Below are 288358 nucleotides of genomic sequence, written 5' to 3'. Positions count from 1 at the left end.
AAGATATACGATAAGATAAAAGCAAGGACTAGCCTCATCCAAAACCTTGACGGCACGCCATGGGGTGTCGATACACACATACTTCAAACAGCTACTCTAGCACTGGTATACTCGACTGGTGAATATTGTGCACCAGCCTGGTCAGGTAGCTCACATGCTAACTGAGGATGTGCAATTTAATGTCACAATGAGAATCACAACTAGAACATTAAAATCAACACTGGGGCAATGGTTGCCTACTCTGGTACCTATATCCCCACCCAAAATTTGGACACAGGGTGCAAGCTTGTGTGGCCATGACCAGATTGAATTTGCCAATTCATGAGGCCCTCCATAATCTTTCAAAGACATGTCTGAAATATCACAAGTATCTTTGTTATTGGGATAAACTCTAAAAAACAACCTCATTCAATCCTGAGGCACATTGGAAAGAATTCTGGGGTAATGCTAATGTCCCAAACAAGCATTCAATGGCTGATCCCTCAAAAGAACTTCCAGGCTTCTCCGGAAACAATGATCTACATTGAACTGTTTCAGAACATTGCATGGCAGATGCTGTCATCTTTTTCTACCTCTGGAAGATGAGAGACAATGCACAATGTGACTGTGTACACTAGTCACAAACTATGGACCACATTGTAAATCAGTGTCTGCTTCAATTATTTGCCAGTGGCAACTCAGATTTAAGACAAGTCATGTCCAAAGCTATCCAGTGGCTCGCTAATTTGCACTTGGGTTATTTGAATGTCGCTAATCACCTGTCTTACCACAGGAAAGGAGAAGCTAGAGCCTTGATTTTAAAACAAAATTGCACCCAAAAAGGAGGCTGGATTAAGGTCATTCTAACAAAATCAGCCTCCAAGTATATATTACATACAAAAATAATATTAGCATTATTATAATGCTAGGTTATAGAAACTCAAATCAGGAAACAACATTGATGTTAAAAATCAGGTACACAAAAGAGAGGCAGTGTGGTCTAGGGCAGTGTTGCTCAACTTTTTGATACCAGGGACCAACTTGCTGCCTTTCTAAACTGTGTCAGGGAAATCTCGGGGACTGGGACCGGTCCATGGACTGGTCATTGAGAGAAACTGGTCTAGTGGATGGGACACTGGACTGGTACTTTTAGGAGAACTGACTTCTGTTCCTGGTGTGGGACTCATCTGCTGGGTTATTTGGACAATTCACTCTATACCTCTGTTTTCTCTCCCCTTCTTCCTCCCTTTTGTCAATTTATATTGTAAACTCCTCTGCACAGGGACTGTCTCTTGCTACGTGATTGTAATATAATAATAATACCTTTCATCAATAGAGCGCAAAGCACTTCACAAAGGATGTCAATATCATTATCCCCATTTTACAGATGAAGAAACAGGCACAAAACAGTGAAGTGACTTGCCCAAGGTCACCCAGCCTACCAGTGGCAAAGCAGAGAATAGAATATTGGTTTCCTGAGTTCCATTCCAATGTTCTGTTCACTAGACCATGCTGCCTCATTTGTAAGTACCTAGTATAGTGGGCCTGATCTTGGTTTGTCCACTAGATTCCACTGAAATGCAACAATAAATGAAAAATAGCAAAGTTCAGTCTTGCTTTGGACAATTGCACATCTAATGACCGTACATGCAGCCTCCACATCTTTCCTGTATATTTCACATGGGCTGAACATACTCAAGGATCACATCTTGCTAGATGTTTGTAAAGTGCCTAGCACATTGGTAACCCACTCCTAATTTGGGCCTTTGCCATTGTCAAAATACAAATAATAGACACACTGTTACAAATGTCCTGTAAATCACATTCACTGTATTTTTATTTAGAGTAGTATTTGGAGAGAGAGGACAGCAAGTTCTCAAACCATTAAGTACATCCTTCATTCAAACAAACACCCCACATAAAATATTGTGCTGTGTCTTGACATCTAATACTGACTCCTAAATCATCTTCCACCCTGATTAACAGTGCATGGGGAAAGCACTTGTCACAGAAATGCTGGAAGAAGCTTAAGCCAGCTGTAGGTGAGGTGCTGGAACTAGCTCAAAAAGAAGCAAAGCTAGATAAGGGCTCTATCATGTTGCTGAAGAGAGCAGGATTTTCTCTATCCCTTACAGAACCTCTTAAAAGCATCAGGACTCTAGGAGCCAGATTTTCCCCCTGCACAGGTACCAAGTAACACAGAAATGGAAGGGAGGCAGTTTGCATCTCCTCAATGAGCACTGGTGGGAGGAGGGAGTAGTTTAAAATTCCCTTTGGGCAATGGTTAAAATAAATGGAAGCAGGCTGGGGAGTTCTCACTGAACTAGCCAAGGGAGATGTGGGGGAGCTGTGTAGGAGCACTGCTTACCCAAGGCAGGGAGAGAAGGGGAAGCTCCCATCTGCTTTTAGCAGAGACGGGAGAATTCTCCTCCCTTCACCACTGTCATGTTTGGGGTGCAATCCAGACCAGACCAGTAAGGGGTTGTGTCTCAAGATGCTTTGCTGGTGTGGTTCTCTTATATGAATGCTTCCAGCCAGCAGACAAGCATGCAGTGTCCGGAGTGTCTGTGTGCTATGCAGGCATGGTTCAGCGCTCTGACCCCAGCAGCCTGCCTACAACACAACAGCTCCACTCTAGTCTCTATCATCCAGTTACCTTAAGCAGAGGTGATCCCAACATACTCCCAGTCCTGAATTTTCCCAAAACCATGTGTTCCACAATATCCAGCCCTCTCCTGGACCATTCAGAGAGATATTAAGGTTTGTTTGTTTCTTTGAACATACAATACCCAACAGCTTGCTACATTAACTGGATTTAACATTCACTTTAAATCAAACACAGCACTGGGCTGGTTTAGATTAAAAGTAAAACAAGTTTATTTAGGAATTGCTACAAGCAAATAAAAGTGAAAAATGCTTTCTATAAGGTAAGACTTAACAAAACAAGCTACAGACTTTGTTCAAGGTAGTTTCCTTACCAATTCACCTTCCAGCAAGATGGCTGACCATCCATTTTATTAGGAACTTCCATAAAGTCCAAAGTGCTCAGTTCACTTGTCTTCTTAGGTGAAATATAACTTGGGGTTCTTTGCCTCTCACTTTGTCCAGTGAACCTCTGAAATGAATTCTTCTGAAGATTAGCCCTTAAAGTAAAGTTCATTCAAGGTTTGAGGAAGTTGACATAGAGTCTCTTGGTAAGGAAGTTTCCTGCTGGCTTCTTCCCCTGATGATGTTTACTAAAATGCAGATTGATCTGTTTCCTGCAATCTCCTCCCGCAACCATCTTGATAGTCCTGTTTACCTTCTATGTAATTCGCATTGTCTCTTTGTGTACCAGGGAAATGCCTTCCAGATGGCAGAACCTTTGTCTATGGTGGAGTAGCTTCAGCCTTGCCTGGCAGATACACTTTAAGAACACAATTCCCAATATGGCTGTAATTTTGAATTTGTCCTTCATACATACACCATGCAATAATATTAATGATCAGTATGTTATTTGTTTTCTATTGATATCTTACATGGTGCCTTTTAGATACATTAACCAGTGGGGATACACTGAACTGGGTCAGGCCAGCTGAAATTTACTACCAGATATCACTGAGCCCCCATAGCCTCTTGCATGGGGATGTTGTTAGGGTCACAACTGCCCTTTGTTTTAATCCTTACCTGAGGGCAGTCCCTGTGATAATGGCCCCACAGAGCTTGGTAATGGTATAGAGCAGTGGTTCTCAAACTTGGGCCACCGCTTGTTCAGGGAAAGTCCCTGGCGGGCCAGGCTGGTTTGTTTACCTGCCGCATCTGCAGGTTCGGCCGATCGTGGCTCCCACTGGCCACAGTTCTCCACTCCAGGTCAGTGGGGGCTGCAGGAAGCGGTGCGGGCCAAGGGACGTGTTGGCCACCCCATTGGCCTGGAGTGGTGAACCGTGGCCAGTGGGAGCCATGATTGGCTGAACCTGCGGACACGGCAGGTAAGCAAACCAGCCCGGCCCACCAGAGGCTTTCCCTGAACAAGCGGTGGCCCTAGTGTGAGAACCCCTGGTGTAGAGTAATCAGGGTGAGGGACTGCACTGGCCATTGGTCAAGACTTATTGGTTTCCCTGCCTCTGCCTACCCCAGAAATCCCTCTTCACTTGTGACTGCACAGAGCTGGTGAATTTGGCTCTGCACCTGGTATACAGTCAGCATTGCAATGGAAGAATTCTCAGGGGGAGGGCTTACACGTACAGAATTCTAGGTCAGTGGTTATGGGATCCTGTTTCATGATCATAGAATCAGAGACCCCAGGTTCCCTGGAAGTCTGTTATTGACCAGACATCAGGAGAACTGAAAAAGGAGTTAGTTAGGCTGGAAGCAATGCAGCCACATGGAGAGACCAGTTCACAGAGTTTAATAAATTTCCACTTGTTTAACTTAACCTGCATTCAACTTCACTCTCTGCAACTGAAACAGATTCCTGCAGTGTGTTAAAAAAAAATTATTGACAATAAATTAAGAAAACAACCTGCACACCACATTTAGCGCGAGTGAGATACAGGTCATCAGTGCTCCCAGACTATGTCCCACAGCTCTAATGCACCTAGCCCCCCATAGTTTGCTAGGGTGGACACTCACACATTCCCAGAATACCTGACATTCCAGTACTTCCGGGAATGGTGTGGACCTTCCCCTACTGGTGTGACCTTCTTCACACCATGTGCATGAAGTCACGCCACATGGAGGATGCCATTTTGAAGAGTGTGACACTCCACTCCTGCTGGCATGAACTCACATGCACAGTGCATGCAAGATCATGCCAGGGTGGGGCTGAGAAGCGCACTCTTCAAAATTGCATCCCTCCTCTGAGTACTGGATGGCGGATAAACCACCCAAAAAGAAGCCTGTCTGGTTTAAAACCAGGTGAATGGCCTGCCTACCCCATAATACCTGTAGGAGAAGACCATGCTGGGTCAGACAACAACATTGATTTTTAGGGTTAACTCCCAGCAAAATGTCCTAGCTCAAATGTGTCCCTGAATTGCAGCAATTAGGCACAGCTGAGCCTAGTTAGGCTCAGAACCTTAAAAGAAGGTGCTGGGTTGCTCTCAGAAGGAGGAGAGATGTCTGTTTGGTATTTATGAGCTATGACAGGAAGTCTAGAGGTAGGAGAGCTGCCTTGTTTATATAGCTTTATGGTTGAGGATTAAAGCTGTATTCAGGGAACATGATGAGAGACATTGGAATATTTTTGTGTCCTTTTGATTATAGAAGAATGCTCAATATAAACCGGAAGACCTGGAAATGGGGAGTGGTTTTTTTTTTATTTGTTTGTTTGTTTCTGTTTTGTCTTGACTCGGGAAAATTGTGTAATGTTTCCCTCCAGCTGCACGAATCCTGTTCCTGCCACAAGGTCGAGTCAGGCAGGTGTTTAATGTTCTCAACACCCAGGACTGTGCCCCAAAGTATAGTGAGCAAGATGGGAAAAGTGTTGATGGGGTAATTCGTGCAGCAGATTGCCAAATGGAAGCCTTTAGTCACTTGAATAAATTATGTATAAAATCAGCTCGGAACATACCGCTCAAGCTAGAAAGGGAAATTAAAACCATTGTGCCTACTGCAGCACATAAACAGTGATCCCATTGTATCCTGGATGTTTCTCTATGCTGCAAAAACTGCACAATCCGGGCCACCTACTGCCAGTAAGTGTCTCTCCTCCAAAGTTATTTATTTTTGTCTCTATTACCGAAACTGTATAATAAGGACAATTTAATCACAGTGAGAAGCTCCAGGGACAGTATATCCAATAATTATGTATTGAAGTAGATGAAGTAATAGTATCCTCTGATGTAACTTCCCACAGAGGGATCTGCAAAAAAACCCACTAGAGCCTGAAAAAGGCCACAAAACCTGATACAAGATAATTACAGAAGAATAGCAAAGATCATATTGCCCAAATGTTCTTTCCTTCACACACTTAAGAGAATCAATCTGTTTGAAGAAAACTAACAAAGATCAGCCAAAAAGGGGGGGGGGGGAAAGATTCCCAAAGTGAGAACTCCTACAAAGAATCAAGCTTATTGTTCATTATACGTGATTGAATACATATTTTCTTTTTTCTTTCTTGACTTATTTCTTTGTACAAGGAACTATGTACCAGAGAAACTATTAGAAATACACAAAAGCTGCAAATAAAATATTGCATATCTGAACAAAATAAACATAAGGCTGATGCCAAGAGAAAATATTAAATTGTCAGTAAATGTGTAATTGTAACTAGCCACAAACTTGGCAAAGGGAGAGAAAAATCATTCACACACAAGAAATCTATTCCTGAAAATAAAACAACTAAACTGTATACAAAAAATTATAGCCCATCAGTAGGGTTGCCAACTTTCTACTCGCACAAAACCAAACACCCTTGCCCTGCCCCTTCTCCAAGGCCCCTCCTCCACTCTATCCCCCTCCCTGAGGGGGGATGAGGGCTCCAGCTGGGGGTGTGGGCTCTGGGGTGGGGCTGCAGCTGGGAATGAGGGGATTGGGGTGCAGGAGTGGGCTCAGGGCTGGGGCTGAGGGGTTTGGAGTGTGGGAGCGGGCTCTGGGCTGGGGCATGGGAGGAGGTCGGGGTGCAGGCTCCGGGCAGCACTTACCTCAGGCAGCTCCCGGAAGCAGCAGCATGTCCCCCATCGAGCTTCTATGCGGACGCACAGCCAGGCGGCTCTGAGTGCCGCCCCGTCCTCAGATGCCACCCCTGCAGCTACCATTGGCCATGTTTCCCAACCAATGGGAGCTGTAGAGCCAGGGCTTGGGGAGGATTCAGCATGCAGAGTCCCCTGGCAGCCCCTATGCGTAGGAGCTGGATAGGGGACATGCTGCTGTTTTCAAGACCCACGCGAAGCCACAGCAGGCAGGGAGCCTGCCTTAGCCCCACTGTACCGCCAACCAGACTTTTAATGGCCCGGAGCCACCAGGGTCCCTTTTTAACTGGGTATTCCAGTCAAAAAGCAGATACCTGGCAACCCTACCCTATCAACAGATTGGCCAGCTGCAGTACCATCTTGAGCTACCAGTCTAGCAGAAACTCAGGACCAACTCACAGAGTTTGTTTTGTTTTTGATAATGGCATATTCCTCCCCTGACTTAAATTACAAATAAACCATACCCAAAAAATAAAGTGGTTGCAGTCTCTTAAAATGAGTGACACATTCTGGATTTATAAAATGTGCATAACTGAGGAAGGAATCTGCAGTTCTCTCAAAAAAACTGCCAGATTCCCCTCTTCTTTATCCTGGCTTAAAACACAGAGCACATCATGAGAAAATGTTATTGCAAGTTTATGGTGGAATAATTCGGGTATAACAGCCTCCACAGATATGAAGACACCAAGGAGAAGGCCAGACAAGTATATTTTTGCACACCCCTTGGCTTATCTTAATGATGTCAGGTCTCAAACCCATGGAAAGGGAAAACCCTGCCCTTAAAATCTCATGAATTTCACCCAATGGGAATGGTACCACCTGTTGCCCTCTTTTCAAAATGGAGAGATTTGTAGCCTGGGAGGCTAGGGTGTATAGTCTGCCAACAGTGCAAAGCCCAAGGATTTGCAGGGGAATCACAGTATAGCTCCATGAATTCCAGACCTTTCCCAGGGATGGCTTTCTTCCTTTCCCTGCTCTTTCAGGCCTTCTTCCTCACTCTTGGCAGCACAGATCTCTCAAGAACCATGCAGTCATTGACTACTTCCCTTGTGACCATTTAATTTATCTCCATTCACCCCCTTCTAAGCAGGATGGAACTCACAGATGGGGTTAGTGCTTTTGTTGCAACATTGACTTCCATACTCATTTGCATTCAGAAATCCAGCTGGTTAGGAGAGAAATATGCCAGCAAGAGTGACTGTTCCCATACTCAACCCACGAAGCCCTAACCATACAGATGGGCCTCTGTTGTTTTCTGAGGAGAAGAGTGTGTGATGTGGAACTTACCCTCTTTGCACCATTTCCGAGCCTCAGTATAAGTATTAGAGCTCAAGAGAATTATGATGACTTGAGGCATTCCTGGGATAACTTGTACTTTAATTTAAAATGCTTTAGCAGCTTGGAACAGAGATAACCTACCATATATTGCTTGCTATCAAAAGGGAATTTCTACTTTTTTCTCAGATCACCACATTGAAATGACAAATGAGGACTAACTTCTGTACAAATTGTACGGTATTGGAACATTAATTTGTGAATAGGTTAACTGCAACCCAGACTCAGGTAGAGGATTATTAATTGAACATTGATCAGCAGTGAAGAACTGGAGATCACCTCTACTGTCAAATGTGCAAAGGAAGATCCATGTTGCAGAAGACGGTTTCATTTCCACTGCCTGGCTTCTGCCTACCTGTAAAGTTCCATGCACACCTATTGCAGATATCCATAATAATAATGAACAGCCAACTGCATTTCTATCATATAAATCACTTTGAATTGATCAAATCATTTAAATTTAGATAAAACTGAAATATTTCATTCTAATTTTGACATTTTTATATATGTGTATACACATGCGCACACACACACAGTGAATTTTGTTTTGATTAGTTGTTTAGAAATGAAATGAAAAATGGAAACATTCCATAGTGAAAAATGTCTGAAAACTGTTTTGAGATTATTGAAATGCTTTCTTTAATTTCTTTTTCTTTTATACCGAATTTTGTGAAAATCAACACCTTTCTCAAAATGTTTAGATTTTGACAAAATGAAATTTTTTGTCAAAAAACATTTTGATTTTTAAATTTCAATGACCTATGCCTCTTTTTCCATACGGATGAATCCAGCCCTTCCTTTTTTTCAAAAAATTCTGTTAAGATTTTTTATCGTGTGTGTGAGAGAGAGACTCACTCACCCACTCATGATATTTCAGCTGATGCCTTGCTCCTCGACTATTCATTTTGACTATTCCTGCTGGGTTGAAAATTCCATACACTTGACAAAAACCCAAAGAGATTCTGAGATGACTGTGCTAACCCTTCCAGAACTGGCATTTGTGTAAACACATTTTTGTATGAGTAGTTGTGAGAATTTAACTTTCCACAAACTTTCTTGAAAACAAACCAACCAAATCACTTGTATAGACATTGGTGGGACATGAATAAAAAGGGCTGCAAATGTCATCAAGGTCAATGTGCAAGTTATCTTCCAAACAAACCTTTGTGAATACCTTTGCTGCTTTCACCCTTCTCTTCAACACCTTTGTACAGAAGGGGATTCCTTCTAGAAAACAGCTGCTTGTCTGTGGGCTCATTTATCAAGAGGATAATGATGCAAACCTTTCTTCTCACCTGTGTAGAGGCAATTTAAGCAGAAAAGAGTAGTCCAGGGCACTAATTGGCATGACATCCTCAGAGCCCTGACCTTAACCCAATACAGCAAATAAGAACCTTAATTAAGTCAGAGCAAGCTAAACACGAACAGTAGCTAAGCATAGTCAACAGTCTGGTTTACAGTAAAACATGGAGCAATATTTTTTTAAACCCTGCAGGAAAATTCTTTGCTATAAAGTGATTATTGCACCACAGGGTTTTGGTGAAGAGAAAATGTGAATCTACAATTCCTGAAAAATTGATTTATTTGGATAATTAAATGTATTATAATTGTATTCTCCACCTTGCAATGGGATCTGCAAGCTACACTGGCTCTGATTGCAGGATTAGTACCAGTAGTGGTGCTTTGAGTGTGTTATTTTTTAATCAAAGCTTTTTTCCCCAATACATTTACTCACTAGTGTAACTCAGCTGCAAAATATGCTGAAGAACATGTGACACTAGCTGTGAATTTCCTTTTGTTATATATGATGGAGCTATGAAATGTGTCAAAAATTATTTACACTCGTTATTAATTTATCCTGCAGGAAAATCAGCTATGAATTATCCTCTGGCATGGAGTAATGTCCACCATGTTCCCAGTGTCTCCTCTGTATGCCCCTCAGCAGTGGTCAGAATATATGCAGCACATGCAAGTTTACATGTCCTATTAACTGCCTTCCCAGCAGCAGCCTGTGGACTCACACTACCGGATCATGATTTTCCCAGCTGTGGCCAACATGTGCCCTGAGCAGAAATTACTTGCTGAGATATCAAACCAAAAATTTGTGAATACAGCAAACACAGCAGCATTGCCATTTCCAGGCTGTATTGTGACTGAGGATTCCTGGTGACAATGTAACCTGTAAAGGAAACCAATGTTTGAGTTGTTTGCACACATACCAGCTGCTTGGCGAAGTGGGTATTCACCCACGAAAGCTCATGCTCCAAAACATCTGTTAGTCTATAAGGTGCCACAGGACTCTTTGCTGCTTTTACATTTCCTAGCCATCCTTTACCTTGCCACTCCCCATCCCACCCCGCCCAATCTGGCCTTACTAACTTTGTGAGCTGTGCTGGGTGGCTCTAGCCCACCTCTTCCTCAGCAGAGTGGTGTTTATGGTGCAGCACCATTGCTCCTGGTGGACTTTCTGCCAGTGAGACCCTAGAGTGGCATCAGCTGGCATAACTCAATCAGTGAATCTGGCCCAATATCTGTTTCCAGATAATTCATGAAAAAATAAAAGGGCTAAAATCATCAGATAAATTATTTGCTATGAATAGTTTGCCCAGCTACTAATAGTTTGTCTAGCAGTGGTGATATACAGTACAACCTTCTGATCCAAATCTCTATGGATCCCATCTGCACTAGTCCAAAACACTCATGTTTTACCTTTTCATCCACTTGTTGTTGAACCTAAGTCCTCTTCATAGGAAACATGTCCAGCCTTGATTCATTGGTCCACAGAATCTTGCACTGGTCTTCTCATGTTCATTTAGAATCATTTGTAGGACACTAATCTTGTTTGTTGCTCCCAGGAATGATTCTCCAGCAGCTACCCTCTAAGCCCTTCTCCTAATGTTGCCCTTTCATTCTGCAGCCTTACCAGCTTGTACTGTGATCCTTTCAACTGTTGCAAGCTAACAGGGTTACAGATGGTCAAAAGTTAGATGAGAATTCTCCAAAAAGCAACTGGGTGCAGAAGAAAGTATTGTTGATAACTCAGTGACACTTCCTAAAGCTGATAGAACCAACGCCCCACATGGCAATAAGAGAAGTGGGACACTGAAGGTACTGTCTTTCAAATGTAATAGGAAACTGAGATTTTGTCCAAAAGTGCTTAATCGGGGTCCCTCAGTACTTTTCATATGAATTGTGATATTAAGCCTGATGTCTGGGCCAGATTCCAGTGTGAGTGAAGTAATTATAATCTGCCTACCTAAATTCTTCCTGCAGTTTCAGTTGAAGATGGTATTATTAATTTCATACCGATCTAATCTAGTTTTCATGCATGTTAGTCTAGTCACTCTGCTATCTAAAATTTTTCAGTAGTTTAGGACAGGAATACTATATAATTCTACTTTGTGTTTTAAACAGCTGTTCTAGTCCATTCCAGAGGTGGCTGCATGAAGCAATCCTTTTACCTGCCCCACCAAGGCTTTGTGAGGCTCAATTATTGTTTGAAAAACTCTTTGAGATCTTCAGTTGAAAAGATACTATACATACAAAGTATCAGAATTTTTATTTATTATTCTCATACAAAAACTTACATTTATGGTTCCTCAGGTGCATTTTCTATCAACACATTCACAAAGAGTAAAGGAAGTCACCACTCAATCCCCCTTTAACACCCAAACCCACCTCAACTCACAGATCTTAATACAGAAACATTATAATATCCAAACAACTCCCAAGATGCCAAATCCACAACAAACTCCCTTTAAACTACAAAATAAAACCAGCCACGAAGCACACATCCAGATCCTCATAATGTCATTCAGGGGCACAACCTGAACTCTGACCCCCTCTTCATTAAAATATATCCTTTATAGACATGTGTACTGGTAACCTCTATAATATTTTATTTGTATGTGAAAGGTATAAGCTAGCAAGTACAATGGACCACCCTGGGAAACCCCCCACCAGAATGATGCACCTTCACACATACACACTGAAATCTCACTCTGGGGCTCTGACTACAGAGTCAAAATCTAACCCTTTATTTTTAAGTACCTCACTATTGACCATTTTGAATTTTCTCTCGTAACCTTTACTCAGATCCTAACCTTTGATCTCAAGGTACCTATATAGGGGTATATTTTACACCCCAGGGAACACTCTAAGGACCAGATCCTGATCTGTTCCAGAGGTTCACACTGTGCAGACAGGAGGATAACAGTGATTTCAAGTGACTGGCATTCTTTCAATCTCCTAGGGACTGTTACACTTTCTGAGGATTGCTGGAATGGCCCCTGCACAATCAAGTCCCTGGCACATCCCCTGTGCTGAAAGGAGAGGGTGGTATAGAGCTGGCTATATGACAATCAGCGATGCCACCCTCATTTGGGGATCCTGAGAAGATCCCCCTTTCCAGCCCCCTTTTCAGAAGAGCTAAACCTAAGAACAACCGTACTGAGTTAGAATAATAGTTCATCTAGCCCAGTACAACAGCTTCAGGGAGAGCATGCAGAACATGTGTTCACTTTTGCTTTGTCTCTCCAGCATTGTGGACGGCTGTCAAAAATCTGTTTGTTCTGATAAGTTTGCAATACTCTAGCTCATTCTCTGTATTGCTAAATCAGGGCCGGATTAAGGTTATGAGGGGCCTAAGACTAATGGGAGGGAAGGGCCTAAGCATGAATTACATATTGCAAAAAAAATTACGAAGTCATCAAATATTTATCTGCATAAATATTTACATATTATTTATTTATGTAAAATGAACAAGTTTATTCTACTCTCACTACACTCAATTCTTCAAACAGATACTTCTGAGTAAGAGGTAGCATGATGCTACACCATTCTTCTCTTAGGCCTCCTTCCTCCTAGGTAGTGGAGTGCTCCTCTGTATGAGGATGAACACTGCAACATTCTCCTTCCTGCTCACCTTTTTCACCTTGTGCTTCTACCCTCAGCTATCCACATGGCACAGTGCAAAGCTAAGCCCTGCAGTGTTTTCCCCAAGCCATGGACTCTATACCACATACCCTATTTCACTCTGACTGCAGTTTGGGAGGCAACCAGCTTTTATTATGTAATAGAAAACCATTCAGGTGTAAGTAACGGAAGTAGAAATGGGAAAATTACATTGGGTGGCATTGTATTTTAGAATCATAGAAGATTAGGGTTGGAAGAGACCTCGGGAGGTCACCTACTCCAACCCACTGCTCAAAGCAGTACCAACCCCAACTAAATCATCCCAGTCAGGGCTTTGTCAAGCCAGGCCTTAAAAACCTCTAAGGATGGAGATTCCACCACCTCCCTAGCTAACCCATTCCAGTGCTAGTGAAATAGTTTTTCTTAATATCCAACCTAGACCTCCTCCACTGTAACTTGAGACCATTGCTTCTTGTTCTGTCATCTGCCACCATTGAGAACAAACTAGCTCCATCCTCTTTGGAACCCCTTTTCAGGTAGTTGAAGGCTGCTATCAACTCTTCTCTTCTGCAGACTAAACAATCCCGATTCCCTCAGTCTCTCCTCGTAAGTCATGTGCCCCAGCCCCCTAATAATTTTTGTTGCCCTCCGCTGGACACAATACTCCAGATGTGGCCTCACCAGTACCAAATAGAGGGGAATAATCACTTCCCCGATCTGCTGGCAATGCTCCTACTAATGCAGCCCAATATGCCGTTTACCTTCTTGGCAACAAGGGCACACTGTTGACTCATATCCAGCTTCTCGTCCACTGTAATCCCCGGGTCCTTTTCTGCAGAACTGCTGCTTAGACAGTGGGTCCCCACCTGTAGCAGTTCATGGGATTCTTTCGTCCTGAGTGCAGGACTCTGCACTTGTCCTTGTTGAACCTCATCCGATTTCTTTTGGCCCAATCCTCCAATTTGTCTAGGTCACTCTGGACCCTATCCGTACCCACCAGCATATCTACCTCTCCCCCCAGCTTAGTGTGATCCACAAACTTTCTGAGGATGCAATCCATCCTATCATCCAGATCATTAATGAAGATGTCGAACAACACTGGCCCCAGGACCAACTCCTGGGGCACTCCGCTTGATACCGACTGCCAGCTAGACATTGAGCCATTGAGCCTCACAATCTAGCCAGCTTTCTGTCCACTTTATAGTCCATTCATCCAATCCATACTTCTTTAACTTGCTGTCAGGAATACTATGGAAGACCATATCAAAAGCTTTGCTAAAGTAAAGGTATATCATGTTCACAGCTTTCCCCATATCCACAGAGCCAGTTATCTCATCATGGAAGGCAATCAGGTTGGTCAGGCATGACTTGCCCTTGGTGAATCCATGCTGACTGTTCCTGATCACCTTCCTCTCCTCCAAGTGCTTCAAAATGGATTCCTTGAGGACCTGCTCCATGATTTTCCCAGGGACTGAGGTGAGGCTGACCGGTCTGTATTTCCCTGGATTCTTCTTCTTCCCCTTTTTAAAGATGGGCACTATATTTGCCTTTTTCCAATTGTCCGGGACCTACCCCGCTCACCACAAATTTTCAAAGATAATGGCCAATGGCTCTGCAATCACATCAGTCAACTCCTTCAGCACCCTCGGATGCATTGCATCAGGCCCCATGGACTTGTGCATGTCCAGCTTTTCTAAATAGTCCTTAGCCTGTTCTTTCACCACTGAGGGCTGCTCACCTACTCCCCATACTGTGCTGCCCAGTGCAGCAGTCTGGGAGCTGACCTTGTCCATGAAGACCAAAGCAAAAAAAGCATTGCGTACTTCAGTTTTTTCCACATCATCTGTCACTAGGTTGCCTCCCCCATTCAGTAAGGGTCCCACACTTTCCCTGACCTTCTTCTTGTTGCTAACATACCTGTAGAAACCCTTCTTGTTACCCTTCCCGTCCTTTGCTAGCTGCAACTCCAATTGTGCTTTGGCCTTCCTGATTACATCACTGCATGCTCGACCAATATTTTTATACTCCTCCCTAGTCATCTGTCCAAGTTTCCACTTCTTGTAAGATTCCTTTTTGTGTTTAAGCTCACTGAAGATTTCTCTGTTAAGCCAAGCTGGTCACCTGCCATATTTACTATTCTTGCTGCACATTGGGATGGTTTGTTCCTGCACTCTCAATAAGGCATCTTTAAAATACAGCCAGGTCTCCTGGACTCCTTTCCCCGTCATATTAACCTCCCAGGGGATCCTGTCCATCAGTTCCCTGAGGGAGTCAAAGTCTGTTCAGGATCCTGAACTCGACCATCTCATGGTCACTGCTGCCCAGGTTGCCACCCCGTGCTGTCTTGCTCTGAAAGCTGCCTCCCAGTGTTGAACTGGCTGAGGGCAATGAATTACTGTTTTCACATTGAACCCGAATATTAGTTGGGATGATACCCAGTTTGTGTAGTTAATCTCCAGTGATTCACCACATCAGGCCAATCTGTCACCAAGCTCTTACACAATTAGAATCATAGAATAGACTCTTAGGATTGGAAGGGACCTCAAGAGGTCATCTGGTCCAGTCCCCTGCACTCATGACAGGACTAAGTATTATCTGTCCTAGAATGTGTGATCAGTAGCTCTGGTGTGAGGTGTTTTTAAGTACAAGCCCCCTACGGTTTGCATTTGTTTGTTTGCATTTGTTTGTACTAAGCTTTCTGTAAGAAAAAGGTAACAGTTAGAAGGGACACAGATCTTTAGATGGTTGCCCAGTCATAACATTTAGCACTTTTGTACTATGTTAGCTCTTCAAAATCACTGTACAAACATTAAACAAACTTAATCTAAAACCTTTCCAATTTTGAATGACTAGGAGTTGACAAAACAGAGCTATTCCCTGTTGTGTTCTCTGCCCCCCTGAACAAAAAGACTTCACTGAAAATCTATATCTTAAAAGAACCATTAAAGATCTTTCAAAAGAACAGTCCAACCAAGGCTGCTGTAGTGACACCCTTGTTACATCAGGTCTGGTGTTTGTTTAAGGCTGGTGTAGAATGAAAGGAGAGCTTCCTGTTTCATTTGCATGTGTAAATCAAGCAGACTTTGCTTATTTTTTTTCCTTAAAAGTGCTCAGCATTTAGGGGAGGAAACTGAATGAGATTCTGCTTATACTGGGTGTGAAAAAGCAGAAGGGACTAGGGTGACCAGATGTCCTGATTTTATACGGACAGTCCCGATTTTTGGGTCTTTTTCTTATATAGGATCCTATTACCCCCGCCCCCCACCCCCTGTCCCGATTTTTCACACTTGCTGTCTGGTCACCCTAGAAGGGACTAAAATCTATTCTTGTGCAAAAAACTGTTCTCCCTGAAGTCAATAAGGCTACACAGGTGTAACTGTCAGTGGGAATTGGCCTGTGTTCTCATTCCCTTCTTGAATCACATTCCAGGCTTACCCAACATTTTCCACTTGCCAAAGAAGTTAGTTTGAGTTGGGGCAGAAAAATGAGGACTTATATCAGGTTTATTTAGCTTTATGTTTTGGAATGAAACTCAAAAGAAATCAAATGTGAGGTATTTTTATGATGGATTGAACCACTACAGAACCAGCAAATGGACAGAACCTGCCTTCAGCCTGTTCAGTCAGTCTTTCTGTCATAGCCTGCTAAGAAGTGGATTTAAAATCCTTGAGGGAGAGGGGAGGGAGAAAGCTACAACATTGCGTGCTGAGCTTCCTCCAGTGCTTTTGCAACCCCTTAAAAGCACAAAGATGCATTGGCCTGTGGAACTAGGCTGAGCATAAGGAAAGAACTTGATTGCCTGTGCATCCCAGCACAGAAAAATATATCAAAGAAAAAAATTGGATTTCTTTTATTTTTAGTATAGTTCAATACAGTATTGAACACAGTGCATCATACATCTGAAGCCTCTCGATGGAAGGTACTATAAAAGTTAAAGTATTGGTATCCAGAATGAGATGTTTTGTTTTTCCTACAAATGTGTGGGAATTCGTTCCTTATGAGTGGGAGGGGCAATAGGTCTGGCTGGAGCTGAATAGAGCATGTGCAGGTTCTGTGCAAGCTTCCCACCCTACTGCACTGGTACTGCCTCTTCCCCCTGTCGCCCCCTTGCCCTGCCCCCGCACAAGCACTCACCAGTTGTCCAGAAACAGGACTCAGCACACATAGTAGATGATGATGACAGGCACTAGGACCCAGGAGGCAGTGTCCTGGAGCTGCCTGCCAGCCTCAGTGGAGGAGAGGGACAGAGGGAGCCTCATCCCTCCCTGACAGCTAAGCAGAGCTCTGGAGAAATCGGGAAGTGGGGAGCGCTGAGTGGAGGGACAATGCCCGCTCAAACTATACCTGTGGTAACCGGATTTTTAGTGCCCGGTCACCAGTGTTAACCGGATACCTGGTAGCATGTTCCTGCAGCGCTGGGAGACGCAGATGGGAGGGAGCAGAAGCAGCTGGCTGCCAGCTGACTGAGCTCCTTCCAAGCCACAGGGGGCTGCTTTGCCTTTCCTGCTGGCAGGAGCGCTCCAGCAGGGCTGCCTGAGTAAGCTCGCTCCCCCCACACACACCTAGCCCCAGTGATGCCCCCTGCCTGACCAGTAGGGCCTAAAAAACACTTGATAGCAGACATGCCATGTGTCCCTATTTAATGGGAACAGTTCCTTTATTAAGTAAAAGTCAGATATTTGCTGCATTTCTCCAAAGAGTTGAGGTTCAGTGATTTTCTTTTCAGGATAAATATTTTTCCTAAGTAGAACAAATTCTTACTTTTCTCAAAATTACTATAAATTGATGCTAGCCTGGGATCCTTCTCTTTCAAAACCAGTTCTTGTGTTCAGCATGTAGGACTATATACAGTATCAAAACCTCACAAAATCATAAACAGTAGGGCTAGAACAAAAACTAACTCCCTGCATTTTGCATTATCTTACATCATTAGATGTGCTATCTAATCTCTTCTCAAACATGCCTGATGGTGATGGTCCCTTAAGTTTCTCCCTAGGTAATTTCTTACACTGCCCAACTGCTAGAGACTTTTTCTTAATGTCTAGCTTAAGCTTTTCCTTCCTTAACTTCAGGCCATTGCTTCTTGCCATACCCTCTTCTGAGACTGAGTAATTCCCTTCATTCATTTTTATTGTTACCTTGATGGTATTTATATATCCCCCTGGAGTCATCTCTTTTCTACACTATAAAATGTAGTTCTTACTCTTATCCTCAGATCCTTGGACTGGATCATTCTTGTTGATTTTCATTGTGTTTTCTATCATTTTCTCTATATCTTTCCCACACTCTGGGACCAGAGCTGAATGCAGTTTTCTAAATGCTATGCAGAGTGACACTTTTAACTCCCTTAGTTTCTAATGTGATGACCTTTATTATAGAAAGATACTTTGACTTTTTATTTTTTTAAACCAGTTGTATCAGACTATGAGCTCATACCTAGTTTATTAATATCAGTTTGTATTCTTACTTGTTTTTCTTTTATCTGTCCCTCAGACTGTGTATGTGTTTTTTATTTCCTCTCCCTAGGGGTAACATTTTGTATTTACTTTTTTTTTTTTACAATGAATCTCATCCTACTGTATATGTCTCATTGTTTTACTATATCAACTTTGCAACTTGCATTTGCTTTCCAAGTGGTTTCCTATCAATCCATTTTTGGTGCTGAGAATGTGTGTGTGCGGCATTTTCTCTGGGTGCCCAGGATTATGGATCACCTTGTTATCCCCTGGTTTAGCGATAGATAGACTTGCTGGTGCTAAACTGGGAGTCAGCTCCCTGTCACTCCAGTTCTGTTAGCCATCTCCCCAGATGCTCTGCCAGCCTTTATTTTGCCCCTGAAGAGCGTTCCCCTGTAGTATCCAGTTTCCTATCACTGGAAACTCACAGAAATTACCAAGTTTGCTGTCTCCAAAGAGAGTGTACACACCAACCCATTTGGTTCAGCTGAGGATTCACACTTAGTATTACAGCTAACAGCACTGAGATAAATTTATAATGAAACCAAGAATAAGTTTATTAATAAAGAACAGAGATTCAAGTGATACTGAATAAGGATAGTGAAAACAAAAAAACATTTACAAATAAAACAAAGATAACAGGCTTCTACAAGACTAGAACCTAATGCTAGCAATTTAATCTTTTCTGAAGCAGTTTCTCACCTAACATCTTTCACACTGAGCTTGCTAGTTTTTAGTCATAACCAGCATTTAGATTTTTCATGAACCACCCACCTCTACCAAGGGTGTTCCTCAGTGAAAAGGATAACAAAATGTCTTTTTGATTCTCTTTATATTTCCCCAAAACTGCATTGTTTTAAACCTGAGAGACAAGACAACTCCCTGTGGTTTTAGTCTCCAGTGCCTTCCCAGGCTCATTTTGCATCCTACTATCAACATAGCTTTTACATGCAAATACAGCTCCCATTTTGTTTGGGATTTTACAAAGTTTCATTTACCTCAGAGATGTAGGCAGAGAGGTAAATCACCATCCCTTTGTCTAAGATGGACCTGCTTACATGGTTTAAACATATTTTTAGTACATACATACTTCTTAATTATCACCCGTTCATACCTCACACAATGCTCATGATGGCCATGTAAAGTAAGCTTTAATTTGATACCTCACATGGCCTTCTTTACAGACAAATACTATGGCAGCATTTTGTTAGGTTTACTGAGTTTGTCAGGCTTGATAGGAGTTGTTGTTACAGGACAGTGAATCCTTTGCCAGTTGGTACTCAGGGGCTCTTAGGATCACTGCACCATCTCCTTAAGAATGAGAAAGGGGATTCTGGGGGAAACAGAGCAGAAATTAAGAGTAGAGCTGTGCAGTAACCAGAATTTCCATTCCATGAAAATTTCACGTTTCTGGAAAAAAAAATTGAATGGGAACAAAAAGGCAATGATGCAAAAGTTTCTAAGAGATGAACGTTTTTTTAAAAATGCCATTTTGGAAGAACTGAAACAGAATTTTTGAAAATATTCTGAGCTTTTTTGGGCTGCTTGTTTTCCTTCGAAAGTTTAAACGGAATTGACACATTCCTGAGGAACTGTTCAACATTTCAATTTTGTCAAATCTTTTCCTACGGAAAACAGTTTGGCTGGAAAATTTTCAAGCTGCTCTAGTTAAGAATACTTACCAGGTGGTAGAAAGGAAGATACAGCAAGCAGCAGCCAGATGCAAAATAACCACCCTAGAGAGGTGCTTGCTTGGCCCTGCCAAATGTCATAGATTTTTTAGGGTCTGAAAACCATCTGGACCTTCAGTGTTGCTATAAAAAGGCAACCCAGCACTGGGGAAAGTTAATAAGGACACAAAAGAAAAGTTTTCCTGGGGAAGGAGCTGTATCTGAGTATTGCGTTACCCTGCCGATATCACAGATGTCACTTTCAAATATGAATACAGTTTAATTAGCTATAGTGTTGGAGCTCTGTACTCAGGGATTAGGAGTATATTTCTTCCATGCAATTTATCCTATACACTAGCTGAAATAAACAATTTACCGCAGCTCCCTCAGCTAAGTAGTCAAGAGGGAACTGGTTAAATATGAGAGTTTAGCTAACTCAGAAACATGAGGATATTGTATGAATTTGCAACACTAATTGGAAAACTTTAGGTCCATAAACTAGGTAACAAATTACATTAATCTCAGTGGTGCAAGTAGGGCAGTATGGTACAGTACGGTACACTGTACCATATGATATTTATTTCTGGAAAGACACAGGAGCAGAACATGGGACCACCAGCAGTTCCTTCCATGCAGCTGCGTCTCCTGTCTGGGTCTGTACAGCCTTGCCAGAGGACAGAGCTGGGGCAGGGCTGGAGATGGTACCAGTACAGACATGCTGGAGGAGCTGCCAGCACAGGGCATTGGCTCCTGGGAGCACTGGCCCCACGTTCTGCTCCATTCGCCGCTGCGGTTCCTGAGAGCCCTGCAGTTCAAAGTCTGTATCCAGTGCATCAGGAGGACAGAGTCCCCCCCACCCCAACCCCCAAGTAACGTGGGATGGGGAGGGGATGGGGAGAGCATGGGGACCTTGAGAAGGGAGTGGGGAGGAGTCACATGGGGGGGTCATGTGGGCAGGTCGCATGCCCCCACTTTTGCTGGTGTCCTCTCCTTTGTGTCCCTCCCATGAATTGACTATACGCAGTGTACCAGTAGGAAATAAATTCTACTTGCACCACTGGTTAATCTATATGTTTAAATATGTGTATCTATATATAATACAAGTATAATAAAATACTAATAAGTTGTCTGGGAGAACAGAACTGAAATTACCCATATATTTTCATGCCATATCTATCGTTTCAACAATGTATGTACTACATGCCACAAAATTTTGCACTAGGATATGAATAAAGACAGAGGAAACCAGACTTCCAAATGCCATCCACTAATTAACTCACCAGGGAAATTGTAAGCCAGTCTCCATTTGCAACCTGCACAACCTGCAGCTGGGAAATCTGACAACCATCTGAAGAATCAAGATAAGGGGTCAAATTCTGTTCTCTGTTACACAAAGGTAAACCCAGAATGACTTCAGAATTATAGAATAAAAATATCCACACAAAACAAGAGCCACTTCCTACCATTCTACAAAATGGAAATTACTCAGTCTATGAATTATCCTTATTCAATAGATACATACTTTACAAATTTTCCAGGAAATATAGTTAAAACCTTGACCATTTTAATAACTTCAGGGTCTGATCCAAAGCCCATTGAATTTGATGAGAAAATGCCCACTGGAAGCCAAATTAGACTTGCTGCCTTTTATTATGTATTTTTAAAGTTACTTGTTAATTCTTTTCAAATGTTTCTCTCATTATTTCACTGACTGCTATCTGGCTATACACACTGTGCCTCTGGAATTATTATGAAAGCTGAAGCAGGAACAAATGTGCTGTAGATTTGCTACATGGGAGGGTGGGGGCAGCTGCATGCTAGGCACTAGATCTGTTCCAGCAATGTTGCTGTTAGCTCTGCTCTCAGGTGAAGTTCTTTTATATGTTCATTCTTTTTTTGGCTTCACTTCAAACAAAGAAATTGATTTGCAACTCATCTCTCTGATATAATAAATCTCATTCTCTGTGTGTGTGTGTGTATCTTTTTTTCTCTTATTATTTTTCAGCCCAAGACAATACTTTTAAACAAATTGATTAAAAACAACCAGCCCAATAAACAAAACCCACCACCGTTCATGTGTACCTGGATCTATTTCACTAGGCGGGTGATCTACACTATTACTTGCAATTCTTTACAAAGTGCAAATATCTGTCTCTGAAAGAGCTTGTTGTGAGTTACAAGCATCAAGTTCCTGCATTTGAAACACAGAGTATTAAGAAAGGGAGGAGAGTATAGGAATCAGTGATTCATTTTTCTTTTTAAAGTTTACCCTCTGTCAATCAAGTTAAATCAACCAGCACAACTTTTAGTTCCAAAAATTACTAATAAATATTAACTATAGCCAAACGTATTTTGTATAAGGGAATACTCAATGGGGTTAATTATGAGGAAAGACTTTGACAGCTGTTGGATAAACATGACACTTCACTCAACCTTTTTATGTACCCACCATACACAGAGGCACATAAGAGATTCTGCTACATTGACCTGCATACCCTACTGCAGCTGAAAAGTCATCAGTTTGAGTCTTAATGCCATAATCACAGCAATTAGTGAACAGCTTCTGGATCTCAACACATTAGACGAGGGTATGAGTCTCTGTAGACACAGTGAGAGGGAAAAATATTGCAGAAATCTAAAGCAATCCTGCAGTGCTGATCCTATACACGTAGACAGATCAGCATCTGCAAATGACTCGGTTTCATAATCTGTAGCACAATCAATTAACTCTTGATGCCAAATCCAAGACACTGCAAACTAAAAGAAGACCATGGAGCAGGAAAGACTTAAACTAAATAGAGTTGTAATTTTTTTATAATCAGATAAAAAAAAACACTTTTGGGACTACAGCCTCTGGGAAATTTAATAAAAGACTTTCTCTTGTTATTTACTTGAATGACAAGACATATAGCAAGCATCAATAAGGCTATTCAGTGCTTTTCTTTAGATTTATGTTGCAATGAAGGGGTTAAGTCAATCATGAATTATTTTTGTCCCTTAAACGGCACTAGTTCAATTTACTTTTAGTTTATGTAAAAGCCCAGCTGCACAATGGAATGCAACATTTAAAATAGGGACAGAAGGACTCGCTTATTACCAGTGTAAGGTACCTACAGCTTATACTGTCCTGTACTGTATCGCTGCCACAGTGCTATTCCAGTGTGTTATATCAGGCAAATGATCCCTTATAGGAGCAAATATATGTATTATAAATAAGATTTTTTTTTCACAGTTATTTTTAGTAAAAGTCACAAACAGGTCACGGTCAATAAAAAAAAATTCACAGAGCTTTGCTACAAACAATCGGAGGCAGGCCTAGGTAGGGGTGAGGAATGGAGTCCCATGGGTGGGGGGACTGACAGGCCAAGCCCCAACTCCAGTGGCCACAGGGAGGGGCGCAGCCACCGGGGGCACACAGCCCCTGCTCCTGAGCTTGCTCAGCTGCAGGACAGGGATGCAGGGCCCCCACTGCAATCCCCACTAAGCCCAGCCACAGCGGGGGTGGGGAGGCATCTGGCCCTGGAAAGCCGCAAAGGGGGGCGCATGGCCCCAGATGCAGCCACTGGCTGAAGCTGCGGGGCTGGGGTGCATGGCTCTGGCCGCAGCCCCACCAAGCCCGGGATGTCACTGGGCTGGGGCGCACAGCCCCTGCCAAGCCCCCCCGCCAAGCCTGGGATGCAGCCGGTCTGGGGTGAACGACCTGGCTGCAGCCCCACCAAACACGGGACATCACAGGGCTGGGATGCACGGTCCCCACCAAGCCCAGGATGTTGTGGGACTGGAGCGCACAGCCCCCGTCAAGCCCCTGCCAAACCCGGGATGTCATGGGGTTGGGGCGCACAACCTGGCTGCAGCCCCACCAAGGCCAGGATGTCATGGGGCAGGGGCGCACAGCCCCCACCAAGTCCCCGCCAAGGCCAGGATGTCACGGGGCTGGGGCGCACAGCCCCCGCCAAGGCCAGGATATCACGGGGCTGGAGTGCGCGGTTCTCACCAAGCCCCCGCCAAGCCCAGGATGCTGCAGCCCCCAGAAGAAGCCATGGGTCTGGGGTGCATGGCCCCAGCTGTAGCCCCTGCCAAACCCCGGAGGACATGGGGCTGGGGTGCACGGTCCTGGCTGCAGCCCCTGGCCTGGCTGCTGGCCCCAGAGGAAGCAGCGGGGCTGGGGCTACAGGGCCCTGGTTCCAGCCAGCCCTAGTTGCAGGGCGGGGGCACCACTTCCTCCTCCTGCAGCCTTAGAAGTCACGGCAGTCCGGTAAAGTCACGAAATCCATGACTGCCGTGACCTCTGTGACTAAATCGTAGCCTTAATTATAAATGCATGTAATAATAAACATAGATCCTATTCCAGTTCATGAGCTTCTGGTAGCAATCCTGGATATAAGAGGCTAGATTCCCTTCTCCAAACCAGCCTTTCTGCACTACTCTGTTAACACCAAGAAGATGGAGAACCACATAGCCATCTCCTAGGGTACGTCTTCACTACCCGCCGTATCAGCAGGTAGCAATCGCTTTCTCGGGGATCGATATATCGCGTCTCATCTAGACGCGATATATCGATCCCCGAACGTGCTCATGTCGACTCCGTAACTCCACCAACGCGAACGGCGGTAGCGGAGTCGACATGGGGAGCCACGGACGTCGATCCCGCGCCGTGAGGATGGTAAGTAATTCGATATCAGATACTTCGACTTCAGCTACGTTATTCACGTAGCTGAAGTTGCGTATCTTATATCGATTTTCCCCCATAGTGTAGACCTGCCCCTAGAGACTATCCCTTCTTGCAGCACTCCCTCCCCAGCATATGGGGAGTGGCTGGACATCTACTGTGCTCTGGCTATTGCTCACTGGTGAACAGTCCCCTGAAGGCCATTACCATCTGTCATAGGTTATTTCAATCCTAAAGCTGTTTTGATCTATGCCAGGACTGGCACAGAACCAGCCCCAGAATCAGGGAATGACAACTGGCTCCTCTGAGCCCCATGTTCTCTTTCCAGCTCTGTCTCTCCTATGCCTAAAGTGCAGCAGAGAATCTGGGTCAAGAAATGTGAAGTGTCATGTAAATACTCAGAATTTTCCTCAGCTGTCATCTAACCGTTTCAGAGCATAGCTGCTGTTTGAGCATCTGGACAACACAAAAAGGTCTGGGTAATCTTTGATATCATTGATTTTTTTTTCTTCTGTGATTTCAAAGTGAGAATCGTGGAATGGTCTTTATGGATGAAATCCAGGCTCCACTGAAGTGAGTGGGGCTACATTTCACAACCTAACTTTAGGAAGTGCTAGCATACTGCCTGCTGCGTCTTAGTATGGAAATTCTGGGACAGATCCTCGCTCCATTGTGCAGCAATGCCAGTTTACAGCAGCTGAGGATCTAGTGCTCTAATTCAAGTGAAGAGCAGAGTGTTGTTTGCATTGGCCATGACAAATATATTCATATAATGATGCAAATATGAATATCTTATGATGTTGATTGTTCATACGAATCACTTTGGAGTAATTTTTGAGGATCAGCTCACCGGTAAAAATACCATCCTTCCCTCTGGTATAACCCAATATCACTTTAAGTTTGACTTACACTATGTGCCAGTTGGCAGAGTTTAGAGCTGCCTAATAAAGACAGGCTGCCTTTGTCCAACTGCAGTATTTTCTTTAATTCAATGTTATTCAATCAATAGTTTGGGGTTCACTCATATTCATTACATGTCCATTTTCATTTGTTGTCTCCCATTTTCCAGAAGCATATCAAGTTGTGCATGGAATTCATGTTGATTACTTCCATTCCCATGTAATTTATATTGGAGCAGCACATGGTTTGGATTTTTCTATTCAGCTTTAACAAAACCCAAGCATAAAAGGGTGTAAACGCACATAGGAACAATATAGACTTTCTGCCTCCAAAAGTGTAACTACATGACTGGATTGTGGATCCATTTGTAAGTGCTTTTTAAGCAATGGCTGAATATTTTGCCTTCAGAAATTTAAGCCAAAGCTAATTTCAAGAGCAATATTTTCCTCTAGTCCAATGAAATATGTGTAGAAGTCAGGAGCAGCTCCAGGCCCCAGCACGCCAAGCGCATGCTTGGAGCGGCATGCCGCAGGGGGCGCTCTCCGGTCGCCGGGAAGGCGGCAGGCAGGGTGCCTTCGCCGGCATGCCTGCGGAGGGTCCTCTGGTCCCGCGGCTCCAGTGGACCTCCTGCAGGCGTGCCTGTGGAGGGTCCACTGGTCTTGCGGCTCCCGTGCTTGGGGAAGCGAAATGACTAGAGCCGCCCCTGGTAGAAGTGCAGCTTATAATACTCATCCACTGATAATCATTTTAAAGAAAAATAACTTGTCCTGTGATTAATTCTCTTCGATACACACAGCTAAATCCTAACTGTTCGGAAGATCTACAGCTGTCTTTCCCAAGCATCAGTTCATCTTCCTATGTGAACAATATCTGATGTTTATTCAAGATGATTTGTTCTTGCTGCCAAATAAAGAACAAGCTTCTTACATATTCTGTAACCTAGATTTATACAGAATAGCCTCTTAACTGGGACTAACTTTATCAGAAATATATTTACATTTGTTCCAGAAGATAAAAGACGAAATAAGCCAAACATTTTTTTCCATGATCTCAGACAAGGTTTTCCAAAACTGTCACACAAAGATCATGATGTAACTCCTATGCTGGTCCCTCTGTCAGATCATTTTTACTGTCACTAAGAGATTTGTTGTCAAACAAAGGCAAAAGGATACAACACTTTTTGGAGGTGAGAGCCATGTTGCAAGCTGCTCCTTAGCTACAAAATATCATGTAACATCTTAAAAGCAGATGTGTGAAATATCTGTCAGTTCTCTGGCATGGATGCTGCACTGAACAAATACTGTAAAAACTCTGACATAGTCCATGAATAATTGTTTTTTTTAATTTTATTCTCTCGTTGCCCACTGGTCAGTATGTGTTATGTCTCTGTCTGTGTCCAATCTAAAGAGCATGTGATTCTTTTGCTCTCTTAATTAAAGAGACTGGATCTTTAGCTCAAGCTCACACTTTTAGCTCTGGACATCCCAAATTCAATCTCTGTTGTGTCAGCCAAGATGGTGGCTCTTCCAGGAAATCAAACTGCTGTGTGCTTCAGATGCTTGGGACAAGTGTCCTCTGTCCAGAGGAAATGTGTAATTCACTGGTCAGTGTGGGTATTGTATCATGATCAGTGGAACTGGAGTCAGAGGGCCAATGTTCCATGGAGAGACCGTTATTGACAGGACACCAGGGGAACAAGGAAGGGGCCACATGGATGGAGTTTTGCACAGGGTTTAATAAAGTTCCACTTGTTCAACTTAACCTGCATTCAACTTCATTCTTTGCTAATGACACAAGTATATCTATACTGAAGCTGGGGGTGTAATGTCCAGCTCAGATAGACATACCCACCATAGCTCCATGTAAGCATGGAGGTGTGAATGGGAGGGTGGGCTAGCAACCCCAAGTACTAGAAGTTCAAACTGTACACAGACCTGGCCATGCCAGAGGATCATGACAATTGGAAAGTAACACTGTTGTTTTACCTTACTGAGGAACAAGGCAGACAGATCTTCACAATTCTGAGGCTCACCACTACCTCAAGCCTCTTGGCAGTGCTGAGAGCTCTGGGGATCTGTTGCTCCTCAAATCAGAATAAAACTGTGGAGCATTGCAGGTTTTCATCTGAGACCAATCCAAAGGGAGGGGATAGACCCCTATATTACTGCTTTTTGCATATTGGTTGACACACTCAATTTTGTAGACTTGTCAGACTCCGTGATTTGGGTATGTATAGTCTATGGTGCTTGGCTCACCACCTGCAGAAACAGCTGCTCTGGGAGGGTGATCTCACATTAGATAGATGCTTAGACATGGGGCATGCAGCAGAAGCCTCAAGAGAAAGGATGAAAGCCCTAAGAGGAATGAGACAACAGCAATGGAGAGGTAGTGTCCAGGGTTCCATATCCATAGTAAAATGCATTTTCTGTAGGAGATTGCATGAGCGGGTAAAGGAGAAGTGCCCCACACTAGGATGGCATTGCAAGGAATGTGGCAGGTTGAACCATTTTAGCAGTGTGGGCAAAAACAGAGGAAGGTCCCAGAAAAATTCATTCAGACTTGTACAAAAGGGGAATGGCATATCAGACAGTGGTGAGGACATCATGAGCTCCTCCTTCAGTCTATTAGCATATCAGTTTCAGGCTGATGGGAGAGGAAAGCAACAAGGGATAATACTGTGGTACTCTGTGCCCCAAATCAATACCCCTGGAATCCTCATATTCATCACTGTCATATAATTATGATATATTGTACAAAGTATGCCATGTGAGATATCATTTTAAAAGTCTTGATCTGTGGAACATTCGTATCCTGTTGGGTTGTATGTGCTATCATTGTATGTAAAGTTATGAAGTTTTGCTATGCGTGTGTTTCTAAAATGTGTTGTGAAGTTGGAACTTTCAGCATTTCAGGTACAACAATGAAGTAGCCAGATGAATTGATGGCCCATTAAAGGAAGCCACACTCACAAGGATTACCCCAGGAACTGTATACAATGGAGACCACTCAGAGAGAGCACATAGACAATGGAGACTGCTTGACTCACGTCACAGTAAAGGATCTTTCCATCAAGCTTGAAGAAACTATAAAAGAGGGGAAGTGACATCATCACTTGGCCTCACTCCACCCACAACTCAACACCTAGAAAAACATCTGGAGGACAAAAACTTCAAATGGAGGAGGTGGTCCCAGGCTGGAAAGGAGAATTCCAGCTTGTATATGAATGATGAGACACTGCTTGATTTATAATTTATAGAACTCAGATTGCGATTTTACTTTTATTTCTAAGGTAACCAACTTTGATCTGTATGTTTAATACTTATAATCACTTAAAATCTCTTTCTATAGTTAATAAATCTGTTTTATATTTTACCTCAAACAATGTGTTTTGGTTGAAGTGCTTGGGAAATCAGCTCAGGTTACAACAGCTGGTGCATGTCCAGTTTCTTTTGTAGAAGTGGTAGACCGAGTAATAAACTTACACTAGCCTGGCTTCTGACCAGGGCAAGACAATACAGTTCTGGGATCCTAGGCTGGGTAGCTGGGGGGAATTGGCTGGAGCCTCTCTATTTGATTCATGAATGGCTGGTAAAAACATTCATATAACTCAGTTGGGTGTATCCCTGCCTCTGGATGTCTGCATAAGTCGTGCAGCACCTGGTGGAGGTTTGTAGCCTGCCCCAGCATCACAGTGTGAGAGGGAGTTCAGACTGGAGGGCTCAGCAGTACCCCAGTTCCAGGTTGCAACCCGGGGAACCTGTCACAAATACTAACCTCTGTGCAGGCAACAATGTTAAGAGGAAAATGCCTGTACAATTTCAACTGGGTAGCAAGATCTTCTGCAATGTGATTCTTTTCAGTGAATTGGACTCAAACACACCCATTACAAACAGCAGGCACACTCTAATCATGTATAATAAGAGCATAATGCAGCCTGCAGGAAAATATGACCTCATAATAACTAATCTGAAAAATAACAGATGGTACCAACTACATTTTGTAGTGGTGGATGATAAGTACCCCAGTCCCCTCTCGGGGAATTCAGCCAGACTAGCCATGGATCTGATCAAGGTGCAGCATCTCAATTTTATAAGTGTCGTGCAAGAAGCTAAAGGGGGTGTTAGGATATAGATATGCAGGCCTGCCTGTAAAGGCCTATATTTTAAGAACTTAGGTGTATTTTTATCACTTAACTAGTTATAGAATCAAAATCACAAGTCCGCCTGTGTATGGGCTTTCTCTCACTAGAATAGTCTGAGGTCTTGTTCTTTGGCTAAGCAGTAGGGGCAGCCATAAGCCAGGAAGCACAGGGTCACATCCTCACATCCCAAACCAGTCACATTGAAATAAGGTATATTGGGCTGTTAGGAAGATGATCCTGTCCTGATAGTGCTCATCACCACCAGATAAAGAAACAGATCTTAAGATGGTAACTTAGTTTGATAGCATCCTGTATGGCAAGAAATTACTTATCAATGGTTGTAGTTGTGAAACCATCATTTCTGTATTATTCTATCTTCATGGCCCCCACTTTTCTATTGTTAATCTCTCTGGTTCTCTAATTGATTCTGTCTTCTGTATAATTAATTTTGCTAGGTGTAAGTTAATTAAGGTAATGGGATATAATTGGTTAGAGAATTATGTTACAATATGTTTGGATTGGTTAGATACATTTCAGTATAATGATTGGTTAAGGTATAGTTGAGAATATTACTATATAAACTGGGGTCAAAAGAAAGTGGGTCAGAAAATTGGAATCATGCTTGCTGGAAATTAACCCCAGTAAACATTGCATTGTATGCACTTCGGACTTCTGGTCTTTTGCTGCTTGCTCTCTGCGTGACAAGAACCAGGGAAGTGGGAGGGTGGAGGGAGGCCCTCTAAAAGGGGGAATCCCATGAGCAATGGAGACCATTTTAAAAGCATATGGGAATATTTTTAATGGGTGCCTTGAAGGAAAGTAGCAACTGGAAGTAGACCCCTGTGTGAATCTTTCATACTTACCATGAAGGAAAATTCCAGTGTCATTATGTGATCCAGTATGCAAGAGCTCAAATGCTTTCAGAGCAGAGGTTTCATAGCACCTGTAGTGGCCACTACAGCCTGGGTAAGCAGCATAGTATACAAACCATCAGGCAAATTATGAATATGCATAGAAGGAAAGCCACAGAACTGGCCATTAATAAGATATAACTATCCGCTACCCACTACTGATGATGTTTTGCCAGAACTTTCCAAACCCATAATCTTTATGGTCTGTGATGTGAAGAATGGATTTTGGCACATAATACTGGATAAAGATTCCAGCATGTTGACCACCTTTGCAACACCATTTGGTTACTACAGATGGCTGTACACGCTGATGGGCATAAGCCCAGTACCAGAGGTGTTCCAGAGAACACTCACCCAAGTGCTGGAAGGGCTGCTTGGGATGAAAGTAATTGCAGATGATATCTTTGTTGTTAGTGAAGGGAGCAATGATAAACAAGCTGAATGAGACCATGAAAGAAAACTTAAAGAAAACTACATGCAGGAACAAGAAAATAAAAGTGAAACCAGAAAAAATGTGACTCAGACAGTGTAAGGTGATGTATGTTGGTTGTCTGCTTGTAGCAGAGTGACTGAAAGCAGATAATATATGGAGATATACCTATATGATAGGAAGGAACTTTGAAATGTCATTGAGTCTAATCCCCTGCCTTTACTAAGAAGCCCAAGTACTGATTTTGCCCCAGAGCCCTAAAATGCCCCCTCTTAAGAATTGAACTCACAGTCTTGGGTTTAACAGGCCCATGAGCAAACCACTAAGCTATCCCTCCCCCTTGATAAGAGCCCAAATCCCAAAGTGATCAAGGCAGTCAGAGACATGTCAGCTCCAATGGATGTGAAAGAGGTACAGTGCTTCATGGGAATGATAAATTTTCAGTCCAAGTTCTGCCCACACCTGGCTGCAGTGGCAGAACCTATATGTCAGGTACCCCACAGCATGCTGAAACAAATGATAATGGATGGCCTGTCCTGAAGTACTATCACCAGGAAAGCCACTGACACTGCCGTGTGATGCATTGGAAAAAGAATTGGGGTAGCTCTTTTGCAGGAGCAGCCAGTCACTTATGTCAGCAAAGCCCTGCCAGAGACTGAACAGGGACATTCCCGAACAGAAAAATAGCTTCTGGCTATGGTATTTGGAATGGAGAAATTCCATCAATATACCTATGGCCACTCACTATAGTACAGTCAGTACAATCAGACCATAAACCCCTAGAGACAATTATGACAAAGCCCCTTCTTAGTGCTTCTGTGATGGGGTATACAAACCCCAAGCTAAAGAACAAAGAGTTAAGGAGCTGCTCTGGGCCAGGTGGCCCCACCTCACTGCACCTGCAAAGCCTCCATAAGCAGGAAGAGAAGCTTAAAAAGGGAAGCAGAGTAGCTCAGTGGCAGGCAAATGGGGAAGTGAGCTGACTTGCACTCTGGATTCCTGGGAACGAGCACCACAGTTGTTCTTGTGCCTGAGGCCCAGTGATACTGACCTGACCAAGCCTGCAAAGGAGGGACTGGTGACTTTTTGAAGAAGGTCAGCAATTTTTTTATTCAGTTATTTACTTTACCCTGGGAGAAGAGAGGACTCACCAATAATCCAGGAGACACAACACCCAGAGACAGCCTGCACAGAATGGAGAGACAGAGAACTATCCAGAGGGCAACCTCACAGGGAGGGAGGAGAGTTCACAGAGAGATAGTTTGCTAGAGGGCTTGGCTACACTTACAAATTTGCAGCGCTGCAGCAGGGTGTGAAAACACACCCTCTCCAGCGCTGCAAATTGCGGCGCTGCAAAGCGCCAGTGTGGTCAAAGCCCCAGCGCTGGGAGCGTGGCTCCCAGCGCTGTACGTTATTCCCCACAGGGAGGTGGAGTACGGACAGCGCTGGGAGAGCTTTCTCCCAGCGCTGGCGCTTTGACTACACTTAGCGCTTCAAAGCGCTGCCGCGGCAGCGCTTTGAAGTGTAAGTGTAGCCAAAGCCTAGTGACAAGGCGATAGAGACAGGTCACACCCAGTATGGTTGCCTGTTGAGGTGACCAAACTGTCTCAATGACTACGTAACTGGCTGAGTTTGTGTTAAGGACAGGACTCCAGCTTAGCTATGTGCTAGCAAGTGCTGGCCGAAGGGACATGGGGTTAGGAGCTAGGTGTCAATTATTCATTTTTAATGTTTATATTAATTTTTTGTAAAATAGGGAAGATGTATCATGATCAGTAGTAATGAAGTCAGGAGGCCAATGTTCCCGGTTTCCTTGGTGTCCTCCAGGGAATAAATGGAGTTAGCCTGGAAGCAACTCAGCCACATGGGCAGAACAGCCCACAGGGTTTAATAAAATTCCACTTCTTCAACTTAACCTGCATTTAGCTTCACTCTTTGTTAATGAAACAGGTATGTCTACACCAGAGCTGGAGATGTCATTTCTGTCACAGGTAGACATACCCCCAATAGCTCTGATTGAGCTAACATAGAAGTGTAACAATGGCAGTGCAAGCACTGGGACAGGCTAGTTGCCACAACTACAATCCTGTCTGAAACCCTATCTACATACGCAGGTGGCTAGTCAGTCCTGCTTGGCTTAATCTCTAGCATCAGCCAAAATGGCAACCATCGCATTATTGCATATATATCAAAATCCTGCCCCACTTCTATGATCATAGTAGTCCATAAACATAGCAGAAACTCTATTGTTCTTCTGCATCAGTGGCGCAAGCATAGAAATAGTCATGCAGAGGGAATCTACAGCTCCTCCATATCGGGAAGCGCTCTTCTGTGCCAGTTTTCTTCATGGCAGAGTGGAAGAGACTGGGGGCAGGCACATAATCCATGGGGCCAAGACTACACAGATTCACTGGTTTGGACCCCCAGGAGGAGCAATAGATGTGACTAATACAACCCTTGGATTCACAGTGGTAAAGCTACAGAGCTGGTGATCCACTGTCTAAGGGTAAGAGAAGATTTGGTTCCCTCTAGAATCCATGGACATTCTCTGTGTAAAGCTCACATAGTGTGAGTACATGCAAGGGGACAGGATTTGGCTCATGATGTACAAAACCAGAAAGGGCTAGACCATAGCATTTAAGCCATAGCCTTGCATGGATATGGGGAGGGGGTGCGGCTGATCCACATCACCCCAGGTGTAGCCTGTGAAGACTGTCTCACCTTGAAGTTCTTCAAATGTATACTAGTGTGGGAACTGTTCTATCCATTAAGATCGATGGAGACGATTCCTTGCCCCAGTGCACTGGCCTAGTCCACAGGCTGGCATGGGCGGGGCGGGGGGGAGGAATATGACCCCACGGCACGTCTTCCCCAATCTCTTTCTCATTGCATGGGAGCCTGAGCAATGCCTCCTTGTGCTGCCCAGGATACATAAAGAGTAGAGACTGCACTTGTTGGAGGCAATTGCACAACTATGCAAGGGGAGGGGATACATTTTGCATCCCCTTGGTTCTGTTCATCCACTCACGAGCCACTAAAATACTTATTGTACTTACCCCAGAAGGCTTAAGTCTCTCCAATGTTTCTGAGTTCAGTTCTGCTTAGAGGTTCTTCTCATATTCTGAAATTGCATCTATTCTGAGCTATATAAGTGCAGTTTCCATTTAGTTTGTCTGAGGCTGGTGGGAGCAGGATTCTATTATATAATGCAAAACTGATGTATATCAGATTTCATACATTTTTTCCTTTCAAGGAAAAATTGCACACAGTAAATTTTGCTCTGTATGTTAGAGCTTAGTTCACTGGAAGCCAACTAGCTTGTGCAAAGCCAGCTAGCACTGCAGGAAGAGACTGCACCTCTCTTCTAGAATCAAAGAGCCTCTTGTTCACTAAATGGCCTTTCTGCATCCATACCACAGTGATAAGAAGAGTGCAAATTCCTGTACTGATAGATATTGTTCTAAGTATATTTTTGTATTCTGATAGCAATATATCAGTTTGGCAAAACTAAAAGTACATGCTTTGTAGTGTCTATCCCAAGCAGCTAAATAATTTTTTAACAAAACTGAAATCCTGCAGGGATTGTCTCAAATTCATATAATGGGCCAAATCCTCAGATGTTTTAAAATGGATACAACTCCACTGAAGTGGGCAGAGTTGCATCGGTTTGCACCAGCTGAAGTCTTAATGTTCTTAATGCTCTTTACTGGGATTTACATACCTATATATTAATAAATATGTATTTATTTGTGTCGATCCACTTGCCTAGTGGATCCAAACCTAAGGATCCAAATCAGTGGGACAGAATAGCTTGTATGCCTGCTATGGCCTTCATTTAAGCCTGCATTAAGACAAGAGGATACAACTCTGTGATGTATTGGGCTACAACTCACATACTTTGACCAAACCATTTCCTCTGTTTGCACCAGCGGAAAGTTGCCCCTACTGAGATCATATAAAATACAATTTGAAGTGTAGAAGCATCCAGCACAGCAGTATTTATGTTCTGCAGCTAAAATAATCCATCATGTCTGATGCTTATCTGATGCCCTGCAGATCTGCTGAAATGATCTAACTCTTAGTCCTGAGCATCTAAAGATGTGAGGCTATTCTGACTCAATTCTGTCAAATTATGTACATTTATAACATGAAGTATGCTCCAATCCTTTATGACCAACTGAGAAAACTATTAATTTTATTACAACCTAAACAAATGACAAACTATGGCCCTTAGGGAAACTGCAAAGCACCTTCATTTTGTGCTTTAACATTATAACAGATGAATGTGTCCCAGAAATAGTTTTTCCGTTGGATTTCCAGTAACATCTGTAAACTTTGGTGGTTGTTAAGATTATTCTTTATTAAAATGATAAGGCCCATAAAGGAAACAATTGTATATATATTCTACAGAATCTAGTGTACTTAACATTTTAATTAAAAACCTTCAAGTTAAAGATACTTTCCATACCATACAGACATAAATGTAAATATTTAAATTAAATGCTGTACTGCACAGTGGCTTAGATTGTAATATTACAATCAAGAGTAAGTTCCCTGAACCCTTTTCATGGAACATCTTACTCTAGATATCTTATAGAGGTACTTATATGGCCCTTATCACTTTAGTATATGAGTACCTCATAGTCTTTGAGTATTTATCCTTTCAGCACCCCTATGAGGTAGGAAATTGCTATTAGCCCCATTTTACAGATGACTTGCCGAAGTGTGACCCACAAAACCATCTATGAAAACAAGCAAAGAGGTTACAAGAATATACTTATTCTGCTATATACACATCCTGGTTCACCAAAGACTATCATGTAAGGCATCAACGAAAAGCTGGTGTCACACTGGTTAAGAATATCATCATAAAATGTATGCACTTCTACTATGTTAGAAGTTATATATATACTTTGGGAAATATGTTCTTAAAGTTTGTATAAAGGTGTTAATCCCCAACAGAGGTGAAAAACTGGTTTTCTACGAGACCAGAGATTTTTTTAATCTTTTGAAATGTAAATTGAATCTTGTCTCATTCACAATCACCAGTCTGAGCTAAAAGCAGATGAGAATGGCTCAATTTAACAGGAAATAAAGAATAGCCTTATTTGGGGGTACATGTCAAAGGTTTACTGGACTATAACTGAGGAACAAGGAAACATCCTGTTATCATGCACTTAGGAAGTAATGGGGCACTATAGTCACATTCATGAAAATGGGATCTCTACCAAGCTTGGTTGAAATCCTGCTGAAGACATTTGGGTGTGATAAACTTACTTAGACAGAAGGTTACCTGTTAAGTTTAGTCTCCAGGAATTGTGTTATGATTTTGTTTTATATGTAATGCTACTGTTTCCATTATCCTTACTCACTTGCTTTTAAATCAGGATCTTCGATAATAAAGTTATTCTTATTTTCACTACAACTATATCTAAATACTGTGGTGTTAAGCAAAGTGGTCCTGAGCTGAATCAGACAAGCTAGTGTATATTCTGTTCCACTGGAGACAGCTGACCTGGTATTTCTGAGAGTGTTCAATGGAGAAAGAGCTGAACACTACAGGGGAATGCCTCAAAGAGACTTGGGGACTAGGTGTGATGGTGTTTATCCCCCATCACTTGTCAGGCAAGGGAAAGGACTCAAGCTCTTCACCTCTGGAAGAGTAACTAATTGCTTCCTGGATAGAGGAGGTAGAGCTAAGCTGTACAAGTAGACTGAGGGAGATCAGTTGCAGGGAGACTACAGAGAGGTAGGTCTCTCTGATGGAGAGAAGCCCTGGACTATGGCTTAACAGGTAGGATACAATAAGGGAAATACAGTGAGGCCTGTGGGAGCTGAATGGCTATTAATTTGAAGACTTGTTTGCATCTTTATTTGAACTTGTTTCTGCTACCCCAGAAGGGGTTTAGACCTTAATGTGACTTGACTGGAGGACCAAGCCATGGAACACCCCAAAGGAGTCAGAAAAAGAGGCAGACTGAAAAAGACCATTACACGCCAAGGATCTGGCCACCGGAAGAGGGGGAAATGCAAGAGGCAAAGTGACCTGCAACACTGTGTCCTGGTGCAAGCGTGCAACCTAGATGTGAGGATGCACACTTACATGTGGTCTCAGAGTGGAATTTGGAGATCCCCCTCCAAAGAAGGAGAAGAGATACCAACTACTTTAAAGGTGAGAGACAGACTAAGATTTATTTTTTTGGGTGGAGAGGGGAAGATGGATGCCATGGTCTATATGCTGGCCAACCAAGGGGAGCAGACGTGTATTCTTTTGTTGTGCCTACTACAAGGGCAGTAATAACAGCAAGAGGCTCAACAGGCTCAGCAAGAACATTTCCTGCAATGCATAGAAAAGTGGATCCACAGGGACCCAGCTAGTTTTGGAAGAGAATTTGGCCAGACCAGAACAAGGTATGGCTAAATTGGGCCCAGGTGACACCCGGGAGGCATTTTTACATACTTCTAAGTGGGTAACCAAATCCTCTTGGCCAGCTCAAGTGGCCCCATTTCTCCCAAGCTTTCTCCAAAGCCCCAAGCTTTGTCCAATAAGCAGGAGCAATCCTACAAAATTATACAAGAGACCCCAGAAGCATACCACCATTTGTTTAGAACACAGCCTTTTCTCCAGGGGATAAGCCTGGGGGTTTATGAGTTATGGCAACATGATGGTTTCAGCCTGACACAAACTCATTAGACAAAGTGGTAGACCTTATATATCTGGAACAATTCCTAAAGGCCTTGCCTGCCTGAGCCCAAAGTTGGGTCTGGAGGTTTTGGCCAATTTGTACTGATGAGGCCTGTATGGAAAATGATAATGCCAAACCATCCAAACAAAGGATTAATTTAGAGCAGCAGTTCTCACACTTTAGCAATCCGATTACCCCCATTTTTATTTTAAAATATTTGCAGACCTCCAAGCCCACGTCTCAGCCCCAGGCCCCACCCCCCACTACACTCCTTCCCCAAAGGCCTCACCCCAACTCTTCCTACCCCCGCTCTTCCCCTACCCCTCCTCTTCCCTGCCCCTTTCCTCCCCACACCAAGCGCACCCCATTCCTGCTCCTCTCTCTCCCTCCCAGTGCCTCCTACATGCTGGGGAACAGCTGTTCTGTGTACCAGTAAGTCATTTATGTTACTTTCACCCCTGAGTACCAGGTGACCTAGTTACATGTCGCTGTAGTGCCACAGCAGCCATTGCTCAAAAGCCATTTGTAGCATCCTCAGGAAGACCTCCTCCCCCACCCCCCGCCCCGATGGAAAATAAACTTCTTCTAAGGCCTATTGTTTTCTCCTAATGGCCCTTTAACCTGAATGGGCCCTTCCCAGACAGCCATCTAGACGGACAGTCTTTGCCTAGTGGGCATTCCCTAGGTGTAAACACATTTGTAATACAGATCTATAGTCAATATTCCTAACTTCAGATACAAAAATAATACATCCATACAAATAGTTAATCATAACCTTTCCAATGATATGTCATATGACCTATCTTGCATAAAATACATCAGAATTATGGCATAATCATATGATAATATCACTGTGAAGAATACAGGGTGCAGTGTCACAGGTACATAATAGGGCTTAACCGCCATCTCCTGCAACACAAGGGAAAGGACCCAGGTAGTCATGATCTGGCCTCGGTGGGAGGAGTAATTAATTGACTCCTGGATAAAGGAGACAGAGTTCAGCCATATAAGTAGCCTGGAGGAATTCAGTAGGAGGGAGACTTCAGGAAAGGCAGATCTTTCTAATGGAGAGAAGCCCTGGACTAGGGTATAACGGGAAAGATACATCAAGGGAACTATAGTGAAGCCTGGTTGGGGGTCAAAGGGCTATTAATTTGAAGACTTCTTTGAATCTTTGTTTGACTTGTTCCTATTACTCTGGAAGGGGTTTAGACCTTTATGTAACTTGACCAAAGGGCCAAGCCACAGAATGCCACAGGGGTGAGTCAGGAGAAGATGCAGACTGAGAAAGGCCATTGCAAGCCAAGGAACTGGCCACTGTGGGGATGCAAAAGGTGAAGTCCCCTGCAATGCTGTATCCAGGCACGAGAGGGCGTCCTAGAGGCGAGGAGGCACACTTACACTAAGCTATACCTATTAGTAACCTGTAAGGCAAAGTAAGGCCTGGCATAGCCCAGAGGAGATTGTTGGGGTGATTAACAGACTGGTGGTATCAGGGAGCTGATACCTAGTTAAGCACAAGCAAATCTCTCTTGCTGGATGGAGAGGGGTAAAAAGGTGGCTGTCAAACCAAGGTCACACACAAAGTCTATGGTAGACTGGAAAACTATACCTACCTCTACAAGTCCCATGCTAGCACCCTTCCCACTGTGCCATCTTTCCTCACTGTTTCAGGACACCTAGTCTTACCAATAAGAGGAGAGCCCGGGGCTCATCTCACTTCCTGCCACTGTTCTCCCCCAGCCCACTTACTTGCAGGGGCGGGGAGAATGTTAGAGTCTCAGGTTAGTAATACTGTGCAATTTGAACAGGGGGGTAAGGAAATAGTCTATACTCCCCTACATAGCCAAGTAAGGGCTGTGAGAACCTAGTCCAAAGAGGGAATTGTTGTTATTTACACTTTGGGGATCATAAATAAGGAGGCTATAAATCTATAAAAATGTTGTTTTTTAATTTCATTTAGAAGTGTGCCTATACAAATTTGCAGATATGTAAACAGCTGCATCTTTACCTGGGGTGAAGCCAATAAACATTTAATGTATTCTAAGTGACATAACCTTTACAAGCCAATGCCACAGCTGAGTCTAATGCTTGCTGACAGAATCTATTTTGGCAATTATTTTTTAAAGGTCTGTTTCTCTTCATTTTATTAGTGCATGATAACTCCAAGCCCCAAGGCATCCAATTTCTGAACTAAATGTTGAAATACAGTAGTTACTGAAGAGGACTAAATGAAAGAAATAGAAATGACAGTTAAGTTGTTTGAAAAAAATGTATCTGCATTCACTTTTTTTGGAAATGTAGAAAAGGTTTATGCATAATGTAACCAGTGGAAGGGTGATGGCATTTTATTGACAGCCCATGCTCTTTCATTTAATTCACATGCCTTCTAGTCATTTTGAATGCTAGATGTTGTTACTGAATGTGAGAGAAAAAAATTAACCCATATGACTTTGTGCCATTTAGAGGCAGTTGGCAGTTAACTGCATTTGTAGAAGATATTGACAAGAGGAGCTGGAAGGGCAACTAGCTGGCAAGCCACACTCAATTGTTCCAAGGATGAGTTGATGTAGGCTATAGATTAAGAATCTCTTCATTTTGGATTTAAAATTACAAAAGCAGAAAGTGAACAGAAGGGCTCTCCATTGTTAGAAAACACAATTTTCATTTTTTTCTTTCACATTTATGCTCTCTGAATAATGTAAAACCATGGAATGACTGCTCTAAAATGAATGGAAGTTCACTAATTATTCTGGCATACTGTGTTATAAGGACATTTCTGAAACAAGAGGAACAGAAAGGTATATTTTCTAAAGAGGAAAGCTTTCATCTTTATCTGTTCTGATTATTTACATTTTATAGAGAAGCCTGAGGACCAAATACTGCTCTGAGTTACATCATTGCGACTGGGGGTTGCTGCAGTATAACTGAGAACAGAATTGACCCTTGCCCTTTTTTGGCTACCAGGAGAATATTGCAGTCTGAATAGAAAGCTTTTAATTAGTAAACATAAAAAGCCTTGTTCCATAACCTTTTGAGCTGTATACACTATGGGAAAGGGGATCTTCTGATTAAAATAATAATATGACTTATATAAGCTGCAGGCTTTTAGCTGAAATTTTAATAACAGCAGTGAGATGCCATTATTAGAAGATTTTCAGCCTAATAAATATAGCAGTTAGGCAGGGAAAGAAATCAGTTGACCACCTTATCCTATATGAGTAGTATTGTTAGTTATTGGTGTATATTCTCAATAATGAGAGACAACCAGATGCTATAGCACCAAAGCCCAGAAGTGATACAGCTTGTCAGTGAAATGGTAGTAAGAATTTTACATGAGTATAACAATGTATTTTTCCCTAACCTCATTTGGAGAAACAGCTGAACCATTTTTGCTGAAATTTTCCAAAGAAATTCAGCCTGAAGCAGACATCTGGGATGGAAAATTTCAGCTCAAATGGTTAAAATCTGGCAACTGGATACAAGGTCTTAGAAAATGTTAGGTATCTATATTATATAATTAGAAATACATATATTATAGGCAATGCAAGTAGGAACACCTATAGTTAAGATGCCTAACATTTCTATTATAAGACCCTGTTTACAGGGCTTATAACTTTGCCAGACTTGAACCAAATTTGGCTGAAATTTTCCATCCCAGGTGTCTGCCTCAGGCTAAATTTCTCTGGAAAATTTCAGCAAAAATGGTTCTGGTGTTTCTCCAAATGAGGTTAGGGGAAAATATATTGTTATGTTAAATTCCTACTGTCATTTCACTGAGAAGCTGTATTACTTTTGGGCTTTGGAACAAGGACTTGAAATTTTACAGAAGTCATTGCTGTGGTATCAAGGATGTGGCTTTTTCTGTTCCTGTGAAAAAAGCACAAATTTGACTAAGTTTTGGCCTTTGAAAATTCTTACTTCAGTAGAAACTTGTTAGACTTTGACAGCTAAATTCTCTGAATAGCCATCTGCACTGAGAATGCTTTCCCAAAAGTTGCTCCTCCCAGCAGCCAAGGCTACTATGGAGCCAAGTACAGAAGCATAGAACTGGGAGACTACATCTCCTGTGTTCTCTGTGCTTCCTCTGCTGGCACTCAGGCAGTGAGGAGGAGAAAGAGGAAGCCACCTGAATTGAATACAAAGGGTTTAGGAGTTGGACCTATGGGGGTGATTATGAGGGACACTGAGGAACCAGGACAAGGGGGTCACTGGTCTGAGAAACCAAGGGAGTATCTGGGATGAGGAACAGGGATGAAAGATGGGGGCAAGAATCTGGGAGGATACTGGGGCTGCTACGTGGAGCTGAGTGGGTGTGAGGTGAGCAGATGGGGACTAGGAGGAGGAACTGATGGTGGGGGACACTGAGAATGGGATGAGGAGCTGAAGGGTGGGGGAGACTGGAACAGGCAGCAATGCAGGGGACTGTGCCTGGAATGAAGAGACAGCAGGGATGGAGGGGAGAGACTGAGACTGGGGTGAGGGCATACTGCTGGGGCCAGGGACAGAAGGAGTCATGATTGGCCAGGACAGAGACAGAGGGTCTGTAACCACTAGAGTACAGTCCCTTCAGAACCTGGAATGGAACACAAGATTTCTGGGTTCTAATATTCCTCTGCTGTCAGAAAATATCTGTGAAGCCCACTGTCAAAATATATGCCTCATCTCCTTCTGTGCGCTAGCCCATACAGAAGATGGCACCCTATTATGCTATCAGTTATTCTGTTAGCTCCAGTAGTAGAGATCTATGCTATGCATATAAATGTTCCAACCCTACTGATGAACCATGTGGGAGTCAATGACATTCCACATGGGAAAAAAAGTGGGTTTTTTTCAGTTTCCTTTTTGAAAAGTTAGAAAATTACATACAAAAACTCTGTTAAAAATGTTTGGACTGCAAAATCAAGCACTCAAAAGTTTGGAAATGACAAAACTAAGGTTGCCTGTGTAACCTTAATTTGGCCCCTGGTGTGTATGCATTATTATACAGTCTTTATTTACATGATAACATACTATTTTTTGTCAGGATCCCTGCATCATTCAGTGCACAGGATAGCTGTTCAGAATTTTGTTTTATCGTCACACGTATATTACTTATTTTGCTCTTTATCAGCTGACATGATGGTGGATGTAGACTCTGTTCTCCATACCATAGGGCTTAGTGGCTGAGCCAGTATGCCCAACAGTTCAGAATGCCCTTGATATGCGTAGCTTATATGTCATTTTTGCAAATTGCCTGGAAGCATAGCTTTCTTGTGCCATCTTTCTTTCTCTGTCTATGTCACTATGGCATCTACATGCTGATACTGGGCTGACATACTACCTCCTACATGCTACCAGCAGCAATGGGCTGATTATCTAAAGTAATAAATTTAATTATGGCTATTAAGGGTGTTTGACAGGGTGGGGGACACCATTCAATACAGAGCGAATGTGTCCCATCCCCCTTAGGTTGTAGGGCAGGGATATAAGTAGCCTGTGTTTGTGCCTCTGTAGCCAAGGTCAATATAGTCACCCCTATTAGCAGGGCAATAAAGCCTAATGGCCAAAGTGAATGTATTTGCCCCTGCTAGCAGGGCAGCAAGTCAATAGATTGGCCTACTGGCCAAAGTCAATAGATTTGCCCCCAGTCAGCAGAGCAGTAAGGCCTAATGGCCAACTGTCTCCAGTCAGGAAAGGGGGAGTGGTGTTAGCCCAGGTAGGGGGGCATGGGTCCTCCTTTTCCACCAGGCCCAGCCCAGGGCCCTGGTAGTGGCAAGGGTGCATGGCACTGAATCAGCGGGGGTCTGACCGAAACACGTTGACTCAAAGTTCCGGTTCACTAGCTTGGCCACTATCTAATTCCCCTGGACTGCTTCCTACTGTGGTTCCTGCTGCTGCAGTCTGGGTGTATCCGCAGTCTCTGGGTTCCCTGGCCTGCACTGTCCCTGGCGACTCCGGACTCTGTGGGGGCTCCATGGGTATCCTGGCATCTGCCTGAGTTGCAGCATCTCTGGCTCCCATGACCTCAGGATTCAGCTGCTCCTCAGCTGGAGCCTGCAATATGCATCCTTCCTTTCCAGTGACCAGCCCCAAATAAGTTGAGCTGCTCCCTTTTATATTAGTGCATTTGAAGCATGCCCAATAGAGTTGAGGGGGCATGGCTTCCTCAGCCCACAATGTAGGGTTAACCCTTTTCCGTCCAGTGCAGGGAAGTGTGCCCCATCACAGGGTGGGATTTTCAAGAGCAATCACCACTGAACCAACTCAGTCAGTGGGGATTTATTGATGATGTTAGTGGGAGCTGAGCTAGCCCAATGCCAAGTGTTTTTGAAAATCCCACTCTAAAATATAGAGCTCCTGCTGTGAATAATTTGACAAACTGGATAATTTGCCCTGTAATTGAAAACAATAATTATGAGACAGAAAAGTAGAGATCTTAAAATGAGATTACAAGGATGGACCATCTCTATGCATTCCATGACAAACCCTGGACCCCAGCACACTCCTGAGTCACTGAACTGTTCATTGGAATCCATGATGTTGGCCACAGAGCACCAGGGATGCAGTAGTCCCAGCAACCAGTGCATTCCCACTTCACATGGTAGAAAGGCCAGTGAATCCAGGTAATTATAGATCTATGGGACTTACTCCCATTCTTCCTCATCCCCTCAAATCCATTACATGTCAGCGTGCAGGCAGTGCCCAACAGAGCAGGGCTTCACAGCTCACAAAGCAAGTGGATCTCCTGTACTAGGTCCTCAAAACCTGTCATCCCAGTTCTAAAGTGGAACAAACCCAGTTCCACTGTACCAGGGTGGCCATAGAGGGAGGTAGGATTTACTTTGAGTGACTAAGTGTGAAGACAAAAGCAGCTGACTGTCTGTAGACTCAAGTCCCTTAAAACCAGAGCAATAATTAAAGAAGCCCTCATGGATAAGTGGTATTCCAGCAAACGGAGAGATGGGGCCTATTCTATTATTTGGTAGACTGATTTCAGACTTTATGGCAAGAATTTAGGCTCCTTATTACTACTTTCACTTTATTGATCCAGGTATCATAAAAAACAAAATAAGACTACCCAAAATCTGGAACCAACCAATTCCCATAAAAATATGAAATGCATGGACCCCACATTCCACATTTCCCTCCAGATGCAACTAGGGTGACCAGACAACAAGGATGAAATATCAGGATGGGGACAAAGGGTAATAGGTGCTTATATATAAGACAAAGCCCCAAATATTGGGACTGTCCCTATAAAATCAGGACTTCTGGTTACCCTAGATGCAACACCCCCACCCTACCTCTGTCACTTAGGGTAAATGGCAGTTAAATTTAAAACAAATAAAAGAAAATACTTCCTTATATCACATGTAGTCAGCCTGTGGAATTCAGCACCACAGCACAGCTTAGAGTCAAATGCTGTACCTGGATTTTTTAAAGAGTTGGCTAATTTTATGATGCATAATAATGAATTATGAAAGCTAAGATAAGGGTGATCAAATCTCATGCTTCAGTGAATCAGCTGTTCAGTGCAGGGAGAAGGAAAGAATGTTCCATCATCTAGAATAGTACATAATTAGCTAGGTTCATTACTGGGGTAGAGGATGGAGTTTTTCAACTTTCTTAAAAAGCTAATATCTTGGCCATTCTCTGAAGCAGTTTATTGAACAGGGTGGACCAATGGCTTAATCAGGCATAGGAACTTCATATTATATGGGCCAGATCCTTGACCCCTGGTATTGCCCCTCTGTGCTACTCCTGTGACATCACAGGACCAGAAAGCTCCCATATTGGAGAAATCTCCAGCTAGCATAAAACTGGCTTAGCCAGCTTTACACAACCCCTTTCTATTTATCTCCCAGCCCAATCCTTAGCAAACAAGTGTGTCAGAAGTGTGGTACAGATGAGAGAAGTCATGACTTCAGCAGCTTGAGCCCTGTCAATCGGCTTGAGTGCTGAAGCAATGCCTCATATGGGCCATTGAAGCTGCTGTAAACTAGGGAAGCCCCACAGCTACTCTTATTTGTAACAGGGGCTGAACTGGCTCCTGGCTTTCCCCAGGATAGGGAGTATACAATGCTGGCTTTGAGCACAACTTGCTGGATCCAAGGTTCTGGCCTTATAAGAAGGAGTTTAGCCTCATAATACCGCTCCCATTTCAGTGTTGCTCCCATCTCAGTGTCTAAGTATTATTTAATACAACTATAAAGTATGTTTTAAAATGGTCAGTTGTCACTCTGTATGTCTTGAAGTGGATCGATACATCTTTGAGTCCCAGGCAATGATTTCTCCTTCAGGCATTCTAGGATACTAAAATAAAACAACATTCAGACTAGCCAGAAGGGTTTGTAATAACCCACATCTGCTCTTTAATAAAATCCAGACTTTCCTTTGAGGAGAATCACAATTCTATAGCAAGCGATGTGTAAATTAAAATTTTAAAACCTGAGGTAAAATTCTAAGGGGACAATTGTCTCCTTTCTTACATGAGAACCCATTGGAATACAGAAGTCAAATTGGCAACTTCTTTTTTTAAGAGAGAGACTTGAAGTGTAAAAATATAATTGAAGTGTAAAAATATAATTAGGAAGGCCAAAAAAAGAATTTGAAGAACAGCTAGCCGAAGACTCAAAAAGTAATAGCAAAAAAAAATTTAAGTACATCAGAAGCAGGAAGCCTGCTAAACAACCAGTGGGACCACTGGATGATCAAGATGCTAAAGGAGCACCCAAGGGCAATAAGGCCATTGCGGAGAAACTAAATGAATTCTTTGCATCAGTCTTCACGGCTGAGGATGTGAGGGAGATTCCCAAACCTGAGCCATTCTTTTTAGGTGACAAATCTGAGGAACTGTCCCAAATTGAGGTGTCATTAGAGGAGGTTTTGGAACAAATTGATAAACTAAACAGTAATAAGTCTCCAGGACAAGATGGTATTCACCCAAGAGTTCTGAAGGATTTTTAAAAAGGGCTCCAGAGACGATACCGGCAATTACAGGCCAATAAGGCTGACTTCAGTACCTGGTTGAAACTACAGTAAAGAACAAAATTGTCAGATACATAGATGAACATGATTTGTTGGGGAAGAGTCAACATGGTTTTTGTAAAGGGGAAATCATGCCTTACCAATCTACTATAATTATTTGAGGTGGTCAACAAGTATGTGGACAAAAGGGATCCAGTGGATATAATGTGTACTTAGATTTTCAGAAAGACTTTGACAAAGTTCCTCACCCTTAAGCAAAGTAAGCTGTAATGGGATAGGAGGGAAAGGTCCTCTCATGGATTGGTAACTGGTTAAAAGATAGGGAAAAAGGGGTTGGAATAAATAGTCAGTTTTCAGAATGGAGAGAGGTAAATAGTGGTGTCCCCCAGGGGTCTGTACTGGGACCAGTCCTATTCAACATATTTATAAATGATCTGGAAAAGGGGGTAAACTGAGCTGGCAAAATTTGCAGATGATACAAAACTATTTAAGATAGTTAAGGTCCAAAACTGGGTGACTGGGCAACAAAATGGCAGATGAAATTCAATGTTGATAAATACAAAGTAATGCACATTGGAAAACATAATCACAACTATACATATAAAATGATAGAGTCTAAATTTGATGTTATTGCTCATGAAAGAGATCTTGGAGTCATTGTGGACAGTTCTCTGAAAACATCCACTCAATGTGCAGCTGCAGTCAAAAAAGCTAACAGAATGTTGGGAATCATTAAGAAAGGGATAGATAATAAGACAGAAAATATCATATTGCCTCTATATAAATCCATGGTATGCCCACATCTTGAATACTGCGTGCAGATGTGGTCGCCCCATTTCAAAAAAGATATATTGGAATTGGAAAAAGTTTAGAAAAGGGCAACAAAAATGACTAGGGGTATGTCATGGCTTCCACAGGAGGATAGATTAATAACACTGGGACTTTTCAGTAAAGTTAAGCACATACATAAGTCTTTGGATTGTGGCCTACTTTTGTTTCCTCCAGCTGTACAGTTTATATAGCAATTATTGCAGAACATTTCAAATAATAGAGTAAAATAAATAATTACATGTATTAAGTCATTGAAGCTAATATTATGCAGATCTGATAGTTCATGATTTTTTTACTGTGTATAGTATTCACAGTGTTGTCACTTGCCCAAGTTTATTGAGAGTCTTCTGATGTTTTGTGCTTTTCTTAAAGCCCTGTCTCCAGGATTCATATGATTTTGTCAAATCATTTTTAAAAAAGTATGTTTCTGTCCTTCACAGTTGTAGAGCAAACCTTAAAAATGTGAACCATAAAAAAGTAGAACATCAGAAGACAAATAAAAGAACCCCACAGTTGTTTTTTAAAATTGCCTGATTTTTTTAAGTCAGTGATGTGATTTGGGGAGCTGGCTTAGGATTTCTGAACACTTGGTGTTGGCAGTGTTGAATTTATTACTACTTATTGCATGTGTTTGAGTTTGCTTGCTTCTGTACCTGCTGTTTAGTAAAAGTTCAATCATGGAAAACGTTCCTGTGGGGTTTCAATGGAATCAGACAGAAGGACAAAAAGAGGGTCTTCAGAAAGATATTTGTGTTATGCTTGAAGCAGTCTGCAGCATGCTTTGAGGACTGAAAGCACCTCTGGGGTATATGTATATCACCATAAGATCTGTTTGATGATGACCTGCAAAAGTGATATTTTAATAAACTAAAGGTGGAATTCTGTGCTGAAAGTTTCAAACAGGAAAGCCCCAAAAGGTTCTCCCAAAATCCAGGAATGGCAGCTTTCCCTTGACTCTGATGCCTCAGCGGGCCCACATTCTGTGACACTACATCCAGTGTGGGTTTTAACCACCACAAAGTTCCAGAGTTGAAAGGCAGTAGAAACCCCAAAGCAATTCACAGACAATTGTGCAATTTAGGCAGACAAGTGTTCCATGTGGGAAGTCTAATGTTAAAGTTGGCAGGGGGGAAGGGAGAAGGTTGTATATCAGCTGCAACAAAATGACCCAGGTTTTTTGGTCTGCTAAGGTCACTTTGAGCTATGTAAGTGGCTAGAGAAGACCAGTGGGGAATTACTCCATGCGGAGGTACTCTTTGTTGGTGTAAAATTGTGGAAGGTAGCAGAGCAATCTTGTATGCCAGCTATCCCGGTTACTCACTGTAAAGGTATTTTTGTAGAAGATTATAATTTAGAGACGCTTCCTCAAAAGGGACAGTAGTATGAACATAGGAATTTGGAGATGTGCTCTGAAGGCATGGGTTGGAAACACCACATGGCTGTGTACAGCAGTTCACCACAGTAGCTCTCTAGTTTGTGTATTAAAATGTTATTCCTTTTTCATTCACTGGTTTGTTATTTAATGAACCCCAAGATCGTGACACACAGTCTCAGTATAAAGGAAAGAAGAGGTCGTGAGCTCCTCTACACCTCTTCTGCCATTGGCGTAGGCAGAGCCATCCCTAGAGTACAGCGAATCAGGGCAATGACTCAGGACTCCGCACTTTGCGGGGGCCCATGGGCCGGTGCGATTAGCCAGCGCACATGGGCAGTGCATGAACCACTAGCTGGGAGGGGCTAGCCCCCTAGCCCCGCCCCTTCCACCCGAAGGAGAGCATGCTGGGAGGAAGAGCGCAGAGCAGCGCTGCTGCAGCCTCCCCAGCCACAGGAAGGCGGGCGATGTAGGCGGGGTGGAGTGTGTGGGGGGCCACGCTTGGTTGTTTGGGATGGCACTGCCTCCCCTACCCGCTGCCCGGCACGGTCGGTCCCGGACCCCGCACCCTTCCAGGGGCAGCCCTGGGTGTAAGGGCCTACTTATGCTAGTGGTATAAATTAGGGCTGCCCCTATGCAACCCCAACTTGCACCAGATCCAGGCAACCAGGGAGCCAGCCTGAAGCTGCCCTCTCCGCTATGACCAAGCACAGCTACTATTTTCAAGTACCACTTTTGTGAGACATCTGGAGTGAGCAGCTCATGATCCTGAGGTGAATAATATTATATGCAATGAATATTTGAAGCTGTTTCCCCATAGGAGAAGTTGGAACAAAGAATGCTATGCCTCTTATGAACTTTGCATCAACCATGAACATTGGTGTCCCTCTAATTTCACTGCGTCTGTTATCAGATAACAGAATGTATGCAGTCTTAAAGTGCAGGAAATTGTGGAAGACCTTCACACAGTGCACAGTCAACCTGTGTAACTCCTTGCCTGAGGAGGTTGTGAAGGCTAGGACTATAACAGGGTTTAAAAGAGAACTAGATAAATTCATGGAGGTTAAGTCCATTAATGGCTATTAGCCAGGATGGGTAAGGAATGGTGTCCCTAGCCTCTCTGTTTGTCAGAGGGTGGAAATGGATGGCAGGAAAGAGATCACTTGTTAGGTTCACTCCCTCTGGGGCACCTGGCATTGGCCACTGTCAGTAGACAGGATACTGGGCTGGATGGACCTTTGGTCTGACCCAGTATGACCATTCTTATGTTCTTACCTTGTGAATAAACCACTTCCAATTGCAGCAAATGCCTCAGACCAGAAGGAAGTCAAATTGTCCCAGGGCCGCCCTTAGCCATAGGCAGCTGTGTAGGGCACCAGTTTGCCTGGGGCACCACTCTGCTGGGAGCTGGGAGGGATACGAAGCAGTGGAGCATGTAAAAGCAGGGTTGGGTCCTAGAGAGAGCCAAATGTGCTGCCTGCAGCACAGTCTGAGGGAGGGGATTGGCTGCTGGGGTCTCTGGGAAGGGGTGGGGGAAGGAATTCACCTGTGAGTGTGACTCTCTTCTCCGGCATGAGGTGAGGCAGGCTGGGCGGCTCTGGCAGTATCCTTTGTTGCCCCCCATAACATACATTCTCCCCCCCATGGAGCACCCCCGTTTCCCCCCTCCCCACCCACCACACGGAGCACCCTGCATTTCCCTCCTCCCCTCCAGCAGGGGTGGGATGAGGTGAGGTGCTGCTTGGGGTGGCAGCCTGCATGCTGAGGAAATGAAAGTGAAAGTGACTCTCTTCCTTGGCAGCCAGCCCAAGCAACAGGGGCTGGATTCGAAAGCTCACACACAGCTGGGTGGGCTGGGGATAGGGTAACCAGATAGCATGTGTGAAAAATCTTCAGGACAGGGGGTTGGGGTAGGGTGATCAGATGCCCTACTTTTATAGGGACAGTCCCAATTTTGGGGTCTTTTTCTTATATAGGCTCCTTTTACCCTCCACCCCCATCCTGATTTTTCACATTTGCTGTCTGGTCACCCTGGGGGGAGGAGGGGAGTAATTGGTGCCTATATAAGACAAAGCCCCAAATATCGGGACTGGCCCTATAAAATCAGGACATCTGGTCACCCTAGCTGGGGAGCACATCTCTGCCCCAGGCTGGCAGCGATCCATCTCATCCCGGGGGAGCTGCACAGGGCAGGATGAGCTGCTGTGGCTCCATGCGTGTCCTGTCCCTGAGATCAGATGCTGTGCTAACTTCACCATCGTCCATGGTGCTGGAAGTGGTGCCCAGTGGTGTGTGATCGGACTTGAGGGTTTGCTGCTGCTGCTGCCACTCTGCACCCCAAGAGGTGGATTTTGGGGTCCTGCAGCTTTCCACCTATCTTCTCCTCTACTGCAGCTGTTGGACCAGCAGCCTGGGGGTGAGCCAAGCATGAAAGCAGTAGTGTGTTGCCATTTAGATTGTCATTTAACAACTTTGTTTTCCAAAAATGCTTGCTAACAATCCTGAATCCAATTTCAATACTTTTTTTAAAAAAATCAATATCTTAGCCAAAAACAGAAAATTAAGTTTTTGACAGTTATCTGTGACAAGTTTGGTTTGGGGCAGGGAGTGGGCCAGTTTTCATCAGAGAAACAAAAAATGTTGACTGGCTTTCCTATAGCCTTGTTACTGCTAAATAGAGCCCCCCAACAACTGTAATATGCTCATTTCCTTACTAGTGTATAGAGTGACCATATGTTGTACTAAGATTCGCTTGCTTTTTTTTCCAGTGAGTCAGTGTAGCTTTTGCCAGCCCAGAGGTTGGGTAGCCAATGTCTTACATTTTCACAATGTTTTGTCCAACTTTCATAAAGCAAATACATGGTTAATATGAGTTTAAAAGGCCAGGGACACTTCCTTGTGAAGAATCTATGTAGCAGATCATGCTAGAGCTGTGAAAATGTCAGTTTTTGATGGAACTTTAGAGGCAGTGATTTATCATGTATTTCTGGCAGTGCTCAAAATATGCTGCTATTGCTAACATCTTTCCAAACAAAAATAAGGCACAATAGGACTTCTGTAACATTTCTGTGCTACCTTAATCTAGATGAGATGATTCTGTGCTGACTGCATTTTGGTCACTTTGTGCTTTACCTAGGAATAAAACTAGGGTTATATTTTCCCACTGCTTGGAAACTCATCTTATTAAGCTGAATAATGCCATTGATCTATTTACAGTATAAGGTTGATATAGAGTTGTAACTAACATTAGGACTGAGGTCCACTATACATTTAAAACTAAAAAGTGGCTTTGTAAAAATGACATGGGTTTCCAACTCTACTGTGTCTCAGTCAGGGCAGAGTGCCTTGTGAGGTGTCTTCACACTAGCTCAAGGTCACAGACTCATGGCTATCCTATATTAGTTAATTTAAATAATATTTCTGATAATCTGACAACAATTTAAACAGTTATTTCTTTAAAAAACACCCTTATAAGTTATGTCGTATTGAAAACAACTTTCCGGTCACCAAAAAGAAAATGGAAAGATGAAATAGGATTAGCATTAGAAGCACAGAAGGGTTCTTTACTTGTTTGTACATCATGAGAACAATGAAGTTGATCAAGATCATCAAGTAACTGCCAAAGAAAATTTTTATGCAGACGAAGCTCAAGAAACGCAACAACACACGGAACAATAATTTGAAACAGATGCAGACACGAAACAAGAAATTACAACAGTTGAAACTGTACTAGCAAGGATATAGATGATATTGGGGCATGACCATAATCTTTAAACAACAAATTACTTGCCATTATACTTAAGACAGGCCCTGTGAGAATAAAAGGTCTTGAATATCCTAAAGACATTAGAGGTAGGAAATTCACAGAAAACAATTACAAAAGACTTTCTAATGGTGAAATTGTGAACAGACGGTGGCTTGTGTACTCTAAATGTAATGATGCTGTATTTTGTTTCCCATGCAAGATTTTCAATAGTTGCAATTTTAAGATAGCAACCATGGGTATTAATGATTGGAAAAATCTTAGTCACACATTACCGCAACATGAAAAGGCACAACACCACATTGAAAGTATGCACAAATGGTGTGAGCTGAGTGTAAGGTTAAAAAATCAGACAACTCTTGATGCCCAAAATCAAAGGTTGCTGGAGTCAGAGAAGCAGAATTGGCGTCGTGTTCTTGAATGTCTATTATCTAGTGTTGAATTTCTATCAACAAACAAACAATCTTGCTTTTAGAGGAAGCATTGAGAAATTATTCCAGGCCAAAAATGGCAATTTTTTGGGCCTTATACAACTGCTGGGAAAATTAGACACAGTGATGAGTGAACATCTCAAAAGAGTAACTCAAAATGAAATACATGACCACTATTTGGGACCAAGAATTCAAAATGAACTTATCATGCTGATCAGTGAAGTGATAAAGTGAAAGACAAAATTGTTTCATTGGTTACTTTGGCAAAATATTTTGCTATAATTCTAGATTGCACTCTGGACATAAGTCATCAAGAACAGATGTCGTTAGTAGTGAGATTAGTGATTCAGCACAGATTACAGTTAAGGAATCGATCACATTTTTAGAAGTAGAGGACACTACAGGTTTTGGACTTCTTCAAGCTCTCCTTGATGAACTAAACAAATGGGATTGTCCATAATGAACATTAGAGGACAAGGCTATGATAATGGTGCCAATATGAAAGGATGCATTTCTGGCGTGCAAGATAGATTGCTGGCAGAAAATCCATGAGCCTTTTTTATTCCGTGTGCATGCCACAGCCTTAATTTGATTTTGTGTGATATGACCAAGTCTTCTGTAGAAGCTATTTCTTTTTTTTGGTTTGCTGCAACGCATTTACATGCTCTTTTCAGCTTCCACTCAATGATGGCAAATATTCAAAGCACATGTCAATGGTATTACCGTTAAGCCTCTATCTGAGGCACGGTGGGAAAGCAGAGCAGAAAGTGCAAAAACATTGAGATATCAATCTGAGGAGGTTTACAAAGCAGTGGTTGCTATTTCAGAAGAAGCCAGTGATCCAAAAGCTAAAAGTGAAGTAGTCATTGGCCTCTGAAATATCCAGCTTCAAGTTTCTAACATCTGTCGTAATCTGATCTGACATTCTTGTTAAAATCTCAAGTGTAAGCAAAATAATGAAGAGTCCAATGATGCAGCTTGATTCAACACTTACCTTACTAAACAACACATGAGACTTTTTAGTGAAATACAGAGAAAATGGATTCAAAGAAGCACAGGTTACAGCAAGAGAATTTGCACAGGCACTCGGTGTAGAACCAACATTTCCGTGTCCAAACGTGACACGAGTTCAAGGAAAAAAACGGCAAGCAAAGTACGAAGGAGCAGATGAGCCCATAGATGATCCAGAAAAGAAATTTGAGGTTGAATTTTTTAATGTTGTGATGGATAAAGCAATATCTGACGTTGATGGAAGATTTAATACCTTACGAGTACACCATGAATAGTTTGGATTTTTGTATGACATAACTAAATTCAATGAAATAGGAAAACAAGAGCAGCAAATGACAAAGTGCAAGAACCCAAAGGGCCTCCTGAAGCATGGTGATAGTTTTGATTTAGATGGACTTGAACTGTACGAAGAATTGAGTACATTGTCATCAATGTTGCCACATGCAAAATCGGTGATGGACATTGTACAGTTTATTCATACCAGCAAACTTGTTGACATATATTCTAATGTGTGCATTGCCACTCATATTCTACTGCCAATTCCTGTAGCAATAGCATCAGGAGAATGGAGTTTCTCAAAACTAAAGCTCATTAAAAACTATCTCCGTTCTACAATAAGTCAGGAACGCTTGACTGGTCTTGCTATTCTGGCAATCAAACAAGACATCACTTTGTCTTTGTCATATGATGACATTATTACTGATTTTGCAACCAAAAAAGCCAGAAAGATTGCTTTTAATTAAAAACAAATCCTTGTTTCAATACCTCTTCACAGAAATTTCCAATAAAAAGTTGACAGATCTAAAAAATTATATTATTTGCATCATTCTGTCAATAAATCAGAATTTTTTTCTTAGCGCTACTTCTTCAGTGCAAGTATAGTCCATCAGCATTACAGTGTGTTTAATTAAGTTAAACTGTTTTTAATAAAGTGCAAATGGCAAGTTTTCCAATACTGTAAGCTTATGTTTTTGTTGCTAAAAGCAAGTCGGACATAGGGGCGCCAGTTTAATAATACCGCGTAGGGCACCATAAATCCTAAGGATGGCCCTGAATTGTCCTGTCACTTTGCACTATTTTTCATCTCAAGGACATAATGTCAAGCTTTTGGAATTTACAAACTTGCTGGATGAAACAGCTGAATTGATTTCCAACATTCTGAAAAGTGTTTTGAGGAAGAATGGATTGAACTTGTCAAACTTGGTAGCTCTGTCTCCGCTGACAATGAAAATGTCAGGTATGGTGGCACAAGTCAAACTGGCTCAAATAACATTTGCACAAATGTAACAAGAGCAAAAGGATCTTTTTATTACACTAGGCTCCATAACTTCTGGAACAGAGCCAAGCATGCTGGTGAATGCCAGCCTATGAGACAGAAGCAATTGCATCCAAGATTGCAAATCACATTTTTCTGGTCCTACTTGTGCCATAAATCCTTCAAGGACCTTTGTGACTTTGTGAATATCAATTATACCTCTCTGCCCACACATTCAACAACTCACTGGTTTATATTGCCAATAATTGAATGAGTCCTGCTGCTTTGGCCAGCTTTGAAATACCATTTGTTGTTCTCTGAAGGAATGCCATATATATTGCAACAGTTCCATTAAGCAGTGAAATTGATTTTGTCTTTCTTTAAAGCCCATTATCCTTATTCAAAAAAGCCAATCCAGTTTTTGAAAAAGGCTGAACTATCTCACCAGACTTCATGTGAGAGATTAAAACAATATGCACTAAGTTTGAAGAATGGATTCCCCCTCAGAATTTCTAAGTAGAATCATGCAAAACTGCATGATTTGATGAAGTCAACCAAGATGGAGCAAATGCAACAGGGGGAATATGGAATTCTACACTTTAGCCATTAACTACTTTTTAAAAAGGTTCATCTACTATTGAACATTTTGATATTGTCACAGTTTCAGGCTAACTGCACCTGTATTCCCCTCCCCCCATTCCCCTTTAATGCCCAGTTACTTCTCAGGTCTCCAGCCATCACCTGTCTCTGAGTAGGGACTCTTGTCCCATTTCCTTTTGACCAGGAAGTTTTAAGGCTGCACAGCTCCCTGCCTTATACTGTGATATCCCCTGCAAGCCAGTCTGCCTATTGGCCAGAATCAAGGGCTAGGAACAGTGTATGTCAGCAGTTACAAGTTACCATAGTGCTCTTTATAAGCAAGCACATTTATTCTTCAGGTTTATAGAGAAAATGTAATAAAAATAATAAACAGATTTAAACACACACTAAACATACCAGGAGCCACCCACCAGTTTTATGGGACCCTAGTAGACCAAAGTCTTTCCAACCTTCTGTACAGGGTGGGATCCCTCAGTGGTGTCCTGTCCCTTTACATGTTCAGGGGACTGTACTCTCCTCCCTCCCCAATGAAAAGCCTCACTTTTGTGTTACTTTCAGATTTGCAGCTTGAACAACTGTGTTTCTATCAGTTCCCTTTGTGTCGGTCTCTTTCTCTGCTGACTCCAGAAAGATAACATTTGGTGACAAGGAATTTATATCCCACAAGCATCCAGTGCTCATGTTGCCTGAACAAGGAGAAGAAAAAGTAAGCAAATAGTACTATGAAAAAGGGGACAAAGTTCACCTAGAGACACAGGAGGTGGCAGGCAGACTCCTGCTGCATTTTTCTGCTTGGACAGCATGTATTACCTAGCTAGAGTGGGGGAAATAGGAAAATAAGGAGAGAACACAGGATAAGAGTACTGCAATTAGTGGTGGCACTGTTCAAACAGAAGCTGTGAAGAGAAAACTAGCAACCAGATTGACTGACCAAGTGCAAGCAAGGTGGGTGAGGTAATACCTTTTATTGGACCAACTTCTGTCGGTGAGAGCGACAAGCTTTCAAGCTGTACAGAGCTCTTCTTCAGGTCACATGTGCAAGCAGGCAGACGAACAGCTTTAGCCTGAACTGAGGGCCTGTATCCAGCAGAGGGAGCCCACATACAGCCAAAGGCGTGTACAAGCACACAGGGAGCAGAGGGCAATCAGATGCCCATAGTGCACAGTAAAGGAGTGGGGGAGAATTTCCTGTGCAAAAGGCGCCCAGGAAGTGTGAAGTCCAACAGGAGATCAATGATATGGCAATTTTTATAGGCAATGTTGGTGAGTTTGATGAAAACCGTGAATCAAGGGTAGTGTATCACAAATATTTTGAGCAATTTGTAACCTGTGACACCATTCCCAATGGACAAAACGTTTCAACCTTGCAGACAGTGTTAGGTCCAAATGAAGACTGCTGTGTAACCTGTTGTCTCCAACTGTGCCTGGAACTGCCATTTACACTTCAATTCAGGAATAATGCAGCAATTCAGGAATATTTTTTCTCCTACCCCTATTAATGGCAGTACAACAATTTCAGTTCCATCTGCAACATCAAGGAAATGGAGAGTCAGTAGCAGAGTTTGTTGCTGCTTTAAGGAGCTTGTCAAAGCATTGTCAGTTTGGACAAACATTAAATGAAGACATGTATGACCAGCTAGTTCAATTAGGAGGGAGGGATAGCTCAGTGGTTTGAGCATTGGCCTGATAAATCCAGGGTTGTGAGTTCAATCCTTGAGGGGGCCTCTTAGGGATCTGGGGCAAAATCAGTACTTAGTCCTGCTAGTGAAGGCAGGGGGCTGGATTCAATGACCTTTTGGGGTCCCTTCCAGCTCTATGAGATAGGTTTATCTCCATATGTATATTAGTCTCCAGATTACACAATGACCAGGTTCAGAAGAAATTATTGACTATATCAGTTCTTACATCAAGAAGACTGTTCAAGTGGCTATTGTAATGAAGACCACAGAGAAGGATACTCTGGAATTCAGTGCAAACTGAAGTTCACCACCTATATCAGTGATACAGAAGACCACGGAAACATTAGAAATTCCTGTTTGGCCATTGTGGGCAAACTATGTACTGTAAGAAGGACTGCTGGGCTTATTTGCAAAAAGTGTCAGAAGAAAGGACGCATCACAATGACCTGTTGTACTGTTCAATGACTAGCAACACAGAGTAACCATACATCCAAGAAGACATCTATGAAGATTAAACTTATGAAAGGATCAATATCAGGAATTCATAATGTGGAAAACAACAAGAGCTGTAGTCATACTGACCAAGACCTAGCAGTACACATGTTATTGGAAGCTGGAGTCAGACATGGCATCTGGGTACTTGATTGAAGGAATTCCTACAAAAATGGAGCTTGATATTGGATCTGCTATTTAATTGATTTCTGCATCTACCTATCACCAAACATTGTCACAAGTTCTGCTGAAAAAAACCTCCATGGCTTTGAAGACTTATACCAGAAACAAGCTAGTTCCAAAAAGGGATACTCCAAGTGAAAGTTCAAGTAGATGGATAATCCATTTGTGATTGAAGAAAAGTATCCACCATTAATCGGCATATCTTGCTTGAGAAGCTCAAGGTGAATTGGACCAAGATTAAGGTGATCATGAATGCACCTTGAAATCTTCAAGAAACACTGGACAGACACTCCAAAGTTTTTGAAAAAGAACTTAGACAGATGAGCAACATGTCAGTGAAGCTCACTGTTAAAGTCTGAGAGCCAACCAACATGATGCAAGCCCAGAGTTGTGCCTTATGCGCTAAAGCCTCTTGTGGAGGCTGATTTGGATCATTTAGTGAACAATGGAGTCTTGTTACTGGTTTCACACTGTGAGTAGACTACACCCATCATACCAATGATCAAGAAGGATGGCTCAGTCCTAATTTGTGGAGATTTCAAAGTGACACAAAAATCTAGTTTTATAAACAGACCAATATCTTTTACCTTTTATTGAAGATTTGTTTGCTACTCTTATTGGAAGTCAGTGTTTCAGTCAGTTGGATTTGCTCAATGCATACCTACAAATGGAGTTTGATCGGGCATCTCACAAATATCTCACAATCAACATGCAAAATGGTTCATTTTGTTACAACAAGTTACCTTTTGGTATCACCTCATCACCTGACCTGTTCCAGAAAGCCATGGATGAGATCTGAAGGGACTGAACAGAGTTCAATGCTATTTGGACAACGTCTTTGTTTCAGAAAATGATCAAGAGGATCATCTTCAAAATTTTGAAGCTGTTCTGCAACATTTGGAAAACCATGGACTGAGACTTGAGACAAATGTGAGTTTTTCACATCTTGGGTTGAATGTCTTGGACATTCACGGGCTTAAGGAAATTGCCAGAGAAAGAAAAGGCAGTTCTTCAAGTGCCACTGTCATAGACTGTGTCACAATTACTTTCATTCTTAGGAGTCCTTAAGTATTATGGTTAATGTTTGCCTAATCTGGTAACAATATTGACTTTACATTGGTTGTTACAAGCAAAGAAAAAATGGAAATGGGCTAAAGAGGGTGCGCATGCATTTAAAGAAGCAAAGAAACTGTTAACATCAGCCAAGGTTCTTACACATTTTTATGTTTCACTGCCATTGCAGTTGGCTTGTAATGCTTCACAATATGAAGTGGGTGCAATTTTCCCCACATTTTTACTGATAGCATGGAGAAACCAGTTGCCTTCACTTCACACTCATTACACCTGAGAAGAAATGTCTGTAAATAGAGCAGGAAGCTCTCAGCATTGTCTTTGAATTTCAGAAGTTCTATATATATCTGTATAATAGACATTTTACCTTGCTGATGGATCACCACCCGTTACTTTCAATTTTTGGACTGAAACATGGAATTCCGTTACTAACGGCTGCTCATATGCAACAATGACATGGCTACTTTCAGTTCATTCCTACACTATTCAATTCCATAAAGGAACTTAGCTTGGCAATGCTGATGGGCTGTCATGCCTGTAATGCCTAAGCTCCCATCAGCCCAAGAAAACTTCAGACAAAATGTTTTAACTTAATTTGATGTATAGGTTACCCATCACTAGCATAGACATTAACAATGAAACTTCTAAAGGTGTTGTGCTTTCTCTTGTGAAGGTAGTGTTGGGTCAAAAATGTCCCCAGTTTACACAATTCACGTTGGGTCAATATGAATTATCTGTGACTAATGGTTGCATCTAATGGGAATAGCAAGAGATCATTCTGAAATAACTTCAATGTCAGGTTTTGGAAGCATTTCACAGCGATCATTTTGGCATTGTAAGGATGAAGGCCATAGCCTAGAGTCATGTCTGCTGGCCAGGGATTGACAAAGACATTGAGAGGAAGGCAAAATGCTGTACTAATTGTCAGGAAATTCAGCATGATCTTGGCCCAGCTTGTCTACACCCTTGATCATTGCTTCAGATTCCTTGGACACATAGTCATGTGGATTTTGCTGGACCTTTAGATAGAAGGTTTTGGTCATTGTCAACTCCAATTCAAAATGGCCAGAAGTTTTCAGAAGGACTTCTACTACAGCTACCAAGACCATTGGACATCGTTGTACCTTCCTTATCCAGTTTGGTTTACTGTTACAGTTGGTGAATGACAATCAACCTCAATTCTGTTCTGAAGAATTTCAGAGATTCCTAGCTTCAAATGGAATTCAGCACATACACTTAGCTCCTTACCATCCTGTTACAAATGGACTAGCAGAACAATTTGTACAAACACTTAAGCATGCCTTCAAAGCTAACAAGTCTATTTTGAATCATCAGCAGAAACTGGACAATTTCTTGCTTGTCTACATGAACACACCACATGATACTATCAGAAGTCACCTGCAACTCTTTTCTTGAAATGATCTTTGTCTAAGTGTTGGGGCCTGCTACATCCTGATATTGCTTCACATGTAGCCAAATCCCAAGCTATTCAGATTCCCCAAATATATGAGACTCATCATCATTCTTTTCAAGTTGGAGACTTAGTGTGGATTCACAACTACGGCTGTGGAATGAAATGGGCACTGGAGAACTTGTAAAATACATGGGACCTGTTCAGTTTGTAGTAATACTTTCTGATGGTATTTTATAGAATTGACATATGGACCAGTTTCAGTCTTGACTAGTATTGGAGTCCAGGGATGATCCAGTAGGACTCTCTGTTCATCCAACTGAACCTTCATTACTACTCCTAAGTTTGATGACTTGATGGAAGAAACTTTGGTACAAGAGCCATCTGATTCTATACCACTAGCTGTTCCTGTTGTTCAGGACACTGCTGCACTACCAACACTATGTTATCCCAAGAGAGTGAGAAAATTAGTTATTTAGTTAGAGTTGTTATTCCAGGACAGAATCCCTTGCGATTTAAGAGTCTGCAGTAGTCATCCTAGAACATTTAATTAGGTTATATAGTGTTTCATGTTAGCCATATAAACAGTAATGTACATGTGTTTGGAAAGTTTTTTAAAGTTTTTTAAAGAAGAATGTAATATCCTGTTCCTTTAAATGTTCAGGGGGCTCTGTTCTCTCTGCACACACACCCCCAAGCCTCACTTTCATGCTAGTTTCAGTTTTGCAGCTTGAACAATAAAGCTACCACTGCAGACAGCAGCGTTTCCATGAATTCCCTCTGCGTCTGTTTATCTGCTTCTCTGCTGGCTCCACAAATATAACAGAAAGTCCTGTTTGTTTGCTGGATCAGAAGGAAGTCCCTGTGTAAGTTCAAATGTAGCCTTTTTATTCCAAAAGCCCTTTCTTGGTTTGAGTGTCTGGAAATCCAAACCTGAACTAGTAAGTATATGCAAATACCCTAGGGATGGTACTTCTCTGAAGTTGTTTACAATCTCCAGGAGTAATCACACACACCCCAGTTTTTAGTTCCTGGGGGAGCTCTGGTGATCCTCCCCAGTGGAGTAGAACACAATCATACAGAAATCATTCATAAATTTAATACAATGGTCCCCCAAGATACTATATGTTGCAATATGTGTCACAGAGAGCATGTAATAATATTATACACAAAGATTAGGACAGGAAGTGATGAAAAAATACTATATCCAAATGAAACTGTGGATCATGCCTATAGTGCTGTATACATAAAAAATGAAAAAGGGAGTTTAGGTAGGCAAACTTCTCTTGTCCTGAAATCCAACTCTAACAAAAGATAGGACAATATTTCAGAAGAGTAAAACTCAGTTTCTTTATACTGCTACCAAAATAACCCCTTCTTTTATTTAAGTGCTGTGAACTAAGGGCTTTGTCTCCCTCACTCCTTTAAAAGGAAGCCCCATCAATAGCATACTGCCTGCTGCTAAAATTGTGGAGGATGAACAAATGGACAAATACTGGCTCAAAGGGAAGTGTGTGGTTAATATATCATGTGCTGGGTAATAACATGAGAGAACCCATGCTTATAAAACTAGACTACCTCTTTATTAAGAAAACTATTTACAGAAGTGCTACAACTGCAGCCGGCATTCCAGCCATGTGTAAACAGATTAACTTCCTGGTGCTTCCTCCAAGCTCTTCTCTCCTGCAACATGTGTGCCTACCTCCAAGTTACATGAAGGTTGGAGCAGTGTGTGCCATCTACTGGCTCGTCCATATCATCTCCTACAGTACCAGCCTTATTTGTGTTAATTAAGAGAGAGACACTGGGTTTTCCTGAAACACACCTTTGTTGTATGGCAAGTTCTCTGTTGGTAGTTATGGGAATTCTGATAGCTACCAAAGCCAGCCTGCTGTTCTCTGACCTATTTATTTCTTGAGATTTAAAGCTAACTCACATTATTTCTAATTTACATTATACTGTAAACTAGACATAAATGCAACAATCATTAAGATTTCCCTTGGAGATCTCCCAAGACTGGTTGCTGCTGTCTGATGTTGACTTGATGGACTATGAAAAGATAGGGAAATTGTCAAATTCGTCAAACCTGATCTGGTACCTAAAGACAGATTGTTTGACAAGTAAGTCATGTGAAAGCTATTTTCAAGGAAACATTTGGCAAACTGTTAGAACTTTCTTAGGACAAGCAGTGGGTAATATTACTCACTCAATATTATTCAATATTATGAATAAGGATGAAATGGTGGCTGTGTTGAAGAAACTCATGTCAATTTTGTTCTCTATTCATGCATCAAAAAATGCTCTTGAAAGATTTTTTTCTCCTTTGAAAATCCAGTAGACCCATGATACAAATAATCCTTGCTGACAGATTGATTTTGTAGTGTCAGTGCACTATAATTTGACCTGTTAAAAGATGCACACTAAGGGCCTGATCATCAGCAGATATAAATCAGCCCAGATCAACTGACTTCAGTGGAACTAGGATTAATTACACCAGATGATACTGTGGCACTAAATTCTAAGAGATCATAATATGTTCTAGGAGAGTCTTTCTGATGAAAAGTACAATTTACTGAATACACTATCTTAAGACTGACATCACGCCAGTGTTCCATTAGTCAGTTCCCAAGGTATAGATGATCTAGCAATTGATGTCTTTTATATCCCTTGCTAGGTGTAACTCATTTTGTGCCTTAGTCTTTCTTACTACATGCTTGTGTTATTCTTTTGTACTCCTCCTTAGCAAATGGTCTTTGTCTCCATGAAATTTCAGATTTAAATAGCCAAAATCGTGAAATTTATGATTTTTTAAATCCTATGACCGTGAAATTGACCAAAATGGACCATGAATTTGGTAGGGCCTTAATTATCAGGTCATTAAAGAGCTCCTGATGGAGCCATGTTGGCCTCTTACTCTTTTTTCTATATTTTCTTTGCATTGGAATAGTTGTGTGTTTAATATTGTCTCCTTGAGAAACTGCCAGCTTTCCTGAACTCCTTTATCCCATAGATGTTTTTCCCATGGTATCATGTACTTCTTGTACATGATAGGTCATAGGGATGCTACTTGTAGATCTGGCTTCTGTATCATATTTGCACTGGCTACAGAGCTTCCATCATGGAGACAGATGCAAGAGATGCATTCCTTTTAGGGCTGTAAAAAAATTAATAACAATTAATTGCACAATTAAAAAATTAATCATGATTAATTGCAGGATTAATCGCACTGTTAAACAATTATAGAATACCATTTATTTAAATATTTTCCCATGTTTTCTGCATTTTCAAATATATTGATTTCAATTATAATACATAATACAAAATGTACAGTGCTCACTTTATATTTAATTTTATTACAAGTATTTGCACTGTAAAAAACAAAAGAAATAGTATTTTCAATTCACTTAATACAAGTACTGTAGTGCAATCTCTTTATCATGAAAGTTGAACTTACAAATGTAGAATTATGTACAAAAAAATAACTGCATTCAAAAATAAAACAAGATACAACTTTAGAGCCTACAAATCCACTCAGTCCTATTTCTTGTTTAGCCAATCGCTCAAACAAACAAGTTTGTTTACATTTGCAGGAGATAATGCTGCCCGCTTCTTGTTCACAATGTCACCTGAAAGTGAGAACAGGTGTTCTCAGGGCATTGTTGTAGCCAGCATTGCAAGATATTTACGTGCCAGATGTGCTCAAGATTCAAATGTCCCTTCATCTTCAACCATCATTCCAGAGGACATGTGTCCATGCTGATGATGGGTTCTGCTTAATAATGACCCAAAGCAGTGCAGCCTGACACATGTTCATCTTCATCATATGAGTCAGATGCCACCAGCAGAAGGTTGATTTTCTTTTTTGGTGGTTTGGGTTCTATAGTTTCCGCATTGGAGTGTTGTTCTTTTAAGACATCTGAAAGCATGCTCCACACCTCATCCCTCTCAGAGTTTGGAAGGCATTTCAGATTCTTAAACCTTGAGTTGAGTGCTGTAGCTATTTTTAGAAATCTCACATTGGTGCCTTCTTTGCTTTTTGTCAAATCTGCAGCTAAAGTGCTCTTAAAATGAACAACATGTGCTGAGTCATCATCCGAGACTGCTATAACATGAAATATATGGCAGAATGTGAGTAAAATAGAGCCGCACACATACAATAGTTCCCCAAGGAATTCAGTCACAAATGTAATTAACACATTTTTTTAACAAGCATTATCAGCATGGAAGCATGTCCTCTGGAATGGTGGCCAAAACATGAAGGGGCATATGAACGTTTAGCATATCTGGTACGTAAATACCTTGCAATGCCGATACAAAAGTCCCATGCAAATGCCTATTCTCACTTTCTGGTGACATTGTACATAAGAAGTGGGCAGTATTATCTCCCATACATGTAAACAAACTTAGCAATTGGCTGAACGAGAAGTAGGACTGAGTGGACTTGTAGGGTCTAAAGTTTTGTATTGTTTTGGTTTTGAGTGCAGTTATGTAACAAAAAACCCTACATTTGTAAGTTCAATTTCCATGATAAAGAGATTGCACTACAGTACATGTATGAGATGAATTGAAAAATACTATTTCTTTTTATCATTTTTACAGTAAAAATATTTGTAATAAAAATAATTATATAAAGTGAGCCGCATACACTTTGTATTCTGTGTTGTAATTGAAATCAATATATTTGAAAAAGTAGAAAAATACCCACAAATATTTAATAAATTTCAATTGGTATTCTATTGTTTAACAATCCAGTTAAAATTATGAATAATCGTTAATAATGTTTTTAATCTTGATTAATTTTTTAGTTAATCATGTGAGTTAAGTGTGATTAATTGACAGCCCTAGTTCTTTTTAATATACTTAATGCACTGCCAGGTCTGGCTGTTACCAGCTCAGGTAAGGTATATAGCACATGGCATCACCTCGTGGCTAAAAGTTAAACTACAGTTTTAGCATTCCGTTATCCATGGGACCTTCCCTGACAGTTCTTTGATTTTGTTAAAGTCTGCTTTTTTGAAGTCCATTGTCCTTGTTCTGCAGCTCTCAATATGGGTGTGCAAGAGACAATGGTCTTGTCCAAGAAGTGCTAAGGAGAGAGGAACAGCAACAGGATGGCAGTGTTTTAGGGAAAGGAGGGAGAAGCATTTTCACTGTTTTTTGACTCTGTCCTTAGGCTGGTGTAGTTGCAGGAGAGGGAGAGGTCTTCATTTTATCCATTTCAGTTTTTGATGTTCCACTGACATAATCCTGTCTTGTACACCCAAACAAGACACAACCCCCAAATTAGGACTCTTCAGGGACTAGCAATAATGCCTCCCCACTGGAGCCCCTCACCGCAACACTCCTCAGGGTCCAGGACTGCAGGTGTTAAAGATCATACCCCACTACAGTAGTACCAACACCTCTCCCACCTACCAAATCCCTGCTCCCACCTACTAGCAGTCCATCACCACTATAGATATCTTAGCTATCTGGATTTCACCAATGTCTATTGATTCTTTACAGCGTTGTCTTTTTACTGCCTGAGATTGATTTCCTTTGCCTTCCTCTGCTACTTTCTGATTCTTGTCATTACTCTATCCTCTCCCTCCTCTTCCCTGTCCCAGTCCCTCCACTCATCATCTCTCTATCCTTCCCCTCTATGCCTCCACAGCCTCCCATTTTCACATCCCCTGTGACCTTCCTCATCCCCATCACCTCAGCTCTGCCCACCTCTCTGAACATGTGCACAACCCTTAGACCAAATGTTCAGTCACTGGGAGCAGTATTGGCATCTCACCACCTCTGATAATCAGGTCACTGTTTTGTAAATGAGCTTGGAGCCACTTTTCTGCCTCCCCGTCTGCTTTCCTGGGAGCATATCAGGCGCATTCAACACAACTCAGAACTCCATCAGGGCTTGAAACAGCTCCTTTGGGTCATTAAGAAAAGTGAGGATCCCTGAAGAGCAGTGTGTAACACTGACAGACACTGGTCATGGGGGAATCGAACCCCAGGGCCTCTGGAGAGTAGCCGATAAGCCTCTCCCACATGAGCGAAAAGCCAACTGGCTCTTAGGTAAAGCTGTAGAGTAGGCTCGTTAATCTCTCTCTCTAAGTGGTCTCAGTGCCGCTAGATGGGGCAGAACACCACAACCTGGAGGTGTGTGGGTTACATATGCACACTTGACACTCTTAGACTCTCAGAAAAGAGATGAGTAAGGGGTGATATGATAGAGGTCTATAAAATCATGAAAGGTGTGGAGAAAGTGAATAAGGAAATGTTATTTACCCCTTCACATAACCCAGGAACCAGAGGTCACCCCATGAAATTAATAGGCAGCAGGTTTTAACAAACATAAGGGGATGTTGTGAAATTTGAACCAGAGGTCACCCCATGAAATTAATAGGCAGCAGGTTTTAACAAACATAAGGGGATGTTGTGAAATTGAAAAGTATAACTGGGTTAAAAAGGGAATTAGATAAGTTCATGGAGGAATGGTCCATCAATAGTTATCAGTCAAGATGGTCAGGGACGCAACCCCATGCTATAAATCTCTGACCGCCAGAAGCTGGCACTCGGGACAACACCAGGAGGAACTGAGGTGACTGGGGCTAGATGATCTTTCTGTAACCACAGCTCTGGAAGCTCAATGCTGAGAGGATGCTTGTGGTCCCATTGGGCAGTGTCTTCTGGAAGGTTTCCAAAGTTCAGTAGTATTGTGATGGGAACACATCCTACACATGGATCAATCAATAATTGCCCTGTTCTGTTCATTCCCGTTGGAGTATCTGGCACTGACCATTGTCAGAAGATAGGATAGTTGGCTAGGTGGATTATTGATCTGATCCTGTATGGCTGTTCTTAACAAAAAAACTTTGTTGCCCATATGAACTTTGTGATTTAAAATTGTGGATGAAATCTTGGATAGTTTTCAACTGTAGTTAAAAGGAAAATAATTACATTTGCATTGATATAAAGGAAAAGCAGTATCTTAGACTCATAGCCCAGCATGATGAGCTCTGATGTCTCACAAGGCCCAGCAATTGTTAACATCCTTTAGATTTTATGTGAGTCTTATAAAATATTAAAGTCTACTTTGGGGATACTTCTGCTTAAGTAATCAATATTCCTTATTCCCTATTGTTAGTCTCCCCTTTCTTGAAGTTTTTAATCATCCTAGCTTGTACTCTAGGAGGCCTGGTATGGATTTTATCACTCTCAGTACTTTATAATTGTCTTGACACAGAATTAAAACAAACAAGCATATCTTTTATTATGTTTTTTCTAGTCGCCTTTCTCTTGTCTTATTACTGTCTATTTCATTTTCCTTCTTATTCCTTCACATCAACTTTCTCCTACTTTCCAATTAGATATGCCTAAATGAGAAGATGATTAACTACTGTGATAGTTTAAAAAATCACTACAGTAAGAACTGTTCATGACATTCCACAAATATTCATTAATTTTTGGACTGTCAGTTTACATAGAATATATATTAAACTCTCATATGGATCCATATAACACCCATCGACTTCAGTGGAAGTTGTGCACTTGTATCAGAGGCCTGCATTTGACTTAGTACTTATAAAATATGCATCTCCAAAAAAGTCTAATTTCTAACATCTCTTGGGTGGGGTAAGTGGGTGTCTAATGTTTTTGACAGCATGTAATATTTTTATTTTGCCTGGACATGATTTAGACCAGCAGTTCTCAAACTGTGGTAATTTTAATGGGATCGCCAGGGCTGGCTTAGACTTGCTGGGGTCAGGGGATGAAGCCCAAGCCCCACCTCCCGCGGCCAAAGCTGAAGCCTGAGGATTTCAGCCGTAGGCAGCAGGGCTCAGGTTACATAGAAGAAAATGCAAAAGCCAGTGGGTGCTAAGAAGCAGCCTTGCTTTATTCCAGTATCAATACTAAACTAGGATGATATTTCATTTTCATACTGGATGGTTGCCTGCATTCCCCTGTGGAACTCCTTGAATAGGCCAATTTTCAACAGGATCTTATAGATGCCATTCCTGCTAACCGTGGTTAAGGCCTTTTGTAGGTCAATGAATGCTACATAGAGAGGTGCCTGTGGTTCATGGCTTTCTTGAATTAGGTCACAGAAACAAGCGGCAAGGGCTTGTATCCATGGTCATGTATTTAGGCATCCAATTGCATTTTTTTCAACATAATTAGATGCCTACTTAAGCAACTAAATTTAGTCAATTTATTTGATGATGTGTATAATTATGATTTATTGGAAAGCACTATGTGCAGTGCTTGCTTTCCATTTGCTACTAATAAAATTACTAAAAGGACATATTCAATTTAGAAATCATTTAAAATATTTTCGTGGTAAGATTTTTTTTTTTGTTAAAAAGGAATTAAACACATATACAACCATCAGTGTCAATATACAAAAGAGAACAAAGAACTAAAGTAGTATAAACATGAAAAATCATGCAAGATTATATAAAGTAAAATCATGCCTAATAAACACATTAACCATATCCAATCAAATGTGCATATTCAAATAGATAACAAAAAACAAATGCAAAATCTATTTCACAGTCCAAGTAAATATGAAAAGTGTCCTGTCATTAGGTGCCAACTGGTTTTGACCTGTGTTAAAATGGCTCAGAACAACTTTAAATTGTGAGAGTAAAATAGTTTGTTAAGAAGTGAATATAAAGTAAACAGAGGTTAATAGCTTGAAATCTTATGGCAACGAAAAGTCAAGAACTTCAGCATATGAGTATCTTCAGGATTCTTTCTTCAGGCTGTATTGCTTCCCATAGGTTGCTGTATTAGGGAGCCATCGTAGCTGTTATATCCTTGAGGGCAACAGCTTTAGGAAGAAATCACTGGAGACACAGAGAGCTGTAAACCTTGGAGCAGCCATTTATTGCTACACACAGAACTAATCAACAGCCAGCCAAACAGGCTGGACTATCCCCTAATAATCTGACTCAGTTGCCATAGCAACACAAGATTCTATTACTACAACAACCAAATACACAACATATTCCTCCCCCCTTAATAAGAATGTCCCCACAATAAAACAAACACTAACTAGAGAAGGAGGGTAGACTGCCTCCATTCCCAGCTAAACCCTGTGGATTATTTTGCCCCGTAACCGTGGGTTCGCCCTAGCTAAAGATCCAGCCAACGAGGAGGCCTTCTGTCTCTAGGTGGATTAAGGGGAACTTCTGGTGTTGTTGCACCCAAAAGTGTCTTGGGTGCGGCCCTGACAATGGGCTCAGGGTTCATAGGGCGAAGGGGTGAAGATGGGGTATCAGCTCGTGCCGGGCAGAGGGGTATCTCTGCCACTGGCAGTAATGGAGGGGAAAAGTCAGGAACAGGTGACTCTTGATTCGGTGTCTCGCTGGAGGTGGTGAAGTCAGGCAACTCTACTGAAGATGTGTCCTGAGGACTGATATGACCTGGCAGCAGCTGATCTACATGTCGCCACCAGGTGAGATCCTCTGCAGTCCGGACAGTGTAGGAAACAGGTCTCGTTTGAGCGATGACAGTGGCAGGGACCCATTTAGCTCCAGAAGTATAATTCCGAGCCAAAACCGGCTGTCCTGGGCTAAAGGTTCGGTCTTTTGCTCTGGGTGCACGCCTGATGACTTGATCTTGCTGCTGACGTTGCACAATTTGTCAGGGTTCAGAAGGTATCAGCAGATCAAAGCAAGTGTGCAGCTGTCATCCCATCATTAGAAAGGCCGGGGATGCCTTGGTCGTAGCATGAGGTGTGTTTCTGTAGGATAGTAAGAAGGTGTCCAGACGCTTTTGAATGGATAATTGTCCCCTTGCCGATTTCAAAGCTTGTTTCATTGTCTGCACAAATCTTTCAGCTAATCCATTGGTGGATGGATGATATGGTGCTGAAGTGATGTGGTGTATCCCATTTGCCTTCATAAACTTTTGAAACTCCTGAGAGACGAACTGCGATCTGTTGTCACTCACAAGTTGTTTTGGCAGACAGAAGAGTCCTCAGAGTTTTTGGATAGTACTCTCTGCAGTAGTGGACTGCATTATAGAGACTTCTGGCCATTTTGAATGGGGATCTACCACCACCAAGAACATGCTTCCTTCAAGGGGGCCAGTGAAGTCAACGTGAATATGTTGCCACGGTTTTTCAGGCCAGTCCGATGGATGTAGGGGTGCCCACTGGGGTGCATTCCTCACACCCTGACATGACATACAAGCTCTTGCCTTCTCTTCAATAGCATTGTCCAACCCAGGCCACCAAAAATAGCTTTGTGCAATTTCCTTCATGCGCACTATTCCACAGTGACCAGAATGGAGCTGTTCTAACATCTGTGATCTCAGTGGTGGTGGCTTAATGACACGTCTCCCCCACAACAAACAACCAGATTGGATTGATAACTCCATCCTCCTGGACATGTAGGTAACAAGGTCAGGTGAGACCAGAGAGGTTCGCCGAGATGTTCCATGCATCACCAGGTCCATAACCTGGGACAATATTGGGTCAACTTAAGTTGCCTTCTTTACTTGAACAGCGGTGATAGGTATATTCTCTACTTGTTCAAAGTAAAAGATTTCCTTCTGGGCAATATCTCGATGGCTGACTGGCAATGGCAGCCTTGAGAGACTATCCGCATTGCCGTGCAGAGTGGATTTCCTATATTTGATTTCATATGTGTGCGCGGAAAGCAACAATGCCCACCGTTGCATACGACTAGCGGCTGATGGAGGAATGCCTGTGTGGGGTCCAAAAATTGAAGTCAGGGGTCGATGGTCAGTGAGAAGAGTAAACTTCCGTCCGAACAGGTACTGATGGAACTTCCGAATTCCGAAAACGATTCCCAATGCCTCACGTTCGATTTGGGCATAGTTAGTTTCCGCTTTGCTTAGAGTGCGTGAAGCAAAAGCAATAGGTCTCTCTTCTCTTGAAGGCATAATGTGTGACACGACTGCTCCCACTCCATAAGGGGACGCATCGCAGGCCAACTGTAGGGGTAAGGATGGATCAAAGTGCGTCAGAACTTCAGAATTTAGCAATGCATCCTTAGCTTTGTTAAATGCAACATCACAGGCTTCAGTCCACTTCCAGGCCTTGTTCTGCCCAAGGAGTTTGTGAAGTGGTTTTAGCAGTGTGGCTAACTGTGAGATAAACTTTCCATAATAGTTCAATAGTCCTAGAAATGAGCGAAGCTGGCTAACATTTCAAGGAGGGGGAGCCTCCACAATAGCCTTAACTTTGACAGGGGCCTTACGAAGACCTGTAGCATCAATGATGTGTCCCAAATATTCAACAGAGGGCTGGAAGAATTCACACTTGTCTTTGCGGACTCGCAGTCCATACTCTTCCAGTCTTTGTAGGGTAGCCTCTAAATTCTTTAAGTGATCCTCCTCATTCCTTCCAGTGACCAGGATGTTATCCAGATAGCACTGGACTCCTGGCAAACCACACAAGATCTGGTCCATAGCCCTCTGGAACAGGGTTGGAGCAGATGTTATTCCAAAAGGTAGTTGACAGTATCGATAAAGCCCCTTATGCGTCACAATAGTCAACAGCTCTTGGGACTTTTCATCAACGTGCATCTGTAAATATGCTTGACTCAGATCAATCTTACTGAACTTTTGTCCCCCAGCCAGGCCTGCGAAGAGGTCATCAATGCGGGGAAGCGGGTATTGCTCTGCACATAACACTAGGTTGACAGTGATTTTAAAATCACCGCAAATCCGGAGGGAGCCATCTTTCTTCACTATTGGAACAATAGGAGTTGCCCATGGGCTATGGGTAACTGGTATTAGGACTCCATTGGTGACCAGGTGCTCTAGATCCGCTTCAACTTTTGGCCTGATGGCATATGGCACAGTTCTGGCTTTCAGATATTTTGGTTGACTGCCAGGTTTAATGTTCAATGTCACAGTGATTCCCTTCATACTTCCCAGATCCTCTCCAAAAACAGCAGCATGTTTCCTTAGTATAGTGGTCAGACCGGTTTCTTCTTTAGTCACTCGGTGCACTTCTGCCCAATTCAGCTGGATCTTCCTAAGCCAAGACCTACCCATTAAGGGTGGGTACTTACCTCTCACCACAAACAGTGGCAATTTAGCAGCCTGTCCATTGAGCTCCACCTTAACATCAGTAGTGGATAACATGGGCACAGCTTCTCCCGTATATGTCTTCAGCACTGTTTTTGTTGCTTTAAGTGGAAGATGCTGTAGCTTTTCTTTATACACAGTCTCTGAGACCAGTGAAACGGCTGCACCGATGTCCAGTTCCATGCATATAGGTTTTCCGTCCAACAACAGGGTTACCCAGTATTCATGTGAGCCCACTGCCAAAGACAAAACGTGGAGTGGCTGTTCTTGTGAGGAGGTATCTCCTTGGTCATCCTGGGTCTGCTCAAGGGTATGCAGATTTCCCTTTTTGGTCGGCCATACCACAGGCCTCTTTTTCTTTTGTTTACAAGCACACTCAGTGTGTTCCTTTTTGCCACAGTGTCGACACGCCAGGTCCTTACACCAGCATTCTGATGCAGGGTGACCCGGCTTACCACAGTGGTAACATTCTTGACTCCCCACAGTTTTGTGGGTAGGTTCTTGTGACACCTTATGCACCCTAGGCGATGCACCGATGGCTTGTGCCTCCTTTGTAGCCAGTTCCATGGAGACAGCAATTTCAATGGCCTTCTATAAGGTAAGCTGAGCCTCTGTCAATAGGCGCTTCCGTATAGCTTCACTGTGCAGGCCACACACTAACCTGTCACGTAGGGCCTCATTTAACAGCTCCTTAAATTCACAGTGTTCTGCAAGCTTTCTCAAAGTTGCTACAAATTGTACAACTGTTTCATCTTCTTTCTGGTCTCTTTTGTGGAACCTATATCTTTCAGCAATTACCAGTGGTTTTGGAGAAAAATTAGACCTCAAGATTTCCACAATGTCACTGTAAGGTTTGGTCTCTGGCTTAACAGGGTGTAGTAAGCTGTGTAGCAGGGAGTAGGTCTTAGCCCCTACAACACTTAAGAATATTGGCACCTTCTTCTCTTCTGTAATGTCATTTGCAATAACAAAAAGCTCAAAACGCTCAGTATACACATGCCATTGCAATATAATCTCCTCAAAAGGTTCCAGTGGCCCTGTAAGTGTAGCCATGATTTTAGTTTCAGTTTCACAGTCAGAGCAAACAAGCCAGTTCTCACCCCCTTCCAGCAGCAAATAAGGTTTGTTTGTTTGTTTTTGTACCTTAACTTCTACTTCCTTCTGTTCCTGGGGCAGCACAGAGATCCCACCCTCATCGCCACGTTGTTATATCCTTGGGGGCAACAGCTTTAGGAAGAAATCACTGGAGACACAGAGAGCTGTAAACCTTGGAGCAGCCATTTATTGCTACACACAGAACTAACCAACAGCCAGCCAAACAGGCTGCACTATCCCCTAATAATCTGACTCAGTTGCCATAGAAACACGAGATTCTATTACCACAACAACCAAATACACAACAGTAGCAACATAAGTGATGGTTGTCCTCTTGGTTGATACACCAGTGATTGGACTGGGAACCTCCAGAACTGAAAACCATGAGCTGCTACAATTTGAGCTAAAGCACCCTAACTGAGAGCACTAACAATGCATATCCTCTGGGGTGAGTCACACATTCACCAGTGAGTTACACAAGCACTCTTTTCCTTATGGCCCAGTCCTGGAGGTGTTGAGTATATCTGAGAGGTTCTGAGCACCCTCAACGCCCACTGACTTTAACAGAAGTTGAGGACACTTGGTATCTCTCAGAAGATCTCAGTACCAATCAAACTGGATCTCAGCCTCAACTGACCTGCCGAGTCCTTGATCCAGGAAAATCCTGAGCTTATCTCCCGCTGTGCAAATGGAGGATGCTCAGTAGCATGCAGGAGCACTATTCAGGATCAAGACCTAGATGCAGCCAGTAAAGGATGAAATAGTCACAATTATTTATGAACAAGTCCAACAATGATACTCTATCCAATCGAGGGCAGTGTCTGGGTGAAAAGATTAACGTAGCTTATCATAGCATTTGCTATGTCAGATGCTGGAGAAGCAGTTTCCATTCTAACTCCCCTTTTTCAGTTGCTCAAACAAATTCCTTTTGAGTTGAAATTATGGTTTCAACCCAAAAGAATTTTTTTTTATTTTACCAACTTATCATCTGTTTCTAGATATGAAAAATATACACATTTTCCATGTTCTGATTAATATTTGGGCTTGCACTTCTCAATAATGGCTAAAAATAGAAACTTCAAAGTTCACTAGATTTAAAATCTGTTTTAAGGAATGAAAAACAATGGAAGATTAAAGGCAAATAGCACCATATCTCTAAAGTTCTGAAAGTTTAAGAATGGAATGGTCTCTCGTGCATTATAGAACAATTTCTGTTCGGTTTTTCACAGAGCCCTGAAGCTAAAGTGGTTAAGGACTCCGGTGCTCACTGAACCGCTTTACCTTCGAGGCACCTTTAACTGGTTAAGACCTCTTGAATTAAGACTGTCTGAATTAAAGATGTCTTAGGAAATGCCTAGGATGCCTCATATAAGGGCACACTGTTAAAGTGATTTAGCAGCTGTCAGTTGGCTCTAACGATATTGAACAGCCCTGAGGTGATTCTAAAGAATCCATGCTGAGGTACAAACAGAATTTTTTCCCCTTTTTTCCTCCTTTATTGTCTTACTTTCTAATATTTATATTTTCCTTCTCCTTCACTCTTTTTTTTCTTATTAAAACAAATAGCAATATAAAATGCAAAAATTAACATTAATGCAAAATTAAAGATAAGAAATCAACTACACATAAGTAAGAGAATAAAAATTAGGGGGCTGATTCCGTTCTCACACTGGTGTCAATTTGGAGTAACCCCACTGAAGTCAGTGAAGTTACACCAGTGTAGATGTGGTGTAAATCAAAGGAGAATCAGGTTTAGTGTTTCTAAAGCAACATTAATTCAACCACATTGTATACAGGTAATATTCTTCATTCTTGTTTCCTTTGTAAAATCTATGCCTTTGTATTTTACAGTTTATGGCCATAACACTGCAAACAAAACATGCTTTACTTTAATTCAGTGCTTAAGGATAAGAATGTGTGTAACTGCTGCAGTAGCAGGGCCCTACGTATTAAATATGCAATATAGAATATACAGGCTGTGCAATGTGGTGGAATAATGTTGATTGCACCCAGTTTTTTTTAAATTTGGCCATAACTTCTTATCCTTAAAAATACATAATTATTTTTCATTTCATTGCTACATATATATGTTAATGTAAAATTATGATAGCACATTTAAATGGAATCCATTTCGGAAATTAAACTACTCTCAGCAATGGTGCTTCACCACATTGCACATACTGTTTATGTTTAAATTTACATTTAGGCCAATATTAAGCAAAGCAATTAAGCCTATGCTTAACTTTAAGCTATAGTTAAATTCATTCCTATTCAGCAAAGCACCCACTTAAGAACTTCGGTAAACCAGGACCTTATGTATACCATTTTTGGAGGGGGCGTGGGGGAGAATTATGTGCTTTGGGAGAACTTTTCCATGACTGACCTGATCAGAGGGTTATTTTGTTTTGTTTCAAGTTAGAGCAAAATGTATATAGTCATTTATGAAATATTGAATGCTGAATTAATTATACTTGTCCAGCATTTTAAGGTCCAGCATCGTATCATATGTAGAGCTGGCTGGAGAATGACAATTCCATTATGTAAAGGATTGTGAAATTTCTGAATTTGACTTCATTTTGACTCATAATAAACCCCCAACATTTCAAAATCCTCCACAAAGGAAATTAAAAAAACAATGTTTTTTGGATCAATTACAACTTTTTTTATTTTTAAAATTTGATCTTATATATATATAATATAATCCAAAATTTTAAAAATTGAAACAAAAAGTAATTTCAAAACAAAAAATGTCAAAATGGGACATTTCTACGTTGCTGGGACTTTTTTCATGTTTTTTCTCCTAAACAAAATTTTGGCAAAATTTACATGATTTTGCAAAGCATTTTGATTTCGATGGCACGGTATTTACTGACAGAAAATGGCTCTATCAACATTTTTTGAAACAGCACTAACATGGGATAAATCAACAATAAATTTTGCCCCAAATCTCTTATTTCTATGTGTGCATTTCATTTCTAATGAGGGCAAAAAATCTTAGTCTAGGCTATTTGTGCATAAAGGCAGAATAATTGGGCTCTAAGAACCAAATTTTCAAAGGTATTTAGTCACCTAAAGATAGGCACTTAATGGGAGTTTCAAAAGTGCCAGGCACCTAACTGCTATTGAAATCAATGAGATTTAGGTGCCTAACCTGTTTAGTCACCTAGTGGCATTTCAGAAGTGGTATCTGAATCTTCAGGTATACCTAAACAGCTTTGAAAAGCTGTGCTAAACACATACCTAATTTTACCTGTGTGAGGAGTCTCATTGAAGTCATTGGACTGCTTGTGTGCTTAAATTAGGCATGTCTAAGTACTTTTGCTGAATTAGGGCTTAAGGACCCAATCCTGCAAGGTGCTGAATACGTCACCTCCTACTGACTTCAGGTGGAGATAAGGGTGTTTAGCATCCAGCAGGATCAAGCTCCAAAAGCTTAAGGGTGATCCAGAAAAGGAAATAAACAGGGTTAGTGCCATGTTTTGTTTCTTTAGGATGTATATGGAAGGTCTGAAAAGTTTGGGGGGGTTCTTAAAATACGTTTCAGCTTGATTTTTATATTGTAAATTCAGGACCGGTCTAGGCTGGAAGATTCAATAAGGACTAGAGAACAGTGAATAGGTGACATCGCAAGTGCCAAGGGAGTGACAGTTGAACAGGGAAGGGATTTTTGGTAAGATTGTTAAATTTCTTTTTTGTTTTCATTAATACTTATGTAACCTGTGTGGCAATTAACATTTTGAATATATATCAGTTTAAGTGGTAGAGTTTGACTAATCATCCTTGACACCTCCCAGAGGGCCTTCAGCTAAACCAGGAAGACCAGATTTGGTGCCCCATATATTTCTAAAGGAAATAACCCAATAGTAAAATAATATGTAAAAGGAGGACCACAGAAAATGTTCCCAGACATTAAAATATACCATAAAGAAGCAAATCAGGGCACAATTTAAAAAGATAAAAAGTACAGGGCACCATTATTTAGCTCTTATTAAAATAGTTCTGTTAATTCGTGCACACAAATTGCACTTGGCTAAGATCTTTCAATGCTTTCTTTGAAAATATAGCCCTTAAGGTGCACGCCTGAGATTTGTATCTATTGTCTTCTGCCACCTGAATGCACTTGCTAAATTTCACATTCCATGAGCATGTGTCATACTCATGAATGCTCCACTGTTATATATAAGCATTTTAAAGATTAAATTCCCCCAGTAATACCATTTTGATTTTAATTAGTTTGTATGTACTCATGCTGTATTTATTCCTGAGTTTGCAGTGAAAGCAAGGATTCATGCTTCTAAACTGTTTTTTTGTATTCCATTATCCTAATCCCAGGATGTCTGTCAATTGTAAGACATTAACTCAAAGGGAAATGATCCAAAAGAGAGTGATTTTTTGCAGTAGCTTCACTAACAAATATACGCACACAAACTTCTTTATTGGTGAAGACAACACAAACTACTGTCACTAGTCAGACAGTTTAGGTTTAAGTACAAAGAGCAATAAAGTACCATCCTCAGAGCTATGGATAGGGTGACCAGATGTCCCGATTTTATAGGGACAATCCCAATATTTGGGGCTGTCTTATATAGGCGCCTATTACCCCCCACCCTCTGTCCCGATTTTTCACACTTCCTGTCTTGTCACCCTAGCTAGGAAACAGAGCTGAATGTAGAACAGGTATTATGACAAAGACAGATGCAAACAAATATCTAGTTATTGTTCACTTCTACAGAGGGCTATTGGGAGGCAAGATAAGATTAATTGAATCATTTGCAAATTTGACAAGAGGATGCTACTGCTAAGCTAATTAGCCAACTATGGTACTGGAACGAGAGGATAATTAGTGACTGTATTAATATAGAAAAAGACTTCTCATTTTAAATAAAAGAGTAGATACTGCCGTGTACTTCTGGCAAACAATTTTCAGTCTTTAATTCAATCTTCCTTACCCTCTGCTCCTGAAACTTCTCTTTAAGGGGAGCATGATCCAAAGTCCATTGAAGTTAATGGAAAGATCCTTATTGACCAGGTTCCAAAAGTTTACGTTGACTTCTGTGATGGTTGATGCTAACAGAACATAGATCTTATTTAGCAGGGCCAGTCATAGGTATATTGGTTTATTCAAAGAGCATAAAAACTAATCCTATGTGAAATTCCACACTGACTGACCACCTACCTTTCCTGAAAAACTAAGAATTTTTGCCCACTTTTAAATCCGTTTTAGAATGCAGCCCTAACTATGTAATTGCTACCAGGTTCCTCCATAATTACATGACAAGCCATGGACTGGCACAGTGCCTCTTCCACAAAGTCCACAGAGCAAGTTCCCCAACTTAATCTCTCAGCCCTGGTCTACACTACGAGTTTAGGTCGAATTTAGCAGTGTTAGATCGATTTAACCCTGCACCCGTCCACATGACCAAGCCATTTTTGTCGACTTAAAGGGCTCTGAAAATCGATTTCTGTACTCCTCCCCGACGAGAGGATTAGTGCTGAAATCGACCCTACCGGGTTGAATTTGGGGTAGAGTGGGCGTAATTCAAAGGTATTGATCTCCAGGAGCTATCCCAAAGTGCTCCATTGTGACCACTCTGGACAGCACTCTCAACTCAGATGCACTGGCCAGGTAGACAGGAAAAGCCCCATGAACTTTTTAATTTCATTTCCTGTTTGGCCAGCATAGTGAGCTGATCAGCACAGGTGACCATGCAGAGCTCATCAGCACAGGTGACCATGGAGTCCCAGAATTGCAAAAGACCTCCAGCATGGACCGAACGGGAGGTACTGCATCTGATTGCTGTATGAGGAGACGAATCCATGCTATCTGAACTCTGTTCCAAAAGACGAAATGCTGGAATATTTGAAAAAATCTCCAAGGGCATGAAGGACGGAGATTATAACAGGGACCCGCAGCAGTGCCGCGTGAAGCCTACCAAAAACCAGAGAGGCAAATGGCCTCTCTGGGTCAGAGTCCCAGACATTCTGCTTCTATGATGAGCTGCATGCCATTCTAGGGGGTGCCCCTACAACTACCCCACCCCTGTGCTTCCCTCCTCCCCCACCTCTCCTGGGCTATGTTGGCAGTTATCCCCCCATTTGTGTGATGAATTAATAAAGAATGCATGAATTTGAAACAACAATGACTTTATTTTCTCTGCAAGTGGAGATCAAAGGGGGGAGGGGAGGGTGGTTGGCTTACAGGCAAGTAGAGTGAACCAAGGGGGTGGGTTTTCATCAAGGAGAAACAAACAGAACTTTCACACCATAGCCTGGCCAGTCATGAAACTGGTTTTCAAAACCTCTCGGATGCACAGCATGCCCTGCTGTGCTCTTCTAACTGCCCTGGTGTCTGGCTGCGCGTAATCGGTGGCCAGGTGATTTGCCTCAACCTCCCACCCCGTTACTCTCACAGATATTGTGGAGCACACAGCAAGCAGTAATAATGATGGGAATATTGGTTTTGCTGAGGTCTGACCGAGTCAGTAAACTGCGCCAGAGAGCTTTGAAAGTCCAAAGGCACATTCTACCACCATTATGCACTTGCTCAGCCTATAGTTGAACTGCTCCTTACTACTGTTCAGGCTTCATGAGCCATGGGAGCAAGGGGTAGGCTGGGGTAGGTGTGACTGCATGGTGCTGCCGACTGGGAGAGCAGCCTGAGGCAGAAGCCTCCAGCTGGCATGATATTCCAGGCAGGACTGAATCTCTATTAGATGAAACTTAAAGAAGAGAATGACCTGGAGTCATTCCCATTTTTGTCCAGGTGCCCCCTACTGACCTCACCGAGGCCAGCCAGAAGCACCCATGTCTGCCCAGGTGCCCCCGACCAACCTAACTGAGGTTGGCCATGAGCACCCACAGGATGACCACGACGGCTAGCAATCGTATTGTACCATCTGCCGTCTGCAAGGCAAGGGGATGCTGCTGTGACATACTGTGACAGTGAGCTGAGCGAGCTCCATGCTTGCCGTGGTATGTCGTCTGCACGGGTAACCCAGGAAAAAAGGTGAGAAACGACTTTTTGCTGTTGCTTTCAAGGAGGGAGGAAGGGAGGGAGGCCTGATGACATGTACCCAGAACCTCCCACGACAATGTTTTTGCCCCATCAGGCATTGGGAGCTCAACCCAGAATTCCAGTTGGTGGAGGAAACTGTGGAAACTATGGGATAGCTACCACAGTGCAACAGTCCGAAAGTAGACGCTAGCCTCGGTACTGTGGATGCACACCACTGACTTAATGCGTTTAGTGGGGACACACGCAATCAACTGTATCAAATTGATTTCTAAAAAATCGACTTCTATTAAATTGACCTAATTTCATAGTGTAGCCATACCCTCAGTCTTCCCTAGGTCCCCTACTGTTTCTCTTTCTTTTTCTCTTGGTAAGGCAGGAAATTTTTCTTCTGGTCAGCCTGACTCTTTCTGCATCCTATACTTTAATGATAAGCCATTGGAACCTGGGCACTGGATAAGCCATTGGAACCTGGCAGTTATATTTATGAGTCTACTCCAAGAGTAAGGATGTCACCTTGAAATATTGACAGTGGATTGGAAAACATTCTATAGCCATAGTATTATAACCAACAAACACTCTATAAACATGCTAGTAGCAAGCATATCAGTTGTCATTAATTGCAGTTAGCAAGGTTCAAGGACTATTGTAGACAAGGAATTAAATTATTATACTTTTATAAGTTTAGGTGAAATAGAATGACTTATCTTCATCTTGGAGTTCTTTTTGTCTGGCACAACAAACCGTAATAATAAATGAGACACTGGTTGAGATGTTGATCTCAATTACACCACGATCCATTTTGATAGGCGCATTTGTGAATAGTGTTCTGCAGGACAGATATCAGGAAACCGCAGAATTGAAAAAACAGATTGCCAGCTAATTATTAACAATACTTAACTATTCATTTCTGAGAGCTTCATTGTTTTCAGTACTGGACACAGAATTAAAAGTCTTATTTTAATAGGCCCTGTTATTTAACAACTAACCAGTTTTCATCACCTACTTTTTCTTTTCTTCCCAAATGCCTTTGCACTTTCTTCCATGCTGTTTCTTGTGCTTGCAACACCTTTCCCATACTAACATGTAAAGCTATGACTCCATCCTACATCAGATTCCTCCTTATCTCCACCCCCTCGCCCCCGTCCCTGAGACTCATAATGAATACTGCTAGCTGATACTGAATAAGCATGTGTATAGCTGGGACCAATGCTACTGATACACTGAATTATCTCAAAATAAACTCTTTGCTACATCCAAATTTTGCACACAGCTAGTCTAAGCCAAAACATATTTTTATTACTATCATCCCATCCCTCATTTACTTATTACAGCAATTATTGCATCTTGTATTACATTTAGATTATAAATTCTTCAGAGCAGGCATTGTCTTTTACTATATATTTATACAGTGCCCAGCACAATTGAATCTCAGCATGGGCAAGACATCTAGGCACTACTGTAATACAAATACACATTAATAACTAATTATTTTAGGCAGAAGAATTTTATTTGAAATGTAATTGGTATTGGGCTTTGCATTCTGGATTTTCCAGCAATGAGGTAACAAAAGCCCATGTGTCTTACTGTCAATTACAGCAGGAGGATTATTAAACACTAAACCTGAGGGTGACAAGCACGAAGTAACTATGTGATTTCTTATTTATTAATTAGTGATGAAGTCTGTTTACAGAGATGCAATTAATAGGACTTCATTCTTGGAAAACATCTAGAAATGATTAAACATACTGTAATCATTTTAATCGTTCTTATACATTTGTATTTTTTGCTGCTATGAAGTGTAGGTCAAATGAAGAACAGATTATTTCAGTGAAATCGATCTCTGCCTTCCCATAATTGAGTGAATTTGGCCTTTGTAAATAAATTTCTAGAAAACCTTATCTAAATGCTGCCATCAATAATACAAGTTAGCCAGCCAATAAGGGCTGGCTCTAGCTGTGTGAGATACTTGCAGATCCAGATGATTTTTGTTCCTTTTACTCTGTTCCAACAGCTCTCAATTGAAATGACTAATGCTTTCTGGGGACTGTATTTTTTACAAATTTTAATGTGTGGCATTTTAATTTAGGAGCATTTAAATGGACTATTAAAGAATAACTAATGTTTCATGGAAATAAAGAATTCTATATGGTACAGGAAGGAACAATTCCAGTCATAGAGTGTAGTCTGGTTTTTATATATTTATTTTTATTTATTTGTTCTTATTTATTACCAAAGTATTTGCATGAAAACAGAGACCAAAAAGTAGAATTTTCAAAAGTGCTTGAGGGAATTAGACCCACCCAAATGCCCAATTCTGGGAACAGAATTTGACTTCCAGGCAGCCATGATAAGCCAGAAGGTATGTGGGTTGGCTCCTTCTGCCTTCATAACATGGGAATGGTGATTTTCAAACTGCAGCACCCTCCTTTCCCATAGCAAGCAATGCCAGTTGCATTGGACATTTAAAAGGAGGGGCTGTGGTTTTCAGGTGGATGTGCAGCACACCCCTCCCCCGACCCCACTACATGGTGATTCTCTGGAATGATCCCTTCACCCCTCCCTCCACCGCATGGCTATTCTCAGGGATGATCCCTTTTAGCCAAACGCAAACAGCCCAGCATGAACGGGGTCCTTTTACTGTTCCCTTACAAAAATTCCCCTATTTCAACCAGGTGACCATGAATGATATCACTCTCCTGAGGCTGCCCCGTGCCAGCTACCTGGAGGAGTTGCCGAGACTACCCCACACCAGCTACCTGGAGGAGTTGCTGAGCCTGCCCTGTGCCAACTACGAGAAGGAGTTGCTGAGTCTACCCCTCGCCAGCTATCCTGAGGAACCCATGGTGCTGGACCCCCCCTGAGGACAGCACCCTGACCCAGGTACCTCAAGAGGGGGAGTCTGGAAGTAGCCTGAGGGCAGCTGACCCTAGTCTTGCTGCAGCACTGCCAGAACCTGTGTTAGTGTGTTGCAGCCAGGATCCCCACTGACGCAGCAGCGGGTCTTCTGCTGCTGATAGGGCCCTGGGCTGGGACACAGTGGAGTGGGAGGGCCTGCATCCCCCCTGCCACCCAACTCATGGGTGGCAGTCTCCCCCTCTCCAAGGCCCTTTTGAACCTAGGGCCTGGGCTTGCCATTATATACTGTTGTTGCTCAGACCCTGCCTGAGGGCCTGAGCGTCTGACTCACCATTGCCCCGCCCTGACCTAGGGCTTGCTAGTATATACTGTTATTGCTCAGCCCCTGCCTGAGGGCTTGAGCACCTGACTCACCAATGTCCTGCCCTGACCAAGGGCCTGGGCTTACTGTGTTATTTCTTCCTTCACAAAGGCCGCAGAGGATGACTCCTGCGGCTGGACTAACTCCTCGCAAGACCTATTCCCCAATTTAGTGTGGTGGTGTGGGTCCCCGCCACCCCAGAGGGAGATGAGCCCCGGTTAACCTCTCCACAGGTAGAATAATTAGAAACCCATGAAATTCAGAATTAAGATTAATTTTAAGAGACCCAAACATTTGAAAGTGTGAAAATGCCTGTCTACACAGCCAGCTGGAATCTAGCTGCATTTGTTAAGCTCTTCTGATGCACTGGTGCTGTAGTCATTCCCACTTCCCTATTCACTTGTATACATGATAGCTCATTGTCAGCTCTTCTTACTATTCCTGAAAACCTAGAGTGCTCTGAGTTTTACAATCTAATTTTTAAAAAATGCTAAAAGCATCATAAACAGTATTTTGGGGAGGAAAAATGAGGGTACCTGTGAGAAAATTGTGTGGTAATTTAGATTGTGTGGTGAGCACAGCTGATGGTTCCAAATTGTTTGACATTTTTTAAATGTATTTTATAGATAAATAAATAAATGCAGATGTCCATGACAGCATCTACTCAGCATCAACTGGCAGATTTCTTAAAGAAATCTCAGAAGAAGTGGGTCTTAAGGAAGGCTTTGGGGGAGAGAATAATAGCTTTATGATTTAGTTCAGGGATCAATTACCCTTTGAATGGGGGCTTGTATGGGGTTTGCCCAGTTTAAGCCTTTTTTTACAGTTTCCAGAGACTTTTTTAACTCACTGGACTAATACCCGTCCAAGAATCCCCTTACCACCTTCATAGTTGCTTCCTTTCTTTATCAGGTGATTCTTTCTAAATTCAACTGTGATCAAACTTGGTGTCATTTTCAAAATTAGTGATAGAGATAGCAACAAAGCTGGTTGAAAATGTTCCTACAGAACAGTTTTCCATTAAAAAATGCTGATGAGATGCAACCAAAACATTCTGTGAGAATGTGTTGATTCCATCAAAACTTTCAGTGGAAACCAAGCAGGGATGTGTGCCTGGCTTCCTGGGATACCAGTTCCCCCACAGCTTGCCTGCTGGACTGCTGGGGAGCTGTGATTTCCAGGGTTCCCAGGCAGCCACAGATCCTGGGGAGCATATTTTGTTTTGGAAACATCAAAACATTGCCAAAAATAGAATTTGGGATTTTCTTCCTGATTTGGGATGAAAAAAATTCTGAAAACTCAAAATTTTTCACAGGATGGAAATTCCACTTCCCAGCCAGCTTTAGCTAGCAAACACATGGGAGGAAGAAGTAAACCAAAAAGTGACTTGCAGAGATGAGAACAGTGAGAAATGCAGGCAATCAGGGAAGATTCGGTACTAGTAAATGTAACATTCTTTATCCACACAGATCCAAAATGGGTTATTTTTTGGCATGTTGGTATAACACTGTTCTAATATTACTTTTGCACTCTAATCAAGCACTCTAGTTGCCACAGGGAAATGTGGGATTAAGAGCTGGAACTTGAGAGTTGTGGTAATCCACAAGAATAAATCTGTTCTTATATTAGGTTGGCAATAATGAAAACGACTGAGAGAAATAAATCCTAGAGAATCTCCCTGAAGAATTCCTCTACTTAATACATACTTTACAATTCAACTTTATTTTGTATTGTGTCTTACACAAGTGTAACTGTAAGCAGAGTCTGAATGAGCTCACCCCTGACATCTAGTGATGAGCTGTGGAAGAGGACTTCAGGCTGATCTCGTTTGCATGGGCAGACCCACCCTGCCTAGATGCTCAGCATGATGGGATTGCTTGCCCAAATGATCACTTTTGGCTGGTGTCGGACCCGCAGTCTACTTGTTATTGGGGCAGGAGTAATAAAGGGTTATCCTTTATTATCCTTGTTGTGCTAATCAAGGGAAGCAGAACTGTACTGGGCATATCCTGATTGAGGGACTTGCCCTCAACTAAACAGCACTCTTTAGGCAGGGGACATAGGTTCCAAAGCAAAATTGTCAAATCCACTTACAAGAAGTGGATTTTGGCTGTTTTTTTTTTAATTCCTCATAATGTATAGTGGGTTACAGGTTTTGGGGGGAGGTGGGGAGGATCTTCCACTTTTTGTTTTTGTCCTCATGCAGGCTATGGCTACACTTGCAGATGTAGAGTTCTGGGAGTTAAACTAGCCCTTGGAAACAGCAGCAGGGAAAGCACTGCCACGTGTTCACACTGTCAGCTGCAAGCACAGTGGCATGGCCACACTAACAGCTCTTGCAATGCCACAGAGAGCAGTGCATTGTGGTAGCTATCCCAGTGTGCAAGTGGCTGCAGCGTTCTTTTCTAATGGGGGGTGGAGTGTGACAGGAAGTGTGTTGTGTGAATATAGGAGGAGAGATGGTGTGTTTTGGGGGGCAGAGAGTGTGTCAGCATGCTGTCTTGTAAGTTCAGACAGCGGCAGGGAGAAACCCTAACATCAGCCCCCACCTCCCGCCTCTCTCTCACACACACACACACAAAAATGCACAAATGCCTGCCTCTGCAGCATGAGCATTCCACAGTAATGGTTTGCTTTGTCCCTGAGCAGATAAGCATGCCGGCTGTCAGAAATGGAGCTTTGAAAGGGGATATCTGCATGCCTGCAGCCCAGTTCAAAACAATGACCAGAGTGGCCACTTGACTTCAAGGGATTATGAGACATTTCTGCAGGCCAATCACAGTGCAGTAATGCAACACTGACACCCCAGCATTTCAGCCAGGGTGCAGCAAGCTCTATGCTTCTCGTGGAGGTGGATTACCAGAAGCGCTCCAGCTGCAGAGTCCAAATGCTCTAAGTGCCTTGTCAGTGTGGACACCTCCAGAGTTAGGGCGCCCGGGGCTGATTTAATGCGCTCTAACTTGCAAGTGTAGCCAAGGCCCCAGTCTCTGCAGTGTCTATGCACACAGTTCTAGGGGGAGCTTCAAAGGCCTTTAAAAAAACTTCCTTGGTTGGTCCCTGAGGCAGGGAGTCAGAATTCTATTTATAAACAGAGTGATTAATGGGTGATTAAGATAAGAAAGGGCTGTTAGGATGTTTCCTAAAGTTAAATGATCTGTTCCAACTCAAGCTTGATGAACTGCAAAAAGTGAGTTGCCTAAATGACAGAAAGTAATTGAAGATTTTTCTACAATTGTTTCAATTGTTGGATTCAAGAGGTGGTAACAACATTACTAATATCTTTCTTTGAGAAGATTTTTTAGACAAAGGAAATGCAGTAGATCTAATTTACCTGGATGTTAGTAAGGCATTTGATACAGTTCCAATGAGAAATTATTAGTTAAATTGGAGAAGATTGGGATTAATATGAGAACTGAAATGTGGATAAGGAACTGGTTGAAGGGGAGACTACAATGGGTCATACTGAAAAGCAAACTGTTAGGCAAGGGGGAGCTTACTAGTGAAGTCTGGAGTTCCTCAGGGATCAGTCTTGGGACCAATCTTATTTAACATTTTTATTGCTGACCTTGGCACAAAAAAGTAGGAAATTTGTGAATGACACAAAGTTGGGAGGTATTCCCAATATGGAAGAATATCATACAAGAAAATCTGGATGACCATGTAAACTGGAGTAATAGAAATGGGATGATATTTAATAGTGCAAAATGGGAGATCATGCAGGGACTAACGAAGAATTTTTGCTATAAACTGGGGATTTATCAGTTGGAAGTGACAGAGATGAAGAGTAAGACCTGGTTGGGTGTGTTTGTTGATCACAGGAGGATGACTATGAGCCCTCAATGTGATGTGGCTATGAAAAAGGCTAACTCGGTCCTGGGGTGCAGCTGCAGCATGAGGCAAGGTATTTCCAGTAGAGATAGGGAAGTGTTAGGATACAAGGCACTGGTGGTGAGACCTCATCTGGACTACTGTTTGTGTGCAATTCTGGTCTCCCATGCACAGGTGCTGACTCCATGTGTAGGTGCTCTGGGGCTCAGGTACCCACAGAAAAAAAATAGTGGGTGCTCAACACCCAGAATCCAGAGCTTGAGTGTGGAATATGATGAGTTCTGTTTCTGTGCTGCTAACAACTTCTGCCCTTGTGTTAGGGAGTGATCTGGAAAAAAAGGGGTAAACAGTGAGATGGCAAAGTTTGCAGATGATACAAAATTACTTAAGATAATTAATTGCAAAACAGACTGCAAAGAATTACTAAAGCCCAGTAAGTAGAGATGGTGGGGACAGGTACTTGTACCTCCTGGTGTGAGCCCTGCCTAAGGGCCCCAGATACCATTTCACCCTTACTCTTTCCACTGTGTAATAACAGAGCTAATTTAGATTCAACTGAGAGCCCACAGAGGTGCTTGGCCATGCCTCTACCTAGCAGCTGAACAAGGGGGATGTTGCCACTTCCGAGGAGCCCCCCAGTAAGCACCACCCAGAGCCTGCCTCACCTCATCCCATGCCACAACCCCCTGGCCCCTCCCACACCAAAAGTCTGCTGCTGCTGGGGGGGCTAGGGGGAGGAGGTGTGGACTAAGGTAAGGAGCCAAGTAGCTGAGCTGCCCTCCCCCAGCAACCACAGGGCCCCCGGGAAGCCCTCCCCCAAGTTTTATTCACTGGTATTTTTAGTAAGAGTCATGGACAGGTCACAGGCTGTGAATTTTTGTTTACTGCCCATGACTTGTTCATGACTTTTACTAAAAATATGTGTGACTAAAACGTAGCCTTACTTATGGTTTATGTTTATTAACCCCATTGTGGTGTTTTCCCAAATTAATGCCTGGTTACTTCCCTCCTTTTATTAAGTTTCTTTTCTATACTCAGACTCTGTGCTTGTGAGAGGGGAAATATTGCCTCTTAGAGGCATGCAGAAGGTGGTATGTGATTGTCCCAGGTTACTGCGTGGGGGCTCGACCTGGTTTTGTGTTGTATTGTTCAAGAGAAACACCTAGATATTGAACCCAGCCCTTGTTGCTGCCAATTTTATCAGGCAGAAGGGTTACATAACCAAAACACTTTAGAGAGAGAAATATTACAGTTCCAAAACAGAATAATAGAACAGGGAGAGAGAAATAAAGAGGTATTGGGAAGGAGAAATAATGTGATTTCTTGCTGTGATGCTGTATGATTAAATATGACCATTTATAACATGACAAGCAAGCAAAAGTAAGCTGTACCATACGGCAGGAACTGTAGACATGAGAATGTGTGGAGAGATGTAGAGTAGGTTAGCATTAAATAAGTACTAGAGGTGCTGGAGTAATAAGACTAATTTTGCTTGATGGGAGATGCTTGGCTGTCATGATGTTGTGCCATGTACATTATAACATTGCAATGGCACACAGAGTAAATAGATTTTTGGCACATATCATCATGCTTCATCCAAACATCATCATGTCTGGGGAATGTGTCACTGAAACACCAGAGTGTCCCTATTTTCACAGCTTCTCCCGGTACCTCCTGTCATTTTAACAAAAAATAATTTTATCCTAGGTTTTTGTATCCCCTGCAGACTACAGGTACCCGAAGGTCCATGAACTGGACAGTGGACTGGCTGACTGTGTGCTTCACAGTCCACCCCTCACCAAGGCTGTTTGCACTACCAACTTGCACCCACCCTTCCCACTATGAGGCCTAAGATAACCCTTCTCTGTGTGTAGCCCACTCAACATAGAGTCAGAGCTAAAGTGTGAAGAGATGTTTGAATTCTAAATTCATTTTTGTACTAGCCCTTGCACCTGCAGAGGGATAGAGGGGAGGAGGCCAGTGTGAGGTAAATCCTCAGCCAGAGCCTGTGATGACTCATCCCTCAGCCAATCCATAGCAAGGAAAGGGGCAGATGACCCCCAGGGACAAGTATTTAATCCCACAGGAAGAGCAGAAACACAGTCTGTGCAACATCACCACTTGGCTAGGAACTGTTCCTCTCCCTACTTCAGAGTCTCCAGAGCTAAGTTGCCCAGTTGCAGGTAGAAAATGCCTCCCTCCGAGGGCAGGTCCAGATCATTCCAGAGACTCCGGGATTGGCTGTGGCAGCAACCACAGAGGACAATCCAAACGTCCTGTTGCCAAAGTGGTTTGTTAGTGGCCCTCATACATTCTGAGGGTTCATTATCCAGTGCCACCTGCTGTTTTGATTTGTACAGCCATCTACCCAAACGACAAGGCAAAGGTGGGGCTGATCATCAGCCTTCTAACAGAAGCCTTGCACTTGGTATCACTCCTTCTGGAATGGGCAGACCCAGTTCTTGGCTGTTTTGAAGAATTCATCCAATCTTCTTGCTCATATTTGATGACCACAAGTAGGCCCACACCGCTGAAGCCTCCTTGCAGTTCCTCACACAGGGTTCACAGGCTCAGCTTATTCAGCCTACTTCTGGTGCCTGGCTGCCTACACTACCTGGAATGAGGCAGTGCAGATCTACCACTTTTGTTGAGGGCCAAATGATGCCATAAAAGATGAGATTGCTCAGTTTGCCCTACCTCTCCTTCCCCGAGTTGTCAACCTCTATCAAGTTTGTATCCAAACTGACAACTGGCTGTTTGAACAATGCCTGGAAAGGAGGAGGACTTACAACAGACCCCAGCCTAGTACCGTACTCCCCTGACCATGCACTCTTCCCAATCCCAGACCAGAGCCCATGCAAATTGATGCCACTTACAGATGCTTCACAGACCGAGAGACTGAGCACTGGTACCAGAATGGGCTCTGTTCGTATTGTAGGGAGTGTGGCCACTTTGCTTCTGGGTGCCCCACAGGTTCAGCCTGGCCCTTGTGCCAGTAAATGATCTTGTGCTACCCAATAGAGGGATCACGGCTGGAAGTAATAGGGGGATCAGGTTCCCCAAATGGGCCCCCTCTACTACTTGCATGTGTCCCTGCATTACAGTACTCCCATCAATCCCACTTGTTTGCATTTATTGACTCCAGGGCATCTAGCAACTTCATGGACTTGACTTTTGCCAGAGTTAACTGCCTGCCTATACAGAAGAAGTTTGCCCTGGATTGGGTAGAGACAATTGACAGCAATATGTTGTCCTCTGGGCCCATTTCCTATGAGACAGAATCTCTTCAGGTCCTCCAAGAGACCCTACAATTTAACCTGATCCTCTCATCCCACTTCCCAGTCATACTGAGCCTCCCCTGGCTTTCCCTCTATAACCAGAGCATTTCCTGGGCAACACAGGAGGTACGACTTAACTCCAGATTCTGCCAGCTGTTGTGTCGAACCAGACCTAGCATAGGAGAGCCCCAAGGAAGGCTGTGCACATCAGCATCAAGAAATACCAGTCCCCTAATTCCAGCAAAGTATAGCGACCTTGCCAATCTATTTGGTTTCTGGTATAGGTGGTGGTGATGTGACCATCGCTTATTAGCACAGTAGTGTCAAGGAAATGGACTGCTTGTGTGGATTGGTCTAGGCTGAGGTTGATGGTGGGATGGAAATTGTTGAAATCCTGGTGGAATTCCTCAAGGGCTTTTTTTCCATGGGTCCAGATGATGAAGATGTCATCAATTAGTGCAAGTAGAGTAGGGGCATTAGGGGACGAGAGCTAAGGAAGCATTGTTCTAAATCAGCCATAAAAATGTTGGCATATTGTGGGGCCATGCGGGTACCCATAGCAGTGCCGCTGACTTGAAGGTATATATTGTCCCCAAATGTGAAATAGTTATGGGTGAGGACAAAGTCGCACAATTCAGCCACCAGGTTTGGCATGTAACTAGTTCACAAAACTGGGGGGCGGGGGAGGGTGTTGGGGAAATTCAGGGGGCGTGTAGGGAAATCACTAACTGGGGGGAAGAGGGGAAGATCCCTCAGCCCGCAACCCTTCATTGTCCACCAAATGCGCTTCAGTCTCTTATCCCCCGTCTCATTTTGCGTGGGGGAGATTGCCTCCGTCTTGCAGCCTCCCCCAAAGCCTGGGTGTGAGAGTATGGCTGGCCAGGCTCACAAGAGGGCAGGGCGTAGGCTGGCACGGGGGCTCGTTTGGGTGTAGGCTGAAGACAGGTTTCGATGTCTGCGTCCCTGCGGAAGACACGGTCTCGCTACGCGCTTTAGGTCACCCACAGCATCACTTTGGGCCCGAGCTCCTGCCCCTCCCCCTCGCCTGTGGACTCCGCTGCGCGATCGCCCCCAAGCTCCACCCGACCCACAGTCCCCTCGGCCCTGCCGTTCCCTTGGCTGCCGCTTTCCGGCAATTCTCGATCGCGGGGCGCGCGCTCTGGCCCCGGCCCTCGAACCCTTTAATACCGCGAGGAAACCCCCTTTGTAATATGGACACGGCACGAGGCAGGACTTAACGGACACAGACCGCGCTCCAGCCCACAAGCAAAATGGCGAACGTTTGGCTTCGCCCTGGAAACCTTGCCCCTGCCCGGCGGGACGGGAGAACCCCGTGTAGGGGGAGGGAGGGGAGAGCGGAGGACGCCATTTTCCCCGAGAGAAGCAGTGACGTAGGGGGAGCGTAGGCGGCTGAGAGGAGGGAGACGGGAGCAGCAGCGGGGTTTGTACACAGGTCCCACGGCAAAGGCGCTTCCCAGCGGGTCCCTGCAGGGTTCTGAGTGCCGAGCCGGACTGCGGGGCCCCTCTGCTCACGCCTCGTTCCCAGAGTCAGCTGAGGGTGCGTCCTGCCCAGGCTAGGGCCAGCCGCAGTGGGGCCGTTGCATTGTTGTGGTTGGGCTAGGAAAGGGGCTCAGCTAAGGGGGAGCTGCTACCTGGCCTGTGCTCATTACAGGTGAGTCTCCTGCTGTGATGATCATTCCAGCGACGGGGACGGGAGGGGGGCTAGTAAGAGTTAAAACGTCAGGGAGGAAAAACGGGTGGGTGCGCTGCACCCAGCGCCAGCTCCCCGCCCCAGCTCGCCTCCGCTACACGGCTGCCGTCTCCTGCTCCCCGGCGTGGGCCGCCGAGCCACGCGTCTGCCCCCTCCCCGCGCTTGAGCCGGGAAACACCTGCTTCGCGCGGCAAGGCGGTGGGTGGGCGGGGGAAGAGGCGGGGCCTGGGCGGGGATTTGAGGAGGGGTCCAATAGGGGCAGGGAGGAGGCGGGGCGGGGCCGGGGCGAGCACCAACCAGCGCCAAGGAAAGTTGGGGCCTGTGGAGGCATCATCCCTTTACATTTGGGAGGGGTGGGGTGTGAGCTCCTCTCCCCTCCCAACCGTGCAGGAGTCTATGTAAATTGCCTTGAATGGCGTTTCATGTTGTACGGGGTTGGTTTGAAAATGAAAGGGAGTCATTACATATTGTGGCTATGCCGGGTTACTGTAACTGGAGGTGCTGAGGGAATTTTTGGGGGGGGGGGGGCAGTTATGCGGGATTTATGCATTATGATTAAAACCAAACAAACCCAAGAGAGGCTATTATGTGACATAGAACATAAATTTCTGTAGACCCAATGTTTAAGAGCAGGCATGTGTAATAGTATGATTGCGTATTGGGTTGTATGCATGAAGCTTAGAAAATAGTCTTCCTTATCCTGGATATTTTTGTTTTGTGATAGTAAAATGACTCTTCATAGGCCTAATCTCTCTCTCTCTCTCTCCCCCTCCCTTTTAACATCTCTTCTGTGGTGTAACCTGGACAAATGGGAAAACAGCTCTAAAGAGTTTCTGTGTCAATTTCAAAGGGAAAGATTCTCCCCACCCCCTTTGTAGAGACAATAAGGAGCCTAAGGTATATTTAAAATACTCATCTTTGCTGCCTTATTTTAGTTTTTATATCTAGCATTCATGTTTGTTTGTGTGGCACATCTAAATCTTTTTTTTTATTGAAAGGCATTAGTGGAGTAGACCCTACTGCTGCAGACACAGGGGAGGAGAAATAAATGGTCCACTGTGTAGTACTAAATAGGGGAGAAAAAATATAATGTCCAATTAGAAAGGTCCTGTGTTCCCCTATATTCAGTCATTTAGGAATGTGCGGTAGTTAAAAGCCCTGAAGTCCCTACATTTGATTAAAGTCAGAATTTAAGAATAGTTAGTTAGCCTTAGGGCTTGGCTACACTTGCAAGTTAGAGTGCACTAAAGCTGCCCATTGTGCTTTCACTCCCACACTGGCAAGGCACGTAGAACACTCTGACTCCGTGGCTAGAGTGCTCCTGGTACTCCGCCTAGTGGAGAGGAATAAGGTCTGATGCGTCTTGGCTGAGACGCCGCAACGTCAGTGTGAACGAGGTGTTGCATTACTGCGCTCTGATTATGGGACGTTTCCGGATGTCAGTCCCCTTAAGTCAAGTGGCCACTCCTGTAATTTTTTTTGAACTTGGCTGTAGGAATGCGGACATGCCCTTTCAAAGCTCAGTTTCTGACAGCCATCATGCTTATCTGCTCCGCGACAAAGCAAACATTACTTAGGAATGTTGCTTGCTGTCAGTGGGCGTGAGAGAGGTGGGGGAAAGAGGGATCTGAACTTACAAGACAGCATGCTGACACACTCTCAGCACCCCAAAAACCCACTCTCTCTCCCCCCCACATACACACAACACACTCCCTGTCACACTCCACCCCACCCCCTGCATTTGAAAAGCACCTTGCAGCCAATTGAACGCTGTGATAGCTGCATATAATACACCGCTCCCAATGCCACTGCAAGTGCCGCAAATGTGGCCATGCCAGTGTGTTGCAGCTGTCAGTGTGGACAGACTGCAGCACCTTCCCTACTGCGCTCTCCGAAGGCTGGTTTAACTCAAAGCGCTCTACATCTGCAAGTGTAGCCAAGCCCTTAGTTTATTTACATCATCCTAAAGGAATTAGTAACGAATTTTGCTTTTTGAGACCTACCTCAGTGAACTGAAAGAGATGGTTATGACCATAGGTAGGATACCTAAATGCTTGACCATAAACGTACTTTTAAAGTTACTTATGGTAAATGTTGAATAAAAATTGTAATTTCCCTCTTTTGTCCTTTAGAGATTCTAAAGATGGCAGCTCCAGGCTGATGTTGTGGTAATCTAATCAGCTCGGGTCCTCCACACCCCATGCAGTGCGTTTGTCTGCAGCACATTACTGGCTTGTTACGTTTAAATGAAAAGGCTGTTTTCTTCAAATCATATTAGTTCAGACAAGAAATGGATGTGTGCATGGTTCCTCAGTTGAGGAGCAGGATGAAGCAGGGTGCAACAGAGTTGTAAGAGGGAGGAATTGATTTAGTAACAGACTTTTCTTTTCAGAAAAATGACTTGTAATATTAGTCACTGTATATCTTATTATTTCCCTCCTTTAGAGTGTGTGTATGTTTGTTCCTTCACCACTGCTAACTTGTCCTGTAAAGCTCAGTTGTCGAGCTCATGCACAATAATTATTTAATGATAGTAGGTGTTGAGATTCAAAAAGTTAGCTTTATAACCACTAAAACACACTTTCAACATCACAAGTCAAAATATAAAAACTAAATATCCTTGTTTGAACTCTTAAGTTCCCCAGCAGCATTTTTCTTACTTTACCTATCTGTAAATGTTGATTATTGTCAATGGAAATATTTTTTCATTGGTTTGTGTGTGTAACCCTTCTGCCGGGCCGAAACGATAGCAGCAAGGGCCGGGTTCAATACATAGGGGTCCCTTCCCCACAACATAATGCAAAACCAGCTCAAGCCCCCACCCAGTGACCTGGGAAAATCTTACACTCACCCCTGGGCACCTCGAAGAGGCAATACTTCCCCTCTCGCAAGCACAGAGTCTTGGTGTGGCAGAAAAGGTTTAATTACATGACAAACAACAAGCATTAAACTGGGAAAATACCTCAGCTAGAGTTCATAGGTCAAACCGTGAGCAAAGACCCACTCGAGCAAATTGGGCCATGTCCTTCTCTCAGGGCCCTTGAGTCCAGCAACCCCCAAATCACCCACAGTCCCAAAAGTCCCACAATCCAAAAGTCTCTGTCCCGGGTCAGTGCAGCCCCAGAGCTCAAGAGTCTCTCTGCAGAGGTCCCCCTCCCCAGCCTGGGTAGAAAAGGGGCACCTTACGTGGTTTCGGGGCCAACTGCCCTGCCTCTTCGTGGGGTTCTGCTTCCGCTAGTCATCTCCGCAAACAGCTCAGCTCCGCTTGCTCTGTGGGCTGCTCCGCTCTGCCAGCTGCTCTGGTCCACCAGCTGTCCTGTGAGCCACTCCAGCCGTCCTCGCGAGCTGCTTGGCTCCACTCTGCTCTGCCAGCTGCTCTGCTCCACGGTATGGCTTCAGGCTCCCCCACTCATTAGCACAGTACTCAGTGCTCTCAGCTCAGCAAGTCCAGCTCTTCAGTGATTTCAGCTCTTAGTAGGGGAGCCCCAGTACCAGTGAATTCAGCTCAGTAAGCTGCATTTAGACTCTTAAGGGATTCAAAAATTAACTCTGACATTCCACAGTGGAGAGAGGCACAGGTGGAACTGGTGCTTCTGGCTCACACAAAGAGCCTGCACCACCAAGTACAGATCTCTGTCCCCAGCCTCTTTCTTTCCAATGGGTTTTGGAACCCATGTGCCCCATCTAGCAAGCGCTATCCAGCTGACAATGAAACCCCCCATCACAAGACAATTTTGTAGTTCCCCATTTACCCAATCAGGGTGACAACATTTCATTCCTCCTGCCCCAATAACAACGAAATTGGGGCTCCCACAGCTGTGAAAATAACCATCCCATGCTGCTTTGCGGTATGCTAAGTGGGGTGGGAGTGCCCATGCAAATAACCGAAATACCAATGCAACACTTTCCACACTCCCCATAATTTACCACCAGATGTCAGGGTGGGGCTCATCCTGACTCTGCTTACATGTGCACAGAGAAATCAGCGTTTACTGACAAAAATCTAATCCTTCCAAGGCTAGTTATAATGTACAGGTCCTGAAGTAATGAGGAAGTTTGCATGCATCTGTTTCTTGTCTGCACTAAAATGCATAGGAGGATAACTTTTAATTATACCGTGTCTGTAATTTGCACAGGTTCTTATGTTGACATAGCTTGTGTCTCTAAAAAGATGTTGCTAAACGATAGCCCCATTGGCAGCATAACTTCAGATAAACTTAAGAACTCCTCAGTCAAGAGCCTTTTCCCCTTGTTTAGATTATCTTCCAAGCAGGAAATATTAAATGCAAGTTCCAGTAGTAGGAGCTACTAGTGTGCAAAAGGGCATAGATTCTGCTAGTACTGTAACAGACAATGTTTAATGATAACTCTTTGACAACTCTCATTATTTACAATACATTGACACATCATGATATTTAAGAAATGAAGTACATGAGTGATGATTAAAATAAAATTCCAAAGTTGTTAGAGTTATTGCATCTTTGTGAAATAGGAAGATAGAATCCATTAGGAAAAAAACAGTGCTCACTGGCAATCTTTCTTATCAGATAAAATGTAGCTTACTTATCTCTGGCTATTTTGTTGTCTGAATTGTAACCTCTACTTTCTTCGCAGGTATTTAATGAGATCCCTTTAAACATAAACCTGTAAGTGGGGGTATGGTCGTGTTTGGAAATCTGTTCGGTTTGTTCTGATGTATTTCCACTCATTTTCCCCCTCCTCCCTTCCGTCTCCTGATTTGGTCTGATTTGATATGATTATCTACTTTCCTGCTTAGGCTTCAAGCTTTAATATTTGCTACCACATTTTTGCTACTCCTAGTAGCATTTAGCTACTCCTAGGGTAAGGCTACACTTGAGAGTTGCAGCGCTGGGAGTTACAGCGCTGGTCGTGCAGCTGTGTAGGGAAAGCGCTGGTGTGTGGCCACACTCACAGCTACCAGCGCTGCAGTGTGGCCACATTTGCAGCGCTGTTGGGAGTGATGCATTATGGGCAGCTATCCCAGCGTTCAAGTGGCAGCAACATGCTTTTCAAAAGAGGGGGGTGGGGTGGAGTGTGACAGGGACCGGGGGGGAGAGAGAGAGAGAGAGTGGATTTTTGGAGCCGACACTGTGTATCAGCTCCCTGCCTTGCAAAATCAGAAAATTTTCCCGACCCCTCATTTACTCTTAACTGCAAACAGCCTGCAGACCAGATAAGCAGCTGTTCCAGCGGACTCCCTTTCTCCCCCCTGCCCCCACTGTTTCTATCCTCAAGCAAACACTCATCCCCCTGCCTGCCTCATTCACAGCAAGGTAGTGGGTTCTCATTTGATTGTTCACAGTCAGTTACAGATTGATCACAGCAAACAGGAGCTGTGTTTGTTTTTTAGATAAGCAGCTCCCGGAGCCCCGAGTTCACAGCAAAACAAAGAGAGGCAGCATAACAAAACAAAGAGAGTAATATAGTTAAAAGCATTCTGGGATATCTCCTAATACCCTGGAGGCCAATAACAGCGCTGGTGTATGGCCACACTTTACGAGCAGCGCTGTAGCACCAGCGCTGCAATCGTTATACCCCAAGCAGACCCAGGTGTACAGCCAGCGCTGCAGCCAGGGAGTTGCAGCACTGGATGTGCCCTGCAGGTGTGGACAGTTACTAATTGCAGGGCTGGAAAGCCTCCACCAGCGCTGCAACTCTCAAGTGTAGCCATACCCCTAGTTATTTATAACAGTTAACACAGCAGTTACTCTGAATTTTTTTAATGCTGCCTTGTAGAGGTGTGACCTCTGAGGTTTTTGATAGTTAAATGTCACATCTATTGGTTTCTAAATACACATCTCTTCAAAAAAGAACACTTTTTATTGTGTAAAAACCTTAAGTGCTAAACTTATTTGTTTAACTGGACTCTCAGCATTAGTCAGATTTAGCAATAAAGATGCATAATTACCTTGTAATTTTTCTTTTCACAAAAGGATGTTTTCTTAATTCTTAGTACAGTACAACTAGTGGATAATGTAGATGTAGTGTAATGGGGAGGGGAGGGATTTTATGGTGTGGGATTCTTGCCATGAGGAAGAGTTAGATTGTCGTCTTTTGGTTTTTACTTTATGAAAAGTATATTGCCTGTGTAACCTAATTTGAACCCTTTGTGGTATGCATCAGCATCATCTCCTTTTTTTAAGCAAACGTCGAGTAGGGCTGACTTTTGTAGGTTTCTTGCCTTATGTTGTAGGTACCTAGACTGCCAGCCACTCCAAGGCTAGGCCAATTTTACAGATGGAAAACAAAGGCACAGAGAAGCTAAATGACTTGTTGAAGGTCACAAAGGAAGACTGAAGTGGAGCAGGGATGTGAAGCCAGGTCTCCCATGTCCTAGGCTAGTGACCTAATCACTAGATTATCCTTCCTCTCATATATGCCTTATGATAGTCTTTACTTATATGTTTTCATACTATTTTTTTCTGCTACAGGATCCTTGCATTGTTCTATGCACTGAATGGGTGCTTTTTATCTTCATTCAATGTCTGTGGCCCCATATTTCATTTACTGCATACCATCCAAACCCTATAAAAACAGAATTATTAATTTCCTCATGGACTTTTCTGTGGTTCTTCATAATATCTGAGTGCTTCACAAACATTAATCTTCACAAATCCCCCTGTGAGGTGGTAGAATCCCCATTTTATAAATGTGGAACTGAGGCACAGATACTTTAATGTAAAAGATATCCACTAATTCTGGGAACCCAATCTGAGATGCTTTGGACCTGATTTTTCAGAGCATTTACTACTTTTTAGCACTGTGTATGTTCAAAGCACAGCTCTCATTGCCTTCAGTTGCAGCTGTGAATATTCAGTTCTTCTGCAAATCAGATACCAGGGTCTCAACTCGTGTACTCAGAAAATGAGGAACACACATGAAATGTTTGTGAGTGTTTTGCTCAACATCACATAGGAACTCTGTGCCAGAGGCAGGTATAGAATCTAATTCTCCAGGACAGCATTCAACTGCCTTGACCATGAGACTCTCCTTATCTTCCTGCAGTCCTCAGCTTCATTCACTACACACCTTCCACCTTCTGCAACAAATGAAGCAGGGAGTCCTACAGACAACAGTCTCATTAACAACTGAACCCAGATTATTCCCAGAGCACAGTCCATTCTGTGCATGAAATAAGGCAAGGGTCCTGTGGGGAAAAGAGAGTATGCAATCATATAATTAAAGGCTGTATAATAAAGCACAAGGGGCCAAATTAAGGTTGCCTGAGTAACCTTAATTTTGGCATTTCCAAACTTTGCTTGATGTTGCAAACATAATATTCTTTTTATGTAGTTTTTTTACTGTAACATCCTAATTTAAAACAATCCTGTAAAATACAGAAATTTCATCATGTGGGTGCCATAATAAACTCCACGTGAGTCATCCGGCAGGGTTTGGACCTTCAAATCCACAGCACAGACCTCTACTACTCGAGCTAATGGACTAAATGCTAGCCAATAGTATGCTGTTGTCCTCTGTGTGGGCCAGAAGCTACCAAAAGGGGATGAGATACATACTTTGCCAATAGGTTTCACAGCTATTTGCTAGTCAAAAAAGGAATATTGAGACTCTCTGGAATCCTGGTTTCAATTCCAGATTCTATAGGAGAGTGTCTTTTACTGGTTATAAACACTTCTGTTGCTATCCACACTCTCATCTGTCTCAGGCTTCTGCAACTGGCAGCCAAAAGGCAGAACTGCAGGCCCATGCTTTCTGCCTTCCTAACCAGGGAGAGGAGGTTGGCCAATGGAGACTCCTGTGACTGTGGGGCTTGTTTCCGGTCCTTAGTCTGTTCACGTATCCGGGCGGAGTTCCTCTGGGCGGCGTCCACTGGCTCCCTTGATGCCTTCGAGGAGCAGTGGGCGCTGTCCGGGGTTCTCTGCTCGGTGTCCCCGTCAGGCTCCCTTCTTATGACCCTTTGACCGCACTCCTGTCCCTGTTCTTTTATTAGTTGTCCCCTGAAATTAGTGGGTTTCTGAGGTCCCGTAGATCCTCCCCTTAGGCTGGGGGGGGGGGATCCTTTAGCATTGGGCGGGCTTCCGCCCGCCCAGTTTCCCAGAAACCCAATAGATACAGCTCAGCAAAATGTGAGAATGCAGCTGAGATATCAGAATGCATGACAGGCCTGTCAAATGTGTGACTGTCACATGAGATGCCTGATGCCCCTTTTTATGCAGGATTACCAAGCATCAGGACTTTTTTGGTGATTTCCAGGAGTGACTATTTAGGCAGAAGCCCACATCTTCTGCCTTCAGCACTAGAATGAGGAGGGTTTGAGATTCTCTTCCTATCTGTTTCCTCCTTCTCATTTGGTAGGGGAAGCCTCTACTACATACTCCATTCCACTCACCTCCGTCTCCTCACCCACTGTTTTTTTTAGGTCCTCCTAACATAGGATATTTCAACTGTAAAATCCTTGTAGTGTTTTAGAATATCACTGTTTTCAAAGTTGCTTTCTTTATCTACCCAAGCTAAACAAAATAAGTCTATGTAATTGTTGTCAGCCGAGGAGTGTCTGCTTGTTTATTTGATCCATAAATGTGGGTCTAACCTTCTTTGTAGTTCAAAGTGTATGATATTCTGAGTATTATGTGCAGGATTCTATACATTATTGACACTGACTTCTGTATATTGTCTTTTATACATTGTCAAGCCTCTTTATTGGGAAGAAAGTAGTGAAAAAGGCAGTTGCACTGTTGGCCTAGGAAGTATTTTCATCATTTTATTCTGTATGTTAGTGGGATACTGTGTAAACTGGTGAGATTCGGTATCAAGAGCTTCCTGAAGTTGTGCTACTTATTCCAGCTCATTTTGCTACTTGGTTATAGAAGGTATTTTTTCAAAATTTGCATTACAGCGTTAAAAAACAAAACAAAAACATTCCCCCAAAGTAAGGAGTAAGTATTCTGAAGTGAGGGCTAATTTGACAGACTAGAATATACTGTGCTTTCTCATACATACCTCATTGCCTGGATACAGTAGGTAAAGAACCCAAAAATTGATTTTACTGGTATTGCTTTTTAACTCATTATTGTCTGAAGGAAAGACTTGATATCGATACAGTAGAACCTCAGAGTTACGAACACCAGGGTTATAAACTGGCTGGTTAACCACACACCTCATTTGGAACGGGAAGTATGCAATCAGGCAGCAGCAGAGATCAAAAAAAGCGCAAATATAGTACAGTACTTTGTTAAATGTAAACTACTAAAAAAATTAAGGGAAAGTTTAAACATTTTTTTGACAAGGTAAGTTAATTTCTGTGCTTGTTTCATTTAAATTAAGATGGTTAAAAGCAGCATTTTTCTTCTGCACAGAAAAGTTTCAAAGCTATATTACGTCAATGTTCAGTTGTAAACTTTTGAAAGAACAGCCATAATGTTTTATGTAGAGTTATAAACAGCCTTCTTTCCTGAGGTGTTTGTAACTCTGAGGTTCTACTGTAGTTAGAAGTTAACTGAATCTTTTAGGGCCAAAGTTCTAAAACTGGACTAAAAACTCAGAGAACATATTTTACTGCCAATTGTAGATGGTCTGCACTACAGGTATAAGAAATGAAGTGGTCCCAGGTACAGTAACCAGGTTGAGGAATAACTGTCAAGCTTTCCCCCACTGCAGTTGCCTTGGCTTATTGGTCTGACAAGAGCTCAGTACAAGGGCATGGTTGCACAAACTTGCCTGACCCTCCCGAGCATATACTCACATTGCTAGACTGTGCTGCCACATTCTCACTGCTCTTTTTAGCGAGGTAGTTAGATTAAAGCTAGCATGGGCACTTCCACATGAGCTGCAGATTACACCCTGGGTTGCAGTGTAGATGTAGCTTAGATGGGGGAACAGGAGTGGATGACCAGTGAGGGAGGTGTGAATAGTGGATGGACTCAACTGCTGGGAAGGAAGGAAAGAACTAACTTGGGAAGGAGTAGGGGGAGTTGTTACTTGCTGGGGGTCTTGAATTGCTAGAAAACTGTGAGATGACAAGACATCTGGCTCCATATGCACTGGCGTGATTTTTAGTCTTCAGTATGATTAATTCATTATTGTTTCTCATTTTTACTTTAGAAAATGCAAAAGCTTATGATCAATACTGAAAATGGATCATAAGTGTTATGTGATGATTCAACAAGCCTAGAGTTGAAAGAAATGGTAGGAAACAAGCAATTTGAATGGACTGAAATAGTGAAAACAGTTAATTCTCTTAAAGTAAAATGAAATACTGTTCTAAGAGTTCTTAAGTAGTGAGATGAAAAAGGGCCACATCTGGGTGCGGAAATTGCATGCAGGGCCATGAATGTAGGGCTGGGGCAGGGGGTTGGGGTGCAGGAGGGAATGTGGGGTATGGGAGGTGGTGCGGTGTGCAGGAAGGGGCTCAGGGCAACGGGTTGAGGCAGAGGGGAGTATGAGGGGGATCAGGGAAGGGGGTTGGGGTGCAGGAGGGGGTGTGGAGTGCAGGAGGGGACTCAGGGCAGGGGTGCAGGAAGGAGTGTGGCAGGGGCTCAGGGCATGGGGTCGGGGTGCAGAAGGGGGCTCAGGCAGGGAGTTGGGGTGCAGGAGGAGTTCATGGTGTGGGCTCTGGCCTGGCGCCGCTTACCTGGAGCAGTTCGGGAGCGACAGCAGTGCGCATTGGGGCCAGGGCAGGCTCCCTGCCTGCCTGCCCTGGCCCCGCGCCGCTCCTGGAAGCGGCTGGCACCACATCCCTGTGGCCCCTGGGGAAAGGGGGGCAGAGGGTTCTGTGTGCTGGCCTTGCCTGTGGGTACCTCCCACAAAGCTCCCATTGGCTGTGGTTCCCCGTGGAGCCCTCTCCCCCCCCCCCCAGGGGCCACGGGGACGTGGTCCCGGCCACTTCCAGGAGCGGCGCAGGGCCCGTGGTGCCGCAGGAGTGGCAATCCCCCGGGCCAGATCTGGCTTGCGGGCCGTAGTTTGCCCACCCCTGCTATATATCATTCAATGAAACTCTATTTATTGAAGAGTATAACATTGAGTATGATCTTGTAAATGAAAGATTTTGTTACATTGTGGTTTCTGAGTTAGAAAATATCAAGTATTTTGGTTAGTTTGCCTGAAACCAGTGGAAGGACAAGACTAATAGGACTGCAAGTTCTATCATAGTGGACATCTTCCAAAAAGACTAAGTATGAAGAAGTAAGTTTTAGTTAATTTTGTTTTATTTTATCATCTGATATCTTGAAAAATCAGTTGAGTCTAGTTTTTATTAAATCACTATATGTATTACCTAGGGAGGTGGTGGAACCTCCTTCCTTAGAGGTTTTTAAGGTCAGCCTTGACAAAGCCCTGGCTGTGATGATTTAGTTAGGGATTGGTCCTGCTTTGAGCAGGGGGTTGGAGTAGATGACCTCCTGACGCCCCTACCAACCCTGATATTCTATGATTATTCTTATGTCTAAGTTGTATGAGAACTTGTGCACAAAGTTCTGTAATCTCATTAAAGTTGTGTTTATGCCAAATTCATGCTACACTTCATATGACTTTTTTTTACCAACAGAAATTGTTGTAGCTTTTTTGTATGGCAATAAACTGCTGGTAAGGACATAAAAATATCTATTCTGGCTTCCCAGGTCAGAGTCTGATACTTAGTATTTTATGTGGATTTTATGGGAAGATGATACTCATTATTCTGTTTTAAGTATTATGTGTGAGCATTATTTTGTTAGAAAAACGTAATATAAAATGAATTCTTAAAACAAATACTGGAAAGCTTGTGAACTAAAGAGGCTTAACTTGATACCTAGCATCAGGCAAGCTCTCCTTTGATATGCTTCGCATCCTGCTAACATCGGTAAGGTATTTGAGCTCATCTGCCATAGAAGATTATAAATATGCCAAATGAAGCAGCTGAACTCCAGCTTAATTGAAGAGGCTTCATATTCAAACCGAAGTTGCAACAAGATTTAATTGTGTCTTTACTGTACAAGTTAGTAATATGTGACTAATTGGTGTTTTTATTTTTAATCTCACTTAGATAAAGCAGTTATGCCTGTTCAGGTCATTGATGGCACACCCGAAAATCTACTACCAAGCCACCTGCAGAAAGTGGATTTAAAATACCTGCAAATGGGTTGTGATCAGGCCAACAAATACTTTCAGGTAACTTACTAGCAAGAGCATGTTGTTCATCTTAAAAAAAATATGCTAAATGTACAAGGCATGCATAAGCCTTGCTTACATGGCCCTGGCATCGGTATATCCTCACTGGATCTAAGTAGTTGTTTACACACTTTGAGTGAAATCTTGGCCCCACTGAAGTTGGCAGTTTTACGCTGTGTAGATTTAAATGTTGAAGGATTTTCTTATTTAACTATAGATAATGTATATAAAACACATTACCATTTTCTTTATAGGATTTGTATTCCAAAAAATTGCAGTTTTGAGAGTGGTTTTGGGGCTTTGATTAAATAAACTAATCAAACAAAGGGAAAAAAACAACAAAAATCACCTAACCAAAAATGACAGTACTATGGATAAAAATCACTTTTCTGGTCTGGTGATTTTTAAAGGCGTTTCACATTTCTTGTACAAAGCAATGCAATCTCCCAGTTTTATGAAGACAATTATTCTAATAGCAGCTGCCACATCAAAATGTAATTGTTTTTTCTCTTTATTCCCTTGCCATAAAATGTGCTACATTGATAATAGCAGTGTTTGGTTGCCAAGTAGTTAGTTGTTCCAGACTGGGAAATGTAGGGGGTATGGAGCAGTTCACATTTAGGAGTGTGTTCTCAGCTTCAGGCACAGAATGTTAGTGAAATAGACACCTTAGATCTATTTCTTAAAATGTGAGGCCATATTGCATTCTTCTTTTATCAAAATGTTTACTTTAATAAGATTTCTGTGAATGTAATTTTAAATCCGTTTTATCATCCCAAACACTTGGGGGATGGGAATCAATATCTTAAACTTTCATTAGGTCTGCTGTGAAAAACAATCTGTGTTTAGAAGAAAAAGCCAAACAAGCCATGCAGTTCAAACTTTCTATCATTGTTTTGCATACTGTGCACATTCAGGGAAAGGCCTGTGAGGCGGATGTAATATAGAGATCCATTTCCCTTAAGGTGTGGGGATGCTAGTGAGATCTTAGCACAAGCCAACTGGCCTGATTGTTGTTTCTGCGGGGGGCTGAACCTGCAGACCAGATCAATGAGTACAGGGGTGGCCAACCTGAGCCTGAGAAGGAGCCAGAATTTACCAATGTACATTGCCAAAGAGCCACAATGATATGTCAGCAGCCTTGCATGGCCCCCCGCCCCACTCCCAGCGCCTCTTGCTCACTGGCTGCCTCGCTGATCAGTGCCTCCTCCTCCATCCCTGCACCTCCTGATCAGCTTTTTTGTGCAGTGCAGGAGGCTCTGGGGGTAGAGCGGGGGAGGACTGAGGGCATGCCAGGCTCAGGGGAGGGGCTGGAAGGGGTGGAGTGGGGGCAGAGCCTGTGGCAGAGCCAGGGTTTGAGCAGTGAGCACCACCCGGCACATTGGAAAGTTGGCGCCTGTAGCTCCAGCCCTGGAGTCGGTGCCTATGCAAGGAGCCACATATTAATTTCTGAAGAGCCCCATGTGGCTCCGGAGCCACAGGTTGGCCACCCCTGACTGAGAGTAATAGGGGGAAAGGGGAAAACACAAGAGCTTAAAAGAAAGAGAATTCAGTTCTCCTAAGTGCTATCATGTTGTGTGGGTGGCCAAGAGAGGTCTTGGCCTCCTTTCTCTAAATTTTTTTCGTTGTCTTCAATCCTCCATGTCCTTGTTGGTTTTGTCTGCGGGAAGGGCTTCTTGTTGCAGTTTCTTGAGGTGGAGTGAATATTCCCAAGAGGATGAGAGGAAATATTTTGAAAATTGAAGAGAAAAGGGACATGACATCCCACACCCCCTAAAGTCTTTTGGGTGGCAAAAAAAGAGTCCACATTCTCCTAAGTTCTGGGTTTCTCCTCCCCTCCCACATATGGATATTTTTGTGCTCTTTGCAGTATATAAACTCTGGCTTTTCAGCCTGCCAAGCAACAGCCACTTCTGCAAGCAAACCTGACAGACTGTACAGAATTACTGGACATGGAGTAAAATGTTGAGGCAGACAAAAGCAGATTCAAACTTAGGAAATATTTCTGCCAAAATCTACATCTGCCGTAGGAAAGCAGAATATTTAGTGTGTCTGGTGATAGTGCAGTATTTTAGCTGATTGTACAGGAGAAGCTAGATACAATCACCTAGGGCGCTTGTCTCACATTGAGAGAGCTTGATTCTGCTGCAGCCTCTTCTGGGAATAAGCAGGTGACCATGAAAGAGTTGTTTGGCACAAAACAATACAGTTAGCAAACTCATCCTTTTTAATGTTGAGGAAGCAATGTTGATTGCTAAGTGCTCTGGAGAATCCAGTTTTGCATGGCTAGCTGTGAGCAACCCTAAAATAGACTGAGATCATCTCAGTGGTTGAACTCCATAGTTACTACCACTCTCTAGAGGGATTACCATGTTGCAGAGCTAAAAGGAAACGAGCTGAATCAATTTTTAATTTTTCTGGCCAATGTCTAAATTCATTTTGTCCTCAATGAATTTATCCTGACTCAGCAAAGGTGTTAAAAGGAACACAAGCAACATGGAATTTAGTCTAGTTAAATACTCTTGCTACAGCTGACCTGAGTCTCCCCACTGTATTTTGTAGTTTTACAATCACATTTTCCAGTTTTTTTTTTATTTTATTTTTTATTAAAAGGTCCCCTCCCCTTTTGCTGTATGAAACTGACTGCACAGGGGAATCGGTGAAACTGACTAGATACAAAGTACTAAACTGCAAAAGTAGACCCACTAATTTTAGATGTTTGTTTAGGCATAAGTTTTAAAATATTATCAGACAAAAATTTGATTTTCTTAAGTTGAACTGACAGCTGAAATGAGTGTCCAAGCTATTCTGTTGGAATGTGTTATTCTGGAGACTATGCACTGTAAACCATTTTCCCAAAGTTTTTCACAAAGGTGTTTGGATACATGAGGGACAGTGCTGTGAAAGTGAGCACGTGCTGGGCAAAAGCCCAAAACACATACTACTTAATGGAACACATTTAACTTCTCGGCACACGTCCTGTACTTCTTCGGGAACATTTGGGGAGGAGCTTTAGGAGCGTAAGTTTTCTAGTGGTAGTTGAGGAAGAAAGAAAGTGGGGAGATTCATACCTACTCCAATGAAAGCCATGTACAAACAGTTCTTGCAGCGTCAATGCAAATACTTAGTCTATGTCTACATGTATCAGGGATCGACGCTGCTGCGATCGATGCAGTGGGAGTTGATTTAGCGGGTCTAGTGAAGACCCAGTAAATCGAATGTAGAGCTCTCTCTAGTCGACTCTGGTACTCCACCATAACGAGAGGAATAAGGTAAGTCGATGGGAGAACGTCTCCTGTCGACGCAGCGTGGTGTAGACACCGCAGTAAGTCGACCTAAGCTACATTATTCACATAGCTGGAGTAGCGTAACTTAGGTCAACTTACCCCGGTAGTGTAGACAAGCCCTTAGTATTGCTTTCCTTGTTGGTCATTGTAATGTGCAGTGTTTGGTTTCCTGATACTTTTTGCTATGTAGGACACTTGGATTAGGACAGCTCCTTTTCCAAAGACAGGTACAGCACCTGACAATGGTGTAATTTTGTCACTAACTATCAAATGTAATTTTAAGGATGTAGAATACATAGTATGTATCTTCATCAGTAGAAATGCGTAAAGGATGAGGCAGACTAATCGAAAGCCCACTTGATTTATGTCAGAAACTAGAGTTTGTCACTTTACCAGAAGTCACAGATAAGCTTCTGAGTACTGAGGCACAAAAAGAAAGGAGGGAAAAAAAAACAAACCAAAACACACACACCATGGTAAGATGTGCCCAGACGCTGCATGAGTGCTTGGAGCAAAATGATCATTTATATCAGCCAGGCGCACCTAATTTGAAGCAGTGCAAGTACTTAACCTTCAAGGCTTCCAACTTCTTCAGGTACTTTTAGAGACATTTCAAGTAGCTTTATAAAACCTGGTTTAGCAGTTGCTGGTGATTAAAATGTGCATTCTATGACATTTAATAGAATCATAGACTTTAAGGTCAGAAGGGACCATTATGATCATCTAGTCTAACCTCCTGCACAATTCAGGCCACAGAATCTCACCCACCCACTCCTGTATCAAACTTGTGTCTGAGCCACTGAAGTCCTCAAATCATGGTTTAAAGACTCCAAGGTGCAGAGAATCTTCAAGCAAGTGACCCGTGCCCCACGCTGCAGAGGAAGGCGAACCCCGCCCCCCAGGGCTTCTGCTAATCTGCCCTGGAGGATAATTCCTTCCCGGCCCCAAATATGGCGATCAGCGAAACCCTGAGCACGTAGGCAAGACTCATCAGCCAGACACTCTGGAAAGAATTGTAGTAACCCAGATCCCACCTCATCCCATCACAAGCCATTGGGCATATTTACCGCTAGTAGTCAAAGACCAATTAATTGTACCATTATACAGGGCACTGGTGAGACCTCATCTGGAATACTGTGTGCAGTTCTGGTGTCCCATGTTTAAGAAGGATGAATTCAAACTGGAACAGGTACAGAGAAGGGCTACTAAGATGATCCGAGGAACGGAAAACCTATCTTATGAAAGGAGACTGAAAGAGCTTGGCTTGTTTAGCCTAACCAAAATAAGGTTATGGGGGGATATGATTGCTCTTTATAAATATATCAGAGGGATAAATATTAGGGAGGGAGAGGAATTATTTAAGCTTAGTACCAATGTGGACACAAGAACAAATGGATATAAACTGGCTATCAGGAAGTTTAGACTTGAAATTAGATTAAGGTTTCTAACCATCAGAGGAGTAAAGTTCTGGAACAGCCTTCCAAGGGGAGTAATGAGGGCAAAAGACATATAGCCTAATGTCTTTAAAGGATAGCCTAATGTCTTTAGGATAGCCTAATTTTGGCAATTATAATGGTACCAATTTTGACCACCAAATTACTCTAAACCTCCCCCCACAATCTGTTTGTCAGGCCACGATAACGTTAATTCATGCTGGACGCTCCAGACCAAAAGTTGGCTTTGTGATTTGAAGCATCTACCAGTTACTTCTGTTGCAGTGACCCAGAGTTGCTCATGGCTTTATTTTAGAGTTTTTTGTTAATCAACAAAAATTTTTTTGTCTCTTCTTTCATTTCAGGGAACAGTTATTCTCTCCTACCCTTTAACTAAACTTGTAAATGGAACAGAATTTTTCAAGATTGTACTTCAAGGTATTCCCATTTAAACATACAATTCTTTGCTTTTGCTGAAGTTACTAATGCATCTTTTAAAATTTTGCTATATCAGTATTAATAAACCTTGGAAAAGAGCTGTTTTGTTGTGTTCAATGCTTAAAAAAAAAAGCTTTGTATACAGTCCCTCAGAATATGGTGTTTTAAATTTGCAAGCCACTGAGTCATTTGAAACAATGTGACTATAGTGCTTCAACAGACTTCCTGTAGTTATAGAACCTTGTAATCTGTTATAGATTGTTCCAGCAATATATTACTTTTATGTACTATCTTAATGCTGCATTTCTTTCGTTTGTAACCACTTGAAAAACTGAAGAGCAAAGTGTATCAAATTCATTAGTAATCCTCCAGAGCAGATTGGTTGATACATGGAAACAAAGCATTTGTTGTGGCCATTGTGCTGACAGAAGACATAATGTATAACATTTTGAGTCCTATTCCAGGTTGACTTGGATTAAAAAAAAAAGAGAGATTTAGTAGTCAAGACTAAACTACACAGCTAGAAGCTGAAACAAAAGATGAGGAAGGGAAAGATTGCCAGTGAGATGCGAAACAACTGCTGAGAAGCCCAACTCTCCCAGTTCCTGTGGAGAAAGAATGCAGATGGTGTTCCTAGATGCTGCTCAGGGGCTGTACCTCTTGTATTGGACTCTGGCAATTCAGCAGCAGCGTATTATCGCCTAGGCCAACAAGGCCTAGGCCTAGGCCTAGCGCGGCAAATTTGCAGAGGTGGCAAATTTATAATAGCAGCATTTTTGTAATCGCAGCATCAGTGACGCTGCGATTCTACCAATCATAGCACGTACTGAAACCACCAATGACGGCATGATGCCATTTAGTAAACGTACTGATGAGAATCCTAAACATTAATAATATGACCGGAAGGAAGAAATTAAGCAGTTCTCAGTTTTGGATCCATGCGCGGTCCTGCCCTGTAAGCGAAATCATGCTATACGGACGCGCATTCAAGCAAGGGTCCGCTGTACTTGTAATTTTATTTATAATAAAACTTGTAAATGTTCAATTATTTTAATGATATTTAGATTTATTTTAGTTCAAATGAATTTGTAAAAAAACTAAAACAAGTTCATATGGGGCCGGGGTGGCAATTTATTATTATTTATTATTAATTATTTCAGGGCTTAGGGGCGGCAAAATCATTAATCTGCCACTGCAATTCAGTGTCTAAGTTTTGAAGTCCCTCTCATGGCCCAGAAGAAAATATTTTTATTTCTGTCTTCCTCCTTCACACTTTATTTCTCCTCACCCCTATCTTGTCTTCCACTGAAGAATCTCTGCTACTCGACTCCCTCTCTGTCTCCTGGTTGTTGCATGAGGATAGGGAATGGGGTGCTAATCTATTACTCTACCTCTCCAGCCTGAAGGGTTATTTTGTGGTTCTTGTCCTCTACTCTCTAGTTATGTTTACACTACACATTACTTTCAGCAGTGTGTTGTGTACATGTAGCTACATGCTAGAGTGAAAAGCACATTGTGTCCACACTGCAGCGTGCAGCTAGGTGATCCAGTGAGAAGCTCTGGCAGAGGGGAGACAGCAGAGAAAGGCTCTATCAATGGGGAAGCAGCAGGACACTGCACGGACAAAAATAGCAGTGTAGATGGGGAAGCATGGCTTGGGTGAGTAGAGAGTCTTATAGGGTGTGTACTTGAGTATATACGTACTTGAGTATATACACACACACCCTTCAAGCATGTCTTTATTCTACTCACATAAGCCATGCCTCACTATCTACACTGCTGTTTGGACTTGTGCTACAGGGGCTACATGAGTATGTACACTATACATCCCTGAAAAGGATGCAGTGTAGATGAAACTTATCTGTAGTGCTGATGCTCCTAGCAGCAGCAGGTGAAATTGATGCAGTCATTGTCAGTTTCACTGCTACCTTCTCCCTCTGTATAGGCATGAAACCTCCCCAGAGATTTGTTAATTTCACTCTGCTGCAGCTCAGGATATCTGTGGGCCTCAGCAGAGGCGCTGAAGTTCTTTAAAGTTTCAAGAAAATGACTGTATTGATTCACACATGGATGGTTATTTCTGTAACCAAAACAGCTAGAAATATGTTTTAAAATGAAAGCTTAATTATAGCAGATATTCATACCTAAGTCTCCCAGCTCCCCAGGGAAAACTTCTTGGTACTTACCAGTGGGTGAAAGGAGTTTTTTCAAGTCATGGATTGTCTCCATATAAAATAGTGATATAATATATTCTTTGCTAATACAGATAATTAAATATAACTTGGTAGTGTATTCTATCTCTAACATAAATCATCCAAGTGGAAGCTGTGTTTAATATACATTGATTCTCTGTACATGCACATTTTAAATTGTGATCAGACACATGAAAAATTTCTATTTCATATAGCCAGTATTGTTTTTATAGCTGTTTTTCTGTGCCTTTTAAAATATTTTATATATATATAAAATCAGTTTTCATTATTCAAATAAAAATGTGTTCCACTTTGTATAGAAAAATGTTTTTGTAGAGACTTTTCCTCACCATTTTGGTATAAAAGGGTTGTAGTAATCTGGATTGTTTTTGCTTCTCTTTATAGAGTCAGAGAATTCATGTTCAAAGACCAGCACCATCAATGTTTTATGCTTTGGAAGGTTGGCAGACGATTGTGGAAAAGTTGTACATCAAGGGGTAAAACATTTTTATTTCTTCCTCTTTCTGAGAGGCTTTTCTAAAGATCTAGCTTAATTTACTATTCTGTCTAGTTTTTATGGCTGTCATTTAAAATAGATTTTCAAGAGACATATTGAGCCATTGTTAGAAATATTAACTAGAAAGGAAAACATAGTTTTGATTATGTTAATTTCTTATTAACTCAAAAAGTAAACTAAGACCTTGGTTATTTTATATTGTCATAATACTGTCCTGTTTACCTAGCAAATGAATGGGGCTGAATATTGGTGACTCAGAGGCTGCCCAGTTATGAAAATAAGTAATATTTATGTTGTAGTTTGATGTAAATAGTAGATTTCATCACTGAGTTGATTTAAATGACACTATCAAGCAAACAGTGTTTTGCAAATGCCTAAAATTGTGTAACTCTTACTATTTCTGCATATAATTGGTGTACCTTACTCTGTATGGATAAAGAATCTAGCAGTAAAATATTCCTTCAATATAATACTGATGCCTACCTCTTGTATATAAAACCACATATAGCACTTCCTTCACTGGTTGGCTGCTGTCTTCATAATGCAGCAGAGTTACAAGTTTGGTTTAATCTCACCAGTGAGATGCATGTTAAGTTCAATCAGCACAAGAGTCTGGTTGTTATGGGCCTAAAGAAGGAAGATAAAACCATTTTAAACAACTAATGTGCTAAATATCAATTAGCTTGGATGATGATGACACTTTAGTAAACTGATTTGACGATCAGTAGTTAAACTAAAAAGGGAATCCGGTACATAGCCTCGTTTTAATGATTCACCATTTCTGAAGTAAATAATTTAAAGCAAAAGTCGGCGTGAATTTAGTGTGGAAATAGCAATGACTTGGGTAACGTGCTCGGCAAGCTTCTTTGCATAACTCTGCCACTATATTTTACCACTGTGCTAACCTGTGAGGGCACATGCATGCATGCGCACACAACCCACCACCCTTCGAGGCGGGTCTGGAAATGGGTAGCTTCAGCCTGTGTTGCTCTGTGTTTGTGGAGTGTATGAAATGCATATGTACGGGGCTAGCTCTGCTCTGTTAAAGACCAGCTAGTTCTTTTTTTTTTTTAACTCCAAGCTAAGTTATGACTTAAACTTGGCTCTCAGTAGGAAAAAAAAAAATAAACTTGTCCTTCTCGAATGAAGCTTTAATACAAAACCATATCAGCTTCAAAGATTCATTCATCAGACCAAGAGGAAGGTGGGATGGAAGCTGCTGGTTTCCAGGGCTACACCGAAGGCTTTCAAATTCTTGAGGTCCTGGCACTTTAAACATTCTTAACGTGACTAAATTAATGTCACATTTAAAAAAAATTGTATTGTCTTTCTTTTGTGTATGAATGGATCTCAGGGGAAGGTAATTCTTCTTGGTAGTCCATCGATCCGATGATGACAAATCTGTGCAGATCATCTATTGTTGGTCTCATGGTGTGCCCTCTGATGACTGTACAAGCCAATTCTAGAGGTGCACATTTTGCTGCAGATGGTGCATGGGAAGTTCGCGTGGATAGATTTGCACAGGACCTGTGCGTGAAAGTGGTAGAGCCGTTGCACGGGAGCAATCCCACTCTCTCGACCTTAGAAGCCAGACACCAATGTACAAAAAATCGTCACAACTGGTAACTTCTTTAGTTGCAGTGGATGGCCTTGACGTCTTTCGTGCCTCGTCAAGCCCTTCGCTGTCCACAAAGCGTTGCAGAACCGCCTTCTTGGCCGTTGGATCTTAGCGATCTCTTTCATCCAGTCCGCCGGAGCTGACGTTGCATGCAGGGTAGGCATATCCCTAATTCACTGAGGGTTTGAGTCCCATCAGTTACACTCACCTGGTTTAGCCGGCCTGTCGAAGCCGTTGCCCGGGGTGTGGCCACTGCGCATGCTGCAGCTACTTGGAGCCACAAGTGGTGACAGGTGGGGACCAAACTGGACGGACCACCCCTGAAGGGGTATGACATGTTCCCCCATCAGAGGTACCACCCCTCCCTGGACACCCCATACACCCCCGAAGGTAATTACTAAGGAAGGTAATTAAAACTTAGTAATTACCCTATTGCTGCCACAATCATGCCTCATAAGAGGTGTCTGTTTAGAAAGGACAGCAAATGTCTACAGAACTTATCTTTATCTGTGAAAGAGGGTATATAAGAACATAAGAACGGCCATACTGGGTCAGACCAAAGGTCCATCTAGCCCAGTATCCTGTCTACCAACAGTGGCCAATGCCAGGTGCCCCAGAGGGAGTGAACCTAACAGGTAATGATCAGGTGATCTCTCTCCTGCCATCCATCTCCACCCTCTAACAAAGAGAGGATAAGGACACCATTCCTTACCCATCCTGGCTAATAGCCATTAATGGTTTTAACCTCCATGAATTTATCCAGTTCTCTTTTAAATGCTGTTATAGTCCTAGCCATCACAACCTCCTCAGGCAAGGAGTTCCACAAGTTGACTGTGCGCTGTGTGAAGAAGAACTTCCTTTTATTTGTTTTAAACCTGCTGCCTATTAATTTCATTTGGTGACCCCTAGTTCTTGTATTAGGGGAATAAGTAAATAACTTTTCCTTATCTACTTTCTCCACATCACTCATAATTTTATATACCTCTATCATATCCCCCCTTAGTCTCCTCTTTTCCAAGCTGAAAAGTCCTAGCCTCTTGAATCTCTCCTCATATGGGACCCTCTCCAAACCCCTAATCATTTTAATTGTCCTTCTCTGAACCTTTTCTAGTGCCAGTATATCTTTTTTGAGATGAGGTGACCACATCTGTACGCAGTATTCAAGATGTGGGTGTACCATCGATTTATATAAGGATAATAATGTATTCTCCATCTTATTCTCTATCCCCTTTTTAATGATTCCTAACATCCTGTTTGCTTTTTTGACTGCCTCTGGCACACTGCGTGGACATCTTCCGAGAACTATCCACGATGACTCCAAGATCTTTTTCCTGATTTGTTGTAGCTAAATTAGCCCCCATCATATTGTATGTATAGTTGGAGTTTTTTTTCCCCAATGTGCATTACTTTACATTTATCCACATTATATTTCATTTGCCCTTTTGTTGCCCAATCACTTAGTTTTGTGAGATCTTTTTGAAGTTCTTCACAGTCTGCTTTGGTCTTAACTATCTTGAGCAGTTTAGTATCATCTGCAAACTTTGCCACCTCACTTTTTACCCCTTTCTCCAGATCATTTATGAATAAGTTGAATAGGATTGGTCCTAGGACTGACCCTTGGGGAACACCACTAGTTACCCCTCTCCATTCTGAGAATTTACCATTGATTCCTACCCTTTGTTCCCTGTCTTTTAACCAGTTCTCAGTCCATGAAAGGACCACCTTCCCTTTTATCCCATGACAACTTAATTTATGTAAGAGCCTTTGGTGAGGGACCTTGTCAAAGGCTTTCTGGAAATCTAAGTACACTATGTCCACTAGATCCCCCTTGTCCACATGTTTGTTGACCCCTTAAAAAAACTCTAATGGATTAGAAAGACACGATTTCCCTTTACAGAAACCATGTTGACTTTTGCCCAGAAATTTATGTTCTTCTATGTGTCTGACAATTTTATTCTTTACTATTGTTTCGACTAATTTGCCCGGTACCGACATTAGACTTATGCCCGGTACAGACATTAGACTGTCTGTAATTACTGGGATCACCTCTAGAGCCCCTTTGAAATATTGGCGTTACGTTAGTTATCGTCCAGTCGTTGGGTACTGAAGCCGATTTAAAGGACAGGTTACAAACCATAGTTAATAGTTACGCAATTTCACATTTGAGTTCTTTCAGAACTCTTGGGTGAATGCCATCTGGTCCCAGTGACTTGTTACTGTTAAGTTTATCAGTTAATTCCAAAACCTCCTCTAGTGACACTTCAGTCTGTGAGAGTTCCTCAGATTTGTCACCTACAAAAACCGGCTCAGGTTTGGGAATCTCCCTAACATCCCCAGCTGTGAACACTGAAGCAAAGAATTTGTTTAGTTTCTCCACAATGACTGTATCGTCTTTAAGCGCTCCTTTTCTATCCCTATCATCGAGGGGCCCCACTGGTTGTTTAGCAGGCTTCCCGCTTCTGATGTACTTTAAAAACATTTTGTTATTACCTTTGGAGTTTTTGGCTAGCCATTCTTCAAACTCCTCTTTGGCTTTTCTTATTACATTTTTACACTTTATTTGGCAGTGTTTATGCGCCTTTCTATTTACTTCGTTAGAATTTGACTTCCACTTTTTAAAGGAAGTCTTTTTATCTCTCACTGCTTCGTTTACATGGTTGTTAAGCCACGGTGGCTCTTTTTTAGTCCTTTTACTGTGCTTCTTAATTTGGGGTATACATTTAAGTTGGGCCTCTATTATGGTGTCTTTAAAAAGTGCCCATGCAGCTTGCAGGGATTTCACTTTAGTCACTGTACCTTTTAATTTCTGTTTAACTAACCCCCCTCATTTTTGCATAGTTCCCCTTTTTGAAATTAAATGCCACAGTGTTGGGCTGTTGAGATGTTCTTCCCACCACAGAGATGTTAAATGTTATTATATTATGGTCACTATTTCCAAGCGGTCCTGTTATAGTTACCTCTTGGACCAGTGCCTGCGCTCCACTCAGGACTAAATCTAGAGTTGCCTCTCCCCTTGTGGGTTCCCGTACCAGCTGCTCCAAGAAGCTGCCCTTTAAAGAAAGAGACTAATGCAGAAGATATTTTGGAGACTGCACTGCTTGTAGGAAATCTACTATAATCCACCTGATCAGAAAGAAGTGAACTATGAAATAATTGTTAAAATAAAAAAGTGAGTTCTAGTTCCATCTTTGCATCTCCTCTTATCTGCAAACACTTCCTTCTTCTTCGAGTGATTGCTCCTATGCATTCCAGTTAGGTATGTGCACGCCGCGTGCATGTTCGTTGGAAGATTTTTACCCTAGCAACACTCGGTGGGTCGGCTGGGTGCCCCCTGGAGTGGCGCCGCTATGGCGCAGGATATATACCCCTGCCAACCCATCCGCCCCTCAGTTCCTTCTTACCGCCCGTGTCGGTCGTTGGAACAGTGGAGCGCGGCTTAGCTGACCTCCACTTCCCTAGCTACTCGTAGTTTCTCTCGTTAAGTATATAGTTCAGATGTTTATAGTTGTAGTTTAACTTTATTTGTTTGTAGTATAGTATAGTGTATTTATTTCACAGGGGTTCGGGGTTTATTCCCATCCCCTCACCCGGTGCCGGGTCTGATGCCCGGTCCACAGGGTTTTATAATGCTCGGCCTGCCACAAGCTGATGCCGACAAGAGATCCTCTCCTAAGTGCCTCGAGGGATCTCACCTCACAGATAAGTGCCGCATTTGTGAGGCCTTTAATCCGAGAACAAAGGGGAGCAGGACTTTCATCTCAAACAGCTCCTGAGGGAGGCAGCTCTTGCTCCTCCGCTCTCGGCGCCGAGTGCTGGTTAGTCTTCAAGGAGCGCTCCCTTGGCACCGGATCGCCGGTACCGCCAAGGCCTCTCGGCACCGGCCGTCGCTGGCTTCCACTCGGCATGGATCCCTCTCCTGGAGGATGAAGAGGCACAATATCCTTGCTGCATCCGAGCCGCCTGCTCCGCAGCCGAGCGCTATGCTCAGTCGGATCGCCCGGCACCAATGTCCGCCGTGGCACCGACAATATCCGCACCATTAACTCCGGCCAGGCAAGAGCCGTCGAATCCGGTGCTGGAATGCTCCCCGGTACGAACCGTGGTCCAGCTCGCTATGAAGCTGCGTCTGAGCCTCCTGCTCCGCAGCCGAGCGCTATGCTCAGTCGGATCTCCCGGCACCGATGTCTGCCGCGGCACCGACAATATCCGCACCGTTAACTCTGGCCAGGCAAGAGCCGTCGAGTCCGGTGCTGGAAAGCTCCCCGGTACGGACCGTGGTCGAGCTCGCTATTAAGCTGCGTTCGAGCTGCCTGCTCCGCAGCCCGAGCGCTCTACTACGTCGCACTGCCCGGCACCGGTACCTGCTGCGGCACCGACAGTATCAGCACCGTAGACTCCGGCCACGCAAGAGCCGTTGAGTCCAGCACCTGAACGCTCCCCGGTGCGAGCTGTGGTCGAGCTCACTATTCCCTCCACGCCGGAAACATTTCCACAGCGAGGGAGTTGATGGCAAGGGCAGAGCCTGCGCGGCTTTAACCCCCGGCACCGCCGGTGCGGGTTATATTGTCTATCGGCGAGCCTGTCTTGCTCACGCCACCCGGCGTCGGCACTGCAGAGCGGCACCATTCATGATCGCGGTCCCGCAGACGTTCTCGGTCCCATCACCGATCGAGGTCCTGACGCCGCTCGCAGTCTCGGCACCGTTCTCCATTTCGGTACCAGTAGTACTCGCGGCACCGGTCAGCGTCCCGTTCGCCGGCCCGGTACACTCAGCACCGATCCAGCTCCCGGCACCGCCCCAGGCACCGGGACTCCCGTAGCCACTCCTGATCATCGAGCCTCGCGCTCTTGGTCGACCGCCCGGCACAGCTCCGGTGGCAGGTCCCGCTCTCGGTACTGGTATGTCTCCCGGTACTGATCCCCAGTGCCGCGTTGAGCGACGTCAGTTAGAGAGGGAGACTCTACCAAGGGCTTTTCAGCTCCTCCAGGGCCATCCAGCCACGCATCAGTGTTGCCCCGTACGGACACTTCATATGCGCAGTACTCGGTTTTCCGATGTGCCCTCCAGAGTCTTCCAGGAGACCTATCAGTGGTCATTCTAGTCACCTTGGGCGTACTACCACGCCAGAGGCGTACCGGTGGTCCCATCTTGCTCCGTTCCGTCGGAGCTCTGGGTGCCAGAGGCGACAATTAGCCGTTCCCCTCCGACCAGTACAGGGCAAGCCCCGGTTCAGCCACCGGGCTCCCAGATCCCACCGGATCAGGAGGTCGTCCAGGAGCGCAAGCTCACACAGGACCTGGCCTTTCTTCTTCCTCCTCCCCAGATGAGACGGGGGCAGGAACATACTCCTCGGGCCCTCCTCTGATCGAAATGCAAGTACATGGTATCCTCCAGGGGGTACGAGTACCTATATGTACATCTCCCCCGCCCTGCTCCCTTGTCGTCCACTCCCTCAATGGGACGGAACGCCATGGCCAACAGGCACCAGCCCCTAAATCCAAGGAGGCTAGGCGAATGGTCTTACTGGGCCGTAAGATGTACTCGGCGGGAGCCCTGCAACTTTGTGTAGCAAACTAGCAAGCCCTGCTTAGCCGCTACTATGGGTGGCGGTGGGCAAATTTACAGAGTCGGTTCTTCAGAACTCCTGTCAAGAGTTCGATGCCCTGGAACAAAGGAAGAAGCTGGCGAGGGCTTCCCTCCAGGCCTCGTTGGATGCAGCTGACTCCGCTGCCACGACTCTGGCCTTGGGTGTTGCCACGAGGCGCATTTCATGACTCCAGTTATCGAGCCTTCCCTCGCAGCTGCTGCACACTATACAGGACTTGCCCTTCAATGGCAAAGGCCTGTTCTCTGAAAAAAACTGGCCCTAGGCTGCAAAGCCTAAAGGGCAGCAGGGTCACTTTGCGCTGTCTCTCGGCATGCACACGCCGGTGCTTCAGCGCCGACCTTTCCGTCCCCAGCCTCACCGCTCTTACGCTGCGACTAGACAAAGACAGGACTTTGCCAGCAGGCGTCGCTTACGCGGTCGTAGGTGTCAATCAGGACCCCAAAGGAGCCAAAATTGCGGTCCTTCTAACCACAATGGGACAAAAGCCTACTCATCCTCGTCCCTCTTAGGGACCCCTCTCACGAGCGATTCCTCTTGCAAGAGGTGCGGACGCTCCTCTTCATCGGAGCTATACAGGAGGTATCTAAGGACGAAACCTAATCCCCTAGGCGAAGGGAGGTCTCAGACCTATCCTAGACCTGCGGGACCCCAACAAGTTCACGATGTCCCAAAGACTGGAATGCCGCCCTCGATATGAAGGGCGCGTATTTTCACGTCGCCATTTCTCTTCCACATAGAAGGTACCCCCAGTTTGGGGCCTACCGTCGTTTCCAGTATACGGCCCTCCCGGTTGGCCTCTATACAGCCCAAGTGTATTCAAAGTGCAGGGCAGTAGTCGCCGCCTCTCTTCGCCACCGTCGGATACACGTTCTCCGTATCTAGACGATTGGCTCATTTGAGGGACCACCGGGCCCAAGTTACCAGTCATGTGGGCATCGACATGGACCTATTCCTGTGTCTAGGCCTGATGATCAATAGAATAATCCACTCTGATTCCCACACAGGGAATAGAATTCATTGGGGCCATCCTGGACTCCAGTCTCGCCAGAGCCTGCTTACCTCAGCCTCGGTTTCAGGCGATGGTAACAATTGTACAAGGTCTACGGACCTTCCCGACAACTTTGGCTCGCACTTGCCTAGGTTTCCTGAGTCACATGGCTGTCTGCACGTTTGTTTCCAAACATGCCAGGCTTCGCTTCCGTCCACTTCAATCGTGGCTCACCTTGGTGTACCACCCGGGCAGAGATAGCATACTCATGGTCGTCTTGTTCCCCCTGAGCATCCTAGGCTCCCTCGACCGGGAGTCAGCGCCTTCCCTGGTGTATCCAGGGATGCTGTTCCATTTACCTCTCGGGGTCCCTCGTGACAGACACCCCATCTCTCGGCTGGGTGCTCACCTGGGTCAGTTTCGCACTCACGGCCTTCGGTCGGCTCAAGAGCTGGCCTTGCACATCGATGTCCGAGAGCTGAGAGCAGTCTGCCTTGTATACCAGGCATTTCAGCTGGCGGATCGCCTCAGCAGATCCTTCCTGTCTCACAAGTGGTCGTTTCCTCCAGACATTATCCATTCCGTTTTTCGGAAGTGGGACTTTCCCCGCATAGCCCTCTTCACTCTCGCGAGAACGAAAAGAGAGAGACGTTCTCTTCATTCCAAGGCCTCTCCCCGGGCTCGATCTTGGAGGTGTTTTCTGATGCCGTGGATAAGTCATCAGCTGTACGTTTTTCCACCGTTCCGGCTGGTTCACGGGGTCCTGCTGAAACTCCGCAGGGACAGAGCGCACCTGATCATGATTGCTCCAGCGTGGCCCAGGCAGCACTGGTACACCAGGTTGCTACCCCTGTTGGTAGCCAACCCTGTTTCCCTGCCTCTTTGCCCAGACCCCATAGCGCGGGATCACGGTAAGCTTCACCACCCAGACTTGTAATCCCTGCACATCACAGCATGGCTGCTGCGTGGCGGAACCGATCCGAGTTACATTGTTCTGCCTCGGTTCTACAGGATTCTCCTGGGTGGTAGGAAATCTTCCACTCGGTTAATGTATCTGGCAGAGTGGAAGCGTTTCTCCTGCTGCTATGTAACGCACAATGTTTCTCCCGCCGAGGTCCCGATCCATTCTGTCTTGGTCTACTTCTGGTCTCTCAAACAGCAGCACCGGGCGCGGTCCTCCTTAAGGGTACACTTGGCAGCCATCTCTCCCTTCAACCCAGCGGAGAGTGGCCACTCCATATTCTTACACCTTGTGGTTTATAGGTTCCTCAAGGGTTTGGAGCGTTATACCCCCCCAGTTGGCCCCCGCCAAAACCTGGGTCTTCAACCTGGTTCTAACCAGTTTTATGATTGCCCCATTCGAGCCACTGACAACATGCTCGCTGACACCTGTCCTGGAAGACAGTTTTCCTTGCAGCCTTTCTATTGGCCAGATGAGTCTCCGAGCTTCAGGCTCTCACGATGGACCCACGGTATACTGTGTTCCTCAAGGACAAGGGCAGTTGTTACCACGTCCGACCTTCCCCCCTAAGGTGGTGTCGGCCTCTCATATCAACCAGGATATCTTCCTTCCAGTCTTCTTTCCGAAGCCACACTCATCGCAAGGAGAGCAACAATTGCCCTCCCTAGACGTCCATAGGGCGTCCGCAATCTATATCGAGCGGACAAATCCCTTTCGTAACGCCCCCAAACCTTCGCTGCATCGCATACCGGACGAAGGGCATACCTGTCTCCTCCTAGAGGATTTCATCTTCATCTTCAATGTCGCTGTGCATCCGCACCTCCTGTGTTTTGGCCCATGTTCCATAGAACCACCTTACTGCACATTCCACCAGGGCTCAGGCTTCTCTGCTGCCTTCAGGGCTCACATACCCTTTCAGGGGTTGTGTCGTGCAACTACCTGGTCCTCGGTCCACACCTTTGCCTCATTGGTCCAAGAGTCCAGATCTGATGCAGCCTTTGGCTCAGCAGTTTTGCATTCTGCAACATCTAACACCGACCCCACCGCCTACGTAAGGCTTGGGAATCACCTAACTGGAATGCATAGGAGCAATCACTCGAAGAAGAAAAGACGGTTACTCACCGTTATAACTGTTGTTATTCGAGATGTGTTGCTCCTATCCATTCCAGACCCGCCCTCCTTCCCCACTGTCGGAGTAGCCGGCAAGAAGGAACTGAGGGGCGGATGGGTCGGCAGGGGTATATATCCTGTGCCATGGCGGCGCCACTCCAGGGGGCGCCCAGCCGACCCACCGAGTGTTGCTAGGGTAAAAATCTTCCGACGAACGTGCACGCGGCATGCACACACCTAACTGGAATGGATAGGAGCAACACATCTCGAAGAACAACAGTTACAACGGTGAATAACCGTCTTTTTCTGCCTCTGATGTAATCAGATACTTCCAGGTCATTTAGAATCTCTGAGCTGAAAAACCAGGATACCTGCAAATCCTGTTTTCCAAAGCTTCTGGGCCCTGATACCTGTTATCAGCCTCCTTGAAAACATCATCAGGTAATTTCCCAAACATGAGACTGATATAATTCAAGTTAAGTAAAGTGATGTGCATTTATGATACAGTTGAGAACTTAAAATCAAGAGCTTTTTAAAACTGAGCACCTGAAAAGAAGTCTGTGAACAGATGTTCCATAAAGATAAACTTAAGTTACACAGGGGCAAAAGAGTTTTGAAAAATAAATCATCTTACTATTTCACATGTTGTTTTTCTCCCAAATGTGTCATAATCACTACCAACTGCAATGTTTTTCAAGAATGAATTTTCTTTTTCAGTACCAGATGCCTGAAAACATACAGATAAAAAGAATAAAGCATCCTTCTATTTGAAGCTATAGAACTTCACAAATCTTACATTCTATTTCTGATACAAAATACATTTCAACTTTTCACTGAAGTTTCATTTACACAACAGTTATTGCTGGATCTTTAAACGTTTCTAGATTGGTTCTTGAAAAGCATTTTAGGAGAAGCTGTCTTGCCGGTAACATTTGCTGACACAAGCGTATCTTATTTTTTTAAAAAACCTGTACTTATATTCTGAAGCTTTGTCTAGTGATTCAGGCTCAAGTGCTTGTCAGCAACCATGTTTAAAATGATTCCTCATCCACAAATTAACTGGGTTTTTTTACGTGCATCTTTTTAAAAATTCAGCATTAAAATCTTTTTGTTTCTTTTAATTGGTCTTACTCTTGAACAGTGCTGCATCATTTATACTAAGTTCAAATTTACAAAGTTTTGGTGAATTCTGTGGATACAGAATTTAGGAATATGTGGTGAGCTAGCAATATCCTGTCCCAATAGGTAAAACCCGGGCATATTGCTCCATTCAAGCTTAGGATCTCGCCTTCTGTCAGAGTGGCATCTAAGGCCTGGTCTACACTATGTGTTTATACCGAATTTAGCAGCGTTAAACCGATTTAACCCTGCACCCGTCCACACAACGAAGCCCTTTATATTGATATAAAGGGCTCTTAAAACCGATTTCTGTACTCCTCCCCGACAAGGGGAGTAGCGCTGAAATCGGTATTGCCATGTCAGATTAGGGTTAGTGGCCACAATTCGACGGTATTGGCCTCCGGACGGTATCCCACAGTTGTATCCCATTCTGACCACTCTGGAAAGCCATCTGAACTCGGATGCACTGGTCAGGTAGACAGGAAAAGCCCCGCGAACTTTTAAATTTCATTTCCTGTTTGGCCAGCGTGGAGAGCTCACCAGCACAGGTGACCACGCTGAGCTCATCAGCACAGGTAACAATGCAGTCTCCTGAGAATCGAAAAAGAGCTCCAGCATGGACCGCACGGGAGGTACTGGATCTGATCGCTGTATGGGGACAGGATTCTGTGCTAACAGAACTCCGTTCCAAAAGACGAAATGAAAAAACATTTGAAAAAATTTCCAAGGCCATGATGCAGAGAGGCCACACCAGGGATTCAGTACAGTGCTGTCTGAAAGTTAAGGAGCTCAGACAAGCCTACCAGAAAACCAAAGAAGCAAACGGAAGATCCGGGGCAGGGCCGAAAACATGCCGCTTCTATGCTGAGCTGCATGCAATTCTAGGGGATCCGCCACCACTACCCCACCCCTGTCCGTGGATTCTGAGGTGGGGGTGGTAATCTCAGCCATGGCTGAGGATTCTGCGGACGGGGAAGGGGAGGAGGAGGAGGAGGAAGAGGGGGACGATCTTGCAGAGAGCCCACAGCACTCCGTTCTTCCCAACAGCCAGGAGCTTTTTCTCACCCTGACGGAATTACCCTCCCAGCCCTCCCAAGCCACTATCCCAGACAATGAAGCCATGGAAGGGACCTCTGGTGAGTGTACTTTTTGTAAATATAAAACATGGTTTAAAAGCAAGTGTTTTTTAATGATTAATTTGCCCTGAGGACTTGGGATGCATTCGTTGCCAGTAAAGTTACTGGAAAAGTCTGTTAACATGTCTGGGGTTGGAGCAGAAATCTTCCGGGGACATCTCCATGAAGCTCTCCTGGAGGTACTCCAAAAGCCTTTGCAGAAGGTTTCTGGGCAGGGCAGCCTTATTCCGTCCTCCGTGGTAGGACACTTGATCACGCCATGCATGTAGCAAGTAATCTGGTATCATTGCATGACAAAGCCTAGCTGCGTATGGTCCCGGTGTTTGCTGGCATTCAGTAACATCTGTTCTTTATCTCGCTGTGTTATCCTCAGGAGAGTGATATCGTTCATGGTAACCTGGTTGAAATTCAGGAATTTAATTAAGGGGACAGAGATGGTTGGGCTTTTTGCCTATGGCTTAAAAGAAATCCTTCCCTGCATTTAGCCAAGAAGGGACCGGGGGGGGGGGTGTGTGACTGGCGCTGATCTTTTTTGCGTTTGGCTAGCTGGGATCTAGCCACGCGGCGGGGGGAGGGTGGCTAGCAGCGATCTTCCATGATACCAGCCACGCGGTGGGGGGAGGGGTAAAGCGATCATCCCAGAGAATTGGATGGAGGCGGTTCTGGTGCTGCATGTTAACAGGAAAGAAGCAGCACTGAACAGGCTTTGCTTGCTATTTGGGAAAGGAGGGCACTGGATATATGAAGGCTGCAGAAGCCGAAAGACAATGGCTTACCATGGCCGCATGCAATCCGAATTCTGATGCCCGGACCTGCGTCTGTGATCTCTAACACCAAAGCTGCAGGCACTCAATATTAAGATGCAAAATGTGACCTTGTAGTGAGATCACATGTGCTATGTAAGGTGAATAGTGTTGTTCACCATGAAAGAGTATAACTATTTGTAGCAGGGTGAAACCCTGCTCCTGCTGTGAGGGATTTAAAAGCAGCCTGGCAGTGCTTGAGAGCTGCTGCTCTAGGCTGGGCTGATTGGGGAAGTGGCTGCAGCTGGGGCCACGCCCCAAACTGAGCCAGAGGGCCTTATAAGAAGGCCAGAGAAGCCAGAAGACAGCAGTCTCTCTCTGCCTTCAGAGAGAGAAGGGCCTAGCTGCAGGGAGCTTGAGCCTAGATACCTGAGTGAAGGAAGGCTGAGGAGCTGGGGAGCTCCAGCCTAGAAAGCCCCAGGCTGCGGCCTAGCGAAGGGCTAACAGGTACTGGGGGTTGCAGAGGGCAGCCCAGGGGTAGGCCAAGGCAGCAGGTCCAAACCCCTTTGCCTGTGATGAGTAGGCTGATACTGCAGTCTGCCCCAGAGTGTGGGGCTAGACAATGACTGGCAGTAGCCAATACTGAGGCAAGGTGGGGTTAGAGGGTGGGAGTTCCCTGAGAAGGGGAAGCCCTGAGAGAAAAGGGGTTACTGCCAGGGGGCAGCACCCCCATGTAAAAGGACACCAGTTCTGGGGAGGGACACGGGGGGCCTGAGGACAGGCGGATCACCGGCCTGCAGAGGGCGCTCCAGCGCTGGACTGAGCTAATTCCCGGAGTCACCAGCAGGAGGCGCTGCAGGGGTGAGTCCAACCCGTCTACACTATTGTTGTGTAAAATGTATCTTTTTAAATACTTCTCTCCCTTTTTTCCCTCCCTCAGGCAGCTGCAAATTTATCAAGGCTCCCTCCTCCATCCCGAAAGCTATCTCAGATAAGGCGGCAGAAAAAAAAGATGCGAGAAGAAATGTTCTCGGAAATCATGGAAGTGATCCGCAATGAAAGAGTTCATCTGAATGAGTGGAAGGACGTGGTATCAAAGTACAGGAAAGATGCCAGTGAACGTGAGGAGAGGAGAGACGCTCGAGATGAGAGGTGGCGGCAGGAAGATCAGAGGAGGCATGATGCAATGCTGGGGCTGCTGCGTGATCAAACGGACATGCTCCGGTGTCTGGTGGAGCTTCAGGAACAGCAGCAGGATCACAGAGTGCTGCTGCAGCCCCTGTATAACCGCCCTCCCCACTCACCATGTTCCTTAGCCTCCTCACCCACCAGACAACTAAGAACGCGTTGAGGGGGAGCACCGTGCACCCACCCATTCCACCCCAGTGGACAGCCCAACCAAAAGGCTGTCATTATTTTGAAGTTCTTTTAGTGGCCTTTTCCTTCCCTCCTATCCTCCTCCCAAACCGCACCCGGGCTACTTTGTCAGTTCTCTCCCTCTTTTTATAATTAATTAATAAAGAATACATAATTTTTAAATGAGAGTGACTTTATTTCCTTAGGAAGCAAGCGGTAATCGAAGGGGGAGGGTGGCTGGCTTACAGGGAATGAGTCAATCAAGGGGGGGGAGGATTCATCAAGGAGAAACAAACACAACAGTCACACCGTACCATGGCCTGTGATGAAACTGGTTTTCAAAGCTTCTCTGATGCGCACCGCTTCCTGGTGTGCTCTTCTAATTGCCCTGGTGTCTGGCTGCGCGTAATCAGCGGCCAGGTGATTTGCCTCAGCCTTCCACCCCGCCATAAAGGTCTCCCCCTTACTCTCACAGAGGATTGTGGAGAACACAGCAAGCAGCAATAACAGTGGGGACATTGGTTTGGCTGAGGTCTGAGCAAGTCAGTAATGTGCGCCAGCGCGCCTTTAAACAGCCAAATGCACATTCTACTACCATTCTGCACTTGCTCAGCCTGTAGTTGAACAGCTCCTGACTACTGTCCAGGCTGCCTGTGTATGGCTTCATGAGCCATGGCATCAAGGGGTAGGCTGGGTCCCCCAGGATAACGACAGGCATTTCAACATCCCCAACTGTTATTTTCTGGTCTGGGAAGTAATTCCCTTGCTGCAGCCATTTAAACAGAGTAGTGTTCCTGAAGACGCGAGCGTCATGAACCCTTCCCGGCCATCCCACGTGGATGTTGGTGAAACGTCCCTTGTGATCCACCAGTGCTTGCAGCACCATGGAAAAGTACCCCTTCTGGTTTATGTACTGGGTGCCCTGTTGCTCCAGTGCCAAGATAGGGATATGGGTTCCATCTATCGCCCCACCACAGTTAGGGAATCCCATTGCAGCAAAGCCATCCACTATGACCTGCACATTTCCCAGAGTCACAACCTTTCGTAGCAGCAGCTTAATGATTGCTTTGGCTACTTGCATCACAGCAGCCCCCACAGTAGATTTGCCCACTCCAAATTGATTCCCGACTGACCGGTAGCTGTCTGGCGTTGCAAGCTTCCAGAGGGCTATCGCCACTCGCTTCTCAACTGTGAGAGTTGCTCTCATCTTGGTATTCTGGTGTTTCAGGGCAGGGGAAAGCAAGTCACAAAGTTCCATGAAAGTGCCCTTATGCATGCGATAGTTTTGCAGTCACTGGGAATCGTTCCACACCTGCAACACTATGCGATCCCACCAGTCTGTGCTTGTTTCCCCGGGCCCAAAATCGGCGTTCAATGGCTAGAACCTGCCCCATTACCAGCATGATCTGCAAAGTGCAGGGGCCCGCGGTTTGAGTGAATTCTGTGTCTATGTCCTCATCTCACTCGTCGCCGCGCTGCCGTAGCCGCCGCCTCCTCGACTGGTTTTGCAGGTCCTGGTTCAGCATTGACTGCACGAGAATGCACGAGGTGTTTACAACATCCATGATTGCTGTCTTGAGCTGAGCAGGGTCCATGCTTGCCGTGCTATGGCGTCTGCACAGTTCACCCAGGGAAAAAGGCGCGAAACGGTTGTCTGCTGCTTGCACTCACAACAATGTTTTTTGCCCCATCAGGGAGAGGGGGAGACACAGCAGGGGAGACTGCGGGAACTATGGGATAGCTACCCACAGTGCAACGCTCTGGAAATCGACACTAGCCTCGGTACATGGATGCACACTGCCGAATTAATGTGCTTAGTGTGGCTGCGTGCACTCGACTTTATACAATCTGTTTTAAAAAACCGGTTTCTGTAAAATCAGAATAATCCCATAGTGTAGACATACCCTATGAAGGATGAACTACTGAGGCCTAATATTTCTGAGAAGGTGTTTTCTTGGATGAAGCCTTCCAAAAGGTTATATAAGTAAGATGTGCAAGTAGCAACTTGGATAATTTTCATTGCCCCCAGTAGAAATTGCTTAACTATTTTCTTCATCTCTATGAGACTAGCTTAAAAAAAGATCCATGAATATTCTTCTGGCAAAAATATCGATCCATCACAAATATATCAAATGTAAAGTCCTAGATTAAGGCTAGAAGAAACCATTATAATCATCTAGTCTTACTGCATCTGTAACACAGGTCAAAGAGGCTTAGCAGTAATTTCTGAATCAAGCCCATAATTCCGTTTGAGCTATGGCATGTTTTTAGAAAGATATCCAGTCTTGATTTAAAGATTTCAAGTGATGGAGAATCCTCTGCATCTCTAAGTAAGTTATTAGTTACCCTCACTGTTAAAAACTTGTGCCATATTTCTAGTCTGAACTTCTCTAGCTGCGACTTCCAACCGTTAGATCTTGCTATGCTTTTGTCTGGTAAATTAAAGTGCTGTCTACTGTTAGAAATCTCATTCCCATTTAAGTGCTGGCAGACCATGATTGAGTTGCCTCTTAACCTTCTCTTGGATAACTAACTAGACTGAGATGCTTTTATGTTGCTTAAAGGCATGTTTTCCAAGGTAGACCAGTTTTTCAGGAGCCCTTTTTGTGAAATTGAGCTTGATGGTACGAATTTGGCCTTTAAGCCGATGAAGGGTCTTTTTGGGCCATTTGGTACATCTGAGCTCAAGGAGGGTACATGGGAGGTCATTTCAGATGGGATGGTAAAGACTTTGAGTCACAGCGTGAGCTTTGTTCCATCTGACACATTTCAGTGGGTTCTGATGTAATTCAGAGTCTTGTCTAAGTGTTTTTCAGATTGCATCTCTCACTGTTGTAGACTGGCATGCCTAGAGCTTAAAGATCACATCAAGTCTCATGCAGTTTGGTGCAGAGTAGCTTTTGCTGACAGCCTCAAATCTCTAAGCAGATTTGCAAAGCAACTACATGGCAGTTTGTACGAAGATTGTTAAAGCTGTGTGACATCAAGAAACAAATCGAGGTTCAGATAGTCTTGTTCCAGAGCCGATTCCCCACATCACCAATGGCTGAGTCCTCTGAAAATTAAAGACCTGGTGCTTTTTGCCCTTACTTGCAGAAATACAAGCTGCGAAACAAGCAGCAAAACAAGGCCCTAAGCAGCAATTAGAAGATCAGAGAGCAGAGTAGCAAACAGCAGCCATTGAACAGTCAAATTCAAATGGACAGAGTGCACCAGCATCAGTGTTGAAACGTCCCTTGTGACTTGAACCTTCATTATACTTAACACCACTTCTAAAATGTGGTGGTGTTTTTTTTTGTAATTGTTCAGTGTTAATCTGATTGGATGAATTTGAGTTCTGGAAAGAACAGATCTGTGACTCAGCAGAGTTTAATTAAAAAACAAGATTATTATTCTCGATACACAAGCCCCCCTCCTGATAAGATACAGAAGGCAATACAGAGCAAAAAGAAAGGAAAATACTTTGATAGCAGTAGTTCCTTTCCAAGATTCTGATCTGAAATACTTTTTGGTCTGCAGTAATCCATAGGCATCTCCAGCAGAGTCTGTTCTGAGAGACAAAGGTCGATATGAGTTAGATATCCCTTGAGGTCTTGCTTCCTTAAAGGCACAGTACTAAATTCCCACTCAACTTTTGCTCATGTTTATATCATCACTGTACTACGGTACTATGAAGCTGTATTAATCAATTATTTAAAAAAGAAATAGAAAATAGTGGCTGGCCACTAGAGAAACACAGTCAGTTCAACAAGGTTGAATGCTTTAGCACTGCTTGACACTTAGGGTACGTCTACACTACGGGATTATTCCGATTTTACATAAACCGGTTTTGTAAAACAGATTGTATAAAGTCGAGTGCACATGGTCACACTAAGCACATTAATTCGGCAGTGTGCTTCCATGTACCGAGGCTAGCGTTGATTTCCAGAGTGTTGCACTGTGGGTAGCTATCCCATAGCTATCCCATAGTTCCCACAGTCTCCCCTGCCCATTGGAATTCTGGGTTGAGATCCCGATGCAAAAACAGTGTCACGGGTGATTCTGGGTAAATGTCGTCACTCAATCCTTCCTCCATGAAAGCAACGGCAGCAATCATTTCGCGTCCTTTTTCCCTGGATTGCCCTGGCAGACGCCATAGCATGGCAACCATGGAGCCTGTTTTGCCTTGTCACTGTCACCGTATGTGTACTGGATACTGCTGACAGACGCAGTACTGCAGTGCTACACAGCAGCATTCATTTGGTTTTGCAAGGTAGCAGAGACGGTTACCATCCCTATTGCACCGTCTGCCATTGTAAATTGGCGATGACGGTTATCAATCGTTTTGTACCGTCTGCTGCTGTCATGGGTGCTCCTGGCTCGCCTCGCTGAGGTCGGCCGGGGGTGCATGGACAAAAATGGGAATGACTTCCCGGGTCATTCCCTTCTTTATGTTTTGTCTAAAAATAGAGTCAGTCCTGCCTAGAATATGGGGCAAGTGTATTAGAGAACTAGAGAGCATAGCCGCTCCGTGTCAGAGCCCCAGAGATCCCGCAGAAATGATGAGCTGCATGCCATTCTAGGGGGTGCCCCTGCAACAACCCCACCCGTTGCCTCCCTCCTCGCCCAACCCTCCTGGGCTACCGTGGCAGTGTCCCCCCATTTGTGTGATGAAGTAATAAAGAATGCAGGAGTAAGAAACACTGACTTTTTAGTGAGATAAAATGAGGGGGAGGAAGCCTCCAGCTGCTATGATAGTCCAGGCAGAACATTAAAGGGTGCGGGGGAGAGAAGCGCAGCCTCCCGCTGCTATGATAGTCCAGGCAGTACAGAATCTTTTCTTTACACATGAAAAGGGGGGGGGGGGGCTGATAGAGCTCAGCCTTCAGTTGCTATGATGAGGATGGTTACCAGCCGTTCTGTACCATCTGCCGAGAATGACCGGGAGTCATTCCCATTTTTACCCAGGCGCCCCTGGCTGACCTCACCGAGGCCAGCCAGGAGCACTCACGGGCTGATGATGACGATGGATAGCAGTCATATTGTACCGTCTGCCACCGGGAAGGGGATGCTGGTGTTCAGCGCTGCAGCACCCCGTCTACCAGCAGCATGCAGTAGACATAGGGTGACATTGAAAAAAGGTGAGATGTTTTTTTTTCCCTTTTCTTTCGGGGGGGGGGGAGGAAGGGTGTAAATTGACAACATATACCCTGAAACACCTGGGAAAATGTTTTTGACCCTTCAGGCATTGGGAGCTCAGCCAAGAATGCAAATGCTTTTCGGAGACTGCGGGGACTGTGGGATAGCTGGAGTCCTCAGTACCCCCTCCCTCCCTCCATGAGCGTCCATTTGATTCTTTGGCTTTCCGTTATGCTTGTCACACAGCACTGTGCTGTGGCCTCTGTCTGTCATAGCCTGGAGAATTTTTCAAATGCTTTGTCATTTCGTCTTCTGTAACGGAACTCATATAGAACAGATTTGTCTCCCCATACAGTGATCAGATCCAGTATCTCCCGTACGGTCCATGCTGGAGTTCTTTTTGGATTTGGGACTGCATCGCCACCTGTGCTGATCAGAGCTCCACACTGGGCAAACAGGAAATGAAATTCAAAAGTTCGTGGGGCTTTTTCTGTCTACCTGGCCAGTGCATCCGAGTTCAGATTGCTTTCCAGAGCGGTCACAATGGTGCACTGTGGGATACCGCCCGGAGGCCAATACTGTCGATTTGCGTCCACACTAACCCTAATCCAACATGGCAATACCGATTTCAGCACTACTCCCCTCGTCGGGGAGGAGTACAGAAATTGGTTTAAAGAGCCCTTTATATCGATATAAAGGGCTTCGTTGTGTGGACGGGTGCAGGGTTAAATCGGTTTAATGCTGCTAAATTCGGGTTAAACGTGTAGTGTAGACCAGGCCTTACAGTTACAAACTCTGCAGTTGTAGGCATTCTCAAACCTGGCTTTCCTTTGGCAGCTTTAGCTAACGCAAGGGAAGAAGTGGTGATAACAGATCACTCCCCTTTTCATTGGCTCCCAACTATAGTGTCCTCCATGTCTGCCATAAGTTGGTGGCTGAGCCTTCTAGAAATGGTTAGGTATTTCTCTTCTCTCTCTTTCTCTCCTTTCTAGCTAGGGAAGGGTTTTCTATTTACACTTTTAAAAACAGTCTGCTGAATCTAGTGATTTCAGTATACACAGTGTATTCATATGACCTGAAAATCCCATATGCTTTATGTAAAGAATTTGATTGTCTACCCAACTGTGATAAAAGTGGGGTTTTTTTTAAAGTCCTCTCATCTATAGGGAAGAAACTTATTTCTATTTTCAAAGCTAATGTTATATAGCAGTTCACATCTTTAAAACACTATACAAACATTACCTAACTCTCCATAACGCCTCCTTAAGTTGTGTAAATATTAACCCAATTTTTCAGATATAGAAACAGGAACAGAGGCTATAACTTCCCAAAGGTCCTACCATAAATCAGTGGCAGAGCTGAGAAAAGACCTCTGCTTTCTATAACCTAAATCAATGGTTCTCAACCTTTAGCAACGCAAGGACCCCCATTTTGATTTAAATTTTTTCACGAACTCCTAAAGCACCTGCTCAGCCCCAGGCCCTGCCCCCCCACTCCATCCCTTCCCCCAAGCCTCCCCCACCTTATCCTGCTCCCACTCCACCCCTACCGCTCCACTTCTCCACCTCTTTCCTCTCCTTCCCCCAAGCATGCCCCATTCCCGCTCCTCGCCCTCCCTCCCAGCACCTCCTGTACACTGCTGAACAGCTGTTCCCCAGTGTGCAGGAGACACTGGGAGGGAGGGGAAAGAGTTGATCAGGGGAGCACCTGGAGACCCTTGCAGACACCAGTTTGAAGAAATGCTGCCTAAATCATGCTGTCTTTTATAATACAGTGCTGAAAGATTTCTTTTTCTTCGCTTAAATTGTGCATTACTGGTAAGCATATTGCCACAGTATTTTGAATGCCATCTTGTACGTTTCCTATTACCACAAGATATGAGTGGATAACAACTGACAGTGATTTAATGTTCACAGCAAAAAATTCAATTTATTAATCGGCCACTGTGTGACTATTTGAGCCTGTACAATGGTAAAGTTTCTTTCCAGTGGAAGACAAGTTCAGTCAGCTATACAGAACTCTAATCCTGAGTCAGCAGTGAAGTTCCAGGATCACTTGTGCAGCCAGTAATCTAGTAAAATGCTGAAACAGGAATAATATATACAGGGGTATAGCTTTTTGGTTTAGGGTTGATTTCACTACTGGGGGAACAACATAAACAGCACCAGCAGCAGTAAGAGCAATGATGCACAATATACAACACCTGGTATTGTCAAAACAGCTCAATTTAGCAATGCTTGTATATAGTTAGGGTTTCTTTCAGTTGTTTTGTTTTAGTGTATCTATACACCCCTGGTAAGTGTAAGGCAACATTAATATATGTTAGCAGTGTAGAGGCAAGGCATGCTATATTCTCTAATCATTTTGACCTATTTTAATTTATTTAGCTTTGAATAGGTTTTACATTTTGTGTGACTTCTACAATACCTTTAAGCAGCAAAACACATATTTTGTTTCCATTTATGATGCTACGTAAAACTCACCATCCCCTGGAATTTTACTGTGGGTTAAGCTCTCTGTTCTCACCTATGTGTTTAGGGAATTTTTTTTAGCAGATCCTTCAATGACCAAATATACCCCCATCATTTAAGCTTGCAGTCTTTTTTTCTGCAGAAAACGTTAAGGTTTAGGATCTTAAATCATTTAAAATAGCATTGTGAGAGACTGCTGAAGTAGTAAAAAGCATTCATGGTGCAGTATTTGGCTAAAAAAGTCAGCTTAAATCAGAAAGCTATTTTATTTGTTGTAATCAAATAAACACATGAATAAAGACATGCAGTAAAAGCTTATCGGAATGCTGTCGATACAAGGTCAAATAGAAAGCAGAAGCTGTTAATCTAATGTATTTATAGCCTGACAGGAGTCCATCAGTCTGAAGGTACTTATGGGATATGGACCACACTGGAGGCAGCTCTGCTGAAAAGTACTGGTGCCAAAACTGGCTTACTGTAAAGGAGCTTTAAACTGCCCTGTATTTGTTCAGCAAGATGTCTTGCTGCTTCTTTGAGGAGTGTCCCTGTGGGTGTGCTCCTGCGCTTCTAGGCGGAGATTTGTAAGCAGTGCCCCGTTTGTCTGCACATGCGCGGCAGCCATCTTGCGCCGCTCCGAGCAGTTACCCAGCATGCACAGCCAATGGCCCCCCAGTTCTTTCTCTACTGCCGTTGGCTTCGGTTAGAACAACAGCAGCGCCCTCAAAACCTTGCTATTGCTTTAGTTCAACTCTCATAGTTTTATCCTTCTTTATTTACTTCTGCCTTTGTTTTTTCCTCTATTGAAACCAAACTAAAAATAAAAAAACAAATACAGAAAAAAAACCCACCCTAAAACCATTTTTCTTTTTTCCCTCCTGAGGCGGCCATCCGCTTCACAGAGGCACTTGCAAGGCACTATTCTCATTCCTTCTTTGTAAACAGCCACTCTGACATGCCTGGTTCTCCAGGTTTTAAATGCTGTCTGATCTCTCCCTCCAACCCAGGTGCTGCTACGAGGGGAGAGAGCTGGGGGGAGTTTGTTCTTGTGCCAACATTGTCCTTCATCTTAAATACCCCTGATGTTTACCTAGCTGATGCATTTATAGAGAGCCTTCATTTACTTGACTAAATGAGACAAGCTTTTCTAGTCTACTTCTATAAGAAAGGCTCTCCATTCTCCTGATCATCCAAGTAGCTCTTCTCTGCACTCATTTCAGTTTGAATTTATCTTTCTTGAACATGGGTAACTGGAATTAAACACAATCTTGCCAATAGCAACAAAGAGTCCTGTGGCACCTTATAGACAGAAGTATTGGAGCATAAGCTTTTGTCATATGCATGTAATTTCCAGAGTCAAGTATAAATTTGCAGGCAAGAATCAGTCTAGAGATAACGAGGTTAGTTTAATCAGGGAGGATGAGGCCCTCTTCTAGTAGTTGAGGTGTGAACACCAAGGGAGGAGAAAATGCTTTTGCAGTTGGCTAACCATTCACTGTCTTTGTTTAATCCTGAGCTGATGGTGTCAAATTTGCAAGTGAACTGAAGCTCAGCAGTTTCTCTTTGAAGTCTGGTCCTGAAGCTTTTTGCTGCAGGATGGCAACCTTTAAATCTGCTATTGTGTGTCCAGGGACATTGAAGTGTTCTCCTACAGGTTTTTGTATATTGCCATTCCTAATATCTGACTTGTGTCCATTTATCCTTTTCTGTAGGGACTGTCCAGTTTGGCCGATGTACATAGCAGAGGGGCATTGCTGGCACATGATGGTGTATATTACATTGGTGGATGTGCAGGTGAATGAACCGGTGATGTTGTGGCTGATCTGGTTAGGTCCTGTGATGGTGTCGCTGGTGTAGATATGTGGGCAGAGTTGGCATTGAGGTTTGTTGCATGGATTGGTTCCTGAGTTAGAGTTACTATGGTGTGGTGTGTGGTTGCTGATGAGAATATGCTTAAGGTTGGTGGTTGTCTATGGGCGAGGACTGGCCTGCCTCCCAAGGCCTGTGAAAGCGAGGGATTGTTGTCCAGGATGGGTTGTAGATCACCGATGATACATTGGAGAAGTTTTAGCTGAGGGCTGTAGGTGATGGCCAGTGGAGTTCTGTTGGCTTCTTTCTTGGGCTTGTCTTGCAGCAGGAGGCTTCTGGGTACACTTCTGGCTCTGTTGATTTGTTTCCTTATTTCCTCATGCGGGTATCGTAGTTTTGAGAGTGCTTGGTGAAGATCTTGTAGGTGTCGGCCTCTGTCTGAGGGGTTGGAGCAAACACTGTTGTACCTCAGCGCTTGGCTGTAGATGATGGATCATGTGGTGTGTTCAGGATGGAAGTTGGAGGCATGAAGGTAGGCATAGTGGTTGGTGGGTTTTCGGTATAGGGTGGTGTTAACATGGCCGTCACTTATTTGTACCATGGTGTCTAGGAAGTGGACCTCCCATGTAGATTGGTCCAGGCTAAGTTGATGGTAATATTGCCAGTGACATCTTAACAACGCTTTGTACAATGGTATTAATGCTTCTCTATCTCTGCTGAAAATGCACCACCTAAACATCCTAGGATTGCATTTCCCTTTTCCACAGCCACATCACATTGGTGACTCATAGTCACTGACCAGCCTACCCTCTGTGATCGACCAGCACAACCAGTTCTCTTTCTTCCTCTGTTGTTCTCAACTGAGGAACCTTCAGCTAATAGCAGAAATTCTTCTTATTACTTCCTATGCTTGCACTTTCTGCTGTTTAAATTTCAGGCCTTTTTATTACTCGATCCTCAGTGTCATCCAATTACTCATGTATAGTAGTCTGATCATTCTCTATATTGATGTTGCCACCCAACTTTGTTTCATCATCAGATCCTGTTAGCGCAATCCTACTTTTTGTGCCAAAGTGATTGATAAAAATATTAAATAAGATCAGTCCCAAGGCCAATCCTTGAGGTACTCCACTAGTAACCTCACTCTAATCCAGTGGTTTCAAACATGCGGGCCACATGCGGCCCGCGAGGTCCTTGCAGCCCCCCCCCCCTCCTCCAGTGTTTACCTAGAGTGGCTCCAGCCCGACGTGCACCGAGAGCAGGGCAGGCTCCTTCCCTGCCTGCCCTGCCCCCGTGCCGCTCTGGGAAGCGGCGCAGGGGTGTGTGTTGATGTTGCTTCAGGCACCGCCTCCAGCATCTCCCATTGGCCGTGTTTCCCTGTTCCTGGCCAATGGGAGATGCTGGGGGCGGCGCCTGAAGCAACAGCAACACACACACCCCATGCCCCTGCTCCCCCACATTCCAGCCACTTCTTGGAGTGGCGCAGCGGCAGGGCGGGCAGGCAAGCAGGGAGCCTGCCCTGCCCCTGGTGCATGCCAGGCCAGAGCCCACCCCCCGAACTCCTCCTGCAGTCAAACCTCCTGCCACACCGCTCCTGCACCCCAACCCACTGCCCTGAGCTCCCTGCCACACCCGACCCCCTGCCATACCCTGCACCCTGACCCCCTGCACCCCTCCTGCACCCAAACCCCCTTCCCTGAGCTGCCTGCCACACCCTTCCTGCACCCCGCTCCCCTGCCCTGACCCCCTGCTGCACCTCTCAACACTCCGGCACTCCAACTCCCTGCCCTGAGCCCCTGCCAAACCCCACACCCCTCCTGCGCCCCGTGGGGGCAGGGAGGGGACAGAGTTGGGGTAGGGATTTTGGGGAAGGGGTTGGAATGGGGGCGGGGAAGGGGTGGGAAGAGGCGGGGTGGAGCTTCCTGGAAGGGGTGGAGTGGGGGCAGGGCCAAGGGCAGTGCGGGGGAGGTATCAGTAATGCGGCCCTCGGGCCAATGTACTAGTCCTCATGTGGCCCTCGTGGTCATTTGAGTTTGAGACCCCTGCTCTAATCTGACAGTTCTTCTTTCAGCACAACCCATTTCCTTCTCCCCATTAGCCAGTTCCTTTCCAACCTGGCAATTTTTGTAGTAATCCCTATCCTCTCTAATTTAACTAATAACTTCCCATGTAGTATCCTATCAAATTCTTTGCTGAAATCCAAATATATTAGCTCTACTATATTTCCCTCATCCAAAACATCATCCAGCTTCTCAAAGAAAGATAGTCTGGCATGCTCTACCTTACATCCTCTTTTCCATTTACATCAAAGAAATTAATTATTCTTCAAAATTTGTTCGAAAGCCTTCCGTGTTCTCTTTTCTGGCCCAGATGATGAGGAAAGAGCAGATCTTCAAATCACTTCAGTATTGACCCCTCCCTCCCCCCCAAAACCATAATTCCCTTGTCTGCTGAATGTGACACTTCCTCCATCCCTTCTGAAAATTTGCGTTAGTCAGTGATGACCCCCATTGGCCCCCAAAAAACAAGCAGAACCTGAAAAATATTCACACTTTCAGGATGGAGACTTGAAGGAAGTGCATGATAGATGGAGTGCATGATAGACAAACTAATAAAATCAGACACTTCATGTTATGGTTACAGGCTAGCTCAGGGGTCTGCAACCCGCGGCTCCGGAGCCGCATGCCGCTCTTCAGCCTCCTTGTTGTGGCTCCCTTCGGCCTTGACAAAAGAAAAAAAAAAAGAATAACGGTTATTTATTAATTTAATTTTTATTTATATATTATTTTATTTTTGTTTATTTTGTTGCACAGTTATCTTGGAGTTCGAGGTGATACTTTAACATCGAATTTTTAAAAAGTTTTTATAATTTGTCAATTAAAATATGCATCACATCCACGTCTATAGCCCTCGTCTTTACCTGCAGGCGGCTTCTTGAGTGTGCGACCCCCGCGGTAAGCTAACCATGAATACATCCCAAAAAAGAAAAATCTCAGAAGAAAATAGAGAGTTTAATTCTGCATGGACAGATTCCTTTGCCTTCACTGCCAACGACGCTGGCTTACCTGTGTGCTTGATATGTGGCGAGAAATTAGCAAACAACAAAAAATGTAATGTTGAAAGACATTTTCAAAACAAGCACTCAGCATTTTCTGAAAAGTACCCAACTGAAGATGGGCGAAAGAGAGCGATTTCGGAACTACTACGGAAAGTTGAGCAGAGCAAACATACTTTCAAGAAGTGGATCAACTCTCCAAACTCAACTACAGCTGCTAGTTTTGTGGCAGCTCATGAGATCGTAAGGAGGGGGAAGCTGTTCACAGACGGAGAATACATGAAAGAATCGTTCATAAAAATATCAGAGCATCTATTCTCCGAATTCAAAAACAAACAAGAAATTATTCAGAAAATTAAAGAAATGCCTCTCTCTGCAAAGACCGTCAAGGACAGGACCATTAAAATGGCAACAAACATCACCAGTAAGCAAATTGAGGACATCAATTCAGCTCAAGCATATTCAATTGCCTGTGATGAATCAAGTGATGTAAACGATATTGAGCAGACAGCACTGTTATGCAGATATGTGAACTCTGATGGGCCGCAGGAAGAACTGATTGAACTCATACTGCTAAGGGCCAAACGCGGGGACAGGACATTCGTGAGGCTGTTTTGAGTTGTCTAAAAGCCAAAGGAATAAACACCACTCACCTGGTGTCAGTGTCTACTGATGGTGCACCCAGTATGAGAGGAGCACAGAAGGGCTTTGTGAATTTACTTCAAAAGTCGCTGGATCGAGAGCTGATGACGTTTCACTGCATCTTGCACCAAGAAGCACTGTGCGCACAAACATTCCCCCCTGAATGTGTGGAAGTGATGAACCTCGTTATTAAGATAGTGAACAAAATAATTGCAAACGGGTTAAACCACCGACAGTTTTGTTCATGGTTAGATGAAGTCGAGAGCGCATATTTGGATCTCCTGCTGCACAACAGAGTTTGGTGGCTGTCAAGGGGAGATGTGCTGAAACGCTTCGCTGCTTGTCTGGAACATGTGAAAACCTTCTTGGAAAGCAAAGGCCTCAGCTATCCTGAACTGGGAGACCTCGATTGGCTGGAAAAGTTTTATTTCATGGTGGATATGACAAGTCACTTAAACACGCTGAATAAAAATCTCCAGGGAAAGGGAAGCACGGCCCTGCAGTTGCTGGAGGATGTTCTGGCGTTTGAGCGCAAGATGACAGTGTTTGCCAGAGATGTACAGAGAGGTACGCTCTCTCACTTCCCCTTCCTGAGAGAGTTCAGAGAAGAGAACAATCACATAAATTGTGATTATTTACACCGTGCAATTATGGCAATGCAAGCTGCATTTGGAGAAAGATTCAGCGAGTTCAGAAAGGAAAAAAACACTCTGTCCTTTCCTGTCACACCACTGGACATCGACCCCCTCCTGCTGAACATATCCGCATTCACAGGGATAAGTCAGCCCAATCTTGAAATTGAACTGGCCGACATAGCGGATAAAGACTTATGGGTGTCCAAGTTCAAAAGCCTGACAGCGGATCTCGAAGAAGTCGCCCATCAGAAGGCCACTCTCGCTAAAGAGCACAAATGGAATGATATTGAAAACCTCCCCAAACCCGACAAACTTGTTTTTGAAACATGGAGTGCCATTCCCGACACGTATATGAACATGAAAAAGTATGCATTTGGAGTCCTGTCCATCTTTGGCTCAACATACTTATGCGAGCAAGTTTTCTCGAGCATGAACTTCATAAAGTCCAAATATCGCTCCCGCCTCACAAATGAGAGCCTACAGTCCTGTGTGAAGATCAAAGTCACATCTTACAGCCCCGACATAGGGAAGATCAGCATCGAGCTTCAGAAACAGAAGTCACATTAAACAGGTGAGAACACTAGCATTTAATAGGCTATTATTATTCAGAAAAAAACATTTATTTCAGACCCGGAGCTGATGTAGTTTTTTATTGTATGTTCAGGTGCTTCAGTTGATTGCTGGCCGAGAAAGAAACCCGAAGAGGATGAGAGCACACTGAAATGGACTTGTCAAAAAACGTTCCTAATTTTATGTTTACTTTTTTAAAACTGCTAAGCTGCAACTATGTTTTTTTATATTAAAGTGGGCTACGTTTTATTTTAATTTTACACAAATACGGGAAGGACTCAAAAAGGCCTGCATAGTTCAGTGTTTAATTTATTTCAAAGTAGGCCTACACATGCACACTGCACTTCTGTTTGTTGTATTCTGTTGTTGTAACAGGTAAAATTAAAAAAAGATTAAAACTTTTAAAAGTTTATAAGCAGTGTTATGTTTTGCAGCTCCAGACTATTTTTCTTTAGTGGAAGAGGGGGCAAAATGGCTCTTTTGATAGTAAAGGTTGCCGACCCCTGGGCTAGCTGCACCTTTGTTCCCTTTCTGTTCTCTCTGAATGCACATCTTGGGTCAGGGTTCAACAGCCCTGGGGCCCACTTCTGGTTTATGTCTTGTGTTCCAAAAAGTTTATGCTTCACGGTTTCATTCAGCCCCTTGCATTCTAGGAGGATTTTTTTATCTCCTTCCTCTGAAGCATCAGGGCTGGAGAGGGGGATGTTGGACAGGGAGGGCAAGTGCTCTGAGGTGGCACCGAACAGTCTCTCTCTCTCCCTCAGGTGCTTGTCTGGTTTGTTCTTGCTCACGTGCTAAAGGTCTAACTGATCGCCGTATGTAGGGTTGGGAAGGAATTTCACAGGTCACGTTGGTGGTAACCTGGAAGATTTTTTGCCTTCCTCTGTAGCCTCTGGATGTGGGTCACTGCTGTACCTCCCGTCCCTCCTATTTTTGACCCTGGCACATAGTGGTCCAGTCTCCTGTGGGCTGTAATATCTTGGTCTAATTTTGGTTGTTGGGTTTAGTGTATAGATAGTGTTGATGGCCTGTGATATATAGGAAGTAATACTAGATAATCTGGTGATCCCTTCTGGCTTTAAACTCTGTGACTCTCTGACCTGTTTCATGATAGAAATATACATTTGTCTCTCCTGTAGACTGGGATCCAGATACACTATGCTGTGTTTACCAACTGCTTATCACCAGGCAAGCCCCTCTCAGTCTGGATGCCACTTTCATCCTCCTTCGAGGAACTGTGACCATGAGATTGACCAACAGCCTTCTTAAAAAGGTGTTTTAATTTAGCAGTTGGAACAAAACATTGAAGAGAAATGATTGTAAAAGAACTATTTGAATGCATGTCTATTCTTATGTAACGTACTGCCGTCCCGTAATGGTGACACAGGCAGGTTTAGCTTCTTCAGACACCCTGGTAGGTTCCCATGTCTGGGTGTTCCTCAGTCTGGTTCTGTTTTACCCCCCTTGAAAGAGTCTGTGTAATTATATCAACCACCTACCTCTCCTTTTGTCCTCCTTCCGGGTTCTTTACTGAGGGCAAGTCTACACTACTGCTTAAGTCAGTCTAACTTTTATCACACAGGAGTGTGAAAAAGACCCTCTCCCTTGAGTGACGCAAGTTGCAGTGACCTTAGCGCTGTCCACATTGGTGCTATGTTGGAGGGAGACATTCTCCCGCCGACATAGCTTCAGCATCTTGTAGAGGTGGAGTAATTATGTTGATACCACTCTCCCATAGAGATATCGCTCTCAGCATAGAGCGTCTTCACCAGTTGTAGAGCGATGTGCTTCTAGTGTAGACCTGCCCTCAGTGTACACAGATCTTCACACACTCACTTGTGCACCTCCCACCCATCAAACCAATTTGGGGACTGCCCAGGAAATCAGGAAAGAGCCATTACAGGCTTTGTCTCTGAGAGAAATGAATATTCTCAGATATACTCAGTATATATATATATATATCTATATATATATATATATATATATATATATATCTATATATATATATATATATATATCAATATATTTTAACAAGTATAATGTGGGGGGCAGGGGAAGCTAAAAGGAGAGGATCTCTTCATTTCATTTTAAGACTCCTAAACGTTGTTCCAGCAAAAGAAGCAATCTGCACAATACATGGTTAATAGGTAGTCTCTTTGAAAGGCTTAGAAAGTGTCATGTATTAAGTAGGTTTTTTTTGCTTCAGTTAAGGGATCTTTGCTATCCTAATAAAGGTCTTCTGAAGTTTTTTAAATCTGTGTGAGATTTTTTTTTCCCCAAGACTTCTGTTCTTTGACTGTTGCGCCAAAACAAGATGAAGAGGAAATGCTTCCAAACAGTAGCTTTCCCAAATACCTCACAGTATTTCAGGGAAATATATAATTTCCAGGTTTTGCTCTGTACCATACATCAGGGGTTCTCAAACGTTTTCTTTCTGAACACCGCCCCCCCCCAAACTCCACAGCCCACCTGTGCCACAATAACTGGTTTTCTGCATATAAAAGTCAGGGCCAGCATTAGGGGGTAGCAAGCAGGGCATTTGCCTGGGGCCTCATGCTAAGGGGCTCCCATAAAGCTACATTGCTTTGACTTCAGCCCATGCGGTGGAGCTTCAACTTTCTATCCTGTCCCTAGCGAGTCTAATGCTGGCCCTGCTTGATGGCCCCCCTGAAACCTGCTGGTAGCCCCCAGGAAGCCTCAGACCACGGGTTGAGAACCACTGCCATATGTGTGACAGTCCATGCAAATTGTGTAATGAGGTAATTTGCATTCTTGTGCATAATCTGCGTATAAACATGTCATAGTGAAATATTCAAGGAGTTCAATTTATTTAGCTTGACACACACTGTAAAGGGGTTATTTGATTGGTATAAAACATACACTTTGGTTCAAACAGGAATTAATTTAGAGAAATTCTCTGACCTGTGATACGCAGGAGGTCAGGCAATCATAGTCACTTTGGTATCTATGAAATATAAGCGTATGGTTAGAGCCCTGCACAATACAAAATTCATATCTGCAGATATCTGTGGAGCTGCAGAGCTCTAGCAACAACGAGCAAGACCAGCAGAGCCATGGCCAACGAAATGATAGTATTGTTTTTTCCATTTCTAAATATATAGGAGGCATTTCAATAATACAGTATTGAGGGCCGTGTAAATACCTTGATAATTGAACCAAAAATCATATCACAGACCATAGAGTCATAGGACTGGAAGGGACCTCGAGAGGTCATCTAGTCCAGTCCCCTGCCCTCATTACAGGACTAAGTATTATCTAGACCAATGCTTCTCAAAGTGGTGGTCTGCGAACTGGCACATCGGCTGCCGGTCCGCGGTAAGTTTCCTCATAAGAACGTCGAATAGGATAATAATATGGCACCGGTCCCTGGCACACTGGAAAAAAAAAATTGCCGGTCCCCCACATCAGATAGCTTGAGAAGCACTGATCTAGACCATCCCTGACAGGTGTTTGTCTAACATGCTCTTAAAAATCTCCAATGATGGAGATTCCACAACCTCCGCAGGCAGTTTATTACAGTGCTTAACCACCCTGACAGGAATTTTTTCCCAATGTCCAACTTAAACCTCTCTTGCTACAATTTAATCCCATTGCTTCTTGTCCTATCCACAGAGGTTAAGAAAAACAGTTTTTCTCCCAACTCCTTGTAACAACCTTTTAAGTACTTGAAAACTGTTATCATGTCTGCTCGGTCTTCTCTTTTCCAGACTAAACAAACCCATTTTTTTCAATTTTCTCTCATAGGTCATGTTTTCTAGACCTTTAATCATTTTTGTTGCTCTTCTCTGGACTTTCTCCAATTTGTCCACATCTTTCCTGAAATGTGGTGCCAGGAACTGGACACAATATTCCAGTTGAGACCTAATCAGCGTGGAGTAGAGTGAAAGAATTACTTTTCGTGTCTTGCTTACAGCACTCCTGCTAATACATCCCACAATGATATTCACTTTTTTTGCTACTGTGTTACACTGTTGGCTCATATTGAGCTTGTGGTCCACTATGACCCCCAGATCCCTTTCTGCAGCACTCCTTCTAGGCAATCATTTCCCATTTTGTATGTGTGCAATGGATTGTTCCTGCCTAAGGTGGAGTACTTTGCATTTGTCCTTATTGAATTTCACCCTATTTACTTCAAACCATTTCTCCAGTTTGTCCAGATCATTTTGAATTATGATCCTATTCTCCAAAGCACTTGCAACCCTTCCCAGCTTGGTATCATCAGCCAACTTTATAAGTGTACTCTCTATGTCATTATCTAAATCAATGTTTCCCAAACTTGGGATGCCGCTTGTGTAGGGAAAGCCCCTGGCGGGCCGGGCCGGTTTGTTTACCTGCCCCATCCCCGGGTCTGGCCAATCGCGGCTCCCACTGGCCGCGGTTTGCTGCTCCGGGCCAATGGGAGCTGTGGGAAGCGGCGCAGGCTGAGGGATGTACTGGCCGCCGCTTCCAGCAGCTCCCACTGGCCTGGAGCAGCAAACCGCAGCCAGGGAGGGCCGCGATCGGCTGGACCTGCAGACGAGGCAGGTAAACAAACCGGCCTGGCCTGCCAGGGGCTTTCCCTAAACAAGTGGTGTCCCAAGTTTGGGAAACACTGATCTACATCATTGATGAGGACATTGAACAGAACTGATCTCTGCAGTACCCCACTTATTATGCCCTTCCAGAATGACTGTGAACCACTGATAACTACTCTCTGGGAACTGTTTTCCAACCAGTTTTGCACCTACCTTATAGTAGCTCCATCTAGGTTGTATTTCCCTAATTTGTTTATGAGGAGGTCATGTTAGACAGTATAAGAAGTTTTACTAAAGTCAAGATATCCCACATCTACCTCTTCCCCCCATCCACAAGGCTTGTTACCCTGTGAAAGAAAGCTATCAGGTTGGTTTGACATGATTTGTTCTTGACAAATCCATGCTGACCATTACTTATTACCTTATTATCTTCTAGATGTTTGCAAATTGATTGCTTAATTATTTGTTCCATTATCTTTCTGGGTACAGAAGTTAAGCTGAATGGTCTGTAATTCCTTGGGTTGTCCTTATTTCCCTTTTTATAGATTGGCACTATATTTGCCCTTTTCCAGTCTTCTGGAATCTCTCCTGTCTTCCATGATTTTTCAAAGACAATTGCTAATGGCTCAGATATCTCCTCAGTCAACTTCTTGAGTATTCTAGGATGCATTTCATCAGACCCTGGTGACCTGAAGACATCTAACTTGTCTAAGTAATTTTTAACTTGTTCTTTCTCTATTTTAGCCTCTGATCTGATCTCATTTTCATTGACATTCACTGTTAGATGTCCAATCACCACCAACCTTCTTGGTGAAAACTGAAACAAAGAAGTCATTAAGCACCTCTGCCACTTCCACATTTTCTGTTATTGTTCCCCCCCCTCCCTTATTGAGCAATGGGCCTACCTGGTCCTTTATATTCCTCTTGCTTCTAATGTATTTGTAGAATGTTTTCCTGTTACCCTTTATGTCTCTAGCTAGTTTGATCTCGTTTTGTGCCTTGTTCTTTCTAATTTTGTCCCTACATACTTGTGTTATTTGTTTATATTCATCCTTTGCAATTTGACCTAGTTTCCACTCTTTGTAGGACTCTCTTTTTTTATTTTTAGATAATTGAAGATCTCCTGGTTAAGCCACAGTGATCTCTTGCCATACTTCCTGTCTTTCCTACGCAGTGGGATAGTTTGCTCTTGTGCCCTTAATAAGGTGTCTTTGAAAAACTGCCAGTTGTCTTCACTTGTTTTTCCCCTTAGACTTGGTTCCCATGGGATCTTACCTACCCACTCCGAGTTTGCTAAAGTCTGCCTTCTTGAAATCCATTGTCTTTATTGTGCTGTTCTCCCTCCTACCATTCCTTAGAATCATGAACTTTACCGTTTCATGATCACTTTCACCCAAGCTGCCTTCCACTTTCAAATTCTCAACCAGTTCCTCCCTATTTGTCAATCAAATCTAGAACAGCCTCTCCCCTAGTAGCGTTTTCCACCTTCTGAAATAAAATTGTCCCCAATACATTCCAATAACTTGTTGGATAATCTGTGCCCTGCTGTGTTATTTTCCCAACAGATGTCTGAGTAGTCCCCCATCACCACCAAGTCCTGTGCTTTGGATAGTTTTGTTAGTTTAAAAAAAATCCACCTCTTCTTCCTGGTTAGGTGGTCTGTAGTTAGACCCTTACTGTGACATCACCCTTGTTTTTTACCCCTTTTATCCTTACCCGGAGACTTTCAACAAGTCTGTCTCCTATTTCCAACTCAATCTCAGTCCAAGTGTATACATACAGAAGACCGGGTAAGGAACTGAAGTGGCAAAAGCAGCAGCATGTTGGGCCACTGCTCGCAGGAGCCAGCCCCCAGGCCAGTCAGCTCCACTGACATGGCTGTGCAATCCTCAGCCCTGCCCAGTGGGGTGAGCACCAGGTTCACCGGCAGCTGTCCCTGGTCACACTAGTGTGTGGCTCACATGCTTCTGGACAGGAGTTGCAGACCCATCAGTGTGCCTCCTATATATTAACATGTAGGAGAAAAAGAGAAACCTTATTAGGACTGGACACTTTTTAGATGCAAATTTAATGTAAAAAACTTGGAAAGCTATTGACCTGCATTTAGTTTTACAGAAAATTCTTGAAGATGTCTCTTTTCTTGAAGAAATCAGCCAGTCTCTGGAGCATTATTGCCATTTGCCCCTTTTGTGCTTTAGGATTGAGCAGGCCTAGGTGAATCAAGCTGGGCAGTGGAGGAAGGACTCATACAGGAGGACCCATCTTTTTGTGTGAAGCCCTCTGAATATAAACCACTCACCCTGTAATGAGAGGTCCTGATGCCATTGATGTCTGAAGGACGCACATATATCTGGCACACAGCATGTATTTTATACTGTTACCTTTTTAAAAATTGCAAACAAGTTTTAGCTGAATGATCCTTGTGAGATTCACCAGAGAAATGCAGATTACTTCATATTTTCAATTCAGAGGCAAGATTTTCTTTCTGTAATAGTCTGAAAAGCCCAGAAGAAAATCAGTGGTATATTAACTGTACCTCTGAGATCATTACTAATTCCTCCATTCATTAATCAAGATAAAAGTTTTTCAGTATAATAGGAAAAATAATTACATGTATAAGATATGGAAAAGTACAAGATGTATTTTTATTCTCCATCTGTTTAATTAATCTGAACCTTTATTTGGTGACTTTCCAATATTGAGACTTTGATTTTAATTTACTGAACCATATTTTCAGCTACCTCTTTCTTTTTTTTTTTTTTAAAGTTCTCAAAATGCCACCACCTCACTTAAGAAATCATTGAATTTTAAATGCTGAGGAAAATGTTTTAGACTAATTAAACACTGTCTCAAGCTTTCTGCTTACAATATATGTTTTATTATTTTACAAGTTTAATGCAGCTCATTTCACATACTACAAGGATAATGTAGTTGTGACCTCTTTAGGTAATTTCTTTTGTGGCTCCTCTTAATATTAATGTCCATTTGGAAATGACCAACTGAGGCTATGTCTACACTACTGCGGTAAGTTGACCCATGCTACACAATTCCAGCTACGTACCTTAGGTTGAGTTACCATGGGATTTACACCGTGGAGGGTAGACGGGAGAAACTCTCCCATCAACTTACCTTACTCTTTTCATAGTGGGTAGAGTACACGGTCGACTGGAGAGCGATCTGCTGTCGATTTGGTGGGTTTTCGCTAGATCCATTAAATCAACCACTGGTGGATCGATCTTAGAGCGTCGATCCTAGCTGTAGTGTAGACATAGCCAAATAGTGACCACTACAGGCTATGTATTGTTTGTTTCTTTTAAGAACAAAATGTGAATGGGAGGGTTTTTCCCCATGAGAAAAAATGAACATTTAAAGACTAGATTCTTCTGTGTGTGTGTGTTCTTAAGTCTAGATTCATCTTACAAGAAGTGGAAGATTGGACAAATGGCCAGGGAGGAGTATTAAAATATTGCTCAGACATGCAGGAGTGAAATCAGGAAGGCCAAATCACACTTGGAGTTGCAGCTAGTAAGAGATGTTAAGAGTAACAAGAAGGGTTTCTTCAGGTATGTTAGCAACAAGAAGAAAGTCAATGAAAGTGTGGGCCCCTTACTGAATGAGGGAGGCAACCTAGTGACAGAGGATGTGGAAAAAGCTAATGTACTCAGTGCTTTCTTTGCCTCTGTCTTCATGAATAAGGTCAGCTCCCAGACTGCTGCACTAGACAGCACTGCATGGGGAGGAGGTGACCAGCCCTCTGTGGAGAAAGAGGTGGTTCAGGACTATTTAGAAAAGCTGGACGAGCACAAGTCCATGAGGCTGGATGCACTGCATTCGAGGGTGTTAAAGGAGTTGGCAGATGTGATTGCAGAGCCATTGGCCATTATCTTTGAAAACTCATGGTAATCGGGAGAGGTCCCAGATGATTGGGAAAAGGCTAATGTAGTGCCCATCTTTAAAAAAGGGCAGGAGGAGGATCCGGGGAACTACAGGCCAGTCAGCCTCACCTCAGTCCCTGGAAAAATCATGGAGCAAGTCCTCAAGGAATCAATTCTGAAGCACTTAGAGGAGAGGAAAGTCAGGAACAGTCAGCATGGATTCAGCAAGGGCAAGTCATGCCTGACTAACCTAATTGCCTTCTACAATGAGATAACTAGCTCTGTGGATGAAGGGAAAGCAGTGGACTTTAGCAAAGCTTTTGATACAGTCTCCCACAGTATTCTTGCCAGCAAGTTAAAGAAGTATTGGCTGGATGAATGGACTATAAGGTGGATAGAAAGCTGGCTAGATCATCGGGCTCAACAGATAGTGATCAATGGCTCCATGTCTAGTTGGCAGCCGGTATCAAGCGGTCGGTCCTGGGGCCGGTTTTGTTCAATATCTTCATTAATGATCCAGAGGATGGCGTGGACTGCACCCTCCGCAAGTTTCAAGATGACACTAAACTGGGAGGAGTGGTAGATACGCTGGAGGGTAGAGATAGGATACAGAAGGACCTAGACAAATTAGAGGATTGGGCCAAAAGAAATCTGATGAGGTTCAACAAGGACAAGTGCAGAGTTCTGCACTTAGGATGGAAGAATCCAATGCACTGCTACAGATTAGAGACCGAGTGGCTAGGCAGCAGTTCTGCAGAAAAGGACCTAGGGGTTATAGTGGACGAGAAGCTGGATATGAGTCAACAGTGTGCCCTTGTTGCCAAGAAGGCTAACGGCATTTTGGGCTGTATAAGTAGGAGCATTGCCAGCAGATCGAGGGACGCGATCAGTCCCCTCTATTCAGCACTGGTGAGACCTCATCTGGAGTACCATGTCCAGTTTTGGGCCCCACACTACAAGAAGGATGTGGGAAAATTGAAAAGAGTCCAGCGGAGGGCAACAAAAATAATTAGGGGGCTGGAGCACATAACTTATGAGGAGAGGCTGAGGGAACTGGGATTGTTTAGTCTGCGGAAGAGAAGAATGAGGAGGGATTTGATAGCTGCTTTCAACTACTTGAAAGAGGGTTCCAAAGAGGATGAATCTAGACTGTTCTCAGTGGTAGCAGATGACAGAACAAGGAGTAATGGTCTCAAGTTGCAGTGGGGGAGGTTTAGGTTGGATATTAGGAAAAACTTTTTCACTAGGAGGGTGGTGAAGCACTAGAATGGGTTACCTAGGGAGGTGGTGGAATCTCCTTCCTTAGAGGTTTTTAAGGTCAGGCTTGACAAAGCTCTAGGTGGGATGATTTAGTTGGGGATTGGTCCTTCTTTGAGCAGGGGATTGGACTAGATGACCTCTGAGGTTCCTTCTAACCCTATGATTCTATGATCTTCCAAAGTGCTTAGTGTTTACTTTGTATATAAACCAGTGCACATTTTAAACACAACTTTGCATTAGTGTTCCATCAGTGTATCAGGCTTTCTTAAATTTGTGGCTATATATCAGAAGGGAAGAGGTATGTATACTAAATTGGCCAGCCTAACTTTACATATCTACATTCGTAACTTAAATAATTAAAAAGAAATTGTGTTACTTACTGATTTTAGGGATTGGAACAGGTGAAGGAGAGGCCCTACATTTTTATATTTTGAAGTAAAATAAATAAAAATTCCTAACACGTAAAGCAAGAGACCGAGCATCTATTTGTGAAACACTGTCATTGATTTGCTGTGACCAAGGGCAAGTCTCAACTTCTCTCTGCATTAGCTTGCCTCTTTTGTAAAATTTATCCACTTTTCAGTTTTGTAGCAGTATCACAGCAAGGGAAACATGCCCAGTTTTTCCCATGTTTTGTTCTCACCCTCATTTGCTGCCTTGTCTAAAATATAGACTGACAGGCATGTGCTTATATCATGAACCATATCTATCTATATGTTCTGCAAAGTGCTTACTTTCCTTTGGGGATTGTACATTGAGACATTGCTTGTCCTGATAACTGCTGAGATGAGTAGATGTTCCAGTAACTCTGCCGAAACACACTGGTGAGTTTGGAGTTTTTTTGGATCGAGAGGAAAGTATTTTAAGATACTGCATTGGGAATGAGGAGATCTAGGGTCAATTTCCATTTTTCCACCACAGAGTGACCTTGGTTAAATCATTTAAGCCCTGATTTTTAAAGGTATTTTAGGCATTGCTGTGCTCAGCATTACAGCACCTAAGTCTAATTTTCAAAAGTGACTTAGGAACTTAGGAGACTATGTACCATTGACTTTCAATGAGGCTTAGGCTCCTAAGTCACTTAGTGTTGCAACAATGAGTGGAGGAACCTAAATCTGGCCCTTAGTCTGTCTGTGACTCAGTTCCCCTCTGTAAAATAGAATTGATAATATTTCCCTTTCTCTGCCTACCTCGTTCATTTAGACTATGCTCTTTGACACAGGGAGTTTCTCTCACTGTGATTGTACAGTGCCTATCACAAAGACGCCCCATTCTTGGTTAGAGTCACTAGACACTACTATGCAGGTGCTAATAAATTACAGTGATCTAGAATCATAGGGTTAGAAGGGACATTCAAGTGTCATCTAGTCCAGGGGTCGGCAACCTTTCAGAAGTGCTGTGCCGAGTCTTCATTTATTCACTCTAATTTAAGGTTTCGCGTGCCAGTAATACATTCTAACAATTTTAGACAGTCTCTCTCTATAAGTCTAATATATAACTAAACTATTGTTGTATGTAAAGTAAATAAGGTTTTTAAAAAGTTTAAGAAGCTTCATTTAAAATTAAATTAAAATGCAGAGCCCCCCAGACCGGTGGCCAGGACCCAGGCAGTGTGAGTGCCACTGAAAATCTGCTTGCGTGCCGCCTTTGGCACCCGTGCCATAGGTTGCCTACCCCTGATCTAGTCAAACTTCCTGCCAAGATGCAGGATTTGTTGGGTCTAAACCAGCCATCATAATTGTTACGTAGTAAACATTCTGTGACAACTTTGTTCTCTACATCATGGTGTTGTAGTTAATTTCCAATTGTATGATCTCACATTTGGCTAAACTCCACTATTGCATACTCTGCCATTGGCAAATGAGTAAACCAGTTGAAACTATTCAATTTTGGTTTTGATGCTAAATCTTCTGCCGTGTAACCGGTCGGACTCACCCCTGCGGCGCCTCCTGCTGGTGACTCCGAGGAATTAGCTTGGTTTCCAGCATGGAGCGCCCTCTGCAGGCCAGTGATCCGCCTGTTCTCTGGCCCCGAGTCCCTCCCTGGACCCTGGTGCCCTTTTACATGGGGTGCTGCCCCCCCGGCAGTAACCCCTTTCTCTCAGGGTCTCCCCTCTCAGGGAACCCCCACCCTCTATCCCCACCTTGCCTCAGTGTATGGCCACTGCCAGTCATTGTCTATCCCCAGGTCCTGGGGCAGACTGCAGTATCAGCCTATTCATCACTGGCAAGGAGGGTTTAGACCTGCTGCTTTGGCCTACCTCTGGGTTGCCTCTGCAACCCCCAGTACCTGTTAGCCCTCTGCTAGGCGGCAGCCTGGGGCTTTCCAGGCTGGAGCTCCTCCAGCTCCTCTGCCTTTCCCCAGCCCTGCTCCACACAGGTACCCAGTCTAGCTTCCTGCAGCCAGGCCCATCTCCCTCTGAATGCAGAGAGAGACTGTCTTGCTTCTGGCTTCCCTTGCCTCTTATAGGGGCCAGCTGGGCCTGACTGGGGCGTGGCCCAACTGCAGCCACTTCCCAATCAGTCCAGCCTAAAGGCTGCTTTCTCCAGCCACAGCCCCTTCCCAGGGCTGTTTTTAACCTCTTCAGGGCAGGAGCAGGGGTCCACCCTGCCACATGCCCCAACTGAGGTCCTGACTAAAGTGTATATGTGTCGCATACATTTTTGACCTGCCGCTTCCATTGGATACGTCACTATATAAATAGTTACTGCATAGATGTAAAATAACTGAAGTGTGCAGAGAATGGAAATTTCTTATTCATTTTCATTCTCAACCCAGGAAGTGTATAAATCTTTTTTTCTTCTCTCTTCCCCCGTGACTAATAACTTTTTTTATTCCTTTTTTGACAGGCCAATGGTACAACATTCTTTCTCAAATAGAACCATTTCATGCAAGCATATTCCATTATGGGTTTAGTATAGTTTTCAATTCATTGACATTTAAAAGCTATTTAAAAAAAAAACCCATAACAGAGTGTCTTTACAAAAGACAGTCTCCATAAAATAGCTTCCCTTTGGCTATATGCCAGATTGACTGTTGGGCAAACAGCTTTGTTTGAAAAAGAACAGGGAGAGAGATTGAGGGACATGTGTGTGTGTGTTCCTGATTTAAAAACTTACATTGAAGGAACAACCTTTTTAAAAACATTCATTCATATATATATATATACATGTATGTATATATATATATATAATGCAGCTTTGTTTGAAAAAGAACAGGGAGAGAGATTGAGGGACATGTGTGTGTGTGTTCCTGATTTAAAAACTTACATTGAAGGAACAACCTTTTTAAAAACATTCATTCATATATATATATATACATGTATGTATATATATATATATATAATGCAGCTTGGAATTTTGTATATAAATTATACCACTTGCAAATTACTTACATTGGTAAAGGACCCGTGAATGTGTGATTTGCACATTTCAAGGACATGGAATATTTGTATCTTGTTAGTGCCATTCTCTAGGTTAATCCCTAGGAAACTTAATACTTTTCTTTTTGTTTAGTCCAGTAGTTAGCAATTCTTTTTAGAAAGAAGTGTTGCTTGCATATTCCTGCATTTTGAACTTTGAATTATATTTCAACAAAAAATACTCTCCTTTCTTCCGTCAGTGGCATTTCTGATTTTGCTACTGGTGGTAGACATATTTTTCTTTCAAATAAGCGGAAGTAGTAAAAGCGGTGGGGGTAGGGGACCATGGCTATGCTTCATATTACGAATGACTTTCATTTTACAAACAAAAGGTATGAGACTTGTGGTTCCAAACAATGTCTGAAATAATGAAAGGACACGTTTTTCAAGGGACCTCATAGACTTCTAAGCAGGGGTGAAAGTAAAGCTGAAGATTTATCCGTACAGGGGCCGGCTCCGGTCCCCAGAGGGGAAGGGGCCTCGGGTGGAAGGGGTAGGGCTGGAGGGGGTCAGCATCCCCCAGCCAGTCCTTCCTGCTGCCTGGCCCATTCCAGGCAGCCGCGGGGAAGTGGGGGAATGGGTGCGGGGGGCAAAAGGGGCAACGACATGAAAGTGTTGCCGCAGCAGCACTTTAAGCAGGGTCTTTTGCCATGGCATCACTTTAACGTTGCTGCCACTTTTGTGGCCCCTTCCCCCTCCCACCCCCCCCAGCTCAGCAGGGCCACCGTCGGCAGCGCTTTAAAGTCAGCTGGATACGGGCCAGTACTGATGACCACTTTTTACTGGTACGCCGTGCTGGCCTATACTGCCTTAATTTCACCCTGCTTCTAAGTCAGAAAATGGACCATTGTGAAATCTCCTGACTTCCTGCCCAATACAGGCCATAGAATTTCACCCAGTACTTCCTTTATCTAGCCCATTAAGAGAGGTGCCAGGGTTTTGAAGTCTGGGAATGTTTGAATCCAGAGCATTTAGTTCAAGTCTCACTGTTGTTCGGGGTGATGTGAATCATTTCACATTTATCCCCCATTAAGCACCTCCATAGATTAATCATAAACTTTCAGATCAATTTAGTGAGTACTAGGTGATGTTTATTGCCGGTGTCACTCCTGATTTCATGTGTGCCATTTCACCATGTTAGGGATACCTGACATATCATAGGGCTGTTGAAACGTATGTTGTTCTTTGGAAGTTGGCCTAGAGATACAGCATATCGAATAAAGAACAATGTCAATTATTGGTTAAATTTTGTCTTTTCAATAGGACACCATGGTTGTAGCTGGATTTAACGTGGCTAAGTCACCTTCCGCAAATGAAGATGACCGACATTGCTGTCACCTGGAAGTATCTGAAGATGCAGGATCAGCAGTTTATGTACGTGGGTACACAGGGTTCAATTTTCCACTTTAGATGTCCAAGTTGTCATTAATTTGTTGTTTAACAGAAGAGAAAAAGTACTGATAGAAAAAACACATTATTGTAAGTACCATAGGCATGTCTACATTGTGCAAGTGCTGACTACGGGGGTGTGAATTGCAGTGAGCACCAAAGTGCTGTGCTATAACTCCCCTAGGTGGACACTGCTGGTGTGAACTGAAAGGGACCTAGTTTGTGTTCCCTTAGGGTACGTCTTCACTACCCGCCATATCGGCGGGTAGCAATCGATTTCTCGGAGTTCGATATATCGCGTCTCATGTAGACGCGGTATATCGAACTCCGAACGCGCTCCCGTCGACTCCGGAACTCCACCACCGTGAACGGCGGTGGCGGAGTTGACGGGGGAGCCGCGGACGTCGATCACGCGCCGTGAGGACGGGTAAGTAATTCGAACTAAGGTACTTCGACTTCAGCTACGCTATTCGCGTAGCTGAAGTTGCGTACCTTAGATCGAACCCCCCCCCCCAGTGTAGACCAGGCCTTGAAGAGGAGTATGTTAACACGAACAAAATACCTTTTAGTTCATGTTAGCAGTGTCCACGATGGGCAATTACAGAAAAGCATTTTGGGTGCTGCAGTTCACTCTCCAGTAGTCTGAATTGTCGAACCATGTAGACAAGCTCATAGATTGTTTGCTAATTATGGTGCAAAACCTTGAAAGTTTTTAGGTTTGAGAGGCATCTTATGGTATGTCACTATATCAAAAATTAAATGTAAAAACATGCTGTAATGCAAAATTAAGGTTGTACAGATAACATAGTTAAAAAGTCAAAGCCAGTATTAAAGTTCATACAGCAATGTTCATTTGGACATGTGGCAGATGTTTCCTAGCCCATTTTTTCAAAGTAGTGTAGCTTATCAAGATGGGCAGTGGGTCCTGGTTTTTCCTTGCTGTAGGAACCTGGGAATTGGCAGGGGGTGGAGATGGGAATCCTGTCTGCTACAGCTCTTTTATAAAGCTGTGGCAGAGTAATGGGAATCTTAAAGTGCTGGATCCGGCTGGATCAAGATGTGCAGTGGGTCCTGGTTTTTCCTTGCTGTAGGAACCTGGGAATTGGCAGGGGGTGGAGATGGGAATCCTGTCTGCTACAGCTCTTTTATAAAGCTGTGGCAGAGTAATGGGAATCTTAAAGTGCTGGATCCGGCAACGGAAGAATTTCCCCTGATGCACACTTTACGCAAGGCAGTTTATACTGCCTAGTGAGGCCCCAGATATAGGTGACATGTTGAAGGAAGGGCTGACATGGCAGGGATGTGTCAGGAGCTGTGGTTGGGGTCAGAGCGTGTAGTGCTTTGGCTATTCTGCCCATCTGTTGCAATTTACACAGCCCTCCAGAGTTGTCTGAGTTACTCTGTGGGCTGCACTGATCCTGCAGCAGCCAGGAATTGAAAGGGTGCAAAGGTGGTTTAAATCATCATAAATTACCCTCTCCCTTGGCTGTTACTTTAGCACTATGTTTCTTAGAGGCACAGTGTAAAATCTCACTGTAAATATATTCATTTCCAGGCTGTTGTGGGGTTATATTTTTACCTCTGCAGTATTAAAGGGTATGTTAATCCATAGTTAGACCTCTCATTTTTCATTTATTAAGAAAAAAAAATGTTTTAATAATATTAGCACTTAAATGGTGTTGGCCATAGATTCTTCTAACTTACTGAGATGTGGGAATGGTCATTATCCTCTTTTGCTTCTGCTGTTATTTGACTGGGATAATAAGTCCAGCAGTTCATGTGCTTACATAGCAATGGCTGTATCTTTTCTATTGAAAAGCTATCAATGTTCTTTGCAGGATCTGTAATCTTTATTTCAGACCTGTTATTGTCTTTTGTCTTTCATAAGCCAGGCTTTTATAATCTTTGCTGCATTTTAATGACAATTTTTCAATATCCCTCATGCAAATTATCCCAGCAGCAGTTCTAGTACCTGGCAGGCTAAACAGTGAATGTATGTGTTTTTTCACCCTAGAAGCAGTGTTGTGATATGAAATGAGGTAGGACTGCATTGTGGTGTGCTGAAAACACTTTAGCTGACGACTACTCTGATCAGGCTCAGAAATGATTTTTCAGTTACTTACAACTTTTATTTTAAAATTTCTCACCCAAAATCATACACCAAACAGCCTCATTAGTGGCTAGTTATATGCTAAGTGTCAAGCTCCAAACTTGTGTTTGGCTGGAACTGTTTTAAAATGATTTTTTAACTCTTTAAATTCAAAAAAGTTGAATGAAATTTTGCCTCTAAAACACCTCTATGGGTTATTTAAGCCCACAGTAGAGGTGTGAACCAGTGAAAAAGGGGTATAGTGCAAACTGTTTTGTTGCATTAGTTGTTGGTGACAGTGATGATGTAAATATAGGATGCATAAACACCCTTAAAAGTAATATACATGAAACAATGGGTAGGTAAAGTTTTAGCCACTTTGTGTAACATAATTTCTTAATCACAACCAGCCACAAACCAATGTCAAACATCTTGCTATAATTATTTACAAATAAAATAGTGCTTCATTAGTTTTACTGCACTTATAAAACATACCACATGCCAAACAGATATATTGGTAGACTAGGGGCTTGTCTAGATGAACAGGTAGTTTGCAGCAAGTTATGGTGTAAATCTCTATCCCACATTAGCCTGCCGTACAGTAAATGTCCACATGGACCCTGCTGTTGTGGTATAATTCTGTGACTTTGGTTCCAGTCTTCCAAACACATTAACTTTACTCACAAGAGTAGTCCTATTGACCAATGTCTTTTAAATTAGCCTGCATTTTTTTTACTTTAGTCAACCAAATATCAATTTTCCAAATCATAAATTGCTTTAGCTTGCTGACTATTTGAATAGTGAGGGATGTAGAATCAGAAATGCAGGGCTGGAAGGGATCTCGAAAGATCATCAAGTCCAGCCCCCTGGTAGTGAGACAGTACCAAGTAAACCTAGACCATCCCTAGACATCCCTTGTCCAACCTGTTCATAAAAAACACCCATGATGGGGATTCCACAATGTCTCTTGGAAGCCTATTGCAAATTATCCTTGTCTTTAACTATTCTTAACCTAAATCTCCTTTGCTGCAGATTAAGCCCATTACTTCTTATCCTGCCTTCAGTGGACATGGAATACAATTGGCCACTATCCTCTTTATAACAGTCTTTAACATATTTGAAGAATGTTATTAGGTCCCCATTCTGTCTTCTTTTCTCAAGACTACACAAGCTCAGGTTTTTTTTAACCTTTCCTCATAGGTCAGGTTTCCTGAATCTTTTTATCATATTTGTTGCTCTCCTGTGGACTCTTTCCAGTTTGTCCACACATTTTGTAAAGTGCAGCACCCAAAATTGGACACTGTACTCTAGCTGAGCCCTCACCAGAGCCAGGTAGGGTGGGACAATTACCTCCTGAGTCTCAGATATGGCACCCTTGTTAGTACTCTCTAGCATAATATTTAGCCTATTTTACGACTGCGTCACATTGTTGGCTCTCATTCTGTTTGTGCTCCACTACCATCAGTTACCAGTTATTCCCCATTTTGTATTTGTATATTTTATTTTTTCTTCCTAAATAAGTGCTTTGCATTTGTCTTTATAGCATTTCATTTTGTTGAATTCAGAGCCATTCTCCAATTTGTCAAGGTCATTTTGAATTCCAATTCTGCCATCCAAAGTGCTTGCAACCCCTCCCAGCTTGGTGTTAGTCACATATTTTATAAGCATACTTTCCATTCCATTATCCAAATCAGTAATGAAAATATTGACAAGTACTAGACCTATGACAGATCCCTGTAGAACTCCACTAGATATGTCCTCCTAGCTTGACAGTGAACCATTGTTAAGTATGCTTTGAGTATGGTCTTTCAAGCCTTAGCTGAGTCAGCTAAGTAGGGGGAGAAACTCGTAGGGAAACCTTGCTCAGTCCCAGTACTGCTTCTGAGGTCGTGCTGGCATGAGGGAGAGTGTGATGGCAGTGGAAACGGGGATACTGAGATGAGGCTTGGGATGGTCATTTCCTGTGGGAGTAGGAGACTCAGGGTATTGGGCTCGGGTTATTTGTCTCCCATTGAAGAACTTATGACCCAGTTCCTGGGTCTGTGAGTGTCTCGTATTCATTACCAAGGGTAATGGGGGTGCTGATAGCCATTAAGCCCCCAACTGTAAACACTGTATATAATGCAAACCATTTCAAGCCAGGGGGTGCAGCAGCACCTCCTGCGTCCCTAGTTGGAGCACTTATGCTCATTCTTGTTTCTCCTCACACAACCCCAACATGGCATGGCTTGTAGTTAGGACCCCATTGTGCACATGAGGCTGTCGTGCATAGGGGCTAGGGGACTTGCCTACGGACACACACAGGGCATAGCAGGGACCTGAACTCCGCTCTCCCCACTTCTAGGCACCCAGCACTGGCCTTTCTGTTTTTATGTAAGGCTAAGACTCTTATCTAAGAGTCTTATGTAAGGTTCTTGTAGTTTCATCAATTATGGAGGAAAGGAGGAAAAGAGGCATTGTGTTGACTTATCTTTTATCACCTGAAGTCAGACTTGACTTTTGTTGGAGAATAAAGAATTTTAAAAATACTTGCTTAAGCAGTTTGAAATTGTATGTGTTATTATCATTGTACTGTACTGTTTTCAGATTTGTAATCCATAAATCTGATGACTGTTTCTTCTCCTCAGATTTATACTAAGCCAAGTACAGTCACTGCTTCAGAAACAGCATCCATGGTGAGTTTATATTCTAGTAGTTTTTTTAACTTGCATATGTAATTTAAAAGGGTCACTGAAAGAGAATGAGTAGAAAATTTTTCTATCTCCTTTACTGGAACGTAATTTTTAAGTGGCCATTTCTTTGGCTTTGCATTTTGCAAATAACATGCATGGAAAATACCCTAACATTTTGTAAATAGTACTTCACACTTCTCCAGTGTATTTCTTGCCAAAATCTTTAAAAGTTCAACTAGGGCAAACTCCTGCACCCTAGAAAAGGTCGACTTAGTTGGGGTTCACACAGGTTCGGGAGTCCACACATACACAAAACATTGCAGGAATGAGACCAAAGTAGGTATCACAGCATCCTTGTGAAGTAGGAACATGGATCACTTTGCTCACCTCTGAAATACAAAAGGACTTCTGGGTTGGAACACAGCTTTTTAACAGGGCAGAAAATGGAAAGCAGAAACTCAAGTAGGGGAAGCCAAACTATTCCAGTTCCTAGAATTTTTGTTTCTTTTGGATTGGCACTTATTTGAGTTAGCTTAATATTGGAAGCTTTTGTTTCTCTGGTGAAAGATATCTCTCCCTCTCTCGAACGCTTAGCCAGACAGTTGGCCATAGTGATTGTTCGCCATTTGGTCCGTTCCTGTGCAACCGCAAAGGCTTGACGGCCTGAGAGTCCAACATCGGAAAAGACTTGATGACCCATGTAATAAGGAGTCTGCCTCTGGGTCACCTCTACCCCTCGATTGGTGGAATTTTATCCCAGACAAGTCATCTAGAGAATGGGGTTCACTGGAACGTCTTGTGGCATCCCTACGACATGTCCGAAAAACGTAAGGTGCTGCCTGTGGACAGTGGCCCCAGAAGTCTATAGACCCAAGCAACCATAAATATCTGCATTACAGATGAAGTCATTCCACTTTATGCCCAATATACGAGATTGATATTTTATGTGGAAAACCTCCAGCTTTGTCCAGTGTCCGTGTTTCGCAGCTGTACAACAGTGTGGGAAGGATACAGCTCGAATAAATCCTGAACTTGGTTGTCATACTAAGATGATGTTGATTCCATATCTGTTGTAAATGCCCCATAGCAGATGCTGCAATGCCAATCCAGTAGAGAATTTCCGTGTGAGAACTGGAGGAGCAGATAAGTATAGAATCTAGATAGCAAAAGCTGGAAACTGATTGAACAGTTTCGTTGTTCAAAGAGATTGGAGTCGCAGGTGGACCTGGTCCTAGATTTTGCAGGACCATGAAACTTTGTCTTTGACCATGAAACATGGAGACCAATCTTAGCTGACTCCTCCTTCTTATGCTGGAGTGCCTCACAAAACCTGTTGGGGCTTTGTAATAAAAGAACGTCATCAGCGTAGTCAAGGTCTGTAAGTGAGGGATCACCGATCTCGATGTCCATGGATCTGACAGAATGCTGCATTATGAAATCCATTGCCCGACAAAAGAGTGCAGGGGCCAAAATGCAACCATGCCTAACACCCTGGTATCCGGTTCCCCAAATGAACATGGGCAGTGGTTCCATTATGCAGCTCTTTAATCAAGTCCAGCAGAATGGTAGGGACACCTACGCCCTGTAAGGCTGTCCATAATGCAACGTGGTCTACTGAATCAAATGCAGCCTTAAGATCAACATATGCTACGTGCAGGGGCCTCCTGAACTCACAATGTATCTCCAACAACAAATAGGACCAAAATGGCGTCTAACATGGACCTGTTCCTCGTAAAACCTGACTGTTGGGGACGATGCTTCCGATGTATCAAAGGCGCCAGGCGTGCCAGCAAAACATGCGCAAACACCTTCCCTGGAACGGAAAGCAAGGTGATCGGCCTGTAGCTCTGACATCCACTGCATGGTCCCTTACCCTTATAGAGTGAGATCACAATGCCGTCTTTCCAGGTGGTTAGCAGGGTTCCAGGTCTCCGCACCAGATGAAAGATGGCCAGAAGTGATTCTGCTACAGGATCAATAGCACATTTTAGCAGCTCTGAGGGGATGCCATCAGGACCGGCTGGACATCCGTTTTTCAGTTTAGAGATGGCATGCTTCACTTCATCCAATGTTGGTGTATCAGTACAAATGTCTGGATCCATGCAGTGTGAGAGAATGTCATCATCCATTTACCCGGATGGCCTTGGCTGTCATTCAGGATGCTGTTTGTAGTGACTACTTTTTGACCGCTGAGGTTGCGAATGGCACGGAATGCTGGCTTCAAGTCGCCCAGGGCTAAGCCAGATTCAGTATCATCCACCACTTGGTTATAATATGCCTCATGATCGCGGAGTGTCAGGGTTTTAAATTTTTGATTCAGCTGATTATGAATGTGCTTATTACTACGCTGGCGGGCTGCGGCCTTCAATGTAATTATTTGGAAGGCCTCCTCCGATAGCCATGGTCGGCGTGCTAGATGCCGATAGCCAACGGTCTGCTGGGCAGGTTGGTTGAGGGTAGAAGTGAACAGGGACCCGGCAACATCCACATCATCTGGCAGATTAGCTGGAGCTGAGTATCTGTTTCTGACATCAATACAAAACCTGTTGGCTAAACCTGGCACACGGAGTGCGTCAATGTCAAACTTCTTCATCATCGAGAGGGCTTTACCTGCTTGTTGGAGCATCAACACCATACGGGCGACAACTAGATGGTGATCTGTGTTTGCTGCACATTCCGCACCATGATATTGAAGGTGAAGGTGAAGGATCTGTGAGCCTGTATTTGTGCTTTTCACAAGTTAGAGCTATCTATACTTCCCTTTGATCTTAAAAACAAACAAAACTTGGTTCTTGTTGGACACTGGCCTCCATCTAACGCTGCCTATTGCAGTGATTGGTTTTTGTTTGAAACATCCGTAGACCTACATACAGAGTGGAAATGTGTGTGAGATACTTTCAAAAAATTATATACCTTCTTTAAAACTATCACACAGCATTCTCACTGATCCACCATCTCCCTCCCTCAGTTTGGAGATTCAACTTTTTGAGGTATGACGTAGGTCTTTCATCTATGTGTCCATTTTATGTTGTTTTTTTGTAGGAAAAAATTGTAGAAATTCTTTATCATCTTCAGTTAATTTGGGGGAACTGTTTTTTTGTTCATGGAAGGAGCTGGCAGGCACATTGTGGAACTTTATGTGGGGGGATGCTCAGTAAGACAGAACTCTTGAACTAGCCTTCAAGGACCTCAGAGGTTCAAAAATCTTAAAAGCTAGAGAAATTTCCCTGTATGACTGTTGCAGGAGATGTGAGACTCAAGAGCAGTAATGCTGCGTGGTGATCTCTGCAAAGAAGAATTACAAAAATATTTTATCAGATTATTACTGCATCTATAAAATGTCCTCAGATGCCAGGGCGATGGATAAAGTTAAAATCGATTAAAAATATATTTTCATGTGTGCTTTGTCATGCTTATACTGGTTTTATTCACATAGTGACAGACACATTCAAATAAGTTGAATTGACTAGTTTATATTTATAACAAGGAAAACACAATCAGAGAAAGAAAAGGAGAGTGAAAATCAAATACCTCCTCATGTTTGCTTGCTGCTTGTGGATAGTGGACATATTTATTTTGAGCTCCTAAAATGAATAAGGTAGACTCCTGCTCTAACAGCTGTGTGAAAGTAGAATGAATTATCTTGTAAAAATAAGAATGGATTAAAGAAATGCTGTATGTACCTTTATGCTGTATGTAACTTTGACACCTGAGGGGACTAGACTAGATAGTGCTTTTTTTTTTTTTTTAAATGGCAATAAAAGGACAATATTTGGTGCGGGAGGGTTAAAAGAAATAATTTTGGATTGATTTTTTTTAAGTAATGTTTTCATATGTGTCTGCTTTTTTATTGTCTCTTTCCAGCCTGTTGCACCAAAATACACATATACTCCTCTGAATCATCTTAAAGGTGGAACTATAGTCAACTTGTATGGTGCTGTGAAATTCTTCAAGCCCCCATATATAAGCAAAGGAACAGGTATGTACTGTATCTGACAGGAAACTTAAAATCTCTTAATATATCTCAGGCTGTCTGAAGTGATTCATGTCTATGAGTGCCAACCTTGGGGCAGACTATCAAAAAGCAGGGCAGCTGGTTGTATGCTTTATAATTAGATTTCACCAACCCAGTAGCAAACGTGAACTCCTGAAGCACTCTAACAGTCTTACCATGGAGTCACAGACTGTTCCCCTGGGCATTCCAGTCTGTCTTGCCAGTTAGTGATAGTTTGTTTCCATACATCAAAGATCACAAAATATTTGGTTGTTTTCAGTCCTAAGAGACCAGTCATTTACCACAGGTCAATTTATACCTCAGATCTCACACTAAAGACAACGTGTAGCCAATCCTGTGGTAAACTAAGGATTTATTAACTAGGAAAAAGAAATGAGAGAGCTATTTACAGGTTAAAGCATGCAAACATATATGCACAAATGAGTTACAATGTATGGTTTTAAGAGGTGACAGAGTTGTAGTAATCTGTTAGCACTAAATGTCTTTTAGGGCTGTGTTGATGGCAGACCAGGTCAGTCCAGGCCAATTTACTTTCTGTTTGGATAGATCAAAGTAATTGTTGAATACAAAAGAGTGTATAAGGTGTTTAAACTTCATGGAAACTAATGGGCCGCTACTTGTCTTGTTCTCACATATCTGTTCCTGTACAATGAAATAGCAAACATTTACACTGTGTGTACACCTGAGAGTAAATAACCTATCAAACTCCAATGAAGCCTTATGGAATGCAAATGAAGAAGAGTGCTAGCTTCAAAGCAAATGGTCATTGTGTGTAATGATCTGAGGTCAGAGATTCAAAATGCATTCCTCTCTCTCTCACATCAAAGGAAAAGCCATGTGAGTAAAGACACTCCCAGCTTCCTTTCTGTGTAAATGAGCTATAAATATGGATTCAAGAAAGGATGGTGGGTGGACTCTTACAGGGAAGTGTGCCAGATGCAAAGTTGGGACCCCCAGAGACAGACTGGATACCCTGAAAAGACTTTTGGGAGACTGGCAGTTTATTATATCACTGCCACCATTTGGAGTTACAAATTGTGATTTACCTGTACATATATTTTACCTGCTTTAATATCTCAATAACGCTCACTTTTTTTTCTTAGCTAATAAATCTTTAGTTAGTTTCCTATAGAATTGACTGACAGCATTGTCTTTGGTGTAAGATCTGGAGTACCAATTGATCTGTGATCAGAGACTGATCTTTTGGGATGGGGAGAAACCTGATGTGATGTGATTTTGGGTTTTTTTAATAAACTTTTATCACAAAGTTCAGTTTGTCTGGCTTGCAAGATAGACTGGAGAGGCTAAGGGTACTGTCTGTGATTTCATGGTAAGACTGATGTAATGATCCAGGAGTTCACATTTGTTGTTTGCTTGGTGAAATCTAACTACAGAACATACCACCAGTTTGGGGTGTCTGCCCTTGTTTTCTGACAGTCTGCCCTGAGATAGGCTCTTACAGTGGTGTGCCACTCCAGACAGCATGACAAGGGACAACCTAGGTTGACCCTTAGGAACTCTGCTTCTGTTTCGCAGCTCCAGCCCTGTGAGAGTCAAAACAGCAAAAGAGATGAAAAAATGTCTTGTTCAATATCTTTATTTCCTTTTTCCAGAATTCAGGCTTGATGGGACAAGTCTTTTTGTATGTAGCCTCTTCATGGGTGTGAATGGGCAATTACCAGTCTTGTTGTGATGTCCTACAATGGCCCATTTGATTTTGATAGCCTTCTTAATGAGCAGGAGATGATTCCTTCTGAAAAGTTGACAGTTTCAGGGAAAAAAATGCTTAGTTATAAAGCAAAAACTTAAATATTACCTTAGAGCATGTGATAAAGATAAAATAAGTGAGATTAATGCAGGAAAAATGTACAAGTATTTCATAAAGTCTAAACACAGTGTTAGAAGTTCAACACCCATCTTCAGCATATTAACATGCAGGTGAAACAGATTGGTTTCCTGTGATGAATTTGTCAGTGCATGGCTGAGGCTGAAAGCTTTGGCAAGAGCTGGTGCCTGGTCAGCCAGTATCACAATAAACAAGTGGGGTTTTTTTTTAGGCCTTTCACATTTATGGCATTACAAAAAACCAAAAAGCCATTTTCAATGTACTGATATTTTCATACCTGTAGCTATAGAGGGTAAAACTAAGAAGAATAACAGAATGACATCTGAAATTTATTCCTCAAAATAGAGCTTTTAAACTTTCCCTATTTTGCACAGTGTATGTGATTCCATTTAAACAAACCGGTGGAGAAAGTAAGTAGAAAATGGATCTCTTTTATGGTAACAGTCCATACAAATTAGGGAAGAAGACTTGAAGCACAGAAGCCCAGCACTTATCCTTGGAGGGAATAGATTGTTCTGCTACTGTGTATAATAATTCTTTGTTGATATTTTAACAATGAGTGCAATTACACTGTGCTGCAAATGTGACACTGTTGTGTTGCTTACACAAAGCAGTAGTTCAGAGCATAAAATACTCATTTTACTCATAATGGGAACACTTCTTGTTTGTGGTGTCATGCCCAGAGGCTGTGCTCAAGTTTGGGGCCCCATTATGATAGGTGCTCCATAAACATAGAGGTGCCTGCTCCATTTATTCAGAGTGAATCAAAAGCCTATGCTGGTTGTTCAAAGGCTTCAGTACATTTTAAGGGTTTTTTTCTAACAATGTTACCGCTGAAAGGGAAGGTAAAGTGTCTGTTGTAAAAGCTCTTAAAGTTAGAAGCCTGATTTATGCAATTTTAGTATCCGTATAATTGTCAGTTTAGGAGTGATTTTTTTTTTTTGGTAACTAAAATTTTTCTATATGTTCAACCCCTAGTGTGGACACAGTTACGTCAATAAAAAGATGTCCTATTAGGGTTGCCAACTTTCCAATTGCACAAAACGGAACACCCTAGCCCTCCCCTTCCCTGAGGCCCCGCCCCCTGCTCCCTACAGTCCCCCTCCCTCGGTGGCTCGTCTCCCCCACCCTCATTCACTTTCACTGGGGCAAAGGGTTGGAGTGCAGGAGCGGGTAAGGGCTCTAAATGGTGGGGGTGGGCTCTAGGGTGGGGTCAGAAATGAGGGGTTCGGGGTGCAGGAGGGGGCTACAGGCTGGGGCAGGGAGTTGGGGTGTGGGAGGGATGAGGGCTCTAGGCTGGGGTGCTGGCTCTGGGGTGTGGCCGGGGATGAGGGGCTTGGGGTACAGGAGGGAGCTTCAGGCTGGGGGGTGGGGCCCAGGGATTCGGAATGTGGGAGAGGGCTGCGGGATGAGGCAGGCGGTTGGGGTATGGGAGGGGTGAGGGCTCTGGCCTGGGGGTCCTGGCTTTGTGGTGGGGTGAGGCCAGGGATGAGGGGTTCGGGGTGTGGGAGGGGACTCTGGGCTGGAGTGCAGACAGGGTGAGGGCTCTGGGCGAGGGGTGCAGGTGAGGACTATGGGTTTGGGTGGGCTCAGAGCCGGGGGTTAGGGTGCAGGAGGGGGTATGGCTTCTGAGCTGGGGGTGTGAGCTCTGGGGTGGGGCCAGGGATGAAGGGTTTGGGGTGCAGGAGGGGGCTCGGCTTTGGAGGGGCTCATGGCTGGGGGTTGGGATGTGGGCTTACGTCGGGTGGCTCCTGGTCAGCGGCGCAGAGGGGCTAAGGCAGGCTGCCTGCCTGTCCTGGGGCACCGTGCTGCGCCCCGGAAGCGGTCAGCAGGTCTGTCTCCTGCGGGGGAGGAGGCAGGAGGCTCCGCGGAGCGTGCTGCTCTCACTCACAGGCACTACCCCTGGCCAATGGGAGTGTGGAGCCGGTGCTTGGGCAGCGTGCGGGCCCCGTGCCCCTCCCACATAGGAGCCAGATCTCCTGGCTGCTTCTGGGACGCAGTGTGGTGCCACGGGACAGGTAGGGACGAATCTCCCTTAGCTCCGCAGCGCTGCCAGTGGGACTTTTGATGGCCTGGTCATCACTGCTGATCGGAGCGGCCAGGGTCCCTTTTCGACCGGGTGTTCCAGTAAAAAACCGGACACCTGGTCACCCTATGTCTTATGCCAGTTTAGAATATTTCCCTTCTCATATGGGAATAGCTATACTGGTATAAAGCACCTATATATTGTTATAAATGTGTCCATACTCCAAGGGTTGTACTGTTTTAACTCTACACGTATAGGTAAAATATTATACATCTCTTGTGTGCTATTGAGTTATCAGGAAATGTAATAGTATTTCCTGAGGACAATTATGAAACATAATGTGCACTGCTACCCCACTATAATGCGACCCGATATAACACGGGTTGGCATATAGCGTGGTAGCAGCGGGGCTCCGGCTGCTGCGGGGAGCTCAGGGCCCTTTAAATCGCCGCTGGAGCCCCTGGGCCTTTATTTAAAATGAGTTAGTCGTGTATTGGTTATTTTATGTTGCTGGTAGAGAGCTCTATGAGAGAGTCAAACAGCACTGGTTATGTTTTCTGAAAATGATCTTTTTGACAGTACTGTAGACGAATACAGGAATAAATGTAGAAGAACAAGCTCCAGCTGTTCTATGTTATGAATATTATTGTGGCTGTTACATTATATACCATACATTCCTAGGTATACGTAGACAGTAATTGGAAAAAAAATCTTTGCCCAAATCTAATTTATTTAGACTGGGGGTGAATAGGTATTTGTTCCAGCATGTAGAGTTGGAAATATATTATAAAATAGTTAATATATGCACACACACACACACAGAACTATGTCTATATTATATATATATTACACCTAATATACCTTGATTCTTTTACTTTATGCACAGAGATATGTTTATATTACATTTATAATATCTGGTATACCTTGATTTTTATATTATATTTTCATTTCAATTTATATTATATATTTATATTATATGATACTAGATCTATTATATTTATGATGCTGGTTTTGGCCTAAGAACATTAAATGATAAAAGTTTTCATATAAATGCACAATATTAGGGCCAGAAAACATAATTTGGGTCATCCAATCTGATGTGTCTCTCCATGCCTCTGTTTTTTCAAAAATCCATCATAACCCAAAGGTTCCTAACAGTGAGAGAGTTCCCTCAGCTGATTCTGGGGGTAGCTGGTGCAGCCTTCAGGCAGGTTAATGAATCCAGCTGGGCTGTGGGAGAATGGCCTGATTGGTCAGTCCACCTGATTGACTAAAGGAGCCAATAGGTTTGCATTTAAGCACAGCAGGAGGTTTCTGGCTGCTCAGCGCTTTCACCCGCAGCTGCAGTTGCTCGTGTCGCTGCCTTGTTCCCAGCCTTGCTCCTGTACTATTCCAGTCTGCTGCTGCCCTTTCCACGTCCTGCTCCCTTGACTGTCTTCTTACTCTGGCTCTGACCTTTGGCTTGATTTCTGTGTCCTGATTCTGGCTTGGCATTTGGCTCTAGCTTCCCACTCCTGTCCTCCAGTTCTAACCAGTAAGTCAGAGTGCCAATCCCAGTCCTGTCACCCTCTATGCTGCATAACCTGTTTTAGATTATCTGTTGTATTGGTGTGTGTCACGTCCCCATCTAGTCTCTTACTTTATCCAATTGCTCATATGGAGGAAGGGGATAACTGTATGAAAATCTAGAATATTGCGATCTGTTTAAAAAGTTATGACTCTCTGGTTACCTTTTCTAGTCCAGAAGAAGTGTTCTGTGAAGCTCAACAACTTGTCTCTTCCACCAACAGAAGGTGGTCCGACAAAAGATATTACCTCACCCACCTTGTCTCTCTATTTCAAAGTAGTCATTCATATAGTGTAAAATTGGAATTGTTGAAATCCTCATTTATCAGAGCCCCAGTAGCCACCATTTCCTACACTCTTCCACAGCACGTGGTGTTAAATGTGAAATAAAAAATGAGGTTGATACTCTCTAAAATCAGAAGAGAAAAATAACTCTGTAATTTATGGGCAAAATTCTCTTGTGTGGCAGACCTCTGATACTCCCTTTCTACCAAACTCCCACTTAAGTCAGTGAAAAGCCTAGTTGTAAAGGGAGAGCAGAATGTCAGAGATGAGGTCCACCGCATGAATCAGAGAGTAGAATTTTGACCCAAGATATGTAAAGAGATAAGTTATTTCAGTATTGGTTCACGCTATCTGTGTTGTGGTCTTTGGCACTGAAGCAAACTTGTCAAATTCTTATGCTGCATGGTGCCTTTGCTGGATCTATTCAAATGTTCAAATCTATTTAAAAAAAGGATTTGAAAAATTGAATTCACTGTAACATTTTGAGCCCTTAATTTTAATCAGAAAGATATATATTTTTTAAACTATGGATGTAGAACTGCAAAGATTACATTTTTCAGTCCTGCTTCAGGATATTGCCTGGGGTGTTATTGTGAAGGTAATTCCCTCTAGAAATACATTAGGTTTCAAATGTAACTTCTTGAAAGGCAGAAATCCTTTTATTTCTCTTTCCTTGGTTCTTGTAACTTATGTTGACTGACAACCAAAAGGGCAAGTAGGCAATGAATCAGTTGTAGAAAGATGTAAATCCTCAGATCTAAATATTGCTAATAAAATCATAAGGTTTTTTATTATTACCTAATAAGATTTCTGAAGATATCACAACCACCTCTCCTAAGTGGTGGTGGAAACTTAAACCCCAACACTGTCATACACTAGAACCATAGGGTTAGAAGGGACTGCAAGGTTCATCAAGAGAAGCTTCTTTTGAGTTCAGTATGACTCCACATGGGTACAAGAAGCTGTCCATGTAGATTCAGTTGTAGGTTTGGGGCTTTAATGTTTATTTCCATTATGTGCCCTTTTCCATTAAATAAGACTAACTTATTGCTCACTGGGTATACCATTACCCGCAGACAGATCCACAGTGTGCTGAATTTTTGTCATATCGGTTGTTAGCCATTCTTGCCAGTCTGAAATTTTCTGGTTATAAAAATAGTCTATTTATAAACAGTCTGATTTGTCTGGGTTATATTTTTGCTACACCTCTTTTAGTCATGTATATCTTAAATATGTTTACCTAGATTTTCTCAAAATTTATTTTCTCAGATAAAATGTAATTCCCAGAAAACTTTTTTTGTTATAGCTGTTGTGATTGTGACATGAATAAGGTTAAGAACATGGTGATGCCACCTGTTTTTATTGTGAGTCTTGCAATATTTAGAATTTTCTTTGTCCCATCTTTTGGAGTCAAATGATTACTTGACCATCTCAATTTTTTTTAATGAAAATTAAGCTTCTGGGCCTTATGGTTGTGGGGAAAAGTGGAAAACATGGAGAATGCCCTCTAAAGCTTAGAAATCAGAAGGCAAATAAAAAGAACTTCATACTTTATGATTTTAAGTCAATCTCATGACTTTGGGAGCCTGACTTGTGCCTTTGAAACCCAGGGGATTGGCAATGTTGAGAACAATACAAAATATGAAGTCTCCTAAGCAGACTCTAGGAGAAGTAAAACTGGTGGGAATCTACCTCTGTCCTCATCCCCTCCCCTGACCTTGTGCAGCTGGGGAGGGGCGGAACATACTGGGATTTTCATTAGGGTATTATTTAAGAATCCAATTCCCGTTTCCCCATTCCCACCCCCTTCTGTCTTTCATATCAGCCTGTGGTGAATAGATGTCTGGTAAATTTTTCAAGCCTTGAGAGTGTAGCACAATATGCCCTCCTTCTTACTATGACAATTTCCTGGACAAACATTATTGAATTAAGTTTAATATCTTTGGAGTCCATTGTATTAAATGACTAGTTTATATATCTGTGTGGGCCAGGAATTGTATGTATTTCCATGAGGAGGGGTAGTGACAGTTCCTCTAGGAACTGAGAGCAGTGGGCATTGTTTAGGCAAATTCACTCAGGTTGTAACACCTCCAGAGAAGTATCACCATCTGCAGATGCTTGCATATACTGGTTATACTGGATTCTCTAGGGACCAGAAGACAAAGAAAGGACTTTTGGTTAAATACCCTGAGTTTAAACTGACTTGGTGCCTTGTTTCTGATCCAGCAAATGGACAAGACATCTAGTCCAAGGTGTTGGGGGCAATCCTTAGGGAATGATTTTGGAAGGTCTTTGGCCCACTAAAGTCCCATAAAACTTGGGTGTTTATTCTGAGCAAAAGCTGTTATGAACATATGATCACAGAAAAAACCCTGGGTGAGGTTTTAAGGATTGTTCATGTGTCAAAGCCCTAGTTGGAGTTAGGGTGATCTCTGGTCATCTTATTAAGCATGCATGTCAGTTCTTTCAATATTCAATATGTTTTCTTTGTAATGCTTTCACTTTAATAATAAATGTGTTTGCTTAGAAAAGGCTGTGTGGTAACTTATAACTGTGGGTAATTACATTGCTTACAGTCTCTGAAGAGAAGGCTAAATAGGCCTATTTAGGCAGTTCGTCTTTTGCTGGGGGGTATCAAAGTGCAGGAAAGGAGCTGTGCAGCCAGGAAATATCCTGGTCAGGAGGGAGAAAGATGCAGGTCTCCACCTAAGAAAGGTGATGGCTGAGGAACTGGAAACCTAGAGTGGAAACCTTGTTAGGTCATGGGGGGAGGAAGGGGGACCAATATAGTGCAGTTGCGCTGAACTGTGACACTTAACATTGTAATCTGTTTTGTGAGAGAAGCAACCAAAGTTAGGGATAGTTCCGGTTGATTTAATGGCCCAGGATGGCATTGAGACAAGAAGATGGAAATTATTTATCCATTGCCTGAGCAGATTGAATCTTACAGTTTTGCTAGGCCATTACAAAATTTTGATTGTAATTAAAGGAATAAATCTCTAGGTTTACCATTGTTCTCCTTTGTGCAAGCAGAAAAATGATAGACATTTACAGCAAAAAAGGCAGTTGGCGAGCAGCATGAGAAGGAAAGATTTGTTGTTTGTCCAGCTGCATTAACTAAGGCTTTGGGACACTATATGTTAATGTCTTATTCATTGACTTACACTGGATTGATGGAATTTCTTTGGCCAACCTTAAAATGCTAATATATTTAATTCTTCCCAGCTGTGTAATTAGAATAATGTTAGACACACAGACAGATTGCCAAGAAACAACAGTTAATCTATTCATGGGTCTCCAAACAACACCTACAGGCCATATCTCTTCAACTCAACTCTGTAGCAAATACACCATTTGTTGTTTGGTATATTTACTGATGGTTTCATTTTGTTTAAAAGTGCTTGCCTAGACATCATTAATAAATCCTTAAACATTTTTCAGCAAGATAATGCTAATCATACATAGATGCACTTTTAAATATAATGTACTTGTTTTACTGCAATTTTAATATTTTTTTTTCAAAAATTTCATTATAATTTAATTCAAAACAAATTACTGCTATTAGCTGTTTTGTGGTCACCACATATGTGGTGTTCAGATTAGACCTGAGTGAAAGTTTTCAGACCAATAGTTTATTCACTGAAAAATGAAGTTTTGGTTGACCCAAAACTATTCACAAATTTAACACAAATTTGCTGAATAGTTTTGGCCAGGGGAAAAAAAAAAAAGGTTAAATTGCCAAAAAGACTTGGGTGGGTAAGAGGAGGAGGTATGATAGTGCCACCTGTTTTATAACATTTTGCCCAATGGGTTTGGCTCTCCCCTGGGATGTGGAGACATAGGTTTGAATTCCCATGTGGAACATGGATTTGAATCCAGGGTCTCCCCTATCCTGGTGAGTATCCTAACTACCAGGCTATAGGCTATTCTGAGGCAGGTCTCTCTCAGTCTCTCCTGCTGAAGCTGTTCCACTTTATATAAATAACTGAATATTCAATGAAACATGGACTTGGTCTCGAGTCTCCTCCCTGGCAGGTGGATGACCTGTCTGTAGAATAATTCTCTCTCCCCACCTGTCCAATGGCTATTCAAGTATTGTATACAAAGTGAAACATCTTCAACAGGAAATGCACTCATTCTAGAGACCCCTGGGTCTCCCATATCCAGGGCCGGCTCCAGACCCCAGCGCGGCAAGCACGCGCGTGGGGCGGCCCTTTCCCGGGGGGCGGCAGATTGGGCCGGCGGACCTGCCGCAGTCATGCCTGCGGGAGGTCCACCAGAGCCCCGGGAGGACCGGACCTGCCGCGGGCATGACTGCGGAGGGGGCGCTCGTCCCGCGGTTCCAGTGGACCTCCCGCAGGCATGACTGCGGACGGTTCGCTGGTCCCGCGGCTTGGCTGGACCTCCCGCAGGCACGCCTGCGGCAGCTCAAGCAGAGCCGCCGGACCTGCGAACCGCCCGCAGCTGCGGGAGGTCCAGCCGAGCCGCGCGACCAGCGGACCCTCTGCAGTCATGCCCGCGGGAGGTCCGCGGCTCCGGGGCGCCTCCCGCGCATGACTGCTTGGGGCGGCCAAAAAGGTAGAGCCGCCCCTGCCCATATCCTAGGTGAATGTCCTGATCACTAAACTAAAAGTTATAAATTAGACCAAATTCTAGCTTTTGATCCTGATAGTCAAATGCTCCCTGGTCCTGGTTCATCCTGCCTGAGGAATTACCACCTCCTATTTGGTTCTCTCGGGGTATTTGGGTGGTTAGTTCCATGATGCGATCTACTTCTCTGATGGAGTGTCCTTGTTTGGTGAAAACAACGAGGAGTCCTTATGACACCTTAGAGACTAACAAATTTATTTGGGCATAAGCTTTCATGGGCTAAAACCCACTTCATCGGATGCATGGAGTGAAAAATACAGTAAGCAGTATATATATTACAGCACATGAAAAGATGGGAGTTTCCTTACCAAGTGGGGGGTTAGTGCTAATGAGGCCAATTCAATTAAGGTGGAAGTTGCCTATTCTCAACAGTTGATTACTTTTGTAGTGCTAACGAGGCCAATGAAATCAAGGTGGACATCACCGGTTTCCAACAGTTGACAAGAAGGTGTGAGTATCAACAGAGGGAAAATTACTTAGCACTACAAAAGTAATCAACTGTTGAGAATAGGCCACTTCCATCTCTGTTATTCAGTGTAGATTGCCAGGTAAATTGGAAGCTCCTACTGCTTTCCTTGTTCAGTAGCATATTTTTTTGGACAGACCATTGTGTGTTAGTATCTGGCCTAACATTTTGTAAACTGCTATTTCTGTTATCAAGAGCAATTTCATTCCTTGATGTAATTGTGATTGATTCACTAACTACTTTATTACTAAACTCTCTGTGCTTCAAATAGTTCTCAGCTTTGATTTGCTGTTTACAGCAAGATTCAATTCCCACTGTTCAGGTAGATATTCCAAGTGGTATTCAACAACCTAGTTAACACTCCATTTTATACATGATAAAGTCTATGGCAAAGATTTCAGTGGGACTTTCAATGAGAGTTGGGTGCTAACTTCCTTAGAAGCTATACCATATTAAACCAGCTAAGGTTTTAACTTTATAAGATAGAATGTCATCGGAACTGCTTACAATGACAGATAAGCAGCCCATTGATGTGAGCTAGAGAGGAGAATTTGGTATGGTCATAAACTCTGTTATAACCCGTAGGCATTAGCTAATGTTAATTTAGGATATTTGGGCTCCGTATTCAGATTAAGAGGTTTAGTCTGGTATGTCTACACCTGAGTATTTTTAAAGATATCTCAACAAGCGCTCAAGAAGTTATTTAAGTCCAAGTTGGAATAAAGTACAAATGGGTTTCTTTTGCAGGAAATCCTGATCAGTCATGTGCCAAGCTGATACTGTAGCAAACAAAATTGGGACAATTTAGGGAGATCAGGTGAACAAACAGGACATGGAAAATCAAGTGTTCTTTTATCATTCATGGAATCTAGAGCTTGTTTCCTTGTTATGAAGTCATAACTTTATTAATTTTATAGGTGATTTGTAAAGTATCTTTTTAATTGGGTCTGTGGCCTTTTTTGATTCTTTGATGTATAAAGAAGGTTAAAAATGTGTTTTCTTAAGTATTTTTATTCTGAGTGTGTTTTAATTCACAAATATGAGGATTTTTATGTTTGATCATCTCTGTTTTTGCTGGGAATTATATTGAGAATTTTCTCCTAATCTAATTGAAGGACTGTGGTTTTTGATTTTTTAACATAAACTTGTTTTCTCCAGCTCCCAGCACTGGTGCACTGTCCACACTGCCACTTTACAGCACTGAAACTTGCAGCATTCAGGGGGTGTTTTTTCACACCCCTGAGCGAGAAAGTTGCAGTGCTGTAAAGTGGCAGTGTAGACAAGGCCTTAGACTGCTAGGTCCTGGAGATTGTTATGCAAATTTATTTCTTCCTTTTGGCGTGGCATAACCCAATCCATCTTACCCTTTTCTATTGTGGGAAACTGCTGTAAAAAGAGATCTTGGTACCATTAGATAATGGGAGCCATAGAAGTAGCCCCAAGAGTTTTCCTGGAGGAAACTCCATAAAACTTGTTTGCAAAACATACACAGAACCAATATATTAAGATATATCGTACACATATATTCAATGAAATATGGACACATATGTGCACAAAGTCCATTAAGGAATAGTGTGTTTAAACCCCACCCCTCCCATCCCATTCTCATATATATATAAATCCAATATATGTACAAAGTAAATTAAAAGAAAATTAACTATTTAGGCACTAAGTCCCTATTCAGTTTCAGGATTCTACCTCATGCAGAGTAGTTGCTTTTCAAAAAAAGGTTGCAAAATTGTGTGGTTGATTTCCACTCTTTTATTGGATGAGGTGGGTTAGGTAATATATTTTATTAGACCAACTTCTGTTGGTGAGAGAGACGAGCTTTCAAGCTACACAGAGCTTGAACCTAAAAGATATTACCTCATTCACCTTTTCTCTAATATCCTGGGACCAACATGGCTACAAAAACACTGCATAAACAGTTTTTGCTCAAATTCCCAAGAAAGGTTTTGTCTTGGGCTGAGAACACGGAAAATTTTAGCACAACAGTTGTTTGAGCTATATGTATTTGAAAAGGGCCCTGTCAAACAATAATGCGTGGTCACTTTTAATTATCATCATCACTCTGCAATAAATAATAGCGCAAATATTTTCAGAATGCTATATGAACACCGATCACACACGTGCACCAATGAAGGGGTGTGTATTATCCTCATTCTCTAGATGGGGAAACTGGCAGAAGTAAGTTACTTTGTTTTATCAGTACAGTACTTCTGATATATGCCTCACTCTAGAATCTTTATTATAGTCCAATTAGGCAGATAGTATAAAAGCTTTCCAGCCTGCAAAGATAATTATAGCAAAAAAACTATTTCTGAGAAGATGTCGTTGGCATGTAACTAGTTTCTTTACTGTTTAAAGTTTTATTTTCTATAAAATACCCAATATTTCTTCTTATGCTTGGTAAAAAATAAATAAAGTAAAATTGTTAAGTTTAATAAATAGTTAATGAAAAGAAATCCCATGACATTTATTGTGATCTACAATTTACAAACACTGGCATTAACAGCATCTGTTCAGCCAGATGCTGCTTGTAGTTTTTGAATGTTTGTGAGTGTCTCTTAAGATGATTCTCTTATTAGAAATAACAGTTAAGCTGTATTAAGCTAAATCTTTGAAGTGTTCTCTTTGGAGTTTTGCAAAAAAAATTTCTAGGTTGTGTATAAGTATTTGATAAACATATTGTTTCAGTCACTTAGTTTAGTACAAGGATGTTTGTATACTGATTACCCTGGCAATGAAAAAAAATGTTGCTATAGGTATTAAAGGAGAATGTGGTTTTCTACAATTATCTTTTTATATTATTGCAATTTAGAATCCGAACAGTCTCTGTAATGAATCCTTGTACCAATAACCTTTTCTCTCTTTGCAGTAGGAGGTTATTGATTCAGTTGAGTGTCTTCCTAGCGTGAATGCTAGACAGTAGAAGGTATTCAGTTGTCCAACCTAGATCAAACTTTAATCTAATTCTTTAATCAAAATTTTCTCGATTTTAAACTACACAGACTCACTCTAGCAAATGAACTGCGTTAATGCTCTGTCATATTTTTAAACAAAATTTTTGCATACTTTTTTTAGCCAGTCAGGTAAAAACTACTGACTTACACTCAGGGGCGGCTCTATGTATTTTCAGAGTAGCAGCCATGTTAGTCTGTATCCGCAAAAAGAACAGGAGTACTTGTAGCACCTTAGAGACTAACAAATTTATTTGAGCATAAGCTTTTGTGGGCTACAGCCCACTTCATCGGATGCATGCAGTGGAAAATACAGTAGGAAGATATATATATAGATATACACACAGAGAACATGAAACAGTGGGTGTTACCATACACACTCTAAGGAGAGTGATCAGTTAAGGTGAGCTATTACCAGCAGGAGAGAAAAAAACTTTTTGTAGTGGTAATCAAAATGGTCCATTTGCAGCAGTTGACAAGAAGTTGTGAGGAACTGTGTATGTGTGTGTGTGGGGGGGGAACAAACATGGGGAAATAGTTTTACTTTGTGTAATGACCCATCCACTCCCAGTCTTTATTTAAGCCTAATTTAATGGTATCCATTTTGCAAATTAATTCCAATTCAGCAGTCTCTTGTTGGAGTCTGTTTTTGAAGTTTTTTTGTTGTAATATTGCAACTTTTAGTCACAAAACACCCATTGTTTCATGTTCTTTGTGTGTGTGTGTGTGTGTGTGTATATATATATATATATGTCTTCCTACTGTATTTTCCACTGCATGCATCCGATGAAGTGGGCTGTAGCCCACGAAAGCTTATGCTCAAATAAATTTGTTAGTCTCTAAGGTGCCACAAGTACTCCTGTTCTTTCTATGTATTTTGCCGCCCCAAGCACAGCAGTCAGGCGGCTTTCGGCAGCATGCCTGCGGGAGGGGAGGTCTGCCGGTCCCGCACCTTCGGCGTACCCGCCACTGAATTGCCGCCGAAGCCCCGGGACCAGCAGACCTCCCACAGCCATGCCGCCGAAGGCAGCCTGACTGCCGCCCTCACAGTGACCAGCAGGCCGCCCTCCGCAGCTTGCCGCTCAGGCACATGCGCAGGTGCCTGGAGCCGCCCGTGCTTACACTGTTCTGAAGCCTGACTGGAAGTGGTCAAGGTTCCTTCACATAATAATAGAGGCTGTTGGATGTACAAGAGACTTTGGAGCAGTTGTTGTACTTTAACTCCAGATTCTAATACATCATGTGGTAGCATAATGCAGGCGTTAGGCTGTTGAGCTAACAGTTTAACTCCTCAAGTGATAGAAATCTGTTTGGTAAAGGGACTGTACAGTGTCTATTTTGCGGTGCCTTTTTGTACTGAGACATCCCTCCAGTTCAGCAGGTCTCAAAACTAGGCAGTCTGAGAGCTGGCTTATTTGAGAATAGGGAAATCAGCTCTCAATTTGATCTTTCACAGATGCAGTAAATACTGCAGCTATGCTATTTCTTGCCCTCCTTTCATAGAAACTAGGTATTGTTCCTTGTAGAACACAGTATTTCGGTTCAAAAGGAAATCTGAGGTTTTGATGGTGCTTGTGTAGTATTTCTTTTTCTCTCTCTTCTTTACCCCTCCTCCATGACACACTTTCTCTACTTTGATGATGTTGCAGAGGATATTGGAACTCTGGAAGTGATTAGCTGGCTCCCTATGCCCTGCTTATTAGGACACATTTTCTCAGTATTATTCCTCTGAGGATAGTACCTTAAGATAACTCCAGTTACTGGAAAATAATTTCCTTACCTGCTGTTTACAGGATTCAAATTAGACCTCATTAGAAATGCAATTATACAGTATTATTAGGACCCTACCAAATTCACAGTCCATTTTGGTCAATTTAAAAATCATAAATTTCATGATTTTAGCTATTTAAATCTGAAATGTCATGGTGTTGTAGTTGTAGGGGTCCTGACCCAAAAAGGAGTTTTGTGGCGGAGAGGGTTTGCAAGGTTATTGTAGGGGGTGTTGCAGTACTGCTACCTTTACTTCTGCGCTGTTGATGGCAGGATGCTGCCTTCAGAGCTGGGCGCTTGGCCAATAGCTGCCACGCTCCAGCTTCCCAGCTCTGAAGGCAGCGCACAAGTAAGGGTGGCAATACCATGACCCTCACCCAAAAAAGAACATTGCAACCCCCCACCCCCCGAAACTCCTTTTTGGGTCAGGACACCCAATTAGAGAAATGCAGGTCTCCCGCTATGAAATCTGTATAGTATACGGTAAAAGCACACAAAAGACAAGATTTAAAGGAGGCAAAACAGATTTCACAGTCTGTGACACATTTTTCATGGCCATGAATTTGGTAGGGTCCTAAGTATTATACAGCTAGGAAAACAATCATAAAATTGTAGGGTTCACTGAAAATTGCTGTTGGCTGGCTGGTAACTATTGACTTCTTAATGCACCTGGTTTAGGAGCAACTATACCAATAATTTGATTAGAAACATTCTACTAGCCACTGGTAACAATAATTACTTGAATTTATTTTTTAAACAACACATAATTCAGTTCCTAATTTAAATACTGTTGATCTTAAAAACGCATATTGTGCAAGTAAAGGAAAGAATTCTGTGTAAGTATTTTAGCACATTATATAAATTTATGTATTCATGACTTCTTTGATTAAAGACGTAACTTAGTATTACTAGCAGTTTTTCTTTTACAATAAAACTCCGAGGCAATTTGCACTTATTCATACCAAGGAAATTAGGTGAATTGCTCAAGATTGCTTTAATGTCTAACAGAGAGTTTAATTTTTCATCTGTTGTAGTTTGATTTATATCTAGTTATGTAAAATATTACTAAAGATGTAAAAACTTTCTACTCTATTGGCAAATCTAGTGAACTGTGTTGATGTTCTATCATATTTTTAAACCAAATTTTTGCATATTTGATTTAGCCAGTCAGATAAAAAATGCTGACTTTATAATGGTGGGTTTTTTTTCCCCCCTAATGGTGGCTAAGAATCTGGTAAAGCAGCAGAGTCCTGTGGCACCTTATAGACTAACAGATGTATTGGAGCATGAGCTTTCATGGGTGAATACCCACTTTGTTGGATGCTGCTTTTACAGATCCAGACTAACACGGCTACCCCTCTGATACTTGACAATCTGGTAAAGGAATCTGTCATGTCTGGTAAAGGAAAATTATCCTTTAATTATTGAGGTTCATTAATATATATATTTTTTAAAGTTCTGGATTGGTAATCTTACAAATTGAGTTTCTCTTCATTGGAAAAAATAGTCAAAATTGGCTGTCTTATACTAAAGTGACTTTGCTGGATTAAAACAAAATTGCTTGTGCAGTGACATTTGTTTCCTGTAACAGCAGTAGCAAATAAATAAAATCCAGCAATACAATTTAGTTTATCTCTTCTTAATACTTGTGAAAATGAGCAAACTCAATCACAAATATAATGCTATTCACGAGCAACAGAAAACAACTTCCACATTTCAGTTGGATTGGTGGCTTCCCATTTATGTAGTTCAGAAAGGATTTTCAGAATAAGATTTTTAGTTAATGGAAACCCGTACTGCATTCTTGAAGAGCTTAATTTTTAATTATAATTACTATGGAAGTGACACTACCAAAGGTCATATTTAGGAAGGGAAGTTATTAATCACTTAAAACAAGAGTCTAGAATGAATAGTGTGAATTCTAAATCATGATTGTGTGGCTTGGACAATACTATATTTTATATTACTTTGAGCAGTAAGAAAATTAATCTTGTTAAGACTATGCTAGATTCACAGGAAATGGTGGTGGGGAGAGGAGGGTGACATATTTTTGTACCTGGATCCTTACCCTAAAGTGGGAGAATCTGGTGGTGTAATTCTTGTATTTGAAATATTGAGAGAATTGCACTCTAAGGAAATACTTCTGGGAACTACTATTTCAAATCTTGGTAAGATAAATTTGGCAGATAAATGGAATTCCGTGCAATTAATTGTGTATGGGTATTTTAGATTAAACCTGACAAACCCAAGGATCTGTCTGCTCTGCGTGAACATTAGCACTGAGATTTTCAAAGCTGCCTAGAGGATTTGGATGCTTAGTTCATAATTTCTATAGGTGATTGAGAAATCTTAGCACAAAAATCCCATGGCTGTTTTAATAAGAGCTGGAGATTTCCTTTTGTCCTTGACACAGTCCCCTTTGACTGCAGTCTGCTATATTATGGTTGGCTATGTTGCTCCACCTAACAGGAGGCTGAATGTATGTAGCTGGCTAGAATGGCCTATATATTCACAGTACCACACAAATATCCCTGTAAAATGTAATAGTAAGTGAAATAATATGTGTGATAGACCCAGGCCAGTTGGGTACAGCAGAATAGCAGAAGGCAGATATACTGGCCACTGGATTAACAGTTTTCTGTTCCCTGACTGACCAGAGCAGGGGCTGCTCCAGGTTAATGAGAACACCTGACTCTAATTAACCTGCAAAGAGTCAGGTGAGGCCATTAAGTTAATGTGACCACCTGACTCTAATTAAGGCCCCGCTGATACTATAAAAAGGGCTCACTCCAGTCAGGCAGAGGGGAGCAAGGGAGCCAGAGGAGATGAAGTGCAGCTGAAGGGCTGGTTAATGAAGACACCCTCAAACCATCGTTAAGGGAGCTCTAAGGTAAGGGTGAAGAAGGGAGAAGCAGAAGAGCTGTGGGGAAGTGGCCCAGGGAAATACAGCAACTCTGGTAGTGAAAGGTTGGCTGCCAACAGCTGTTACCATTAGGGTCCCTAATACATTCAGCCTGGGCCAGAACCCGGAGAAGAGGGCGGGCCCGGGTTCCCCCCCAACCCACCACTACAGGAACATCTCCCGGGAGGGGAAGTCAGGTCCCTGTCAGGACAGGAGGCTAAACTGTTCTGAAATAAGCTCCCAGGGACAACAGAGACTGTGGGAGTTCTCTCACCAACCTCTTTGCTGGCCTATGATGAAAAGGGCTCAGTAGACTGTAACCCTGGCCCTAGAGAGAGAAGGGCTACATGGAGGGTCACAGTGAGCCACTGAGGCTAGCATAAACCGCCTAGAAGTGCAGGACCCACAGGAGCAAGGTCAGAGCTCTGCCACATATGATACAATATTTTTATGATGTATAACGTCAAATCTCATCAAACTTTCCTAGTGGTAACTTCACAAGCAGGATAAAACTATGGATTTTTAATGTCATTTTGAATACAACTCATTTATGCTAATAAATGAGTTAATGTGTAGCGCTCATTCCAACAAGATATAATTGAGGCCAAGAAGGTATCAAAAATGTAAGATGAGAACATCCACAGGTACATTAGTCAGGTTAAATAAATATTTTAGGAATATAAATATTCCTACTAAAGGCCAATCTGTGAGGTTTCCTTCCCCTTCCTCTGTCCCATTTAGAGATAGGATAGTTGACTGGGTGGACCTGTGATCTGGTCTAGTATACCAATTCTTGCTGATAGGAATAGGCAAAAGAATCTTCAGTAATGATGTAGAACCAGTTATGAAGGCATCTAGTATGTTAGAATTGTATAATCTGTGCCAGAATATTGAAAAATCAGTTATGTTTATAGAAATGTTGTACCAATTATTTATATTTGTATTAGAAATAGGAAGATGTGGGGTTTTTGCTCTTTAAATTGCCTATGTGATCTCTCCTGTCAGTGCTTCTCTCATCTGCCCCTATTCATTTAGGGTTTTGCAAAAGAAAGATCTTTTTAAATGGATCCAAAACAGTCATATGTATGTATTTCATCAGAAGAATAAATCTAAAAAGTCTGATTAATGTTCTTCATGCTTCTGTGACCCATGTGCCATCTTCATCTAATTATGGAACGTGACATCCTTTTTGTTTCCTTCTAGATCTTCGCAGTCTTAATATGATGAAGATGTCATAGTGGATTGATGGTGTCTTTGATTCCTCTAAGGAGTTTTTTTGTGCTTCTATTGCTTTATAAAATGTTTACTGAGGATTAGCTCTAAAACCAAGTTATGAGAGGTGACCTAAGGAACTGAACAGAGAAGAATTAAAACTGAGACAGTTGGGTTTTGCATGCTTCTTGCCTTTTCTGGGGATCATAGTGACACTAACCAAGGGGAGAAATGTGTGTTTCACTAATTGCTTACTGCTAAAGTAATTTATTCTATTGGGAAAAATAAACCCAGACCTGAGCCGTAATAGCACGTTTTGGCTATAAATTGTTTATACTAACTTTTGTATTGTTGGTTGGATTAGTATAGGATATTTTTATATTATTCCACAGGATGTAGGTGCTGCTGTGATATTAGACAAAATGATAGTTTTGCCTTTCTGATTACGTAGTAGTTTGTGGCACTGATTATTATAATTTGATTAAACTGACATGGCCTGTGTAGTTTCTTGGTTGCCATATGAAGTATGACTGAAGCTAACATTGCTCTAAAATAGATGGTGGTCGTATTTCCTGCACTGACATTGAATGTTGTTTGCCTGACTTGAAAAGGTCTCTGTAATAGTAATTAGTTAAATCCCTGAGCTGTGTTTATAAACTCTCCTGCTATTTCACGTAGTCATTACAGAACCTGAGGACATTCATGTTGTCACTCAAACAAAACAGATGCTTAGCATTTTCATATTTCTGGTGTATGCGTTCTGTTCTTACTGTTTGTTCTAGTAGCAATTAGAAGTATAATTCTTAAACTAGATTATTCATTGCTTTCATAATTTAGCTTCTTGAGATACGAATTGATACCTGGTACATTCTATTTATACACTACTTTCTGAAGAAACTAAACAACTTGGGACACCAGGGTTGCAACCGAGTTGGATGTAGGTTGCTTGAACTCTGATGCAGGCCATTGGAAATCCCCAAACATTGTCCCCTAAAATTTACCATCCAACCCTGAGAAATATTGTGCTCAGTTACTGAAACCCCCAAGATACTCTCTAGCTTTGTGTCTTCCTCTTTGATTCTGAAAGCACTGAAAAAACAGAGGAGATCTGCCTTCCCCACCCCCCTGAAAACGGTGCCTGAGCCTGATAGCAATGCAACTGATGGCTGTACTACAACAGGTGGCTGCAGACACTGTTAACATTAAATGTACAGGTTACATTCTACAGATCACCATGACTGAGATTCAGAGTATACTACAAGCTCTATCCAGACAGATGGGTGAAGCTGAACACAGAATTTCTGAAGTGGAAGATGATCTCAAAGGGAACAGGTTACAGTTTATGAAGAACTGTAATGATATCAAAACCAAGATATAAAAAGACCAAGCTAATTGATCTAAATCAGCGATTCTCCAACTGTAGGTCGGGACTCCAAAGTGGGTTGTGAGCCCATTTTAATGGGGTCACCAGGGCTGGCTTAGACTTGCTGGGGCCTGGGGCCAAAGTCTGAGCCCTACCACCCGGGCTCAAATCCCACCACCTAAGTCCCAATCCCAAGGGCATCAGCTTCGGCTTTGTCCCAGGGCAGTAAGGCTCAAGCTTCGGCTTTGGTCCCCTGCCCAAGACGGTGGGCTCAGGCTTCGGTTCCCACTCCTGGAGTCAATAAAGTAAGTTTTGTTGTCAGAAGGAGGTCGCAGTGTAATGAAGTTTGAGACACCCTGATCTAGATGATGTAACATTAGAATTGGGTGTCCCTGTGTGAATAGAGAAAGGTAAATCTTTTGAATTTGTCTCTAAACTGCTAAATTCAATCTGCTTGTAGATTTTTGTTTTGATATAGAGTGGGCCCCAAGCCAGTTCCAGGATGTTGGCCTAGAACATTGATTGTGAAGTTCATGAAATCTCCTTACCACTAAGGAGCTTATATTGCAGAAATCCAGATGGGTTGGGAGTGGAGAAGGAGCTGTTATGGCAAGAACCAGAAATTAAAATACTGCTCTTTCAAGATTATGCCCGTGATGTGGGTGCAAGGAGGGCAGCTGTTAACCAAGCAAAACAATTGCCCAGGAAGATGGACTTGAAGTATCTTATTAAACACTCCATACTAAGAATGGTGACAAGATAGTATCATTCAATTCCCCTCAGGAGGCAGAAAAATACCTCTCAAATCTGCCACCTTCTCCCTTTTAAAAGGAGATGTCTTTGGAGTGATCTGACCATATGGAATTGGTTTTGCTCTCTGAGATCTGATATGGCTCATCTAAACAAGTGGATAGGCACTAGCTGATATTGATTTTTTTCTCGCTCTCATATTGCGGTTAAAGGGTTATCAATTTACTTCCTATTGGGAAAGGAGCTTCAATATGTAAAATCAATCATCTGATTAGTAATTATATTTTTTAAATAATTGCTTCATTAGATGGTGCATCCTCACAATTCTGTTGGTAATAGGTGATTACTGTAGTTGTGGTGTTTGGGGTTCCAGGGGCTGAGAGGGTGTCCAAGTTTCAACGGATCCAGCGATGCCTCCTGAATGCCAAGTGTGGTTTTTTGGATTGTTTAAATAGATTCTTCTTCTTGATTGTATGCTGCTACTGTGTATTTCTCGCTCCACTATCTTTTCTGTTTTGTTTTTTCATGTATTTAATTCCTCTTTCTGCCCCTCTCCTCTTTCCCTTCCATGCTGAGAATTCCCTTCCCACTTCTGTAGAATATATACCAGGATGTGACACCCTATATCTGGATGATAACTTTTGCTGCTTAGATATGCAAGAACTGTATGCTGCTCAGGAAAATTTGCAATTTCTCACTTATTCACTAAGCATATATGTTATCCATTATGTATTAATAATGATGGCTCTGATAATTAAATGTCTCCTGGAATATAAAGGGCTTTAATAACCCTATTAAAAGAAAAAAATATACCCGGTGCTTAAAAAATAAAGAATGTTGACATTCTTATTCACCTGACAGAACTTGAAGCTTCTAAACTGAATAGAGATTGGGTAGGCCTCTCAATTTCTAGTTACTTTAATTCTAAAGCGAAAGGTGTTGCTATACTAATACATAAAAAACTGAATGTTAATATTTTGAGTGCAAAGTTTGACAGTGAAGGCAGATTTACTGTCCTCAAGGCTGAAACTGGCAATTGATAATCAACATTGCAGGCCAAATCAGTGTGATACCAATTTTTTTCATAATTTTTCTGAGTATAAATGACATGGGCCATCAGCCTGTTATAGCTGGAGTTGTTATATGCGCACATCCTTTTGAACCATCTCCTCCCTCTTGCCAAAGACATCCTTCTGAAATCCTAATATGTTTTCAGAACATCTCGGGGCACCAGCGATGTGATTTTTGTTGCACAACAGCTCCAAGAGAATTGTAGAGAACAGTACCGGCCATTGTTTATGGCTTTTTATTGACCTATCTAAGGCCTTTGATTCCATTAATTGTGAAGCGTTATGGAAGGTGCTGTTTAGGTCCACATGTTCATCAAAGTTCATTTGAGTTCACAGGCTGCTTCATGATGGGTTGACCGCCACCATCCTCTGTAATGAATTGGAGACAGACCCATTCACCATCCGTACAGGTGTTAAGCAGGACTGTGCTATTGCCCAAAACCTTTTTTCCATCTATCTTGCCGTGATCTTGATTCTTATTCGTGATCACCTTTCTTCTGGAATTGGGATTGAGTATCGCATGGATGGCCAGCTCTTAAACCTGCAGCATCTTCATTCTAAAATTGTCACCAGGACTGTTATTACCTACCTTCAGTATGCTGACTGTGCTATCCTTGCACACACCGAGTCTGACTTGCAATCCACCCTAGATCTTGTTGTGGGTGCCAATCATAGCCTGGAACTTTCCCTCAATATTGTGAAGACTAAGGTGTTCCACCAGCTTGTCCCAGCACAAGCTGCCCCCATTCTCTCACAGATTGTCATCAGTGGTGAACTCCTGGAAAATGTTGAGCATTTCCCTTACCTTGAGAGCCACCTGTCCCAGATAGCCAATCTTGATGTGGAGATCAAATATAGGATCCGTTGTGCCAGCACATCCTTTGGAAAGTTGCTTCATCATGTCTTTAGTGACAGAAATCTGCAGATGGAGACAAAGATCCTGGTCTGTAATACACTAGTCAATCCCATTCTTTTTTATGAAGACGTGACATGAGTGACATACCAAAGCCATCTTAAGCGTCTGGAGTGGTACCAACAGTGTTGTCATATCAGATGGTAAAATTACCGCACCAATGCCAGCGTTCTCTCTGCAGCTAACACCACCAGTGTTGAGGTGAAGATTATAAAACATCAACTTCACTGGGCTGATCATTGTGTGCGGATGGCTGATGCTCGTCTTCTGAAGCAAGTCCTCTTTTCTTAACTTAGTCATGGTAAGAGGACCCATGGGAGACAGAGGAAAAGCTACAAGGACACCCTGAAGTATATCTTAAGAATTGGCATTGACCCCATGAATTGGGAAGAGCTGGCTGGCAATAGACTTCAGTGGCATTGCATCACACATCAAGCCTCAACCCATTCTGAAGAGAATCACCTTGTTCAAGAAGCTGAGAAATGGCAGAGGAGGAAGAGAAATGTACAGCCTCCCAGTCAGCAGTTGTGCACTCTCCAAGCCAACACCTGACACACATGTGGAAAAACCTATAGAGCACGGATTGGACTCATCAGCCATCTTAAGTCTCATCAATGACTTTTCCCCCAGCAGACATCATCCTCGTATCGAGGGATAGCCAACGATGATAGCTGGAGACTTTAACAAAACTCTAGACCCAGTCCTTGATAAATCATCTCCATCTCTGCATAAAAGCGCTAATACTTATCAGCTACTTCATACGTACGTGGCTTATTTAGACTTACAAGATGGGTGGAGATAAGGGGAATCTTACAGTCAGAGACTGTAGTTTTTGTTTTCTTTCTGCAGCTCTTTCAACATATTCAAGATCTGACTATTTCTTAGTGTCACAAGACTAAATAAATTCTATCACAGATTGTGGCATTGGTACTATTGCTATATCTCACCATGCTAGGTGAGCCTTTTAGGCCCCTATGATATACACCCCCAACTAAGATGTGGAGGTTAAATACCTTTCTTCTGTTTGATACATCATTTGTTAACTCTTCTTATTTTATTTTATTTTACTATATTTTTAAATGATTCCGCTCTCCGCTTCATCACTGCCATGTTTTGGGATTCCTTTAAAGCCTTCATCAGAGGCCATATCTCATATGTCACCTTTAAAAAGAAATGGAGAGAACATAGAATCCATACCCTTATGAAGGAAAATAAAACCTTGAGTGTAGACTGTGCTTCTGTCTCTTCCCCCAAAGAAACTAAGAAAACCTCGTCAATCTAAGATATGAAATCAAACAAACTTCTCTCCCAAAATGTTGAGATTCCTTTATTCTGTTTCAAACAAAACTATTGAGAATTTGGTGAGAAAAATGGCAAGACTTAAGCTAAAGGCTAATAAAAATAAATAGCTGCTATTTGTTATAATATATACAAATTATATACAACGCAATCAGATATTAATAAACAATTTCAGCAGTTTTTTAATACTGTGTTTAACTGAAGAGGAAATCAGTAAAGATGCCCAAGATAACTTTTTAGTGGACTGTCTCTGCATCATCCATATAGAGCATAATTTTGTTGCTCCGTTTGGCTTCCCCTGATACCATGAATATGTTGATTTGCTTGGATGGCAGTATCTAAAGATTTTAAAGCTAAATCAAAGAGAAGAGGGGGGAAAGGGCAGGCCTGCCTTATTCCTCCCTGTAATGCAAATAGGGCAAACATAAAATTGTTGGTAACTACCCTGGAAGTCAGGTTAGAGTATCTAAACTTAATCTAAGCAACAGATTGGCTACCAAATCCAAATTTTGCTAATACTTCAAAAAGATTGTCCCATGCTTTGTGGTCAAAGGCTTTTTTGACATCTAAAAAAATTACAGCGACGGGTTCTTTAGACTCTTTTGAAGCGGCAAAAATATCTGAGCAAATTATTAGATTAGATGCATTGGAAGCTCCAGAACCTCCATAACATTTTTATTATTTTGGAGGAAACTTCCTGGATTTACTCAGCCAGTGGTATCCTTTAACGATTTTCTGGTGCAAAAAACTCTGCCAAAGATAGATAATTTGAGAGTTGCTTGGAATAGAGACTTGGATACACAACTATCTCTGTAATGTAATGCAATTGTATCTAATGTTAAAAAAGCAACTGAAGTCTTGAGACTATTGCTTATTCACCAAAAGACATTTTTTGAATATACTGGTCCCCACATAATCTAATTGTAATGGGCCTCATAACTGCTGACCGCTGTTGGAAGTGAAACTCCATTAGTGCTGCATTGCCTCATATATTTTTGGGAGTGCCCTCTATCAAGAATTTCTGGTCTGACTAATTTGAGGTTTGGATGCTAAATTGGAGCCCTCCCCCTTAAGTTTTGTTCTTGGATATATTCCTGATATCTGGAGGTTTCCTCGTAGTAAGGTGGAGTCAGTCCCCACCAAACATTGATGCCTCACTCAGTGATATGGCTGACCTGGCAGCTAACAAATGACTGGCATTCTGCAGCAGGGGAATACCTGAAAAATTCAAAGCAATCTGGATTGATTTTTTTTTTTTAGAGGTTGATGATTAATGTAGACCCTGAACATATATATCACATTTCCCTTCCCTTTATCCTAACCCTCTTTACTTACTTTATGTATTATGATGAATCTTGTATTTTGGTATATTTGTTTTATTTGGAAGAGAAAGTGTGTGTGTGTGTGTATTAGGACTGTTGATTGATCATGATTAACTCAAAAATTAATCACGATTAAAAAAATAATCGCACTGTTAACAGAATACCAATTTAAAGTTATTAAATATTTTGTATACTTTTCTTCATTTTCAAATTTATCAATTTCAATTACAACACAGAATACAAAGTATACAGTGCTCACTTAATATTATTTTTATTACAAATATTTGCACTGTAAAATGATAAAAGAAATAGTATTTTTCAGTTCACTTCATACAAGTACTGTAGTGCAATCTCTTTATCATGAAAGTGCAACTTACAAATGTAGGTTATTGCTTTTTACATAACTGCACTCAACAACAAAACAATGTAAAACTTTAGAGCCTAGAAGTTCATTCAGTCCTACTTCTTCTTCAATCAATCACGAAGAAAACCAAGTTTGTTTACATTTACGGGAGATATTGCTGCCCGCTTCTTAATTTCAGTGTCACCTGAAAGTGAGACCAGGCATTCACATGGCATTATTGTAGCTGGCGTTGCAAGATATTTACGTGTCAGATGCACTAAAGATTCATATGTCTCTTCATGCCTTGGCCATTGTTCCAGAGGACATGCTTCCATGCTGATGACGCTTGTTAAAAAAAATAATGTGTTAAATTGGTGATTGAACTCCTTGGGGGAGAATTGTATGTCTCCTGCTATGTTTTACCCTCATTCTGACATATATTTCATGTTATAGCAGTCTCGGAGGATGACCCAGCACATGTTCATTTTAAGAACTCTTTCACTGTAAATTTGACAAAATGCAAAGAAGATACCAATGTGAATTTTCTAAAGCTAGCTACAGCACCAAGATTTAAGAATCTGAAGTGCCTTCCAAAATCTGAGAGGGATGAGGTGTGGAGCATGCTTTCAGAAGTCCTAAAAGAGCAACACTCCAATGTGGAAATTACAGAACCCAAACCACCAAAAAAAAAAAATCAACCTTCTGCTGATGGCATCTGACTCAGATGATGAAATGAACATGTTGGTCCGCACTGCTTTGGATTGTTATCGAATAGAACCCGTCACAGCATGGACGCATGTCCTCTGGAATGGTGGTTGAAGCATGAAGGGACATATGAATCTTTAGTACATCTGGCACATAAATATCTTGCGATGCTGGCTACAACAGTGCCATGCAAATGCCTGTTCTCACTTTCAGGTGACATTGTAAACAAGAAGCAGGCAGCATTATCTCCTGCAAATGTAAAGAAACTTGTTTGTCTGAGCGATTGGCCGAACAAGAAGTAGGACTGATTGGACTTCTACATTGTTTTATTGTTGAATGCAGGTTTTTTTGTACATAATTCTACATTTGTAAGTTCAACTTTAATGATAAAAAGATTAGGTGAATTTAAAAATACTATTTCTTTTGTTTTCTACAGTGCAAATATTTGTAAGCAAAAATAAATATACAGTGAGCATTCTACACCTTGTATTGTGTTATAATTGAAATCAATATATTTGAAAATGTAGAAAACATCCACACATATTTAAATAAATGATATTCTGTTATTGTTCAACAGCATGATTAATTGCGATTAAATATCCTAGACAACTTTCTGATGGGTTAAGCAGTGTTTCTTAACTTCTGAGTAGGGGCTCCAAGGGGATTATATAAATCTTCACATCTTAAGTACTGCAGCCATTTCTGATTGAGCTCAGGAGTCTAGGTATGGTTGCCACCAGTACACAAAATAAAACTGAGTGGGCAGAGTTAACCCTTCCCCTTTAGCATGGTTTCTGAGAGGAGACCATACCAAAGGTGCTGAGATGTAGGCAAAAGGGGAAAGATTTCTGTATCCAGCCTGTAAATCTGAACTTTTTACTCCTCAAGGTAACACTTTACCAATATATTTACATTGTATATGAAAGTGAGATTTTGCAAAATCAAAAACTTGAGTAAAAAATAGATTGGCTTTCTGCATCTCAGGCAATTCAGAACTGCTGATTTTTACCTTTTGCTTTTGTCATGACTATACTACAGACTCTGCAGGCATAGCTGTGTCAGTCAGGGATGTGATGAGTTGTAATTTGTGACCAATATAGCTGTGCTCACAAAAGCCCCTAGTTTAGACACAGTTATATCAGCAAAACTGTGCTTTTACCGCCATAGTTTGTCTCACGCTATTGCAGGGAAAGGGGTGTGTAATAAGTTACACCAGTAAAAGCATAGTTTTACAGGGCATAAGCTGTATCCAGCTAAGACTGCTTTGCCGTTACAGTATACTGTTACATTTATACCAGTAAAGCACTCCAAGTGTAGACATGGCCTTACTTTGCACAATACTTGGCAGCACAAATTAACCAAAAAACTCTTGGTGCCTTCAAGTCTAAAAAGCATAAAATGTTTCAGTGCACTTCTCCAGCAAACATTTTCAGCCCCACTGTAAATGGCACACTCAGTATAAATGGCAACTAAAATTTTCAAAGTAACTAATGAAAGGAGGGCTGGGGTGAAAAAAATCACTAATGGGCAAGTAGGCCCACTTTTATGTACTAGTATGTAGAAATACAATTTTAAAATGTAAGAATTCAATTTCTTCACTCCTAAGAATGCTGTTTTTGTACATTCTGGCCCTGTGCACCTAGGGACAGCAACCTTCACATTCAAAGCCAATGTTCACTTCCCCCTTTTCAGGAGTCAGTACTTCAAAAATTTGAAGCATTGTGTATTGCTAGTTCATGCATTGCATATAATTATATGCTTTTCTTAAGGGTCTTGCTGTACATTATTAAAGCCATTTTCAAAACTAAGTTTTGCATATATAAATGCCTGGCTAAATCATATATCAACATAGAAATAGACTATGAGGCAATTTCTCTGCTTATTACCTATTTAAAAATTACTCATGTCCTAGTGGTATTTTCAAAAGCAACCAAGCAAGTTAGGCATCTAACTCCTTAAATCAAGACAACAATTTCACCATTACTTCCTTACAGATTTTTCACTTGAAGATGTCCAACTGAGCACATACTTTTACATTTCTGTTTAGGGAAGTCTGTAACATACATAATACACTGTTACAGTTCTAGTAAGGCAGAATAAAGGTCATATCATCTTTGGAGTTTGACCTTGTGGCTTGTTGTGGAATTGCAATGCCATTTCCTGGGTCTCTTACGCCTGCCTCCCAAAACTATATAAAACAACAACTTGAAAGGCAGTAAACTTTCAAACTACTGATATGTGCCTGCAACCTTCTTTCTTGTGTCTGCATGTGGGGTGGTAATTAATGTTTTAATTTACTCTTAAACCTTCCACCGCTCTTTATCTCTTAAAGTACAGTGGAAACACTATCATTCTCACAGCTCTGTGAGATTAATAGCTATTTTCCCCATTTTACAGATGAGGAAACCAAGACTTGTGAAGGTGTAATATTCCACAAACCCTATAGTGGGCCCATGGCAGAACAAAGAAAGAACGTGGGAGTTTCTGACTCAGAGCTCTTTGCGCAAGCTACCATATTGGTTTTCAGCTATTCTGACAGTTTACGTAGCATATGATGGGACGAATTTTCTTATTTATGTTAGCATTACTCCCTTGATTTGTGTGTTAATCCAAATATGAATATATTAATACTAAAATGTTAAGTCCTATTATACATTATTTTTTATATTTTACAGATTATTGTTCAGTTGTAACAATTGTGGACCAATCAAATGTGAAATTAACATGCACACTTTTTAATGGAAATCTAGATGCCCTTCCAAAAATCTACAAAACTGGAGATATTGTTCGATTTCATAGAATAAAGGTACGTTGTTTTTAATACTTTTGTTTTTTTGAGGGGAGAGGCATTGGCAATGTGGGGATAACTTCATTCATATTGTGAAAGCCCGATGCAAGATAAAGAAGTTCACTAGTTTATGAACCAAGTCTAAATTGTTGTTATAGTTTTTTAAATCAATAATATAATAATAATTAATAAAAACTACCAATAGGGTGCCTATCTTAAGAAGGTTAGAAGTAATCCTGGGAATTCCAGAACAGTGAACTTTATTTGAGCACTAGGTAAACTAAATAAATAAAATCACTAAAGCTATAGAATTCATATGTGAACAGAATATGTTAGGAATAAGCCACCATGGATTGTGTAAATGAAAATCATGCCTCCTCAAACTATTAGAATTATTTGAGCTAGTTACCTTGAACATCACCCCAACTCTGGGGCATGTTAGATCAATCTGGAGGCTGCTCTAAAGTTAACTAGCTAGCCCTGGTCCTCTATAAAATGGCAGCAATGGAAACCTGCTAGCTGTTTTTATTTACTGGCACATGTGCACTGTAAAAATGTACATATTCTTAAATACTGTTCTCAGTTTGGGTCTCCCAAAGATTTAGTGAGTATCATGCACCACCTTGGGTAAAATTCAGCAGACTGAGACCCACATTACATCAGTAGTTTTATCTGTAGCTCTGAGCCAAAAATAAAGACACAAAATGTAGAAACTTATTGAAAAATGGCTGTTTTGGGGCATTTACAACGCCACAATCTCTGACTTAAATGACCCCACTAAGCCAGTTCTTCACCCTTCTAAAGCACACCACATTTCAAAGGAATCTTAGTAAGCATGCCAAATTAAGAGGCCTTGGAAGGTCGCCCTTTATACCAAAGTCATGACATAACCTTAATTATAGTGGTGCTACTGCACCACTATAATAATTAAAACAAGGTGTTGACAAGGTCCTGTGAGTCAGAGCTAATAATGTAATGGGAAAAAAGAGTTTAATTGGGATTAGTCTACATACAGAATCACTTGATTTGCTTAATGTTTCAGGAAATGAAAATTGCAAGCATCTTGATAACAGGATTGAAAGATTGTTTTGCATAATTATATTTCTGTTAATACATCTTATAATTTTGTGACTTAAGCTAATACTTAATGAATTACTACAGATATACTTGTGCCTTCTACTGCACCAGTTACGACAGATATACTTGTGCCTTTTACTATGTGAGGGGAACACCATGGAGGGAAGGAAGTTTAGCTTTCTCCCTAACAGTCAGGGCCGGCTCTGGCTTTTTTGCCGCTCTAAGCAAAAAAAACAAAAACAAACAAACCTGCGGGCCGACCGGAGTGGCTAAGGAGGGGACACAAACCTGTGAGCTGGCCGGACTGGCGAAGGGTGGGGTGGGAGACACACAAACCTGCGGGCCGGCCGGAGTGGCGAGGGGAGAAGGGGTGGGACACAAATCTGCGGGCCAGCCGGAGCGGCGAAGGGGGGGAAAAATAAAACAAATCCTGCCGGGCTTGCTGCAGACCTGGCACAGCTCCCAGCAGGGCGCTCCCCTCCTCTGTGCTGCTGCTCCCTGCAGAGTGGCCGGAGCAGCGAAGGGGGGGTGGGGTAACCTGTGGGAATGCCGCCCCTTGGAATCTGCTACCCCAAGCACCAGCTTATTCAGCTGGTGCCTAGAGCCTGCCCTGCTAACCGTGGAAGCACACGGTCTCAAAATGTTGTGTTATATCAACATCCTACATATTGTACTCCCCTTTTGATCTTATGTTACGCACACTAAACTATATTAAAAGAATGTTGAGGTTACAAATTATTCCCATAATACAAGAACTAGGGGTCACCAAATGAAATTAATAGGCAGCAGGTTTAAAACAAATAAAAGGAAGTTCTTCTTCACGCAGCGCACAGTCAACTTGTGGAACTCCTTACCTGAGGAGGTTGTGAAGGCTAGGACTATAACAATGTTTAAAAGGGGACTGGATAAATTCATGGTGGCTAAGTCCATAAATGGCTATTAGCCAGGATGGGTAAGAATGGTGTCCCTAGCCTCTGTTCGTCAGAGGATGGAGATGGATGGCAGGAGAGAGATCACTTGATCATTGCCTGTTAGGTTCACTCCCTCTGGGGCACCTGGCATTGGCCACTGTCGGTAGACAGATACTGGGCTAGATGGACCTTTGGTCTGACCCGGTACGGCCGTTCTTATGTTCTTATGTTCTTAAAGTCCACCACTCAAAAAGTTAGGAAATACCAGTATTGAGATTGTCCATGTATCCTTAATTTGGCCATCTTGTGAGTATGTATTATGATACAGTCTTCAATTACACGATCACGTGATATTTCAGGATGCAATCCAGACAAGTGAGAGGCTGTGTCACCCCTGTCCTGCAACGTAGGATGCCTAACAATGCTTCGCTGTTGTAGCTCCCACCGGGACTGCTCAGAAACAGCCAAACAGCATACAGATAACACCTTGAGTGATTGTGTAAAGCTGCAGCCTGCTAGCAAAGCTCCAGTCACATTCTGGCTTCCACCAGCCTTGGTTACCACATGCAGGGTGACCCCAACACTCTCCCAGTGCTGAATTTTCCCCCACATCTGTGTTTAGCACTGTTCAACCTTCTCCTGGACAGTCCAATATATTAAGTCCATTGCCCCTCTTATATTGGCCCACAAAAATATTATAACGTGTTGATTTGAACTGTTAAATGAAGTTTGCCGTGCATTTTATTTCTCTTATTGAATCTTTGTAGTTTTTATTCTGATACTGAAGAAGACCATGCTAATCATGTTGTCTGGGCAGTGATCTACATGGATAATGGGGTGGGAACCTACAGCTACACTTCTTATATTTAGGTGTATTTTTCAGACCTTCATAGAAGTTCTTTTTATATTGCTCCCATGCATGCCAGCCTTACTAATGTCTTGCTATTCTTTTTGCTACTGTGTAAGTCCTGGAACTATAGCTGGTTGGAATATTTTAAACTAAAAGAAACTTTATCAAAGCTGAAACATGTCACTGAGATGCATCAATTTCGACAACATTTTTGCCCAGTGGAGAGGGAGATTCCCTGTAACCATGGCACTGGCCTGGGATGTGGGAGACCCAGGTTCATGTCCCTGTTCTGCCTGATTGAGAACAGAGTTTTTCATCTAAGATCACTGGGAATCAGACAAAGCAGGGACTCGAACCTGGGTCTCTCACATTCCAGGCTTCTGCCATAGCCACCAGGATAGGCACAAACACTCTCTCACATGGACTCTTTCTTTCTCTTTTCCTGGATGAAAAAGCTCAGGGTTTGATCTGAAAATAGACATTTTGATACAAATCCATTTTTGCAAAAACAAATTTTGATACCTCACAAGTTGCCCTAAATCAGAATTATTGTCCTCCAGTCAGCTGGAATTGTCCTATAATGTACCTAGAATGAAGGAATAAGAAAAGTAAATAGTTCTGCATCTGTTTGCCATTTGTCCTATAATGAAAAGACAATTTTGAACTATATCTGAATGCAAATTGTTTTTAACGAGTACATAACTTTCATTCAAGTATTTAAACCTAAATAATTTACCATTCACGCTTTTTGAACAAAGAAGGTTTTTTTGTGTTAATTAACTACTAACATGTCATTGCTTAGTTTTACTGAAACTAAGGTTTGTTCCCTAATCCAAGTCAATTGGGCTTCATGCAGGCACAGAGAACTAACCACACAAAACATCTTTGAGGACTGGGGCTTCAATTAGACATAATAACTATGGGAAACAAAACAAAAGAAAAGGTATTGAGGAGAGTAGATGGGAATAATATCAGTAAACTGTGGTTTCTCAGCAACGGCTAGTGCATTCCATGATGTGGTATAGAGGCTGGTTTTTATTTTATTTTAATTTTTTTAAACAAATAGATGTCTTAGATGGCTAATAAGCTATGCTTTGAAGAGCTGAAAAATATGTATTTAATTTAGGCACATAGGCATTCAGGAGGGAGGGGAGGAGTGAGGACTCGGTATGCAGGCTCCCCCTCCCTCACCTGCCTCCTGCCCCTGGCAATCAGCTGGTTTGCGGTGTTCAGGAGGGAGGGGGAGCCTGCACTCCGCATCCTTGCTCCTCCCCTCTCCCTCCTCTCCCTCCTGAATGCCACAAACCAGCTGCCATAAACCAGCTGATTGCCATGGGCAGGAGGGAGGAGGGAAGGAGCAAGGATGCGGCATGCAGAGTAGAGGGGGAGGAGGTGGGGGAGGAGAAGAAGTGGGTTAAGGGTGGGGGTTTAGAGGAAGGGATAGAGTGGGGGGGGGCGCGAGGGTTGAGCCTCCCACCCCTGATGCTTGCACAGTAGGGGAAGCTGCAGCTGCGCAACATGCTTCTCCTAGCCTATGGCACTTTCCGCCTCCTTGCCCACCTCATTGTCTGCAGTGCCAGTGGGCTGTGCCTGCGTGGGGTAAGGAGGGGGCACCTCCCATTGCTTCATACTCAGCAATGATGGTTGTAGTATTAAATTGTTTCTTTAAAATTGTTTAAAACTTATACCTGTATTAACTTGCTTGTTTAAAATGTATATAGTGCCTTTTGTCTGGCAAAAAACAATTCCCTGGAACCTAATCCCCCCATTTACATTAATTCTTATGGGGAAATTGAATTTGCTTAACATCGTTTCGCTTAGTCACATTTTTCAGGAACATAACTACAATGTTAAGTGAGGAGTTACTGTATTTCAGTACAAAGGATATGAAATGTAAAAGGAAAAAGTCATCCTTTTTTTAAAGTTTACATTTTAATAATCTATCAGTCATCACTGTCTTCAGGAAAAGTGACAGACATCTTTCAATACACTTAATTTTGACCAGTCCTTCTCATGTTCCTCATGTAAGCAGTTCCTTTGACTTCAACAGGGCTTACATGACAAGTGGAGCATCATTTGTCATTACTATGATAATATCTGTACTTGATTGTTGGTCCAATTCCCTATTAGTTTGATAGGTCTATAAAAGATATAGTTTTGCACTATTGCAGAATACCTTTCACAGAAATATGAGCTCGCTCTTATTACCATTTTTTTAAATTGGTGGATAGTCTTGTAATAATATGTGCATATGTGTGGTTTATGAAATATTACTTGTTCTGAAGGAATATCTGTAAAAGAATTCAGTTGGTTCTATCTGATATCCCAGAATATTTTAAAATGTTGACACTTTTTAAACACACACACACACACACACACAGCATTTTGCCATCTGTTGTTCACATCTTCAGTATTTCTCCTGCTCCTGAATTTCATCCTAAATTTTAAGCTAAGAATCCAAATACAAGTTAAAAAGATTTTTCTTCTGAATTAGTCTCAGCGTTAGATCTGAAGCAAAGATGGCAGCATGTTTAGAAATTTGGTTCCATACCTTAAGGTGAAGAGTCAACAGGAGTACTTACTAATAGAAGAGTAATGTATTTTATTTCAGCTAGTGATATTGCTTGAAAGGTTACATGCAGTATCTGAATTGTATTGAAGGTAGCTATATAACTGTAATGAGTAGTTACCACCGCAACATTCAATCAGGCAAACAAATTAAAGCATAGTTCATCCACAATCGTTCTTTTTATCCTTGATTTTAAAACAAAAGAAAAGGCATTGGGCTTTTTGGAATTGTAACACAAGAAAATTGCAGTATTGGCTTAAACACATTTCTAGCTATTTAGGATTAGCATGAGACCTTCATGGAGGGGGCTGATTATCCCAGATCCATCTACTGCATGTTTCCTTAACCTTCCTCTGAAGGTTATGGAGAGCTGGCTACTCTCTGAGACAGAATACTGGACAAGACAGAGCACAGGTTTGATCCAGTATGGCAGTTCTCCATGTTACCCTATCCTAACTTGGTGGGACCATCTCAAAAGTTAAGAGTAGTTTTCATCCTTGATCCTCTACTGAGACTGCCAATAAAGATGCCAACAATCATGATAGCACTGTTTGTGTGTTTGGTGTGGACCAGGGCTGGCTCCAGGTTTTTTGCCGCCCCAAGCAAAAAAAAAAAAAAATGAGTGGGGGGGCGGCTGGAGTGCCGCCCCTTGAAAAGTACCGCTCCAAGCACATGCTTGGGACGCTGGTGCCTAGAGCCAGCCCTGGTGTAGACATCTGTCCACTAGGATCTGGACTGAGGCCACCACATTTATAGCACATAACCATGAAGGAGGCTAAGTGCCATAGTGGTGTAATGCATTTGCCTTAGAGGCAAATCCTATTTAGTGTTTGTACACTTTTTAAACAAATACACACTATCACAAGCTTGAAACTATCCACCCAGATCAGCAATTTCTGCGCATTGGCAGAACTTAATGGAAAAGCTTGCACAGCATAGCATACAAATTGTATCTTTTTAAATGTGTTCTATTTTAGAAGCTGGTGAACATTCTCTTCAAATCATTCCTAAGAATGAGGGTGTCTACAGCTGCTTTTAGTAATTTATTTTTGTTAGTATTCTGTTTAAATATATGCACAAAGATTTAATTAACATTGGGGACACAGCGTATTTACTAAAATATTATACAATACTTCTCTCTTCAATTACTGCCTACCTTCTTATATGGCCTCAGTTATTATGCATCTATTAGGATAAAGGAATTAAAATATTAAAACCCAAATATAAGAGAGAGAATATAATCAGGATACCATATTATCGAAACCAGTTTAAATTGTGGATTAGTACACTTAAAGGAATGTGACAAAACATTTACAAAATAAAAGGTAATGTTCCAGAAGACATCATTTTGGGAAGGAAAATGTTTTCATAAAAGCAGCTGTCACAGGCATCCCCCAATCCTCTATCTCAGGAATAATCTGAGAATCTGATTGAGCTGGTCAAGGTTCAATCACCTGGCAAATTTAGAATAGTATAAGTTAACTACGTTGCATTTAATAATAATTTTACTGTTTTGCCAATGCCTTATAGCAACATGCAGTATATTCTTTGCCTGGTTTCAGTTTAAGAAGGAATTTATCAGAGAAGACTCTATCCACAGTGAAATATTGTTCTATTTAAGAAACAAACAAACCCTTTGTCTTGAAATTACCAGACATTCTTTTGTGAAATATGTAAATTATGATCAAGCCTTTGAACTTGTGGCATCCAGGTTTGAAAAGGCTGTCTTCAATTCCTAATCCAGCTGGAAATCAATTTTCAGATTTAGTTTAGATTTTTCTTACTGTAGCAGTTATAGATTAGCTTTATGTTGTCTTTGTGAGGCATTTTGATGATCTATGACAGCAGTAGTTTTGTAATAGTCTCTTACATTGCTCTTGCCTTTATAATTTAACAATCAGTTTTGATGGAAAATTACCTCAGAGATGCTATTATCCAGTCTAATATTCAATTTATTATCACACTTTCCCTTCTGTTGAACTAGGTAGATAATGTTTTTTTGAATCCAGATATATTTGGCTTTTTAAAGTCTATTCATGAAGCATTGGAGATTAGCAGCTGTTGTGCAAATATATTCTGGGTGAAATCTTGTCCTATTGAAGTCAGTGGGAATTTGCCTTTGACTTCAGTGGGGTCAGGATTTCACATTCAATTCTTCAGGTTTAAAATTACTTGTCCAGAAACTCCCTTAAACCACAAGTGAAGGTAGTTGCTTACTCATTGCAGGCAAAGTCCACACCATCTGTTTCATTGTATTTTCCCCCCCTATTAGATGTTTTGCTATAGTGATAATTATTTATTCCAGAGAGTCTCTCTCTTGCCACCAGCCAAGATTCCAGGAATAATAAAAAGCATTTCTTGTAGGAAAAGGTTGTCATCTTTTACTAAATTCACAGGTTAGCTTTATCTACATTTAATTAAATTTAAAATTAGTTTAAGTGCTAATTACATAGCTCTTTTATAGTTTATCATTGCTTACCGTGGTTTGAGAACTATTCACTGTGCTTTAACAAGCCACATTTTATGGAACTCTGTCCATGAATTTTCTTCAGATTACACTCCACTGATTTAGTCACAGTCCTTTGCAATGGGCAAGCCAACAACATTCTCCCTCTATATCATCTGTTCCTTGGTTCTGATGGTCTCAGCTAGGTAATTTTTTCCTTTGTAACCTCTGCTATTTTTTCCTGTTCACATTGTCATTTGCTAAATAGTACCATGCATTATTTATTTACCTTATGAACGGCTTTGAGACCTGTGAGTGGCTTCCTCACGTACCCAACCTTAAGGAATTTCACAGAAAAAACTCTCCACTTCGAGATCATTTGTTAATGTCCTCCATCATGCTTCTTGAGGTCTACTTTCTTATGTTTTGTTTACTTTACTGCTTAATTACTGTACTTAACTGTGTTGTCTCTGATTTCAGTTGTAATCATAGACTTTTAAGGTCAGAAGGGACCATTATGATCATCTAGTCTGACCTCCTGCACAACACAGGCTACAGAATCTCACCCACCCACTCCTGTATCAAACCTGTGTCTGAGCCATTGAAGTCCTCAAGTCATGGTTAAAAGACTTCAAGGTGCAGAGAATGTTCCAGCAAGTGACCCGTGCCCCACTCTGCAGAGGAAAGGCGAAAAACCCCCAAGGCCTCTGCCAATCTGCCCTGGAGGGAAGTTCCTTCCCAACCCCAAATATGGCGATCAGCTAAACCCTGAGCATGTGGGCAAGACTCACCAGCCAGACACCCAGGAAAGAATTCTCTGTAGTAACTCAGATCCCACCCCATCTAACATCCCATAACAAGCTATTGGGCATATTTACTGCTAATAGTCAAAGACCAATCTCATTATACCATCTCCTCCATAAGCTTATCAAGCTTAGTCTTGAAGCCAGATATGTCTTTTGCCCCCACTACTCCCCTTGAAAGGCTGTTCCAGAACTTCACTCTTCTGATGGTTAGAAACCTTCGTCTAATTTCAAGTCTAAACATCCTGATGGCCCTAGTAATAAACTAAGGTTACTCATAGAGACTGTAGGAGCATGGCACACACAAACAGATCCCATAGAAAGGAGCATGAAATCAAGGCTATAATTGGCGAAAATAGTCTAAATTGAAGAGATAGATGAGAGCTCAAAGAATTCCACATGAGCCAGTATAGTTTCTTACATAGGAAGTTGAGCTTCATAAACTTCTCTCTCTTAGGTCTAGTGGTAAGTTTTCAGTCTATAAGTTGCCGAGATACTATGGCAATGGGTACTTGATAAATTATTGAACAAATAAATGGGAAATAAACGCAAAACATCTGTGAGGGAGACTCATTTGAAATGCCACATAAAATATTTGATGATATAGCTGAAATCTTTTTGATCATAGATAAATGAATAAAACTGAAGAAAGAAGGCTTTCTTTTTCCCTCAGTGATGCTTAGTTTTGTGCAAGTATAAAATATATTGCCAATGTCTGCAGCAGAGCTAAAGGCTATTCATTCATCATGGGTTCATGCTATTTATAACAGAAGCTTACTTTTTTTGCACTGAGGTGGGAGTTAGGAGACAGAGTTGATTCAGTTCAAAAGAATTATGAAAAATGTATACATTCCAGATTTATATCTTTTGTTCTTCTGGGGTTTTTTTGTTTTTGTTGTTTGTTTTTGTTTTGGGTTGATTTTAGCTAAAGGTCAACAGATTAAAATGTACAACATTATGTTTAGGAAAAGCTACCTCATGAGATGCTGCTTACTTCATCTGTCAGGTCTAGAGAATATATAAGTGCATGTAAGGTCGGATTTTATCCTAGAAAGGATCCTTAAGGCATTTATAATTTTTGACAGGGCTTATGCCAAACTGGCAAGGATTAAAGGACTTCCTGATATCAAGCCCTCTTTAGCTGCTTTGTTTACAAATTCACAAAGTTTATTTATTTATTTATTTATTTATTTGTATACTTATGTTACAAATTATGCTCTGGAAATGTTGGCAAATTCTTGATTAAATCTCCTGCTGTTTAGAACAGTTTTATAGTACAGATTCTTTTGGGTTTGTGCTATTTTCTAAATTGCTAGAGTATTTATATGCCCTGAAGACAGGGCACTAGGAACTCTGTACTGATCATTTTACAGCATGGCTATGTTCTAAGATGGAGAAATGGCAAAATTATTCAAATGAGTTATTCTGAACAATTACTACCTTTTTGATAGCCATCTCTTAAGTTAAATAGGGCGAAGTGGGCCAGTGCCTAGAGCTCCCATTTATGGATCATATCATGTATGTGAGGATGTCCTATTGACACCACATAGAGACTGGAGAATATAAGGAGCAGACTGCCTGCTGCTTGAGGGAACACTTCAGGATTTGAGCTTTTCAGAATTCATTGCATAGGCCTGGTCTACACTGGGGAGGGCGGTTGATCTAAGTTATGCAACTTCAGCTACGTGAATAACGTAGCTGAAGTCAACGTACTTAAATCTATTTAACGCGGTGTCTTCCCCGTCGACCCCGTCTTGCTCTGGTGGAGTACCGAAGTCGACGAGAGAGTGCTCGGCGGTCGATTTTATCGCATCTTCACTGGATGCGATAAATCGACCCCTGCTGGATTGATCGCTCCGGAGGTAAGTGTAGACATGCCCATAGTGGCATGTTAAATCAGTCATCTGGCAGGCAGGTGTCCATTGCAGAGCAGCAGAAGGGAAAGAATATTTAGGTCTCTGAACTCCCATTAAAGTAAGTTACATGCATGAATCAAGGGGAAAATTGATCTATTTATTGTGTTGTCATATGAGTAGAATTGATGTATTGTATTATTGAGGAACTGAAGGGGCAATGTTCAACAAACTACTTTATTAGCTGGCAGTGTAATCTAGTGTATAAGGAGCTGGACTGGGACTCATGATCCTGGGGCTCTACCAATGGTCTGCTGAGTAACCCGTTGCAAGTCATAAGAAAATAAGAACAGCCAAATTGGGTCAGACCAATGATCATCTGTCTTCTGACAGTGCCCAGTGACAGATGCTATCCTCCATGAACGTATCTAATTTTTTTTAACCCAGTCATACTTTTGACCTTCACCTCATCCTGTGCCTCTGTTTCCTCATCTGTAAAGGGAAGTAGGGCAGATGCTTACCTCAATTTGGAAAGCACTTTGAGGTCTATGAATGAAAAGCTCTATATGAGAGCTAGATATATTTGTAATTTATTTGCATATACATTATGGATCCTGCTAGTACAGGAATTATTGGTGTTAGGTTGCATTTTCTGTTGCTTCTCTAGTTGGTTTTCTGGGTATATTCATTGGTTTTGGGTTCTTTTCATTTGGTTCCTCCCTCCATATATGTTCTTATTTTGTAGGAATAATATATTTTAAAGAGCAATAACAGGCAACAGTCATTTTTATGCATATAAAATATTGAAATTTTTATACATTTTATGCACTGTAGTCAATATTTTTTTCTTCCCGTTTTTGTGTTGTAGATCAGGGAATACAATAAACAGATGCAGGGGATTACTGGCATTGGCTTTGCATCCTTGACATTTGATGGAACCATAGGAGCACCAATAGTGCCTCGAACCTCTAGTAAATCGTACTCTTTCACAGAAGAAGAACAGAAAACAATAGAAGAACTGCGTACGTGGGCAGCTAGTAATCTTTCAGTCTGTGGGCCAACAGCAAAATTGTCTGGTGTCCAGCCAATGCTGTTTTTTGACCTTACTTGCCAACTTGTAGGGAAAGCAGAAGTGGATGGATCTTCCTATCTTCTCAAGGTGGATTTTTAAACAATTTAAATAATTTAAATAGTTGTTACAGATTGACTATTAGATTCTTATTTCAAGGATTTATGTTTCAGGGTTTTTATGAACTCACTTAATCTTATATTTAAATAATGTTATATAGAGTCTTTTCAACATTTAAGGGTTATTTTAGTAAATATATGATCCTCAACCAATTCACTTTCATACAAATTCATACTTTCATTTGTCTTTAAAGACATTCAGCTCACCTATTGCTCTAGAATTATTCACAAATATTGGTTTGACAAGGTATATGTTCAGAATATGATTTCACAAGCATTTGTAGTTAGGAATTACAGAATTTCTTAATGCTGAAAAAATGATATTGTCTGTTTTAAGTTTTTAAATTGTTGCTAGTTAAATAACAGACTTCTTTTGTGTACACTTCTCTGTATTATGTTTCATTAGAACAGGGGTCCCCAATGCGGTGCTCACGGGCGCATCTAAATGTGCCCGCATCCTGGCTGGCGGTCGAGCATCCGCCAAAATGCAGCTGAATTTCTGCGGCATTTCGGCGGCGACGCCTCTCGATGACGCTGCTTGCCGCCAACAAGCAACATCATCAAGAGGCGTCACCACTGAAATGCCGCAGAAATTCAGCAGCATTTTGGTGGATGCTTGACTGCCGCCACGGTCCTTCGTCTGGCACCCGCCAGATGAAAAGGTTGGGGACCACTGCATTAGAACATATGCAGGATATAATTTAATACACTATGTAGCATTGTTTAGCATATGAATGGATGGATTGAGTATGCTATCTTTTTGAGGTATTTGAGTTAGCCTTTATTAGTTATCTCTAAGTTCTTTACAGGATCGGTGCTTGAGTAAAGAAACAAAATACACTGTGTCACACTGCTTGAAAGCACTTTCTGGGAATTAATACTTAACATCAGCTAAGTGAAAAGGGATCTGTCTGTGTAATTTTCTTGAATTAGCAACAGCAACAGTGGACTGAATTTATCCTGAAACCCCTCCATGAGTTGAGTGATAAGAAATAAGAGACAGTCTGATGTTTTCCATCTGAGTATTTCTGCTTTTATGTATAGTAACACCAAGAAACAATTATCTGAAGCCATATTTTAGTATTTTTAGATAGGCAGAAAATAATGCATTATTCATTAAAGCAGCAGAACATTGTTTACACAACATAAAAAGGAATGTTACTTAAACTACATCCTGCAACATGCCCTACAGCTGTTACAAACATTTTAATTCAAGCAAACCCATGTAAAATGGATGTCAAACAAGGACTAATAAAATGATTTAAGCACTTTATGAACTGGAGGTAAAATGTTCATAGTTCATTACCTCAATGAGCACACATTCATGCTGAGAGATCCTTTTGTAAGGACACAGGCAAGTAATTTCTTAAATTATTAATCTTTCATTGCTCTTTGTTTATTTCAAGTTTGATAGACTCTTGCATTTGTGTCAGTTTTATATAATCAAAAAACAACTGAGGGCACGTCTATACTATCCGTCGGATCGGCGGGTAGTGTTCAATGTATCGGGGATCGATTTATTGCGTCTCATCTGGACACAATAAATCGATCCGCTAATCGACGCCCATACTCCACCTCGGCAGGAGGAGTAAGCAGAGTTGACGGGGGAGTCGCGGCAGTCGATTCGCTGCCGTGAGGATGGCCAGGTAAGTAGAACTAAGATACTTTGACTTCAGCTACACGAATAGCGTAGCTGAAGTTGCGTATCTTAGTTCTACACACACACACACACATACATACACACACACACACACACGTGCACGCACTAGTGTAGCCCAGGCCTGGGAGAGGGGGAGATAAAGACTTGACTTGTGAAAGTAAAACTTTGATGAAACCACAGCATCGTAAATCAATTTGTTTGTACTAGTACCGTTGACAGTGTCATTTTTGGAGGAATAGCATAAAGATATTACTGCATAAAACTATATTTAAATATAGCAGTTAGACAAATTCAAAAATGCACATTTTTGGATTAATATTGTTATGGCATAGTTAATGCACTCTTGGGGTCTATGTGCTAAAGTCTGTCTGATTCTCTATCAAACATTGATCTTGCTATAAGTAAGGCTCATACTTTCGGCAGGGCCTTGGCAAGCCTGTGCTAAATTGCTAAAAGGTAGTGTCTGTGTCACCACCATTTCATATAGTTCAGATAGTGCTCTTGATTAAGTCTTTGTTCTTATGATTTAAAGCGTGATTATTTGACTATTTAATGATTTTCAGCAGACCAGTTGCTCAGTGAATAAGTATGTGAAGGTATTCATCATTGCGGTGCCCTAATAGACCTTTTGATGTTCACTCAGAGAAACACTCAAACTTACTTCCAGGGCTTTGTGCATGGCCCATAGTATTTGTTTAACCAGTTTTTGATAATGTATTTGTTGCACAGTACTAATAAACCAAATGACCATTAGCAGTGCTGTGCAAAAAAATGACCAAAAAGCAATTGGCAAGTGCTTACCAACTGCTCTGAGAATTTGCTTTTAAAATTGGGGATACTCAGATCCTCGCACTGGAGCAAAAGCTATCAGAAGGAAAAATAAAACACTGAACTGAATTTTTAATGCATAAACAAGATGAAGTTTACAAGATTAAAATTTTTGATTTATAGTGTAACAGGAGTTGGTCCCTGCAGTACCAGGGTTGGAGAAATGGACAGGTCTTTAAAGAAAAAGAGTCAGTGGCTTCTTGTTCTAGTGAAATATTGGTTCCATCTACTCATTCCCAGTGTTTCAACTGCTTAAGAAGGAATCTTGAGCTTCACTCACATCTGTGAAAGTAGAAAAGGAACCACAGATTAAAAGTCTTTCTTGAAAGAGGCCTTAGTGGGATGTCCTTAAAAGGAATCCATAGGTCCTTCAGGTTCCTCCTGCTAAGGCAGGGCTGGGCAAACTTTTTGGCCCGAGGGCCACATCTGGGTGGGGAAATTACATGTAGGGCCATGAATGTAGGGCTGGGGCAGGAGGTTGGGGTGCAGGAGGGAGTGCAGGGGTGCGGTGTGCGGGAAGGGACTCAGGGCAAGGGGTTGGGGTAGAGGAAGAGTGCAGGGTGTACGAGAGGGCTCAGGGCAGGGGGCTGGGGTGCAGGAGAGGGTGCACAGTGCAAGAGGGGGCTCAGGACTGGTGCAGGGAGGGATGCGGAGTGCAGGAGAGGGCTTATGGCAGGGGATTGGGGTGCAGGAGGAGTGTGAGGTGCAGCAAGGTGTTGGGGTGCAGGAGGGGTGCGAGGTGCGGCGGGGGTTGGGATGCAGGCAGGAGGCTCAGGGCAGGGAATTGAGGTGCAGGAGGGAGGCACAGTGCAGCCGGGGGCTCAGGGCAGGGGGTTGAGGTGCAGGAGGGGTGCGAGGTGCTTTGGGGGCTCAGGGCAGGAGAGGTGTGGGGTGCAGGCAGTGTGTGGCAGGGGGCTCAGGGCGGGGAGTTGGGATGCGAGGTGCAGGAGGCGTTCGGGGTGTGGGCTCCAGCCCAGCACCGCTTACCTGGAGCGGCTCCGGAGTGGAAGCAGCGCACACCGGGGCCAGGGCAGGCTCCTGGGAACTGTGGCCAATGGGAGCTTCGGAGGAGGTACCCATAGGCAAGGGCAGCGCACTCAGCCCTCTGCCCCCCTCTCCCAGGGGCTGCAGGGATGTGGGGCCGGCTGCTTCTGAGAGCGGCGCGGGGCCCACGGTGCCACTGGAGTGGCAATCGCGCAGGCAGGATCCAAAGCCCTGAGGGGCCAGATCTAGCCCGCAGACCGTAGTTTGCCCACCTCTGAGCTAAGGACTTATCAAAAATTAAATTAAATAGTTGTCCTTAGATCTGACGGGGGGAAACAGTTCTTTGGATCAGAGTTTATCAATTCCCTCTTTTGAGTGTTGGACTATGGAGTTGTTCCAAATACAGTCAGTTGAAAAATGAGAGGGAAATTTTCAAAATCTACACACACTGCTGCTTTTTCTGTCAATTGATCAGTTGTACTCCTGAGACCAACAGTAAAGGAAATCCTTGGTGCCTTATTCCGGTTCTTTAAAGTACAAAAATACTGGCAACATTTTAATGGCTCAGATAACTTAGGCACCGATATTCCAAATCAGGTAAGATGTTGGATCCAAAATTGGTTCCAGTTATGCCCCGGTGCAGTTGTTGGTGGAAGTTAGAACTTCTTAGGATTCATGGCAGTAAGTTCCTTTTCCTGCTCTGGGTCTTCAGGGTGGGTGGCCTTCTTCTTTTGTCTGCTTTGTCAGGTTAAGCACATATGGTTTCTCTAGCTTTTTTGCACAGGACTTGTATTTCTTGTAAATGCTTCTCTTGAGGGCCCTTCAAACAGAAGATATCTTTCCATCTAAACTACAGGAAGTAAACAAAAAGGGAAAAGTCTTTTCTTTCTTTTGCAAATTGCCTCTGCAGATCCTAACTCTTGGGAAAACATGCTTTGGCATCATGTATTGAGACCTGTCTAGAAAACAGTGTCCATTGGGGTTGTGAGCGTGTTTCCTTGTATATCCAACATTTAATTGTTATGGCCCTTGTCATAAACAGATAGTTAAGTGTTAATGCCTCTTTTACCTGTAAAGGGTTAAAAAGTTCACCTAGCCTAGCTGACACCTGACCAGAGGAACCAATGGGGTAGCAAGATGTTTCAAAAGGAAGGAGGGAAGTTTTCCTTTGTTTAGAGTTTCAGTTTCAGCCGGAGTGAAAAAGATCAAGGAACCAGCCTCTTATCAGAGTAGTAAGTTTTAGAAAGGAATAAATAGGTTTATGTTTATTTTCTTTGTAACTTGCCTTGATACCATTAAGGGAATTATCAAATTTGGGTATTTTTTGTGTAACTAAATTTGTGCCCAGGGGAACATCCTCTGTGTGTTGAATCTGTTGTCTGTGAGAGTAGCTGGTATGCTAATCTCTCCCAGAGGGTCCTTGTTTTTAGATCCAAGGGGGTTGGATCTGGATCCACCAGTAGTTGGTGGGAGAAAGGAGGGGGGATGGTTAATTTCTCCTTGTTTTAAGATCCAAGGGATTTGGATCTGTGTTCACCAGGAAATTGGTGGAGGAGTCTCTCAAGGCTACCCAGGGAGGGGAAGGTTTTGGGGGAGGAAAGGGAGTGATTCAGATACTCAGAAATTCTGAATGGTGGCAGCGAAACCAGATCTAAGCTGGTAATTAAGCTTAGAAGTGTCCATGCAGGTCCCCACATCTGTACCCTAAAGTTCAGAGTGGGGAAGGAACCTTGACAGCCTTATCTACCCTTAGTTTCTTTCCTTCACTGTAAACAGCAGTTTTCTGAACCATTATTTGATTACAACTATTATTGTCTACTTTGGTAATAACCTTGCCACTTTATTTCATAGGGTATTGATTAAACTGTAGTTTTAAGAAGCTAGTAACTGGTAATAGTTTAGTGTTTAATTTAGGTCTCTGTTGTTATGAAGCCCTAGACTGGTTGTTTGCTCTGTTGCCAATTATCCCCATGTGGACCCACATAAAAAATTCCAGATTTGAATGGTATATATCAAATGACAATAAAATGTCCATAATGAACCACCACACCAGATACATTCAGCCCTGGGAGAAAACAACTCTTTCTAGAGAGTTCCTAGCATGTACTGGCTTTTCCTCCTTTGGCCTGCCTTCCACAGCAGCAAAAAGGTCTATTGACAGAGAGGAATCCAAAATTTGAAAGGCCAGCTAAACACCACTGGGTGCATCTCCTCCAACTGAGCACCATGAGAGAACCCACCAAAACATTTCCAGGGCTTGGTTCATGGGTCCAGGTACAATTTTTATACCTGAGAAAAATTTTTTCCTTCTCCCAATCCAACTGCCTGATAAGCATCCTAGAAAATCAAGTCCATGTTAACAAGAGGCCAAATTCTCTCTAGACATTCCCTCAAGCAGTCTTTGTGTCACTTACCACAGCCAGATCTGTGGCACTTCCCATCACTCTCCCCCACTACTAATTGGTTTTTAAATCTCTGGCTTTTCTTAAGGTGTTCAGGCTAAGATGTTAGATTTACCTTTTGAGGGACTGGGCTTGTTCATCATAAAGAGTGACAAAGTTTGGAGAGGAAAAAAAAGTAGTGAATACCAATTTAGAGTATGTGTAGCATAAAAAAACATATATAGGGGCCACGATGCACACTACTTTCACTTGATTCAGCAGGAATTTTTCAAGTTTAAGTTTTTCTTAGTTAAGAGGGAAAGGACTGGAACCTTAGTAACTATTTTGGCTCAGAATATTTAATCATGTGAAGGTAAGTAGTTACATATATTTGTAACAATTTAATCTAAAGTAATCAACTTTTAAAATCTTTTATTTGCACATTAAAAGTATTAAAAGAGATTGATGAAATAATTTCTTTTCACGGCAGGTATGGGATGGTACAAAATGTCCCTACCCAACTTGGAAGGTGCTTGTGGAAGAAAGTGACCTTGAAGGAGATAAAGTTCTCATCCGTCAGCTGAGAAATCTGATTGTAGACATTCTAGTTTACGATAACCATGTGAAACTGGCAAAATCACTGAAGGTAACAGAGAACTCAGTATTTTTAACTTTAATTTTACTGGATTTTTTTTGTTTTGTTTTGGATTCACTTAATGAAAGCTAGCTACTCACTTTCTACAGGTGATGTCTTAGTTTCCAATGTGCTTTTTATCCTTTACAGTCTTTCCCATACATGCTATTTTAGTGCAGACCACCTTCAGCAGGTGTGAAACAGCCTAATTACCTTAAAATCACAATGAAAAATTATCCTTCCAATTAAACAGCTCTTTCCAGACATTGAAATGTCATGCATTGCCATGTGAACATAATGCATTATGGAAAATGTATTCTATAGTTGAAAATTGTTTATTGGAACTGATGTAAAATGGGGTTAAATTTGGAGCCCAATTAAATGATAATTCTACAGTCTATAAAAAGGTATTTTATATTCTGTGAACTCTGCTGCATTCTGTAAAACATATCTTGTTTTAGTGGGTCAGTAATGTTGATTATACTTACATAGGGAAAAGAAAAACATAATTAAATGTTTGATCTTTAGCAACAGTGCCATCTTGCTTCTGATTAGCAGAAAATGTAGCTTTCATTTTACAGCATGACTGCTGTGGTTACGCTATTTAAGATATCCTTGTTTTTCTGATCAATTTTATAAGTGATTGGGGAATGTGGGGAGTGTAAAGATATATTTTTATGTGGCAAATATTAATCCAGCATTATGGGTAGACTTAAAATCAATTTACAATACTGATACATTAATAAAGATAGACATTTTCATGAGTAATTTGTAGATGACAAGATGGCTCTTGTTTATGTAAGAATTGTTAACTATATTTGGTCACACAATTATTTTTATTAATCTTCGATTTTTTCCCAAATATAGATTTGTCTCTTGCTAAAAGACTCACTCCAAAAGCAGTGTTGAACAGTAGTCTGAGAATTAGGAGGGGAAAGTCTACACTTTCTATGATTCTAAAGATGATCAGTTTTCTTTTACTGTGAAGTCTTGGACGTTTGTAGCGCGCACGCGCACACACACACTCTCTCTCTCTCTCTCTCTCCTTCTCAGCCAGTATTGTTTGTAATAGAAGTTCTTCTTCGAGTGATTGCTCCTATGCATTCCAGTTAGGTGTGCGCGCCGTGCGTGCACGGCTCTTCGGAAGATTTTTACCCTAGCAACACCAGCAGGCCGGCTGGGCGCCCCCTGGAGTGGCGCCGCTATAGCGCTAGATATATACCCCGGCCGGCCCGTCCGCTCCTCAGTTCCTTCTTCCCGCCCGTGACGGCCGTTGGAACAGTGGAGTGCTCCTTTGACCTCCACATCCCTAGCTCACCTCTGTTTCTCATTTTGTATTTAGTGTATATAGTTAGTTAAATAGTTAGTTAAGTTAGTTATTAGGTAGATTAAGGGGATTAGGGGGGCTTAGCCCTCTTTTCCCGTCCGGTGCGGGCTTATGCCCAAGACACCGGGGTTCAAGCCCTGTGCGGCTTGCCAGCGGCACATGCCGATTGGGGACCCTCACGACTCCTGCCTGCGTTGTCTGGGTGAGGCCCATCGACCAGATAAGTGCCCAATTTGCAGATCGTTCAAACCTAGAACGAAAAAGGAGCGGGACATTAGATTGAGACAGCTCCTAATGGAGTCGGCGCTTACCCCTGCGGTGCCAACACCTTCAGCTCCGCCGTCGTCCTCGGCACGGAGCGCTCCAGCGGTCCCCGACCGGTCCGGTACCGAGACTCTTAAGAAAAAGCAGCCAGCACCGAAGCCCCGGCACCGTTCCCTCTCACCATCGGGGAAACGAAAGCCGCAGCAAAAGTCTATGAAGACATCGGCATCGGGACCACTTGTCCAGCAGCCAGTGTCGGCCCCTTCGGCACCGACCTCGACAGCGCATAGACCATGCGCGGTACCGTCGACTCCGGCACCGTCAGGGCCGTTGAGTCCGGTACCTCCGTGCTCCCCGGTGCGAACCGTGGTCGAGCTGCCTCTCCCGTCCACGCCCGAGACTTTCTCGACGGCGAGGGAGCTCATAGAGCTCACAGAGGCACCGAGCCTCCGGCCCCCAGCACCGCCGGTGCGGGCTGTACAGTCAGTGGGTAAACCGGCCATGACGAGGCCTCCTTCCTCTGACAGACGGGATAAAAGGCGATCCAGGTCCCGATCCCGGAGACGGTCACCTGCACGCCGATCTAGGTCCCGTCACCGGTCACCATCCCGGTACCGCTGTCCTTCTCGGCACCGGTCGCAGTCCCGGTACCGCTCCTCATCGCGGTACCGGTCGCACTCCCGGAGACGATCCCGGTCCCGGTCTCCGGACCGTCGGCACCGAAGAAGGTCCGGATCCCGACACCGCTCCCGTCACCGTTCACGGAGCCGCTCCCGTCAACGACGGTCGAGATCGCGGTCGACCTCCCGATACTCACGCGGTCGATGGTCCCGCTCTCGCTCCCGGCACCGCGTTGACCGGCACCGGTCCCCGGCACCGTCCACGGGCAGACTAGCGGCATCGACGGCGCAGTCTCTGAGCGCCTCTGCCCCCCCGTGGCCTTCCCGCCAACCGTCGGTTGCCTCGCACGAGGGCAGTGCTGGAGAGCACCGGGCAGACCCCCAAGGGCAGGACCACGGTCCACAGCAATGGGGCTTCTGGACCCCCTGGGCCTATCACGAGGCTCAAGGCGTCCCCTCCCTGCAGCGACCCAGGGCCTCCGACCACAGGGTGCCGGACGCCACTGTCAGCAGGCCCCCTCCATCACCTCCGGCTGAGGCTCCACCGCCGCCTGTACCGGCGGAGCATCCCGTAGAGGCGGAGGCTTCGCACCCCATGGACAAGCCTCAGCTTCAAGCCATGGGCCAGGGCCTGTCCTCATCTTCCTCGCCAGATGAGGCGGTGGCGGGGTCTTCATCATTGGATCCCCCTCCGATTGACTTGCGTGCCCACCAGGACCTTCTTCGTCAGGTGGCACAAGCCATTGACCTCCCGGTCGCAGAGGTCACTGAAGATGAGGATCCGGTTACTACGGTGCTTGGAGCTGAGGCCCCGATGCGAGTGGCCCTGCCCTTCATTCGCACCATCCAGAAGAATGCCACTACAATCTGGCAGTCGCCTGCATCCATCCCTCCTACTGCTCGAGGCGTGGAGCGAAAGTACTCCGTTCCCCCGACCGGGTACAAGTACCTGTATACGCACCCGACCCCAGACTCCCTTGTCGTGCAGTCTGTGAATGACCGGGAGAGAAATGGGCAACCCGCGCCGGCGCCAAAGTCCAAGGACGCGCGGCGGATGGACCTGTTGGGCCGGAAGGTCTATTCGGCTGGCGGCCTTCAGCTACGGATAGCCAACCAGCTGACTCTCCTTGGCCGCTACACATACGACAACTTCGCGGCTCTCTCTAAGTTTACGGAGTTGATTCCATCATCCTCCAGGCAAGAATTCTCAGCCCTGCTTGAGGAGGGCAAGAAAGCCTCCAGGTCCTCCCTCCAGGCCTCGCTGGACTCGGCAGATTCCAGAGCCAGAACTTTGGCATCAGGAGTGACCATGAGGAGGATCTCCTGGCTGCAGTCTTCCACCTTGCCGCCAGAAGTCCAGTACACCTTACAGGACCTGCCCTTCGATACCAAGGACCTATTCTCGGAGAAAACAGACTCCAGAATCCAGACCCTGAAAGATGGCCGTATCGCCATCCGCACCCTGGGCATGCACATGCCAGCTACCCAGCGGAGGTCCTTCAGGCAGCAGCCGTATCGGCCATTCAGTCAGGCCAGGCCACGGCCTGATAATGGGCGTAGAGGCAGGCTGAACCGGCGTAGGCCATCCGGCAACCGCCGCACCCAGTCCCAGGCGCCCCCCAAGGCCCCTCAAGGGCCGAAGCAGGGATTTTGATGGGACGCCCGAGGACGGCCCATCAGTCTCGTTACCGGATCCTTCCCCGTTATTTTTCAACCAGCTTTCCCATTTCCTCCCGGCGTGGGCCCAGATTACAACGGACAACTGGGTGCTACGCACAGTAGAGTCCGGTTACCGTCTTCTGTTTGTTTTGCCCCCTCCCTCCTTCCCATCCACCCCGTCCCTCTTCAGGGACCCCTCTCACAAGCAAGTCCTCTCCCAAGAGGTCGAGACTCTGCTGAGTTTGGGTGCCATAGAGGAGGTGCCGAGCGAAATGCGAGGCAGGGGATTTTATTCCCGATATTTCCTGATTCCCAAAGCGAAAGGAGGTCTAAGACCTATAATAGACGTCCGGGAGCTCAACAGATACCTGCTCAAGCTCAAGTTTCGCATGGTCACCCTGGGGACTATCCTTCCCTCCCTGGATCCGGGAGACTGGTTTGCCGCCCTCGACATGAAGGACGCGTATTTCCACGTCGCGATTTACCCTCCTCATCGACGCTACCTGCGGTTTGTCGTCAACAGCACGCACTACCAGTTTACGGTGCTTCCCTTCGGCCTCTCAACACCGCGCCGAGGGTCTTCACCAAGTGCATGGCAGTGGTTGCCGCAGCCCTCTGCCGTCGTCGTATACACGTATACCCGTATCTCGATGATTGGCTGATCCACGGACCATCCCGCCAACTGGTAGCAAGTCACATGACCACGACCCTGGCCCTGTTTCAGCGCCTAGGACTTATGATAAATGCCGAGAAGTCCACGTTGACTCCATCGCAGAGGGTGGAGTTCATCGGAGCGGTCCTGGATTCCAATTTGGCCAGGGCCCGCCTCCCTCAACCTCAGCCTCAGTCTCTGGTCTCCTTAGTTCGGGACCTGTAATCCTTTCCCACAACAACGGTGCGATCCTGCCTCCGCCTCCTCGGCCACATGGCATCATGCACGTTCGTCACTTCATACACGAGGTTGCGCCTTCGCCCGTTTCAAACTTGGCTTGCGTCGGTGTACCAGCCACGCCGCGACTCCATAGATATGGTGGTCACGCCCACGAAGCCGACCCTTGCTTCACTCAGCTGGTGGCTGGACCCGGAAGTCGTGTGTGCCGGAGTCCCATTCCACCCTCCTCACCCATCCATCACCCTGACCACGGATGCTTCAGAGCTGGGGTGGGGGGCGCACCTGGCCGACCTGCACACCCAAGGTCTCTGGTCGCCGCGAGAGCTCTCCCTACATATCAATGTCAGGGAACTGCGGGCGATTCGCCTTGCGTGTCAAGCCTTCCGCTCCCATCTCCAAGGGCGCTGTGTGGCGGTGTGTACGGACAACACGATGGCGATGTTTTATGTCAACAAGCAGGGCGGGGCCCGATCCTCCCTGCTTTGCACGGAAGCGATGCTCCTGTGGGACTTCTGCATAATCCACTCGATTCACCTGGTAGCGTCCTATCTTCCGGGGCTGCAGAACACGCTGGCCGACCGTCTCAGCAGGTCGTTCCTTTCTCACGAGTGGTCCCTGCATCCAGATGTGGCACACACAATTTTCCGAAGGTGGGGGTTTCCCCAAATAGAACAGGAAATGCCACCAGTTCTGTTCTTACCAGGGTCGCTCCCAAGGCTCCCTGTCGGACGCATTCCTCTGCTCCTGGACGGATCACCTCCTCTAAGCCTTCCCTCCGTTCCCACTCGTACATCGAGTGCTGCTCAAACTTCGGAGGGACAGGGCCCGCCTCATACTCATCGCTCTGGCCTGGCCAAGACAGCACTGGTACACTCTACTGCTCGAGCTCTCAGTACGGGATCCCATTCCACTCCCGTGGTGGCCGGATCTGATAACGCAGGACTTCGGCAGGCTCCGCCACCCGGACCTGCAGTCCCTCCATCTTACAGCCTGGTACCTGAGTGGTTGACTCACGCGGAGCGTGACTGTTCGGCGGCGGTCCAGCGAGTCCTGCTAGAGAGCAGAAAGCCTTCCACTCGCTCGACTTACCTCGTGAAATGGAAGCGTTTCGCACTCTGGTGCGATCAGAGAGACCTTAGTCCGTTCGTCATCCCTATTCCAACGATCCTGGACTACCTCTGGTCGCTTAAGGAGCAGGGTCTCGTGGTCTCATCGTTGAAAGTACACCTAGCGGCCATATCCGCCTTTCGACCACCGGTCGGTCACCGGTCTATCTTCTCCGATCCGACGGTTTCCCGCTTCCTAAAAGGCCTAGATCGCTTGTTCCCGCCAGTACGACGTCCTACCCCGTCCTGGGATCTGAATCTAGTTTTGGCCAGGCTCATGGGAGCCCCTTTCGAGCCCTTGGCCACGTGTTCCCTACTCCACCTGTCGTGGAAAACGGCTTTCCTAGTTGCCATAACCTCAGCGAGGCGAGTTTCCGAGCTTCATGCACTGACGGCTGGTCCACCGTATACCATCTTTCATGCAGACAATGTTCAGCTTCGGCCACACCCGGCCTTCCACCCTAAGGTGGTGTCGGCCTTCCATTTGAACCAGGACATTTTTCTTCCGGTTTTTTTCCCGAAGCCTCACGCCTCGAGTCGGGAACAACAGCTTCACACCCTGGATGTCCGTAGGGCCCTCGCTTTCTACATAGAGCGAACGAAATCCTTCCGGCGTTCGCCCCAACTATTCGTAGCGGTTGCAGAGCGTATGAAAGGCAAGCCGGTCTCCTCTCAGAGGATTTCCTCCTGGGTAACGTCTTGTATCCGGACATGTTACGAGCTTGCTCGAGTGCCAGCTAGCCGCCTCACCGCTCACTCTACGAGAGCGCAAGCCTCATCTGCCGCCTTCCTGGCCCATGTCCCCATCCAGGACATCTGTAGAGCGGCCACCTGGTCTTCTGTCCACACCTTCGCTTCCCACAAGCGTTGGTGCAACAGTCCAGAGACGATGCAGCCTTCGGCTCAGCAGTCTTACACTCTGCCACGTCTCACTCCGACCCCACCGCCTAGGTAAGGCTTGGGAATCACCTAACTGGAATGCATAGGAGCAATCACTCGAAGAAGAAAAGACGGTTACTCACCATTGTAACTGTTGTTCTTCGAGATGTGTTGCTCCTATCCATTCCAGACCCGCCCTCCTTCCCCACTGTCGGAGTAGCCGGCAAGAAGGAACTGAGGAGCGGACGGCCCGGCTGGGGTATATATCTAGCGCTATAGCGGCGCCACTCCAGGGTGGTGTTGCTAGGGTAAAAATCTTCCGAAGAGCCGTGCATGCGTGGCGCACACACCTAACTGGAATGGATAGGAGCAACACATCTCGAAGAACAACAGTTACAACGGTGAGTAACCGTCTTTTTCCCCTCCTGAATCTAAGTTTTAATGTAAGAACATAATACATGGGGTGGTTTTATGAGCTGCCTCTACTTTTGCTCCCATTTATCTCTTCCTTCTTCTTTCTTGTATCTCATACATCTGTGTCTTTACTAGGAAATTGTATTGTGTTCATAGATTTTTAGGCCAGAAGCAATCATTATGATAATCTAATCTGACCTCCTGTGTAATACAAGCTATAGAATTCACCCAGTAGCATAACCAAGGCCATATCATTTCACCCCCTCAGGTTATTGGGATGTTACAGTGCTAACCATCACTCATTAGTCAGTGTGGTGTGAACTAGCTGTGGTTAAATGCTGCTGGACCTCGTTTAACTAGTTTACACAGTGCTGACCATGAGTTGTTCTTGTCTGCTGACCAGCAAGTGATGTTTATGTTCCTATCATCTGTTTTGTCTGCTCACAGTTGTATAGCATGATTAGATTTCCAGGTGAAGACAAGCCCTAGGAAGGTCTCTCCAGACACAATTTAAACAAACAAGAGATAAGGAGGAACATATTGTGACTCTGTATGGAATTTGGGGGACACTTGAGGACATTATGAATACCAATATTGTAAAATTGTAATGTAATTGTAATTGTAATGTAATTGTAATGCCAGATATGCCATGTAAGGTATCTGCAAAAATGTTATAATTTGCCAAGGACGATAATCTTGTTTCTATGTTTGTATCACCTTTGTATTATGGGTTATAGATATGTATGTATGGCTGTATTTCAAAACTTGTGCTATGCTTCTTGGTGACAACCCCAGACAGTTTGGCATCAGCACTGCCTAGCCTGATTGATGGCCCATTAAGGACCATCAGCTATACAATTTGACCCATTGAGAGAAGGCAAGGCCTTATGACTCAGAAGGCATGTAGGGGCATGCTTATGGACAGAACTCTAAGGTTTCCAGGCTATGTGCTGGGCAGCTTGTGTTTGAGGTAGCACAAGCTGCATGGCAAAAGACTATAAAACGCAGCTGCATCTTCTCCATTTTGTCTTCATTCCTGCTTCTTACATCTGGAATAACCTTTCTGCAAACAAAACTCTGAACAAAGGACTGAATGACCTATCCAAGCTGTGGATGTGTTCTAATCTAGTGGGACTTTCAAGCCAGCAAACTAAGCAATACTGCTAGGAAGCTGATATATGGACTTCGAAATCTTTGTATGTATGTGATTGTTTTACCATTTAAAATCTCTCTTCTTGTTCTTCCTTTTTTTCTTTATAATAAACCTTTAGTTTTAGACACTAAGAGGATTGGGTGGCAGGGTGGTATTTTGTATAAGATCCAAACCTATACTGACATGGTGATATGGCTGACCCTTTGGGGTCAGAAGAACATTTTGTATATGTGAGCAGAGTTTTTTAAATAATGTCTCACTGAACTGGGCCTAGGTGCTGATTGGGAGCCAGAGAACTGGAATGCAATCAAAGGTGCTGTATGATTTCTTTTTTTGTTTCTTGATAACCATGGGGGGATCTGAAGCACAGTTTGTGACTTGTTCGGGAGTTTAACTTCAGTGTTACCCACCAGTATTGGGAGTATCTGCTCTCCCTTTTGCAGCCTGCCCTGATGTTAGCATTTCCAGTGAGGGCTGCCCCAGGCCCACCGGGTCACACATATGTAACAAAAATGTGTTTTACATGATTAGGTTTGGTACATATCTTGTAGGTCCAGATTGTTGTGTGTATGTTTGTTGCAATTTTGAGTATATATCTTTGAAATTTCTATTGCAGGCAAAAGTAGATCTATCTTAGGTACTTATATGGCCCATGATACCATAGTATCTGAACACCTCCCAATCTTTGATGTATTTATCGTCAGGTACAAAAGTGCTATTGTCCCCATTTTACAGACGAGGAACTGAGGCACAGAGACTAGGTGACTTGCTTGTGGTCACACAGGAAATCTGTGGTGGAGCAGGGAATTTAACCCTGGTCTCACAAATCCCAGCCTAACCACTGGTCAATCCTTTCTCTCTGATTGGTAATAGAAGACTAGCCAAAATAACTGAATTTCTAGGAATTTCTAGATGGTTTGGACCCTGGGAGAATGGAGACTGTTAAAGTGTAGTGTCACTGTGGGAATGGGGGATGTTTAGGATGTTGATGATGATGGTGATGAAGAAAAAGGGTTTGGTGAGATGGAAAAAGTTGATAAAGCAAAATGCAGTAATGGGAAATGCAGTAGAAAATGAGAACACATAGCAGCAGAAGTAGAATGTATTGCATCTTATTAGAAGGATTGGTGAGGGGAAAAATGGGAAGAAAGGAAGGAGACCTGAGAAGAGGAGACTGCATTATGCACATCCTTGTTATCTCTTGCCTGAGCAAGACTTTTGGCTGTGGAGGTAGAGAAAGGAAGGGACACATTTTGTGTGTGTTGTAGATGAAGAAGTGACTGCATTTTGCACAAATTTGGATTTGAAATTAGGAGGACAGAAAGAGTACTGGAAAATTATCCCTAGATTGTGAATCTGCAAAGTTCAGAGTGCTGTGCGTGCCCGAAATATTGATGGCACAGTATGATTAGTCAAGTAAGTATTCATCTATTGCTGGAATTCACTAGAATTTTTATGACACATATTTTCTTAACTACAGGCTAAACAAGAATTATAGACATTGAGCCTTCTTTGAATTCATTTACAGACTTTAATTTTTGCTATAATAGGTGGTTTTTAATTTAGGTGAGGTTAAGGTAAATGTGGAGTCCAGCTGCTACATGCTGAAATTTTATAAATCTTTGAAATTTAATGTTTGTGTGCACTCAATTTTGCTTATTTGTCATATAGAATAGACTCATAATTAAAACTTTGGGTGTTCTTTGTAAAAGGCAGAGATGCTTTAATAAAGGGCTTGCTATACATATGAGGGGATGTTTGCGAGAGAATGTAACTAAAATAATCTAAAGTCATATTATTCCGTGTAATACTTCATGCAATACAGGCTTTTGTAATGCACAGATAAGGAAATCACCTAATCCTGTGCCTAACTCTGAGCACATGCTTAAAGTCCTTTTGAAGTCAATGGGATTTAAGTAAATATCTAAGTGCTTTCCAGAATAGGTATTAACATAAGAATGCCCTTAATAGGTATTGTAATATGGAGGTGTTTTGGCAATTTCAGGATATTAGAACCAATAAAATACTACACTATTTGTCTTTTCCTTTGAAATTCCTTTAGAATTGTGTTGTCATAGAATCATAGAATCATAGAATTCAAGATCAGAAGGGACCATTATGATCATCTAGTCTGACCTCCTGCAAGATGCAGGCCACATAAGCCAATCCACCCACTCCTGAACTAATTCTCTCCCTTGACTCTGCTGTTGAATGCTCCAAATCATGATTTAAAGACTTCAAGAAGCAGATAATCCACCAGCAAGCGACCCCTGCCCCATGCTTCGGAGGAAGGCGAAAAACCTCCAGGGCCACTGCCAATCTACCCTGGAGGAAAATTCCTTCCCGACCCCAGATATGGCGATCAGCTGATCCCCGAGCATGTGGGCAAGACTCTCCAGCCAGACCCTCTGGAAAAGGCTAACAATATCCCAACATTGACCCTTTGTACTAATTACCAGTGTGGCACGTTATTGACCTATTGACTAAACCCGTTATCATACCATCCCCCCCATAAACTTATCCAGCTTAATCTTAAAGTCATGGAGGTCCTTTGCCTCCACTGTTTCCCTTGGGAATGTGAATTTCCCTTGTCATGTGAATTGCTGTTAAAATGGTAGGTTACACTTTCCAGTATCATCATGTACCATTTGGAATAACAGCAGTAGCTTTGAATAATGATGTTTTAATGTAAAAATAACCTACTTTACGCAGACTTGTTATCAAGAGGTCAATAGCAAAGACTGTATGAAAAAAAAAATTATTTTATTTTAAATTATATGTATTTGAGAGCATTCTGACAAGGAGCAAGAAAAGCTCATAATAGAGAAATTGAGTAGTGCATTATAGTCAATTTATAACAAATCATGAAGTATGGTGTCAGAATATATTCATGCTAATTCCCTGCAAGAGTTTGTAAAAACAACTATATTGTCTTTCAGTGTATGCCAGAGAGAACTAAAGATCTGAGTATATTATATACATCTTTTTTTCAGTAAGATTCTGAATAGGGTTTTCTGTTGAGAAAACTAAAGATTAGTAGACTATGACTACACGGTAATTGCTACTGATAAATAGGCTTTATTTTATGTAGCTCTTCAGCATTGCTGCATTGGGAGAGATGTAAATGTACATTGTCCCAGCAGGTGCTCCAGTATTATTTGTACCAGCAAGCACATTATCTCTTGGAATATAAAAAAACCAGTGCACCTTCTGAACACATGCAGAAAGGAGCTACATCCACAGAGGTAGACAGTCAGGCAGGGCCATGGTCCTTCCCCACCCAGACTTCTCTGTGTGTGTGTGTGTGTGAGAGAGAGAGAGAGAGTGTTCTACATCTCACTTGTGAAGGACTGGGCACAATTTAACTCATTTTACGATGTAGAATCTGGATATGACAGAATGGTCAGCAATATATGTTAAACAGAAATCATTTTGAGTTTTGCAAGTAGATTAAAAAGTTAATATTTGCTTACTGGTACCATAGAGATCTCCAAAGTTAATTGGAAACTGATCATATCAGATACCAGTGTTCACTAATTATTGGCCAGTATTGGCTTTTTAATGACTGCCACTCTAAATGTTCTTTAAAATATTGTGCATTCTTTTTAACAAACATAGGCATTGTCCTGTGTGGTTTAAAATAGAGTGGAGAACTTGGTTTGCTGAAAAGTTGCTTTAGCTTTTACTTGCCTTAAATATCTTACGTAAAATTGTTATTTATCATATATTTTATTTGTAACATTTTCTTTTATCATCTGTTGTTTTTAGAATCATCATCTATGAATTATATTGGTACCTACTTCTGGTATGTTCTTGAATGCTATCTGGAATGTTTTGTTGTTGATTTCCATTTTGATGTTTCTTTAACATTTTTTTTTAAATATACTTGTCATACAGGTGCCAGTTGTAGTTAATTAAGAGGATTGTTCTAGTTCAAGTAAGGAGAGCTGTTTCTTGTCTCTAGTCATTGACATCTATAATTGAAGATGTCAGTTATGAAGACTGATAGTGTCAGTGTTCTTTTTAATATTTTTTTCCCAGTGGATTATATCTTAGCACCAGCTAAAATATAAAGAAGTGTCATATGCTTTTTCTACAAGCATTCTCTGAATTGGGAGGTGATATTATTTAGCATGTTCAAAGCTTCTTGCTTAACGTGGTGCTAACAATATGCAATGCTGCCTCCCAAAGGAATTTATATATATTACACTTTCTTATATAGTGTATAATCAGCTGTTATGCTGTGTTGATATTCATAACCTGTACAACTGTTTTAATATATGACGCTGCTGATTATATCACTTTAGTTGTAAGCAGTTATCAAATGTCTAAAACAAATTAATAATATTACTCAGAATGAAAAGACATGTATGTGGATGTGATCAAAATATAAATATGGGGAGAAGCAGTCCCTTGTAGCGATTAAAAAACTGGAGAGGTTCATTTCATCATTCATTAATATAGTACAATATGTAGTTCGATTTGACTTTGTTTGAAGTACAACACAACATCCATTCTTAATGTATTATGATGACTTTGAGTATTGCTAGCTTGCAAACTCCTGTCTGACTTTTAATCCAGCAGTTTCACTTCTCTTTTGCTTGGGTGGAAAGAATAATGATGGTAAATATCCAGTTCCATGATACACTATTTTGAGCTCCATAGAGCCAGTTGGAGCAAAAATAGCTTTATAAGTTACTCATTTGGCTCTCTAATTGTAGTTACAAATTTAAAAAAAAAATCAGATCCAAAATTCACGTTTAACTGCCTCAAATCTTAGTAGAATCTCACCTTTAGTCATTAAAAAAAGCTGCTCAGAGCTAATCATACAGTTAGATTTATTCCTTTGGATCATTTGATATGAGGAGAAATATAGCACTTAACTATTAAAAATTTATCCAGCTCAGAAATTTTTGCTATCAGGCAAATTTTATAAGATGGCTTCTCTTGTATATTTTATAAAGATTCAACTCCAAAAAAGGTTTCAGAGTAGCAGCCATGTTAGTCTGTATCCGCAAAAAGAACAGGAGTACTTGTGGCACCTTAGAGACTAACAAATTTATTTGAGCATAAGCTTTCATGGGCTGCAGCCCACTTCATCGGACACATAGAATGGAACATATAGTGAGGAGGTATATGTACATACAGAGAACATGAAAAGGTGGGAGTTGCCAAAAAAAATCCCTTATATGCAAGGGTCTTTCATTTATGTATGATTCAGACTAAAACTCCAGGCTAAAAATCAGAAAAAAGAGGAATTCATGTTTTCCCATACCTGGACGATTGATCAGTGAGGGGGACAAGTTTTATGATCACATGCACTTACATAGTCCAGAATGCAAGATTGCTCCTTTGTTCCCTTCAAGAGTTGTTGAAGTTGGACTATCGCCGAAATTGTCAGGCATTGAATGGGCTTGTTCAAGTGCCTCTGGCAGTTCCTCATTCTTTCCAGTGGTGGACAGTTCAGAGTAATGTATGCCAGGGTGTTCCCTTTGCTCATCTCCCCACCTCCTCTCCCCAAACAAGACCATAAATACTGATGCTTACACAATAAATTGGGGAGTACATCTGGGGGAACTGAAGGTACAAGGTTTGTGGATGGAGCAGGAAGCATCTTTTCATATCAACTTCAGGCCATTTACAATGCATGCAAGGTATTTTGAGCACTAATCAAGGGTGTGGCAATTCACATACTCACTGACAACACCACCGTGATGTATTATGTGAACAAGCAAGGGGGAGCTCACTCCAGTCAGCATTGTCAGAAGGTGATAAAATTGTGGAGAGAACATTGAAGAGAACATCATTCCCATAGCCATTTATTTACCAGGGGCCCAGAATTACTTGGCCAATCATCTAATCAGGAACTTCTCCCTAAATAATGAGTGGTCTCTAAAGATCAGTGTGCTGAAGTCCATCTTTAGACAATGGGGCACTCCTACTATAGACCTGCTTGCAATGGAGGACAATAAGAAGGGCCGTCACTTTTTTTCTCTCATGCAGGTCTCAGTCCAGGTTCCCTGACTGACACATTTCATCTGAATTGTGGATCGGCCTTGATGTATGCTTTCCTCCCTGATCCCAATCACTCCTCAGGTCATCCTCAAGCTGAAGATGGATCATGCCAGACTGATTCTCATTACACTAGCTTGGCTGAGACAGTGCTGGTTTTCTGACTTCCTCAGTCTCTCTGTTCATCCACTCCATTCCTCTTCCTTGTTGTACTGCTCTACTGACTCAGATTTTGCATCCAGCTCTGCAGTCTGCACCTCACTGCATGGATATCGCATGGCTAGATAAGGAGAAAGCGTGCTGTTCTGCATTTGACAGTTTCTCCTTAATAGTAGAAAGCCCTCTACTAGGGTTACGTATTTAGTTAAGTGAAATTGTTTTTCAACTTGGTTCCTGGCCTGGGGAGTTCAACTGAACAGGCCTGCATTCAGGACATTTTGGAGTACTTATTATCCCTTCAGTCCTCTGGCCTGTCAGTCAGTTCATTGAAAGTCTACTTAGTGGTGATTTCGGCATTTTATCCTCCAGTTCAAGTAAATCAGTTTACTCAAACTCCATGGTAGTTGGATTTCTGAAAGGGATCACTCATCAAAGTGATTCCTCTGTGGAACCTTAACATTGTGTTGGCAGCTCTCATGGGTCCCCCCATGGCAACTTGTTTTCTATCTCTCCTATGCCAAAAGGCAGTGTGTCTTGTTGCCATAACTTCCATGAGAAGAGTTAGTGAGCTTCAGGTCCTAATGGCGGACCTTCTGTATACCCAGTTTTTCAAGGACAAAGTGGCCTTGAGACCTCATCTAAAGTTTTTGTCACAATTTCATCTTAACCAGACAATTTGCTTATCTGTTTTTTTTCCCAAACCTCATTCAGATGTTGATGAACAGCATCTTCATTCCTTGGATGTGAGATGATGCTTAGAATTTTACTTGGAAAGAACTAAGCCAATTTTTCATCACTTCTTCTTCTTCTTTCTGTTTCATTGGTGGATTACAGAAAGGTCAAACGGTCTCCGCACAGACGATTTTCAGATGGATAACAGCCTGTATTACAATGGCTTGTGGGATAGCTCAGACTTAACTTCCACAGAGGCAAGGGGCCATTTGATAATGTCCCATAGATCACGTTTCTCAGTGATGTTTTGATATTAGACATTTGCAGGGCTGCTACTTGGTCTTCCATACATACTTTTACCAAGCATTATGCTATTACAACTGCATCCAGATCAGATGTGAATTTTGGAAAGGCAGTCTTTCAGATGCTCTTTAAGTAGACTCAGAGCCCCACCTCCTTCTGATACTGCTTGTGACTCACCTGAGTGGAATGCAGGTCTGCAACCACTCAAAGAAAAGACTGGTACTTACCTGTACTGTATCTGTTCTTTTAAATTTGGGTACAGATATGTATTCCATACTCCACCTTTTGTCCCCTCTGCATCAGAGTCTCAATCCTTGACTTTCAGTGCAAAGGAACTGAGAGGGGTCGGCACCATATATTCCTTGGGGAGGAGATGAGGGGCCAGTGGATATGACTGCCACCCCTCTGAGTACTGCTAGGCTACCTTCTCTGGCTTTGGTGCACAGGGCATGCGCACATCCAAGTGGAATATATGCATGCACCCACATTTTGAAGAACAACAATTTATAGTACTGTAGTAAGGTAAGTAGTCATTTTTTCCCTTGAGTTTAGGGGTTTGTTTTGTTTTTTAAGTTGCTATCTGTATAGCACTACAAGGCTATGCAACAGCATCCTTATGTTTTGTAAAAGCAGCAAAGAGTCCTGTGGCACCTTATAGACTAACAGACGTTTTGGACAGGACTCTTTGCTGTTTTTACAGATCCAGACTAACTCGACTACCCCTCTGATACTTATGTTTTGTGTGTATCAACTTTTGAGACTTCTCATACTTCACTCTAAGTCTGATGCAAATAATTCCATACAAGTAAGATGTATTCTTTCAAAATTACTCATATTTTTCTTTGACCTTGTACCTTTCCTAATTTGACAGTTTATCAGCTGTTTCTAATTGGCTTCTTTCTGGCTTCCTATGGTCTCACTGCAGGATTAATCCTAATTACTCTTGGATTATTCTTATCCTGTTTTTAGTTTGAGTTAATGGTGGGGTTGATGATTTTGTAGGTCATGGGGCTTACAAATGCTTTCACAGCACGGACTACATCTTAATAGGGAGATTATTTCATGAACCAGCTCCTTTCATGTTCATAATTGTATGCACCAGCTTCCCTTTATTCTTGATACCATTGTACCAGCAATTAAAGCAATTGTTCATGTGTGGTGGGAGAAAGTAATATTAGGGAAGGTAATTAATAAGTATGTATTAAACTGTATTTTATTAACTTTGTTAGGTGGAAACGGGGAAGTTCCTACAACAACAGCAAAGCTCCTAGAATGTGAACAAAATTATGCATGTGAATAGTTCCATTGGTTGCAAGGGACCCACTTTCATGCTTAAATACTTCGGCATATTGGGGCTCAGGTCAAGAAGGAAAAGGAAAACAAAAGAAGTTCAGAGAAAGGGAACCTGGCCTTTCCTCTCTCTCAAGTAGAGTTCTGTTTTCTTTGGAAGAATCAGATTCTGTGTACTAAACTGTTTTTTCTTTTTTCATCTCATCCCAGTATTCTAGTGGCCTGGTGTTTAGGCTGATTCCAAGAAAAGAGCAATTGGCACCAGCCAAAGCTGTCTCTGCTGCCTACTTATCCCTAACTCAACAAGATTAATCACTCAGTCATCACATATCTCAGACTTTCCTCTGCACCTACTCAGCAGGCCAAAAAAAAAAGTAAAAAATATTGTTCATTGCTTTTACACACACACACACACACACACACACACACACACGATATATCACAAATGTATTAAATCCAGGATAGTGATTTAAAAAAAAAACAAATTAGATTATTGGGTGACCAAGCCCAAATGACTATAAATGTATCAGATGGAAATTATCCCCATATTTTTAGGGGCTTAGCCTTATCCACTAGATGATTTCTCATTGAAGTTTAGGCTGTTCATTTCACACTTATTCCTACTTTGCTAAGAATTAACCTGTAAAAAGATTTATGCTTAAACTAAGTCTGGGGAAAACGGAACTGAAACAGCAAAATCTCCAGGTTGCCAATTTGCTTAAGTCAGTGACATTTTCCCACTTCTCTCTGGCTGGATTCATGTGTTTAGCTTCTACTGAGCTGCTCCATATGGATAAATTGGAGGCTCGTGCAGTCATCCCACTATACCAGTACTTGGAAAGCTGGGGAAAAACAAATACAAGCATTTATCTTTCTAAACACTGTTAGAGGGCTTTTCCTTCACCCTCCCACTTCCCTGGTTCTTGTCATGCAGACAGCAAGCAGCAAGCGAACAGAAGTCCTAAATGCAGGCAATGCGCTGTTTATTGGGGTTAGTTTGCAAGCAAGCATATTCTGAAGCCCTTCACACCAGTCGGACTTATCTCTATATACCTATAGTCTGTTCCCCAGTGTTCCATTCCCAGCACTGATGCCGCAGAGCATTTACCCCGTGTCCCCCTTCCCAGCTCTGATGCCACAGAGCGTTAACCCCAAGTCCCCCTTCCCAGCTCTGATACTGCAGAGCCTTGCCTGTGTCCCTGTTCCTATTCCCCCCCCTTAGCAAGCATGATTCCAATTTCCCTTCCTGCCACTTCCTATTTGACCTGTTTGTATAGTAATATTCTCAGCTATACCTTAATCAATTATTTTACTGAAAATGTAACCAACCAATCCAAACATATTGTAACATAATTCTCTAACCAATTATATCCCACTACCCTAATTAACTTACACCTTAGCAAAATTGATTATACAGCAGACAGAAACAATTAAAGAACCAGAGAGATTAACAATAGAAAAGTGGGGGCCATGAAGATAAAATAATATAGAAATGAGGGTTTCACAACCATTGATATTAACATTCCTTGTACTGCTATTATTTTTTACACAACTGTACCCCGATTACACTCCCATCTTGTACAATCAGAGACAGTTAAGTTCCAGTAGAAACTCCTTATGTTTCTTTAGTGATTTTGATTAACTCGTCCAGTAGTCAAATAATATAGATCAGAGTATCTGGTACCTGGAGCAGTCCTCTACAGACCATTTCTGTGCGAAAAGGGCCCATTTTCCCTCAGAATAGTTATAAAGGCTCCTTGGAACAAACACATGGTGGTGGTAGTAGGCACCTGACCCCCATAGCACCTCCCTAGCAAAAGTGCAGTCTGTTGCTGACTTCCGACACAGTGGTAGAAAGTCTAAGCCAAACGGTTAGTATAGAAGTTTGAAAGACCCACACTTCCAATTCATTGATGAAACACATTTGCCCATTATCATTGATTTACTTCAAGACACATTCCAGGAATGAAGGGTAACAATGTAATTTAGTGACTGGTCTGGCCTATAAAAAGACTACTGAGAGATCCAACATAAACACAACAGTCAGCTGTTTATTTTAAATCCAGCAGATAATTTAAGACTCTGATTAGAACAGTCTCAACTCTAAGGAAAACCAACAGGGAGATTGGAATCTACCTGCTATGTCATTGGTGTCCAAATGGTCCTGCCATGAGGGCAGGGGACTGGACTCGATGACTTCTCGAGGTCCCTTCCAGTCCTAGAGTCTATGAAAAAAAAATGCACCTGGAACTGAATAAGCACTGATGTACCAAACACCATCCCCAAAACGGGAGGTTTGAGAGTAAACAGTATAATCAAGCTCTTCATTGTCCAGACTTGGTTCCTTTTTAAAAGGAATGATCCCAGAATTTAAAGATAGTTGGCACTTTACCATTTGCTTAGTAAGTTGTTGATAATACCGGTCAGTAATGACAGCTAATGTTCAAATCTCAAGTGACCAAGATGGAAAAACAAGTGGTTAGCCTCACAGGAAACTCAGAAGACTATAGAATCTCTAGTCAGAGAATTAATTGAATGTAATCAGTGCATTTCAGACCATTAGGATATCGTAATCAAAAGCTCCAAAGAGACAAAGGAATCTCACAAAACTGGGTGACGGGGCAGCAAAATGGCAGATGAAATTCAATGTTGAAAAATGCAAAATAATGCACATAGGAAAACGTAATCCCCACTATACGTATAAAATGATAGGGTCTAAATTAACTGTTACCACTCAAGAAAGAGATCTTGGAGTTATTGTGGATAATTCTCTGAAAACATCCACTCAATGTGCAGCAGCAGTCAAAAACAGCTAACAAAATGTTGGGAATCATTAAGAAAGGGATAGATAATAAGACAGAAAATATCATATTGCCTCTATATAAATCCATGGTATGCCTACATGTTGAATACTGCGTGCAGATGTGGTTCCTCCATCTCAAAAAAGATATATTGGAATTGGAAAAGGTTCAGAAAAGGGCAACAAAAATGTTTAGAGGTATGGAACAGCTTCCATATGAGGATAGACTTTTCAGCTTGGAAAAGAGACAACTAAGGAGGGGATATGATTGAGGTCGATAAAATCATGACTGGTGTGGGGAAAGTAAATAAGGAAGTGTTATTTACTTCTCATAACACAAGAACTAGGGGTCACCAAATGAAAGTAATGGGCAGCAGGTTTAAAACAAACAAAAGGCAGTATTTCTTCACACAACACACAGTCAACCTGTGGAACTCTTTGCCAGAGGATGTTGCGAAGGGTTCAAAAAACCCCAAACTAGATAAGTTCCTGGTGGATAGTCCCTCAATAGGATGGTCAGAGATGCAGATCCATGCTCTGAAATATCCCTAGCCTCTGTTTGATAGAAGCTGGGATTGGGTAACATGGAATGGACCATTTGATGATTTCCCTGTTCTGTTTATTCCCTCTGAAGCACCTGGAATTGACCACTGTCGGAAGACAGAATACTGGGCTAGATGGACCATTGGTCTGACCCAGTATGGCTCTTTTTATATCTAAGTCTGCTCTGGTTGACCCAATTTAATTTGAAGAGTGTGATTTTTATTACAATAATTGTATGGTGTTTCTCAATCATCAGTATCCTGAGTAGTGGGAGGTAGTAGATGGTGGTTTGGAAATAAAATAAGTACTTTTTTTTTTTTTAAGATTTGAATAGCTTTTCTTTCAGCCTTCACAGTGTGCCAGTCAGTTTACTCATCATGCTACTGGAAAAATCATCTTCTTTATTCACTGTTCCACTTAACTGTGTGCATATGTATTGCTCTCTTGAAAACTTGCACTGACTTCTGGTCTTCATCTGCATCAAGCTCAAACTCTTTAACTTCCTCTGCAAAGTTCTGTACATTGTGGCTCCTGACTACATTTCCTTTTCTCCACCTACAACCTTTGTTCTGCCAACTCATCACATTTCAATGCTTTATTGATATCCTCCTCTCAGAAGCAACTTTTTGCCTTCTATCACCATTCTCCATATGCCAGGAATGCACACCCAGACACTTTGCACCTTGTAGATTCTTAAATCTGTCTTCAAGACTCATTAGTTTCAGTTAGTCCCTCTCTGTCTTGGGACTGGTTCTGTGCTTAGACAATTGCAAATCTCCCATTGATGTTTAAAGGTGCAGGCCATTATCTCCAGTCCCTTCCCTCTTGCTCCCTCAAATTTAAATATTTATCATGTAAGTGAACAAATGCAAAACACTTATTTATACATTTTTATTTTAAAAAAATAATTATCTAGGTGTGTAAGTAGCAAAGAATGTCTCCTGAACTGTGACTGCACCCACTGTAAACTGTGATGCAAAACAGATGTGGCTATAAAAATAATGGGCCACACCATTAGTTAATATTAATCTGCATAAATCCATTGGCTTCAATGGAGTTTTTCCAGTCTACACCTGCTGGGAATCTGGCCCAATAAGTGCTATGAGTGCACTTCAGAAATTTCTGCCAGTGTGGGTGATTCTGTGTTTAAACCAGGCAGTCAAAACAGAACTTTTTAATTGTGACCCCTGCAATATTGAGGTTAATCCAGTGTGAATTTAGAGTCTTCTGTAGTTTACATATATGAGTCAAGTTTCAAAGGTACTTAGAACAAATATAAATCCAGATTATTAAATATTTGCAACTTAAAAGAAGGCTGCGTAACTGAATCCTGGCTGATGTTTTTCAACGAGGATTTGGAAAACAGTAAATTATATTCCTAAATCATTAAAATAAGTCAAAGGAAAATGAGCAACATAGTTAATACCCCCCCCCCAAATTTGCCTACCTTATGAAAAAACTACCATTTATTTTTGTTATAATAAAAAATAATCATTCTGAAAATATGTGAAACACCAGTAAGCCTCTGGGACCTCCTTTGTCTTTGAAGTCATCTTTTTAAATAGATTTAAAATTATTTTTGTAATTTGGCAGGAATGTGTTTTGAGATAACAGAACTGATTCTAAGCAAGGCAAGGAATACTGTACCTACTGTTGACCAGCGGAGAGGAAGTCTGGCAGCATTAGAAGTAGTGACAAAGGTAGCAAACTATGAAAAGTATTGGTTCTTTGGTGCCCCAAAGTAGATTATTTGTTCATTGAACAATAAGATATGGTGGGGCGTGAAATTTATTGCATTAATTTACTCCTAGTGCTGTGGTGGACATGAAGCCAAATACTGAGTGCTGTCAAATGAACCATGTGTACATGAAAATTACAACACAGATCTGTCTCTGGAGAGTCTTATTGCAATTATAAAAATGTATTCCGTCCTTCCAGGGAGGAAGTCCTTGGGCTTGTTTGCTTTGTACCAGCAACTTTGGCTGCTTGGAGAGCAGAATTGATAGACTTTGCAGGAAGCCAGATCCAGTCTTCCTCAACTGATGGGACAGTTGCACACCAGCTTAACACTGAGAGTAAAAGTAAACAAGGAGGTTGATTCTGAGGATTGATAGGCTTTTTCTAGGAGAAAAGCATGATAATTCTATTCATTTTGTATTATGAAATCATGTGTTTGTTTAGGTTGGAAGCTTTCTGAGAATTTACAGTCTGCATACAAAACAAGCCAGTGCTGAGAACCAGCCTGATGTTTCCTATGTAGAATTTCATCTTCATGGTGGCACCTGTTATGGTCGAGGAATTAGGGTCTTGCCAGAAAATAATCCCGATGTCAAAGAACTAAAAGCGTAAGTTTTGTAAATAATCTTTGAGACTAGTCTGGACATTTTAAATGCAGTATTTTAGAATTTTAGTTCCAGTAAATATTAAGCTATTTACATTTGTAAGTGCTTTAGGGACTGATTACATGTAAGTACCTAGTGCTTCTGGAGTGGAATGAGGTTGCTGTTTGGCTCTACCATACCACAGAACAGTTTTCAAAAGAGGGTAGGCAAGTGAGGATTAAATTTTCCAAATGAAACTATAAGAAGAGTTTAGATTAACAAATCATAATGGTCCAAGTTATGATTTAGTCAAGCTAGCAGGTGTTGTAGACATAATACTCTTTTAAAAAGTGACATGTAGTCTTTTAATGATGAAGATGCCAATTCAGCAAAATAATTAAGCATTTGCTTCACTTAAAGCATGTGCTTAGGTCTAATTGAAGTCAGTGGGATTTAAACCCATGCTTAAGGCAAGGCACATCAATAAATACTTTATTGAATTAGGGCTCATAGGCAACGAATAGCTAAGGTTCAAGGTCTCAATTTTATATTTCATCAGAAAGTCTGCACTTCCAGCAGCACAGTTCTTTCTTTGTGCTATATAGGATATTGATTCAGAGGGTCTCCCCTACTGCATCTTCAATAAACATGCCCTTGGATTCTTTTCTGTTCAATGTCCATACAAGAGTTTCTATTGTAGCTAAACATCCTAGTTGGACTCTGTGAATAAAAGGTTCACATCTTTGCTACCTTTAAGATCTATTGAAAACCACAGAAAATGTATATATTTGTATCTTTAAAATTTTGTTCTTTCTTTATAGATTCATGGATTCTGTGAATCTCACAGAGTCTCAAACTGTGGAGAGCATGTCTTCAATGGAATTGGATGGCATTTTTGGTAATCTATCATGTAAGACCAATTGGAAATTGATTCACTCCCTCTTGCTACATAAAAATAGTACTGGTCATGTTATATTTAATATTCTTTAAACAAAAATTATTTGGGAGATACAAGATACATATGGACCTATTAGACCAGAAACCAATATTCACTTATTCTTCTATCTCACAGCAGAAGTTTGTCATGCAAATGAATGTTTGTCATGTAAATAAATTAATGTTAAAAACAACTTGGTAAAGAGTTAATTTAAACACAGAGGGTAAGATCTTCACTTCACTTTAATGTAGCACTGTTTTCAAACAGCACTGTGTTAAAGCACACTAGAGAACATTTAGTGCGCACCAGCAGGGTACACACACCAATTAATGTGCAACTAGTGTGCTTCAGAAAGCACACCCCCATAGCGCATTACCCCACTGTGTATAAGCCCTTAACAGGAAGCATGTTCATGAAAATCAGAATGCTGGTTTAAGGAAACTCATATCAAAATTAAGGTCTCTACCTAAGAAAGAGGCTACCCTGTGCCTATGATGATACATAGGAATAGTAGCAAAATAGTCACTCCCTCTGTTTTGAAGAACTAAGATTCTAGAATCTGTTTTCCTTTCTGGGCACTTCACGAGTGTTAGAACGAAATGGAAGTATGTATGTTACCTGCATAAATCTCCCAATAATCAAAAAGTCAATAGACCCATATGAGCTAATATACAGATGTTTAAGGGAATGATCCTGTGGTTTTAGAAATTCAGTACACACTTTTTTATTTTTTTAAAAGTTTGTAATTGGAGGGAAAAGTTTGCAGCTGCTATTGGATTTATATTTAATATACCTTCTTCGAGTGATCGCTCATGTGTATTCCACAGTAGGTGTGCGTGCTCGTCATGTGCACTGGTGCTGGAAGTTTTTCCTTTAGCAGTACCAGTAATGGGGGAGCACTGCTGCGACCCCTGGAGTGGTGCTCTATATCGCGGTATAAGGGGAGCTGCGCACTCCCCCCACCCTCAGTTCCTTCTTGCCACCAGTGAAGGTGGTCGGAACTTCGTGCTCCAGCTCTGCGGCAGCCTTTCTAATTGACCTTAGTGGTACCATTGCTAGAGTTAGTAGTTTCAGTTGTTAGAGTGGGCTCAGGGCATGCCGCGGGCCCCAGGTTTCAAGTCATACGACTCTTGTCGCCATTCCATGCCAAGGAGTGATCTACATGCTGAGTGTCTCCGCTGTTTGGGTGAAATTCACGTGAGAGAATGCTGCAAGATCTGCAGGTCATTGAAGCCGTGGACTAAGAAGGAGAGGGACATCAGGCTTCGAGCACTCCTTATGGAATCGGCGCTGGCCTCAACTCCAGCGTGCTGAGCAGACTCGGTGCCTGGCATCACATCATCGGTGCGCAGCAAGGCCCCCTCCACCAGCCGGCACCGCTCCCCCTCCAATAAGCAAGGGAAGGGCTCCATCTCACAGCGGCACCAAGAGAAGGAAAGGGGAGAGGCTGGTCCCACATCAGGCAGCCCTCGGTCTCCCCCCCGGGCCCAAAACCTCCGACTCGTGCTGAGCGGAGCAGCCTGGCGCCATCCGCATGCGCGTCTCCTGCGGTCAGGATGCCATCAACACCGGAGGCTCTACAGGCCGCATGGGACATTCTGAGCCTACCCGTACCCAGGGCGCCGCCGGTGACGGGCCCTCGGTCCCGCAGCAAGCCACCGCTGTGTACTCGTCAGTCCCCTCCAGCGCGGCACAGCTCTCGCTCCGAGGACCGATCCCTGCCTTGTTGGACGCACAGTGGCTGGTCAACTTGCAGTTCGTGCTCACCCTTGACGCCAACCAGGCTAATCGGTTCGCCACCCAGGCAGGAGTCTCGAGGTCCCTCCATGCCGCGCGGTGGTGGGCGCAGGCACCGAGACAGGCGCCAGAGACACTCCTCCTCGTGACGCAGTTTCCGTAGCCAGTCCCGACACAATCGACGTCAAAGCTCCCACACTGCCAGACGTTACACATGGGGCTCCCCTCGTGATTCTCTGGCACCGAAGCACCAAAGCTCACAGCGCCGAGGAGAGTACAAGAGCAGCACTTCTGACGGGTACCAGTTCTCGACGTTGAGGACCTGGTCCTGCAGAAGACAGCATAGCAAGCACTACCACTCCTATGGGACCACACTCGACAGCGACCTCAGCCTTGGCACCCAGCCCACCACCTCAGGACTGCGCGGCTCTGCCGGACCAATCAGCGCCACCGGGCCCTCAGCTTGGGCAGTGGCAAGGAGCCCCGTGGCAGGGATAGTGGTGCCAATGGGCACCGTGGCTCCCTCAGCCTCCCCATCTCAGCCGAGGAGCAGATCGGCAGGCCATGAGTTGGCAGCTCCATGCCCAGATTCCGACCTGGGGGTCGATCGCCCAGTACCCATGGAGTCCCACAGCTCCGGGCTGGCTCTCTCACCGACGCTGGAGGACACCATAACGATACCCCCACCCTCTATCCCGCAGGAGGATTTTAAGGCACATCAAGACCTGCTAAAGTGGGTGGCATCCAACCTCCAGCTGCAGGCCAAGGAGATGGAGGGCCCGTCCAACTCCCTTTTTAATGTACTGTCTTCCTTGGCACCGGGCCGTGTGCTGCTATCCCTCCACCAGGGGGTGGCCAACATCTCCATCACCTTGTGGAAAACTCCCGCCTCCTTGGCCCCGATCTCCAAGAAGGCTGAGAGGAAGTACTTCATGCCGGCCCAGAACCATGAGTACCTCTATTCCCGCCCAGCACCTAACTCGCTAGTGGTGGAATTGTTAAACCATCGAGAGCAACAGGGACAGCCCGTGCCCACCCCCAAGAACAAAGATGCCAGAAGACTGGACTCCTTCAGTAGGAAATTTTATTCCTGTGCGAGTTTCCAACTCAGGGTGGCCAATCATCAGGCCTTGCTGAGCCACTATGATTTCAACCTATGGGAGTCCCTGCCAAAGTTCAAACCTCTCCTCCCAGAGCGGGACAGAAAGGACTTTAAGGCTCTGGTGGATGAGAGGGCGGTGGCAACCAAAGCGGCCCTTCAGGCACATCAGATGCGGACGACATGGCAACCCGTTCGATGACGTCCACGATATCTATGCACAGGGTATCGTGGCTCCTCCTGTCCGGGATATCAGCTGAGGCCCAATCCCTCATGGAGGACCTACCATTCGATGGGAAGGCTCTGTTCGCAGATCAGACGGATGTCAGGCTGCACAGGATGAAAAATTCCCATACCACTCTGCAAACCTTGGGCCTCTACGTCCCTCCGGCTAAGGACAAGGCCAAACCGCAGCCGTCGGCTCAATCTGCAAGAAGCAGATACGAGCCCCCGTACAAGAGGCCAAGAGACCAGAAGTGCCGGTCTCAGCGGCAGTCCCACCCTGCCAGGGAGACCCTCCTATTAATAAAGTTTGTGTTCTGCAACCGTTTGTCTGCCTTCTGCAGGGCGTGGTCCTGTATAACTTTGGACCAATGGGTCCTCAACACCATTTCCAGGGGCTACACATTGCAGTTCAGCTCACCCCTGCCCAACCTAGAGCAGTAGGTGGAGCGACTACTACACCTGGGGGCAGTGGAAAGAGTTCCAGTAGAATTCCAGGGCAAGGGGCAGCCTATCTCCACCCAGTGTCTTTCCAGATGGATTACCTCGTGCATACACATGTGCTATGATCTGGCAGGGGTTCCCCCGCCTCCATTCATCAGGGCGCACTCAACGAGGGCTCAGGCCTCATCGGCTGCCTACATAGCTCATGTCCCTATCCTGGTCATCTGTAGGGCAGCCACTTGGGCCTCAGCTCACAGGTTTACTTCGTATTATGCGATCGTCTCACGAACTAGGGATGACGCCGGGTTCAGCAGGGCGGCACTGCGTCCTGGGAACTCGTAAATCCTACTCACCTCCAATACATACAGCTTGGAATCACCTACTGTGGAATACACATGAGCAATCACTCGAAGAAAAAGACAGTTACCTGTTCCATAACTGGTGTTCTTTGAGATGTGTTGTTCATGTCTATTCCACATCCCGCCCTCCTTCTCCTCTGTCGGAGTTGTCCAGCAAGAAGGAACTGAGGGTGGGGGGAGCGCGCAGCTCCCCTTATAGCACGATATAGAGGCACCACTCCAGGGGTCGCAGTGGTGCTCCCTCAGAACAGGTACTGCTAAAGGACAAACTTCTGGCACCGGTGCACATGGCGAGCACACATACCTATTGTGGAATAGACACGAGCAACACAGCTCAAAGAACACCAGTTACGGAACAGGTAACTGTCTTTTTTCATTAGTTATCTCTTTTATATTAATTCTCTTTTGTGTAGAATTGAATCCTGTAGAACCGCATCTATTTAGGAGACCCTTACTGCTCTTAGATTCCACTGTGGTGACCACCATATAGACAGAACCTCAGAATTGCTACAAGACTAAGAAAAATGGTGTTGGGTTTGTTTCCAAGCAAATTACCTGTTAGCTGTCAGATTATGAAGTTATAGACTTCTGAACTTTTGATGCGGTCAGGAACAATGAGAATAGTGAATACATTATTTCTTGAACTCAGTCTGCCAGGCAGGAGAAGTTAATGTCCAGAGCTGTTGATCAGGATAAAAGCATGTTTCAGTGTCCTTGAGCTTAACAGAAATCTATGTCTGTAAAAGGTATCAGATATCCTATAGTGTATGGAATCTAATTGCAGAGATCTTTGCTGTAATACTATTCTTTGTTAACAAATATAGAAAACAAGGTTTGGGTGAAAATAAAAGTGCAGCTCAAATGTGATGAGTAACGAGGGCTGTACTAACATGTACATACACATGTAAACATAAATCTAAGATAAATATTATTATATATGAATAAAGATACCTGCACCTGATGAAGCCTTTTACTGTTAGTCTCTTCTGCTATACAGTTTGAGCAAAACCTAAAGGACACAGAGATAATGAAAAGCAGGTCTTGCCCAAACAGAATGGAATGGACCCTCTTATGGTAAGAGGCATTGTCAGATGCAGGTATTAATCTGTTGTAAAGCACCTTTCATGGTTTAAAACACTTTAAGTGGCACATTCATATGATCATTCATCTCAATTGTCTGCCATTGGACCATATTTGGTCTAGTTAGTGGACAAACAAAACATCTATGAAAAATAAAATAAACACAAGATGTAAGTCAGGGATCAAAAGCAGATGGATTTTTGAATGATTAGGGGATGCCATTACCACTTACAATGTAGATAGGAGACAGATTTTCACAACTAAAAAAATAGAAATTTCTCAACTACAAATGACATCAAGACAAATATAAATGAATTTTTACATAGAGTAGCAAGTTTTCATAAGTGATTACTTTTTTTCCTATTAACTAAAACGCAGCATTTATCTATAACTCAGAATTAATAGCAATCGTACAATGTTAAGTAGTTAGTAGCAATGTCATACTCAATTAACACAACTATTTTTCCTTCAAAATATGTCATTTCTTAACAGACCAGTCATATTCACAGAGATGCCAGCAGTTATCTGTCACAGGTAGGAAACATTTTTTATACCAAGTTAGTAGACTTCTTATAAATAGTCTTGGAAGGATTAGAAGTTTATCTGTAAATTTCAGTTTCAATGTGATGAAAAAAATATTTCCATTGATGATAATCAAAATTTACAGATGGTCCAAATATAAAAATGCTGCTAGAGAATTTACTGGGATTTAATTTAAGGATATTTGCTTTGTATATTTTGACATGTGATGTTGACAATTTGTGTTTTAGTGGTTAGAAAACTTTAACGTTTTGAATCATTACTGTCTGATCCCTCCTAATTGTCGGACCCCCCCCCCATAATTTCCCATATATGTGAAATTTTAAAATGATTAAAAAATAGAAAAAGCTTAAAATAAAAATAGATATCCATCAAAATTATAAGAAAATAAAAATCGAACTCTGTCAAGCCTACTTATAAATAACAAGGATGGATATTGAGATGTTAGCTTACAAAACTGTTGAAGTAATTGTAATTGTCTAATTTCCATTATGAATGTTGTTTTTTAAGGAAGATATGCGTTTAGATATAGATAAAGCCACACAACAAATTGGTCAATTATGTCTATGGGATGCTAATATGTTCATGCTTGTGCTTTCATCCTCTCAACTGGAAGTATCTTGTTTCAATCACCTTTGTTGAAATATCCTATTGCATTTGTTTCATTGTATTGGAACATTTTTAAATGGGAAGAAATTATGACATTTCAAAAATTATTCTTATTAAAATATGTAGGATTTTTCCCTACTTGAATTCTTTTCACCCAGGGTTAAATCACTGCAGACTTTGGAGACGTCTTATGTCTTAAATGCCAAAGGAACCATTTGAAACACTGTACTTGTAAAGTGGAGACTGCAGCCACAGATACATTTCTCAAAAGTTCTTACTCAGCTAATACCTGTTCCTGCCACTTTTTTCATAAAAATGGACATCTGATTGGTCAAAACTGGCTTTAGTGCTGCAAAACCACTATTTTACTTTACCAGGGTTTGCAAATCTAACATTCAGTTCCATGGGAAGTGGAATTGCAGCCATCAGCTGAGTTACTTAGAACCCTTGTCAGTTTTAGCTACAGCTGCGCAAAAATGCTGCTAAAATGATTTCTCAAATGTGCTTACAGACTTTAGGATCCAATAGAGTATCTTTACCTTTTTCAAGAAAATTCTAAATTAAAAAAAAAAAACAGTAGTGCAAATTCTTTTAACACATCCCTGTAATGGTTCCATCCACTCACTCTGTTGTGCACTTCTATTGTTCCAAATATTGTTTCATTGCTTAATAGCTTGTATTTTTATTGCTTAACAGTATTGACAGATCATCAGCATTTGGATGACACAGCACTGAATACTATCTTGAACAGCTCAGTTCCTCAACAATATCGCATTAGAGCAAAACTCAGAACTTTTAAACCCGAGAAGCTCTATCAGTCCGTTAAACTTTATTGTTCAAAATGCAACTCACTGTAAGTGTTTTACATAATAACAGTAAAAGTTACAGATTGCTCAGTATGTTTTAGGAATCTTAGATAAGCTTTTAAATATTTTCATCTTTCTTTTAATACTGAAGATGAGTTGAATTTAAATCCATTTCATTTCAAGCAAAGGCTTAGAAGTTTACTGAAATTAGTTGGGGAAAACTGTAGTCAGATGGGATATGCTTACTAAATTCTGTTCAGTAGCTCCAGAATTCTAGTTTCTGTTCCAGTTCACAAATTTGGCACTCAATTTTTCCCGGGGCCTAGAATCAAGATTTACCTAACCCTTCTCTTACAATTTTTTTGAGTATCCCATCATAATAACCTGTTAGTATCCACGTAACTATCTGTATTTTGGCTTTTAGAATTCTAAAATGGTGGAGACTGTCAGTACAACTAGAGGCAGAGTTTGGCTTTATTTTCAAAGTTATTTTATTAAGGGGGAAAAATATCATTTGAAAACTGTCAAACTGCTACCACGCTATATGTAAACCTGTGTTATATCGGGTCGCATTATAGCAGGTTAGAGGTGTACTTGAAAAGTCACAGCCAGAGTGGGGAGTTTCATCCTGTTTCTGCCTCCCCGCAAACCTGCATAAGAACTGTTCAGAAGTTGCTCTATAAATGGAGCTGAGGAGAGGGGCATTCCATCATGGTATCGGGGGACCCATATATTCCACTTCTCCATCTGTAAAAGGGGAATAATAGCACTTCCCTACCTCAAAGTGCTGTTGTGAGGATAAATACATTAAAGATTGTGATTTGCTTTGAGATCTACTGATGAAAAGTGCCATATGAGAGCTAAGTATTATCATCATAGACTTTAAGGCCAGAAGGAGCCAAAATGATAATCTAGTCTGACCTCAGCCTCACCCTTCTGTAGTAGACCCATACCTCTGGCTGAGTTAGTGAAATCTTCAAGGAATGAGCTTTGTTTTAATAATTCATGGTACACTTCAGTTCTAACAATTTAATGACACTGTCCTTTATTAGACAAACATCTATATTTTACAATTAATAATTAAAGCTGTTACTGGTTTTAAAAAAGTGTGTTCTTCATTTGAGTAGCGCTGTCAAAAAATGCATAGAACTTTTTTTGTAGGAAAATGCCGATTCATCAAAATCAAAACATTCCATGGGAACGTCACTTTTGACAAAATATTGTTTTTAAAAAATTGATGCATTTCAGTAAAGTCAGAAAATTTTGCTTTTAATTTCAGTTACTTTTCATTTCAAAATTTTATTTCATATTAATTTTATTTTTTATATTTTTATTTTAAATAAAATATTTTTAAAAATGAAAAATTTAAAACCAAAATGTTTTGATTGACCCAAACCAAAAAAGTTTGAAAAATTTTGTTCGGTGAGAAAATTTCAAAATTTGATAATTTGTTCCAATTCAGAATGAAATGCTTTTGAAAAAATGGAATTCCTGTGAAATGCAAATTCCTGACCAGCCCACGAGAATTATACACACACACACACACACACACACACACACACACACACAGTACAGGGACTACAACTTTATTCTTAAAAATTAAAAATCATGTAGCAAATGAATAAATACATACATTGGGTACAACTGCCAATAGAAGAAAAAAACAGACACAATTAGTACTGAATACTTTTGCATGCAGTACAGTTATGCGTTCAGAAGCATGCTCTGGTTGGAGTTTTGCTCTTGATTTCTTTGGGAGCAGGAATTGGTGTGAGTAAATGCTTTTTTAAATAGAGATATTCTGAGTTTCTGACATCCTAAAAAAAAAAACCATCTTTTTTTTCATTGTAACAATGTTTCTTGTCTCCTTGTTGCTATTCCACTCAAAGCCAACAAGGCTTTTTCCCCCAACAGAAAGTGTGCCAGACCATTTGTTGTTAAAATTTCATAAGCAGTCCAAGCAGCAAAGAGTCCTGTGGCACCTTGTAGACTAACAGACGTATTGGAGCATGAGCTTTCATGGGTGAATACATCCGACGAAGTGGGTATTCACCCACGAAAGCTCATGCTCCAATACGTCTGTTAGTCTACAAGGTGCCACAGGACTCTTTGCTGCTTTTACAGATCCAGACTAACATGGCTACCCCTCTGATATAAGCAGTCCACTATCTTTGTGTTCATGATTACAATTATACATTGGGTTGATCCTGCAATCTATTCCACTATGCAGAGCAAGGAATGCAATGTGTTTGCACTCCAGCACAAGTTCAAACAGTGGTTATGTGTGGTACAAAGTAAGGTATTGTCTTGCAGTGGAAAGTGGTCTCAAACAGCCGCTGCTCTTGTTTTCTTTTTTTGCAGAATGCACGGTAAAATAGAGTGGGATAATCTGGGTTTCACCATTGAAGAGACATGTAGCTATGTGGCCATCTTAGGGCCTATTCCAAAGCCCAGTGAAGTCAGTGGGAATCTTTCTGTTGATTTCAGTGTGGGCTTGGATGAAGGTATTAGACTTTACCCCTGCTGATAGACAGGATTAGCTTTCTTGGCATGCAGCAGCAGGCTCATTCATGCAGGACTAGTTTTCCTTGAGCTTATATACACAACACTCCACACATTTGCTGTGCACCATCAAACCCTTAAATTGCTACAGCTTGGTTGTATATTATCTTTTGTCAAAGATCAGTGTGGAAAGGTGAATTTTCCAGTATATGCTGCTGTTATAATAATATTTCAATATCTTGTTTGTTTAAAGTACTGCATTTCAGTTACTAGACTATTGAAAGAGAAGCTGCTACTATTTACCTATTGCTTTCTAAAATGTTTTAGGCAAGAAGTTCCAGATGGCGATGATTTCGACTTAATATTAAGAGACTGTGCAGCTACAGCTCCAAATCCAGAAGTACATAATTCATTGTGGTATGATTCTGCAGTGTGGGATACAGAAAATCAGGGGCAAAGAAAAATAGCTGTTCATTTTGTGAAACACGATGAGCTACTTCAAGAGCCAGAAGATACTTTGATTATGGTACAAGGTAAGATAATTAAATTACAGTTATACCACCTAGGATGGGGCAGTGGACTTTACCACTAGAAATTTAGGATTTAAGTATCTCTGATTTAAAAACAAAAAGTTAGTTAGTGAGTTGTATTTAAAAACAAGCACACACATATTAGAATCAGCTTTAAGAGATGGTAAAATCTATTAGAATTTTAAGGTTAGAGGTGGTTGGTTGAGTCTCTGAAGTTTTCAGATAAAATTTAAACTTGCAAAAATAGTGGGTTTGGATTTCTGTAAACCAGACAGGAGTCAGATATCTTTGTATCTGATAAATCCAAACCAAGAAGCTTATTGATGATGCAGTTTTTAAAAAAATGTACTATCTCCAGCTGGGCTTTTAGGTAGGTACAGTTCTGATTTGGAATGGTGATTGCAGTCTTACTAAAAATCTTCAACTGTGGCTGGATAAATAAAAGGCTTCTGCTAATGCAAACCTACTATATACTTTGTCAGCCTCTGGATGTCAGTGTTGTGTCACATAAATAAAGCTGAATCAGTGTGCTTTTTATCTGATTGCTTTTTAGGGGGAGAGAAAAAAAGCCACCTAACTTTAAACAAAGCAATTTAGGCAAAGATATAAATAAGGATGTTTGGGTAGAATATAAGTAAGAAATTTTTGCACAGCAGACTGAAAATAAAAAATGAAATAAAGATAAAAAGAAAAATAAAACATCAAAAAAGGCAAAAAGAAAAGCAAAAATAAACAATAATAAGCAAGTTAACATAAAAATAAAATAATGAAATAATAAGATAATAAGATGGGAGAATAATAGGAGTATGTGATGATAAAGGATAATAGGATAGATATATGATAGTAATAACAGGGAAGAAACCTACAATGACAATCACACACAATGGGGACAAAACAACAAATATATCGGAAGGAGGAGGAGGAGGGGAGGTGTGGAAATAAGGTAGAGAAAGAAATGTTGAAAAAAAAAGATTCAAAAAGGAAAAAAAAAAATCTAGATCCAGATCTTTCAAAGTCTCTATCTATAGAAATTTATAAAAATAGTAAAAAATATATAACATTAGGGATATATTATCGATGACCTGACCAGGACAGTAATAGTAGAGGAAAGGCTAAGAAATTTAAGAAATTAAAACACAATAATTCAATCAAATTAAATTATCCCCATATTATTTCAGAACATTAGACTTCAATGAGAAAAATTTTAAAAATTTCATTTAATTACTGCTGAGGATTAAAATGAGGAGGGGCTGGCAGGAAGAGGAGACAACTTTAGGATTAAAGAGGCATCTTTAGATTTGCAGAGGGAAGAGGAGCAATAGCAGGAGCGCTTTGGACCATGTGAATATAGGACATATGCTGTGCTGTGCCAAACAAAGTGCCTAACACTGGGAGGAACAAAAATTTCAAAAACAAAAAAAAGGGTTAAAAAAAAAAAAGTTAAAAGGAAAAGTGAAAAGTAAAGTGACTAAAGACTAAAGGCCCAGTTTTTAAGTTGAAATTTAAAGATACAACCCAAAATACCCAAAATAATTAATAAAAAACAAAAAAATAAATAAATTAAAAAAAAAAAAAATTAAAAAAAAAACAAACAAGTAAAAAAAAAAGTAAAAGACTAAGAAAGAAAAAGAAAGAAAAAAAAAGAAAAAAAAAAAAAAAAAGAGAAATAGAAAGGAGCACAAACACAAACAAAGCAAAAGCAAAGTAAGAGAAGAAAAAAAAGAAAAAAAAGAAAGAAAAAACCAAAAAAAAAAAAAAGGTAATAAACAAAAATTTAAAACATCATCAAAGCAGGAAGCAGCAAAAACAAGGGGGATGAAAGATGGAAAAAAAAAAAAAAAAAAAAAAGATAAAAAAAAAAAGGATGGATTAAATGCTTTGAGATTCTTTGCTCATTCTTTACTTTGGCTTCTTTTAGGGAGATTCCCAAACCTGAGCTGGCTTTTTGTGAAACCTGAACTGTTGAAGATTGAAGTGTCACTAGAGGATGTTTTGAGATTGAAGTGTCACTTAACAACTCAATATTAAACCAGATGATAACACCAGAATTCACCAGAAAAGTCTGAAAGAAGACTGTGAAGAAGAAAGAACTTGAACTATTAAATGTAAACTGTACTTTAATTTGTAACCTGTCCTTACTGGCCAATTGGAAGTTAGCTAATAATATAAAAAAAATAAGGGCTCTGAGTGCGGGTGAGGATGGCAGGGTAGTAACCGGTAATAAATTTACAAAAATTGAAACAAATTAGTAAAATAATAAAGATAAAAAAAAAAACTTAATATATACATTAATAAATAAAGCAAATAATAAAATCTAAAGGAATGTAAAGAAAGGGAATCTCTTTAAAATTCTTAAAAGGGGTGAAGGGTCAACAGGACAACAGAGGGTGTGGAGGGGAGTGTGGATTGGAGTTGAGAAAGGGATTTCCCAGAAAGCCTTTGACCAAGGGCCAAAGCTTAACAAAAGGAAATGGGATAAAGGGAAAAGGAAAGGGACTTGAGGGGAGGAGAAAGGGGTTGAGGAATTAAGGGTAAATTCTCAGAAATGAGATAAATAATGAGTGGAGAGAGGGGTAACTAGTGTCCTAGTGTAGGTCCTATTCAATTAAGTCCTATTCAATTAATTCATAATTAATCTGGAAATGATCTGGACAGAGGGGAGTAACAGTGCAGATGATACAAGAACTCAAATGAATAGAAAAGAAAAAAAGAAGAAGAAGAGAAAAAAAGAAAAGAAAAAAAACAAATGAAAAAAAAACAAAAAAAATGAAAAAAAATAAAAATATGAAAAGTAAAAAAGTAAAAATAAAAAAAAAAAAATACAAATATACAACAACATGGGGGGGGCTAATCAGCAACGAGTCAGGAAGGAATCTTGGCGTCATCGTCGGATGATTCTTCGAAGAAGAGAGAAGATGAAAAAAGAGGCGGAAAAAAGCAAAAAAAAAGCAAGGGGGGAGGATAGGAATAAGGGATAGAGAAGACTTATATATATATATAAATATATATTATAATCCATGGTACGCCCACATCTCAAATACTGTACTCAGAGAAAGTCTCTCTCCTCAAAAAAAATAAGAAAAAACTAAGAAAAAAAAAGAAAAATGATTAGGGAAAGGGAGAGGGGAGAGAGAGGAGGAAGAGGCTAGGAAAGCTAGGACTCTTCAGCTTGGAAAAGAGAGAAAAAGAGGGACATGATAGAGGGTATATAAATCATGAGTGATGTTGAGAAGGTGGATAAGAAAGAAAATAAAATATATTTACCATATAACCAGATAACAAGTCACCAAAAAAGGCAAAAGGTTTAAAACAAAAAAAAAAAAAAAAAAAAATTCTTTTTTTCTTCTTCACACACAGGAAACTGGACTCCCTTACTGAGAGAGGGAGGAGGCTAGCTAGGACTACTTTAATGTTTAAAGGGGGGGTGGATAAATGGTGGCTAAGTCCCATAAATGGGCTTTAGCCCAGATGGGTATGGTGTCCCCTCCCCTCTCTGTGTCTCGTCAGGAGATGGATGGCAGGAGAGAGATCACTTGATCATCATTGCCTAGATTCCTCCTCTGGGGGCACTGGCATTGGCCACTGTCGGTAGACAGATACTGGGCTAGATGGACCTTTGGTCTGACCCAGTACGGCCTTTCTTATGTTCTTATTATGTTCTTAGCTTCACATTCTGAATTTAAAACAAGGCACAGTATCCAAGTGGATCAATGTGGAAGGGTAAGGGTGAGTCAGTTGGCCCTTTCCATGGACAGATCATTAGGGTTAATACAAGGCCCCTTCTGTTTGCTACTTAGCTTATTATCTGACTAGTTTCAACAGTTATCTGCTTTGTGGTGTGTCCCCAAATTCTTCAATCTGTTGATATAATTTTCTTCCTTTGTAAAAGCCCGGTCTCCCCAGTTCTGTGTCTGTTTTTGTTTTGTTTTTCTCCTAAAATAACCAAACAATATACCTTGCTCTGCAAATCATTGGAAGATATTAAAGCCCCAGCAGCTGAATGTTTGAGAGCAAGAGAGAGCATGTGGAGTGGAAGTGAAAGACACGATTGTAAATCTTAATATATTTACTAAAAGAAACTTTAGCTGACCAGTATTTCAGTTCATTTTCTCCTTCTGTATACTGTCAATGGAATGTGTCTAAAAAAGATGGGGGAGGAATTTTTTGTGTGTTCCCAGATACATCCTTCCTTAATTTCTCCGCATACACACAACAGCAGCTATTCTTCTGGCCAAGTAGATCTAAATATTACTCTTGGTGTTGCATAAGCAGCTTGCTTTAGTACAGTATGAGATCCTCCCTTCCCCAGAGACCAGATGCTGAGCCATGTTACTTCCACAGGATTTTTTTTGCCTCTGTTGAGCTGAGAGTTGAGATAGAGCTAAATCCTGGAAACAGATCCACTGCCAGGGGCGGCTCTAGCTTTTTTGCCGCCCCAAGCACAGCAGTCAGGCGGCCTTCGGCGGCCTGCCTGCAGGAGGTCTGCCGGTCCCCGCCACCGAATTGCTGCCGAATCCACAGGACCGGCAGACCTCCCGCAGGCATGCCGCCAAGGCGGCCTGACTGCCGCCCTCGCAGGGACCGTCAGGGCGCCCCCGCGGCTTGCCGCCCCAGGCATGCGCTTGGAGCATTGGTGCCTGGAGCTGCCACTGTCCACTGCTAGGTCAGCCTTTATTTAAACAACTTTTAATGAACATAAATAAAGCTAATTTGTGGCAAACCTTAAAAAAGGTGGAGTTTAAGATATTGATTACATTTAGATTAATATGTATTATTAATTTACTTCCATTTTTATCTAGTAAATTCACTGATTGATTTCAAAGGACAGCTATTGTTAATCCAACACATTTGTTGATGTTGATTTGTTAGTACGCTGAAAACATTGTCCAGAATGACTTTATATTCCAAATACCTTTAAATTATGGCGGCATCGCAATAGTTCCATAGTTAAGGCTGTACTGAGTTTTACGCTTAACGCACGATTTAAATCCTTCGTCTGACCATAACATTTCAAGCATTGTGTTCTGAAGAGGTTGTTGCTATGGCACTGGACTGGATTCTATTCTTGGCTCTGCTATGTAACCCTGAGCAAATCACTTCTGTTCCCCTCCCAAGCTTTATTCATCTTTTATGGTTACATGATAGGTAGGTACTGTCTCTTACAATGTATTTGTACAGTGTCTAGCACACTGGGGCCCTGATCTGGTTGGCTTCTCTAGTCACTCGTGCATGATAAATAACTGTAATAACAATAATAATAATAATAAAATATATGAGACAAAGCCAGAGTTCCTATATTAATGCTTTTGTATAATCTTAAATCTAATTTAAGCTTAAGTTGTTTTTGCAGAAAGTTACTTATTTCAGAAATTCACTGATATATTTCTTTCCTATTATCCATTCAGGAACTAATTAGTTCAAATGTTATTTAGCCAAAAACTAGTGGTTATTAGGTGCATAACAAAATAATTACAGGGTTAAGTGTATCAGACTGATTCTTGAAATTACAAGGAAACGTAATTATACTGGTCTGAGGTCAGAGCGTTTCTAGATTCAACCTAGCAACCATATCAAACAAGCACTGCTGTGATTGAGTGACCTGTGATCATTTTAAGAAATGACATCCCTGTATCTCTAAGGGATAAAATGCATGTCTTATGATACTAGACTGGGGTGGGCAAACTACGGCCCGTCTGACCTTTTAATCTGTCCCTCAAGTTCCCGCCGGGGAGTGGGGTCGGGGGCTTGCCCCGCTCCGCGCGCCAGGCAGGGAGCAGGGTCAGGGGCTTTGCGCAGCTCCCAGAAGTAGCAGCATGTCCCCGCTCCAGCTCCTATGCGTAGGGGCAGCCAGGGCCAGGGAGCTCCACATGCTGCCCCCACCCCAAGCTCTGCCCCCCGCAGCTTCCATTGTCCAGGAACCGTGGCTGCGCCCCTGCCCTGATCCCCCTCCCACCCTCTAAACTCCTCAGTCCCAGCCCGGAGCACCCTTCTGCACTCCAAACCCCTCATCTGCAGCCCCACTCCAGAGCCCGCACCCCCAGCCAGAGCCCCAACCCCAACCCCCTGCCGTAGTCTGGAGCCTCCTCCCACACCCTGAACTCCTCATTTCTGGCCCTACGCCAGAGCCCTCACCCCCTCTTGCACGCCAACCCCCGATTTCATGAGCATTCATGGCCCACCATACAATTTCTATACCCAGATGTGGCCCTCAGGCCAAAATGTTTGCCCACCCCATACTAAACTCAGGTAGCTTTTCCAGTAATATAAAGCATTCATTTGTAGTTTTGGTAAGTTACCAAGTGGTACTTAAAATCATATTATTATGTTTACTACTGTGTTGAATTTTTCCCCTCACTTCAGTTTTGATGCTGTTTTAACAGCCACTTGCTCTCATATTGCTAGCTAAAATGTAATGGTTTGTACCACTTAAAAACTGGAATGTCAAGCTGTTTTCTAGTGGAACTGGTTGTTCTCAAGACAGCAGCCACTAAAATTGCTGGAAATGTCGTGAAAGAAAAAGCAAACTGTAACCTGTAAAGTTACTTGAAGGTCTGCTATCTTGTTAGCTACTATTGTTGTTATGAAATATATTTAAAACATGTTATGGTAACTTACAACTTTGATTGCACATTTACACGTGGTTGTGTTAACATTTTGATGTCTTTGCATGTGATGATGAGTCACTTTTAAAATGTTGTGTGGTTGTTCCTATACTTTTAATACATTCAGTACATTAAGGAGTTCCATCAACACTGGCCTGTGTACAGTGATGAATTACAGATGCTGAAATGGATATCCAATAGGCCAAGAAAGATGAATAAAGTAATTTAGCATTAAATACAATTAAGAAAACATTTTTTTCTGCTTTTAACAGGGGGGACACTAAAAGAAATCAGAAAACTTTCAAGAAGATTTAAATGTATTATACCTGTGAGATCAACGAAAGAAGATCTTGAGTTACTAGACCTTTCAGCTCCCTTCCTTTTGCAAGGGAAAATATGGCATTATGGGTAGGTTAAAAAAAAAGTCTTAATAGTTTAGAAGTGGTTGCAATTAATAGATGTATAGAAAGTTAGTTTGTTTCAATAACTTAAATTTCAGTGTCAATTGCAAACAGGTATAACTTTACCTTCTAAAGCTTGTTTTTGAAAAGAATTGTCCATGACAATTGCAAAAATTAAAATTGTATGGAAGAAGAAGACATTGATCTGGAGCCTGAACATGAAACTTATGCTACCACCACTATAGTTAAGAGAAAAGAAACTTACATTATACACTTCTGTTTTCAGGAGTTGACAGCTTTTTTTTTTTTTTTTAAATTACACCATTAGGTTAAAAAAAGCTTATTCTCAGCCCATAGAATTTCCTATAATTCTTTGGATGGTAGCGAGGGGTAGGAGGGTTTCCTCAAGGGTCAAGGCTTCTAGGAGGCGGTGGGTATAGGAGCCAACGGGCCAGGAGGGTCAGGCTGCTAGGGATGTCAGTGCTGGACTATGATGTGCTACCTCCCCTACTTGATGGTATGAAAAGATGGTTATTTAAACATAACAGTTTTTTCTACTTTAAAAAATAAAAAAAGCTCTTGTCCATCAAGAGATGCCTACTTACATGCCTCATTCAGGCTATGGCATTGGTGATACCTTAGTTGTGCACAGGTCATCACCAGTACAAAGTACCACCCTTTGAGCTTTCAGCATGCCCCATGTGATCACTAACTGTTTGGCAGCTCAACTTCGTAGACAGGGCCTGCAAGTGTTTCCTTGTTCCTAGATGTCTGTCTCATTAGAGCCCAGTCTTATAACTCTGCCCTACAGGAGATATTTTCCCTCTTTAAATCTTTGGGTTTTACTGTAAACATTGAAAAATCACACTGGTTCCCACACAGTCTTTCACCTTCCTAGGGGCCATCTTAGATATGACAAGAGCCCTAGCTTTTTTGCCCCAGGACAGGTTTTGAGATCATCTTCAGGCAGTAAATCTAGTCAGGTCCAGAGGAGCAGGGGCAGTAGTTTTGCATTTGGCCTGATGGCAGCTTGTACCCTTATTGCCCTCTTTGTATGAGTATGGATGTGTCCCTTGCAGAGGTGGTTGAGTCTACTGTGCAGACCAAATGATGGCCTATACATGATAGTTTCCCTTATTCAGAAGGTTTGTGATTCTCTTTTGTAGTGAAAGCTCCCAAAGTTTGTCTCAAAGAGAAGCCCATCCCACAGCCAGCACCTTGAATAATGGTAGGCACAAAGGCCTCCAAACTTGGGAGCTCATTTAGGAAACTTGAAGGTTCATGATGTTTCAAAGTCTCACTTGTGTGTACTTATCAAAGCACAACAAGTTAAGACCTTTACAGTAATATCAAATATGCACCAAGGTATGGTTAGTGTAGGGGCTATCCTTGAATTCCCTGAAGTCTGTACATTTAAAATCTTATCCTTTGCAATTGTCATTAACGGTGTTACATTTAATCTATGTAGAATTTTTGGGTATTATCTTATTGCCCATGTAGTTGTCCTAACTCTGAATGCCACATATTCTGTGTAACATATTTCATAGCATCATAGAATATCAGGGTTGGAAGGGACCTCAGGAGGACATCTGGTCCAACCCCCTGCTCAAAGCGAGACCAATCCCCAACTAAATCATCCCAGCCAGGGCTTTGTCAAGCTTGACCTTAAAAACCTCTAAGGAAGGAGACTCTACCACCTCCCTATGTAACCCATTCCAGTGCTTCACCACCCTCCCAGTGAAAAAGTTTTTCCTAATATCCAACCTAAACTTCCCCCACTAGAACTTGAGACCATTTCTCCTTGTTCTGTCATCTGCTACCACTGAGAACAGTCTTGATCCATCCTCTTTGGAACCCCCTTTCAGGTAGTTGAAAGCAGCTATCAAATCCCCCCTCATTCTTCTCTTCCGCAGACTAAACAATCCCAGTTCCCTCAGCCTCTCCTCATAAATCATGTGCTCCAGCCCCCTAATCATTTTTGTTGCCCTCCGCTGGACTCTTTCCAATTTTTCCACATCATTTTTATAGTGTGGGGCCCAACACTGGACACAGTACTCCAGATATATTTAAAAGGTATTAATTATTTTCCTGCAACATATTAAACCAAATTCTGCTATAATTTACTCCATTGTAAAACCGGAGTGACTTCATTGATATCTGCTTCACACCAGTGTAAGTGGGAGCAGAAGTAGGTCCACTGATTCTACATGACAAGTTTGCTTTTAAAGCTAATCTTAAAGATAAATGTCAATTTTATGTTACAAATGTAACATACTAGCACAGAAGCTTATTTTGAGGGCAGAATAATGCTACCGTAACTTTGTTTCTTGGGGCAAATGAAAACAACTTTATATGGACATCTCTCAACGAAAGATATTTTTATCCACTTACAGAATTTTAGTTGCTGTCTTACATCCTGTAAAAGTTTGATGATGATATATTAGTACTCCAGGAATAAAAAGGAGAGGTTCTTTTAGTAACTTATAATTAAAATATTTTAGGCACAAGTTAAGACAAATTCCTGTACTAATAATCTTATAATCCTATTGTGTTTTTAATACTTATTAGAGTTTCAGATTTATTACTGCTCTTACAAAATGGCACTTTGTATGTATTGTTAAACCACAAAAAGTGCTAGTGCATGAATATGTGCTCCATTGGTATTGGTGCACAGTTAGCCTTTGTTATTCAGTTAGGCTCTTTCATGGGTCAAAATAACTTTTTGTAGGTGCTGATTCATAAGGAGCATTAATGTGGTTTAGTACTTTAGATGTTGTATGAAGCTTCTCTGCCTTAAAAAACCTGATTTATCAACTGTGCATCTTTTCATAGTGGAGGTGGTTTGTATCCCCACTGAGTAACTTTATTTGAATAAACCTCTTTGGCGCAGAATGAAAAAGCTAATAGTTCATCACCTTGAAGTCTGTATGCTATCAGCATTTTATTTTAAATGTCAGGTGCAAACAGTGTTCGAATCAGAAGACTATCCAGAATCTCAGTTCCCTTGCAGAAGAAGAACCATCGTGGGAGCCAACTGAAATAGCACGAGGTTAGCTAACATTATGACGTGAAATAGATTGTGCCTTGATTCTTAAGGTAGATACAAATTGTCTCACTGAATGGATTACACTTTTGCTCAGATCTTTATATGTCCTATGGATGCATATGTATTTGCATTTTGTGGGCTGGAGTTAAATATATGATTACCTTTTTAAAATACTATATTAAAAATGAACTGAAAAACTTTTTACCTGTCGGAATGTGAGATCATTGTTTAGTGTTTATTCTGCATTAAGTGGCATTTTTAACAATTAAGATAGTGCAGGTGTAACGAATCTTTGGTTACATACTTATAGATGTCTATTGTGAGCTATACACAAATATGAAGCATCAGGAATAAAATTTGTACGATTCACAAGTCTTCCACTTGAGCCAAATGTGAATCTTCCTTAGCTGTGAGTGATAGTAAGGTTTGTATCTTTTGTAAACACTACCATTAGAGGACATAAACACTAGCCTACTACATAACCCAGGGAATTGGTGAAGAGTTAATCGCCCAAGTCAAAAGGGTTTGAGCCCCTAATTCCCCTTTCTGCTTTTGAAAATCTCCCTATCTATTCCTTGTGCTGCTTTAGGTAGTCTCATCAACTGATGGAAGGAAAACAGAGCCCTGGGAAATACAATGGGTAAAGAAGATAACAATTTGAACTGTTTCTAAATTTAATTATTTTACATCAGTTCACATCCTAATAAGGATTTGCAATCTCAAGCAGTATCTAAGTCTGACTGATTTTATTAAAGAATACAAACTACTGCAGAAGCATGTGTCTCACAAATATCCTCTCCTGTTTATTCTGTATTAGTAAATATAAGCTAACACATAATTTACAGTATCAAATAGTGTTAATTAGAAATTTACTTCCCCCCAAATAAAAAAAACCTAAATTCATTAAATGAAAGCTTTCCAACAAATTAAATAAAAGCAGTGGTCGGGAGATTTGTAATTCCTCACAGCATAATTCAGCAACATACCAATGTGGCTACTGCATAAAAACCAATTTTGTCTGGCCAAATAAATAGCTCTGGTTTGGTTAGATTGAACCCTTTGCTTTCAGAATGTACTGCCCTGACATATTTTATTCTCTGAGTGGTTGGATCATGGCAGCATAAACAGTGTAGGACTATCCAAAGTACCATGGAGTACATTTCTTTTTTTATAGGTAAATACTTGATTAACTATTTAATTTTTTCCCTGGAATTGTTTAATTAAAGATAGCATGGATATAAAATGGGAAGATATATAAATGTCTGTAATACAAGAGTAATGCATATAATATATAACTAATATTTCCATAAGAATTTCTGAGTTCATATGAAAAATATGAAGGTTCATAAGGCAAGAAGTGTGTTAAGAAGCATCAGTTGTTTATATTCAAATATCTATGGGCTCTTATGAGTCCAAAGTGCAAAGTCTTCCCTATTTTACAATTGTGGATGCCTTTTAATGGAGTCTAAACTCTTACTAAACAAAATTTCCTGAAGGTGACCTAGTCTGGAATCATCAGGAGAAACTGAATAAGTGATGTGTAAACAGGTCATCCACCTTTTTCTTGGAAGAAACTTCAACAGTGTTTCTGTAGCAAGGTCTATTCTCACATAACTTCAAACATATATTGCAAGCAGTTATTTTTACTTACTTTTAAAAACAAATTGATAAAATATGTGAATATATTGCTAATTTTAACTGATTATAGATCATTTGCGCATAGAATCAGAATAATAGAAATGTATGACTGGAATGGACCTCAAGAGATTATCTAGTCCAGCCCTCCATGCTGAGGCAGGACCAACTAAACCTAGACCATCCCTGACAAGTGTTTGTCTAACCTGTTCTTAAAAACCTCCAATGACAGGGATTCTTTAACTTTCCTTAGAAGCTTATTCCAGTGCAATTTTTTTGTAATATCTAATCTAAATCTCCTTTTCTGAAGAGTAAGCTCATTACTTCTTGTCCTGTCTTCAGTGGATTTGGAGAACAGTTGATCACCATCTTCTTTGTAACAGCCCTTAGCACAGTTGAAGACTGTTACCAGGTCCCTCCTCAGTATTCTCTTTTCAAAATTAACATGCCCTTTTTTTTTTTTAACCTTTCCTCATATGTCAGGTTTTCTAAACATTTTACTATTTTTGTTGCTGGACTCTCCAGTTTGGCCACATATTTCTTAAAGTGTGGCACCCAGAACTGGACTCAGTACTCCAGTTGAGTCTTCACCAGTGCCACGTGGAGCAGGACAATTACCTCTCGTGTCTTATTACATATGATATTCCTGTTTATACACCTCAAAATATTAGCCTTTTTCACAATTGCATCATATTGAATCATATTCAGTTTGTGATTCACTTAAACCCCCAGATCTAGACTCCACTTTAACCCCCAGATTTCTGCAGTGCTACTCCTTAGCCAGTTATCCCTGTTCTGTAGTTGTGCCTTTGGTTTTTCGTTCCCAAGTGTAGTACTTTCCACTTGTCTTTTGTTGAATTTCATCTTGTTGATTTCAGACCAATTTTCCAATTTGTCAAGGTCATTTTGAATTCCAGTTCTACCCTCCAAAGTGCTAGCAACCCCTTCCAGTTTAGTGTCATCCACAGATTTTACAAGCATGCTTTTCACTCCATTATTGAAGTTATTAATGAAAATATTAAATAGGACCAGACCCTGGACAGGCCCCTGCAGAACCCCACTAGGAATCTCAAGCAATATTCAAATTATAAACCCAACACAGACACTTAATTAAAGATAGCCAGGAGAGAGTATGATTGGAAAGTAGTTGCCATAATTATATACATTAGGTACATAGTTTTGAATCTTTTTTGTTGGACATATGACATAGTTAATATCAGTGGGAGAATGTACCTAGCCATTGAATTTTCACAGATGGGTTTAGTTAATTTCAGAGTACCAGTCAGGCAGCTTTTTTATTTGAGTAGAACTTGCCAAGGAATTTTAACTACATCATATGGAATATATTGTTTTCCCATAGATAATATATTTCACCAAATATATTGCCGTATGTTCGTTTAGAACACAATCCTGTTATCATTGAACCAAAGGCAAAACTCTCACTGATTTCAGTGGAAGATCAGGCAGAAAGAGATCCTACCGCAAAGTCAGAAGTTAGGATGTATGCAAATGTTTGCAACATTTTTACCAAAGAGAAAAGAAGTACTTTAGAGCAGTGGTTCTCAAAGCCGGTCTGGCGCTTATTCAGGGAAAGCCCCTGGAAGGCCGGGCCGGTTTCTTTACCTGCCGCATCCACAGGTTTGGCCAATCATGGCTCCCACTGGCCACAGTTCACCACTGCAGCCAGAGGGGGGAGGAGTAGCTCAGTGGTTTGAGCATTGGCCTGCTAAACCCAGGGTTGTGAGCTCAGTCCTTAAGGGGGCCATTTAGAGAACAGGTAAAAATCTGCCTGGGGATTGGTCCTGCTTTGAGCAGGGGGTTGGACTAGATGACCTCCTGAGGTCCCTTCTAAGCCTGATATTCTATGATCCCTCAGCCTGCACTGCTTCCCACAACCCACATGGGCCTGGAGCAGTAAACCACAGCCAGTGGGAGCCACAATCAGCCAAACCTGCAGACACAGCAGGTAAACAAAGCAGCCCAGCCCACCAGGGGCTTTCCCTGAACAAGCAGCAGACCAGCTTTAAGAACCACTGCTTTTCTGTATTTTCTAAACTCTTGAGCAAAACTGAATTTCCATTCTAAAGTGGCACTCTATACATAAATCTTTCTGAGCATCTCATTTTACCTGCAACACAAAATGTTTTCACTTAGTGTATAACATTGTCATGAAACCTATATGTAGAGCTACATGAAATTTTTAGTGAAAATACATGTTTTACTGAAAAAATTCAGATTTGTTTCAACCAAAACAATTAGCAAATTCAAATAGATTTTGGTGAATTTTTTATATTGGTGGGAGGAGAGAGACAAGAAAACAACTTTTCATTTCAGAAATGCATTTTGTTTTGGAATTTCCCTCAATTTTATATAAAAATAAAAACCTTGAAATAAAAAAAAAGTCTGGTTTTAGGTTGAATGAGACATTTCCATTGTTTGCTTTAAAAAAACTCAGAAATGTTTTGTTTCAGGTCAACCTGAAAAGATTTTGTTGTTTAGTTTTCGGTTCAGTGTTGAACTGAAAAATCTGTTATTCGTACAGCTCTAATTATAAATCCACAAACTCCACCCATCCATGTATCTGATTATATTTTAAAATTATAATCGTACAATAAGTCACATAATTAAAAGCAAGTCATTTCATTTACCTTGTGTTGTGATAATTTTATCTTGAATATTCAGTACTTAAAGCAAAATATTTTTCCCACACTAGTTTTAGGTATTGAGCCACTCCAGTATGTTTTTGTTATGAAGTTTACACTTGATGATGGCACAGGAGCACTGGATGCATACCTCTTTGACTATGTAAGTAAACAGAGAGTAAATAGATGATGGTTCTTGTTAAGTATGGTCCCACACACACACACACACCAGGGCACATCCTGGACTGTGGGCCTGCTCTGTTCCTTTTAACTCTCTGGATCATGGTACTCTTACACTGCTCTGCTAGTGACTAGCAGCCCCTTCTGGCTTTGCTCTCACACAGCCATTAGCATGTGAAGGCACACCCAAAAGTTACATGCAGGCTCTCACAGCCTGTCATGAACTATACACAGGGAGATACCAGCAAATCTCTCCAGCCCCAGTCTTGCACCCCAGAAATGTACCATCATGCATTGAGGGGGCAGGGATAGCTCAGTGGCTTGAGCATTGGCCTCCTAAACCCAGGGTTCTGAGTTCAATCTTTGAGGGGGCCATTTAGGGATATGGGGCAAAAACTCTGTTGGATGATTTAATTGCGGAGTGGTCCTGCTGTGAGCAGCGGGTTGGACTAGATAGTCTTCTGAAGTTCCTTTCAACCCTGATATTCTATGATCAAGAAAAGGTCTTGAGCATTGTAAGCTCTTTAATTAATTCACCACTCCTTCAAAGGATGGTGGACATGCCCCAACCTTTGTAATCTGAGCAGATTCCCCAAGTTCTTTAGACAAACTCAGTGGTAAAGATAAAAGATTAAAATAAATTTATTAACTATAAAAAGATAGATTTAAAGCAATTATAAGTGGTAGGCATAGAGGTCAGAGGTGGTTACATAAGAAATAAAAGGTAAAATTTAAGTTTAAATCATAAGCGTTATCAGACTAAGCAAGAGTTGAATCAAGCAGTTTTTCTCACTCTACTCGGAGTTGCAAGCAGCTCACAGTTCTTAATACACAGGCTGAATTCCCTGCTCAGCCTGGGACCAATTCCCAGTTCAAAGTCTTTTCTGCCAAAGTCTTGTTGCCTTCAGAGTAGGTGGGGAGGAAAGAGGCAGACTCTTGATGCCACTGTCCCTCAGTTCATGTGCCTGGAAACATACTGACTCAAACGTGGAATCAAGTATCACCTGTCCTGATACTTTGCTGAGTCACTGAGTTAAGCAATCCCCATTGTGTAGAGCTTGAGCAACTGTCTCTTATTGAATTGTAAATCTTGTTTGCAATTCACCTGCTGGTCAAAGGCTAGTGAGGATTGCCTAACACCCATCTGAGTGTGGGTTACCCTGTTTGTTGCCACTGGAGAGCTTGCTATCAGCGTCTCCTAGACTCTCAACATATGTAGCAAAATCTCATAACTCCATATACAATGATGATATACATATTTTGACAGAACAATGAGTTTCAGCAAATCCTGAGTTTTCATAGGATACCTTACAAAGCATTCTTTGTACAAAATATCATAACCATGCACAAGTGGTGAATATGGGAATACAAGGTGCAATTTTTAAGTACAATACGTCACAGGGGTGTTCGGCGCCCTGTGTTTCCACAAAGTCCCTGGCTGAGCTGGCTGAGTTTCTCTCTGTCATGGTGTTGAAACACCCTGTCTGATTGCTTTTGATGTGATGATTGAGAGTCATTGAGAATGACTATTTTTTTGGGTTAGCTCAGGATTTTATGACTATTCTGACAACTCTGTTTCCTTACTGGGTAGATTCCAGCCAAAGCCATATAGCTGTCCATCTTCTACATCTAGTTTTTTGATCTAAAGGTCTAGGTAATGTGGGCTCTTGCTTATCATGGACTGACTAGTGGCTTCTAGGTTGTATTCATCTAGCTTCCAAATAAATGTTAGTCCCTGCCCCCAGAAAGATTGTTTGCCTTACCTAGATACTTGGTCTCTACATTTAACATAAGATTATACATTCACTCTTTGTGACTTTACACACTTTGCTTAAATTACGTGTCTTCGTTTCCCAATTTTCTGAAATACAAATAATATTGGCCTGCCCATGGGAATGTGAGGGATTAACTAAATGATTCTAAAGTGCTATGTAAATGTGAAGTATTATTTTTCATATGCATATGTAATAGATGTATAACTTTGTGGAAGTAATGGAAGATCCTATTTCATACATTCATGATGGCAAAGTTAAATTATTTGAGTACTCTGCATGTCTTAGATTTTGAGTAGCTGGGCCTTCATGTTTCATTTATATAGTTGTTTGCATGCAATAGATATTTATTTTGCCTGTCCTTTTGGTTGTTGCTTACCTGCTGATAATTTCAGGTAGGAATGTAAATGTTAAGAAGTATGAGGGCTTTGATAAGATGAATAGATGCTGATAATACTAATCTAATATAGCATTATATTTGCAATATATTACACTGCAGCTTTGGAATTATCTAAAGCCAGTTGGGCTTTTTGGTCCCTTTGTTTCACAGCTTGGGACAGCCTCATTTCAGATACATACAAATTAATATATACGTATATTTTTACCCACTGTGTCAAGTGGCAATAAGGGGGAAATGTTTTCCCATTTCTTTTCTTTAACCCATTCTGTATAACAAGTTAAAAGGCTCTTCTCTTTTTTCCTTTCCTCTGCCCCTCTCCCCTTCTTTGAAAGCTGTTCTTTTAAATTGACAAACTAATCTGGGGGAGCTGCTGACTGCTACAACTGAGTTGCAGGGGGAAAAGGCAGTTTTCTTTTGAAGTGTCACCTGCACTTCAAAAGGAAACTGCCACTTTCCTCTGCCCAGACTAAGGTGCTCCAAGAGTGCTTGAGAAAAAGCTGGGCTGCTTTGAAGTGTAACTTTAAACTAGCTTCCAGTCTGATTTCTATAGTAACTCTCCCAGTTCATTTTCTTAACCTGATAGTCTGAGTTAAAGGAGCTGGGGAGAAGAGTCAGGAAAAATTAAAGTGTGAGTTGAAAATGTGTCTCTTTTGCCATAAACAGTTGTTATTTAACAGTTATATTATAGTGCCATCTAGAGGTCGACCAGAAAGGAACCCATTTTGCTAGGTGACAGGTCACCTGGGCTCCGGGGAGAGAGAGTCAAGTCGGTTCAAAGTTATGTTAAAATAATGATACTGCAGTGAAAATTGTTGGGAATAGGTGTTATACAGTTCCCCTACTGTTTTATTTCATCGTCTACTTGGGCTACTTTTTATAGTAGGAAGATAAATTGTGTAAAACCCACCCACGTTTCTTTTCAAACTGAAGAATGAAATTCAAAACGAGAGTTCTACTTGCATAGGTTCAGATTCTGACACCCATACTCCTGTTTAGTGGTATCTTACTCCTCAGGATTTCCATTAATAGCAATGGACTATTTGAGCGGTAAGGTTGAATTTAAATAAGGATGGCACAATCCTGTCTGTAATTTCTGTCTGTCTGTCTATCGTACTTATATGGCCCCCATCACTGTAGTATCTAGAGCTGGGCAATTGGAGGGGGATTATTTTTGCCAAAAAAAATGAATTTGGGGTCTCTGAAACTATTCACAAATTTGTGATGAATTTGTCAAAAAGTTTTGCCTGAGAAAAAATGAAAAACATTTTTTCAAAAAGTCAAAATGTTTCATTTCAACCATTTGAAAACACTGTTTTGACTTTGTTTCAAAATGTTTCATTTTGAAAATTTTGAAATATTTTTTGACTTTTCATTGTGAAATGATGTTCCATTTTTAAATGTTGTCCAATTGAAAGAAACCCACACAAAATGGTGAAAAACATCCAAAGCTGACTGAATCAACACAAAAAACGAAAAAAGTAATCATTTTGTGTCAACCTAAAACATTTCAGTTGATTCAAAACAGAAAAAAAATTGAAAAACTGAATTTCAGTTTGAATCAAACCAATTTGTTTTTTCACATTTTTCGGTTCAGCCCCCTGCCAACTGAAAAATCTATTATTCACTCAGCTCTAATAGTGTTTGAGCACCTCACGATCTTTAATGGATTTATCTTCATGCAGTATGTGTGTTAGTAAAGCATTAAGACCACCAAAAAAGTGCGTAAGTCATTGACCATACTACATGTCTCAGGGTTAATACCCTACTCATGCATGCTCTGATTTGTTTCTAGCTGTATCTGGGTCATTTTAAAAACACTGAACTGAATATATTGCTCCCTTTTGTCATTTTAGTCTCTTCATAAGATTCAAGAGCCTGCTAAAATGACGCTAACTAATGACACCTGATTTATTTTTCTCTTCTTTTCTCCTCAAACCCTTCCACTTTCCTCAGGAAAAGTTTTTCCAGATTCCTGCCTCCGAAGTCCTTACCAGTAGTCTTCTTCAGGAGAAGATGGAAATGATCATGAATATACTTTGTCCTCCAGGAACAAAACTAGGTCAGCTGTCACTTTTTGTAATCTGCTACTATGTATGTAAAGTTATGTTGAATTTACCATTCATTTATTATAAATATGATAAGAGCACAGACCAAATTCAATACTAGAGAATTGTAAGGAAATTGTTACTTACTTTTGTTTAATGTAATATGTTTGGTTTGTCCTTTTTAAAAGAAGGGCCTTTGGAAATAGGAGTAATAATTTAGTCCCTGCAATGGTACTAAGGGTGTGCAGCTGTTCACTCATGCTGGCATAGATTCAGTTTTGTATGTACACATGCTTGTCCAGGCAGAGCTAGATGTGTAATTCACATTCATATGGAAGTTAACCAAAACACCTTTATTTAAAATGTCACAGAAGCATAGTGACAATTAATAGAGAATTCAGTCCGAGCCCCTCACTTTCAATGGAAGAATCTGGCCTAATGCACATACAAAGTTGGAGTACCCTTTCCTGCAGGAAACCCCTATGGAAAGTGACTCAGGGTAAGGAAATCTCTGTGAAGATCCAATCACAGAGTTCCTCTGAGCATTTCATCTGGGGGCCCAAAGTGGAAGCTTCCACTGGGCTGTCTGCACAGAACTGTTTGTCTTTGCCTTAGAAGCCTGTTTCCTCAGAGTGCAGGTCCAGAGCACCCAGGCACCCTTGTCCCTGGGGACCTTCTCCCACCCAGTGCAGTGAGTGTTCCATGGAATAGAAGATATATCCCTAGGCTGCATTATCTTCTCCAAGTACAAACCTTTGGTGAGAACAGAGGGAGAATAATGATACAAGTCCCACTCTGCTCTCTGGCTCTCTGTACCAGCAGTTAGGAGAAGCGTTTCTCAGTGGAGACTGATCAACCCCTTCTGTGCATAAGAAACTTCAAAATCCATTTTTAGTTTTCCTTTTAGTCAGATGAATTATGTGTTAAAGTTCCACTTTTCTTATAAAAGCTGGAAATACTATCAAAATGTGTAATTTTGTTTTTGGTTTGTAGATGACTTGCCATGGTTGGAATGCTTCATCAGGTCTTATAATGTCAAAGATGGAATGGAACAGCAAGTTTGCTATCAAATTTTTGACACTATGGTTGCTGAAGACGTTATCTAGTGATATGTATTGCAATTTAAGAGACATGCAATTTATCAACATTATCAATTACAAAAAAGTTTTGTAGCTATAAACACCATACAAGGTTTTGTATAACATTTAGTGTGTCATGTTCTGTGTTAAGAAATATTAATCAGGAAAACAAATGCCTTTTTCTGCATCTCACTTGTGTATGAAGGTTTTAGCTCTTCTGTTCCTGAATTAAAATGAATTGGACATATGCTAAGAGGTATTTATTACTTGCTCTGGGCCCAACCCAGTGAGTCAAGTGGTAGTTGAGGTGCTCAGCACTTCATGGGATTGGTCACTTCGTGGTTGAGACTGTTAAAAGTGGTTTAATAGCCAAACATTCCAAGCTATTACACAATTGAAAATTATCATTAATGTTACTAAATTCTGCTATGACCTAGAGTCAAATTTAAAGGGACATTGTAAAATGTAAACATGTTTTGTAATGTATGAAGAACAGTCAACATGATTATGCTTTGTTCCTTTATCGATTTTAATACAAAAGAGTAAGTGATTTGAGAACAGCTGTGAAAACAGGGCTCTTCATTAACTTGTATTCCCTCACTTTATTCTGTACAAATCTATTTTAGGGTTCTAAAAAAACATGGTTTTTTTCCTTACTTTAATTTCTCTTTGATATGTAGTGAGCTCTTCCTGCAGTCCTTATGTGTGCAAGTAGTGTTATTGACCTCAGTGGAGCTATTTGCATGAATTAGAATTACTCATCTGCTTAAGAATCATAAAGTCAAGCCATAAAAGCAGGGATATTTAAAATATTAAAATGAATACTAATATTTATTAGATTATAAGGATGGTAAAGTCAGACATATTTGGGGCCATATTGGACATTGCTGCTCCTTTAAATTGTGTGTGTATTTGCAGAGGTTCTTGCCCATAGTTTGGCTAAATTTAGTGTCCGGTTATACTGTCTTCATTGCTTTTCTCTTTTGTATAATTAGATTGGATGGCTAAATTTAGAGATAGCATTTTCAGGCCAACAAGTGACTAGTTGGCTACCACAGTGGAAAGAAATTGCCTACTTTTACCTTGCATTCTAAAGTATTTGCCCCAAATTCAGAATCATTTTCTAGAGAATAATTGTAATGTAAAAATTCTCGTTAGGGGAATATGCTTCTTGTCATCAAGGAAAAAAAATAACATAACACTTGCGCAGAGGATTATTTTAAAGGGAGCATGGAGATATTTAAAATAGTGCTCATAGTTGACTGGTACTTTGATACTAAATACAAATGATTTTACAGTGTTCTAAGAGATGATTAGTAGAATAAGCTCTTATATCCACCTACAGTTTCATCCAAATGTCAATAGATTTCTGTGGGGTACTTTAAAAATCACTCTGCGCCATAGAAACAATGAGCCATGACCCTAGAAGTTTATCAATTATCATGTGGGTAGAAGGTGTGTTAACATTTCAAGCCAATGGTTCACTTTCAAGGAGAGGAGAAACTGTCAGCCTGATTGAATAGGACCATCAGCTTGCCAAGCAAGGAACAACACTGGCATTAGTTCTGAAAGCAGCTGCTTACTTACCCCTGGTCTGATGAGAGATACTGATAAGTGAATTATTTTTAAGACTTGAACACCTATGTGGGTGTCCAAATAATTTCAGTGGAATTTAACTCCTGAAGCACTCATCCATAAGAAATATATAAGGGTTTGTTTGCTATTTAATGGGTAGTTTAATCACAAAAACTATAGAGCCTGTATTTCTGGTTGTGTTCCATGACATCACAAACCATATTTTGCACTGCCAATCATTAGTAGAAAGTATATGTTAAATTGTAAATGTTTTTTTATGTAAATAAAAAGTCATGTTCCTGTACATCATTGCAGGTATTAATAAAATCTATTTTAAAGTAAACCTTTTGAAAAGTAATAGATCAGAATATATAAGGCTCACACTTCAGTGTAAATTTGTTTTCACCATCTCTAATGTTTGAGATTCTTGGCAGAACATTTTCAAGTCATTTTATGATTGTACATATGGCCCATGAAGTTGTCTGGCTATTGAATATTGTAAGTATTTAGCTGATTTAAAATAATGAGCTCTTTGCTCACACTTAACTTTTGGATATCTATTCACAAAACCTCTCTGCTGCCAATGGCCTACATCCAGCAGAGCACATTCTTAGGGTACGTCTACACTACCCGCCGGATCTGTGGGTAGTGATCGATCTATCAGGGATAGATTTATCGCATCTAGAGTAGACACGACAAAATTGATCCCTGATCACTCTGCCATCGACTCCGGAACTCCACCGTGGTGAGAGGCGGAAGCGGAGTCGATGGGGGAGCAGCAGTGGTCGACTCGCCGCTGTCCTCACCGCCAAGTGAATCGACCTAAGATACACCGACTTCAGTTACGCCATTCGTGTAGCTGAAGTTGCGTATCTTAGGTCGACCCCACCCCCAGTGTAGACCTAGCCTTACATAAGTTTGTTGAATTGGAACCAAAATAGCTAGATGTCTTACCAGATGTATTTTCTTTGAGATTTTCAGTGCTCGTGGAAGATGTTGAATTTCTCAGAACTGAAGACCACGGTTCACAAAACTTGTCTCAGTGTTGACCTGAAGGATCCTTCTGTGGGAGTGATTGAGCTGTGTTTCATCTCCATGACTGTTTTATTTCTTAATGGTTATGTGGAGACTGCCAACTTAGAAGCCAGTTGGGATAGTAGCTTCTGTGATGCAGGCAGTTTCCACTCTGATCTGAATTGAGAGCACAAACTGACTCCAACTTACTGTAGGTCACACCTGTTACAATAATTACTTTCAGTCACTACTGACCTGGACCAGATATCATCATCTGCATGGAAGCAAGAAATTTCATCTCCCATTTTCAGTCCCTTGGTCACTTTTCTCTAGTTTCTGAAACACATTTTAAAAATAAATCAAAACTGCCTTTCTGAATTGAGTGAATGAGATTGCTGAGATCCATCGGTGTTATAATAGCTATCCATAGAATTAATTTATTACAGACGTTTAAAAATGTTAAGTTTACATTTGATATAATTAATGTTGGAAAAATCAGAATAGTTTTAATGGTGAATCTGATGATTTCTCATGAAAATTTCATTTAACATCCCCCACTTTCTCTCCACTCCTTCTGCCCCCCATCCCCAATAATATTCAGTGCTTCACCATTTTAAAATGAATTGCTTGCTTATAAGGGATCATCAGTTCTCTGATGCTCTCTTAATGCTCAGATCAAAATAAAACAGCTAATTTGAGACCACTCTTCCATCATAAATTCAGGATGTTTTCCATATGTTTACTTCTCACTGTCTGTGAAGCATATTTTGGAATCTGCTTTAAATGTTCATGGATTCATTTTTGTTGTTACCTCTTCCACATAGTTTGCCATTTCTACTTTGGCTAAAATTTGGCAAGAATAACATTTATTGTGCCAACCAGTTTATAAAACACATGTTTTGAGGCCAGAAAGAGCTTTGTCTTCAAGCGTTAGCAAGTTTCCTGTTTAGCCAGTGTGGCGAGCTGATCAGCACAGGTGACCATGCAGAGCTCATCAGCACAGGTGACCATGGAGTCCCAGAATCACAAAAGAACTCCTGCATGGACCAAACAGGAGGTACTGGATCTGATCGCTGTATGGGGAGACGAATCCGTGCTAACCGAACTCTGTTCCAAAAGACGAAATGCCGGAATATTTGAAAAAATCTCCAAGGGCATGAAGGACAGAGGTTATAACAGGGACCCGCAGCAGTGCTGCGTTAAACTTAAGGAGCCCAGGCAAGCCTACCAAAGAATCAGAGAAGCAAACGGCCACTCCGGGTCAGAGCCCCAGACATGCCGCTTCTATGAGCAGCATGCCATTCTAGGGGGTGCCCCTACAACTACCCCACTCCTGTGCTTCCCTCCTCTCCCACCCCTCTCAGGCTACCTTGGCAGTTATCCCCCCATTTGTGTGACGGATTAATAAAGAATGCATGAATTTGAAACAACAATGACTTTATTGCCTCTGCAAGCAGACATCAAAGGGGGAAGGAGAGGGTGGTTGGCTTACAGGGAAGTAGAGTGAACCAAGGGGGTGGGTTTTCATCAAGGAGAAACAAACAGGAAAAAGCTTCTCTGATGCACAGCGCGCCCTGCTGTGCTCTTCTAACCGCCCTGGTGTCTGGCTGCGTGTAATCAGCGGCCAGACAATTTGCTTCAACCCCTCGCCCCTCCATAAACGTCTCCACTTTACTCTCACAAATATTGTGGAGCAGACAGCAAACAGTAGTAATGATGGGAATATTGGTTTCACTGAGGTCTAATTGAGTCAATAAACTGTGCAAGTGAGCTTTTAAACGTCCAAAGGCACATTCTACAACCATTGAGCACTTGCTCAGCCTATAGTTAAACTGCTCCTTACTACTGTCCAGACTTCAAGAGCCATGGGAGCAAGGGGTAGGCTGGGGTAGGTGCGACCGCGCAATGCTGCCGACTGGGAGAGCAGCTTGAGGCAGAAGCCTCCAGCCGGCGTGATATTCCAGGTAGGACTGAATCTCCATTAGACGAAACTTAAAGAGAATGACCTGGAGTCATTCCCATTTTTGTCCAGGCACCCCCAACCAACCTCACCGAGGCCGGCCAGGAGCACCAATGTCTGCCCAGGTGCCCCCGACCAACCTAACCGAGGCCGGCCAGGAGCACCCACGTCTGCCCAGGCACCCCCGACCAACCTAACCAAGGTTGGCCAGGAGCATCCATGGGACGATGACGATGGTTAGCAGTCGTACCGTCTGCTCTCCACAAAGCAAGGCAAGGGGATGCTGCTGTGTAGCACTGCAGTACTGCGTCTGCCAGCAGCACCCAGAAGACATATGGTGACAGTAAACTGAGTGGGCTCCATGCTTGCCATGGTATGTCGTCTGCACGGGTAACCCAGGAAAAAAGGTGAGAAATAATTTTTTGCCATTGCTTTCACGGAGGGAGGGAGGGGGGCCTGATGACATGTACCCAGAACAACCTGCAACAATGTTTTTGCCCCATCAGGCATTGGGAGCTCAACCCAGAATTCCAATGGGCGGCGGAGACTGTGGGAACTGTGGGATAGCTACCACAGTGCAACAGTCCGAAAGTCAACGCTAGCCCCGGTACTGCGGACACACACGGCTGACTTAATGCGCTTAGTGGGGACACACACAACTGTATCAAATCGATTTCTTAAAAATCGACTTCTATTAAATCGACTTAATTTATAAGACATACCCTTAGATGTGTAGAGGAAAAGCTGAATTGTGTACAGCAGAAAAGAGGGATTTAAGGGTGTTTGAAAGAGTGCTGCAGTGTTCTGGGTGGACCAGAGGGAGGAAAGCATTTCCTTGACACCATAACTGCTTTACTTTATTGGACACTGTTAGTTTCTGACATGGCTATAGTTTATCTCAGGCCTGCACAACATACGGCCGGCCCGCGGAGCCTCACTGTGCAGCCTGCGAGGGGATTCTAAATCCCCCGCACATGGCGCTCTGCGGGCACCCCAGAGCCCTTTGAATCCTGGCCGCGGCCGGGAAGCAAAGGGCTCTGGGCTGCCCGCAGCCGCGGGGAGTCCAGAGCCCTTTAAATCTCAGCCGCAGTCGGGAGTCAGAGGGCTCTGGGCTGCCCGCAGTGGTGGAGAGTGTAGAACCTTTTAAATCCCAGCTGTGGCCGGGAATCAAAAGGCTCTGGGCTGCCAGCAGCCGCAGGGAGCCCAGAGCCCTTTAAATCCCAGCCGCGGCTGGGAATCAAAAAGCTCTGGGTTGCCCGCAGTCGTGGGGAGTGCAAAGCCCTTTAAATCTCAGCCGGGGCTGGGAGTCAGAGGGCCAGAGGGGAGCCCAGAGCCCTTTAAATCCCAGCCGCCAGGAGTCAAAGGGCTCTGGGCTGCCCGCAAAGTTTCCCAGCCGCGGCTGGGATTTAAAGGGCTCAGGGCTCCCCGCGGCTGCGGGCAGCCCAGAGCCGTTTGAATCCCGGCACGCAGCCACTGTTTGCCCCCTCCCCAGACCCCTGCCCCAACTGCCCCCCAGGACTCCCACCCCCTATCTAACACCGCTGGTCCTTGTCCCCCGATTGCCCCCTCCCAAGACCCCTGCCCCTATCTAAGCCTCCCTTCTCCTTGTCCCCAACTGCCTCCTCCTGAGACCCCCAACTTTCCCCCAGGACCCCACCCCCTACCTGTTCCCTGATAAACCCCTGGGACTCCCATGCCTATCCTACTGCTGACTGTCCCCAGACTGCTGCCTGTCCCTTGACTGCCCCCTGGAACTCCCTACCCCTTCTCCAACCCCCAGCCTGCTTACTGTGCCACTCAGACCAGCGTGTCTGGCTCCCTGCAGCTCCAGACACATTGCTGCCATGCTCCCCCTTGGAGCCCACAGGCACCTGCCTTCCAGATTTGAACACCTCAAAATTCAGGAGTGCTCAAGCTCAGTTTGGGCAGCTGTTACTTCATTTCTCCCAAATCAAATATACTGATCCACTGTAACTTGCTGTAGAAAAAGCAGGATAAAATTGAGCAAGAAATGCTTATTAGCACTGGAATTGCTATTTTCAACAGCCATTGCCTTTTTGTTTGTTTAAAAGGAAGACAGTGATATTGCATTGGCAAATTCCCCATAGAAAGAAAGAGTGGAACAAAAGAATAATAAAGGCACCTCAACTTTTCCTCATTTATGGAGGACAGTCTTATAATATGCATCCAGATATCCTCCAATCACACAAGCTGAAAATTGTTCCACTTTACTGCAGATCTGTAACCATATGGGAACCAATCCTGTCTGTGTTTTGTGCACATCCCAAATTCCTGCTGAGTGACCCGCCCTGGGAGCGTTACCAGTGACCCAGGGCTGGGGAGGCAGGAGGTGTGTGTGGGGGGAGGCACTGGTGGGGGGAGCCCAGGGCTGGGGCAGCAGGAGGGTGGGGGGAGGGCACTGGTGGGGAGGAAAGGGGGAAGCCCAGCGCTGGGGCGGCAGGGGGTGTGGGTCAGTGGGGGGAAAGCCCAGGATTGGGGCAGCAGGAGAGTACAGGGGGGAGCCCAGGGCTGGGACGGGGGGCAGCCAAATTTTTTTTTGCTTGGGGCAGCAAAAAACCTAGAGCCGACCCTGCCGGGTTCCCCCAGCCGCCGGAGCCCTGAGCCCTTTAATTTGACCCTGAGGGCTCCCAGCCACCTCTTCAGCTGGGAGCCCCCGGTTGATTTAAAATAAAGTATCACCTCCCCACCCCCAACCTTCCTTTTTGGCCCACAGCTGTTTGGGTGGGGCGGCGCTGGGGAAGGAGGGTTTGTTTCTGCAGGGCTGGGCGGCCCTGGGGCGCGTTGTTTCTGCAGGGCCGGGAGGTTTCGGCCCTCAGCTGTTTTCTTTGGAGTAATGTGGCCCTCGCCGCTTTACGAATTGTGCAGGCCTGGTTTATCTTCTCCATATACATATATAAGATGATGTTTCAAAAAAGTTGCTGTAACTTGGACGTTTGTCTTTAATTCCAGTGATTTGAAATTCATGAAATTGGTTACAAGTCCTCTATCCAGATGCTCTCTTTGTTTGCAAAATTTGTCCACTTTTGAGTTAATGATGTTCAAATATTCTGAGTTTCAGATGCAGCTTAAATGATTGAATTTTGCAAATAAGTTAATCTTTACAGAGTAAATATGGATGACAGCACTTACGTGGCTGTCTGAAAAAAAGCTGAAATTTTGTTCTGAAAAGCTGTTGAATTGCATTTGTACTAGCCTACTCCTCCTGTTTCTGCATATGCATTTTGTGCCATACTGTTTACTATACAAGCAGTGTACAAAATGTCAGTGATTTAAATGTGGCTTTTGTATACTATGATTTACATCTTCACAGATCTGTTCACTTTTAGCTGTAATTTTTATAGGCTGACTAGCTGATAGCTATGAATTATAGGGACTGTAACTTCATTGAAGGGATTCTGGTAACACTGTCAATCGAAGAGTGCAGCTCAAGTGTCACCAGAACCCCAAAATGAAACACTACAACCCACTCATTAAAAATATACTGTATTTTAAAAATAGATCTGATTCTCCTCTCTCTCTCCAAATGACTCCTGTAGTAACTGATCCGCAAAGCATTACTGGAGCAGCTCTTCACGTGAGTTGAATATAATTCACAGGCATGATTTGAATTACCAGGGGGGATTTTTGCACTGGGAAGCAGGTACTCATGTATTGCTCTACATTAATTTGCTATTCCATCTGGAAAGATACCCTTCATGTTACCGTCTACCATGCTAAAGGTGCAAAATCCTGTCAAAATCTGAAGCAGTTGTAGTAATTGAGTCTGACATAAACCCACAAAAACAAGGAATGTCAAAGATAATGTTGCCATGCTGTCCTTAAATTTCCCATTGTGCCTAGATATCTTAGACATATGGTACAGTGCATATGGTCATACTATTCTTAGACTACTGTAATACTAAAGCTGTATGAAAGCGACACCATTTACTTAAATCAATCTACCCTCTGCATTGTGGGTTTGGTTTGGTTTTTCCTGCTGTTGCGACAAGTAACACCTAAGAGCACTATAACTTGAAAGACACTAAAGAGAGGAATAATTTTTTTTTCCTCCCAGGTTGTTAACGCATTTGATAGCACTTTGCATACTGGTGCATTTTCCATTTCCCCTCTGTAGTCAGTTTTGCCTGGTGTTTGTGTGGGTCTCTCCCACAGCCATGGGGGAGACAAAAACATTTTTAAACATGAGAAATCTGATTGTAAAACCACAAAATTTAACAGGGACACTTAGAGGCAGGGGCTGTACCTGAAACTACCTTCATATCTCAATTTTAAATTGATGATTTTTTTAAATCTCTGAATTCTTTTGCTTTTGTCCGTTTAAATCTGGGCCTTATTTTTATTTGGAAAAATAGTATTTGTTGTTGGTGTTTTTTTAATGTAGTATCTAATTTAAAACTGAGATCCAGTTTTCTTGAGTTCCTATGAAAACTGACAGTGCATTTTCCAAAATATAATCTCTTTTAATTCAAAAATCTTGGTGCAAAATTGCTACACATTTTGATATTTATAATTTGATCAGTATGTTTACTTTAAAGACTATTCCTATCCATTAGTAAACTATCCCCTTTTAAGAAGTTTGTAGCCACGGGCAGTCTCCTTTGATTGAAGGTTCATATTCACAATTGGTCAATTCAGTCTGTATTCTTAGGCATAATCTTGGATTCCTTGTGATGCTGAGCTCCCACATTGCAACAGCTATGAGTAATGCTTTCTACTATATCCAGTGGTTAGGGGAAATTGTCCCATCTAGTGGACAAAGACCTGGCTTCATTTACTCACAGTTTCATCACCTCTCAGACTGGATTACAGCAATGTAATATGCATGGGCATGAAACCTTCAGCACTTGAGAAACTCCAGTCAGTACAAGACACTGCAGCACATCTCAGTAACACAGGCTATCACAAGCATATCACATCTGTCCTGTGCTTGCTACCTGGAATTTCAAATCAAGTTCAAAGTCTCAGTCCTCTTCAAAGCGCTCCATGGCCTGGGCCCAGGATATCTAAACAACCATTTAAAGCTCCACAATGAGGACTGTGCTCGACAACTTCACCCCTCTGGCACAGTGAACTCTCAACAATAAGAGTGAAGTTTATCTGTGCAGGAGACAGACCCTTCTCTGAGGGTGGTCTGCAACCGTGCAATGAATTTCCCCTGGAACTAAGGATTATCCTAAAGCTCACCACTTTCTACTCCAAGTGTAAGATGCATTTCTTTGATCTTTCCTTCTCTAATATAAAAACATAGTGTGAATATTTATTTAATAAATAAATAAAAACCCTACCAAAACAAGACACTTCACTGCACATGCTTCTCCCTCTGGGGAAAGGATGAGAGAACAAATAATATGCGACAGCTGCATAGTCACGTTGCTTAATGCACTACAGGAAGGTGCCCAGGTGCTACAGTAATGAGCACAGTGTGCAAACCCAAATAGAATAGTATCATTTTAGAGAGAGTTATTCAAATCTATTTGGAAGTCAGTACTATTTCTTTGCACACCATCCCTGGAATTTGTATCTTTGTAACCATCTCCCATAAAAGGATCAGTTTACTTCTGTAAGTGATAAGTTGACTATGGGCAAAATTCTGAGCAGAATTAAAATGTAAAACCCCTTTACTGAATATAAAGACTCTTTCACCTTGCCAAGCATTATAATCTGTTACCAGTCTGTCACTTCTCTGACAAGGACTTAGTCCACAAGGATTACTTATATAATGCCCTTTCATAGAAAGCATCTCAAGGCATTGTAAAAATAGGAATAGGTTTCAAAGCTCATTTCAATCTCCTCTAGGACTTGAGGAAAACATGAATGTCTTTAGTCTACTTTTCAATCTGGGCAAAGAGGTATCTAATCTGATACAAATGGGCAGCAAATTCTCATGCTTTTGAAACACGTTTCAAAGAGGTTGTTGAACCAGGTACTATTATTTTCAGTTTAAATGTTGAGACCACTGATTAACGTGCGTCAGAAGAGCATAAAGTTGGGATGGAAGGTCAAGCCCACATATGGTAACTCGGAGAAGAATTTTGAAATTGATTCAGAAATATAGGGACACTGATACAATGGCTGGAAAGCTGGGGCAGGTGGAAATGTGGTGATATTTTCTGCTTGTCAGTTAGCTTTGTTAGAGAATTCTGGACTGGCAAATTTGTTTTTAAAAGTGTTCACCTACTTGAGTGATGAGGGCCATAAAAGTACTTGGGTAGCTAGAATTTAGAATCCATGAAAGGTACTGGATTGACAATCCTGAAGACTGTTCTTATCTGTATACAGAACAGATCAAGCTTCTATTCCTGGGTACCGTGCCTTGGAGGATCCTCTCTGGAGATTAGGATATTTAGATCTCCATTCCCAGGCAATGCTTGGTGTCCCTGCCTAGATTGTCAGCAAGGGTGTCAATTGGTCACCAGCTGTGATCTGTGTCATATAGACACATATACTCGGAACTGAACTGAAACAATCTATATATTTCTTATAATCCACTGTAAAGCTATCAGTTGGTGACACTTTTGGGTTACTTACTGATCTAGATTGGCAGTCTGAATCCAGCAGGCAAGGAAAAAATGCTAAATATTTCACGAACAATTGCCTTAGCCATGTTTTTCTCCCACAAACCCCTGTTGTTGTTTAAACTTATTGAGGAAGACTGAATGTTAGAAAAATACAATAGTCAATCTTGGTTGAAATGAAAGCCTGCATCAGCCTTATAATACCAGAAGCTAAGAAAGAGTTTGTGAATGTTTACCAGATGGTGGAAGGAATCGTTCTCCATCTGGCTACGACATGACTTGGATAGCTAAAAAAATCTGAATTTCATGGTCAGGTAAAGGAGGAGAAGGAGGCAGTAACTAGCAGCTAGTGGGAAATGATAATATGATCAGTTTTATTAGAAATAAACATTTTAAGGGGTTGGATGCAATAACAGAATGGGACAATAATAATACTTAGAACTTATAGAGCACTTTCCATCCAAGAATAACAGAGCACTTTGCAAACATTAAAGCAAGAGGGCAGGTATGTTGAACATTCTACAGGTAAAGGGAAACTTAGGCACAGAGCTGTTGTGATTTAGGCAAAGTCATATCATAAATCAGTGTCAAGGCTGGAAATAGAGCCGTATTTTCTGTCTCTCAAACTCTAAGGGTATGTCTACACTGTGAAATTAGGTTGATTTAATAGAAGTGGATTTTTTAGAAATCGATTTGTTACAGTCGATTGTGTGTGTCCCCACTAAGCGCATAAAGTCGTCAGTGTGCGTCCACAGTACTGAGGCTAGCGTCGACTTTTGGAGTGTTGCACATGCAGAGGCAATAAAGTCATTGTTGTTTCAAATTCATGCATTCTTTATTAATTCGTCACACAAATGGGGGGATAACTGCCAAGGTAGCCTGGGAGGGGTGGGAGAGGAGGGAAGCACGGGGTGGGGTAGTTGTAGGGGCACCCCGTAGAATGGCATGCAGCTCATAGAAGCGGCATGTCTGGGGCTCTGACCCGGAGTGGCCATTTGCCTCTTTGGTTCTTCGGTAGGCTTCACACGGCACTGCTGCAGGTCCCGGTTATAACCTCTGTCCTTCATGCCCTTAGAGATTTTTTTTCAAATATTCCAGCATTTTGTCTTTTGGAACGGAGTTCGGATAGCAAGGATTTGTCTCCCCATATGGCGATCAGATCTGTTTGGTCCATGCTGGAGCTCTTTTGCGATTCTGGGACTGCATGGTCACCTGTGCTGATGAGCTCTGCTTGGTCACCTGTGCTGATCACCTCGCCATGCTGGCCAAACAGGAAATGAAATTAAAAAGTTTGCGGGGTTTTTCCTGTCTACCTGGCCAGTGCATCGAAGTTGAGAGTGCTGTCCAGAGCAGTCACAATGGAGCACTCTGGGATAGCTCCCAGAGACCAATACCGTCGAATTGTGTCCACATTAGCCCAAATTTGACCCACCAAGGTTGATTTCAGCGCTAATCCCCTCGTCAGGGATGAGTACAGAAATTGATTTTAAGAGCCCTTTAAGTTGGCTTTGTTGTGTGGATGGGTGCAGAGTAAAATCGATCTAACGCTGCTAAATTCAGCCTAAACTTAGACCAGAGCTAAGAATCTGCTGCCTCCCACAGTGTTAACACATGATATAGTCATTTTGATTTATAAAAAGTAACTGAAATACTGCATCTTGTCATGTCTGAAGACCAGATGAAGCTTAGCTCATAGGTGAAAATAAGGTTGGTTTTCTCTGTCTTTCCCTGGTAAATATCACAGTCACCTGAACATGTCCCACAATTTAGTATGATAAGCATCTTGCTCAAGTGGGACTAGGAAAGGTGGGTGAAACTAATGATTTCTTTTTTGGAGAGTGAAAATTAATGTGAAATATCTTGTCGTGTAGTTTTTCATGGCTGTCTAATTTCTCTGCCTTCAGAAAGTAGATTTTCTGGTAAAATTTTTGGGAGGCTGAAATTTATTCACAGTGAATCATGTGAATAAAAAGCCCCTTTCACTCAAAAATTCATATGTGAAAATCTTGGAGGGGACGTGGTGGCGGCGTGGTGTGCATATGCAAAGGAGTTGTTTGTGAGTGGCAGTGTAAAGGGGCCTTAGTGTAATTGAGACTCAGGCTCTTCTGTATAGTTAATTACTAAAACACTGCCATTAGTAACAGGTTATTTCTGAATTTTGGTAAAGAACCATACATGGGGGAAAAAAATCAGTAGTGTAATATTTTTAAGAGTAAACCAGAAGAAGGGTTTTGTTAATCCAGGTGTTCTACTCTGTTCATTTAGGGATCGGTGACAGCATTAAATGAGCAGAAATGAGGTTTTGGCAAAGGTGAATGTATTTGCTTATGGTCATAAATGGTTTGATTTTTCCCATGAAATAACATGTAGTAGAAATATAAAATATTTTACCTTAGATGTGTTTTCAGACACCTTAAGAACACATTATTAGATACTTATGGGTGCATTCTCCCTCTGAATGTGCACACATAACTCTGACTAATGGTAGCTGGCATTAATGGAACTTAGACATTTTCATCAAGTGAAGAATTTAACACATAAGGCCTAATTCCATAAATAACCCATCTGTCTTGCACTGTGCAGAAACCAGAAAGATAATGGTAGTGCTAAATCGAGCCCTTAGAAATGAGACAGTCCACCACAACCCAGCAGTGCATCATGAGTTGGCACTACTATCCATTAGTTTGTCTAGTGCTATGTGAGATGCAAACTGAAGCCAAAGGCTTTTAATATCCTAGAAAACTGATATTTCATCACAGTTGTCTTTTAATCTTCCTGAAGACTAAAAGCAGCCCCTAGGTTATGCACCGTAATTAAGAGAGGAAATGTTGCTTTCTTTATGCACAAAAAGATAAGGTAAAAGTGGAGAAAGTTCTTTGCAGTTCTCACATCACTTGGGAGATCTCCTCTTCTATTTTATCTATAGAGCCCATCACACTATAAGCACTTCTCATATAAATGAACTCTTCATAGCAAGGGTTCTAGTCGAGGTGGGCATGAAACAGTTTGTTCATCTCTTGAAAATTTTTGAGATTTCAAAAAAAAATTGCTGTTCGACATTGTGAACTTCAAAAGGTCTTGCGTTTATCTCAATGGGGAAGACCCAACTTGATGTCCCTGCTCCAAATCAAACAGATCAGGAACTTGAACCTGTGTTGCCCACCTCTTGGATGAATGCCCTCACCAGCAGGTTATGGGCTACTCTAGGAGAGAGTCTGCTCAATCTTTCTGCTGTAGCTGTTCCACTTTGTATAAATAATTAAATATTCATTGGGTGAGACAGAGGGCAGTAGCAACTGATTCTATAATCCAGTAGTTAGAGCACTCATGGGGTTCAAGTCCTTCCAAATCGCATATTGTTTGCGTGCACCCAGCTTACCAAGCAACCCACATTGATCTCCATCCTCTTCATTATTTATGATTCCCCCAATTTTTGCATCCGAAGAAGTGAGCTGTAGCTCACGAAAGCTCATGCTTAAATAAATTTGGTTTTTTTGCGGATACAGACTAACACGGCTGCTACTCTGAAACCAATTTTTGTGTCATCTGCAAACTTTATCAGTGATGATTTTATGTTTTCTTCCAGGTTATTGATAAAAATGTTAAATAGCATAGAGCCAAGAACTGATCCTTGTGTGACCCAACTCACTCAATGCTTCCCCGTTTACAATTACATTTAGAGACCTATCAATTAGTCAGTTTTTAATCCATGTAATGTGTGCCATGTTAATTTTATCTCTTTTTAATCAAAATGCCATGTGGGACCTGTGATTAATCTCTGAGCAAAAGTATTGCCAAGCTTAAATTGAACAAAGGTATTGTCAGTGTTAGGCCTCAAACTTATGCTTTGCAGAGGTGAAAAGGACACACTTTGCAGAGGTGAAAAGGACAAGCTTTGCAGAAGTAAGCTAAGACTTCTGGTCAAAATGCGCTGCAATCAGATAACACATTCTAACTCCTATAAAGTGAGATAAGTTGTGCCCCCGGGCACAGCTTGTCTAACCCAAAATTAAAACAATTGGCTACAAGAAAAGAAGTAAGTATAAATTATATGGTCAAAGCGACACAAGGAGATAAGTAACCACAATAAAGATTTGGCTGGCCCTAATTGGTCGGTCTGCTTTAAGACACAGCCGACAGATCAGATAAAAAGTACGAAGGCACAGGACTGTGTGTGTGTTTTGGTCATAAGGGAAACCTGACCCACACCCCCTGAGCTGAAGGGACGTGCACTTCGTGACCGTCTGTACCTGGCCAGTGCGGAAAATGGCTGACTGAAGGGTAACGTATTTTCGGGTGAATGCAGGGTAAGGTTATGGAGTAAAGAAGTCTGACTGCTCGAGCAGAATTGATCTCAAGTTGTATCGATATATAGTGTTAAGATAGTAGCAAGTAGCTGATGAATAATAACTTGTGCTTGTCTTCAGTATAACTTGCCATTTATATTAATCCTATTCAGTGCTGGTCTTTATTTTTGCTTTTCTTATTTTGTCTATGTCGCCTTTATAGTCAGATCGAAAGTCATTAAAAACCTTTTCTGAGGAATAATCAGTCGTTTTAATTTTTCTTATACAGGCACTACTCAACCTCATTACATCTGTGTTGGGTGGTGGGAAATAGTGATAACCCAGGGCCCGATTAAGGTCCTGACGCATGCCTCTCTCTGCCTTTATCTCTGAAGTATCAAGTCAAATGCCTTACAGAAGTCTAAGTATATTGCATCAGAACTATTACCTTTGTAAACCAAACTTGTACTCTCATTAAAAAAAGAGATAAAGTTAGTATGACAGAGTCTATTTTCCACAAACATTAATTATATTATCCTCCTTTATTTTTATATTGATCGAGTCCCATATCAGCCACTCCAGTATCTTGCCTGTGATTAATGCAATTACCCAGGTCTTCCTATTTAACCTTTCTAAATATTGGCACACTAGCTTTCCTCCAATCCTCTGGAAGTTCCCTGGCATTCCAAGACTCATTGAAAATCACATGGTCCAATGGTCCAATAAGCATCTAAGACAGCTTTTTTTAAGACTCTTGGATGCAAGTTATTTGGACCTATTGATTTAAATATTACTTCAGTAGCTGCTGCTTAACATCCTTCTGAGATACTAGTGGAATGGAAAAAGTGGCATTACTGTATATGATATGACCCCAATACAAAACAAAAATATTTATGAAACACTTCTGCCTTTTCTGCATTATTATTGATAATTCTACAATTTCCATCTATTAATAGACCAATACCATGGTTAGAATTCTTTTTGTTCCTAAAATACTTAAACAAACAAACAAACAAAAACCTCCTTATTGTCCTTAACTCTGGTGACCATAGATTTCTCCTTGTGTCTCTTTGCTTCCAATATCAAATTTCTATAATTCCTAGTTTCTGATTTATGGTCATTTATAGTTATTACTGTCCACTTCACCATTCTTCCATTTGCTATATATTATTTTTATAGCTGGCTTTACTTCACCTCTACACTAGTTTGCTTTTAACCAATATGGCCTTCTTCCTTGATAGTGGGATGGTGGCTTTGGGGGCATCTAGTAAGGTAAACAATTTCCACTTATCATTCATATTTTTCTGATTAAATTCTTCCTTCTAGATGATTTGGCTCATAATTGTTTTTCAGCTTTGTGAAACCGGCCATATAAAACAGTTTGCACATTATAAATGTAATCAAGTCATGAGCACATGAACCTAAAGCTACCATTAATGTTTAGTTCTATGAGCAGTTCATCTTTATCTGTTAAGTTGAAGGCCCTGATCCTGCAAAGAGAACCACACCAGGAAAGGTCCCATCTGTGTGACTTTCTTTGTAGGACTGATGTTGGAAATGTCACAATTTCTTTATTCATAATTCCATGTTTCATACTATCTGTATGTAGGGAGCATGTTAGGAATTGTTATCTCTCCAACCTCTTCCCTCCCAATTCTGTCGGAGGACACACATCACATTAATAGTGAAGTTAGAATTGTATCCTGGATTATTGCTGTAAACAGAGTTGCCCAGATTTTCAGAAGTTTTGAGGACCCACAGCTTCCATTTAAAGGCAAGCAATGAAAAACTCAAATCTGTGTGCTTGAGTCTTCCACTGAACACATGGAAGCCAGATTCCTCAGTGTGCAGCAACTACCATTCATGTGGTTTTAATGCTTTGATTCAACAAATTGTCCTAATTATTATGATGATGAATCAGCTCATTATGAAAACGTACAGCTTGAAACTCTGCTAGACATTTTACACAGATCTTGAGTGACGGGGAACATGAGACTATCCTAAATCCATGATTACCTCTAAAATTACACTTAATATCAAATCTACAACAAAGAGAGTACAAGAGCAAGTTTAAAATCATGTTTAGCCACCCAGCCTCTTGAGATAGATTGCACTTGTTGGTAATATTGTTTGCATCCTCCTGTAGTTGGAGGAAGAACATGGGTTTTCCATAATTAAGAACATTACTACTGCCAAAGTGGGTCAGACCAATGTTGCATCTAGCCCACTCCCATCTTTCCCTGTTTACAGTGGCCAGTACTGGAAGTGTACAGAATGGGGCAGTTTTGAAAGATCCACCCCTATCTTATCTGTCAAGCTTCTAGCAGGTAGAGGGTTAGAGTTGCCATTAGCATTGGGTTGCATCCCTGACCATCTTGGCTAAGAGCCATTGATGGGCCAATCCTCCATGATCTTACCTAGTTCTTTTTTGAATGCAGTCATACTTTTGGCCATCACAATATCCCATGGCAATGAGTTCCACAGGTTAAATGTGTAAAAAAGTACTTCCTCTTGTTTGTATTAAACATGATGCCCATTAATTTCATCAGGCGACCCCTGGTTTTTGTGTTGTGGAAAAGGGTAAATAACACTTCTCTATTCACTTTTTCCGTATGATTCATGATATTATAGACCTCTATCATATCTCCCATTAATTGTCTCTTTTCTAATCTGAACAGCCCTAATCTTTCCTTGTATGGAAGCCATTCCATACCCTTGATCATCTTTGTTGCCTTTTCCTGAACATTTTCAAGTTCCACTATATCTTTTTTGTGATGGGGTGACCAGAACTGGACACAGTATTCAAGGTGTTAGTGTACAATGGATTTATATAGCAGCATTATGAGATTTTCTGTCTTGTTTTTTATCTTTTTCCTAATGGTTTCTAACTTTCTGTTAGCCTTTTCGACCACTGCTGCACATTGAACTGATGTTTTCAGAGAACTAGCCACGGTGAGTCCAAGATCTCTTTCTAGAGTGATAACAGTTAATTTAGACTCCACCATTTTGTATGTGTAGTTGGGATTATATTTTCCAGTGTGCATTACTTTGCACTGATCAGTTTTAAATTTCACCTGCCATTTTGTTGCCCACATAGTTTTATGACATTCCTTTGTATCTCTTTGTGGTCAGGTTTGGACTTAACTATCTTGAATAATTTTGTACCATCTGCAAATTTTGCTGCTTCACATACTTAAAGCAATATGCACACATATGCAATAAAGTGCATTCCAAGACTTAGGCCCTGAGTCATCAAACCTATTAAATGTGTTTAACTTTAATCACATGAGTAATCCCATCTTTGTTCCACAAAGCACTTACGTGCTTCTTTATATCCTTTTGGATTTCAATTAGATTTATGCATGTGCTTCGTACTTTGCTGAGTCTGGGCCATATGAGTGACAGATCAAAACAGATGATTCCCATCCCTCTCAGGCTTGATGAGCAACTTAGAACAAAACATTTGATGATGATTCTATGAATATCAGGGTTGGAAGGGACCTGAGAAGGTCATTTAGTCCACCCCCATGCTCAAAGTAGGCCCAATCCCTGACAGATTTTTACTCCCTGTTCCCTAAATGGCCTCTTCAAGAATTGAACTCACAACCCTGGGTTTAGCAGGCCAATGCTCAAACCACTGAGTTATCCCTTCCCGCACCAAGAACAGTTGCAGTGAGCACTCAGCGGCAGCAGCAGAATGCCAGACTAGTGTGGGGCTGGACTAGTGTTATTCTATGTGATCAGATCTGGATTTCAACCAGGTGTATGTTGTTTATGATATTTTGGAATTATAATGTTTACTTGACTTTTTCCCAGCCTTAGGCAGGTGATAGCAGTAGTATTTTAATTTATATATAAAACTTAGCATATAAGACTAAGTGAGAGACAGAAAAACAAAATAGTGGAGGCGGGAGGGAAATCCTGGCACAACAGTCCAAAAGAGAACACACATTACTCAGAAAAATGCCTCTAGACAATCAGAGCAGCAAGCGTATTTCATTTTAATTTACTTAAGAGAATGAGGACACAGCCTGAAAATTGGAACAATCATTTTTGCTGGTTAGAAAGACAATCCAATTTGAAATATTAGCTTTTTGAAGCCCATAGATAAGTGATAAAAAATGTTTTCTCAGCCTTGGATCGGCAGCAGCAATCCCTTGAGTTCGATCTGTTTCACAGGTTTTATTTTTCATGGGTCCTTTGGTGACTGAAGAGTCCGATTCTTGAGCCACAGACTCGTTGGCAGACATTGCAGGTGGTGTTGGAAGACAGGGTTGGGCCATGATTGCTGCATGACTGTTGTCTTTCCTTTCTTTTCTGGCATTTTTCTGTGACCAGGGCAAGGCAATTTTCCTCAAAAGTGGACAAGTCTTTCCTCTCCGACAAGTCTTTGCCAGTTATCACTATCCTGGGCTGCTGTCTCCCAGTGTATGGTGTCGATGCCACATCTCTTGATGTTTATCTTGAGGGTGTCTTTACGACGTTTCTCTTGGCCTCCTTGTTTCCTTTCTCCTTTGGTGAATTGGGCATACAGCAGTTGTTTTGGTAAGTATACATCAGTCATGCGCACACAGTGCCCACTCCTCCTCAGCTGGTGCTGGATAATCAGGTCCTCAACACTGAAAATGTTGGCCTATGTGAGGACACCGACATTAGTGCGATTATCCTCCCACTTTATGATGAGGATCTTCCGAAGAAAGTGCTGGTGCTGGCGTTCCAGGTTTTTCAGGTGTTTTCTGTAGGTCATCCAAGTCTCACAGCCATAGAGGAGAATTGGGATTACCACCACTTTGTGAACTAACAGTCTAGTATGTGTTTTGATGTTGTGATTGTTGAACACCCGGCGAGATAGTCTGCCAAAGGCAAGGCTGGCACAGCAAATTCTGTGCTGAATCTCGACCTCTATGTCTGCCCTCTGTGAGAAATGGCTGCCAAGATAGGCAAAGTAGTCTACATTTTCCAGTTCTTCTTTGTAGATATAGATCTTCCTTGCTGGGTCTGTGTAGTGGGGTGGTCACCCACTCCAAGCCTAAAAGGGTTACAGCCAGCTCTGGGAGAGGGCGGGAGCTGCAAGCCAAAGACTAGGCTGATGGGGAAGCAGCCACAGCTAGGGCCACACCCCAATCAGGCCACAGCTGGCTCTATAAAAGGCTGTGGGCCAGGAGCTCAGGCAGACTCTCTCTAGCTGTGGAGAGAGACGGGCCTGGCTGCTTAGGAGCTCAGCAGGGTACCTAGAGTGGAGCAGGGCTGGGGAAAGGCCAGCAGAGCTGGGAAGCTCCAATCTGGAAAACTCCCAGCCTGCAGGCCATGCTGGCGGCCTGAAACAGGTACTGGGGTTGCAGAGGGGCACCCCAAGGATAGGCAAAGGCAGCAGGTCCAAACCCTCCTTGCTAATGATGAATGGCTTGTATACTGCAGTATACCCCAATGAGCGGGGTCTAGATGGTGACTGGCAGTAACCATAGACTGAGGCAAGGTGGGGATAGAGGGTTGGGGGTTCCCCGGGGAGGGGAGACCCAGAGCTGTGGGGGTACTTTGGAGGGCGCTCCAAGGCTGGAAAAGCTACAAATACAGGAAACTTCTCTATATAAACTGTCTTAATGTTCAGCATGCATGCATATCTAAACATTATTTTTAAAAATATTTGTAAATTGCAATATACCAGGAGACATCACATTTGAAGTTTGCAGTGGGCAGAAATTTTCATAGCACTTCAGACTTATGTTGCAGTTTCTATAAGTAATGCATAATTCAATAAGACAGGTGTTGATTTTTTAGTAACCTGACACACTTCTTCAGAAAATCCCCCACAAGTTACAATCATATGCCCCAATTCAACTGAGCCAATAGGTGCTACAATAATATAAATAATAGATAAGAATTAGATACTTAGGCACATGCTGAACTTTAAGCATGTGAGTACCCCCACTGGAGTCAGTAAGTGCTTTGCTGGATCAAGGCCAGAGAGTACTCATCATATTGGAGGATCAAGCCTTTACTGTATCACTGCATGGTAAATTACCTTTAGAAGTTTGGAACCAAATCCCTCTTGCCTTATTCATATGAGTTGTTTCACTGAAGTCAGTGGACCATACTCATGCTTGGTCTATCCCCAGATTTCAAAGGAATTACACCAGGCATAAATTTGGGCCATTGGGACTATTCATGTCAGTCAGGTGAGCAGAGTTTGGTTCTGCTGTAATGTCAAGCTAATACAGACAATAACAAAGATCTGATGTTGGCCTCAAAGTGCTGCAGCAAATTAGACTTTTAGCCT

General features: G+C 42.4%; 1 protein-coding gene, 3 long non-coding RNA genes and 1 pseudogene across 18 annotated transcripts; 2 read left to right on the top strand and 3 right to left on the bottom strand.

The window, feature by feature from the left end:
* Window positions 1–70512: 70512 nt before the first annotated feature.
* On the bottom strand, window positions 70513–72684 carry LOC120377069 (annotated as a pseudogene).
* Window positions 72685–74332: 1648 nt separating this feature from the next.
* Window positions 74333–83807, top strand: LOC120387803. 2 transcript variants are annotated; one of them, XR_005590356.1, is made up of 3 exons: window positions 74333–74422; window positions 77544–77644; window positions 83662–83807. It is a non-coding gene; the product is annotated as an uncharacterized LOC120387803 (long non-coding RNA). The 2 variants fall into 2 exon arrangements; XR_005590355.1 differs by lacking the exon at window positions 83662–83807 and adding an exon at window positions 79653–79696.
* Window positions 83808–86947: 3140 nt separating this feature from the next.
* On the bottom strand, window positions 86948–93178 carry LOC120389049. Its single transcript, XR_005590737.1, has 2 exons — window positions 92965–93178; window positions 86948–88362 (listed from the first exon to the last, which is right to left on the bottom strand). It is a non-coding gene; the product is annotated as an uncharacterized LOC120389049 (long non-coding RNA).
* Window positions 92673–270314, top strand: POT1 (protection of telomeres 1). 14 transcript variants are annotated; one of them, XM_039511110.1, is made up of 25 exons: window positions 92699–92984; window positions 93844–93920; window positions 95156–95228; window positions 97638–97669; window positions 103107–103190; window positions 104099–104186; window positions 105025–105149; window positions 110235–110307; window positions 112905–112996; window positions 156308–156418; window positions 161150–161197; window positions 165059–165173; window positions 195333–195463; window positions 206823–207113; window positions 213486–213641; window positions 235904–236067; window positions 236865–236953; window positions 242414–242455; window positions 243767–243923; window positions 246706–246911; window positions 253783–253918; window positions 256869–256960; window positions 261306–261397; window positions 265540–265645; window positions 266625–270314. In XM_039511110.1, the coding sequence occupies exons 7-25, from the start codon at window positions 105036–105038 to the stop codon at window positions 266735–266737; spliced, it is 2328 nt and encodes a 775-aa protein (XP_039367044.1). In that variant the 5' UTR covers window positions 92699–92984; window positions 93844–93920; window positions 95156–95228; window positions 97638–97669; window positions 103107–103190; window positions 104099–104186; window positions 105025–105035; the 3' UTR covers window positions 266738–270314. The 14 variants fall into 14 exon arrangements, with proteins under 14 accessions (XP_039367115.1, XP_039367044.1, XP_039367074.1 ...); XM_039511150.1 differs by lacking the exon at window positions 92699–92984 and adding an exon at window positions 93399–93521; XM_039511140.1 differs by lacking the exons at window positions 95156–95228; window positions 97638–97669; window positions 104099–104186 and adding an exon at window positions 104548–104585.
* LOC120389045 lies at window positions 166889–251920 on the bottom strand. Its single transcript, XR_005590731.1, has 5 exons — window positions 251821–251920; window positions 241397–241521; window positions 198806–198869; window positions 188881–188994; window positions 166889–166962 (listed from the first exon to the last, which is right to left on the bottom strand). It is a non-coding gene; the product is annotated as an uncharacterized LOC120389045 (long non-coding RNA).
* Window positions 270315–288358: the final 18044 nt, after the last annotated feature.

Source organism: Mauremys reevesii, linkage group 1 (assembly GCF_016161935.1).
Source record: "Mauremys reevesii isolate NIE-2019 linkage group 1, ASM1616193v1, whole genome shotgun sequence".
NCBI classification, from domain to species: domain Eukaryota; kingdom Metazoa; phylum Chordata; order Testudines; family Geoemydidae; genus Mauremys; species Mauremys reevesii.
The sequence above is the reverse complement of the archived record's forward strand: the minus strand, read 5'-3'. Positions and strand labels throughout refer to the sequence as shown.

Bases quoted from the DNA above. Each gene is read 5' to 3' on its own strand.
- POT1 (XM_039511181.1), top strand. From the start codon at position 105,036: ATGCCTGTTCAGGTCATTGATGGCACACCCGAAAATCTACTACCAAGC. The intron at 213,642-235,903 runs GTAACAGAGAAC...GTGTTTGTTTAG, and splicing joins AACTGGCAAAATCACTGAAG to GTTGGAAGCTTTCTGAGAAT. The intron at 253,919-256,868 runs GTAGGTTAAAAA...TTTAAATGTCAG, and splicing joins GGGAAAATATGGCATTATGG to GTGCAAACAGTGTTCGAATC.